The 223406-nt window shown below is 47.0% G+C and overlaps 19 protein-coding genes, 1 long non-coding RNA gene and 1 other non-coding gene across 46 annotated transcripts; 9 read left to right on the forward strand and 12 right to left on the reverse strand.

Annotated features, from left to right (window-relative positions):
- Positions 1-885: 885 nt before the first annotated feature.
- On the reverse strand, positions 886-13844 carry mvp (major vault protein). 2 transcript variants are annotated; one of them, XM_032586482.1, is made up of 18 exons: positions 13685-13844; positions 10468-10646; positions 10129-10324; positions 9900-10023; positions 9607-9738; positions 9426-9520; positions 8146-8382; positions 7843-7965; positions 4708-4929; positions 3682-3917; positions 3410-3607; positions 3198-3342; positions 2289-2500; positions 2096-2212; positions 1888-2014; positions 1446-1634; positions 1231-1362; positions 886-1072 (listed from the first exon to the last, which is right to left on the reverse strand). In XM_032586482.1, the coding sequence occupies exons 2-17, from the start codon at positions 10629-10631 to the stop codon at positions 1237-1239; spliced, it is 2643 nt and encodes an 880-aa protein (XP_032442373.1). In that variant the 5' UTR covers positions 10632-10646; positions 13685-13844; the 3' UTR covers positions 886-1072; positions 1231-1236. The 2 variants fall into 2 exon arrangements, with proteins under 2 accessions (XP_032442373.1, XP_032442372.1); XM_032586481.1 differs by having other exon boundaries at positions 1209-1362.
- A 2959-nt stretch (positions 13845-16803) lies between these two features.
- On the reverse strand, positions 16804-47219 carry caskin2 (CASK interacting protein 2). 5 transcript variants are annotated; one of them, XM_032586470.1, is made up of 22 exons: positions 46876-47219; positions 43174-43383; positions 35143-35194; positions 32044-32141; positions 31824-31969; positions 30808-30903; positions 30215-30345; positions 27465-27573; positions 26920-27028; positions 26674-26768; positions 25506-25623; positions 24708-24875; positions 24397-24471; positions 22278-22408; positions 22033-22099; positions 21867-21964; positions 21249-21359; positions 21064-21165; positions 20825-20963; positions 19126-20742; positions 17559-17823; positions 16804-17480 (listed from the first exon to the last, which is right to left on the reverse strand). In XM_032586470.1, the coding sequence occupies exons 2-22, from the start codon at positions 43265-43267 to the stop codon at positions 17387-17389; spliced, it is 3915 nt and encodes a 1304-aa protein (XP_032442361.1). In that variant the 5' UTR covers positions 43268-43383; positions 46876-47219; the 3' UTR covers positions 16804-17386. The 5 variants fall into 5 exon arrangements, with proteins under 5 accessions (XP_032442361.1, XP_032442362.1, XP_032442360.1 ...); XM_032586471.1 differs by having other exon boundaries at positions 16804-17483; positions 25506-25611; positions 46876-47218; XM_032586469.1 differs by having other exon boundaries at positions 16804-17483; positions 46876-47216.
- Positions 24887-26522, forward strand: LOC116734976 (uncharacterized). The gene is made up of 2 exons (XR_004342302.1): positions 24887-25215; positions 25247-26522. It is a non-coding gene; the product is annotated as an uncharacterized LOC116734976 (long non-coding RNA).
- A 9138-nt stretch (positions 47220-56357) lies between the features above and the next one.
- Positions 56358-61079, reverse strand: mettl23 (methyltransferase 23, arginine). The gene is made up of 5 exons (XM_032587991.1): positions 60030-61079; positions 59422-59526; positions 59101-59338; positions 58937-59021; positions 56358-56909 (listed from the first exon to the last, which is right to left on the reverse strand). Exons 1-5 carry the CDS (start codon positions 60126-60128, stop codon positions 56684-56686), a joined length of 753 nt encoding a protein of 250 aa, XP_032443882.1. The 5' UTR covers positions 60129-61079; the 3' UTR covers positions 56358-56683.
- Positions 61080-61089: 10 nt separating this feature from the next.
- On the forward strand, positions 61090-68601 carry jmjd6 (jumonji domain containing 6, arginine demethylase and lysine hydroxylase). The gene is made up of 6 exons (XM_032587990.1): positions 61090-61447; positions 63822-64210; positions 64951-65237; positions 67289-67424; positions 67942-68080; positions 68161-68601. The coding sequence occupies exons 1-6, from the start codon at positions 61319-61321 to the stop codon at positions 68290-68292; spliced, it is 1212 nt and encodes a 403-aa protein (XP_032443881.1). The 5' UTR covers positions 61090-61318; the 3' UTR covers positions 68293-68601.
- A 1169-nt stretch (positions 68602-69770) lies between these two features.
- LOC116736210 (protein TsetseEP) lies at positions 69771-81859 on the forward strand. The gene is made up of 4 exons (XM_032588554.1): positions 69771-70131; positions 73075-73786; positions 75299-75362; positions 81554-81859. Exons 1-4 carry the CDS (start codon positions 69883-69885, stop codon positions 81555-81557), a joined length of 1029 nt encoding a protein of 342 aa, XP_032444445.1. The 5' UTR covers positions 69771-69882; the 3' UTR covers positions 81558-81859.
- A 5661-nt stretch (positions 81860-87520) lies between these two features.
- On the forward strand, positions 87521-89407 carry LOC116735395 (NACHT, LRR and PYD domains-containing protein 14-like). Its single transcript, XM_032587270.1, has 5 exons — positions 87521-87638; positions 87947-88123; positions 88225-88398; positions 88617-88790; positions 88885-89407. The coding sequence occupies exons 2-5, from the start codon at positions 88002-88004 to the stop codon at positions 88892-88894; spliced, it is 480 nt and encodes a 159-aa protein (XP_032443161.1). The 5' UTR covers positions 87521-87638; positions 87947-88001; the 3' UTR covers positions 88895-89407.
- A 2674-nt stretch (positions 89408-92081) lies between these two features.
- On the reverse strand, positions 92082-105629 carry LOC116735394 (suppressor of cytokine signaling 7-like). 2 transcript variants are annotated; one of them, XM_032587268.1, is made up of 10 exons: positions 103732-105629; positions 102360-102421; positions 100714-100818; positions 99754-99891; positions 97750-97889; positions 97499-97667; positions 97259-97387; positions 96210-96345; positions 95856-96028; positions 92082-94030 (listed from the first exon to the last, which is right to left on the reverse strand). In XM_032587268.1, the coding sequence occupies exons 1-9, from the start codon at positions 105264-105266 to the stop codon at positions 95902-95904; spliced, it is 2541 nt and encodes an 846-aa protein (XP_032443159.1). In that variant the 5' UTR covers positions 105267-105629; the 3' UTR covers positions 92082-94030; positions 95856-95901. The 2 variants fall into 2 exon arrangements, with proteins under 2 accessions (XP_032443159.1, XP_032443160.1); XM_032587269.1 differs by lacking the exon at positions 100714-100818 and having other exon boundaries at positions 103732-105626.
- Positions 105630-110365: 4736 nt separating this feature from the next.
- Positions 110366-127946, reverse strand: kpnb1 (karyopherin (importin) beta 1). Its single transcript, XM_032587705.1, has 22 exons — positions 127649-127946; positions 126187-126245; positions 124825-125007; positions 124557-124757; positions 123705-123857; positions 123574-123633; positions 123398-123487; positions 122894-123004; positions 122709-122810; positions 122411-122635; positions 122154-122345; positions 120553-120683; positions 119865-120012; positions 119720-119791; positions 119500-119644; positions 119337-119419; positions 118313-118420; positions 117996-118139; positions 117262-117367; positions 116921-117035; positions 116561-116722; positions 110366-111558 (listed from the first exon to the last, which is right to left on the reverse strand). Coding segments are annotated over exons 1-22 (2631 nt in total). The 5' UTR covers positions 127689-127946; the 3' UTR covers positions 110366-111557.
- LOC116736314 (small nucleolar RNA SNORA79) lies at positions 117099-117237 on the reverse strand. The gene has a single exon (XR_004342524.1). It is a non-coding gene; the product is annotated as a small nucleolar RNA SNORA79 (small nucleolar RNA).
- Positions 127947-128718: 772 nt separating the features above from the next.
- fbxl19 (F-box and leucine rich repeat protein 19) lies at positions 128719-141261 on the reverse strand. 2 transcript variants are annotated; one of them, XM_032587703.1, is made up of 12 exons: positions 140490-141261; positions 140273-140326; positions 136759-136959; positions 135769-135912; positions 135070-135156; positions 134807-134992; positions 134695-134727; positions 131632-132848; positions 131390-131553; positions 131145-131306; positions 130847-131062; positions 128719-130771 (listed from the first exon to the last, which is right to left on the reverse strand). In XM_032587703.1, the coding sequence occupies exons 2-12, from the start codon at positions 140318-140320 to the stop codon at positions 130542-130544; spliced, it is 2688 nt and encodes an 895-aa protein (XP_032443594.1). In that variant the 5' UTR covers positions 140321-140326; positions 140490-141261; the 3' UTR covers positions 128719-130541. The 2 variants fall into 2 exon arrangements, with proteins under 2 accessions (XP_032443594.1, XP_032443595.1); XM_032587704.1 differs by lacking the exon at positions 140273-140326 and having other exon boundaries at positions 140490-141256.
- Positions 141262-142479: 1218 nt separating this feature from the next.
- On the forward strand, positions 142480-147814 carry ube2m (ubiquitin conjugating enzyme E2 M). The gene is made up of 6 exons (XM_032587706.1): positions 142480-142785; positions 143723-143817; positions 144509-144547; positions 144759-144862; positions 145121-145184; positions 146284-147814. The coding sequence occupies exons 1-6, from the start codon at positions 142671-142673 to the stop codon at positions 146422-146424; spliced, it is 558 nt and encodes a 185-aa protein (XP_032443597.1). The 5' UTR covers positions 142480-142670; the 3' UTR covers positions 146425-147814.
- A 1422-nt stretch (positions 147815-149236) lies between these two features.
- On the reverse strand, positions 149237-161178 carry btr30 (bloodthirsty-related gene family, member 30). Of its 3 annotated transcripts, XM_032588605.1 has the most exons (14): positions 161013-161178; positions 160523-160692; positions 157495-157630; positions 156984-157427; positions 155266-155370; positions 155096-155191; positions 153770-154003; positions 153485-153689; positions 153326-153415; positions 153171-153197; positions 152570-152596; positions 152233-152408; positions 150393-150548; positions 149237-149997 (listed from the first exon to the last, which is right to left on the reverse strand). In XM_032588605.1, exons 3-14 carry the CDS (start codon positions 157600-157602, stop codon positions 149788-149790), a joined length of 1878 nt encoding a protein of 625 aa, XP_032444496.1. In that variant the 5' UTR covers positions 157603-157630; positions 160523-160692; positions 161013-161178; the 3' UTR covers positions 149237-149787. The 3 variants fall into 3 exon arrangements, with proteins under 3 accessions (XP_032444496.1, XP_032444495.1, XP_032444494.1); XM_032588604.1 differs by lacking the exon at positions 160523-160692 and having other exon boundaries at positions 161013-161177; XM_032588603.1 differs by lacking the exons at positions 160523-160692; positions 161013-161178 and having other exon boundaries at positions 157495-158562.
- Positions 161179-162793: 1615 nt separating this feature from the next.
- Positions 162794-167443, reverse strand: utp18 (UTP18 small subunit processome component). The gene is made up of 13 exons (XM_032588614.1): positions 167060-167443; positions 166403-166551; positions 166230-166325; positions 165753-165823; positions 165589-165695; positions 165368-165493; positions 165125-165299; positions 164947-165047; positions 164773-164863; positions 164569-164692; positions 164296-164470; positions 164081-164223; positions 162794-163463 (listed from the first exon to the last, which is right to left on the reverse strand). The coding sequence occupies exons 1-13, from the start codon at positions 167276-167278 to the stop codon at positions 163439-163441; spliced, it is 1602 nt and encodes a 533-aa protein (XP_032444505.1). The 5' UTR covers positions 167279-167443; the 3' UTR covers positions 162794-163438.
- Positions 167444-168233: 790 nt separating this feature from the next.
- On the reverse strand, positions 168234-175513 carry LOC116736248 (WAS/WASL-interacting protein family member 2-like). Of its 6 annotated transcripts, none has more exons than XM_032588620.1 (9): positions 175334-175513; positions 174737-174798; positions 174367-174658; positions 172498-172527; positions 172287-172337; positions 171185-171820; positions 170890-171102; positions 170649-170750; positions 168234-170179 (listed from the first exon to the last, which is right to left on the reverse strand). In XM_032588620.1, the coding sequence occupies exons 2-9, from the start codon at positions 174779-174781 to the stop codon at positions 170139-170141; spliced, it is 1410 nt and encodes a 469-aa protein (XP_032444511.1). In that variant the 5' UTR covers positions 174782-174798; positions 175334-175513; the 3' UTR covers positions 168234-170138. The 6 variants fall into 6 exon arrangements, with proteins under 6 accessions (XP_032444511.1, XP_032444508.1, XP_032444512.1 ...); XM_032588617.1 differs by having other exon boundaries at positions 172215-172337; positions 175334-175511; XM_032588621.1 differs by lacking the exon at positions 172498-172527.
- On the forward strand, positions 175132-178615 carry LOC116736249 (uncharacterized). Its single transcript, XM_032588624.1, has 10 exons — positions 175132-175313; positions 176159-176272; positions 176466-176559; positions 176838-176961; positions 177098-177255; positions 177340-177482; positions 177554-177731; positions 177812-177951; positions 178024-178186; positions 178410-178615. The coding sequence occupies exons 2-10, from the start codon at positions 176256-176258 to the stop codon at positions 178473-178475; spliced, it is 1083 nt and encodes a 360-aa protein (XP_032444515.1). The 5' UTR covers positions 175132-175313; positions 176159-176255; the 3' UTR covers positions 178476-178615.
- A 1272-nt stretch (positions 178616-179887) lies between these two features.
- On the reverse strand, positions 179888-190123 carry nr1d1 (nuclear receptor subfamily 1, group d, member 1). Of its 3 annotated transcripts, none has more exons than XM_032588608.1 (8): positions 189852-190123; positions 185802-185847; positions 185464-185675; positions 183600-183833; positions 182447-182991; positions 182119-182304; positions 181517-181727; positions 179888-180722 (listed from the first exon to the last, which is right to left on the reverse strand). In XM_032588608.1, exons 1-8 carry the CDS (start codon positions 189877-189879, stop codon positions 180502-180504), a joined length of 1683 nt encoding a protein of 560 aa, XP_032444499.1. In that variant the 5' UTR covers positions 189880-190123; the 3' UTR covers positions 179888-180501. The 3 variants fall into 3 exon arrangements, with proteins under 3 accessions (XP_032444499.1, XP_032444498.1, XP_032444497.1); XM_032588607.1 differs by having other exon boundaries at positions 185464-185680; positions 185807-185847; positions 189852-190122; XM_032588606.1 differs by having other exon boundaries at positions 185464-185680; positions 185807-185850; positions 189852-190122.
- A 2117-nt stretch (positions 190124-192240) lies between these two features.
- Positions 192241-195538, forward strand: LOC116735407 (mediator of RNA polymerase II transcription subunit 15-like). The gene is made up of 7 exons (XM_032587287.1): positions 192241-192422; positions 194385-194478; positions 194550-194601; positions 194682-194705; positions 194841-194996; positions 195132-195348; positions 195469-195538. The coding sequence occupies exons 1-7, from the start codon at positions 192355-192357 to the stop codon at positions 195536-195538; spliced, it is 681 nt and encodes a 226-aa protein (XP_032443178.1). The 5' UTR covers positions 192241-192354.
- LOC116736244 (mediator of RNA polymerase II transcription subunit 15) lies at positions 195425-204957 on the forward strand. Of its 5 annotated transcripts, XM_032588610.1 has the most exons (13): positions 195436-196070; positions 196350-196454; positions 196856-196969; positions 197041-197156; positions 197227-197357; positions 198098-198232; positions 198815-198878; positions 201422-201488; positions 202911-203086; positions 203155-203321; positions 204376-204474; positions 204565-204701; positions 204740-204957. In XM_032588610.1, the coding sequence occupies exons 1-12, from the start codon at positions 195759-195761 to the stop codon at positions 204699-204701; spliced, it is 1623 nt and encodes a 540-aa protein (XP_032444501.1). In that variant the 5' UTR covers positions 195436-195758; the 3' UTR covers positions 204740-204957. The 5 variants fall into 5 exon arrangements, 4 of the variants coding, with proteins under 4 accessions (XP_032444501.1, XP_032444503.1, XP_032444500.1 ...); XR_004342509.1 differs by lacking the exon at positions 204740-204957 and having other exon boundaries at positions 195425-196070; positions 203436-204474; positions 204565-204645; XM_032588612.1 differs by having other exon boundaries at positions 196353-196454; positions 204565-204957.
- A 391-nt stretch (positions 204958-205348) lies between these two features.
- On the reverse strand, positions 205349-208830 carry thoc6 (THO complex 6). The gene is made up of 13 exons (XM_032588625.1): positions 208684-208830; positions 207739-207830; positions 207594-207658; positions 207170-207273; positions 206873-206910; positions 206758-206806; positions 206617-206688; positions 206428-206530; positions 206302-206351; positions 206164-206226; positions 205979-206089; positions 205775-205903; positions 205349-205693 (listed from the first exon to the last, which is right to left on the reverse strand). The coding sequence occupies exons 1-13, from the start codon at positions 208696-208698 to the stop codon at positions 205613-205615; spliced, it is 972 nt and encodes a 323-aa protein (XP_032444516.1). The 5' UTR covers positions 208699-208830; the 3' UTR covers positions 205349-205612.
- A 968-nt stretch (positions 208831-209798) lies between these two features.
- On the forward strand, positions 209799-221753 carry LOC116736241 (zinc finger protein 646). 6 transcript variants are annotated; one of them, XR_004342507.1, is made up of 5 exons: positions 209890-210025; positions 213513-216290; positions 218248-219357; positions 219448-220048; positions 220161-220276. XR_004342507.1 is itself a non-coding variant. In XM_032588601.1 (5 exons), exons 2-4 carry the CDS (start codon positions 213742-213744, stop codon positions 219524-219526), a joined length of 3738 nt encoding a protein of 1245 aa, XP_032444492.1. In that variant the 5' UTR covers positions 209890-210025; positions 213513-213741; the 3' UTR covers positions 219527-219538; positions 220159-220290. The 6 variants fall into 6 exon arrangements, 4 of the variants coding, with proteins under 4 accessions (XP_032444490.1, XP_032444492.1, XP_032444489.1 ...); XR_004342508.1 differs by having other exon boundaries at positions 219448-219855; positions 220161-220255; XM_032588601.1 differs by having other exon boundaries at positions 219448-219538; positions 220159-220290.
- The last annotated feature ends 1653 nt before the right edge of the window (positions 221754-223406 follow it).

Below are 223406 nucleotides of genomic sequence, written 5' to 3' on the forward strand. Positions count from 1 at the left end.
TGCTCAGTTTATCAAATCAAACTTTTTATTACTAATGTTCCTGGTCAAGATATTTTCTTTGAATTTTCTATAAAGACGAAAAAACAGAACATTGCTATAAATCCGCCTTTTAACTCAAAACGCCACATGCAGCAATGAATTGTGGGTAATACACTTCGCCAAAGTCCATAAAAATGGAGAATGTGGGACACACTGCGACCTTTAACCTCCAACATGAACGGCATCTGAAGGACAGGAAGGAGGTAGGGAGAGGATTTGGACCGGACCGAACCTGAAAGGTTCTGGTCAGGTTCACAACCAGATCATCCACAAGGAAACCGAAGCAGATTGGATCAGAACAAAGTTCTGGGGAAGGAAGTGGATCGGTACCGGGAATGAGAAAGCAGAAAAACTCCTGCTGGTTTAACATGAACAGCCAATCAGGAGGCTTCTCACTACTGGCTGCTTAGAGCATCAACCAATCACAAACCCACCTCAGCCTGGAGGTCCGATCGGTTCCGACCGAGTCCGAGCAGCAGATTCACCCAAAGACTCCACTGCTGAAGAAAAACCATGTGGGAGTTTAAAGAAACTGATATTAGCACCAGAAAGGTACGGGGTGCCATTACTGCCAAAAACTAACAGCAATGATTAACTTTATTTATCCTCTTATTATTATTCAAAGTTGCATTTTCACTGTTAATAAATGTCAGTTTCAAACTAAATATTTAATGAGCTAGCTGAATATTCAGCTAGCTCTAAGCTAGCTAAATATTCAGCTAGCTCTGAGCTAGCTAAATATTCAGCTAGCTCTGAGTTAGCTAAATATTCAGCTAGCTCTGAGCTAGCTGAGCCAGTGAAACTGCCTGGTTCTACATCAGAACCCAGTAATACAAACAGAACCAGTCCAGTTGAAACATGTCAGTTTTTTATTCCTTTCGGAGCAATGACAGCTGGCTGTAAGGCAGAACATCATCAGAACCCGGCTGGTTCTGGTTCTGATGCAGAAGAACCAGAACAGGAGCGGGAGGCCCACTAACGGTTCTGTTGGGTTTCTTCAGGAAGAAGAAGACGGTCGGTCCGATCACCTCACCTGGAAAACAGAACCAGGAAGAGGTTACCGCTTCATTCATCAGAACCGGTTCTGGTCCTGCTGGTTCTGATGCTCAGAGCAGGAACCTCTGATCCAACCTGGAACCGGTCTGGTCCAGAACATCTTCAGGACTTACCAAAGGTGCGAGCGGACGGTACCTGCGCTCACTGGGCCGGGCCCGGTCCGGGCAGCGCCCCCAGCAGGCCGTTAGCGGTGGTGAACAGGTTGATGGGCGACGAGCCGTCCGTGATTAGAGTGGACTTCAGACCCAGAGACTGCAGCATCTTCACCTGCAGAGGAACACGGCGCCTCGGGTCAGAACCGGACCACGACCGGATCGCTTCCGGACCCGCCCGCAGCTTCAGAACCGTACCTGCAGTTCCGGCCCGGCCCGGGCGATCTCCTTCAGCGTGTCGCTGCCCAGACTCTCCATCATCTGCCTGAAGCGCTGACTGTCCAGCTGAGACAAACGCTCCTGCTTCTCCACCTCCAGACGGTCCAACTCCTTCTTATAGCTCAGCTCCTGTTCCCGCGCCTTAGCCAGCCGCTGGAGCTCCGCCTCCTGAGAAGCAGCAAGACGGACAAACAGGAAGACATTTCATGTTGGAGCCTCTTCTAATGACCAGAGCGTGCTAGAAGCCATTTTCGACCTTTGGAGCCGATTATCCAAAGATCAGAAACAGAAAGTGGGTTGAACTGAAACAGGAAATGGTATGACAGGAAGTGTCATGGTGAGAAACAGGAAGTGTACTCTGGTCTTGGCATGAGAAACAGGAAGCGCGGCAGCGACCAGAACCCCAGAAGTGTCAGCGTACCGCCTCGATGCGCTGGGCTTCGGCTTTCAGTTTGGCCTCGTTGACGGCGGCCTCGCCTCGGATCCGCGCCGCCTCGGCCTGGGACTGGGCCTCGGCTTTGGCCGCTCCGGTGCTCTCCACCGAGGCGCTGAAACACAGCAGGGAGCGGGTCAGAGGAGAACCTCAGCCATCTAGATCGGTTCTGCCGGTTGGAACCCGGCTGACCCACCTCAGCGCCTCCAGCTCCAGCAGCTCCTTGCGGGCCCGCTCGGCCTCGGCCTGGTCGGTGATCTTCTGTCTCTCCAGCTTGCCCCGGGCCTCCTGCTCCAGGCGCTCCGCCTCGTGTCTGCAGGGACAAACGGAACCCGATGAGCGAGGCCGACCCGTCGCGGCGGGTTCTGATGACGTGGCGAGTGTCGGACCGGGCCGCCGCCTCCTGGGAGTTGGTGGTGATCTCGATGGCCAGCTGGACGCTCTTCTGCAGGGCGTCTCTGGTCCTCTGGTCCACTGGCTCCACGGACTGGATGTCCACGCTGCTGATCACCAGGTTGTTCTGGGCGAAGCGCAGGCTGGGGCGAACCGCCAGCTTCTCATCGAAGCCGAACACGGCCGAGCAGATGATCCGGTTCGAGTTCTGGACAGACAAAGCTAATGATAGCTAATCCGCTAGCAGTGGAGCTAATGATAGCTAATCCGCTAGCAGTGGAGCTAATGATAGCTAATCCGCCAGCAGTGGAGCTAATGATAGCTAATCTGCTAGCAGTGGCGCTGATGATAGCTAATCCGCTAGCAGTGGAGCTAATGATTGCTAATCCGCTAGCAGTGGTGCTAATGATAGCTAATCCGCTAGCAGTGGAGCTAATGATAGCTAATCCGCTAGCAGTGGAGCTAATGATAGCTAATCCGCTAGCAGTGGATGCTAGCATTGCTTAGCAATGATTGCTAAGTGGTTTATAGCCTAGCTTCCCCAGATGAATTCTAATTTTCTCATCTCTTTTGTAAACTACCAGTTGAATAAACATTTGGTTGTAAACTTCAAGTAGACATTTATGTTCATGCTCTTATTTTGAAGCGACTTCAAAATAATTTCATTCCATTTCCTCACCTAAAAACTACAGAATCGGACCTGGACCCGCCTGGACTGATTGGATTGGGCCTGACTGGGAGAAGCCCCTCCCCCTGATCAAGCATGAGGCGACAGTGGGAAGGAAAACTTCCTTTTAACAGGAATAAAACGCCAGCAGAACCAGAACCTTTTCAGAAATTGTCAGTCGATTAATCTCTGGTTCTGACCAAGTTAAACAGGATTCTAGGTGGAAGCGGGTTCTGACCTTGTGGAAGTCGTCAAACTGGACCGAGGCGACGGCGCCTCGGATTTTAGAGGCGATGGCTTTACAGGCGTCGCCCACGAAGTCCGGGACGGAGAACAGCGCCGCGGCAACGGCCGGTTCTGCTGGGATCTTCACAGCAAAGTGCCTGAAGGACAGAGATCGACTTCAGAACCAGAACCGGGACAAATGTTCTCTGATCGGTGCCTTGTTACCAGTTGTAGGACAGCTGCAGCTGCAGGCGGGCGTGGTCGGCCGTTTCTATGGTGATGATGTCGGTGCAGAAGTCGGGCCCCAGCAGCAGGCAGATGGCCTTGATGACGTTGGCCCGTTTGGGTTTGTCCCCGGACAGCGACAGGACGGTGAACTGCTCGTCCGGCCCCAGCATCACCATCTCGGGTCCGAACACCACCCTGCAGAGAAACGCCGCCGCCGTCAGCCGATTCCTCGCCCGCCGCCGCCAAACGCCCCGAGGACGGCGCCTCACCTGGCCTTCTTCTCCCGGTAGTCGTAGACCTGCACGGCGGCGTTGTGGGGGACCCTAAAGGTCACCACGCGCGTCTTGTCCCTCGGCCGGCCGTCTTCGCCGCCGTGGCGACTGGAGCGGTCGGCCAGCGGGTCGCGGCGGGTCGCCAGCAGCGCCTCCACGTTGGCAGGAAGTTCCTTCTCCCACAGCTCCTCGTCCTGGTTCAGCATGTAGGTGTGTCCGATCACCGCGCGCACCTGAGGGTGACCAGATTTAACCTCAGAAATCAGTGAAGCTGACAAGGTCAAAGGTCAAAGGTAACCCAGCCGGAGGCGGAGAGGCTGGCGATAAGGAACCGATACTCATCGTCCGGTACGGAAGCCCTGAAAGGTCAGGGGGGAAAACCTTTGACCTGATTTTATTTTCTCAGCTTTATTAGTCGTGTGAAGAAAAAGAACAATATTTTAAAGTTTGTTCTTTTTGTTCCCAGAGGAACATTTTGTTCCTAAAGGAGAGATAAACATCGACATCAGGGCAGGAACGATTCCTCGAATGATTACTAAAAGAATCATCTACAAAAGTCCTGATTAACATTTTTTAACAAGTCTTTATTTATTTCCTTTAGAAAACATTTGTTCCTTTTCCGATTGTTAAAAAGCCTTTGGGTTCAAGTGATGCCAACTCCCGCCTGCAGGTGGCAGCATTTCTCAGCTGCTTTCTGCCTCAGCCTGACTGTGTGTAGATCCAGTCCACAGAAATCCAGTCATTTAAGTTTGTTAAAGAATAAAAATGATTTTGTTCTCTATGTAGATTTTGGAAGAAAACTGAAATAAGCATCAGAGTGAGAACAGGACGGACTGAGGATGCTGGACATTCAGATCCTCAGGTAATCTCCAGTAATCTGGATTATTATATTCCTGAAAACCTTTCACAGAAAGTTGCTTGGAAACTGGCCTGAACTTTGAACGCTGCGACTAGAACTGAATATTTGAGCTTAGTCATCATTTGACCTGCAGCATGTCTTAGGCCCCGCCCCTCCCTGCTCACCTTTCCAGTCTTGATGTCCCGGACGTAGATGCCCTCGTTCTCGTCCAATGGGATGGCGCGCTGCGTCAGGAGGACCTCCACGCTGGCGAGGGGGACGTACTCCAGGGGGCCGCGCAGCATCCAGCGGTCTCCGGGGCGACGTAGGATGCCGCTGCGCCGCGAGCGCTTGGCGCTCTCCTGCATCAGCTCCTCCTCTTCCTCGTCCTCCGCTGCTTCCTCATACTGACACAGAGAAGGGGAGCGGGGGAGGATGGAGAGAAGGGTTAATGCGGCGATGCATTGGAGAGAGGGAGAGGGCGAGCGAGGGGGACGGGGCGAGCGAGGGGGACGGGGCGAGCGAGGGGGACGGGGCGAGCGAGGGGGACGGGGCGAGCGAGGGTTAGGGTTCTGCATATGAAACCAGGACTGGAAATAAAATGGTTGAGACAAGAAGAGGAAGAGGAGCGTTATGGAGACATTTTGTTCTGATCTAATGACTTTCAGTTTATGGAGATAAAAAGCAACAAAACTCCTGAACAAGAATGGTGGTGGTGGTGTCATGCTGTGGGCCTGGTGCAGAAACTGGATGGAAAAACAGCCAGAAAGGGGCATATGAATATATATGAACCTGTAGGTGGATTTACAAAAACGGCTTAAACAAATCCCATTTGTTTACGCCGAGTCATTTTAACACAAAGTCGGCTTCACTAAACAGGTTCTGGTTCTGGTTCCGGTTCAGTGACCTGCTGTTAGAGAACCAGATCTGTCTCTCAGTGATCAGTTGGATCTAATCCAGGCAGAGGATGGAGCTTTTCCTTCAACTGAGGCCCGTTTGCAGTCAAACACAAACAGTCGGCTGCGGCCCGTTTGGTGAGGATTCCTGCCATGAACCACGCCCAGCGTTTCCTGGAAGCTGCAGTCAGAACAATAATCTGAGGCGTGGCTGCAACCTTTCAGCAGAAACCAGGTCTGCTGTTCGACCCGGTTTCGCCGGGCCCCAAGATCCTCCACTCAGACAATTCAGAGGCCTGATCCGCTCTCAGGTCAGAACCGGCTTCCTGCCGTTTGTTGGATCCGTTCTTCTGCTTCAGCAGCTTCACATTTAAATCTGTTTTCAGAAGCAGGTCAGCAACAAAGTTCTGGTGTAAAAACAGAACTGACCCAAAGGAACATTTCATTAGACGACAAAAACAGAGCAGCTGGAGCTCTGAAGGAACCAGACAGAGGGGAAAAACCCTCAAGAGCAACTGAGAACCAGAGGGCACCGCTAGCTAAAAAGCTAGCTGCGCTAATGCTAAAGCTATATAAAAACACATTATTCAATGAAAGATTATGCTAACTCGCTACCTCAACACAGTATTTAATGGAAGCTAACGCTAAATTACCAAACCAACGCAGTGTTTAGTGGAAGCTAACGCTAACTTACTAAACTTGTACACTAGTTCCTCCCTGCCTAAAGTCCTCTACCATTGTCCCCCTGCCGAAAAGAACCAACATCAACACCCTGAACGACTACCGCCCAGTGGCACTCACACTGATCATCATGAAGTGCTTCGAGAGACTGGTGCGGAGTCACATCCTCGCTGGCCTGCCTGCTGAGCTGGACCCTCTCCAATTTCCCTACAAAGCAAAGAGGTCCACAGAGGACGCTGTATCCACAGCACTTCATGCTGCCCTGACCCACTTAGAGAAGCAGGGGAGCTACGTCAGAATGCTCTTCGTGGACTTCAGCTCAGCATTTAATACCATACTTCCCCAACGTCTGGTGTCCAAGCTAGCAAACCTTGGGCTCCCATCAGCCACCTGCAGTTGGATCCTGGACTTCCTAACAGGTCGCTCCCAGAGGGTCAGACTGGGCCCCCACACCTCCACTGCTCTGAGCCTGAACACCGGATCGCCACAGGGTTGCGTGCTCAGCCCACTTCTCTACACCCTCTACACTCATGACTGTGTCTCCAACCACCTCAGCAACAAGATCATAAAGTTTGCAGATGACACGACTGTTGTTGGTCTCATCTCAGGCGGGAAGGGGGAGCTGGAGTACAGGGATGAGGTGCAGCAGCTGTCAGAGTGGTGCAAAGTCAGTAACCTGCTCCTCAACACCTCCAAAACAAAGGAGCTGGTGATCGACTTCAGGAAGAACAAAACGGACATCCAGCCTCTCACCATCAGTGGGACCTGTGTGGAGAGGGTCCCAGTGTTCAGGTTTCTGGGCATGGAGTTGGAGGACAAGCTAACCTGGAGCACCAACACCAAGGAGCTGTTGAAGAAGGCACAGCAGAGACTGTACTTTCTGAGAATACTCAAGAAGAACCATCTCCCCTCAGACCTGCTGCAGGCTTTCTATCACTGCTCCATAGAGAGCGTGCTCACGTACGGTCTGTGTGTCTGGTACGGCAGCAGCACATCCGCGGACAAGATGGCGCTCCAGAGGGTTGTTAGGGCAGCAGAGAGAACCACAGGCTGCCCCCTCCCCACTATGGAACAGATTTACACTTCCAGGCTCCACAAGAAAGTTTTGGACATTTTAAATGACTCTTCACACCCTGGCCATGGTCTCTTCCAGCTGCTGCCATCAGGCAAGAGATACAGAGCAATAAAAACCAGGACAAATCGCCTAAAAAACAGTTTTTACCCGATGGCAATCATGGCACTAAATTCAAAGGCATAAGAACTTCTGCTCTTGACACCACTTTGTTAAAAATGTAAATTCTGTTGCGACACCTCCAGGCGCTGCAACCATCTTCTGATGTCTATTTATTTCTCATTTTGTACTATTTATTTCTTTATCTTTGTATATTATGTATATACACATAACCTGCATCTTAACTCGAATCGAGCAAATCTCAATCTGGTTGTAATCTGTTGATGACAATGACAATAAATCTTATCTTATCTTATTTGGTGGAAGCTAATGCTAAAGCGCTATGCCTACATGGCGTTTATCGGAAACAATCCAATTCAACCATGTTGACATCCTAAAACCTGAAGGCAGATTTCAAACTTTATTTCACTGAAAGTTTGAAGGTGAAAATGCAGCTAAATCCAACAAGTAGAGAAAAGCTCTTCTGGATGGCAGAAATTAAGAATATGTCAGCTTCATCCCTAATCCAGAATAACAATCTGCATCCAGGACAGAAACGCGTTGCTCCTCACCTCCGTGTCATGAAAGGCCTCCACGGCCCGCAGAACCAGGCCTTCCTCCTCCGACAGCACGTACACGCTCTGGATGCCGTTTTCCAGCTCCTCTCCAGGCTGCAGGAAAAATGAGCGCTCCCCCTGCAGGACGGAACAGGAACAGCAGGTCCGTCAGGACCCGGATCTTCACTCAAGACTTTGATTAAATCAAACCGCTGGGAGATTCACAGATTCATTTATACCTTTCTTAAATCTTTCAGAGAAACATTTTAAACATTAACAATATTTGAGAAGCTAATTTCAGACTGATGCTGTGCTCACCTTCACCACCTTCTTCTGGCCCAGCTGAGGCTTCCCATCGGCGCCGACCGGGTCCAGGATCACGCAGTACTGCCTGCTGCTCAGGGTGGTGACGTTCACCACTCCCACCACCTCCTCGGCCACAGACGGGACGTGCGCCTCCCTGTCGGCCATGGTGACCAGCCACTCCTCGCCCGTACGCCGCTCACGCCCGCCGGCGTCCTTGAAGGGCCGCAGGGCGCGAACATGCAGCGCTTTCTGGAAACAAGACGCAGATCTCAGTCTGGGGAAACTCAAAGTGTTTCATAAAGACTTTAGTCTGTAGAACATCACAGCTGCTGCAGAGTTTAAACAGGCTCCGCCCCCTCCCTCTCTAAGCCCCGCCCACCAGCTGTGAACATGGGATCTTTAAAAGGAAACCGATTTTGCTCTTCCAGAAACTTAAATGTAAAAATTGAGGGACTTTTTGGTGTAACTGGATTTTATTGCTTTATTTCAGATCTGATGATCTGTAAAACAGATATTACTTATGAATAACAGCTGGGTTTAACTCCAGTCTTCCCAGTTCTCCCAGTCTGCTGGTTACTGGACACTCAGGTGAAGACAGGCTGGACGGACGGCTTCATTATTTCCTTCTGCTCAGCTTTCCTTTGTCTTTCTCGACAGTGGAGGCGCTTCGCTCCTCACCAGCTGCTGCATCTAGGAACCACAGCTCTGGTTTCGCAGCGCTCTGATTCTCACTCTGCCTGGAGGAAACGAACCGCTGAGTCTTAAACGAGCACAACGTCAGTAGAACGGCTTAGAAGATTTAAAGTTTATAGATTTAAAGACGTTTCAGGACATTTTTTAATTTCTGTTAAAACTTCTACAAAATCTGAAAGAAAATGCAGGAAGCTGAAACACTGAGGCTACATGGGTTCTGCAGAGCGCCGATCCGCTGGTTGGAAATGCTAAGGCAGCGACCTTTGACCTATCCTTGCTGTTTAAAAACTGCAGATAAAACTGGACGGCAGACGGTGAATCAGAAGATCCAGATATAAAATAAGAAAATCTGCCTCCGAATTCAAACCCAGACTGAGAATCTAACGCCGCAGTAGAAAACAGTCTGAACATGTGGAGGTTCAAAGGTCAGTGGCTGCTGGAGTTTTAGGGCAGGATGTGACTGACTCACATCCTGTGGTTCTGGTGACGATCTGAGGAACAACCAGAACTCTGAGGCCCACAGGTACGGCGCCACCTGGTGGAGCTGAGCTCCGCAGGTCAAGGATTAGAGGGAGGGGACACAGTGGAGGCGGAGTCACCTTGTCAGTCAGGATGAAGGCGTTGACGATGTCGATGACCTCTTCATGAGCGCCCGGCAGGTACGCCCCCACCTTGCTGACCAGCCACTCCTCACCTGGACAACAGCAGGACAGGTTGTCCTTTAGAAGCGTCTCCTTAAGGCCGGCCGCTTCCGTCCAGTTGGACGGTTTGGACCGTTACCTGTGACTCTCTGGACGCCGCCGCGGTCTTTGCCTTCCTTTCGCGCCCTGAGCCGGATGGCCTGGTTCTCCCGGATCACCGTGGCCTTGATGGTCTCCAGAACCACCACCTCCTTCCGGGGGATGTAGGTCCCTGAGAGCATGACAGGAACCGGAAAAACACAGAAACTCTTCAGGTTCCCCTCAAACGCCTGAAGTTTCTAACAGTTCCCAGACCTGTCAAAGTATTCAGGGTGAAGGAACCGCCTCTATCGGGACCTAAGACCGGATGACCCCTGACCTGACCGCACCAACCTGGACCTTCGAACAGCCACTCGTCTCCAGCCACCCGCTTCACTCGTCCCTCGTCCTCAAAGTCCAGCAGCGCCTGGAGACGGAGCGCCGTGTCCGGGTAGACGATCTGCAGCGGCGTCACATCCTGGAGGAAAACACGGAGCGTCAGACATCCAGAACCAGACCAGGACCGAACCGGGCCAGGATCAGAACCAGAACCAGACAGGTCCAGCTGCGCGACGTTCCCCACCTGCTGGATCTCCTCTCCAGGATAGAGTGGGAACGGGTCCCGGGTCAGACGGATCTCCAGGTCGGCATGGCGCAGCTTGGCCTGACCCGATTGGTCAAAGAGGACCTCATTGTCGTCGTCACGGGCAACGGGATTGGACACCACGCAGTAGTGGCGAGGCGGGACCATGATCATCCGGACTGGCAGGAACAGAACCCTGAAAGACCAGATCCAATTTCAATCCCAATAGGAAGTTAAACAACCAGACGGATTCTGGAGAAACGTTTCAGGTCTGAACGCGTCCCGGCTTGGCGTCGGGTTTCCGGCGATGCGTTTAGGGGAACCCTGAGCTGGACTCGCCTCTCGTTGTCCTGGCGGATGTAGGTGAGCGGTCCGATCTCCACGCGGGCGATGTTGGTGTTCTGGTCCAGGACGTGGATGTAGTGATGCGGCGGGATCCGGATGATGGACGAGTTCACCTGCATCTCCATCTCTGGTCCGGGATTTCCTGCTTTTCTGGACATGAAGACGGTCAAGTTCTGCAGAGGACAAACGACTCCGGTTCATTCAGATCCAAACTGAAACAAAATCTGATTTAATAGTTGGACAAAAATCCACATAAATTAGTTTAACAGATAAAGACCATTTGATCTGATGGTTCCCTTTACTGTCCGAAGGTCAGAAGAACAGTTCAGTTCAACAGTTCGGTTCAACAGTTCGGTTCAACAGTTCGGTTCAGGTAAATAAAATCTGTAGTTTAGTTCAATAATTAAATTGCTCAAATCTTTATGTTTGAAAATAACTTTAATTTTATTTTCTCTTTTTTCCTTTTAAATTAGTTTGGGCTGAAATATGAAATATTTTAATTTTTTTAACCCGTTTCAGTCTGGTCTGTTCTTGAATTATAAAAGTTACATTTATTCATTTCATATCTTAAATCTGTTTTAGAGGGCCAGTTTATATTTCAAATATATTTTTAGGTTTGACTGAATTTGTCTGTAAAACTCATTTTTAAAGTAAATTTCTCTCTAATTGATCATCATCAGAATCACGAGAGAACCTCCAGAACCAACAGAACCTCAGCATGTCAACATGTTCATCATTTTCCTCAGTTAAAGATCATCTCCAATCTTCACTGATTTCTGAGGTTAAAATGTTGAACGATTCAACTTGAATAATTTCCACTGAAATATGAAACGTCTCTCCTGATTGGTGCTTCGGTTTGGGTCAACCTTCAGAACCAGATCAGTTCCTGGTTCTGAAGGGATAAAGATTATTTCCATCAAACATCTGCAGCTTCATAACATCAGTAATAATAAAAACAGAGAAAATGTTTTCCTGTCATAAACTTTATTATTTCAGCCTCTGAACCAATAAGCCAGATGCTGCGTTCAAGATCAGCTGGGAAATTAGAATCCTTTCCTGTAAACCTGTCAGGACGTTAATAAAAACCGTCAGAGATCTGCTTTGTCACCCTGCTGCGGTTCTGCAGAGGTTCTACTGTGAAGGGTTCAGGAACCGCTCAGATTCTGTAGCTCAGATCAAACATGGAGGTCAGATTAATGGTGTCTTTGCTGCGGTTTTGTTGAGTCCAACTCCTGGTAGGTTGGGGGAAAACTCAGGTCCAAAGTTCAGGCAGAACCAGGTCCTGCCGGGTCTGTTCACCTCAGCTGGTTGCTGGAACCAACAACCATCTGGTTCTTCGCACCAGGAATTGGACTCATCAGAACCTGTGGAGGTTTCAACGTAATAGAATCATGCCAGCGTTTTGGCCAGCCTGAGGAGGTCAAAGGTCAACTCCAGGGCTGATGACGAGACAATGGGAGGAGGAGGATCTCATCAGGAAGAGAAAACACACCTGGAATCCCAGGTATTCCCGGAGCCACGCCCCCACAGCTCATTGGTCGGTTGCACAAAGCCTCATCAGCAGCAACACTCGCTAATCAATTCAGGCCTGCTTCTCCTGGTGGCTAACGCTAACAGCTATCGGTCTGTTTCTCCTGGTGACTAATGCTAACGGCTATCGGCCTGTTTCTCCTGCTGACTATCGCTAACGGCTAGCGGGCTGTTGCTCCTGGTGACCAACGCTAACGGCTAGCGGGCTGTTTCTCCTGGTGACTAAAGCTAACGCTAGCGGGCAGTTTTTCCTGGTGACTAATGCTAACGGCTAGCGGGCTGTTTCTCCTGGTGACTAACACTAACGGCTATCGGTCTATTTCTCCTGGTGACTATCGCTAACGGCTATCGGGCTGTTTCTCCTGGTGGCTAAATCTAATGGCTATCGGCCTGTTTCTCCTGGTGACTAACACTAACGGCTATCGGTCTATTTCTCCTGGTGGCTAACGCTAACAGCTATCGGTCTGTTTCTCCTGGTGACTAATGCTAACGGCTATCGGCCTGTTTCTCCTGCTGACTATCGCTAACGGCTAGCGGGCTGTTGCTCCTGGTGACCAACGCTAACGGCTAGCGGGCTGTTTCTCCTGGTGACTAAAGCTAACGCTAGCGGGCAGTTTTTCCTGGTGACTAATGCTAACGGCTAGCGGGCTGTTTCTCCTGGTGACTAACACTAACGGCTATCGGTCTATTTCTCCTGGTGACTATCGCTAACGGCTAGCGGGCTGTTTCTCCTGGTGACTCACGCTAACGGCTATCGGTCTATTTCTCCTGGTGACTAACGCTAACGGCTATCGGGCTGTTTCTCCTGGTGGCTAAATCTAATGGCTATCGGTCTATTTCTCCTGGTGACTAACGCTAACGGCTAGGTATTGCTAAATGAGATTCAGGCCACCAAATAAACCTGATTCTGTCTTCCTCGATGTGAATACATTAAAGCTGAAACATTTAAAAAAACAAGCATGAACTTGTTAACTAGTTATATGGACAATTGAAACCACATTTCTTTTTATTTATTTTTTACAGATAAAAGCAGAATATTAAAATGTTTTCTGTAGCTAATAGAACAAAAGTAAAATTCAGTTTTCATAAATAATAAAGTGATGGTGTCATTATGGACCAAGCATGTGTCTGAATGAAAAGGCTTGCGTGATTGATTGATTTTACTGTGTGAATTAAAGCTGTTACTGTCTAATTAAACTGTTTATTATTCTTTAAATGTTTATTTATATGTTTTTTTTATTTAAAGAAGAAAGAGTCCGGAATACTCTCTTTCTGGAATAATGCATGATAGTTATGCTGTGGTTTGTATGGTAACGAACTTTTGGCACCTTTGGACTTCCATATCTCCTACGCAGTCCAATCAATACCAGCTGCTTCTTAAAGTGGAGAAGAGAAATCTGCCAAGCCTCGTTTTCCTCACAGATAAACATCAAATTGTCCTTAAAATATTAAATTAAGACTTTGATCCTAAAGATGAAGCAGAGCCGCGTTTTAATAGTTTTAACGGAGTTACGTAAAGTCTCAAATAAAGCTGGAAATAAAACTGCTTTAATGTGGTGGACGCAGCGGGTTCAGAGCAAGCCCAGTGTTCCGGTACCGGACGGGTTCGGCTAGAGTTAATATTTTCCAGAGAAGTGCGGAAGTGTAAAGTGACATGCGGAAGTGCCGCGGCGGCTCTTACCGGACTCAGGGCGCAGACAGCAGCGCAGGCTCCGCGTTTACGGCTCTGGATCGGAGGACCTGGACGAACCTTCACGGCGAACCGGGACTGAGACCAGAACTTGTTCGGTTCTGGGAAGGGACGGAGTGGGCGTGGCAGCTGAGGAATGGGAGGGTCACGTGGTTTACGGTCTGCAGCAGCTGCTGCGTCACCAGGTCAGGTAGAGATTCCTCAGGTAGAATAACACTGTAAAAAATAAAAACAACTAAACCAGAACCTGTAAAAGCGACCGATCCACTAATCACACGAAAAGGAGGGCAAGACTTAAAAATGAAAATAAAATCCTTTTAATAATAGTGTGGGCGTGGCTTAAAGTCTGAATGTAACCTGAGGGCGCGAGTCTGCAGGAAATGTTTGGTTTCCTGTAATAAGTCTTTAATCTAAATGGAAAGTATTTCCAGACTTATCTACGCTGCATATATATTAGGAATAAACAATAATTCAGCAATCAAATCTATCAACAGGATGAATTTAGACTTTATATGGAAACAGAAAACTCACTACATCAGAAAAAGTAATTTAATCAAACAGTTTAAAGATGAAGAACTGCAAGATGTTGAATTTGACAGCATGAACCTTAAAAATAAACTGGCTTCGGTCATTTCTAACAAATCAAAATGAATTATGGCTCCATATTCCAAGTAAAATATTTTCAAATCTGCGTGGAGTTAATTTTCTTCTTAGTTGTGACTTTGACGTTAAAAAACTGCCTGTTAAACTTTCATTCTTTCACCAGCAAGTTTTATTATACTGGAGATTAATCTATAAACATAATTATAGCCCACACAATACTCCCTAAGGAACTGCTGTTACATAAAAATTAATAATAAATCAATCTTTGCACATAATTGGCTAGAACAAGGTGTTTGGTCTGTAATGCATTTATTAAATAATGGAGGGATTCAGTGTTAAATATAACCTGCAAATTAATAAAAGTGAATTTCAAAAAATTATTAGAGCTAAATGTTTTTATGAGAACCGAGATTACAGAACCCCTGATCTACCTGGACTTCTGATTAATGGACACAGTATCACAGACAATAAACTAAAAAACTCTGAAATTAGGGAATGCTTTACTAGGACTTTGTTTACTTTTGTATCAAATCCAAATTTTATATCGTATTTCTTTTCAAAGGTTCAAATAGTTAAAATTAGAACAAATTACTTAAATCTTCCTCTTCCTCCAAAACCCGAGGAAGTCCACTTTAAAATCTTTTCAGGTGTTTTTCCCTCTAAGGAATCTTTAGACTTTGATTTGCTATTGATGATAAAACTTGTTTATTTTGTGACATCGAGTCGACTGAACATCTTTTCTATTAATGTGTTTATTGCAAAGTTTTCTGTTATAATGTTCACTACTGGCTTTTCTCTAAAACTCCAAACTTACCTGAATTTTCTAAGAAACATTATTTTTGGGACTCTGAGAAAAGAAAAGAAATTTGAAATGTAATAATTATCTTGGGCAAGTTTTTCATTCACAAATGTGGTTTTCTTAAAGCCAAACCATCTTTCCTCACTTTTCACAAGGAATTCTGCCTCCTTTTCTTATCTCTAAAATTCATGGACAGAGAACAAGATGCAGATCTGGATAATATGATAAACTATTTGAAACTGATGGAAAACCCCTGATGGGTTTTTTTTTTCATCCTCTCTGTAAGTATGGAAGCAACCTGGTTCGGCTTCTTGAAGTTTTTCAGGTTTGTGTTCATCTGATGCCGATACCAAGTTTGTTGTGTATGATGATAATAAAATAAAAATAAAAAAGTCTTTAATCTGGAATTTAAAGGGACAGTGTTCATTTCCTCTCAGGCTGCGGCTGGTTGGTGGCGGGGCAGCTCAGGGCTGATCTGTGCAAACCGCAGATAAAAACTGTGGAAATAAAAACGTGTCATCATAAAAATATAAGCAAAACGGCGATTTTAATGCCACCATAAAAACAACAAGAGGACACAGCTGTAAATAATGACTGCTCTTATTTTAGGAATAAATATTTACAACGCTGATTCCTCCCAGACTGACGGAAACCAAATCATCTGACTGGATCACCAACACTTCCTACATTTGAATAGCGCCCTCTGCTGGACAACAACATGAACAACACCTCTGTCCTCTAACTTTATTTTTATCCCGTTTCAACAAAAAACACAGTAAATATAATATAAACAGAGTAATGAGTTTAAGTTAAAATTCAGACAACATGACAACAATGGCTGGTGACTTCCTGTGACTGTTTCACAATAAAAGCCTTTTAACGTAGAGCGGTAGAAGACAAACTTTTTTAAAACCACTCCTTCCTGTGATGATGATGATGATGATGAGGAGGAAGGTGATCGTGGTGGTGATCCGGACCAGAACCAGAACCAGAACCAGAAGGGTCGCAGCATGCCAGACAACAGTAAAATATTCCCAAAATAAACTTTGTACAAAACTTTGCTTCGTTTTGCTGATGGTTAATAAACATCTTTAGATGTAAACAGTTTTCAAATCCAAAAATAATTCTGATGGCCCCGGCTCGGTTCTGTTGGAGCAGAGCTGCATCCGGGTCAGATCAGAAAGACAACACGGTTCGGGGAGCAGATGAGTCCAGAACGTCCCGGTTCCGGTCCGGTAACCCGGCGGTCCAACAGCAGCTGCACCGCGTCTCAGCGCCACCAGAGGGCATCTGAACCAGAACCAGACCGCATCCGGGTCTGGTTCTGAAGGTCCGAACGAGTCCGAGGGGAAATGAACGCAGGAAACGATCAACTTCATCCGGTGAGATTCTGCTTCTGAATTCATTTCCACGTTTTGACATTTGAACATTCAGTAATTTAGAAACAGAAATCACAAATTTAGCAGCGTTGCTGAGCAACAGCCCATGATAGCATGCTAAGCTAATACTCCCAAAGATCTTTTTACAAAATTGAAAGAAAATCCAGAAGGTGTTGAATCCACGGAGAGATGGAGAACAGTTTGACTCCAGCCAGAACCCGGTCGGGTTCTGGGACTTCGGTTCTGCTCCAGGACCGTTCATTTCGTTGAATTCTGTTCAATGACAATAAATGCTATCTATTCTATCTATCTATTCTATTCTATTCTATTTGACCTTTCACCTCCCTTTCTCCAGCTCCCTCCTGACGGCTTTGTTGGACTTTGGGTTCAGTTTAACTTTCTTAAACTCGGGTTTAAGAAAGTTCTCCAGAACTCGGCTGAGTTTTACCGGGTCAAGGCCGGTTCTGGATGGTTCCACATTTGATAAAACATGATGTGAAGTTCTGGACCTGGAACCAGAACCGGGAACTTAAAGAATCCGACGGAGCTGCAGAGCCACAACATGGCTTCCGTTTTAAATGTTGGTGCAATACCAGCGGTGGCCACCAGATGGCGCCACACTGCAGCGTCTTCCTCAAAGAAACAACAGAACTTTAACATGTTTGTTACTGAAACATGATGAGCTTTGTCTGCTGATGGATCCCAGCAGAACCGTTCTGGACCTCATCATAGATCTAAACAGACTGAAGGTTTTCTGGCTGCCAAATTATAAAGACATTAAACTTCCAGGTTAAATATCTAAAGTATTCATGGCTCCAGCTGAAAGGTGCTGCAGCAGCAGGTCCAGTTCAGCGCTGCTGTTCTCTGACTGCAGCCCGAAGCAGGCGGCGCGGCGATCCTGACGTTAAACATTTAATCCAACATGGCGTCCAGCTGGTCGGCCAGGTCGTCGAACATGTTGCCGATGTCGTCCAAGATGGTCCCTGCTGACCTCACAGAGCTCCCCCTGCTGGTGAAACCAGAGACAGACGGTTAAAGTAGAGGAGAGAAGCGTCCAGAGGAAACAGGAAGGATGAATATTCACCCCTCACTGCCGTCCTGGTTCAGCTTCGTCTCCACTGCCTTCAGAGCCGCCGCTAGAGAGCTGCTGGTCTGGTCCAGTCTCTGCTGGACCTCTTCCGTCTCAGAAGACGACTCAGAGGACAGAGGACTCCCCACGGGTCTCCTGGCGGCCAGAGAGGGGCTCCTGGGGGCCGGAGGACCCGGAGCTGTCGGCCCGGGGGCTGCTGAGGAGGCGAACGCCACGCTTTGGACCACACTGACTGTCAACGTGGGAGAGGACTGTCCTCCTGAAGAACACGACAAGAGAACAAGTTTCACACCGACGGCTGTCAATGTTTGGGTTAAAGAAGACCAGCAAGTCCTAACCCAGTCTGGTCCAGACCAACAAGTCTTCTACAACACTGCAAGTCACAAGTTAACTCTCACAAGTCTTTCAATAGACCAGGAAGACTCGACCAAGTCTCACAACTTCCTCTACAAAAACATTCTGTTCTAACAAAATTTGAAAGTCAGAGACAGAAAATCCCAGCCAAGCCCAGTTCAAGATCCTAAACAAAGATCAAGTCTCCAGCCCGAGTTCTAACCAATAAATGAAAAAGTGAAGTCACATTAAGAAATCCCAACTCAAACTGGAAAGGCCCAGAAAGACCAGAAAGTCTCAAGGAAGGTAAGTTCTAACAACATATCAAGTCAAGACAGAAAGAAAAGTGAGAGACGACACAGAAATTACAACATATTAACATCATGGAATCTCAAGTCAATAGTGGAAAACACTCAGAGATGGATTTCTTTCTAGTAACAAGCTGAAAATCCCAAACAAAATTGGGAAAAAAACCAATAAAAAAATCTGAGATCGGCTTCATCTCCTAAGGAGAGAAAGTATGTCCTAACCAAAGCAAAACGAGTCCCAAGTTAAGACTGGTACAAGTCCACCAAACACTGAATACAATCAAGACAAAACTAGTGAATCCCAACAAAGACAGAAAATGCTACAAGATTTTACAGACTCATTCAAGACCAGCCAACCTTGAGACGGGAAGAGTCCAGTAAAAACCAGGTAGTCTCAAGACAAAACAAGTCAGGAAAGACAAGTCATAAACCAGGACCAAAACATAACAAGTCAAGAGAATCCAGACAGAGGCTGCTATGAACTTCAAGTTAAGACTGAGAAGTTAGAAAACGCAAACCAACAATAGCAAGGCTGGGAATATCCAAAATGAAGACTGCGGTGTCTGGAGACAGGACAGGTAACCAAAATCATAAAGCCTGAAGTTCAGAGAGAAGTCAAGTCCAAGTAAAGACCTGGGAGGCTCTAACCCTGAATCCTGACTGTCAGGGACTGGTGAATGTATCAACATCAGGCTGAAGCCATTCAGAAGCAGGATCCCTCATTAGGTTCCACCTGAAGAGACAAGCAGCAGAAGCCTGAACCCTGCTGGTTGCCTCTTTGAACCGTGGAGTTCTGCAGGTACCTGGAGTACCGCCAACTAGAGAACCGAATGGACACGTTCCTCAGAGGAGCTCTGATGGTTCTTTAACCTTCAGAGGTTTCAAAATGCATGGATGTGACGAAGGTGTTGGTGTCTCACCCTGAGCGGCCAGCAGACTGTGGCGAACAGGTTTCGGGGTGATGGCGGGTTTTGGTGAGAGAGAAGGTTTCAGAGGAGACCCTGTCGCTGGGCTGCTGGGCCTCTCCAGACTGGCCTCGCTGATTCTCAGGTCCAACTGGTCCTGGTTCCTGGATGGGGGCCTGCTGCCACCAGACTCGGACCCTGAGGCTCCGGATCTGACCGGGGAACCCTCGCCCTGCTCCTTGTCCTTGGGTTTGTGGCGCCTCTTCACCGTGTCGGACTCCTTCAGGTTAAACTCGGGAACCTCCAGAGCTTTGGACCCTGGTTTGTTTGGTGGCTCCAGCACGGCCTCAGCTCTGGGGGGGCCTGGAGCTTTGGGTCTCTGTTTGATGGTCAGGTTGCCTTCTTTGGCGAAGGGGATGCACTCGCTGGAGCTGTTCTGGGGAGATGAAGACCCGTCCAGGCCTTGAGCCTTCGGTTCCTCCTCCTCAGAGTCGGACTTCAACCCTCGGTCGACCTCTGCGGTGCTGCTGGTTTGACTGGGAAGACATTCGCTGTGGACCTTCCTCCTGAGCTCTGCAGTCTCCCTGGCCTCTGACGCAGTGCCGTGTCTGGACCCTGGGCTGCTCTCCAGAGAGGCGGTGATGCTCCTGACGCTCCCTGGGCTGTCGGTGACTACGCCCCCAGAGGACGAGGTGGGGCTGCTGTCGCTCAGCTCGCTGCTGGTCGTGCTGCTCACTGAGCTCAGCCTCTTCGGCGGCGGAGGAGGGGGGCCCTTTCTGCGGGCACGCACGGCAAACGACTGACTGCGACCCACATTGCTGTTCCTGTCTGAGCCGGACTGCGACCGGCCCGGCTGGCTGCGGCCGGGCTTTCGGGTCAAAGTGGCGTAGGACGGAACGTCAGACGGCGGAACGGTGAGGTCGTCGTCATCCTCGTCCGGCTCTCCGTCCGACAGCGCGTAGCGGGTCTTGCTCTGGGTGCGCCGGTTTGGGGGCGTCAGGGTCCGGTGGTGCTCGGATCGGGCCGTCGGATTCAGGTTGGTGGAGCCACACTGGGAATGCAGGTAGCTGAAGCCTTTCAGAGCCAGGGAGGCGCCGAGCGGCAGTTTGGGTTTGGCCGGTATGGCCGGGTACTTGAAGACGGTGGCCGTCCCCAGAGGCACCTGCTTGGGCAGCGGCTGATGCTGCAGCGGCCGCTGGTCCCAGCCCTCAGGCAGGTTCCTCTCCCGGGCCGGGCTTCCCTCCAGGCTCTCCTGGGACCAGCCACGGGGGCCAACTGAGGCAGTGGGAGGCTCCTGAGACCGGCCGGAGCCTCTGGACCGGGTGTCAATGTTCTCCTGGCTCTGCGACATCCCCACGGCGTTCTCGACGGCCAGGCCTTCGTCGCAGCCTCCGTAGTGACTCGCCATGGCGGTCTGTAGCTCTGCGCTCAGCTCGCTGTCCTGGAAGGTCACCATGATGGGAGTGTGAGGAGAGGAACATTCGCTGCTGGCGTCCGGAGACTCAATGGCGACCAGGTGGAGCGCTCCGGGCGCTTTACGCCGCAGCGTCCCAGCGCCGGTGTCCGCCTGCAAGATGGCCCTCTGGATGTCGCTCAGCTTCTTCACCGCCAACATCAGCTTCTTCTGGTGGCCTGCAGAGGAAATGGAGCATCAGAAAAGGTTCTGACCCAGACGGCGCGTGGCTCGGCGCGTGGCGGCGCGGCGGCTCCGGACCCAGCTTTGTGATGCCAATCTCCTGCAGGTCCTCCCAGGTCAGGTCTTTGACGATGCTGATGGAATCGTAGCCATTCTCTGACAGCTTCTTGTGGTACTGCGGGAGGCCGATGGCGCTGAGCCACTCGCCAAGGTCCGACTGGAAGTACAGGATGAAACGGGTCAGAACAGAACCATAGTGGCGGACGGGCTGAGATGGATCAGAACCAAACCACGGGCTCCTGCAGGTTAATACTCACAGGGATGTACTCCGGCAGCCACTCTGGGATGTTCAGGTTGTTGATCTCCATGGAGATCTTCTTCCGGTGCCCCGGTTTGGTGACGCCGATGGCGGTCAGGTCCTGAACAGGAAACGCATCAGAAACAGGAAGTTGGTGGTGTGATCCACCGGGTCGAGCCTCTAACAGGCTTCTGGTGGATTCACCTCAGGAGTCATCCGGCTGATGGTGGGAACGTCGTAGCCGGCGCTCAGGAAGTTCCCGGTGTACTGCTGCAGCTGGAAGTCGCTCAGCCACTGGAAGATGGCGTCCGCATCCTGGGACACAGAGTCAGGCAGTCCAAACCCGGTTCTGATCTGGTCCAAAACCGGTTTTAATCCGAAATACACACTCTAACAATTCAGTTAGTCCACTCTTTAATGAAAAACAACATCAATAGAAATGTTTAATTTTTTATGATTTTATATCTGAAACTTATTAGCACTGAAATTATCCACAAGTCAAATTGATCACAACAGAAATATTTTTAATAATTACCCAAATCAAAATGTAATGGTATTAAATAAATTAAACATTATTTCATCTAAATCTAGAAAAAACATAAATTAAAAAAATATACTTATATATCATTTTTGGGCAAATTTTTCCAGAAAATATTCTTCAAAAAGTACAAATGATAAGAACTCTGCAGATGAAACTTATTTAATGTTTCTGATCATCATCACTTTTTTATGTAACAGTAATAATTTATTCAGGACGCCCCCTGCGGATGTCTCCCTGGGAGAAGAGCCGGGACAGACCGGGTCCAGTCCTGATCCTCCTACCTTCCCCTCCAGCAGCTGCTGCGGACGAACGAACTGCTGCGTGAAGCTGGGCTCTGGCAGGCGCTGCACCGTCACCGTCTGCCTGCGAGGGGCGCCACCTGCAGGACAGGACAGGCGTCTGAGCAGGGACGCCTCACTGCTGAGTTGAGGATGCAGAGAAACCCACCTGCAGGACTCTCTGCCTGTCTGCTGGGGTCAGCAGAGGCTCCTGGATCAGCAGCAGGGGGCGCCAGCTGCACAGCAACAAAAACAAGTTCAGACTCGGCAGAGCTCAGCGGGAGACCAGAGAATCTGACGTTTATGACGTTATTACAGAGACATGAATACCACTGATTTATTTATTGGATTTAATCTTTTAAATGATTTATGAGAAACGGGCTGTTCGGACATTCTGGATCAGTCTGACTGTACCTTGTTGTCATGGTGACCGGTGGGGTGCTGCTGCCCGTTGGGAGCGCTGTTGCTCTCGGTGCTCTGGCCGCTGCCAGCGCTGCGGGTGCTGCCCACGCTGCCTGTGCTGCCCACACTGTTCCTGTCCCCGGCTGCAAACACAACAACAGACCCGATAAAGGTGGGCGGGGCTTCAGGGCGGCGTCAGGCCGGGGGTGCAGCCGTCTACAGATGCAGGGCAGCACGGCTGCAGCGGTGCAAGCAGCCAGGCGTCTCGATGGAGGCGTCTCCAGGTCTTCCTCGTCTTCGTTCGTCAACTAAAACCCTCTGAGATCGACATGCAGCAGCTTCTGTAGTGCAGCTACATCGCAGGACGACCTGCTGTCGCCCCCTGTGGCAGCCGTGAGGATTGCTGTTAGCATGAGGCTCTGATTTCAGCGTGCAGCAGCGAGTTTTGGACCAGACACACCAAGACGACCAGCGCATCTCCTGACCAGCGGCGTCCAGTACGGTTGGTTCGGTCTGCTGGACTCAGCAGGCAGAGGCCTCTTATTGGTTGAGTGTTGACCAGTTACCATAGTTACCGAACTTCATGATGCTGAAAATCCATTAAATCATGAAGGTACCAATTCTACCTCATCGTGCAGGAAGCGCTGTACCTGAAGCTGAAGGTTCAAGAACAGAACCCTGAGGAATGCCTGCAGTCAGCGCTAACACACAGGCATAGGCTGAGCTGAATCTGGAGGCATTTACTCCAAATATGCTCCAGTTTGGAGAAAAAATCTTTTAAAGTCAGAGTGGTAGAAGTATGGAGCAGCATTAGGGCCAAAGTTAAGACAACAGTCCAGCGGTGGCTACTTTCTTGTTGGATGAAGCTGCATCCATTCTGAGTGGATGCTGATAAGCCGGCACTGGCCAAGGAGAAGGAGGCTACTTACTAATGATAGCTTAGGACATGCTAGTGACTAGCATGATTAGGCTAGAGTGAGCATTAAGGGGGTTAACACACATCTAGTTTTCTTTAAAGCAAACATAGAAGAGATGCATTGACATGTTCTTTTGACAGTTTCCTGTAATCCAACATGACACCTAGCATAAACATGCTACATTACATGGAACTGAAGTTGGCTTCTGATTCGTCAAACAGCTAAAGGGTGATTCCACCTAATTTTTCACTGCCTTGAGCAACTCTAACTTTATTGGTGCTGGCCTATTATTGATCGGATCACTAGCCAGATTTGCTAGGTGCTCGCTGTTAGCCTGTCCAATGCTAATGCTAGGATATCCTAGGCTAACGCTAGCCTATCCAATGGTAATGTAACCCTATGTATGCTACAGCAGAGGAAGTAGGCAATTCAGTGCTTCACCAGCCAAAGCATGCTAGTTCCAAGCCTATCCAACGCTAACACTAGCTAATCATGCTAGTCAGTAGCTTCTCCAAAGCTAATGCTAGTGAGCAGTCTCCTTCTCAGTTAGTGGTGCTGGCCTATCATTAACCAGATCATTAACTGCCTGCAGACTGGGAGCTTCTAGCAACAAAAGCACTGCTGGATGTGAAAGAGTCTTAATTTGGTCCAAACACTGGAACTATAGAAGAACCAGAGTCAAACTGTCTTTAAATGTCTGGGTTTCTACAGAATGGTGAAACATCCAACAAGCTTTGGAGAAGTTTAAAATTAAGAAGTTGCTCTTCACAGTAGATGAGGCCAGAACTGATGTCCAGAAACCAGAACATTGGTGCTTCTGGAGGTTGGATAACCTTTGTGCAATCTTCCCTTGAAAGGTCATAGGTTAGGGTCAACGCTATCACAACCTGGGCCAGCGGTGCTAATATCACATTATTCCTGTAGTCTGGGTAAAGGGGCTCCTGTACCAAAGAAATACCAGGAAACACTCAGGGATCAGTCAGTGCTGACTGACCAGCTGCAAACTGGGGCGCACACACCTCCAGATTGCACCTAGACCTGGAAGCAGACGATCATAGATAAAATGTTGGAGTCATTCCAGACAGAAATATAACAGATAAGGTTTTCCAGACTGAGGCAGCTCTGCTCTGATTGGCTGAGGAGGCGGGCGCTGGCGTCTTGGTGCGTGGGGTCCGGGCTCAGCGGGGCAGAAGCTCTGGTTTAGGGGGGCTTACCGTGGAACGAGTCCCTGAGGACCCAGACGTCCTCAAAGGGACACCCAGACTGAGACAGGAGGCTCGAAGACGAACCTATCAGACACAGAGACGGACCGGGTTCTAATTGGGCCTGAGGCGGTACCACACAGCCAGCAGCTTCTGGGCCTTAATGAAGCTTTGGCTCCAAACAACGGAAACGAGACGAACTAAAGTCCAAAGTTTGGGTCAGAGATCAGAACCGGCCCGAATGAAGACAACTGGGGACGCTCGCTGGGCGCGAAACCAGAACCAGAACCGTTCCCGGTGTGTGTCTTGAGTGTGTGCTATACCTGCGCAGGTCGCCAGGCCGTTGGGCAGAACCAGGTGGGTGGGCGGGGCATACAGACTGTAGGAGTCGTCGGTGTGGGGGGCGGAGCTTAGGCTGGAGGAGAGGGGGGGTCTAGACTGGTGCTGCTGGCGCTGGGTGGGCAGAGAGGCGTGCCGGGACAGGGCGCCCCCTACAGGGCGAGAAAGGAACAGGAGGAGGAGGAGGAAGAAGGAAAGGTTGGTTAGAGGGAGGAGTCAGTCCGGATGGAGGAGCAGGAAGGGGAGGAGCATGAGATGGAGCAAGCAGCTGATTGGTTCCTGCAGAGGCAAACAGACCCGACAGCCAGAGCCCACCGGTGGGCCCAGCCCAGAAAGCTTCCAGAACCCAGCCACAGTCAGAACACGCCGGTTCCTGATGTTCTGGTACCAGAAGCTACACTGAAACGGCTCTGAGTTAAAACGTTCCGGAAAATAAAACCGATTGATCAGTAAGAACTTCAGAACCACCAAACACCAGCAGGATTAAACCAGGTTAAAACAGGATTACGCCAGATTAAATCAGATTAAAACAGGATTAAACCAGAATAAACCCTGGATGAAACAAACAGGATAAAGCTGAGAGTATTTCCAGTTAAAACCAGAATAAAACAAGAAAAAAAAACAGAATTAAATGAAAGTAAAACCAGAATAAAACAGACCAAGTCCAGTTAAAGGCAGAATAAATGAGAACCAAGTCAGAATATAGACCAGGAGGAAACGCTGAGCTGGCATTGATCATGTGATCAATTGCATCAGAGCCGCCATCTTGGCGTCTCACTGACCGTTCCGCCTGCTGATCACCTCCACGATGGACGGAGGGAAGAAGCCGACCCGGTCCGTTCCCCGCTGGCTATCGTGGATGTGGCCCTTCCAGCGCCCGTCCAGGTGCTGCTCCAACACCTGCAGGGGGCGACACCGAGCAGCTGGCATGAAAACACCTTCAGGGTGAGAGCAGGAGATTTGGACTGACAAGCAGAACCAGAACCAGGGTTCTTTAACCAAGCTGTCTGGTTTGGTTTTAACCAGAATTTAGTTTCTCACTTTATGAATCATCTATGCAGCTACAAACAAGCTGGTTTCTGCTGCAGAACCTGTTTAGTTCTGGTGGTGGATCCTCATGGATCGTCTCAGAGTCCGAATCCTGGACCAGGACACAATCTAGAAATTCTTTTTCTAGACCAGAGGAGTCAGGGATTGTCAGGTTTCTGATTAGACATTATCAATAAAGATTTATTGATAATTTACCTGAATTAAATGGAATTAAAGTATTGGACTGAGATGTTGTTCCGAGTTCCACCACAGGATGGCGGTGCTTCCCCTGCCAGTCCCCACAGAAACGTGTAGAAGATCACAAACGGTAAAGATTCTAGATTTTGTTTACTTCTAGGTTGTTAATGTTCACCAAGCACATAGATATGATCACCATAAAGCCTTTATCATGAAATATTTGTTATTCCATTAACCAGCCTCAGGTAAACTCTGCTTAGAGAAGGAAATAACTGTTCTACTCTGTTAGCATCTTTGCGCTAGCATGCTAGTAGCCCCGTTGGCTTAGCAGCTAACTGCAGGTGTTTTTTAGTATGTTTTCTTTTAGCTCTCTGTGGAAAGAAACATCATAGAAAATTGTGAGTTTCACTCAGAAATGAACATATAGTGAGCAAAAATCTGTTAAATATTTTAAAAGTTCTGGATTTTTACTAAAAAGTTGTTCATGGTGGAATTATTAGACCGTGAACTTTGCTATTCAACATGTTTAAAATAATACAAACGTGAAATAAAGACGTGAGGATTATTTGTAATGGATTCCAGGCTTTCAGAAAGTCTGCTCTCCTGATTTACTGACTGAGTTTGTAACCACCGTCTTCTTCAGCTGAGTCCTTCAAATCAGAACCAGAGACGTGGTTCTGGTACCACAGCTCAGGAACCAGTGTTGGTACCACAGCGTCTCACCGTGATCACGTCTCCGGCCCGGATGTTGAGGGCGGTTGGGTCATGGAGGTTCCAGTGGTCCTTCAGGGCTCTGACCTGTAGGATCCCCGTCGCATCTATTGAGGAAACAGAACCGGATCATGCACGTGGAGGCTGTACAAATCTTGTTCAGGTTTGTAAAGATGTGGTTTGGACAGTCATGGTGACTGAGTGCGAAACTCTGAGGCTCCCTGCAGGGCTCCTGTCAGGTGATGTGTGACCTCTGACCTCTCAGCAGATGCTTGATGTCCTTGCTGGCGTGGGACGTGGTGAACTGGTTGACGATGTCCAGCGCCGTCTGGTTGTAGGTGTTTCTGATGTTCACGTCCACGCCGGCCTGGACAGAGAGAAACATGGCCGCTGAGAGCTGATCACCAGGGGGCACCAAAACCGTTCCCCACAACTAAACCAGCTTATCATGAAGAAGAACAGATCTCCAGTTATAGGTCTACAGCTAAAGATGTGGAGTTATAGATCTAGAGTTACACATCTAGAGTTATAGATCTAGAGATACAGATCCAGATATGTAGAAGAATCACATAAAGACGGTCCCAAAGTCGCCCTTCTGTCAGCTGAAGAACATTTCCAGAAACACAGAAGATCTGTTCTGGAACAAACTTCCAGAAAACTGCAACCGATTGATCTGGTTGAACTGATTGATCTGGTTGAACTGATTGAACCGATTGATCTGGTTGAACTGATTGAACCGATTGATCCGACTGATAAGGAAGGAATCATTCAGTGCGGCAGAAATGCCTGCAGTAGTAACTCACGTCCAGCAGCAATCGCACCGCCTCCGTCTTGCCGTACAGCGCAGCTTCATGCAGCGCCGTTCCAGACTTGCTGGTCTTGTTGATGTCGATGCCGGCCTTCAGCAGCAGCCTGAGCAAACACAGAGCTGCTCGTTAACAGTTCAGAGGTCACGGTGTGAGTTTCCTATACTAGTTTCTGCAGCTAAAACGAGTGTGAGAACCGATGAACCTGCTAAGCCTGCAGACCTTCAGGCTAACTCAGCGCTAACCTTTAAGACCGTTGTTATGGTGCAAAACCATGACGACAAGGGGCTTGGTTTTTACAACCAAGCTGAGATAAGACCTGAACTTTGACCCTGATTCCCAGAAGAGTTGGATCCCTCATTATCCCGAACTAACGACTCCACCCAGATGGAGATTAAAGAGGAGCAACAAAAGCAAAGGAGCCGGATCAGCAGCGGATGATGTCATGACAACATGTTGCTGCCTGAATGATCAGCAGTTGGCATGAGACCGTCACACAGCAGCAGTCTTCAGTCAGAGGCCTTTTCAGAGTCACTGTAACACTGACTGCTACTGGAGATCAACTGAAGCTATTTCATTTCTCTTTGGGATGAATAAAGATTTAATGAATTTGAACTGAAGCTGTCGGCCAATAGGAACTCAGCGAGGGCTGCAGCTCCGTCTGAGGAGGTCAGAGGTCACAGGAAGCATTAAAATCATCTGGAGCGAAGGAAGTGCAGACCTCCTGAAGGTCCTTCATTAGTTTGTGCTTTTAAACATTTATTTTTGTCAAAACAGCATCTACAGCAGTGGTTCTTAACCTTTTATGAGGTACCAAACCCATCAGTTTCATATGCACATTCACCAAACCCTTCTTTAGTGATAAGTAAAATACTTTTTTTTTCCAAATTCAAGACATAGGTACAGTATATGTTTTTTTGCTGGTGCACAAAATGAGCCGTGCATGAACGTCACTTTGCTCAAAGAACAAAACCATGAACTCACAGCAAGTTACAGTGTTACTTTATTCTGGCCAGCAAAAAATATTTCGGCCCCATAAAAGAATTTCAGCCCCCCAAAATATTTTTTTATTATTCTACTAATTAAAAATAAATTTGGATTTTTTTTCACAGAATAAAAAAAATTCTTAATTTTTTAAAATTTAATTTGTTTTTTGTCATTTTGAATCCACAAAATACTTTTTTGGGGCCAGAATAAAGTGTTGGACAAATGACATACCTGTAAATCAGTGAGACTCCTGCTGCTGTTTTTGGGAGACCAGTTCAGAGAGGCGTGGCTTCAGAGAGGCGTGGCTTCACCTTGGCAGGTGCATCTTCAGAGCAAAGTCTGTTCATTTTCTTCTTTTTTGCTCCACATATTTAGTATGGATTAAAATATTAAGAAAGAAACCACGCGACGTACAACTACGACAGCCGCTGATACTGCGCGCACTAAATTCCCCGCAGCCCTGATTGGCCGAGCAATGTAACATGATCCTGTGCAGCCAGTGATGGCCAAGCGGGGCGCGTCATCACGACTTTACACCAGTGTGTCTTTACCTCCGCGGCAGAGGCTCCACCGAACCCCTGAGCCCGACTCATCGAACCCCTGGGGTTCGACCGAACCCAGGTTAAGAACCACTGATCTACAGACATTAAACCTCAGAGTGGAGCAGCTAGCCTGTAGCAGGGCTGCATTCTGACTGCATCCCGACTGCAGTTGTCGATTCTGAAGTGGCTTCAGTCACATTAAACTGTTGTTCTTGTTCTTCAGCGCTGCTGTCAGTTATCTTCACATCCTCACAGCCAGAGCTCCGGCTGGCAGCCAGGAAGGGGAGCTGGAACTGGGTCACAGAACCGCTGCAGTGGGATTGACATGGCAGCAGGGAGATCAGGCCAGAAAGCCCGAACAAACCCAGTGAGCCCAGCCCAGTCCAGCCTCAGAAGCTGCACATCTTCGGTGTGGATCCAGGAAGTCCTGCAGGCTGCAGACAGACTGACTTCCTGCTGACACAGCAACTCAAAGCAACCATTGCCATAGCAACCAGCAGTTTGTGTGGTTTCTGATCAGCCCTGCCAGACCAAGGTCCTCTGCACCTGAAACAGGTGAGAGTTTCCACCTGGCCAGTCTGTGGGCCCCAGCCTTCATCCTGCAGCATCGTCTTCCTCCAACCAGCTGATCCAGTTCACATCCATATTATGGGATGTTGTTTCCAACGTTACAGCCGATTCCAGTGGAATATTTTCACCTGGTTGGTCTTTCATTCAGAAGCCTCACAGTTTACAAACTAAATATTTAGCTCAATATTTAGCTAGCTAACGAAATATTTAGTTAAACATTTGGCTTGGTAATATTTGGGTCACCAATTAGCTGCAGCTAGATGTTTTATTTAAACTGTGACAATGAATATCCCTGAAACACGAAGCCTAATTCTTTCAGGAGAAAAACCCAAAACGTTGCAGCTGCTGCTGTGACTCCATAATCGTCACGTTGTGTCTGGTTTCCATTTGAACGCTGATAAAAGTTTTAAACCAGAGTCGTTTCTGATCCAGAAGGAGGTTCTGCATCTACAAGTCCATCAGACTGAGGACATCAGAACCGGACTCGGTTCTGGACCGAGTCCGGACCGAGACCGAGACCGTCTCAGTCGGGACTCTCGGTTTTTTCATTTTTTTCTACATTTTCACTTCATGCCTGCTGCTGGTATTTATTTGGTTTCTGCTGTTTGGACCCCAGACTGGACTCTGGTTCTGACCCGGTTTCCTCACCGTATGACGTCTTTGTGTCCGTTGCGAGCTGCCAGGTGCAGCGGCGTGGTGTAGGCGGAGTCTGTCGGCTCCTTCCTCTCATCCTCCAACAGCGCCGCCACCATGTTGCTGCTCAGGAGCAGCTGCACCACCTGGAGGGGACAGATGGACAGAGGGACAGGAGGACAGAGAGACAGGAAGACAGAGGAACATGAGGACAGGGGGACAGGAGGACAGAGAGACAGGAGGACAGAGGAACATGAGGACAGGGGGGACAGGAGGACAGAGAGACAGGAGGACAGAGGAACATGAGGACAGGGGGACAGGAGGACAGAGAGACAGGAGGACACATCCTCTGATTCAGTCCAACCTCTCAGGAATAAAACGGCATCATGTTTATGAGGAAATGTTGGATCCTGAACAAACGGGTCCAAACTCGCGGCGCTGAGGCAGGAAGTGAGACGGGAAAGTTCAGGAATCCAGAAAAGATTTTAATATTCCAGAACTTTCCTAAACCCACGAATCCTGCAGAACCAAACCAGCAGGTTTAGAAACAGGAGCTCATTTCAGTCGAACCTCCCAGAACCCGACTTCTCTCAGAACCGCTCGCTCACCTTGGCCCGTCCGAACTCACAGGCCAGGTCCAGAGGAGTCTTCTTGGCCCGGTTGAGCAGACACGGGTTGGACTGGTGCTGCAGCAGCATCTCCGACTGAAAGCACAAACAGAACCAGATCAGGTTCTGCCAGTGACCCGGTACTAGAGGTTCTCCTGGTTCTAGGAAGCTGCTGCTGGATCCTGTGGTTCTGACCCGGTTCTGGTTCTCTGTAACAGAATCAGTTAGTCCTGCTGAGTCGCTTCCTGTCAGGATCTTCAGGAGCGGATCAAACCGGCCCAACAGAACCAGAACCTCTGTTCCCTGTAATTCGGCCGGAATCACCAGAATCTCTGGGATTATTAATCCATATTCAAACTTGTTCCTGCAGTGGACCAGAACCGGGTCAGATCCAGAACCCTGCAGAGAGGAAACTCATCTGTCATTATGGGATGAAGAGACCTCAGCAGGCGTTGTCATGGAAACCATCACAATATTAAAACAGCACAGTAGAACCTCAGGTCCAGAGCCAGGTCTGAACAGAACCAGAACCCAACTAATCACCCGGGTCTGTAGAGAACATTCGTTTCTCCATTTCAGTTAAATCTTAGAATTCAGATTATTTAGTTCATTTTTATTTTTGTTTACTTTCTGATTAATTTACAATTAGAATCTTTGTTTAATTTGTTATTTAAAATAAGTTCTGTGGTTAATAATTCACTTAATTAGTTCATTCATTTCAGTTTGGGACGTCGCTGTTTCACAGTAGATCAGTGGTCAGGTGGTTTTTTTACCAGCCAGTCTGTCCAGTCAGAGAAAAGCTGCAGGAACCAGAGACTCTCCTAACTTGTTTGCCTGATCTCCATTTTGACCTTTCTGACCTTCAGGACAGCGTGAGCCAGAATCCACGGAGCCTCAGTGACTATTTGAGTTGGATTCACCTTTTGTTTTGATCTCAAGTTTATTGATTTTTGAATTTGAGTTTTGGACAAATAGTCACTACACGCGTGGTTCTGGTTCTGGTTCTGTGGACTCACCACCTCGTAGTGCCCGTATTGGGCCGCCAGGTGCAGCGGGATGTGTCCGTCCATGGAGGCGCCGTTGACCGAAGCTCCGGACCGAAGCAGCGTCAGGACGGACTGGGCCTTCCCCTGCCAGGCGGCGTAATGCAGCGGTCGCATTCCTGCAACCATAGCAACCACAGCAGGAGGTCAGAACAGAACCAGAACCGCCGGAACGGGCCCGGCGGAACCTCACCGTTGGTGTCTTTAATGTCGACGGCGGCCTGAGCCTCCAGCAGCGCCGCCAGCAGCTCCGTGGTTCCGGTGAGGGCAGCATGGTGCAGCGCCGAGAAGCTGCAGGTCAAAGGTCATTCATTAAACGCTGGGAGAAGTGGACATTTTCTCAGCCATAAATGTTGCTCATAATGAAACACGAAGATAAAAGTTTTGCTTAAAGCTAAAATCATTTAAACTTTTTACCACAAAAATATCATTTTTATTTCATTTTATCTAATTTAAAAGCAGTTTTTATACCTGCTCAACAACAAGCGAAAGTTGCCAGATTTGACTTAAAACAGAGGTCTTCAACACGGGGGTGGCAACCCCTAGAGGGTCGGGAGAAACTGCGGAGGGGTCATGAGATTTCTGATAAAAAATATTTTGTTTTTATTTTTCTAAAATTGAAAGTTACGTCTTTAAATAAACATTAATATGAATCCAAGTTGTAAGAAATTAATAAAAAGAGGCATCAAATAAAGATGATGTGATGGACCAGAACCGGTACAGAACCAAATCAAACAGAACTGAGACGACTCAGCATGTCTCCGTCTCCATCCTCCCCACAGCTGAGTGGGTCGCACTGAGAGGAAACGGACCTGCAGGCTGCAGGCCGGTTCTGACCGCAAAGAGCCAGATGAAAGGAGGGGGGGAGAGGGGAGGGTCTCTCTTGTGAAACGCCGGTGATGCGTTCAAGTCCAGAAAGCGCCGCGGGCAGCGGCAGTAATGGACAGAGCTCAGAGTTTCAGGTTGAGACTCGGTGAAGCGTCAATGCTCTGATGGCTGAGCTGAAGCAGGAAGCTGCATCCAGCTGAAACAGGAAGCTGCATCCAGCTGAAGCAGGAAGCTGCATCCAGCTGAAACAGGAAGCTGCATCCAGCTGAAGCAGGAAGCTGCATCCAGCTGAAGCAGGAAGCTGCATCCAGCTGAAACAGGAAGCTGCATCCAGCTGAAACAGGAAGCTGCATCCAGCTGAAGCAGGAAGCTGCATCCAGCTGAAACAGGAAGCTGCATCCAGCTGAAACAGGAAGCTGCATCCAGCTGAAGCAGGAAGCTGCATCCAGCTGAAGCAGGAAGCTGCATCCAGCTGAAACAGGAAGCTGCATCCAGCTGAAACAGGAAGCTGCATCCAGCTGAAACAGGAAGCTGCATCCAGCTGAAACAGGAAGCTGCATCCAGCTGAAACAGGAAGCGATCCGAGATCTGATGCAAAATCATCAGATTCATCATGAAAACAAAACAGCAGCTTTATGAACCAGAGACAAGCAGCTGGTCCCAGTTTGACTCCGTCAATGGGACTGAGAGCAGATCAGCTTTAGCTGCTGGCTAGCCATCGAGGAAGAGGAGGGAGAGGAGGAGGAAGATCTCCCTGACGATCAGTCAACATTCCCACTGATTGTGTCACGTTCCTGCTCCGACCTCCACCAATCACAGAGCTGGAAACCTTCCTCTGACCAATCACAGGCTCCCACTGTAGGGGCGGGGCCTCCCTGAGGTTCACCCCAACAAGCTCCGCCCCCTGACCTTTGGCCTCAGCCGGCAGACAGTTAAGAAGCCGGCAGCCGGTAGATGAGTTTCTACTGAAACTCACGAAGCTTCAGAATCATTTATTTATCTAACTGTTCATCCAGTTCACCTGCAGAGTCTGGATCTCAGGCTGGGAACCGGACAGGATCAAACCTGCTGGGATCCTGGAGAGCTGCTGGCCCCGTTCCAGCTCAGCTCTCCATGGAAACCAATCCAACCATGGGTCTCCATGGAAACCAGTCTAAACATGCAGCCGCCACATGGTCGCCAACAGTCTTCCGCCTCCCATTGTTCCCACTGAATGTCTCACAGAAGTGCCAGGAAAGACAAATGGTCTCCATGACGACCAGGTTGACAACCAACAACCACAGCTCTGATTCGCTCTTGAAACAACGGCCCCTAGTCTGCATCTGCATGTGGAGGAGAGGGGCGCAGCAGAGGGTAGGGGCGAACAGAAGGGGAGGAGCCCAACCGAAAGGGGAGGAGCCTAATATAAGGGGAGGAGCCTAGTCTTGCAGGATCAGAGCAGCAATGAGACGTCTGTCCTCTTTGCTCACACTCTCATGTTGATGGTTGGAGTCCTGTCCCCTGACCTCTGACCTCCCCCCTCGGCCCTCTGAAGGGCCAACCAAGGAGCCGACTCTTAATGGAGTCTAACTGCAGCGTTTCACAGCTTCATGGATCTGCAGACACCGTAAAACCCGCTTTTCTGCCGAGGAACTTCAGGTGTTACAGCAAAATCTGTGACCCAACATTTTCTGACTGCAGGGGGCGATAGAGCGCAGGTACGTGTTGAAGATCAGCGAGATGAAGAGTATTTGGTTAACTGCGTAAAAACTGATACAGCTGGGATTGTAAACTTCACGGCTCCTTTACTACCATCGCATTGACGGAGAAAATATACTGTATTACTTCGTAATTGACTCTGAAAACCTTTTGGCGGACCGTCGCACTGACTGCGTTGTGCTGTCGTTAAAATACGTAAACCAACTGCGGCCGTTTAATAAATCGTTAAACAACAAGTGCTCTGGTCGTTTTTAACATGATTTTAATGTTTCTGCCACCTCTTTAATCTAATCATATAACACTTCAAATAAAACTTAACCCTCAAATAGCTAAAGTCACAGATTATGACGGCCAGGACAATTTGTGAGCAGGATCCTCTATAAACCTGAAGCTTCAGGAGAAAAAGGGCTGCAATCCAGAATAAATCTGATCTGGAATAAACCTGGAAAACACTGAATAAACAACATTACTGACTCTGCAACCTAAATATGTTTCAAAATAATTAAATGGACTTTTGGATCATTTTAATTTAATTATTAAAATCTATGTCTTAAACACAGTTCAAATTAATCAAATTAATTAAAATTGTTATTCAGTTTAATAAAATCTTAAGGTTTGTGTTTAATCATAAAATCTCTTTTTTCACTTGAAGAAATACATTTCCAAGTGAAGTTTTAATTATGAGAAAAAAGTAAAAGCGTTTAGAGGAAGAGCAGCTGCAGGAAGCCAGACAGGAACTTCCTGTCTCGGTCTGTTGGTCACTGACCCGTCCGAGTCCTGGTAGTTGACGTTCAGCCTCTTGGTGGAGCCCAGCAGCTCTGGAAGACACAAAACACGGATCTGGATCAGCAGGACATCAGAGGGAGCCGGAAACTAAAACCTATTCACACGACTCAGTCAGGTTTATTCCAGGTCCTGTCATCACAAATAATCCAAAACTACTGACAAAAACAAGCAACATTTTCTATTCAAAAACCCTTTCTGCTAAATTACTGAATAAATAGACATACAAGCTGAAAAACAAAGATTTATAGTTTTTAATCTTCAGGTTCTTCATCAGATTGGAGGAAAGTTCATTTTTCCAGAGTTCCTCTGACCATTCATGGAGCTTCTGTGGAAATGTGAACGCTGACTTTAGCATTAGCTGCTGCATATTTGGCATTGAGATGCTATTTTAGGCTAGCATAGCTTTGCTGATAGGCTAACTCCTCCTAGCACAACTTGAACACAACAACAATCATTTCCAGCGTCCAATCAGATCGCTTAGAAGCAGAAATCAATCCCCAGTAGGCCGAGAGAAGCGGCTTCATAGCTGTTAGCGGATGTAGCTAGAGCGTCAGATTTACAGGTGGACAAGAAACCGGGTCGTTACTGGATGTTTCTGTGCGTCAGACGTATGGATGTACCAGAAACAAAATACAATTGTTCCTCCTCAGGACTTTGTGATTAATCACTGAAGCTAACAGTGAAGCTAACAGGTCAGTGGCGCTAACGTTAGCCCTTCTGTCCTCCTGTCTGTCTCCTGCGGAGCGGCATAGTTAAAGCACCGGGTCTTCCTGCAGACGTGATCACGCCTCCAACAGTCGGAGCGCTGGAAGAGTCGGCGGGATTCCCGCTGGGATCACTCAGCTTGCTGCTTTGATAATGACCTGGATTTTAGGATTCCTGGGAATAAATCAGCAGAAAAACACGAAGCCAGAAACGAGGCGCAGCAGAAACAGGAGGGGGAGGGGCTGAGAGCAGATACTGCTGAAATAAATCCATATTTTACTAAAACCCATCCAGAGCTTCACTCTGAGCTCAGACTCTTCATCAGTCAGCCGCTCATCTTCATCGCCTTGCAGCTGCTGAGACTCGCTAACAGGAAGTCACTTTGTGGTTGTTTTTGACTTTATATCCAATCAGAGTCGACCTGAAAACATCTGACACAAAGTTCAGCAAGTCATGAAAATGGAGGACATTATTGGTTCGAAAGGCTCAAAGACAGCGGCCATCTTGAAAAATGGCCATCATCCTGAAATCCAAGTGGCTGATGGGAAATCTGAGAGACATGCAGTCTGAGGGGTTAGCATGTTAATGCTAATGCTAGTACCCATGTTTCTCCAGAGGACTCTGATTCTACTTCCTGTTTGGACTGAGGCTTGTTCTGTGGGTCAGTGTGAACCTGAACCAGGACCAGAACCTGAACCAGGGACCAGAGAACAGAAACCAGAACTGTCACTGAGGCTTGTTCTGTGGGTCAGTGTGAACCTGAACCAGGACCAGAACCTGAACCAGGGACCAGAGAACAGAAACCAGAACTGTCACTGAGGCTTGTTGTGTGGGTCGGTGTGTTTCCAGAACCAGAACCTCTGGACCCGGCCCACGGCTGCAGTTATTTCTGCTGCAGCTCTGCTGCCACAAGAATGCACCGCAGGCAGGAGGAGGTTCTGGTGCCGGCCCGTTTGGGCTGAAACAGAATCTGTAGTAAAACCTCTGCAGCCTAAAATTAGACGGCTCTGATTACAGGTCTGCAGAACTTTTTTGTTTCTGGGTTGGACCGGAGACAAAGAAGCGGAGTGGTGCGGTTCCACTGCAGACCCAACACCGTGGGTTTGCTTTTCCAGGGTTCGGGCCGCGGTCCAATCAAAGCACGGTCAGAACCAGCAGCTGAAGGTTCACACAGAAGGAGCAGAACATGATGGCCCGGCCCGGACCGGACAGGAAGTTCTGATCAAACGTCTCAACAATAACGCTGCTTCGGGTCGGGCGAGTCAGCTTCCTGCTGGACCGGTTCTGGCTAAACGGGTCAGAACTTCCTCTACAGCAGTGAGGGTTGAACTTTGCTCTGAGGAGTTCCTGGTCCAAAAGTCACCAGTACGGCCCGGAAGAACCAGAACCACAACCAGGGGCCAGAACCAGAACCAAGGACCAGAACCAGGGACCAGAACCAGGAACCAGAACCAGGGACCAGAACCAGAACCAACATTTGGGCTTTGCTCAAGGGCCCACCGGTTCTGCTGGCCCGGTTCTGATCTCTGACAGCAGAGGGTTCATGACCTGCTGTGGTTCTGCCCGTCCCTCGCTGCTGTTTGATGGAGTCACTCTGAGGTCCGATTGGAGACGCAGCTGTACCGCCTCCTCCCCTTCCGGGTTGGGGCTTCAGAACCTGGCACAGGAACACTCAGCCGGACCGGCGCCGTCTTATCTGAGCCCGTCCTCCACTCTGGAGCAGCGCCAGAACAACTGGTGGTATCGCCTCCCTGTTGGACTGCAGACGGGCCGGTTCTGGTCCAACAGAACCAGGTACCGGTTCTCTATCGTCCTTCAGTCTGAAACAGGAAGCTGCTGAGTGGCAGTGCTCAGCCACTGGTTGCCATGGTGACTCCCACCTTTTCTGGGAGAGCTGACGGGTTGAACAGAACCTCCAGGTCCACTTTCTCCAGAACCAATCAGAGAAGAGAGAGTGGGCGTGTCTCTGCTCTCTGATTGGTCAGAAACCAGGAAGTCCTCCAAAAATGGGAGATCCAGAAGGTTCTGGATGTTCTACCAGGTCAGAACCATCTTCACTCTCCACTGAACAGACTGAGTGATGGTTCTGATGGATCAGCTTGGTCGGATCTGGAGGCACATGATGTTCTGGACCAGAACCGGGCCGATATTCCAGGACAGAGAGAATGAAGTGTTCAGATCCAGACAGCTCCGCCTGTGAGCCGCTGCAGAACAATGGCCCCCCTGCACCCCTACTGCCCCCGCCCCGCTCTGAGGAACAATCAGTTTGGGAAAGGAAATAGGTGGGGGAGGGGGGTTCTGCTCCCTCGTGTCCAGAGTCACGGTCGGGTTACAGAGCGACGCCCCGCGCTCAGACGTCCTGAACTCGCTTCCTGACGGGAACTCCTTGAACACGGACCTGGATCAATGGATCCGGACTCCCAGCTGGTTCTGACCGGTCCAAAACGTCCCGATTCGCTTCAGCTTCTCGCCCTGACAGAACCAAGTTCTGACCCGGTTAGAGACCAGGAGGGAAACAGCAGGAAGGAGGCTGGATCAGAACCGAACAGATCCAACGCCCGAACGCACCGCAGGAATGTAAACAACATAAAGGTCACCGAGGGGTCACGGCTGTCAGGAAGACAACGGTGGGGAGCTAAAGATTTAGCTTGCTAGCCAAATACTTAGGTAGAAATTTAACAGTTTTGAGCTCATTAAATATTCGGTTTGAATCTGTAACATTTATAAATTAATAACAGTGACTGAAAAATGAACCGCCATGTTCCCTCTTATTGATCGCTGAATGACCCAGCGATCAATAATGCTCCAGCAGGGGGCGCTGGGAGCAACTCCAAACACGGTCCAAATGTTCAGGTTTCCTAACTAACGTCAGGATTCATCCTGAGCTGATGTCAGCAGAACCAGAACCAGAACCAGATGTGAATAAAACCTCTCCGCTGCTGATGTTCCGTCACCATTATTTGATGAATCTGTTTTCTGTGTTTTCGTTCATTCTGCTAATTAAATGCGACTGTGATGCGTTCACTGACTCCTGGTACCGTCAGTTCATTATCATTGCGTTTAGTTTTACCGTCTGGATTCTTCAGCTGCTGAACTCTGATGTCAATGATGGAAAACTCGCTCAGATGCTTCAAAAACTCCCGGCTTCAGTTCCGAACATGTAGGAGCACCGGATCGGGTTTCGTCGGATCGGGTTTCGTCGGATCGGGTTTCGTCGGATCGGGTTTCGTCGAATCAGGTTTCGTCGAATCGGGCTGCTGTGAACGATGTGCAGGTGTTGTGCTGAGAATCGTCTCCTGTCTGGTTCTGGTTGAGATGTTTGGACTCCATGTTGGTTCAGCTTCAGGCCGAGTCCAGCCGTGGAGTCATAGGTCAGAGGTCGTCTTCAACTGATGGTGTTTGCTCGCTAAATTCTGCGGCGCTAGCTCTCAGCAAGCTGTGAATGGTGGAGGAAAGAAGCTCTGGATCCAAAGTTGTGGTTCTGTTCGCTGGTTTGGGTTTGTTCTGAAGGTTTGGTGATCTTCCTACAGATCCGGATCAGAACCCGAGGTCAGGATCGATCCGACGTTCCTGGTACCGCTGCGTTCAGGAGAGGGAAACGTCAGCATTCCTCCGCTCCGCAGAGCTTCCATCCGAACGTTACGCTAGCTTTCAGCTCACGTTTAAAATGTCGCAAAAAAGTAAAAAAGGGAAATGAATGAATGAATTAAGTGTGTTTCCACTTCCTGTTTGGAGCGAATCAACCAGGCTAGCGTGATGTCATCAGATGTTGATGCTACACATGGTAAACAGGAAGTAGCGGTCGGTAGCTATCATGGAGCAGAGAGACTGTGGTGTCGCTGGTGAGTCTCAGACCCACCAGCAGATGGCAGCATTCGAAGTTATTCAGCTAACGTTTCCATCTTTAGCACATTATCGACCACCTCAAGTTAACGTAAAAACATCATCGACTTTTTCTAATGCAATATTTAAAAACACGGTGACTAAATCTGTTTCCCTCTGACTAGTTCTGACCAAACTCTTAAAACGTCTTTTATGAAATTAGCTGTTTTTCCATCAACAGTTTTATGCTGAAAGAAACGGAAAAACTGAAACGTTAGAATAAAACGTCAGTCCAATTAAAACTATAGAAATATGTTCAGCTCACATCTATTATTAAAATATTCACCAACAAAAAGGTTTTGAAATGAATTGATTGTTCATTTATTTCATAGTTTGTGAATAATTACTTTCTGACCCTCAATTAAAAATTTGAATCAAGTCCCAGCACTAATTTTCTCCTTCTGGTTCATTTTTATTTATATGGAGCCGATCTTCCTCCTCCTCATCATCCTCGTCTCAGATGATCTTTTTGCTTTAATTTATTCATTAAAATCGTTGCTGCCACAGAAATGTGTTAAAGATGCAGATTTAATGAGGAACTGCAGGAAAAGTGGAATTTTTACAACTAAATAAACTTTTAATGACGTGAGAAACAAACTATCAGGAGGGAGCTGAAGAAGATGATGATGAATCTGATGAAGATGACGATGAGTCTGATGATGAAGACGATGAAGCCCCTCCCCCGACCCACCCAGCCTTCGTCCCGGCTCCTCACTCGGCCGATGATGTCATCCTGCAGGAATGTTTTTCCTTTCCGGCTCCGAGGCGGGAATCCGACTCCAGACGAGCTCAGCTTCCCACGCCGCGCTTTTCCAGAAACAGGAAGTGGAAACTGGAGCTTCAATGGTCACTTCCTCCTCGGTTCAGTCGCTGCAACCGGTCAGAACCGGATCAGAACGCCCGGATTCACCTCCGTGTTACAGATCAGAACTAGAACCAACAGAACATCAGTTGTTCCTACTGATGGCGGAAGAGCTGGGGGTCAAAGGTCGCTGCTTTATTCACGTCAGAGGGGCCTTTTGTTCCCACTGTCACCGTGTGCTTTGCTCAGGATGAGACAGCGGCGGCTGCTGGAGGGAACATCCAGATCGATCATTAATAATCATTTCTGCTTCAGTTTATCGGGGATCAAAGGATCGTCCGGATTTATTCCAGACTGAAATAAAAACATTAAAGCGTTTTCCGCTGCCTCCCTCCGTCCTCCATTTTGTTTCAACAGAGCATTACAGGGAGACAGCACCACCTTTCTGCAGACAGGTGGCGGTGTTCACATTTCCATCAGAGGTTTTTGGAGTTTTTTAGTGAAGAATTGTAAAAATGTTTACAGCAGAGCTGATTGGCTCCGCCCACTAGCACTGTTCCTGAACTTCTCCGTCTAAATTTTGTGACCTTTGAACCCGGTGAAGCTCGTGTCAGATTCAGAAAAACCAAAATGGGTCAAAATGTTTTTGTAAAGCAAGATGGAGGCCGACAGAAAGCAGATTGGTTTTATTTTGTAAAACGAATAATAGGACATTTTTAATGGATTCGGAAACATAGTAAATAAGAATTGATCTTTGAGTTCAAAACTAAATATTTAGTTAAAAAATATTGTTAGCGACCACCAAATAAACAGAACCAACAGAACCGAAACCGAGCTGCCATCCGGTAGCAGAACCTGATGGGCAGACCGACCCGGCAGGAAGTTCTGCTGCAGCAGAATAAAGAGACGGGTTGGACCCGACAGAACCGGCTCTGAGGAACATGTAGCATAATGCAGCAGATAAAGGCAGCCGTCTCACACACACACACACATACACAGTAACACACACACCATCATTTTCTGGTTTGCTAATGAAATATTTAGTTGTTGCAGCAACTAAACAACAACAGCAAACATTTATTTAGCTAATCAGTTATGTGGTTTGAAGCTACATGTTCAATATTTAAAATCTAGATATATTTTTTGCTAACTCATTTTTTGGCTTCATAAGGGGTAAATATTTAAATTAAAATAATGGTTTTGACTCATTATCAACATTTTTTACTTTCTAAATAAATATTAAGCTTTAAAGTTTAGTTTGAACATTAAAGTGTGACATTTCTAATGACTGAATAACAAAATGAAAACATGAGCATGAATGAATGAACTCGTTTGTTTCCAACAAACTGCTGCCTGGTTTCCGGTTCTGATAGAACCCGGTCGGTTCTGATCAAACCGGATCAGAGAGCAGCTCAGTCACATCCTGCTGTGACCCAGTTTCTGCTTCCTGCACATCTTCAGCTCCCTCCGGCTCACCGGGGGCCTTGAGGGGCCCGGGGCCCGCCGCCCTGAGAGCCGCTAACACACAGAGACCCAGCAGAGTTCTGGTTCTGGTTCTGTACCGGAGGAAACGACAAATTTATTTTTATAAATCTTAATAAAGTGGATTTCTGGGTTATTTTCAGTTGTGTTTTTATTTGGCTTTAAAAATGACAGAGAAAATTAATGATCTGAAAACTGAAGTTAAATTATTGAATTTATTTATTTGTTCAGAAAAACAACAAAGATCTTCTCCGATCATCAGATGTTTTCTCGGCTGGGTTTTCCTTGCTGCAGGTGAAACAGAGTCACAGTTTCAAACTAATTATGTATCAAGCTAGCTGCTAACCAGCTAAAGATTGAACTGGAGCTAAACCTTTAGTCTGTAAACTAAACCTTTAGTCTGTAAACTAAACCTTTAGTCTGTAAACTAAACCTTTAGTCTGTAAACTAAACCTTTAGTCTGTAAACTAAACCTTTAGTCTGTAAACTAAACCTTTAGCTGGATAACTAAGTGTTTCAAGCTAAATATTTAGTTTGCTCCATTGATATTGATTCTAAATAGACCAGAAAGCCCCCCTCTGGCCCCTCCTCCTCCCCCCCTCCCTTTCCCCAGACCGACCTTTAACCTTTTAACGAACTTGTTTCAGATTCTGAAGCCAGACTTTTATCTGCCTGTAACGGACCCGGTACAGAACCAGAACCCGACCCAGAACACAGATGCTCTCCACGGTGGCTTTGGGTTTACAGAACCAGTTTCTGCAGAGAGCCGACTGGAAACAACTGATGACCTGGATAAAAACACCTGGGAGACAAAACGCTGCCTACAATACCCTGGAATACCCTGGAGAACCTTGGAATACCCTGGAGAACCCTACAATACCCTGGAGAACCCTGGAATACCCTGGAATACCCTACAATACCCTGGAGAACCCTGGAATACCCTGGAATACCCTACAATACCCTGGAGAACCCTGGAATACCCTGGAGAACCCGATCCTGGACAGATCCTTCCCAACTGGAAGACGTTTTCTGGTTCCAGAACCAAAACTACGACAGGAAGTCCAATTAGAACTTCACATCATTTAAAACCAAACCCCGGAACCAGAACCAGAACCCAGAACCCGACCCATCTGGACTCACTGTTCCTGCTGGTCCTCAGCCGGGTCAGCAGCTTCTGGGTGGACAGCAGGTCTCCGCTCTTCACCGCCTGGAGAAGCTCCTGCTCCTTTCCCATCCTCCTCTTCCTCTTCGGACCAGACCGGACCGGCTTCACTGGGATCCCTCCTCCTCTTCCTCAGAGCTTCATCCTGAGCAGCAGTCTCCTCTTCCTCTCCAGGAGGACCTGAGGACCTGAGAGAGGACAGGCAGCAGTGAGGAGGAGGAGGAAGATCAAATCATCAGTCTGATCTTCATCCTCGTCTCCGGAGTTTAAACACTCCGGGAAAAGTTCTGGTTCTGATCACATCTGGACCTGGATTGAAGAGATTTAAACATCCAGCTGAACAGGAAGTTTCTGTTTGTGCCGCCATCTTTAAATCCTCCTGAACCCAAAAGACCCAGAAGATCCAGGTGGAATCACCGCTAAAAGTGACAGTTAAAATTAATCGATTATTGGTTAATCAGTTGCTGACGATTAATCGACTACTCTGAAGATTCATCAGTTATGACGATTAATTGATCATTTGGATAAAATAAATGAAAATTTTGGCTATTTAAACCTGTTTAAAACAATATTACACATTAAAAATGCACATGAACAGATCATTTGTTTCTTATTTTAAATCAGAAAATCAATATTTATTGCCTGAAAGTCACCAGCAGCTTTCTGTTAGGAAGCGTTTCATCATTCAGAGCGACAGATTTACGGATAAAGAAACTTTTCTTTTTTAAAGCAAAATGTTTAGATTTTATTTATCTGTTTTCCTCTCAGCTGATTGTCTTTTACTGAATCTGCATTTACCAGTTAATGATTAATCGATTTCTATATTAGCTGATTATTTCATTAATCAGATTAATGTTTGGAGCTCTTTGCTAGTTCCATCCATTCATCCATTTTCTTCCTTCTATCCGGGGTTGGGTGGCGGGGTCAGCAGCTTCAGAAGGGAGACCCAGACTTCCCTCTCCAGCCTCTTCTTCCAGCTCCTCCAGGGGAATCCCAAGGCGTTTCCAGGCCAGTAGAGGAACATAGTCCATCCAGCATGTCCTGGGTTTTCCCCTGGGCCTCCTCCCACTGGGACATGAACTCCTCACCAGGGAGGCGTCCAGGAGGAGTCCTGACCAGATGCCCCTCAACTGGCTCCTCTCGATGTGAAGGAGCAGCGGCTCTACTCTGAGTCTCTCCTGGATGACTGAGCTTCTCTCTCTAAGGGAGAGCCCAGACACCCTACGGAGAAAACCCATTTCGGCTGCTTGTATCCGCGATCTCGTTCTTTCGGTCATGACCCAAAGCTCATGACCATAGATGAGGGTGGGAACGTAGATCGACCTGTAAATCGAGAGCTTCGCTTTTTGGCTCAGCTCTTTCTTCACCACGACGGACCGGTACAACGCCGCTTCATGGCAGACGCTGCACCAATCCGCCTGTCGATCTCCCGCTCCCTTCTTCCCTCATTCGTGAACAAGATCCTGAGATACTTGAACTCCTCCACTTGGGGCAGGACACCCCCCCTGACCCGGAGAAGGCACTCTACCCTTTTCCGGCTCCAGACCATGGCCTCAGATTTGGAGGCACTGATCCTCATCCCGGCCGCTTCACACTCGGCTGCAAACCGCTCCAGCAAGAGCTGCAGATCACGACCTGATGAAGCCAAAAGGACCACATCGTCTGCAAAAAGCAGAGATGAGATCCTAAGGCCGCCAAATCGGATCCCCTCAACACCTTGGCTGGTCTAGAAATTCTGTCCATGAAAGTGATGAACAGAATCGGTGACAAAGGGCAGCCCTGGCGGAGTCCAACTCTCACCGGAAACGAGCCCGACTTACTGCCGGCAATGCGGACCAGACTCTGACACCGGTCATACAGGGACTGACAGCCCGTATCAAAGGGCCCAGTACCCCATACTCCTGGAGAACCCCCCACAGGGCTCCCCGAGGGACACGGTCGAAAGCCTTCTCCAAGTCCACAAAACACATGTAGACCAGTTGGGCGAACTTCCAGAACCCTCCAGGACCCTGCCGAGGGTGTAGAGCTGGTCCAGTGTTTCGCGACCAGAACCAGAACCACCCTGTTCTTCCTGAACCCAGCCCCTCTCACCGTGGGCAACTCCAGAGTGGAAGTATGTCCAGCCCCTCTCAAGGAGGCTGGTTCCAGAACCAGAGCCATGCGTCGAGGTGAGACCGACTATTTCTAGCCGGAACCTCTAACCGCCTTCCCCACCAGAGAGGTGACATTCCACGTCCCAAGAGCCAGCTTCTGCAACCTGGGATCGGACCGCCAGGGCCCCCCCTCTCGGCCACCACCCATCCCACAATGCACCCGACCTCTTAGGCCCCTCCCACAGGTGGTGGGCCCATGGGAGGGGGGACCCATGTCTCCTCTTCAGGCTGCTTGTGAAGCGTTTTTAATGATCCCAGATCAGATCAGCAAGGATGCCAACAAAACGTTTCTGCTTCAGTTCATCTTAATCAAACCCGAATAGAGCCAAAAACGTTACAAACCGTTTAGAAAGGTTTGAACAAAAACCCTGCACAAGAAAATCTCTTTTGTTTTTATCCATCCTCCATTTAATTTATGTATTTTAAAACTTTCGTGGAACTAGTGGCCTTTAATGGGCTGGAGTCAGGAGGCTTTTATTTTGAAATCCATCCAGCTCTCTTTGATCTGGGTCCAGACCGGTTCTGGATCAGAACCAAGTCTGCTTCTTTAGTACTACAAACTCTGATTGTCATTATTTGTTAAATCTATCAAAAAGTTGATTTATTTAACTTGTTTGGTGTCGACTCGCTGATCAATATTTATGTTTCCAAAACGATTTCACATCAGAACATTCATTTAAAAATGTTTTTCTATCCAGAAGGTTCTGTCACAGACTGAACAGAGAGAAAACTGAGTGGAAGGAAAACATTCAAAACCGAAAACTCTACTGGATTGTGAAGCAAAGTCCTTTCAGCAGTTTGGAGGAGATGAACCTGATCTGGACTCAGAACCTGAAGGCAGAACTTCTCCGTCCGGAGCGGAATCAGGAACCACGCTGTTTGATTTCCACTTTACCAGTTTTTCCTTCCACTCAACGTTCCACCAATCTCCTTGAATACTCACTCTAGATGAGTCTTAATTCATATAAATTTCATTTTTTAAATGAATTAGTGATCAAACTTATTGTCTGTAGAAGAAAAACTGGTCTCGAGAGAATTTAAAGCCTCGTGAAATGTGATTTTTTTTTAACCTTCAGGCCCTCCGTAGTTTACACAAACACACCTGTGACAGGTGAGGTGACAGGAGGCTTTAATTACGCCACAACAAGCCCTGCGGCAACAGGAGCTGCTCCAGCTCCGCGATGAAGAGGAGGTCGGAGCTTCATCCCGGATCCAGTCTGTTATGTAACGGAGAGGTTCCGTCAGTCCTCCGGGCTCTGTGGGTCATCCAGAACCCTCTACCGGGACCGGAACCAGAACCAGAACCCTCTGCGTCTCTTTTGTTCTTTCAGAAAATAAAACTTTCACTTTCTGTGGACCCAAACGCAGCAGAGATGCTGTAAATCACGATTCGGTTCAGGTACCTGAACACAACATGGAGGCTCCAGAACCGACCTTCGGACCGAACTTAGACCCGATCCAGAAAGAACCTTTTCCCCCCTGAAATCAGAGCCAGAACCCCCGGTCGGAACCTGGAAGAAGACTCACCTTCAGGCTAAAACTTTAAATCCACCAAACTCCCGGGAAGAGCTGCGGGGAAAGTCCGACAGGAGCTGGAAAAGTGGAGCCCGAATTCCCAGCGTCCAGAAAATGGGAATGCTCCAGAAAAGTTCCGGTTTTCCTGCGCTTTACCTGGACCCAGAAGGCACCGGCTGTGGGTTCTTCACGGTTCCGGGCTGAAGGTCCAGTTCGGCTCCTTTAAACGGGTTCGGGTGGTCCCGCTGCTCCAGCTTTCCCTCCTCTCCCTGAATGCCACATTCTGGACTCTCCTGAATTTTACTCACGCTGTCAAGTTAGCCTGAAGGCAGCAGGAAGCATCCGGATCAGGCCTTCAAAATAAAACCTCAGCTTTTAAAATTCAACACTGTTTTATTTGTCACTAAATGAAAATAAACATATGAAAATAAAAATGAGTATTTAAAAATCATTCATTGGAGTTAAGAGAGAAATACTTTTACACTTTTATTCCCACCGTACAATAAAATAAAGAACAGCTCAAATCAGTTGGTTTCTGTTCTTACATTTATTCAATAGTGAAGGTTTTTATTTAGATTAAAATACAGTTTAAAGCAACACAAAGTCTTCATCTACACATAGTGAGAAAGATTTTATTGTGATGGAACATGAAAATGAAATCTGATTTTCATAATTTTTAAAAAATATTTACAAATGTCAGAAAATATTTTAAATAACTTGCTTTTATTTCAATCATTCCTTCTGGGAGTCGACCTGAATTAAACATCGAAGTAAATAACAACTGCAAAAGAAAATGGTTGAGGAGTTTGACTGACATCACTGAACTACGGAAGCCCAGAGGGTCTAACCATTTAAAAATATATGTCAGTTTTACAAAACGTAAATCTTCATAAACATAAAATAATTGATGAAACTGATTTATTGCCCAGTCCCAATTTTATGTTCTCGTACCAAACATGTAACAACTAGGCTTTTATATTGAAACCCCAATCGGTCCTCTTCCGGTTGTGTTGTCGCGGCTCCGCGGAGCTTCGAAGGTCCGTCAGACTCCTTCCCTCCGCTTCCAGTCACTTTCCCTGCAGGTTTTAATGAGACCGTCAGAGGAAAATTAAAAGTTATTCCAGGTTTTCCTGAACGTCTCATCCCAGTCTGGAAAAATTAGTTCAGCAACAAATCCCAGTTAGAGACCAAATCACTGAACTGGAGGATTTCATGTTGCTTCATCAGCAAAGCAGAAGATCCTGAACTCATCCACTGCTCTGATGGTGGAGGAGGTATCATGCTGAGGGTCCAGTCCATGATCATGAAGGTCTGGCTGAGGAAGAGGAGGGTCCAGCTGCTGCAGCTATCCCAGTACTGAACGCTGGGATCAATCCAGAGTGACCAGTTTGAATCAATGTTTCCTCCTCAGCCAGAGCAGGTTGGAGAAAAAACCAACCTGCTGCTGCGCAGAATAAAAATCCATATGAGGTTTAGAAATGTTAATGTTTGATCAGGTTTTAATTTTTCTCTTTTAATCGTTTCTGCTGCTGAGAAATCTGACCGTAACAGAATGATGACTTTAATTTATTACAATGTGAACAAGCACTGGTGGAAACACGTCCGCTAAAGCGCTAACAGCAGAGCTAATTCTTCAATCAGCTTCATAAAGTTTAGCGCACTTAGCTTCACCTAAATTCATTTCCCAGATAAAATCTAAAGCAACAATTTTCTTTGCTGTCTTGTAAACTTTCAACTGAATAAAGTTCAATATCTGTGTTGAAGTTTAGATTATTAACTGCTTTTCTTTAGCTAACTAGACATTTATATATATTAATGCTCTTAATTTGAAGTAGTGAATACTGTTTACACTGCAGTTCCTCATGTTTTCTTTTTAAATAATACGCACAAATTCAAATATATGGATTGTTTTGAGAGTCTCCTCACATTTCATTTCAACACAACCGATGTTAGTGCTTTAGCATTAGCTTCTGCTAAGTAGCGCTGTAGCATTAGTGGGATTAATGTTTATGATTATTGCTTTAGGGTTAGCCAAGCTAACTTTTTAGCTAGTGGTGCGGACTACGAATAAAAATAGAAAACCACCAGAATTAGTTGAGATGTGGATGAATATTACAACAGAAAATTATAATAAAACACCAACTAAAAGATAAAACTTCCCATATTCAGTTAAATGTTTCCAGTTTCCTGACAGTCTGGACGACTTTAGAAGAAGTGGATCCGCAAAGCACCTTCACCCTCATCTCCTCCTCTTCCTCTCTGGAACAACCGCAGCACCGCGCGGCGGTGCAGCGCCTCCCACAGGCCGCCCTCCATCTGCAGGTCGTGGTTGGCGAAGAAGCGTAGCGGCCTCGGCGCCGAGTTGTAGTAACGATCGGAGAAGTCAACGTAGTTCCTGGTGATGAAGCCGTAAGCCGAAACCTGCAGAACACAGACGGGTTCTGACCCACAAGGGCTGGTTCCTTCATCTGGACCCGATTCTCCATTCAGTTGTCAAGCTAAACGTGCCGATCATGTAAACTGGAGAACGTTTCACCTGGAAGCAGCCAGGTAGGTTCTCTCCTTTAGACCGAAACCCGACGCTGCAGCAGGAGGCTCAGTTCTCCGCCCTGAGGAGCTCCAGAACCACATCACACCCTCCATCAGAGGTTCTGATTGGTCCAGAGGTTCCTACCAGAACCCTTCATTACCAGCCTGCTATTTCTCCTGGTTCTGCCGGTTCTGTTGGTTGGTTCTGCTGGTTCTCCTGGTTCTGTTGGGTCCAGCAGTAGAACTGGAGGCAGATCCTTCAGTCTCTGATGATCCGGCCGGGGTCATCCTGAGCCGTTTCTGTAGTCATGATGCTGCAGGACAAACTGAGCTCTTCCTCCTGCTGCTCTGCATTATTGGTTTTTATTTCTACTGTTAACTTTTTGCTTCCTCTGAGTTTTTTCTCTCCACTTGGTTTTGTTCTGATTGGCTGTTCCGTTCTGGAGGCGGGGCATCAGCTGACATGATGCTGCCATCGCCTGATCGTTCTATCGTCTAAAACCCATCGACTAAAACCTAAAACCTATCGACTAAAACCCATCATCTAAAATCGATCGACTAAAACCCATCGACTAAAACCCATCGACTAAAACCCATCGTTTAAAACCCATCGTCTAAAATCGATCGACTAAAACCCATCGACTAAAATCAATCGACTAAAACCCATCGACTAAAACCCATCGTCTAAAACCCATCATCTAAAATCGATCGACTAAAACCCATCGACTAAAACCCATCATCTAAAATCGATCGACTAAAACCCATCGTCTAAAACCCATCATCTAAAATCGATCGACTAAAACCCATCGACTAAAACCCATCGTCTAAAATCGATCGACTAAAACCCATCGACTAAAACCCATCGACTAAAATCGATCGACTAAAACCCATCGACTAAAACCCATCGTCTAAAATCAATCGACTAAAACCCATCGACTAAAACCCATCGTCTAAAATCGATCGACTAAAACCCATCGACTAAAACCCATCGTCTAAAATCGATCGACTAAAACCCATCGACTAAAACCCATCGACTAAAATCAATCGACTAAAACCCATCGACTAAAACCCATCGTCTAAAACCCATCATCTAAAATCGATCGACTAAAACCCATCGACTAAAACCCATCGTCTAAAACCCATCATCTAAAATCGATCGACTAAAACCCATCGACTAAAACCCATCGACTAAAATTCCTGTTCACAGACGGATTGATCTCTATCTTCCCTCGTCACAAACTTTAATTCGACCTTGTTATGTGTTTCTTTAGAATATAAAGTGTGTAAACTGATTTAACTGAATTTGAGTTCATGTAACTTTTCATAATTCTGTCTGAATGAATCAGTGAAATGATTTTTTGCTTCCTGTCATTGGAGCCGTCGACATGCTGGATCCGGTTTCACCGGGTCGGAACCTGCAGGTCTCTGCTTCATCTAGACAGAAATCGTTTTTCTCCGTCTCAGCCGAAGCGTCTGGACTCTTTAATGAACTCCTCATCATCGTATAAACCCGGTTTCCTCTGTAAAGTCGACCTTTAAACAGGATCCAAACACATTTAGGTTCACATAAACAACTTGACCTCTCCTTGGGCTGCCACCTTATCGTAGTGGAGGGGTTTGAGTGCTCCAATGATCCTAGGAGCTATGCTGTCTGGGGCTTCATGCCCCTGGTAGGGTCACCCAAGGCAGACAGGTCCTAGGTGAGGGACCAGACAAAGCGCAGCCCGAAGACCCCAATGATGGATAAAAACATTGGACTTGGCGTTCCCTCGCCCAGACGCGGGTCACCGGGGCCCCACTCTGGAGCCAGGCCTGGAGGGGGGGCACGATGGCGAGCGTCTGGTGGCCGGGCTTTAACCCATGGAGCCCGGCCGGGCTCAGCCCGAAGAGGAAACATGGGTCCCCCCTCCCATGGGCCCACCACCTGTGAGAGGGGCCAAAGGGGTCGGGTGCAGTGTGGGATGGGTGGCAGCAGAGGGAGGGGACCCTGGTGATCCGATCCTCGGTTGCAGAAGCTGGCTCTTGGGACGTGGAGTGTCACCTCTCTGGTGGGGAAGGAGCCGGAGCTAGTGTGTGAGGTCGAGAGGTTCCGGCTAGAAATAGTCGGTCTCACCTCGACGCACGGCTCTGGTTCTGGAACCAGCCTCCTTGAGAGGGGCTGGACATACTTCCACTCTGGAGTTGCCCAAGGTGAGAGGCGTCGGGCAGGAGTGGGCATACTTGTTGCTCCCCATCTCGGCGCCTGTACGTTGGGGTTTACTCCGGTGAACGAGAGGGTAGCATCCCTCCGCCTACGGGTGGGGGGACGGGTCCTGACTGTAGTTTGTGCTTACGGGCCGAACGACAGTTCAGACTACCCACCCTTTTTGGAGTCCTTAGAGGGGGTACTGGAGAGTGCTCCTCCTGGGGACTCCCTTGTTCTACTGGGGGACTTCAACGCTCACGTGGGCAATGACAGTGAGACCTGGAGGGGCGTGGTTGGGAGGAACGGCCCCCCCCGATCTGAACTCGAATGGTGTTCTGTTGTTGGACTTCTGTGCTCGTCATGGATTGTCCATATCGAACACCATGTTCAGGCATAAGGGTGTTCATATGTGCACTTGGCACCAGGACACCCTAGGCCGCAGTTCGATGATCGACTTTGTCGTCGTTTCATCGGATCTGCGGCCGTATGTCTTGGACACTCGGGTGAAGAGAGGTGCGGAGCTGTCCACTGACCACTACCTGGTGGTGAGTTGGCTCCGGTGGTGGGGGAGGAAGCCGGTCAGACCTGGCAGGCCCAAACGTGTTGTGAGGGTCTGCTGGGAACGTCTGGCGGAATCCCCTGTGAGACGGAGCTTTAACTCCCATCTCCAGCAAAACTTTGAACACGTCCCGGGGGAGGTGGGGGACATGGAGTCTGAGTGGACTGTGTTCCGTGCCTCCATTGTCGAGGCGGCCGGTCGGAGCTGTGGCCGCAAGGTTGTCGGTGCCTGTCGCGGCGGCAACCCTCGTACCCGTTGGTGGACACCTTCGGTGAGGGATGCCGTCAGGCTGAAGAAAGAGTCCTACCGGGCCTTTTTGGCCTGTGGGACTCCGGAAGCAGCTGATGGGTACCGGCAGGCGAAGCGGCATGCGGCTCGGTTGGTTGCTGAGGCAAAAACTCGGGCGTGGGAGGAGTTTGGAGAGGCCATGGAGAAAGACTTCCGTACGGCTTCGAAGCGATTCTGGTCCACCATCCGGCGTCTCAGGGGGGGGAAGCAGTACGGCACCAACACTGTTTATAGTGGGGATGGTGTGCTGCTGACCTCTACTCGGGACGTTGTGGGCCGGTGGGCAGAATACTTCGAAGACCTCCTCAATCCCACCAACATGCCTTCTATTGAAGAAGCTGAGCCTGGGGACTCTGGGTTGGGCTCTCCAATCTCTGGGGACGAGGTCGCCGAGGTGGTTAAAAAGCTCCTCGGTGGCAAGGCCCCGGGGGTGGATGAGATCCGCCCGGAGTTCCTTAAGGCTCTGGATGTTGTAGGGTTGTGTTGGCTGACGCGACTCTGCAATATCGCATGGACATCGGGGGCAGTTCCCCTGGACTGGCAGACCGGGGTGGTGGTCCCCCTGTTCAAAAAGGGAGACCGGAGGGTGTGCTCCAATTATAGAGGGGTCACACTCTTAAGCCTCCCTGGCAAGGTCTATTCAGGGGTCCTGGAGAGGAGGGTCCGTCGGATAGTCGAACCTCGGATCCAGGAAGAGCAGTGTGGTTTTCGTCCTGGTCATGGAACACTGGACCAGCTCTACACCCTCGGCAGGGTCCTGGAGGGTGCATGGGAGTTCGCCCAACCAGTCTACATGTGTTTTGTGGACTTGGAGAAGGCGTTCGACCGTGTCCCTCGGGGAGCCCTGTGGGGGGTTCTCCGGGAGTATGGGGTACCGGGCCCTTTGATACGGGCTGTCAGGTCCCTGTATGACCGGTGTCAGAGTCTGGTCCATATTGCCGGCAGTAAGTCGGGCTCGTTTCCGGTGAGAGTTGGACTCCGCCATGGCTGCCCTTTGTCACCGATTCTGTTCATTACTTTCATGGACAGAATTTCTAGGCGCAGCCAAGGTGTTGAGGGGATCCGATTTGGTGGCCTTAGGATCTCGTCTCTGCTTTTTGCAGACGATGTGGTCCTACTGGCCTCATCAGGTCATGATCTGCAGCTCTCGCTGGAGCGATTCGCAGCCGAGTGTGAAGCGGCCGGGATGGGGATCAGTGCCTCCAAATCCGAGGCCATGGTCTTGAGCCGGAAAAGGGTAGAGTGCCTTCTCCGGGTCAAGGGGGGTGTCCTGCCCCAGGTGGAGGAGTTCAAGTATCTCGGGATCTTGTTCACGAATGAGGGAAGAAGGGAGCGGGAGATCGACAGGCGGATTGGCGCAGCGTCTGCTGTCAAGCGGGCGCTGTACCGGTCCGTCGTGGTGAAGAGAGAGCTGAGCCAAAAAGCGAAGCTCTCGATTTACCGGTCGATCTACGTTCCCACCCTCATCTATGGTCATGAGCTTTGGGTCATGACCGAAAGAACGAGATCGCGGATACAAGCGGCCGAAATGGGTTTTCTCCGTAGGGTGGCTGGGCTCTCCCTTAGAGATAGGGTGAGAAGCTCAGTCATCCGGGAGGGACTCAGAGTAGAGCCGCTGCTCCTTCACATCGAGAGGAGCCAGTTGAGGTGGCTCGGGCATCTGGTCAGGATGCCTCCTGGACGCCTCCCTGGTGAGGTGTTCCGGGCACGTCCCACCGGGAGGAGGCCCCGGGGAAGACCCAGGACACGCTGGAGGGACTATGTCTCTTGGCTGGCCTGGGAACGCCTCGGGATTCCCCCGGAAGAGCTGGAAGAAGTGGCTGGGGAGAGGGAAGTCTGGGCCTCCCTCCTGAAGCTGCTACCCCCGCGACCCGACTTCGGATAAGCGGAAGAAGATGGATGGATGGATGGATGGATAAACGACTTGAAGAGAAAAGACATGGAAAAGAAGTTTTAAGGAAAAATACAAAAACATTTAAAGTAAATATATGAAAGAGAATTAAAACCCTAAAAGTTCCCGAGGAGAGACAGACATTACCGGAGTTCCTCCTCAGCAGCAGATCTGCTTCATGTTCAGGTCATAATCATTTAGCAGTGATTTCGACCCAAACTCAACTTCCTCCATCAGAGGATTGGGAGCTGAGGGTCCTGGTGATGGGAACCGACAGCCTCGTCCAAAAGGTCCAGGAATCCTCTGAAAAACAAAGCAGAGGTTCCAAACATCCACCTGACTGCTGGGTCAACATCTGCTGTCCATCCAACGCTGACGGTGTTTCTGTGACCATCGACAGATTAGACACCAGGACTCTGTGTGACTCAGACGCCATTAGAGCGATGACTGAAAAGAGCAGGGAGTACATCTCCAAGTCGGCCCGCCACGACTTCCTGCTGGTGCTGAGCCAAAGCCAATCAGCGGACGGAGAAGAAGGAGGAGAGACGAGCACAGTCTCATTGAAGCATTGAAGAACATGGCCGCTGTGTTCAAGAACATCTAATGTTAAAATGCTGAAAGAAAGTCTCCAAAAGGATGACGCAGAACTCTGCAAGCTTTTAGAGGACTGCTACATGGTGACGTACGAAAAAGCTGAAAATGTCCCAAAAGACGTCAGGAAAGGCATCGAGATCATCGCCGAGCGGCCGGACAGAACCTGCTGCAGCCGCAGGATGATGGAGGCCCAGAGCAGGAAGGAGGATGGAAATGGGAAAACTTTTCTCTGCCAGCCGAAGTCTGTCTGGGAATCGCAGTCGGATTCTTTCTCTACTGCTGGATGAAAGGTCTGAGGGAAACGGCTGCGTCTGCTGCCACTAAAACGTTTCAGAGGAACACGAACCGTCATGAAGCTCAGAGCTTCAGCAGGTCCAAACCATTCCACCTGAAACCACAAACCGGTTCTGATCCGATGAGCGCCAAGCTCAGCCAGGCTGTCGCTTCATCATTTATCATATTTATCATATTCTGTTGGCTTCAACCTTTATTTTATATATCTAAAGATCAGATGATAAGATTTTATTCATCCAGAACATTTAATCATTTAGTAAACAATTGAACTGAAATGTAAGAACTTACTGTTATTTTTATTTCTGTACATTATAGAACTGTAACTCTGGTCAAATGACTTTTTAACCAGGATGTGAAGCTCCAGGTTTTATTCATTTATGATGATCTTAACTGTTTCTGTTTTGGTTCTATAAACTGTTCAGAGACATTTTGATCTCAACGTTTGTATCGTTGTTCTGCTGGGAGGTTTTGGGCTTTGCTTGGTACTGTAAAGTTTGTTCTGGTCGATTCTGGACCCGGTACTGCTCTGTAAATCATCCTGTCTGAACCAAATTACAAACATTTCAGCTTCGCAGCAATCTGTCTGAGTTTCATCTTGGTTTCTCTGCTGCCTTTACTCCAATCATCCTGCAGATAAACAGGAAGAAACATTGCAGTTTAGCTTCATGAATGTTTTTCATCTTTTCATCTGCATAAATCTGTCTGAAGGCAGTTTTGGGAAAATCATGTTTGTTAGAGAATCCAAAGATTTCACTCAAGTGAGAGTGAAACACATGGTGAAGTAAAACGACTCATTTTCTCCAAACGTTTCTCCAGTAAATCTAATAGTTTCTAGTAAAGTGCTGAGTGCAGCCTCAGGACCATTAAATGCAGCCACACTTTTCACTTTTTTTGTAAAAACTATTGTTAACATCCGTGGATCTGAGGGACGTTATGTCACAAAAAACAGAAACTTTGGGATGGATGAGACACGATGAGGAAGAGCTGAACGAACGTCAGAAAGACAAATTAATCTGGTAGTTTCTGCAACAAATAATAAAGAGGCCGAGGGCCTGACTATAAACTCTGGTCCTGAAACCAGAGAGCTAATCCCAGATTAGCTGCTTACAGACCCACCGTTTCTAAAGGCTCTGCAGAGAGAGAAACACACGACGAACCTGCAAGAGATTCATTTATTTACAGGAATTACAGCAGATATACAGACCGGACGCCCGCAGACCGGACGCCCGCAGACCGGACGCTGCTAAACATTTTCTAATATTCTAGTTAATCTGCAGAAACTGAAATCTGGATAATCTGTTCAGGAGGGAGGGAAGATGCATCTCCCAGAAACAGGAAGTCCTTTCATCAAACTACAAACGTTCTCAGTGGAACGCTGCCCTCTGCTGAGAAAACTGAAAATCTGGAGTCAAATCCAGAAATATTCAAGATTCCCATCAGAACCTGAATCTGCCTTAATGTTTTCAATTCAATCAGTTTTTCACTGAGCAGCCGAGCGGCAGGCTGTGTGTCTGGGAGCAGACGGTGACCCCTGGGCCGGCGGGTCGACCTCTGACCCCCTGCTGATGATCATCATGTGGACGGTGTGGCTGCCCGGCAGCGCGGACCCGGCCAGCTCGCAGCCGTCCGCGCCGAAGTCCGCCAGCGGCACCGAGACGCAGCGCAGCCTCCAGCGGCAGAGCAGGGACTCCAGGGACCAATCAGAGCTGCAAGGTCAACCAGAGGTCAGAGGTCAGACACTTTACCGCACTGGCATTGAAACTTTGGTCTGCTGGTAAAAAATGTGTCAAACTTTCTCATTAAACCAAATTTCATTGCAGAAGCATTTTGAAACACCGACTGGAGTATTTCTGTCCGAACTACGAGAACATGAGAATAAATATTACGGGAATAGAGTCGTAATAATAATAAAACAAGAATATTATTATTATAATATCATTATTATTATCATCATCATGGTTGAATGGAAATAATTTCACAATACAAGAGAAACTCATAATATTATCAGAATAAAGTCATAATTATAAGAGACAATCTGAATTGAAAACCAGGAATGTTGATTTTTGTGAAGTTATACTTTGATTTATTAATAAGAAAACATTTCCTCTTTCAATCCATCAACACCAGATTATCAGCAGCAGGACTTTGTAATTACTGAGCAAGAAGTCTGCAGAACAAAAAATGACTTCATTCCTTACATTTTAAACCTTTTTCTGGTAACGTCGTGTCTTTATCCTCCTGACTGAATCAAACTCCTGCCTGTTGTAGGTTTGATGCTGCAGTCGGAGGTTAGCAACATTTCTGATGTGACACATTTTCAGTTTTCTGGAGATTTTAATTTAAACCACCTGCTAGATCCAGTCTGGATAAATGTTCTCAAACCAGAGGTTGAGAAATGAAAACCCGATTTAAATACACCGCCTGGCCAAAAACAAAGTCGCCACCTGGATTTAACTAAGCAAATAGGTTCAAGCCTCCTATTGGATAAGTACTGCACAGGCGATTATCTTTCAGCTGGCAACAAGTTATTTAACCCCAGCTGATGCAATGAGTAACTCCTCATTTCTTAAACAACCATGGCAAAAGACACATCCTGTGGTCGTGGAAAAGACGTTAGTCTGTTTAAGAAGGGTCAAATCATTGGCATGCATCAAGCAGAGAAAACATCTAAGGAGATTGCAGAAACTACTAGAATTGGGTTAAGAACTGTCCAACGCATCATTAAAAACTGGAAGGATGGTGGGGAACCATCGTCTTCCAGGAAGAAATGTGGTCGGAAAAAAATCCTGAATGATCGTGATCGGCGATTACTTAAACGTTTGGTCAAATCAAATCAAAGAAAAACAACAGCAGAACTCAGGAGTATGTTTAATTGTGAACGCAAAAGCATTTCCACACGCACAATGCGAAGGGAACTCAAGGGGTTGGGATTGAACAGCTGTGTAGCCGTAAGAAAACCTCTAATCAGTAAGGCTAACCAGAAAAAAAGGCTTCAGTTTGCTAGGGAGCATAAAGATTGGACTCTGGAGGAATGGAAGAGGGTCATGTGGTCTGATGAGTCCAGATTTACCCTGTTCCAGAGTGATGGGAGCATCAGGGTAAGAAGAGAGGCAGGTGAAGTGATGCACCCATCATGCCTAGTGCCTACTGTACAAGCCTGTGGGGGCAGTGCTATGATCTGGGGTTGCTGCAGTTGGTCAGGTCTAGGTTCAGCAACATTGTGTGCCCAAAGAATGAGGTCAGCTGACTACCTGAATATACTGAGTGACCAGGTTATTCCATCAATGGATTTTGTCTTCCCAAATGAACGGGCATATTCCAAGATGACAATGCCAGGATTCATGGGGCTCACATTGTGAAAGAGTGGTTCAGGGAGCATGAGACATCTTTTTCACACATGGATTGGCCACCACAGAGTCCAGACCTTAACCCCATTGAGAATCTTTGGGATGTGCTGGAGAAGGCTTTGCGCAGTGGTCAGACTCTCCCATCATCAATACAAGATCTTGGTGAAAGATTAATGCAACACTGGATGGAAATAAATCTTGTGACACTGCAGAAGCTTATTGAAACAATGCCACAGCGAATGCAGGCTGTAATCAAAGCTAAAGGCGGTCCAACAAAATATTAGAGAGTGTGACCATGTTTTGGTGGCGACTTTATTTTTGGCCAGGCAGTGTATTTCACCCCTTCCAACAGAGGACCTGCTAATGGCAGCTAGCAGCAGCCGTACCTCCTCACTTGGTACGTCGTCCAGAACTGAGCCTCCGGGTTTTTCCTCAGCAGGCAGACAAACGTCACCAAAACATCTTCAAAATCTGGAAGCAGAAGCAGCAGCTCAGCCACACCAGCCACGGCGAGGAGGAGTGAGCCTTCATCTCCGAGTCTCACACCGACCCTCGGGGTCGTAGAAGACGTCCGAGCCGAGGACGACGTCCTGCGGGGGCAGCAGCAGCAGCTCCGGGGTCACGTCCCCCCAGCTGAGGCCCAGCACGCCGACGTCCCGCAGCCCGTTGGCCGCGCAGCTCCGCCGGCCGTTCTCCAGGCACCGCGGCCGGTCCGATCCATCCGACAGCGACACGCGGGCGCCGCAGCGGGCCGCCAGCACGCCGGGGAGACCCACACCGGCACCGAGCTGAGCACAGGAGGGCCGACACGGGGTCAACACGGGGTCAGAAACTGGCCTGAAACTCAAAGGCCAGAAGGTTTCCTCCTCACCTCCAGCACCGCCCGGCCTCTCAGCTGGTCTCGGTGGAACCACAGGTACTGGGCCAGAACCACGGCGCAGGGCCACACGTACATCCCATACTGAGGGTCCAAAACCTGAGGGAGTCAGAACCGAACAGGAACTTCTAATAACTCAGCTCTAACAGCGTCTCGTTTCAAATTCAAACTTTAGAAAATCTTTTGCATTTCCCAGATGTTAAAAAAACAAATAGGAGATCAGCATTTGTTTTATATTATGTGAAAGTATTTAGGCCAGACTGAGACTTAGTTTTTATTATGAGAATAAAGTCATAATGCTAGTAGAAAAAAAGCCCAATAATGTCAGCAGAAAGTCAGAAAATTAGGAGAAAAATTTTGTTTTAATGAGAAAAAAGCTTGAAGAGTTCTGCAGATATTTTCCTATTTGTAAAACTGATACCACAAGATAACTTCACAAGATGCTCAACATTCCTCTTTATTTTCATTACTTTTTGTGGAGGAGTTATCATAAAATTACAACTTTATTCTGGTAATATAATGACTGTATTGTCATCTCGTAATTATTATTGTTGCAGCCTGGAGCCCTGGATATAACAGGTAGCGGAGCAGCAGGGACAAACCTCTGGGATGCAGACACTCAGACTCTCTGGGCTTTTCGCGTCTTTAAAGGTGAAAACTCTGCAGGCTGCGCTGCCCGCCTCCTCTCCGCTCTCCTCCATATTGTCCACCAACTAACCCTGAAGCTAAACCATTCAGGGTTAGCTTAGAATCAGTGGTTCGGTCAGAGCCACTGACCGAACCACTGAGTGGATCTGAACTCCGCTAGAATCGCCCTGACAGCCACGCTGGTAGCTTCTTCCGCGGTTAGATGAGGGGTCCGTTCCGTAGCAATTCGCCGGTGTGTGAGTCAGTTAGAGGTGCTAAAGATCGATGATGAAAAGTTTTCTTTTTAAGTATCACCGGTAATCATGATTAGCATAAATATGCGAAGCAAAAGTATGAATGATTATAAATCTAAACAAATTATTATTATACTATCAATTCTTGATAATGTGCACAAATGAAACTCTTTATCGATCAAAACCTGTTACTTTGTTTGCTAATTTAGTATAGAATTTTGGCTTAGCCATCGCAACATCACTTAGGATAAATCAATAAATTAACAATAAAAACAGCAGCAGTAACGCATCGTTAATAAAGCAAGTTTAGAAGAAGGCTGAAATAAAACGCTAACTTCTCCTTCGCAGCACGCCGCTCTCTACCCCGGCTAGTAAACAGGGTATCTGTTTGTCTCGTAAATCCCGCCCAGTGTTTTTGGTGCGTTCCTGTTTTCTCGAAAGTCGCAATGTTTACTGGAAATGTCCTTCAGTGTGTTCTAGCTGGAACAGGAAGAACAGAAGGATCTGCTAACTGATGTGCTCAATAACTGATCTAATTATTATATTATTAAACGTCCAAAAAGGTCAAGCTTTTCTTTATTTCGTTTGAACACAAAGAACGATGGCGTTTAATATGAAATAAACATCCCGACCTCCGGGTAGGTTTTGAAGGTAGCAGCCAATAACATTAATGGGCGGGAATGATTGTAGATGACAAACACCAATCAGCGCACTGCAATTTTCGTGAAGCTGCAGCCAATCAGATGCCTTCCGCCTCATTTAAGGCGGGTGTTAATTGCGTAATCAGTTTCACAAGCATTGTGTGTTCCGCTGTTAGATTTTATCAAACTTTAACGGTGTGTCTGCGATTTTAAAGCTCACATTTATAGTCACACATCACAGAAGTTCGAGAGCAGCTTGCGTTTATGTTGTTGTTTTGTGTTATTAAAGCGACGCCGAGAGCAGGTGGGTGAATGTAGCCCCGAGTTAGCTCAGTTAGAGGCTAATCAGACACTGCTAACCGGAAGAAAATGAACCATAAAAGTAAGAAGAGAATAAAAGAGGCGAAGCGGAGCGCCAGACCCGAGCTGAAGGACTCCCTAGACTGGATGAAACACGGTTATTATGAGAACTTCGACGTGTCGCATCAAACCGTGAAGGTAACAGTCAGTTTATCTCCCCCAGCCGAGCTAACAGCAGCTAGCCGCGGAGAATAGTGCGCCTGGTCACGTAGACAATGTAGGATCCGCTGTTAGCGCGCCCTCTGCTGGAGGAGCCGCTTTTACATCCCTGCTTTTACACTATTTAATATTTATGAGATATTAAAGTAGGTAAAGTTAATAGATTGATCACATAACCTGTTAATGAATGTTGAAATAGCATCATTATTAACCTAAAAACATGCATAACTGTTCTTCATAGAAGTAGTTTAGTTTTTTTATTCCCTGGCTTTGAAATCCCTTCAAATGTAATGTTTTATTGATTCCCACTTCCAGATATGGTGTTATGTATTGTAATGGTAACGTTTACAGTGCTCCTCAGACAGACTTTGATATTAGTGTTGGACAAAGGTTAAAGCCAGTCATGAAACAACTATAAAGGTAAAGAAACAGATCATTGTTACTGAGGAAATCCTGGAGGTTAATCTGAAAACACAGAGGTCGTCTCCACAGCTGGAGGTGGGTCCAAGTTGACCGCTGTTTCGGTTTCTTTCCACACAGACGGAACCAGAACCTTCAGTCAGGCCATAACAGATTTTACTGGATGATAAAATGTCCAGAAGGTATTGCTATAAACAATAATATTGTTGTCTTGAGAACACATTCTCAAAGATCAATAAACTTCAGGGTTTCCCTCAGCAAAGCTGCTCAGCCCGGCGGGCGGTCCACCATGTTTTTGTAGTAAAAGATGTTAAGTGGACAGGAAAAGTAACAATATTACTGGGTAATTATATGTTATGGGAAAACATGGCCAGTGAAACGATATTTAAACCCACAACTAGTCTTAGAAACAACAAATCAAAAAATACAATTAAAATAAATATGAATTATTTGCATTTCTGTTTAATCCAAATGAAGTCAGCGGCTCCATGAGGCCCTCAGGGCTTCAGGGGCCATAATGCTAATATTTTAACACAGAGCACAAAGACATAAATGTAACATTTATTTATTGAGAGATGAGCAACAAACGGAGATTTAATTTAATCCTGCTAATGTGGTTTTAGTAGCTCTAACATTTCTGTTGAGTTTTTAATAAGAGTCACAGAAACAGTTTTAGTTTCTCAGATCTCTGCGCTCATTAACTCTGTCTGACTAAGTGGACAAAGCATTTGATACGGTTTGATGCTTCGTATAACCGGAAAAATAATAATAGAAATAAAAATAAAATAATATAAAACCAGAGTGAAAGCTCCTCACCGGCTGAACCTGCATGATGAGGTTAGCGCTGGTTCGATTACAGGGAAGACAGCGCCACACGCTGGGCAGCGAGTTGAGATGGAAACGCCCCACATCATTCTTTGTTCACAAAGATAAATCATTCTCACCTCTCCTCAACGCTCCTCTGAATTCACTACTACAAGTTATTCCTGCGGTTCATAGAGCTGCACAACCAGAGCTAACACGGCGGGTTTGAACTCTGACCTTGATGTAGAGTTCTCTAAAGAAACATGATTCCTCACAGGAGGTCGATGTAAATATCCATACAGGTCAGTCGGCGTCCAGTTTGAGTGGAAGGAGGAGCGCGACCCCTGCTGAGGTCAACTTAAAAGATCGAGCAGCCGCAGCGCGCTGTGATTGGTCCGCTCTGCTGCGCGGTGTGATTGGTCTGCTCTGCTGCGCGCTGTGATTGGTCCGCTCTGCTGCGCGCTGTGATTGGTCTGCTCTGCTGCGCGCTGTGATTGGTCCGCTCTGCTGCGCGCTGTGATTGGTCTGCTCTGCTGGATTTAAATAATAATCAATTATAAACTTCTTTTAGAAATAAATTTTCTCCACCAGTGTATCACTCAGAGCAACAGAGACGCTTTCAATCCAGATTAAGCTAATATATATATATATATGTTTTTTTATTTTAAAAAAAATAAATTTTTTATTATTAAATTTTCTAAAAACAAAATGCTTAGCCTGGTGGGGGGCTAGTAAAGCATTGTGACCCACCAGGCTGATACACTGGAGGAAACCCTGACTTTCTAATTAACATTTAACACTGGAACTGGAAGACATTTTAAAATAAACCAACAAATAAAGTGAATTATAAAGAATCTGTAAACAAAATTGTAATGAAAAATAAGATTTATTTGTGACCAAAGCAGCAGACTGAAGACTTTTATCACCCAGTTTTTGATAGGAGAAAAACAGCAAATCATGGAAATGGAAATGATTGATTTAGTTTTAATTAGTTATGTGATTAGTTGATTTATTGCGACAGATCTAATCAGCAGTGAACTGAAGCTTCATGTTGTCCAGAACCAAACCAGCTGTTTAGGTTTCTTCCTGTGGTTTTGCCTCCCTTGCTGAAGGACTTCCTGTCTTGCAGGACAACGTGGAGCGTGTGGACGCGCTGCACCTCTCTCCAGAGGAGTTCATCTTGCGCTTCGAGCGACCCTACAAACCCGTCGTCCTCCTCAACTGCCAGGAGAGCTGGCCAGCTCGGGAGAAATGGACGCTGGAGCGCCTCAAACGCAAATACCGCAACCAGAAGTTCAAGTGCGGCGAGGACAACGACGGCTACTCTGTGAAGTTGAAGATGAAGTATTATGTGGAGTACCTGGAGTCCACGCACGACGACAGCCCGCTCTACATCTTCGACAGCAGCTATGGCGAACACGCCAAGCGCCGCAAACTGCTGGATGACTACGAGGTGCCGCTCTTCTTCAGGGATGACCTGTTCCAGTTCGCCGGGGAGAAACGTAGACCGCCGTACAGGTGAGCCCCCCGCTCACCCTGCACCTTTAAACAGGGTAGGGCATTTATTGCATCATTTATGATTCTTGTAAGATTTTGATTTAATAATTTTAATTAATGATATTTAAAAACACCAAGAATTTTTTTCCACTGAAAGGTGAAGGTGTATCAATACATATCCATACCTTTGAAAATTTTGTAGGGGTCCACTGATTTATCAGCGCGAATTTTCTTAATTTCAGATCAATGATCGGCCAATACTTCCATGTGAACCGATCATGTCTACCTCAGCAAAGGATTAAAAATTACCCACTGTCCTCAGAGGTTTGGCTGTTGGCCCCGCCCACGGAGTTAGCCCCTCCCATAGAGTTAGCTCCACCCACCCAGTCATGACTGAATGTTTGCAGTTAACAGTATTGCTGCTGTTGCCAACTCAGCGACTTTCCTGCTTTATTTATCAGCATTTCAGACTAAAGAATCGTATCGGCTAAATCACACTCAGCAGGTTTGGCTTTTTAAAGATTGGTCAGAAAGCTAGGACCTGTGCCGCCCTAAAAATATGACTAGATGTAGTTACTGTAGTCACTTTAGTGATATAAATCCCGTTTATCTTAAAGAAGGATATAATAAATATTAAAAATGTTTGTGGGTGTGTAATTTCTCTGCCATGCAGCCACAGTTTGCTAAAAAACAAGGAATTGTTTCTTTTCTTGTCATAACTGTGACCAAACTGGGCATAACTGTGACCTGTGACCCCTCAGGTGGTTCGTGATGGGCCCAGCCCGCTCCGGCACCGGGATCCACATCGACCCGCTGGGCACCAGCGCCTGGAACGCCCTGGTGCAGGGCCACAAGCGCTGGTGCCTGTTCCCCACCAACACGCCGCGCGAGCTCATCAAGGTGACCCGGGAAGAGGGCGGCAACCAGCAGGACGAGGCCGTCACCTGGTTCAGCGTGGTCTACCCCCGCACCCAGCAGCACACCTGGCCGCCCGACTTCAGGCCGCTGGAGGTGCTGCAGCGGCCCGGAGAAACCGTCTTCGTTCCGGGTCAGTACGGTTCCGCTCGCCGTTCCGTTCTGGTCCGTAAGGTTCCATTCTGTGTGAAACTCCATCAGTTCAGATTTAAACAAAAAAACGTTTGAGCATCAAATTCTGTCACTGAAATCACCAGCACGACGTTAGCCTAGCCGCCGGCTTCTACCGAACCAAAAATATCAAAGAATCACTCGGGACGTAATTCTAGAAAACATTAAGCTGATCACACTGGTTCTCACTGGACCGGTTATGATCGGACCACTGATGGTTCTGATCCACCTCAGACACCGTCGGTCATTTGGATCAGCTGAATCTTCAGACATCGGGCCGACTGCTGAACAGTTCTGCTGAGGAGAACAGTTCTCAATCAATCAACATCAGATTTGATGTTGACTGATTAATTGAGTGATTGGTAGGCCTGTCGTGATAAACGATAAATCAATTAATCGCACCATAAATTAAAACTATTGACCTCATTTTAATTATCGGTATTATCGTCTCTTCTGGTCTTTTTCTCTTTCTGTTAATGACACTGAATGAAAAAAGGCTCAACTCCGGTTCTCTCCACTGACCTTTGACCTCATTTCCTTAGTTTAATGCCCAGCGCACACGACACGATCTTAGAGCTGTCGGCCGATTGTCGGCCCATTTTCAAAACCTGACAGACCACCCATTAGCCGACAGAAATCCTAGGTATAACGGTTCGATCGGGTTCGGTCCTGCCGTGTGGTGTCCAGCAATGGGCACAAAATAATGGCTACAAGTCCAGTGAACTAATTTTAAAACCAGGCATTAATCAATGCTTTACTACAATCTACCTGCAATGCATGTGGCTAGTGTCAGCGTAAAGTCCTGACTGAATGAAAATCATTAGAACCTATTTACGTCACGTTAACGAAGAACAGCTGAAAAGTTACCGGGTTTATCAACTGCGGTAGCAATTTCGCTCCAACTCCTCCTCTTGTCATTTCTATATTCTTTGCATGTTGAATAAACATTAATGTTTCCACATATCATCTCCAATGTCCGCTGGACTTCGGGTTGCGCCGTGTCAGCTGTTTGGGATTCCCCTCCGTAATTTCCCCTCAGAAAGCAGGAGGGGAATCCGCGCTTTCTGATTGGCTGCCTGTCACATTCAACAGGCTGCGTTAAGATCCCAGTCAGGAAAAACCCTGATTTACGATCTACTGTAACACACCACACACTACAAGATGATCGGTTATGAAATCGTAAGCGATAATCTTAGAACCTCGGACGTTTTAAGATTGTCATAAGGGGAAAAATAGGAGCAAAAAAACCTTGTAGTGTGAACTATTGCATCAGGTAGTCGATGTGCCCATCTTCTCTATTTAAATCTAATTATTACTGAAGGGCAACATAATATACAGACTTCATAATCTGCACTCTTTGGGTTGAATGCAGTATTTATTTCCACTTTTACTTTATGTTGTTTAGTTTTTTTTTTCAAGTGCGTTTTTTGTTAATGGAGACCATTTTATTTTCGTTTTTGGTTGTTTTGTTTATTTAGTTTATCAGCTCCAGTGTTTAGTGTTCTTTTGAAAATAAAGTGTATCTAACTTTAGCAGGAAATCACATGCATTATTACGTCATTTCCATTAAATCAGTGTAAAAAGGTCTTCAAACAATATTATCGTTTATCGCAATAATTTTTGAGACAATTAATCGTTCAGTAAAATTTGTTATCAGGCCTAGTGATTATTTGATACTGGTTTTCACCGATTGATCGACTGGTTTTCACCGATTGATCGACTGGTTTTCACCGATTGATGACTGGTTTTCACCGATTGATCGACTGGTTTTCACCGATTGATCGACTGGTTTTCACCGATTGATCGACTGGTTTTCACCGATTGATTGACTGGTTTTCACTGATTGATCGACTGGTTTTCACCGATTGATGACTGGTTTTCACTGATTGATCGACTGGTTTTCACCGATTGATCGACTGGTTTTCACCGATTGATGACTGGTTTTCACTGATTGATCGACTGGTTTTCACCGATTGATGACTGGTTTTCACTGATTGATCGACTGGTTTCCAGGCGGCTGGTGGCACGTCGTCCTTAACTTGGACACGACGATCGCCGTCACGCAGAACTTCGCCAGCACTACAAACTTCCCCATCGTCTGGCACAAAACGGTGCGCGGCCGACCCAAACTGTCCAGGAAGTGGTACCGGTAAGAGAGCGGCGCCGCACAAACTCATCTGAGACATAATTATTTTAAAGGTTTTAAATAAAAGTAGAATATGAAAGGTTAACAAAATAAAAAACTGGTTTTATTTTGTCTTTGAAAACTACATTATAAAAATTTTACTTTAAGGTTTTTATTTTAGCATGTTTTATTTTACTTTGATTTTTATTCTGTTTTTATTGCATTTGAAATTAAGTTTAGCTTTTATTTTTTTAATTTTACTGTATTACTCATATGTTAAAAGTAATTTGTTTCGTTTTATTGTTTCACTATTTTATCTCAAAAAGCATCCAGTATGTATTATTTTTATTATAAACCTGAGCTAACTCAGGTTTTACTTCTTATTTTTCCTGTTTTCTTTAAAAAGGTTCAGTTTTATTTTTCTGAGGAAGGATTTTTTAAAAAGTTTTTTTGTTCTGCTGTGGTGCTGAGGCAGCGCTGCATTAATCCAGTGTGTGTGTGTTTTGGTGTGTGTGTGTGTTTTGGTGTGTGTGTGTTCCAGGATCCTGAAGCAGGAGCGTCCGGACCTGGCGGCGCTGGCTGATAAGGTCGACCTGCAGGAGTCGACCGGCATCGCGTCGGACAGCTCCAGCGACTCTTCGTCCTCTTCCTCGTCCAGCTCCTCCGACTCCGACTCTGACGTAAGGCCGGAACGCCGTCTGACGATCCGAGCCGTCGTACTTCCTGTCACATGACTTCCTGTTCTCTGTCTGTCCTGCAGGGGGAGTCGGGCTCCGAGGGCGACGCCGTGTCCCACCGCAGGAAGAAGAGGCGGACCTGCGGGGCGGCGGCCAATGGCAACTCCACCAGCCAGGACGACTGCGCCAGCAAGGAGCGCTGCTCGTCCCGGTGACCTCTGGGGTTGTGACCCCTGGGTGACCTACCACCTTTAACTGTTAAACCCGTTTGATGAGGCGTTCAGGTGCTTATGTAGACTAAAGGTCCAGGATGGATGCTGCTCTGGTGAACTCTGACCTTTCTGGACTAGACTGAGGCCTTCTTCACCTGAACGCTGCAGCCAAGCCTCGGCTTCTGGGACTCCAGTTGTGCCAAAAACAGGAAGTGATGTCACGTGGTTCCCTGGTTTTTATGAAACACTTTAGCGTTGCCTGACAGTCGGATCTGTTTTCTGGGCCTTAAAATAAAGAATTTCTGAGGAAAAGTTCTGCTGTCGGTGTCTGTACTGTCCTGCCCCGTAACCATGACAATATTCAGCATCTCTGAGGCTCGTTAAGCAGGTTCTGCTGTACTCGGCCCGGTTTTGGACCAAACAGAGGAACAGAACCAGCCTGGAGATTGGACCGGCCGAGTTCTGCAGTGTTGTGGCGGTCCGTTATCAATCACCTCAGTTCATTATTCAAATTAATTACCGTCTACTGGCGCGCCCTGACCAGCAGGGGGCAACAGTAGTCAGGAAAAACCTCCAGCAGAACCAGAACCAGAACTGGGCTCGGTCTGGAGTTTGGAGAAGAACTGAAAATATTTCCATGTTAGAGAAACAGTAGAGAGTTAATAATAATAATAATGGCTGCTGCTGCTTTAGCCGTTTCATTTAGGAGAGAAACAAACTGATCTGGTTTTAGAGGTTATTAACAGCAAAGGCTCAACTATGAGCTTTGACTAGGACACAGATTCATCTTTCAGCCTCAAGCCAACACCAGACTGCTGACTCCTTAAAATATTTCATCATTTATTGAATCTTTTTGTTCCTCTTAAAAGCTGATGAGTCACATCACTGTTATTCTGAAAATCATTTTGCGACCCCTGTGGGGCCCCGCCCCGCACCTTGGGAACCTGCAGTCCAGCAGGGGGAGAGAAGTCGCTAGCAGCTGAAAAACAAGAATTCACATTTAAAACACAACACTGCTCATTACAGGAAGATTATCAACAACAAACCTTAGAATCCTTCCAAAAAGTAAAAGTTTCCTAAAACTGATATTTATTATATTTCTGTCTACCTGGATAAATAAATATATTTTAAGGACTTTCTGAGTTGCTGTAAATATTTCAGAAAAGAAAAAACTTCAAACATGATCTGGATCTCAGAGTTTCTGACCCGGACGGGAGGTTTTGCCTCCATCCTTACAAAATAAAAGCTGAACCACATTCTCAAACTGTTTTATTTTGAAAACTCAGCACTTTGAACGTTTTGCTGAAGTATTTCTCTTATTTTAAACTTTTGATGTTAGTTTTGGAGGAAATAAACTTTTTATTTTGAGAGTTCATCTCTTTACTCCAGTCTTTTATTTTGAAAATAGCATCTGAAGGAAGAGTTGGTCTATATTTAAAGCTCTTATTTTGAAGTTGTTTACTTTGTTTAATTGAGTCTCTTATTTTGAAGCGTCCCGTCAGCTGTCGCGGTCAGACCGAGCCTCCGGGGGGGGAGGCTGCTCAGTGCGCCTGGTCCCAGTCTGGTCGACTCCCGCCGCTCTTCGGAACCATCATGGACCTGGACCCGGTCGTCCTCCTGCCCGCCGTCCTCTTCACGGTGGTCGCGGTTTATTTGGCTTCATCGCTGCTCCGCCGGAAGCCCGACAGACCCTCCTCCTCCTCGGCCGGCACCAACAAGCCCAAAGTCGGATACGGAGACGATGTTCCTCAGTCCAGACCGCCGGGAGAACCGCTGCTCTCCACGGGACCAGAACCAGAACCAGCAGAGAAGAAGCGGGCCTTCCCGGAGTTGAAAGTGAAGGTCAGATCCTGTGATCGATCTTTGATGTATTTATTGATCTGATTAAAACACTGTGGGATCTATAAACACTTCAAAAAGTTTTAATCTGCAGCTGATTATTATTTTCTCGGAAACTGCAGAAGTTGCAGTTATTAATCTGCAGCTTCTTATAATTCATAAAAACTTCCGCAGGTTGTAACTGTGTTTATGAGCGCAGAGGGAAGTCCGGGCTCACCTGATGTTGGTCACTTTTTAATTTAAACTCATGTTGGAGGTGAAAAGTAACGGTTCTGATTCCTCAGGTATGATCTCATCTCTGAATTAGCTTCAAAATAAGAGCCTCACAGGGTGGTAGAGGCACTTTCAAAATAAAACCCAGGATTGACTCATCCAGAGAGACTCTGATCAGATGATTGATCATTTTGTTCCCATTTCTGGAGTTTGGTGGATTCTCACAGCCGGGTCCCCGGCCCCCCCAGGCCCCTGGCCTCCCCCGGACCCCCCCAGGTCCCTGGGGTCCTCCCGGACCCCCCCAGGTCCCTGGGGTCCTCCCGGACCCCCCCAGGCCCTCCCGGACCCCTGAGCCGATGTCTCTGCTGTGAAGCTTGCAGCAGCTGCAGATCCACTTACAGTGGCTCCATAAAGGCTGCTTGTGCAGCAGGAACACAGGCGGGTTGTTCTCTCAGCTCAGCTGTTTTGGTTTTTGGCTTGAATGCAGCTCCCAGAACCAGAACCGGGTCAGGTCCAATCTCCTCAGAGAACTGAGGCCAGCAGCAGGTTCTGTCGGGTCGGCGGTTCTGTGCTGCTGTTTTCCTGGCGGCTCCAGATTCCTGGTCAGATTTAGGGCTCAGCAGCTCTCTGCTGCTGCGTTGCTGCAACCCGGTTGCTGGCTCCGCCTCGGGCCTCTGCGGCCTAAATAAGGCCGAGGCAGATAAAGCAGCGGGTCGGCCCGGATGGCATCAGCAGCGTGGTTTTAGCCTCGCCGGGACCCAGAAGGTTCTCCATCCTGCTGCATGTTTGGAGACGTGAGGCTGCAGGTTTGATGGAGGAAACATGGAGCCACTAAAACTAACATGTTGGACTCCTGGAGGAAACAGCTCCTCCTCATAACGCCACGATCTCTGTTGGATCCGGTCATATTTGACATTCTGACCCAGTTTTTCCTCATGCAGGTTCTGAGGTTCTGTTGGGAGAGTCAAACCCTTCAGACCCAAAGAGAAACTTCTGAAGAAACTTCCTGATTTTTATTGGAAGGCGCTCCTCTGCTAATCCACTCTTAGCTTAGCATTTTGCCATTTCTGCTAACATTGAAAACATTTAGCGCTCTTAGCTTCCCTAAGCTAATTTTTCAAGATATATTCTAAAGCAGTAATTTTTTCAGTTGTTTCCTCAAAGCTTTAAGGTTAGCACGTTTCAGCTAGCAGCTGATTTCAGCAGCAGTCGTGTCGGTTTAATCCTCTCTGATGGTATTTCCTCTGAGCTGGTTCCGGTTCTGGCTGACCCGCCAGCCGACGGCTGATCCTGCCTCTGCGCTGACCTCAGCCTCCACCCCCGCCTGCTGGTGCTGAATCGTTGGGAGAAGTCAGGCGGTCTGCAGGAAACATGGAGATGTTTCCCTGCTGAAGCGGCGGAGAAGTTGGGCTGAGAACAAAGACGCTGCGTTGACCCAGAGATCTGCGACCTTTCACCTCACAGGAGCCTTTTATGCTCCAGCAGGTCCACTTACTTCACCACTAATAAAAATAACAGAAAGAAGCTAAACTAATAAACTCACCACGTTTTAATTCTGGCTTCTGAGCCAGAACAGAAGAAAAGATTCAACTCCTTATGAAAGGAGTACAGAGTGATGTCATTTCCTGTTGTGGATGTCATTCGTGTCCATCTGGTTCTTTGCTTCATTGTCAGAATTTGGTTCCTCAGGATTTAACGGTAAAACAGGAACCAGATGATCTGCAGCACAACGCCAAGGCGGAAAGACATCAGCAATGTCAGGTCAAACCATCTGAAGTCCATCAGCCTGCAGAGAGGAAAACATCTCAAACTCCACAGGCCTCAGTTAGCAGGCTAAGGGTCAAAGGTCATGAGGGGAGGAGGGGCCGGTACCGCCAGCCGGTCCGAGAATCAGACAGAAGGTTTCTGGGATTAGAGCAGCAGACGGCCACTAAGACGCCCAGGTGACTTAATCCCACCGCTTCCCTCCTGGTTCCGTCTGGACCCATCTGGACCCATGTGGACCCGGCCCAGACTGGGGGGAGGAACCCATCCCAGGTCTGAAACTGGACCAGGAAGATTTACTGTTCAACTAAAGTTCTGCTTGAAGCTCTGAGCTGGAAATCGGATCGGCGGCTCAGATTCCAAAACGCTCCGATTCAGCACTTCCTGAAGGACGGCGACAGCTGGAGCGGTCCGGTTCTGAACAGGGAGGTCCGGTTCTGAACAGGAGACATGTGTTTGAACATGTCAGAGGAAAGGAGACAGTTTTAGTTGGAGGAGCAGCAGATGATCCTCAGAGACGTTCTGGAAGTCAGAACCCGGTCCTCAGAACCTCAGAGGACCGGGTTCTGACCTCAGAACGGGTCGCATTTTAAAACAAAATAAATCAGTTTTGAATTGTTTTCATCTTGATTTTTAAGTTCTGCCTGTAACGGTAGAGCGGTTCTGTCTGGAGGTCCGTACCGGTCAGAACCTGAGTCCGGGGTTCCTCCGGGCTCCCTGCTGGGATTCCTGTCGTTACGTCTAAATGATCCAATATCTGATCCAAGTCCAGTTACTTTCAGCTTCAGTGCTTCTTATTTTTACATATTTTGGTTCTGTAAGTGGCTGATATCCAAACACGAGTCCAAACGGGTCCGGAACTGTTAGAACCCGCTCTCTGGTTCCTATTTCAGGCGATAAAGCAAACCGCTAATATGAAGCAGCTGCCACTGTGTCCGATGCTAACTGTCTAACTGTCCTTCAATCCAGGCGGCACCAGAACCCGATCCAGAACCAGTGACAGTACCGGAACCAGTGAAGCTACCAGAACCGGTCATCAAACAAGCACCAGCTCAAGAACCTTTTCCAGAACCAAACAAAATACAAGAATCATCTACAGAACCATTAGCAGTTTCAGTACCTGCGACAGAACCAGAACCAGCCATAGAACCAGAACCAGCTGTAGAACCAGAACCAGCTAAAGAACCAGAACCAGCTGTAGAACCAGAACCAGCTAAAGAACCAGAACCAGCTAAAGAACCAGAACCAGCTGTAGAACCAGAACCAGCTAAAGAACCAGAACCAGCTGTAGAACCAGAACCAGCTAAGCAGAATTTGGGGAAACCTTCCCCAGAACCGACAGCAGCTCAGAAACTTGTCCCTGAAACATTAAAATCTGTAGAATCTGTACCAGAACCAGAACCGGCTCTAGAACCAGTGATGGTCACAAAGATTCTAGCCGACTCATCTGTTGTACCTGTACCAGAACCAGAATCAGCTGCAGCTCCAGAACCCAATTCTGTCCCAGAACCAGTTAAGGTTCCTGATCCAGAACCAGAACCTGAAGTGGTCCAACAGTCAGAGACTGAACCAGAAGTTGAGAAGGTGGATGGGTCCGGACCAGAACCAGCAGCTGAAACGGTCTCTGAACCCACAGGGCCCGTGGCAGAGGAACCGGAACCGGAGCATAACTCTCTGAACGGTAAGAGGCGTTTCAGGGTGTGGACCTCAGGGCTCTGTCCTCGGCTCCCTGGTACTGGTCCAAATAAAACGGGTCAGAACTTTAGGAGGTAGACATTTTTCAGAGGTTCTGAGCCTCATTTTTTATGAGATTAAAAATAAACATTCATGCACCAGGGAGGGACATAAATGTATGACTGCTGCATCTTCCTCTCATACTAAGGACACTCAGAATGGCAGTGCTTCCATCTAGTGGTCGGAGAGTGAACTACACGTTCCTCATGGTAGTGGAAGTGAGCGATGGACCTCAAATAATCATAACTCTGAGCTAAATTGTGCAATAAAAACAAATATTTAGCATTACTTATGTTTTCTGCATATGATATATCAGAATAGACAACATGTGACCAAAATTCTACAAGTTATTTCTAATTTGGGTAATTTGAGGCTTTTTAGCGACACCTGGTAACTAAGGAAACGGTAATAGGAAGGAATATGTAGAATTTCGGTACAACTGTAGAAATGGTAAATTCTGTGCATGTATTTTGATAACTTTGAATTATAGGATTACTTCAGATTACAAAGAATAATATATAAATATTGATGAATAAATAATTATTTACATAAGTAGGTAGGTACACAGCCTAATAAAATACTTTATTGTAAAACAGGAGCTAACGGTTCCTAGAAAAGTAAAGGAAATTTTATATTTTCAACTGAAAATATGAAAAAATATGTGTTTTATTTTTAACTGATTTCATATTGAATAAAACGAAGGAGCGAAGGAGTTTTTTCAGTATTTAGCTGTAATGTTTGAGGAATAGCAGCATTAATAAAATAATCTGCTTCATTCCTCATGGATCTAATTAGCATCATAGCTAAACTCACACTAATGGTGGGTGCAATGTTGAAATAAATAATATTTAGATAACTTCACATCTAAATGAGCTTAAAACACAGGCTGACATCATTTCCATTGGTTCCTCACTTTCACTGTCGGTACAGAAAACATGGACAAAAACATGTTTAGGTTTAAATCTTTAAAAGAAGTGCTTTAGGCTTCTAGAGAGGAAAACGTGGATCCAGATTGTGGGCGGAGTTAATGTTGATGTTTATTCATGACATGATCAGGTTCTACATTCAGGAACAGGACGTCCGGACGCTGAGAGGACGTTCAGTCTGAGAGGTGATGCAGCTTTAACTGCAGCAAACATCTAGAAGCTGCAGACGCTGAGGAGCAGCAGAATGAGCTGCAGGGACAGACAGACAGACAGACAGACAGGGAGGACAGACAGACAGACAGACAGGGAGGACATGTCTTCATCTCTTCCAGTCTCTGTGATCCAGCTCTTCCTGGATTCTGTGGTCCCTCAGTCCAGTTCCTCAGCTGAGCTGCATTTGTCTGGAAAAGGTTTCAGGCTGAAATGCAGGAAGAGCAGCAGATGAACCAATCAGATCCAAGCAGCTTCTGTCCTGTGGTCTGATTGGCCGATCTTTGAGCTGCTCTGACCTTCTTCTTCTTCTTTTGTTCCAGATGTTGTTGCAGCTGCAGCTCAAAATGAATCCAGCAAGTTGGAGACGCTGATGGAGGAGCAGAGGTGAGTTTGACCCCTGACCCTATCAGGATAAACTCCCAGGATGCCATCCTTTCTCCTCCATGTCTGTTCAGTTTTCCTGCTGCTTCTCTTTGCGTCTGCAAATGTTCAGTGTTCAGTTGGGAATGTTCTGGATTAATCAGGAAAACTCTGAGTCCATGGGAAAATGATTGGATCCGCTGCTCTTAGATCGGATCTGATTTCCTCCGCAGGAGAAAACCTGGTTCTGAGTTTCAGAGGCAGATCAGACAGAAAACATCCTCAGAGATTCAGATTTAAACTGGAGACTGAACTGAGATCGTAACATTGGTTTGTCTGTTTGGATTCTCCAGGATTTCCTCACCAGTTTCCTTTCAGAGTCAAAACCAGCTGCATTTTCTGACAGACTGAACCTTTATCTTCCTAGGGTAGAGCTGACCTCTGACCTCACCTGTCTGTAGAGCAGAGACTGTTAGGAGGACATGGTAAGGTGATGCTTCTGCTGACCCTTTAGCCCCGCCCCTCCCAGTAGCCCCGCCCCCTGATCACCCAGTAGCTTCACGACTTCTGAATTTATATTTCATGATAAAATATTTAAATATGAATATTTTTCTGATACTTTTTATATTTGTGTAAACTGGTGGTCAGTAAATAAACATCCAGCCGGTTTGGATGGAGGGAAGCCAAAGAATCGAACCATCTGCTCAAATAAAGACATGAGAACTGGATCAGAACATTAAATATGGTTCAGGTTGAACATCTGTCCTGGCTGATGAAGCTCCTCCTCCCTAAACTCTGGACCCGTCCTCCATGTCTTCTCCTGAACTTCCTCAGCAGCCCTGGTCCAGAACCGGGTCACATGTTGGACTCTGAAGCTCCAGATGGTTCTCTTTATCCTCTAATTCCTGTTAAACCTCAACCAGTTTTAGAAAGACAGCATGGAGGCCGTTTCTACCCAGTTTTCTGTACTGTTGCTAGGTAACCACCATCCAGACGTTGCTGCTCTGGTTTACAGACTCATCAGACGTTAAATCTTCAGACCCGGTCCACCTGGAGCAGCTCTGGGATCCATGGCCCTTTACCTTCAAATTACACAAAATTTAAATGTATTTTGTCTCTGCGCAGACACAACCTCTTAGAGTCATCCATGAAGGGATGGAAGTTCAGAACGAGGGGAGCGTAGCCGTGTGGTCACAGCGAGTTTCTCCTAAGATGGCTGAACCAGCTGCAGCCAGAATGTCCCTCTGGTCCTGGACGGTTCTCCTCTTCAGGTTCTCCTCTAACGAGCAAATGTGATTGGACAAACAATGGAGGAGGTGTTTAAAGATATAGTTCCAACGTAGGACCCAAAAGCCATATGTATCTCCTACACTGTCCATTTGGTCCATCTTTGACAGATCCGTCCTTCCACCAGTGGAACAGGGAAGGAGTAACTTTTTAAAAAGGTCATTTCACTCCTTCTGAATAGTTCAAAAGGGACTTTGATGACAGTCTTTTTCATGTACATTGTTCTGTAAAGACCATTTTTTCTCTTGCATTTATTAAAACCATTTCTGGAGGAATGTTTGCAATGAATCCAACAGGTCAGGTCTTAGTTTCAGGAAAATGTGGCAGGACTCAGCGTGCTGCGTCTCTACGTTAATTTAAAACAGAACAGATGCTATGGCTCATCTAGAGCTTTGACATTTGAATCTGTTCACACCCGTTGTTGTGATTGTGTCATTCTCAGTGCTGTTCTTAAATCTGTTAAACCAATAAAAAGATTTGAGTAACAACCTTAAACCAGTCAGTCCTGCGTGGACGAAAACAAATCAAAATCATTTTCTGGAAAAGGAAGAACTGAAACAGGATTCAGTTCTTTTTTCTTGTTCTCTCAGTTTTGGCATTTTGGAAAAGTTTCCACTTCTCACATGATGTTGAGTTAAAGTTCAGACCCACGTCAGAAAATTCAGTTTCCATGGAAACATCAGCAGTGATGAAGTGATGGAAAACGCTGCAGCTGCTTCCCATCCAAACCTTTTTCAGTCACTGAGTCCAGAATGTTTTCCTTCATTCTTTTTCCCAAATAAGACCTGAATGTCCAACGGAAATCAGAATATCTGGACGGATTTTAAACAAATGAAGATGATCAACCTCAGTTTGTCTGTGGAAACTCTCCCTGCTGGACGCTGTCTGTGAGGTGAAGCTCCACTTCTCCAAAGTGTCAGGAATCCTGGTCCAAATCCTCTTCATTCTGGAACTTTTAGGCTCCTTCTTGCTTGTTTTTAACTTATTGAAGACACGGCCTCATCATGCACTCTGACCTCTAAAGCTCAGCTGCATAATGCAGACATGGACAGAGCTCATGGAGCCAAAGGTTTGCATGAAGGCGACAGAAAGGCATCCTGCTGCTGCGACCAGAATCAGAACTTCAGGAAGAATAGAATAGAATAGAATAGAATAGAAGTACTTTATTCATCCCAGCAGGGAAATTACTTCGCAGTTACAGCATAGAGACAAGACACAATAACAACTACCACTGAGTAGTAGTTGTAGATAAATTGTAAAAATATAAAATGCTGTTAATATAAAAGCAACTTAAGAGCAGTCCTTGCAAAGATTCAAAAAATGCAGTTATGTATCTGTAAATATATGTACAGCAAGTGTGCCACAGTGCAGTTGTGCAAAATCGGACTGATTAGTGCAGAACAATGATTTAGCTTTTATTGTACAGTGAGATGGCCTGTGGCAGGAAGGATTTCCTGTATCTGTCCCTACGACAGCGGAGCTGGAGCAGCCTATGTGAGAAGGTGCTCCGCTGTCTGTCCACTATGTGGTGGAGAGGGTGCTGTTTATTGTCCATAATAGACAGAACCTTCTTCAGTGTCCTCCTCTCCACCACAGTTTCCAGGGACTCCAGCCTTAGTCCCAGTACAGAGCCAGCTTTCCTGATGGTTTTGTCCAGTCTATTAGAGTCGCTGGCTCTGATGCTGCTTCCCCAACACACAGCAGCAAAGAAGATGGCGCCGGCAACAACACTGTGATAAAAGGTCTCCAACATCTTGCTGCACACATTGAAGGATCTCAGCTTCCTTAAAAAATAGAGTCTGCTCATCCCCTTGCTGCACACAGCGTCAGTGTTAGATGCCCAGTCCAGTCTGTTGCCGATTACAACTCCCAGGTATTTGTAATCCTCCACCTCCTCCACCACTTCCCCTTTGACCTTTAGTGGCCGTGAAGGTATCTTCTTCCTTCTGAAGTCAATCACCATCTCTCTGGTCTTACTAATGTTGAGCCTCAGGTGATTCTGCTCAGACCACTCCACAAAGCCGTCCACCAGTGTCCTGTACTCCCCCTCCCCTCCATCCCCTATACACCCGACAACCGCTGAGTCATCAGAAAACTTCTGTAGGTGACATGACTCAGCGTTGTACCAGAGTTTAAGAACCCACCAGCCTCACGATCTTGTTGTGCAGAAAAGCGCAGTTTGAATCCTCCTACTGACTGAAAGTTGAACTTTAATATTTGGAGCAGTTTGACTTCCGACCTGCAGCTCCAGTCTGGGAGAACCCAAAGACACGCAGCAGATAGTTAAAGCTGAAGTTTTACTGCTGGTACAGGCTGCCTCCTGCTGGCAAATTTTAGCTGCTACAGATAAACAAACATACTTATGATGACTTTCTTATCTTGTTGGGGTTTTTTAAATGGTTCATTACAGCATTTGGGTCAATAATTTCCCCGTCAGATCCAGGAATCTGATTCTGAAAAAAGTGACTGCAGCTGTGTGCACAGGAAATGATGTGACTGATCAGAAGGTATTGATGAACCAATCGATTGGTGTGGTCTATCAGTTGAAATGTCAACCAATCGCAGCCCCTCCTGGAGAAGGTCCAGCAGGGGAAACGTAGGAACAGACGGTTCATTTATCAGCAGATTACACTGGGTTAAAAAATATTTTTTGGAAGTCGTTTATGTTTTTAACTGGATTTGGACCATTTTGCACAGCTGAACCCAAAAATAACATCCATTTTTCTTAATCAGGTCAGGTTTTTATTCTCATCCGACCCTCTGACTAAACTGATTACATTTTTATGAAATTATCACTTAATTTCTGTTAATGTTTTTCATTCAAAAAGGTTTTAGGAGAAAAAAATGTTTTCTATCAGAGTGTATTAGTTAAATGTTATAAAATTGGATTTCTGTCAATTGCTTAATAAAAACTGATGAGCAGGCATGTGCTGGGGGGGGGGGGGGGCTTGAGCCCCTGCCCATTTTATTTTTGATGCCCTAGTGCCCTTTTTGAGTTGTTTTTTTTTTCAATTTTTAAAAAAAATCTGTATGTCAGAAGGCCTGCTTGTGCCCCTCTAAAATAATATTTAGCTAAATATAATAATTTAGCTAAATAAACTAGGCTGGCTGCCCTCAGTCTAATAATGCCTTAACGTTTCTGCCAGGCGGGTTAAAGCCGCTGCTGATCTGGGCTGGAGGTTCTGGACTGTAAACAGAAGTTACTGCAGAACCTCAAGTGTTAAAGGAAGATTCGGCCCAATTAGACTTCAGAAAATAAACATCAGAGAAAATATTGTAGCAATAATCAGAACCGCAGCAAAAAGCCAAACATGCCACAATGAAATGAATCAAAATGTCTCCAAAGCATCGGTGGACTGACAGGGGCCACCGGGGGATTCCAGGTAGATTCCAGGTGATTCCAGGTAACTTCCAGAGATGCGCATGGCAGCAGCTGTTCCTCCAGGGCCGGCCCAAGGTAATATGGGGCCTTAGCCAGAACCCCCCGTCCTACTAAGAACCTCAGCATCACTAACATGTTTAAATGTCGATCAGGTGAATCTGTGAGAGGGAGAGCAGGTTTAAAATCAATCACTGATTATTGGTTATTGGCTGTGATGTATTTGTGAACAAACCAAATCAAACACAAAGATTACACCATATTGTAGCCATGGTAACACAACAATCAAACTATCAAGATGATTCTTTAAACTTTTACAAAGTAAACGTCCTAATTAAATCCTAAATGTCAATGTTTTTTTCTCAGCCGATCCACATGTAAGAACAAGAAATGCATTTTGATGCTCATGTTGCGTCCATAGTTCATAAAGTTCACCTGATTGAGTAAAACTAATGCAATTTTTGGATTCAGCTCATCATGATTACCCTAAAGCAGTTGAAAAACTCTACACTGACCTACATTTAAACTTTGGAAAATGGAGCCATGAAGAAAAGTGTATTTGCTTAACTGAAGCAAATGCTGCTCTCTAGTGGCCAGTCTGAACATACCAGGTTTGCACCTCAATGAAATGACTTCGTTAGAGAATCAAATTCCTTGAATCTGCCCTGTACTAATGAACCAAATCCGAGAGCTGCTTAACTGATTTTCTGTGGTTCTGTTATGGTTCTGTTGTGGTTCCTCTGGTTCTGGTCTTGTCCCATCTATCTGCTGCTGTCTCAGCCTCTAAACTGCAGGCTAACTGCTAACTGTGAGCCCTGCTGCTGTTAAAGCCAATGATTAACTGTGAACTCTGAGCTAATCAAAAAAACAAAGTATTTGGACCTTTGACATTAAAAGTGGATGAACCTCTGCTGCAGAATTGTATCCAGCTCTAAAACCCCAGAAGCCTGTCTCTAAAGAATTTAAACTTAACCATTTAACTACAGGAAATGCTGAGACAAGACAGTTTTTATATTTTTATCAGATGCTATTGCTCCTGTTGTTTACTGGTTGTCTTTCTTAAGAGACAGGACAGTTTTCAGTGTTTACAACCAAATATTATTGGTGGCTGCTGCATCTCAGACTGCTGTTCCATATGAAACAGTTTAAATAGGTTAACAGTAGCTATTAAAACCTGTGCAATTAGCAGATTTAGGATCTGAGCATCAACCATCAGTAGTGTTAGGGATTTACAGAGACCAGCCAGAAATACATTAAATGGTTCAAAAAGATTCTTAATTTATTACAAAAAAATCAAAAATGTTGAATTGGGCCCAAAACAGAGGCTAACATAACAGACCTCAACTTACAAGCAGGTTAACAAAAAGTTTGTTTTAAAGGAACATGCAAAGACATGAGGGTCAGTGGTTTTAACAGGATGAGCCAATTTATTAGGGAGAGCATTCTTAAATCAGTAACTCAATAAAAAATAGCTTTTAGGTCTTTAAGTTTCTGCTCCTCAAACAACAACGATTCATATGTTCATTAACTCTTCTTCTGTCTCTTACAGCTGATTCCAGATGAAGTTCTGAAGAATTGAAGATCAGCAGTTTTTTGAGGCTCCCTTCATGTTTTTGTGGCTTTAGCAGCTCTGAGGTGGAGCAGGTGTTTTGCAGTAAATGTGTTTCCCATCAATGTGCCTTCAGGAGTTATTGTGTGTGTTGAAGCTTCGTGCAGAAATGAAGGAGTGTGTTTTTACTCAGCCTGGTTTTAATCTGTTTCCTAATGATAAACTGTTTCTGTTGATGCTGCAGCTTTACTTTATCTGCTCTGAGTTTGTTTTAATTTAAAACAGGGAATAAAAGTGAGAAATAAGTTTTGTTCTTGACATTAATTTAAAAATGTGAAAGATTTTAGTTCACCTAGTTAAAAGCTTCAGCAGTTTTAGCTTTTCCAGCTAAGACAGAGAGAATGTGGGATGTTAAAGTGTTAAAGAAGGCTAAATATAATTAATGGCTCAGCACTCATTGTCATTCAGGGAGCTGAACTTGATCAGAGATGAGCAGCACAGTCTTCTCATGCTGCTCCAGGTTTTCCATCCAACACCTGGAGCATACTAAGCTCCCAGCAGAGCAGCTGGCTGTCTGGAAATTTCTCTTCGTCTTTGATGTCCTGGATGAAAGCAGACTTTCCCTGGATTTCACCTCAACTATCATCAGGAGGTTCCCAGTAACATCCATCCATTTTCTTACACCAGGTGCTGATGCCCCTAAGGAGGGAGGGGCATCAGCACCCCTTGGGTTCGGGAGGGGTGCAGGAAAGTTTTAGTTGCTACAAACATAAATCCATCCATCCATCCATTTTCTTCCTTCTATCCGGGGTCGGGTGGCGGGGTCAGCAGCTTCAGAAGGGAGACCCAGACTTCCCTCTCCAGCCTCTTCTTCCAGCTCCTCCAGGGGAATCCCAAGGCGTTTCCAGGCCAGTAGAGGAACATCGTCCCTCCAGCATGTCCTGGGTTTTCCCCTCCTCCTGGTGGGACATAGAATAGAATAGAATTCAACTTTATTGTCATTGCACTGTCACAAGTACAAGCAATGAGATGTAGTACTCCTCACCAGGGAGGCGTCCAGGAGGCGTCCTGACCAGATGCCCCTCAACTGGCTCCTCTCGATGTGAAGGAGCAGCGGCTCTACTCTGAGTCTCTCCTGGATGACTGAGCTTCTCTCTCTAAGGGAGAGCCCAGACACCCTACGGAGAAAACCCATTTCGGCTGCTTGTATCCGCGATCTCGTTCTTTCGGCCATGACCCAAAGCTCATGACCATAGATGAGGGTGGGAACGTAAATCGACCGGTAAATCGAGAGCTTCGCTTTTTGGCTCAGCTCTCTCTTCACCACGACAGACCGGTACAACGCCGCTTCATGGCAGACGCTGCACCAATCCGCCTGTCGATCTCCCGCTCCCTTCTTCCCCCATTCGTGAACAAGATCCCGAGATACTTGAACTCCTCCACTTGGAGCAGGACACCCCCCCTGACCCGGAGAAGGCACTCTACCCTTTTCTGGCTCAAGACCATGGCCTCTGATTTGGAGGCACTGATCCTCATCCCGGTCGCTTCACACTCGGCTGCAAACCGCTCCAGCGAGAGCTGCAGATCACGACCTGATGAAGCCAAAAGGACCACATCGTCTGCAAAAAGCAGAGATGAGATCCTAAGGCCACCAAATCGGATCCCCTCAACACCTTGGCTGCGCCTAGAAATTCTGTCCATGAAAGTGATGAACAGAATTGGTGATAAAGGGCAGCCCTGGCGGAGTCCAACTCTCACCGGAAACGAGCCCGACTTACTGCCGGCAATGCGGACCAGACTCTGACACCGGTCATACAGGGACCTGACAGCCCGTATCAAAGGGCCCAGTACCCCATACTCCCGGAGAACCCCCTACAGGGCTCCCCGAGGGACACGGTCGAACGCTTTCTCCAAGTCCACAAAACACATGTAGACCAGTTGGGCGAACTCCCATGCACCCTCCAGGACCCTGCCGAGGGTGTAGAGCTGGTCCAGTGTTCCATGACCATAACCAGAACCACACTGCTCTTCCTGAATCCGAGGTTCGACTATCCGACGGACCCTCCTCTCCAGGACCCCTGAATAGACCTTGCCAGGGAGGCTTAAGAGTGTGACCCCTCTATAATTGGAGCACACCCTCCAGTCCCCCTTTTTGAACAGGGGGACCACCACCCCAGTCTGCCAATCCAGGGGAACTGCCCCTGATGTCCATGCAATATTGCAGAGTCGCGTCAGCCAACACAACCCTACAACATCCAGAGCCTTAAGGAACTCCGGGCGGATCTCATCCACCCCCGGGGCCTTGCCACCGAGGAGCTTCTCAACCACCTCGGCGACCTCGTCCCCAGAGATTGGAGAACCCAACCCAGAGTCCCCAGGCTCAGCTTCCTCAATGGAAGGCATGTTGGTGGGATTGAGGAGGTCTTCGAAGTACTCTGCCCACCGGCCCACAACGTCCCGAGTTGAGGTCAGCAGCACACCATCCCCACTATAAACAGTGTTGGTGCCATACTGCTCCACCCCCCCCCCCCCCCCCCCCCCCCCACACACACACACACTCCCTTGCGGCCACAGCTCCGACCGGCCGCCTCGACAATGGAGGCACGGAACACGGTCCACTCAGACTCCATGTCCCCCACCTCCCCCGGGACGTGTTCAAAGTTTTGCTGGAGATGGGAGTTAAAGCTCCGTCTCACAGGGGATTCTGCCAGACGTTCCCAGCAGACCCTCACAACACGTTTGGGCCTGCCAGGTCTGACCGGCTTCCTCCCCCACCACCGGAGCCAACTCACCACCAGGTAGTGGTCAGTGGACAGCTCCGCACCTCTCTTCACCCGAGTGTCCAAGACATACGGCCGCAGATCCCGATGAAATGATGACAAAGTTGATCATCGAACTGCGGCCTAGGGTGTCCTGGTGCCAAGTGCACATATGGACACCCTTATGCCTGAACATGGTGTTCGTTATGGACAATCTGTGACGAGCACAGAAGTCCAACAACAGAACACCGCTCGAGTTCAGATTGGGGGGCCGTTCCTCCCAACCACGCCCCTCCAGATTTCACTGTCATTGCCCACATGAGTGTTGAAGTCCCCCAGCAGAACAAGGGAGTCCCCAGGAGGAGCACTCTCCAGTACCCCCTCTAAGGACTCCAAGAAGGGTGGGTAATCTGAACTGTCGTTTGGCCCGTAAGCACAAACTGCAGTCAGGACCCGGCCCCCCACCCGTAGGCGGAGGGAGGCTACCCTCTCGTTCACCGGGGTAAACCCCAACGTACAGGCGCCGAGATGGGGAGCAACAAGTATGCCCACTCCTGCCCGACGCCTCTCACCCTGGGCAACTCCAGAGTGGAAGTATGTCCAGCCCCTCTCAAGGAGACTGGTTCCAGAACCAGAGCCATGCGTCGAGGTGAGACCGACTATTTCTAGCCGGAACCTCTCGACCTCACACACTAGCTCCGGCTCCTTCCCCACCAGAGAGGTGACATTCCACGTCCCAAGAGCTTCTGCAACTGAGGATCAGACCCCCAGGGTCCCCTCCCTCGGCCGCCACCCATCACACAATGCACCCGACCCCTTTGGCCCCTCTCACAGACAGTGGGCCCATGGGAGGGGGGACCCATGTTTCCTCTTCGGGCTGAGCTCGGCTGGGCTCCATGGGTAAAAGCCCGGTCACCAGGCGCTCGCCATCGTGCCCCCCCTCCAGGCCTGGCTCCAGAGTGGGGCCCCGGTGACCCGCGTCCGGGCAAGGGAACACGAAGTCCAATGGTGCCGTTCATCATTGGGGTCTTCGGGCTGCGCTTTGTCTGGCCCCTCACCTAGGACCTGTCTGCCTTGGGTGACCCTACCAGGGGCATGAAGCCCCAGACAGCATAGCTCCTAGTATCATTGGGACACTCAAACCCCTCCACTACGATAAGGTGGCAGCCCAAGGAGAGGCACATAAATCCAAAGAGCAGAAAATAAATGTACTTGTGATAACTTTCCTATCTTGTTGTTTTTTTAAAATGGTTCATTATAGGGTTTGGGTCAATAATCATCCACCCAGATTGAAGGAGACTGATTCTGAAAGATCCAATCACACTCACATTCATACTCTGATATGCTGATCTATTGGCAGCTTGGGATTAAGTGCCATGCCCATGGGCACATCAACATACACACACATTTTAGATTGCAAGACAGTACTCTGCTAATCCCAGCCAGAAATGTTGAGTTTATTGTTTCTGAACTATTTTCCAACCAGAGGTGCTTTGTACTCTGGTTAGAAAGCTTTTGGATGTTGGCCATGTTGTTTCTTGTGCATCTATTGCTCAGAAATAAATTGATAAATCTCACCTAGATTAAATATTAGCCCTTTTTGTGGCTGTGGCACTGAAAGAATTAATTCACAGATTATTTCCACGTTTCTCTGGCTGTTCAAAAGGGCATCCTTTTTCACTGGGTGGTGGATGTCAGGTCAGCCTTAGATAAACATTTTCATGTTTAGGTGATTTATGTATTTAAGCGTTTTTCAGCATTACAGAAAGCAGCAAGTTGCTCACATGCATGAACCGATGATTTCTTTTAACTACGTCTTGATCTCAGTAATCATTTTCATTTCTGCTAAAAATTAATCCAAATGTGAAATCTGCAACTTTGTCCTTTCCTCAGAACCAGTTCTGCGATCAGATCAAGCAAAGGGTTTGAAGCAAAGAGTTCACCTGCCATGAACTCTGATCACTGAGATAAAACAAACACTGGAATAATATTTGATATGACATTGGACTTTGGTATAGCAGTCTTTTATTATCTTTGTATGACAGGTTATTAAATAAACTCTTATGTCTTGAGTCCTGTTGTTTCATTTAATCTGATCTACCAGATCCAGACCTTGTTTATTACTGTTTTGACATATTTTATCTTTAATGCCACCTTTACAAGGTAGAAACAGTCCAGAGTTCATCTCATGTGGGCAGAGCAGGAAGGTAATCGTTCCTCTCCACTGACTCATTAATGAACCTGTAAGCTGTAGAAAAGAACATAAAATCTGTTTGTCATATTTCTTGTTTTGCACATTGTTGTCTGTTTTGGTTCCAATCTGGACTGACTGAAGATGAGTCTTTGTAAAGGACAGAAGAGCAGAACCGTGTCTTCAGCACCCACCTATGAGGGGCCGTTTAGGACAAAATTTACGTTTTGTCTCTCACACACTACCAAAAAGTCTCGCATACTCCAAAAAAGTAGCCACGCACACTCCAAAAAATTACGTTTTGTCTCTCACACACTACCAAAAACTCTCGCATACTCAAAAATTACTCACGCACATTCAAAAAATACTCAAATTGCGTATACACACACTACTAAAATGTCACACACACACACACAAACGTTAACTTTCTCGCTCACATACACTACTATCAGCTCGCTCACATACAGACGTTTATCTCTCACATACACAAGACTAAAGTTGAACACACACACAGTACTAAGACTCGTTTTATGAATGTGTGAGAGCGAGACTCTTTTTGAATGTGTGAGAGTTGTCACGGAAGAGGCGGGGCATAATTTTTGGATCAAACTGCGCATGCGTAGATCCTAAACTATAAGTTTCGATTGTTGACTCACTGTATGTTCTATTACTTAGTATATTTGTGCTTTTAAATATATATAGAACGTTTAACTTTCTTGTAGATTAAATGTGCTATAGAAATAAATGAATCTGATTGATTGATTAAAAATAGCAAAATTGCTGTAGTACAATCTGTCCACTGGGTGCCAGATTGTAGCACTGCGGGCAGTCGTTGAATCGTTTAATGCGCCTGTCAAAGTGCTGGTTGCCTCCGGAGAAGATAGAATGGTGTTTAAAATGGCAGCTGCCTGACCAATTCTCTCTCGTTTCGAATTAGAGTTAGCCATGTTCGGTATAGCAAACTCTTTCTTCTTCGGCACTAGTTGGCGCCGGTTAATAATTCCTGTAATACTCTGATGTCCAGCCGCTCCCAGCTGATAGAACTGGACCTGACTGGAAACGTCCTGCCTGGCCCAGGAGTGAAGCTCCTATGTGATGGACTTGCAAGGCAATACTGTAAACTGAAGACACTGAGGTCAATTCCCTAAATATTTTTGGTTTGTTTTAAATTCTCAGTTTGAACTCTCTGAACTTTTGGGTCTGAAAGAATTTAACTGTATGAGCATAGTGGCATGGAGACAATAACTGGGCTCTGGGCAGGATTTACGTTATTTTTGACAAAGTGAAACTTACAACATCCTTTCCTTTTGAAGTCATAGGTATGTTTTGAGCTGTTTGTCAATGTGAACAGCAGCTTCCAATAAATTGATATATACTGATGATCAGATTCAAATCTTAAATTCTGTTTAATTATCTGATTAGATGTTTTTATTTTCTGTCCAGACTGAGAGGCTGCAGGCTGTCAGAAATCAGCTGTGATAGTCTGGTTTCTGCTCTCATGTCAAATCCTTCTCATTTGAAACATCTGGACATGGGTCTGAACAATAAGCTGCAGGATTCTGGCATGAAACAGCTTTGTGCCTTTCTAGAAAATTCAGAAAGTAGACTGAAGACACTCAGGTCAGCCCACAAAATTCATTTTATTGTTCTTCCTCTCGCCTTTGTTAAACAAACAAGCAAAATCTAACCTGGTTTGACAGAAAATGTTTTTCTTTGCTTAGATTGCTAGAATGTAGCCTAACTGGAATAGCCTGTGCTTATTTGGCCTCTGCTCTGAAGTCCAACCCCTCCCATCTGACATATCTGGACATGAGTGGGAACAACCTTCAGGACTCAGGTGTGAAGCACCTGTGTGCTTTCATGGAGACTCCTAACTGCAAACTGCAGAAACTGAGGTAAGGTCACCATCTTCCTGTTAGCAACCTTAGACATTGACTAATCTGATTTAGATCAGATCATCTAAATGTGATGGGAAAGGACAAAAATGTGGAGATTTCACTGGGAGTAAAAAGCCCCACATTAAAATGCTGCCACCACCATGCTTGATAGTTGGTACAGTCATGCTAGGTGTGACGATGTGTCTGAAAACCAAATGTGTCTTGTTGTTCATCAGTCTGTGGGGCTGCAGGCTATCAGGAACCAGCTGTGCTTCTATAGTCTCGGCCCTAAACACCAACCCGTCTTTTCTGAAGCGTCTGGATCTGAGAGACAACAACCTGCAGGATTCAGATGTGGAGCAGCTGCTGGATCTGGTGGAGAGTCCACAATTCAGACTGCAAAGGCTGAGGTCAGCGAGGGCGTCTTTCTGCCTTCACATAAAATAAATGAAGAGAATGGAAGCAGTTATTTATCATTACTGTTCTCTCATCTTTCCTCTGCAGATGGAAATGATGATCCTTTTACAGATGAAGAGGAGGGGATCTGAGGAGGTTAAACTGGACAGTCGACTGACAGGAAAGACTTATTTAGTTTGTGTGTGAACCGGGTTTTTATATACTTGTGGGGACCTATTTCTGTCTACATTGTGGGGTTGTGAGGACCACGGCTTCTTGTGGGGACAAATCCCAGTGATGGATAGGATTAGGAATAAACTGTAAATGAATGGAAGTCAAAGTCCCCACAAGACACAAAAACATGACTGTGTGTGTGGCGGTAATAGCTCTACTGCATCTCTCACAATGTGTCATAGATGCTGCCTGTTAATATATTTCCATTGTTCTGATCCTGATGTGTCAGAAATGCTAACGCTGAAGGTAACGAAACGTTTAAGCTCCTCCATGCAGGAACCTGACCGTGTTGAGTCCATTAAAGTTAAAACCAAGTCCTTTAAACTCAATTTTTATAATATTTCAGAAGGAAAAACCTTCCAGTCCGTTTAAATAAACTTATTTAATTATTTCATAATAATGAAAATCTCACAAGAAATTCTTTTTTCATTTTTAATTCCAGACTGTCTCAAAGTGTTTAAGAAGTTTTGTTCAAAAGTTTTGCAGTGTGGCTCCAAGTTCATGAATTAAAAAATTTCAGGGGCCATTTCAATTCTTGTTAAATTAAAATTGGACCATTTTAATGCAACAAAAAGAACAAGTTGTTGTAGCTCCAAAAATGGTCTCAGACATTTGCTTTAAAAGGTTTACAGTCTCCTGAGGTTTTTTGGTCTAAAAGTTTTTAAAATTTATTTCCAGCAACAAAAGAGAGAATGTTTTTTAATGAGCTTTTACATCTAAGTCTGTCTCTGCTTAAAAGGAAGCTGGATGATTTTGGCCTATCACATTAAGCTAAATTCATTCCAAGGGCCGTGTTGCATTTACTGCTCATGGGATCTGAGTGCAGGGAGCCCTCCCAACAAAGATGTGCCCCGTTTCCTTGTGGGGTCCAACATCCTGGACCCCACACTGCTTAGGAGCATCTCCTAATGTGTAGCCTGCTTTTCCCCTTCCCCTTGGGGAAAAAGCAGCCCAAGGGGACTAGTGGCAGCAACTAAAATATGTGTTTAAGTGTGTGCTCTTGCCCTCTTGCCCTCTTGCCCTCTTGCTCTCGGTGAAGGCGGACGCTTTTTCCCTCTGCTCCCTTCCTGCCTTGCCTGCTCTGTTTTTGTCATGTCTTTTTCTATATTTTTGGAGCCTTTCTTTGCACATCCTCCAAATCTACAAATTATGGATCTGGTCAACTGGTCTCTCAAAGGAATTGATCAAATTTTCTCGATGAGAAGACTGGGCACAGGAGAGTCCTCTTGTCCTGCAGGGATTCACCCTGGATTTATTCATGATAAAAGGATTTCTCCTGTTTGGAGCTTGTGGATTCCTGGCTTATCGACAAATTTGTGACGTTCTTGGCCAAACTAGCGAACACTCAGACTGTTCGCTAGTTCAGGCTAGCGAACTACCAGAGACATCTTGTGTCTCTGGTTGGCCAGAGACACAAGATGGATGTGAGTCTTGCTGAGACTCGCAGCCCAGCGGAGGACTCTACAACTCACTAATGGAAAGGAATCCATCTTGGAGAAGTTGCTAGTTTTGGTTCAGTGGAACGACCAAACTAATTTGGATGATTGGGAACTGCGATGTTTTGGAGAGACTTTAGGGAAGATTGAAATTTACAATCTACCCGACCTAAGACATTCTGTATCTGAATGGACTTTCCCTCTGTTTCCTTGGAAGGGCTGCATATTTTCAATCTCCTTGAAGATATGTAAACATAACGCTCCTTCCCACCTCAGCCTGTTATCCATGCAGCTGTGGAGCTGAGCGCTCCCAAGGACATTCCTTGATAACATCTTATCGGACTTCTGTCGGGAGGTTGAGCAACGTGGTTTCATGGCCCTGTGATGTCACCGCCTTCACTCATGTCTTTGTTTTGTCTGGATGTTGCCATGTGCCCTAATGTGTCCTTTCCTCTTTTTATTTTGTTCCCCTTTTTGTGAGGATTTGGTTTTTCTGTGTATTAATTTAGGTTTCTGTGCTCAGTTGTCCACAGCTGTCACTCGTTTCTCCTGATTGCCTTCCCTGCGTATTTATTCCCACCTGTGTTTCCTGTTCCCTGTCAGGTCCTTGTCGTAAGTTGTGTCTTTACTGTGGCGTCGTCGTTGTTTCCTGTCGCCTAGTTGCTACCAGAGTCTGAGCTCCTAGCCTTCTGCTCACCTGTGCTGCCTGGACTTCTGTACTCCTTGTATATTCATCATTAAATCATCACTTTTCTCACCATCCACCGCGTCTACCTCACCTTCGCTTAACCACACATCATGACACTTTGATTATTTAGAAACTGCGGCGTACTCGTTACTTTTACAAATTTAGAGCATACTTACAAAGTCCAGAGAATACTTACTTCTACTTATCTAGCATCCCAGAACAGCAGCACCCAGTTTACACACTTTAGATCAACATTAGATTCTTTTCTTCTTCTTCTCTTTCCTTTGGTTTGTTATTTTGGTTGTATTTCCTTTTAATTCCTGTAAAGAACTTTGTTGCCTTGTTGCTGAAAATGTGCTATAGAAATAAAATGACCTTAACCTCAGTGGCGACCCCTTGTTCGAGGGAGCTGGTACTGCAAATAAACGCACCACAGGAAGTATGTATCATTTAACCAATGAAGAACCCTCCAAGTGTGTGTGTGTGTGTGTGTGTGTGTGTGTGTGTGTTGAAATGTCCTTGTGTTGATATTTTGCATTGATTGCAATTATAGTTGATTCATCCTAAAGTTCATCTTAATCTGTGGTAGTGTTAAATAGAGTTATTTGGAAGCTTATCTTTAAAATTATTTTATGAAAATGTCTTTATATTAAATTTGTAAATGAAACTGAAATCTATAATTATATTTTCAAACAGAGCTTAAAGAATTTAAAAATATTTCTTAAGGGTAACTTTACCTTCTTTTGTCATGAGCTGTAATATTTGGGACAGTAGAACAGATCTGTTTCAGGCAGGGCTGACCTCTGACCTGCAGGGAGGATTATTTTGATACTACAGCAGTTTGTTTCTAACAGTTTGTTCATTAAAAGTGTTTCAGTTAAATTCTGTTTGCATTTCTATTAAAGTTTGTATTTTGTGACCACTAAACTAAAAATGAAAGGTTTTTGTCTCTTTCAGTCCCACCGTGTTTTATTAACAGGTGACGAAACAACAACGACACATTACTGCTCCGCCACACCAACAACAACATGTCTTCAGTCAACATTTACAACTGTCTGACATCATGGAAGTGTCCAAGCAGGACGTCTGGGTCCCGCCTCCAGTTTTCCCAGAGTTCCCAGTGTCTGAATCCGTCCTCCCAGAGAGCGAAACAGTAGGATGTTGACATGGTTGTAGCTCAGTAGTCGTCATGGTAACCCTGCTCTAAGTTTTTTTGGTAATGTTGCCGTCGCGGCGCGACTGTTGCCTCCAGGATCTGGATGTTATTCCCGACAGCGAGTGAAGTTCCAAACATCTCCAAAAAAATGAAAACCACAGATGGAAAAGTTCTGGAGAACATCGTCCATCTGTCGCAGAACCAGGAATGAGTCCAAACAGGTCGGATTAATCTCCCAAACAACCCAGAGAATTGAATTTAAAAAAGGTTCTGACATTATCCATGGGAACTCTGATGTTAACAAAAGGCGCTACATGGAGGAACCAGAACCGGGTGGGTTCTGTTCACCCGGTACAGAAAACTGTAATCAATAATCTCAAGAAATTAAGTAGAATTAAAGAGAAATAGTGACAGGAAATTAAATCCAATAACACCTAAAAATAGGAGTGTTTATTTAAAACTGATTAAATTAAAGGAAATCTACATGTAAAAAAATGCTTCCCTCTTTAATTTCATATCTAGAACATATTTTGTACCTTTATTAATTTCAGGCTGACATTGCACATTAGAAATTGTTCATTGTGTTTCGTCTGGTGAAATAAAAGTTTAACTTTTAATTTTAGCTAATGCTTTCAAAAATATGAATAGCTAGGGATTTAAAATTTAAATTACATTTTAAATTTGAAAATTTTCCAAAATCAAAGTGCTAAAAAAGCAACGAATCGGCTGAAGAGGAAACAAACTGGAAGTTCTGAACAGGTTCTCCTCCTGGGTTTGGCTCCTGGAACCAGAAACTTTTACACCAATCAGTTTCATCATCATCATCACACCTTCAGAGGCTCCGCCCCCTTCACACCTGCAGTCGTACCTGAACCAAACGCAGCAGCAGCAGCAGGACGAGTCAGAGAAAAAGCATCATGATGATGGTTTCATTAATATCGATAATCCAGCATAGAGACAAACAGCAGGTCAGACATGAGCTGCAGGTTTAAACCCAAATCTTCTTCCTCATGTTTCGGTTTTGAGATCCTTCCTCAGGGTCGTCTTCCTCTTTTAAGCCCCGCCCACTTTTAGATGATTTAATCCGGTTCCGGTTCTCAGAACCATCCAATTTAATAGCAGAAATAAACTAAACTTCAGGTTAAGAAGTAAATACCTGCCCTGCATCATCAGGTCCTTGAGTTTAAAGCTGCAGTTCATTGATTCAGAAAAATATCCTTAAATTTCTTTTAAAAGCAGAAAAGTCTGAAAATTACATATGTAATTAAAGATTCAGAATATCTGATTTAAAAGTTGAATGATGATTGGCTGATTATCAGAGCAGCTGATCAACATATGGTACCACCGAACAGCGCCCCCTGCTGAGGCCCCAGCAGAAAGGGAAGTAAACATATGATCCGTGTAGAACCGACGGAACCCTCCCCGGTTCCGGACGCCGAGCTCCGCAGCATTTGTTTGGGATCCTGGAGGCGACTGACACTTCCTCTCCTTCCTGACAGCGACGTCACGCTCGCTTCAGTCCAGCTGATCAGTGATGACATCAAAAAGGAGGCGGAGTCTCCTCATCCCCCGTCCCTCGCCTGGCGACTCCCTGCGAGCCAATCAGAGGAGGCGGGATCATCTGAAACCCGCCCGGATACGAGACTGAGCGGAGGGAGCCCATTGGCTGCAGTCAGAGTCCAGTTTGAGTGTTTGAACGTCCTTCAGTGGTCGAGTCCAGAGAGCAGAGAAAGAAAAGACCTGCAGGAAGAAAACAGCATTAGAAGGGACAGTTCACACTTCCAGAACCAGAACCAGAACCAGAACCGTCTGCTCTCCTGCTGGACTTCAGACCCACAGAATAGTTCTGGTCTCATCATGTCGACCTGAAGGATGTTCGGTTCACCTGCAGCCGCCGCATTACATCACATCAGGAAGCCGTCGTTAATCTAAGGCGCTCTGACATCACAGAGGAAGAACTGCTGTGATTGGCTAACCTCAGACTCCCGTCAGCTCATTGGCTGATTGATGTCAATGAAGTTTATTTAAGGTGTGAGAGAAAAAAGGTCTGCAGAGATAAAAGCTGTGATTTAAATTCTAACTGTAACTTAGTATAAATCTGGCTCTTTCTTTTTGCCTTTTGCTTCAGTTTCGTGTTCTTGCAACTCAGTTCGCTGTTAGCTGCCTGTTAGCTGCCTGTTTGCTGCCTGTTTGCTGCCTGTTTGCTGCCTGTTTGCTGCCTGTTTGCTGCCTGTTAGCTGCCTGTTAGCTGCCTGTTAGCTGCCTGTTAGCTGACTGTTAGCTGCCTGTTTGCTGCCTGTTTGCTGCCTGTTTGCTGCCTGTTAGCTGCCTGTTTGCTGCCTGTTAGCTGACTGTTAGCTGCCTGTTTGCTGACTGTTAGCTGACTGTTAGCTGCCTGTTTGCTGCCTGTTAGCTGACTGTTTGCTGCCTGTTTGCTGCCTGTTAGCTGACTGTTAGCTGCCTGTTTGCTGACTGTTTGCTGCCTGTTAGCTGCCTGTTTGCTGACTGTTAGCTGACTGTTAGCTGCCTGTTAGCTGACTGTTTGCTGCCTGTTTGCTGCCTGTTTGCTGCCTGTTTGCTGCCTGTTTGCTGCCTGTTAGCTGACTGTTAGCTGCCTGTTTGCTGACTGTTAGCTGACTGTTAGCTGCCTGTTTGCTGCCTGTTAGCTGACTGTTTGCTGCCTGTTTGCTGCCTGTTAGCTGACTGTTAGCTGCCTGTTTGCTGACTGTTTGCTGCCTGTTTGCTGCCTGTTAGCTGCCTGTTTGCTGCCTGTTAGCTGACTGTTAGCCTCCGGACCTCTGGCTCTTTCACGGCGGTTACATCTCCAAACAGACTCAACGTCTCGCCAAGCTGCAGCAAAAATGTTGCATCAACTGAAGTTTGGTAAATGAAAAGGGAGCGTCCAGCTGCTGCTCTCAGGCCGTTTCTGATGGGAAACTTTTCACACGTTGATCAACCAACCAGTTTCTCCAAGATGGCTGCTTAAATTCAGAGGAGACCCTTTGACGGCCGCTGAGACTTTTAGTCTTTGATTCAGTTTGAGATTATTCTATAATGAGAGTTTATGGAATATATTTGCATTTGTTTTAACTTTATTCTTAAATATCTTTTCTTCTTCTTGCTGTTATTTTGCTTCACTTTCCTGAACGGTGCAGCCTGCTGGTTAACGCCTCCTGTTTTTATGTCCTTTAACTGAGGTGAGGAAGTGAAGGTCATGTTGTGGGTCATGACCTTCAGGCGTCCTGCAGGGGGGTCAGCTGACCCCATGTGACTGAAGTGTGTGGTAAGAGCCCCCCCTGGTGGTCAGTAAAAGGTCATGCAGTCAGTGCCCAGCATCTGTTTCACTGCAGTGAATAAATGGCAGCGTGACTTCGGGTCATGTTGCTGCTCTGAACACGTCAGGGTCATCTGGTGCTCAACCTGGACGGCTCCCAGTTAAACCAGTAGAAAACCAGCAGCAGCGTTTGAGGAACCTGAAAATAATCCGCATTCCTGGGAGATCATCTCTGTTTCAACCCCTGAAAAGGAAACAGGAAGTGCAGACGGGCTCTGGGTCGGGTTCTACCTGCGGGTGGGCTCCAGGTGCGTCCCGGTCCGGCCCGGTCCCGGTGCTACGTTTGGGACCGGACCCCCGGCTGGCTGCTGGGCTCCCTGGCCTCCTTCCCGTCCGGCAGCGCGGCGCTGATCTCCTCCTCCGGGTCGTAGTAGTAGAACTTCCTCAGGTAGGCGATGAGCGGCCTGGAGGACAGAGGGAAACGCCTTTTACCTGCAGCACAGGTAACGATCCCACGAGCCAATCGGCAGCTCTCTAAGCCGAGCTGCTGCCGATTGGACAATTTCACTTCTGTTTCTGCTCTGCGCTGCGACTTCCTGTCTCCCCTGAGTACGGGCTGGGGGCGGGGCTTCTGCAGGTACGTACGTAGGTAGTGGCAGCTCCTGGATGTGGTCGATGCGAACCAGCTGCCTGATGCAGAAGCGACACAGATGCTGCAGAGACTTGACGCTGCTGAACCTGGAGACCGGATACAGGAGCTGGACCGGAGTGGGAGGCAGACCTGGAGACACACACACACACACACAGGTAAACACATCCATTCAATAAAGGAAACAGGAACTTATTGTGTCTCCATGGCAACAGAGAGATGTTCAAACAAGCCGGCTGAGTGTTTTTGTTTGTTGTTTTATTTGCAGCTTGGAGTTTAAAAGAATTAAAATAAAATAATCGGCTGTCAGTTTGGAAAATAAATGTTAAAAATCACCAGAGAAAAGTTTGGACTCCAGAAAACCGCCGGTCCAGAACCAGGCTGAAGGAAAGTCTGGATGAAGTAAATAACAGTCTGCAGTCATCAGAGTAAAAACTGAAGATTCATCTGCAGTTTCCTGTGTAACGTTCTGGTTCTGGTTCTGGCTCTGGTTCTGGTTCTGGTTCTGGCTCTGGTTCTGGCTCTGGCTCTGGCTCTGGCTCTGGTTCTGGTTCTGGCTCTGGCTCTGGTTCTGGTTCTGGCTCTGGCTCTGGTTCTGGCTCTGGCTCTGGTTCTGGTTCTGGTTCTGGCTCTGGCTCTGGCTCTGGTTCTGGCTCTGGCTCTGGTTCTGGCTCTGGTTCTGGTTCTGGCTCTGGCTCTGGTTCTGAGGCTGAAACCGACCCAATACTTCCATCTATCAAAGGTCGGACAGAAACCCAAATCACTTCATTATTCCAATGAAAGGATATTTTTCCGGGCTCAGCAGTATTTTGCTCTCCTTGTAATAGAAAATCCTCTAAAGGTTTTTAATAAGGAACAAAAACTGCAGAATTCCTTAAATTGTTCCGAAAGTTTAACTACAAAATCTGAGATTTTGAAGCAAAAAATCCCAGAAATAATTCTGAAATCCTGGAGGAAGCCACGGAAACATCTGCAGGCTGACGGGTCCGGTTCTGGATTTGAAATGTTCTCGGAGGTTCTGCAGGTGAGACGGGTCGGTTCCTACCTGGGACTCTGGAGCGCAGGAAGTAGAGGAACTTTCCGTTCTTGGAGTGCATGATGGCTCTCTCGATGAACTCCACCACGGAGTGGCAGCGGTCCTCGAACTTGGGGTGGCACCACAGACTGAAGGTTCCTGCCGGACGGAGAGGTCAGCGGGTCACAGGTGACGGGCGGAGTCCTGGTGTGTGTGTGTGTGTGTGTGTGTGTGTGTGTGTGTGTGTGTGTGTGTGTGTGTGTGTGGTACCTCTGTAGTGCTCCATGCGTGTGTGGTGTGTGACTCCCTGCGACCGGAAGCTCAGACTCAGGATGTAGCGAGGATCCGAACTGTCCCGCACCAGAAACGATCCGTCCGGTTTCCCTTTCAGCTTCATCTCTGCGTCTTCCCAGTTCATCGGACCCCAGTACCAGCCGCACTGCAAACACGCCCCAAACTGTTAGGCCCCGCCCCCTTCCTCGCCACCAACGTCCAATCAGAGTGCAGGAAGACACACCCACCTTCTCCAGCTCCCTCAGGCTGGTGGCGAAGCTGCCGGCGTCGGGCCGGCTGAGGGGGCAGCGGGGGGCGAGCCGGGGCGGCGGGTTCTGGCCGTCGGGTCGCAGCGGTACCGGGCGGGGCAAAGCCCGCAGGAACGTGTCTGGGGCAGAGAAACAGACCCGAGTTACAATCGGACCGGACCGGGCTGAAACCATTAATATGATTAATTGATTATTTATTAGTGATTATTAATAGGATCAATTGGTCAGCATGATCACCTGATTATACATATAATTGTCTACTTTAGTACCAATTAATTTTTTTTACAATCAATTAATCCTGAATAATCTGATTAACCATGACTGATCATGATTAATCAATTATAAAAAAACCTGTCGATTATTTTATTAATCAATTAATCAATCAGATCGTTTCCTGAAGGAACCACAGAGCAGGAATGAAGTCAAAACTGGACAAAAGTATAAACATTTTGCATTTAAATAATATTTGTTGTCTGTAAATCCACGAATGACGACTTCCTGTCCGATGGGTTAGGGTTAGGGTTAACCCAGCGGTCGGGATAGGGTTAGGGTTAACCCAGCGGTCGGGATAGGGTTAGGGTTAGGGTTAACCCTACGAATGACGGAGCACCGACACTGCAAAAAATGATAAAACTTTACTGAATTTTCTGTTGTCACTTTTCCAACGTTTCCAGCTTTTTCACCCATTTTTAGCCAGCAGGGTGCGTCCAGAACCAGAACCAGAACCAGAGTCCAGATTCAGAGTCCAGATCCAGAACCAGAACCAGAGTCCAGATTCAGAGTCCAGAACCAGAGTCCAGTTTCAGAACCAGAACCAGAGTCCAGATTCAGAACCAGAACCAGAGTCCAGAACCAGAGTCCAGATTCAGACTCTGGGTCGTTTGGGAGATGAGATGCTAATATGAATTCCAAAACTCTGATCCGCCTAAAATCCTCGGTCTCGGTCCGGTTGAAGTGAACTCTTGCACGGTTGAAAACATATCTGAAAGCAACCTGACTAGAAACCGCTCCGAAAGCAGGAAGTGAGCTACAGCGCAGGGCATTCTGGGTAAATACAAACACACATTTCCACCATTAGAGGAAAAAACGTCTCGTGGTCAGACGTGGAGTAGACGAGGTAAAGGCAGAAAATATATGGCAGCTGCTTGTAACCACTCACAAAACTAGGTTTTCAAGCTAATCAGTGTGAAAATGGAGGAAGTTTGATTCCCTCGTTCACTGAAACATGAAGGTCAAAAGGTCAAAAGGCTTCAGGACATCAGAATCTGTGACATGAGGAGGACAAGTTTCCTGGGTATGAAGAACCAGAAGCTGTTCTTGACACAGGAGCAGCAAAAAGATCCTCCGCTCTGTCTTCTTCAGAGGTTTTTGTGTCGATTCCTTCAGTAGTTCTTGGTGCAGCGCCCCCACAGGTGACGGGGGGAACAGCTTTGTCAGTTAGTTTCAGTCGTTTGACTCAGCGCAGTGTGAAGACAAACTACAGTCCTGAAAATGTAACAGATGTTGCAATTTTGATCCCCAATCCAGCCGAGTCTGTCAGGTGGGAGGAAACTTAAATCTGGAGAAGTTATTCCTCCATATTTCTCCAGGCCTGAAACCTCTAAAGTAAAAACAGATCAAGTGTTTAACCGCCAGAGTTTGAAAATAAATTCAGGAGCACAATCTAAAACTTTTTTACATCTGAAAGTTTTTAACATTTTGTTTAAACCAGATGGAAATGAACTTCCAACAAGTTTGTATTGTTGAAAGAAGGAAACTTGGAACAAAATAAAACTCCTGGATTTATTTATCAGCTCTGGTAGCTAAAAGCCTTTGCAGAGGTTCTGAACTGATCCGGATCAGTTTGGCTTTGGACTTGAACCAGTGGGCCCAGTATGATTGGCCCGCTGGTTCTGGTTCTTTGGTTGTGGAGCTGCTGAAAGTAGAAGTGCAACAGGAACCGGGGGCGGAACCGGAACCGGGGCGCAGTGGTCCGGGTCTCACCGTTGAGGCTCAGGCTGTGCTGGATGGTGCTCAGGGTCGGGTGCAGCGCCAGCGGCCGGGGAGGCAGAGACTGCATGGAGGCCCCCGCGCTGCGCTCCGTGAACGGCCCCTGGAGCTGCGGAGGACCCCCGAAATCATCTGCAGGTCAGAGACAGACAGCTGTGAGAGGAGGCCCGGCGGTTCTGAAGCATCCAGACTGCCAGGTTGGTCCGGATGGATCGGAATGTTTTCCGATTCCAGACTTTCATCACTATCGCAGCCTGACGGCAGCATCCCGTCTGACTCCTGATTATCATCCATCACTTCCTGAAATTCACTCGGAAATAGTCAGAAAAACTGGAGCTAAAGACAAAAACAGAATTTATTTCTCCCGTCCCTCAGAGAGGAACAGGAAGGTCAGAGAACGGGATGAAAAACGATCTTCCTGCTGCTCCACAGGGTTTTTAATATAAGGTAATTCTGTTTAATATATTTATGAACTAAATGTAAAACCTGCATCGTGACCGAAACGTTCAATTTTAGGCTGTAGTAGCGCCGAGCGTTTAGCACAGGATGGACGTAGCATCATGGAAACATCGTCCAGCAAACTGATGATAAATTTACACATTCCCATGCTCGACACAAAAAATGTCAGCTAGCTAGCTGGTTAGCAAAGGTACATTAGCAGCTAGTTAGCGGTAGCCTCAACCGCCTCGAGTCACAGGACAGACGGAAGACGTCTGTATGACCAAAACTTTGTCTGACAGAAAATCCCTCAAACAACGTGAGATGAAATTATCCTGCCAGAGTGACACAGTTCATTTTTTGTAATAAAATTTGAATATTTTAAGGCCTTAATTGTGAACAAATGAATTTAAGTCTTTCTAAGAGCTTCAAGGATGTGTGACGGTACGACAATGAGAGCAACCCGATCGGAGGAGAGGACAGAAGAAGAAGAGGAGGAAGAGGAAGAGGAAGTACCGAGCAGGCTGAGGCTCCGCCTGGGAGGGGGGGGCGGCGTGGGGGGGTGCTGAGCGCCCCCCCCCCTGCGGGAAATGTCCACATCGACCAGCGAGACCGTCTCACCTGGACAGAGGAGGGGTTAGTGAGCAGAGAGGAAGAGCTGAGTGATGAAGATGAGGACAGGTGATGAAGATGAAGCTGCTGAAGGGCCTTCATCCCGAGTTCCCGCCTGCGGTTCTAAAGGAGAACCTTGTGGACCCACAAACAGCCCAAACCTTCATGGGGTCGTTGTCATGGCGACTCATCCTCCTACAAAACCGACCGCTGGACGTCTCAGAACCAGCTGGGCTGAAGGAGCCCGGAGGGCGACAGAACCGACCCGCCGTGGGGTTCCTCAGGGCTGCCGCCATGTTGGAAATCTCCATGGTTACCAGGCTGTGACACAAGCTGCTTTATAACTTTATGCGCCTCATCATAGAGTCATTGTTACTTTTTACCCTAAAACGTGTGAAAAAGGTGAAACAAAACGCAAAGCGGACCAATCAGCTAACAGCTACGTTAGCGCTCTGAACCAATCAGCTAACAGCTACGTTAGCGCTCTGAACCAATCAGCTAACAGCTACGTTAGCGCTCTGAACCAATCAGCTAACAGCTACGTTAGCGCTCTGAACCAATCAGCTAACAGCCACGTTAGCGCTCTGAACCAATCAGCTAACAGCTATGTTAGCGCTCTGAACCAATCAGCTAACAGCTACGTTAGCGCTCTGAACCAATCAGCTAACAGCTCCAGAGTTCCCTCAGGTCTCGCTCATCGCGGTGGTTGAGTTGCCATGGCGATCCACTAGCAGTCCTCCATGTTTTTGAGTTAAAATATGTTGAAAGTCATCAGGAAATTTGAAAGCACGAAGAGGAAATTATGTTATTGAAAGACATGAACTGTAGTTAAACTACTGAGCCTTAAAACGAGGCAAATAAAATGAATCTAAAATAAATTGTTGTCACTTTGTAAAACAAAACTCTTGGTGTTGATGATACATTTTTAGACAAACTGATGGGAGAGAGAGAGGATGCAACTGTCAGAAGGCAAATACAGCCCCGCCCAAAAAGATAATCAGTAAGAAAATGTTAATCAAATTAATATTTCGCCTTTGATTTTACCGTTTATTCCTTGGTGTAAAGTTCCAACTAAAACGATTTAACTGGATTTAACTGCAGTTGAATCCTAACAAATTAATCAACCTGTGGATCTTAAACAAGCCACTTGGACACCAAGTTAAAAGTAACTTGAAAGAAATATCTAAAATGGACGAGTCAGCATGTATGTTTAAATAACCTCAGGGCGGAAAATTAAAGTTTGAACTGTTTTAAGTTTTCTGGTGTTTTGGTGTTTTCACCTGCTGGATGTTATTGGTTGTTATTTATTCAAGCGGATTCAGTTGTTTGCTAGGAGTGCTCTGATTGGATGGAAAGACATTTCGCCAAGTAAAGCCTGGCGGTCCGCCATGTCTGCATCACTGCCTCCAACCAATCAGCTGCAGCGGCTCATTAACAGCTCACTGATCTTCACGCAAACACTCGGCCCACCAGAAACCCCATGATGTGTCACGGCTGCCGAGCGACAGGCCGCGTTCCTGCCAGGTGTTCACCTGAGCAGGTGAACTCACCGGTGAAAGCAGGAGTGAACGGCACCGGGGCGAAGGCACTGTGAGGCCTGGAGACCTGCAGCCTGGAGACAACAGAACACAAACAACATCAACACTCAACAGTTTCCACACGACCAAGCCTTCAGCCTGATGGTGGTCAGATCAATCAGCCACTCTCAGGCCGCCATCTTGGTAATCTCCATGGTTACCAGACTGTGACCCAAACCCTCCCTGGTGGGAACCCCAAACTGCTGCCATGGAGACAAGCTTTATCTGAGGTCTGAGAGAAGGATGCTGTCGCCATGGTAACCTCCCATCTCTCTCTCTCTGCTGAGCAGTGAGACTGCTGGTCACCATGGCAACAGCTGCAGGGAAAAGTTGCGCGGGAGCCGAATGAAGTTGAGTCGGATCTGAGAGCAGAAATAGAAACGGAGACGAACCGTCAAGGTCCGGTTTCAGTCAGAACATCTGGGTCTTAACTGAGCCAGCGCTGGTGGTTCTGATGATCAGAACCTTGGACCGGGCTCAGTTACTAAACAGAACCAGATAAGTCCAGAATCAGATGAGCAAAAAGATGACAGATTAGATTTTAGAAAACTAAAACTAGAACAAGCAGAGTCAGAGTCCAGATCCAGACCCAGAACCAGCAGGACCTCCAGAACCGGTCAGCAGTCCTTGCTTCAGTTTCTGGAGGTTGCAGCTGGTCTCCCTGAAGGTCCAGACCAGAACCGGCCCGGTTCTCTGTAACAAGGTGACGGTTTGTCGTCAAGTTCCCCAAATAAACCAAACGGACCCGAGTTGGTTCAGAACTGCTGCTCAGATGGCTGAAACAAAGAGCTGCTTAGAAAGTCATCAAAAACACCAGTTGGTGTGGAAACTAAAGGACTTTGACTAGACCACTAAGGCCGGTGGTTGGGCCGAGCGCAGTCCACCAGAACCACCCTGGTTCTGTATCGAAAAATGTTCAGTTACTAAAGTTTGGAGGCACATGAGCCATTTGGAAATAAACCCAGTTGATCCGTTTTTCTGTTACTGGTGAATAAAAACCTGATTTAACAACATTCAGCCTGGTGGCCGCCAGGCTGATGAAACACCGGACCGGACCAGGACCGGGCCGCTGTTTTCTTCAGTCCATCTGCTGCTGGTGTCCCAGTTTGGACTCAGCTGGGCCCAGCCAGATCACCACGGCTCCACCGCCGTGCTTCACAGCTGGGAGGAGTTTGGTTTGTCTTGTCTCTCCAAGAAGCCGGACTGGTTCAGTGCCCTGACCTTTGACCTTTACCCGACTTCTGACTGAAGGCCTTCAGAGGAACAAGGATTTGTTTGGAGAAATCAGATCAGCCTCCATGAGGCTGTGAAAGGTGCCGTCGTCACGGCGACAGAGGGATCTTACCTGTCCTGGTCGGTGCTGCTGCAGGTGGACCCCCACACGTCCAGCAGGCTCCCCCCTGACGAGGTGGAGGACGCCAGCGACGGCCGCTTGTCCAGCAGGCCGGCCGACCCGCCGCTGGAGCTCTTGGTTCTGAACAGCTTGCTGAGCCGGACCTTCAGGGACCCCCCCTTCCTCGACTTCCTCCGCGGCGTCCTGTCGCCCCCCCCCTCCAGGACCGTCAGGGGGGAGGCAGCGCGCCCGGAGCCGCCCGCCGCCGCTCCGAGCTTCGGGGTAGCGGCGCGGCTCTGGGGCTGGGACCGGGACCGGTGCTGCGGGCACGGGCCCAGGTCAGGGGGAGCGGCACCGGCGGCCGGGGGGCCCTGTGGCGCCACAGGGGGGGCGGCGGCAGCGCGGCACGTGGGTTCGGTGCAGACGCCCGCCTCCTCGGCCAGTCGGTGGACCTGTCGCATCAGGCCGCTCAGCGTCCCGCCGCCAAACACGGTTCCGGCTCCCCCCGCCGGCCCCCCGACGTCGCCCCCCCCGGCCTCCTCCTCGCCGTCTCGGCCCCCCCCCTGCGCCAGCTCTCCGACCTGATCGGACCCCAGGCCTTCCAGAACCAGCAGAGCGTCGCTGGTGTCGCTGGGGTCGTCTCCGGGGGCAACCGGACCCGCCGCCAGGATGCCGTGACAGGAGCAGCGAGGGGGCGGCGGCACCCCATCTCCCCCGCCCACTCCCTCCCTGCCCTCACCCAGCTGACCCAGCTTCTGGGCCAGCACCAGTACCGGGTCTTCAGCCCCAGACGGGCAGGTTCTCCTGAGCTCCAGCAGGCCCAGGCGCAGGGCCTGGTCCAGCAGACCCGGGGGCCACTTGGCCAGCCGGTGTCGGTGGCACAGGATGGGGATGGACTCTGGATCCAGGGCAGGGACCGGCGGGGGGTTCTGAGGCCCGTCGGACCCTTTGGATAGTCTGACCACGGGGTGCCACTGCAGGTTCTCCTCCGGGGATGGGACACAGCCAAAGTTCTGCTCCTTCCCGCCTCCAGGTCGGGAACCAGCTGTGCTAGCAGAACCCGAACCTGGACCCGGCTCCAGCTTCTGTCTCTCCGGTTCCTCCTGCAGGAATGCAGCTGGCGGCGGCTGCTGCTCCAATCCGGACCGCAGCAGGTTCTGTAACACCATCAGCTGTGCCCTGGATCCGTGTCCGCCCGAACCGTCCACGAACCGCTGCGCCGCTGCGGCAAAGTCCTCAGGCGGCGGGGACAGCGGCGCCTCGGAGCTCGGCGGGCCCTGCGACAACCCCAGACCGACATCCAGCTCTCCCTTCCCGGGGAGCGGCGAACTATAGTGCGGGGATGCGGATCCGAGGCCTGCCGAGGGGCCGCCGGACTCCACATCAAACCCGCCGCCGCGGTGTCCCAGCGCGGCTTTCACCGGTCCGAACCCGCCGCCTCCGGACCGGATCAGGTCGTCGGGCTCGTCCAGCCGGTCGTACTCCGCGGCGGAGACGAGCCGCATCAGGACGAAGTCCGGAGACATTTCTTGCTGCGCGTCATTCATGGCGGCGGGCTAACGTTAGCGGCTCCGCTCTTACATAACAGCTGCTGCATCTCCGCGCCGAGCTCCGGGCCGCTCCGGGCGGCGCAACCTGCGGTCCGGACCGGGTTGGGACGGGGACGGCTCCACGGGACCCACGGAACAACAAGGGGCATGAGAAACCCGCCCGGTTAGCCGCTAGCCTCCAACCGAGTCATCCTCCAGTGAGACAACGGGATGTGATGAAGAGGAGGGCGGGGAGCGGAGCTGCGCAGGCGGCTTCGCTGATCGATCAGAGCCGATCGATCAGCGGGGCTGGAGAGCCGATCAGCTGCTATTATTATTATTATTGAACAATTGAACACGAACTTACTTTTGTTTTTAAATAGGTTTTCAAGATTATTTAAAATATTAGGTAATATAATATTATGTAATTCTGAACAGAAGGAAATTAGATTTCCTTTTTTTTCATTTATTTATTTTTTTCACTGGTTTTTTTGTGAAATAATTTCTGTTTCTTTCTTGCTTGTTTATTTGACAGAAGTTAAACTGTCTTTATTGATGGTTTGAGTATTTGGAAGACATAAATAATTTACCAGTAAACAGAAATGGATGAAGCTGGAAAACTTAAAGCCACATTCATTGGGATCCTCCGGGATGAGCTGTGCGCAGGAATTTCTAAAATATTTTTAAGCAGATTTTTATCAGGTTTTCTGTTTAATTAATTTAGTACATTTGTGATGATACACTCTAAACCAGAGGGGCCCAAAGTGGGTCCTGGAGGCCCGGCATCCTGCATGTTTTAGTCCCTCCCTGGTTTAACGCACCTGGATCCAATGATGGCTCGTTAGAGGCCTGAGAAGAACTTTGACAAGCTGAGAAGGTTGTTGGTACCAGGAAGAAACTAAAACATGGAGGATACCGGAGTTCTGACAATCTGTGCTACCTTGTCAGATTTTCCTACCGTAGCACGAATAGATGGCTAGGTCTATCTGTCTGTGCTACCCGTCTAAAACTGCTACTGTCATGTTTACAGACTACAGCAGGTTGATGGTGTTAAATATATTGGATTATTGGAGTAACTAAAGTGGAAGCTTAGCAGTTATGGTTAGCTTAGCATCGGAACAATTTCTATCCATGACGAAACCACAAGAAGATGACTTCCTTCATCTGAATATCTACCTGTTTAAAATGAAAAGCTGTAGATGTTTGCACTAATCCTTTTATCCTACCTGTTGAAACTATTTTAAATACAGAGATTTGTAAGAATAAAACCGGATCAGGGGAAGCAGGTTTTTATTGGAATTAAATGAAAGACTAATACAGATCAGTGACTCTTTCTTAATCTGCTGTATGACAGACTTTATTAAATGCAGCCACAACGTGTCACCGAACTGCTCCAGTCACTGTGTTCCTGAAATAATAGGACATGATTCACAATATTACACGGCTATTACAGCTTCAATCCCACATAGCATCGCTACCAACATCTATTTAGCAAAGTTTAATAAAAAAAAGAGTATAATTAAACTAAAATATTTTAAAGTATAGGGACAAAAAAGCCCAAAAAACAACGTATTTTGTCCTGATTAACAATGACTTGTTTACAGTAACGACTTTGCAGACGGCAAACTAAAGCTATTTATAGATAAATTTATAAGCTGCTGTCATGTAAACTAAAAACATGAAGTAATACAGCAGCTTAATGAAAGCCTGGAATAAAATAAATTAAATAAAACTTACCGTAATCTGCGATGAAATAAAACACATGAAACAAAACTTCCACAGGAAGGACGGATTTATAAGAAATCTGCTGAGTCAGCAGTATGTGACGTAGCATCGATGTGCGCATGCGCATTACCACAAGGTAGGACGGATTTAAGGGTAGCACATATGAATAGAACACCGGGGACCCCTGCTCTAAACTATGACTGACATGGAGTTCCATACCATGACAGAACCTCCACCATGTTTTACTGAAGGATGTAGGTTCTGTTGGAAGTTTCTCTTACATCAGAACATTTTCTTTAATTTCAAATTCAAAAATACTTCATTGATCCCAAAGATAAATTTAATGTTGTAATTCTTTAATTCAAATTCTTCACAGAGTTGTAGTGATTACTGTTGTCAGGAACGATATCTTGTAGCAGTCTGTATTACGGTGAATTTGAAGAAGCCTCTGACTGAAGACACAGTTTTCCCAAGAAAACATTAACTTTGGATCCATGACTGCATCACACCAGATGCTACTGAGATGATCCATTAAAAGATGATCCATAAACTTCAGATTCTGCTACATAATGAGATATTTTTATGCCTGACTAATTGTGTTGTGTTGTGTTATTTTTATCCAAATAAATAGTCAATCATCAAAAACTTTATAAGATTTCAGCTGACATCTCTTTAAGGATCAATTATTTGGAGCTAAAATCTTATTTCTAAAATCTAATTTTCCTTGAGATATTTATATTTCTGTTTTTCAGGGACTTTGGAGGCAGATTAGATTAATTGTCAGATTACCTGTCAGTCCAAAAGATAATACAAGATTTAAATTAAAAGCAACGCATCGCTGCGAGCAGGGTTCGAACCTGCGCGGGGAGAACCCATTGGATTTCAAGTCCAGCTGGTTCCGTTTCCCGCCCCCCAGATCACACTTTCAACTGTGATGTCCAGTGGAAAGGTCAGGTTTTATAGAGTGTCGTGAAATGTTTTAATTTAGTTGCCAATAGTTCACATTCAGTCCGCTGAAAACGTCTGGCTGGTGCTGTAAGCCAGTGGTCCCCAACCACCGGGCCGCGGACCGGTACCGGGCCGCGGACCAATTGGTACCGGGCCGCGCAAGAAGTAATGAACTACTTCCGGATCTTTTATTTTGAAAATCTTAAACCGGATTTTACCAGTTACGTCTTGCGCGTCAAAATTGAGCCAAGTTGCAGCAGAATGAGTAGCAACATCGGAGTGCTGTGAACCCTCGTCATATCGCGGTTCACCTTTCACGGATTTGCATCGTGCATTGTGTTCTGCTTTCTGATTGGCTAAACAGTCTCTCCGCTTCTTGTCGGTTTAATATGTACACGTAGGTAAAACAGCTTGCCATATTTAACATAATCGATGGTGGCATGTCGGTTTATAAGAATCTTTTTGCCCAGAAGAAAAAAGAGCAACAGCAGCTACCGATAACTATGTTCTTCTCTCGTAAAAACACACCTGCACCGCGGGCTTTAGAAGAAAAAAATAACCGCTACAGAGCGGAGTCAGGCTGCAGCGGCTCAGTCAGAAGAGCAGTGAAATACACGGGAGTCACTATTTGTGCTACTGTACTTTGTTTTGTTTTTTTTCATAATTATTTTTTATTTTCTCCCGTTCTAATCCAATGACTCGGTGGGGCGGCGCTGATCTCCGCAATTCGGGGAATCCGCCTTCAGTTCGTATTAAAATTATTATTTTACAGTACAGTAGTTATTTGTAAAAAAAAAAAAATTATACAGTACTTTTTATTTGTTAAACAAATGTTTGGGCCTGTAAAAAGGTTTTGTTCTTTGGTTTCAATGTATTATGGAGTATTTTATTGTATAATAATTGTAAAAAAAATAAAGGTTCCTACTTCGAGGATTTCGCCTATCGCGGGTTCTTTCTGGAAAATAACCCCCCGCTCGACTAAAAAGGTTGGGGACCGCTGCTGTAAGCCATAGAAAGGTGGTGTAATTTGAGAATGCCTCCGCCAGAGGGAGACAAATCTCAATCCCCAACAAAACAGATGATTCTTCTGTATAGAGAAGAAATGACGGGGATGAGACTTCAAGCGTTAAATCAGTTCATAATAGCTAACGGGCCAACCAGAAAGCGACTGATAGATTTTCACCACATATTCTGACGTTTTGGTCTGAGATTTCGAGCCCTTCTTAACCGGAAGGTAAAATCTTTGACATGTTGAATTAAGATTGGGTTATCCTCTCCTCCACGCCACAAGGAGGCATCAGCGAGCTCACCATTGGCTTGTTGTGCTTAGGTAGCTTCGTTGCTATGGTTACAAACCATCTAAAGAACTACCTAGTGTTTGTTAATATGCAGCTAAACCTGAATGAATGAGTTCATTATAAAATGACCTTTAACCCCTAATTAATTTGATGACTAAATAGCATTTATATTTAAATTCTGTTATCCGTCTGATCAAGCCTACGGAAATCCATTTCTGCCACTTTGGTGAAAAATAACTGATTTAGTGACCTCATTGAAACTTATTTTCTCATCATAGTATATGAGGTAGTATTGCGTAATACTGAGATACATATTATCTCATATCTTAGTTATGACAGCTAACCAAATCACTATTGTGACACACTTCATGTAATAACATATTGTAATAATTTTAAGAGGCAGTATTTCATATTATGAGATAATATCAGAATAGCCCAATTATTAAACTCATGTAAATGTAATCTTATGTTAAATAAATATGTCCATCATAAATACTTATTCTGTAATGTCTTGTTATTCAGTGTATTTTCTAAAATATTTCCAATTCAGCACAAAAGTTGCTTTACAATGTAGCTTTTTTTCCAAAAGTGCATATCATATATTCAGTGTATTTGTGTCAAAACTCATGATATATGTGAAATATTAATCAGGAAAAAAAATTATTTTATGGTATAACAACTTGCCATAAACAGCCTTAAGACCCAAACCAGATAGAAAAGTCAGGCCCAGTGGGAAATGTCCCAGTTCTCCCAGTTAACCAATCCAGGCCTGACAGCATCTCATTAGAAGACAACAATGTTATAATTAGATAGTATTTCATAATAATCATATCTATACTGAGAGCATCTTTACCTCAGCTGAAACCTCATTATGACGGGACACCAGCCTCAGAAGAAATCCAGGACTGGATTCAGTGTTTCTGGATCTGGAACGACTTTCAGCCCAGGAAGTAAATGATGGAATAAAAAGCTGCAGAGTTCTCCTGTAGGTTCTGTCCGGGACCCGTTTTGGTCCATCTAACAGCAGGAAGTTCTGGAACCCAGAAGCTGGTCGGGTTCCTTACCTCTGCAGCAGGTTCTGCTGCTCATCATCACTCTGCAGCTGCTCCCAGATCAGACTTCAGCATCAGAACAGGCAGCAGGAGGTTCAGTACAATATAGACTTTATTAGTTCACTAAAGTTTAATATGAAATAAAAAGCAGATTGGCTTTAAATCATTCACAATTCAGTAATCGAGTTTCCAGGATCATCATGTCAACACAGGAAGTCCATCCTGCCTGCAGCGGCTGCAGGTTTACAAAATAAGAGCTGGAAAGCGACCTTCAGCGTCGGACCGCACTGAGCGCGCTCACAAACCCAGAGGAGCGCACCTCAAGCCGTGAAGTTACAAAAAAACCCCAAAAACAAAACAAAAACGAGAGAAATCATGGTTCTTTGTGGCGTTGAGTAAACAGACCGACAGCAGGAGGCGCCAGAGTTCAGCTTCCAATCAGAGTCCAGAACGATCGAGTCCAGAAGAAGAGCGAAATCACCAGAACTGCTCGGGGAATGTTTCATAGCATTTTATTGTTTTTAACTGTATTTCTCATCATAGCAATGGAAAAATAGAACCTTTTACAAACGTCTTCAATTTTCTGAAATCTTTGAAACAAGCAAAAACCGGTGAGTGACCCGATCCCGACCCAGTGCAGCGGGGCAATCAACGTGAAGCAGCTCACAGCACGCGCTTCCAGGCCTGCAGCTAAAACTATTCCCATTTGGCACTCGCTCCGCAGCACCGGGCTTTTACTCTGAAGGGCTCCAGTGCTGCTGTCGCCAGGTAAGAGCGCGGAACGCCGGAGTGGGCGGAGCCATTCGGCCCGGGTCGCCGTTTTAGTGCTCAGAAGAAGAAAAATAAGAGCAACAAAAATCTAAAGTTTTCCACAGAAGAAGTCCACAAAGTCGCTCGTTAATCTGATTCCACAAAAGTTTCTCCCTCCCCCCCTCCCCCAGCGTGGGGGCGGTGGCGGGTCTGTGACGTCATCATGATGTCATTCGAGGGGCCAGCTACACGGCGAGAGGGCAAAGGAGGGGCTTGTTTCTTTAAGGGGGAGGAGTCAGAGTCCAGTCCACAGGCCGTCCAGGAGGAAGAGGAGGAGGAGGAGGAAGAGGACGGGGGGAGGGGGGGTCGCCAGCTGGAACTGAAGGTGGTGTGATGTCATCATCTCTCGCGCTCACACAGACACTCATCTCACTTCATCTCACGTCACTTCCTCTGCTGCAGCCAGCGCTGCCACAGACGAGTTCATTCCAGACGAGTCACTGACCTCACGTCGCTCCGAGTCCGGACCGCAGCAATCTGAGGGGAGAGCCAATCAGCAGAGACAGAAGACAACAGCCAATCAGAACAGAGCTCCAACATAAACAGTTTCTACATCACTTCCTGTTTGTTCTCCTTGGATTGAACTAGGACTGAAACAATTTCTCGAGTTCCTCGATTATTAAAATTCCTCGAGGAAAATGTACCTGCCTCGTAGCTTCGTTAATTTGTTTTATTATTTAGCGCGCCGTGTTCCGGCCGGGACATTATTTGCGTTGCGCGGAGCTCTGACTTCCTCCTCTGAGTTGTTGATGAAAGCTAAGTGTTCGCGGCATGACGTCCAATGTTCAAGTTCGGCCCGTGGGGATTTTATGGATTGATAATAACATTCGGGTTTTCATGGTTTTTGGGGACCAATAAGCGTCTTTAAAATGACTGGCGCCATGCCTGGAGTACGGCAGCCTTTCTCCTCCGGGAGCTGCTGGTTCAGAGCGAACGGCAGGAAGAGCTGCAGGTATTAATACAGGTGAGCTGATAGACTGAACACGGCGGGCGGCTGAGTAGCTGATGGTTACAGTGTAAGTGTAGCTTTACGGACGAACCGCACGATAAATTTCATATCATCCCGGTCTGAACAAACGGCTGGCGGAGCGTCGTGGCGGTTCGTGGCTGTAAACGAGTTTCTGAGTGTGTCGACGAAGGTGCCGTAAAAATCCCGTATTTCTCCCCCAGTTCTTACGTTTGTCCCCTGGTCTACCGGCCGTGTCCCCCCCCCCCCCCACATTAGGTTTGTTTGTTCGTCTTTCTCCCCCCGACTTACGTTCGTTTGCCTCTAATCTGCCCCCCCCACCACCACCCTTCCACCACTAAAAGCCTCTCTACAGACTGAGTTTGGGTCGGTTCTGACCCGGTTACAACCAGAACTCAACTGCTGGATTTTAGACTGATCAACAGATTCTTCCTCTGATTGGCTCCCCCTTGTGGTGATAGTACTGAACTGCAGCCAGGAGGCAGTAAAAGACAAACTGAACAGAACTTTATTAAATCAATAGTTGGGATAAGGTTATCTATAGCTGAAAGATCAAAGGTCATTTATGGTTTAATTTTAACATCTGTGTTATTTTGAACTATTTAATTAAATGTTCCTGTTTGAGCTACAACTTGAACCACTCAGTAAGTTAGCATATGATCGCCAGCGTCTGCTGGAATTACGATCATCAAGTGATTTTGGACTCATAAATACGACTACTCTGGAGTGTTTACGTGACCTCGGAGTGCTACGGAGGCAAGACCCAGCGGCCCGCAGCGCAGCGAACTCGCCTAGCAGCACTAGCCGGAGGAGGAGAAAGCGAAAGCGGTGCGACCGGCAGCGGAAGCGCGGCTGTCGAAGTGGACTAACAGCTAAGCTAAACGCTAACCCCCACAGATCCCCGCTTCCGTCCATCTTCCTCTCCAACGTCCGCTCTCTGGACAACAAAATAGACCATCTGCAACTGGAACTGTCTTCAAAGAGAGAGTTGAGGAACTGCTGCGCTCTCATTCTGACGGAGACATGGCTCAACTCGTCCATACCGGACAACGTTGTTAGCCTGGAGGGGCTCGCTACATTGCGCGCAGACAGGAGCAGCGATCTCAGCGGTAAAACCCGAGGAGGGGGGCTGTGTATTTACATCAGCAACAACTGGTGTAAAAATGCCATGACTGTCGCCAGTTACTGCTCCCCGGACATCGAGCTTCTGACTGTTAACTGCAGACCATTCTACCTGCCCAGGGAGTTTACTGTTGTTAGCATCACTGCTGTGTATGTGCCCCCCAGTGCTAACACTAAAGAGGCTATGAGTGTTCTCTACCGGACCATCAGTGAGTTGCAATCCTCACACACAGAGGGCGTTTTCATCATTGCTGGGGATTTTAACCAGGCCAACATGAAGACTGTTCTCCCTCACTTCAACCAGTATGTGGATTTTCCAACCAGGGGAGGAAATACTCTAGACTTGGCCTACACCAACATCAAAGAAGCATTCAGAGCAGCCCCCCGCCCCCACCTTGGCTCTTCAGACCACCTACCTGTCATGCTAATTCCGGCATACAAGCCCCTGCTGTTCAGAACAAAACCTACAGTGAAGCAGGTGAGAGTGTGGACTGAGGGGGCCATGGAGGCACTTCAGGACTGTTTTGAGTCCTCTGACTGGGAGATGTTCAAGGCAGCAGCCACTTACAACGACCAGATCAACATCGATGAGTACGCCATGACTGTGTCAGCCTACATCAACAAGTGCACAGAGGACGTCAGCATCACTAAGAACATTATCACCCGGGCCAACCAACAACCCTGGATGACTAAGGAGGTACGGGAAATGCTAAAAGCACGGAACTCAGCCTTCAAGTCTGGCGACAAGGAGGCACTGAGGACAGCGAGAGCCAACTTGAACCGTGCTATCAGGTTAGCAAAGCGAACCCACAGTCAGAAAATACAGGAGTTCTTCCACGACATCAGCAACACCAGGAGTATGTGGCAAGGCATAAAGGCGATCACAGATTACAATCCATCCTCCCCCCCAGTGGGTGAAGTTGATGCTGACTTTCTCAATGGACTCAATAACTTCTTTGGGAGGTTCGAGGCACTGAACAGTACTCCGGCAAAGAAAACTGTTCCCCACTAGGAAGAGGAGGCACTTTGCCTGGACACAGCCGATGTGTTGAAGACTCTGAAAAGAGTCAACCCACGGAAGGCCCCAGGCCCCGACAACATACCTGGGCGGGTGTTCAGGGAATGCGCAGGTCAGCTGGCTGGTGTCCTAACAGACATTTTTAACACCTCACTGGACCAAGCCACAGTGCCAGCCTGTCTCAAAACTGCCTCCATCATTCCGGTGCCAAAGAAACCTCAAGTCACCTCTTTCAACGATTACCGGCCTGTGGCACTGACTCCCATCATGATGAAGTGCTTTGAAAGGCTGGTAAAAGAACACATCGTCTCCAGACTCCCCTCCACATTCGACCCGTTCCAGTTTGCCTACCGCCGAAACCGCTCCACTGAGGACGCCGTCTCCTCCGCCCTACACCTGAGCCCGGCTCACCTGGAGGAGAAGAACACTCATGTGCGGATGCTGTTCCTGGACTTCAGCTCAGCGTTCAACACAATCATCCCACAGCATCTGGCAGGAAAACTGGGACACCTGGGCTTCAGCACCCCCCTGCGCAACTGGCTGCTAGACTTCCTCACCGACAGACCTCAGTCAGTCCGGATCGGACAACACACCTCCGATGTCATCACCCTCAGCACAGGCTCCCCTCAGGGCTGCGTCCTGAGCCCTCTGCTGTTCACTCTGATGACACACGACTGCGCCCCCAGGTTCGCCACCAATCACATCGTGAAGTTCGCGGACGACACAACGGTGGTGGGCCTCATCAGAGACGACAACGACCTGGACTACAGAGAGGAGGTGGAGCAGCTGGTGGACTGGTGCAGAGACAACAGCCTGATCCTGAACGTTGACAAGACGAAGGAGATGATCGTCGACTTCAGGAAGAACCGGCCCAGCCACGCTCCACTGCTCATCAACAGCTCGGCTGTGGAGGTGGTCAGCAGCACCAAATTCCTGGGGGTGCACATCACAAACGACCTCACCTGGACTGGGAACACCACGTCTCTGGTCAAGAGGGCACAGAAACGTTTGTATTTCCTGCGGAGGATGAGAAGAGCACACCTGTCCCCGCCCATCCTCAAGACGTTCTACAGAAGCACCATAGAGAGCATTCTGACCAGCTGCCTCTCTGTGTGGTGTGGAGGCTGCAGCGCCTCCGACTGGAAGAACGTGAGGAGAGTGGTGCGGACAGCAGAGAGGATCATCGGGGCCCCCCTTCCCTCCATTCAGGACATTTCATCCCAGCGCTGCGTGTCCCGAGGCCGAAACATCGTCAGTGACCCCTCACACCCCCACCATGGACTGTTCTCCCTGCTGCCCTCTGGAAAGAGGTTCTGCAGCATCCGGTGCAGGTCCACCGGGTTCCGAAACAGCTTTTTCCCACTTGCCATCAGACTGCTGAACTCTTAACTGGACTGCACTCAAAAACTGGTCTCCACTTCATACCTTGGACATGTACAGAGCTAAATAACTTCTATTTTACTGTCAGTCCTGCACTTTATATTTTATATTCATATTTATATTTATATTTTATATTGTATTTTATTTTATTCTGGAGTAACCTCACAACATTGGAACCTCAAAACATTGTTCTGAGCCGTATGCAACGAAATTTCGTTCTGTATACACCCTGTGCATGCAAAATGACAATAAAGTCAGTCTAAGTCTAACTCCTGGAGCAACAGGAATAAATTCATGTTGCGTTTCGCTGCAGTGCATCATGGGCCTTGTAGTGTTTAAGACCAGAATTCCTCAACAATATGGAGAAATTTGGATGCAGCTAAATGTTCATTTGGACCTACAGCAGAACATCTGGACTCAGTCAGAACTTCAGGCACAAAGACAAGTTCTGAAACTTTTTAATGTCAGTTCAGGATTCAGTAGAAAGGTTAAAGTTCAGCTGCAGAGACGGAGCCGACAGCAGGGGCAAACATCCAGCATAACAACGATCTGCAGCTTCAATAAAACAGCTGGAAATGGTTCTGATCCGGTTATTCACTAATAACCAGCGCTACAGAGGGCTGATGTTGGAGACCAAGAAGGAGAGAAAAAACAAAACAAGGAATAAAATAAAAAATGCAACAAAAAAAGAATAAGCTCGATAAATAAATAAATATATGCAATTTTTCATTGTTAATTTTGGCAGGCTCAGGCCTCCATACGTTGCTGCTAACTGAACTCTGAACCACCTGAACTTTTTAAAGGTCCGGCCCGCCAAGCAGAACCTGCTGATTTGGGTCAAGCAGTTCTGCTGTAATCGGGTCGGTCCGTTTAACATCAAACACCAAAGCTGGAGAAAACCCAGTTAGAAGATGTTCGGTTCTGCTCCGCGCTGCCCGCAGACAGGACAGGTCAGAACCGCTAGAACCGGCTCCGGGGCCTCAGAACCTCACCAGGCTTGGCTCTTGAGCTTGCGCAGCTCCTTGGTGGCCCAGGTGGCCAACGTCTTGGTCTTGACGATTTTGGAGCGCCGACCCTCCGTCAGCAGGTCGTTGATCAGCGGACGCATCTCCACCAGCTTCATCATGTCTTTCCCGAAGGCTGTGCAGAGGTCGCTAAGGTCACACACACACACACATATTAACACACACACAGATTAACACACACACACACAGCAGCCCAGAGGTTCTGACTGCAGCGGGTCTCAGATGTTGTGGTCTGGTTGTGCATCACACAGTCAGCGTGGTGCATGGTTTCTCCTCACCGACCCGACCGGTTCTGGTCCCAGTTCTAGTTCTGGTCCTGGTTCTTACCCGATGAGTCCGGCGGCGTTGGCCACCACACCGTCAGAGTGGTCCTCGTCCTCAGCGATGTGGTGGATGAAGGACAGGATGAACTCCACGCGCGGCTGAACCAGCATCACGTCCGCTACAGGGGGAACAGAGGTCAAAGGTCACAGAAAGGTCAAAGGTCAAACTCAGGTCAAATTTAGCTTGTTGGGTCCCGCAAAACCGGGAAGCTGTTGGGTTTGGGCCAGAGCCCAGAGCTTCCCGGGTGAAAACGACCCGGTTTCTCTGCGACGGCGTAAATCCTCCTGCTGGGCTGCAAACAGGAAGAGGAACCGCCGGCGCCAGACAGGAAGTGCGGGCCTTACGGTGGACGTTCTCCTGGTCGCCCTTCAGGCCCTGGATGATGCCGGTGTAGGCCTCCAGGCAGCCCTCCCTCAGCTCGTTCAGGTAGTCCACCATGTCGTAGTCCGACTGCAACAGAACCGGATCAGAACCTCAGGAAAAATCAAGAAACTTTTCCAGCATGAAAAATTATAAATAAACTAAAGATTTAACGGTTTCATTTACTATCATTTATTAATGTTAATAATGTTTCACACAAGAACAAAACTGATAAAAATCCAATAATGTTTTTTAATATAAACTACAAACAAAGTTTTGATTCAATTCCACAGATTGATATGATTTAATAGTCATAATCAATATTCATCCAAACAAATCTGTTAAGGTCAATAACCTTCCTGCTCTAATTAAACACAATTTACAAAGAAAACTACAAACACATCTCTAAAAACCGTTCCTGCCAAGTTTCCTGGGATTCAGCAAATAGAAATATAATTTCTATTTCTATTATTTACAGAAATAATTAGAAATAACAATAATATGAACCAAGAACGTTTCAACAGTAAATAATGTTTTCCAAATTCAGCCTTTTAATCAAATGTTATCAAAATGAGCAGTTTGAATATCAAGAATTTTCAAGGACTTTATACAGAAATCAAGGATTTTCCAGACCTTGAAAACACCTAATTGAAATTCAAGCATTTCCAAGGATTTCAGTGACTCGTGGTGAGCCGAGCCCACAGCCAGGTGAGCTTACCTTGTCCACCTGAGCCTGGCTGGCCTGCTGCAGCGTGTCCAGGACGATGTCCAGGTACTTCTTGAACTCTCCTCCGATGGCCAGAGCGATGTCTCCGAATGCAGAGAGGATCTGCGGCTTCACCGAGCGATGGACGTTCTCGTTCTGCAGACACAGACGGAGCGATCAGACGGTTCTGCCGCACGCTGGAGGTTTGGCAGCGTTGCCACGGCGACGGTGGTCTCAGATAGACGCGGAGGGTGTGCGTCACGATCGGAGCGGTGCACAAAGGATCGTCACAGACCGAACAGAAACCGGGCCGGCCCGGCGCCGCTCACCCCCAGGTTCTCCAGCAGCAGCTGCATGATCTCGTCGCAGTAAGGCAGGATGTTGGACTGCAGCGCTCGGCACAGGTCGCACACCAGGCCCACCGCCGCCAGACACACCTGCAGCACAGGACAGGTAACTGAGAACGAGCCCTGGAGCGTCGCCACGACGTTGGAGAAAACGTTTCATTCTACATTTTCTCATGGATTTAAAACTAAACCTGATTAAAAATGTTTTCATGTCTACATTAACATATTTTCAGCAACAAAAATGAATTTAATTGGAACTGGAAGGGCAGATTCAGGAAATTTGTATAAATGTCTTGGAAGCTGATTGGCTGAGCTGATTGGTAGCTGACCAATCACAGCTCAGCAGTAGAAACTCCCACCTCATTACTGGGAAGAAAAATGTAAATATAAATGCAGTAATAAATAAATCTGGAAATTAAATTTTGCATATTTCTATTAGTATTTCCTCATTTAAATATTTCCTGATTTCATATGAATTATTTTTAATTTTGTTCATATTTAATCTTTATTTAATTATTTTCTAATTCTCTGAGGTTGTCCTAATTTATTTAGTTTTAAAATAAATTGTTATGTTGAATTTCCTCCCATATTCATTTATTTATATAAATGAATATGCTAATTTTCATCAAGTTAATTTTGGCAGGATCAGTCCTCCGTACTGATTAAATTCTGGAAAAAATAAATAAACTAGTAGATGTGAAAGCAACAGCGTTGAGTTCAGTGGAGAAAAGGTGGAAACAGAAACTCTGGAGGATAAATCTGGTGATTCTTTTTATTCTGATTAAAAACCCAATAAAAATACATCATTTATGTTTAGTGTAAATCATTATTAAAACTTATATTTACTTATATTTTATATTAAAGATAAACATCAAAGGAAACCCGAGAGCGTTCTGACAAAGGATGAAATTATAAATTGGAGGAAATAAAAACGCTCTGATCCCTGATGTAAGCAGGATTAGTGTCTGAAGCTAACGGCCGAGCCGAGGCTCCGCCCCCTTCCTACCTGGTACTCTGCGTAGTTCTTCAGTCCGATGGCCAGGAACGGCTTGAAGGCATCCATGTATTTCTGGAAGTCGCTCCCCAGAACTGAAGTGAGCGGCAGAGAGAGTGATGTGTGTGTAGGAGCGTTAGCGTTAGCATTAGCATGAGCAGCATCTTCCGCCTACCTTCCACCAGCGTGGACACGGCCATCAGCGCGTCCTCCTGGACGCCGCCGGAGCCCGCCGTGCTCTGGAACATCCTGAGAAGAGACGCCATCACCACGTCGGAGATCTGCAGCGCGTCCTGGTGCTGCACCTTCCGCAGGACGTTCTGCAGGGACAGGAAGCGCTCAGCACTCCTTCACAATAAAAGCGGCAGCGACCGAGCTCAGGCGGCGAGCCTCACCTGCAGAGTGGCGCAGAGCAGCGACTGCAGGTCGTTGAACTGGATCCGGTCCGAGGTGCTCTGGATGTGAGACTGCACAGGAAGGCGGCATCAGCCGGGCCGTCCTTTCACAGTAAAGGCCTGAGCGGTGGCCGGCGGGACTCACCTCCATCTGCAGGACCTGCTGCAGCCGCTCCATGATGACCAGCGTGGTCTTCTGCACCGCCGGGTAGCAGTCCTTAGCGCTGTTCTTCACGATCTCCATCAGAGCTTCGTAGGCGGCCGAGCGCAGGTTGTTCTGGTGGCCGTCGGGTCTGGAGAGGAACCAGAAGGCAGCGGACATGTTTCCTCACGCCAAAGACACCGCAACACAATCAGGGCAAAAGGTTAAGGGTCGGATTTAATTTGATTCACTATCATATGATATTTATTACTGTTGGCGTCTTCCTGTTTTCTACAGAAGCTGATTAAACATCTTGTGTTCAATCCGCATACACACCTGACTGATCTGACAACTTAACACTAAAAAACCTTAAATTTCAATAACCGTTTGACATACAAAACATAAACAAGCACTAAAAAACATTCTTAGTTTTATATAATTTAGGGAATTCTAACTGAAGTTAAGTCAGACCAAACTTTTCTTATTTTAGGTCAGAAACTGAAAAAAATATTTTTGTTGTATGAATGTATCAGGCTTACACTGTAAATAATGTTCCCCAATTTAGGCTTTTAATTAAGCGTTACACTTTATTACCAAACTGTGCAGCTAGAAGATCAAAACCGTAGGAGCCTGTAAGACCCTATAGGACCCGGTAAGACCTGAACCCGAACCCGGTAGGCTGCGCTCCTACCTGTCGGTGGTCTCCAGCAGCTTCTGGACGATGATCTCGAAGGACGAGGACAGGCAGTAGGTGCTGGGCTCCTCCTGATCCTCCGCGGCGTCCGTGGCTTCGTATGCCGCCTCGGCCAGAGACGAGAAGGCCTGGAGGAGAGCAGAGGACCCGTTAGCCTCAAGGCGGTCTGGTCCAAACCAGAACACGAACCGGATCTGAAATGATCTGGTTGTGTTAACAACTGGCATTAAAGCACTGCGGCCGTTGTTCTTTTATACATCAGGCTAACATTTAAGCTTCAGCTTTAGCACATAATGTTGACAACAGCTATAACCAATGCTAGTCATTGTTAGCGAGCAGCTACTGCCCTCCAACAGGGAGGGGGCGGGGTCTTGCACATGTGACATCAGACAGCAGTGGGTCCATATCACCATGGTACGTATCAGAAGCTAACGCTAAATTGCTGTTCTGGCTTGATATTTGGCAGAAGTGCTATCACAACATGGTGTTTACTAGAAGCTAACGCTAAAGCTTAACCCTGAGCCAATCAGAAGCTGAGGATGCTGAAGGCCAGGGCTGAGATCTGCCTCATGACACAAAGACATAAAAATTGTAAATTAAACTCTATTGACTTATTTTATATGTGAATTTCCATCAGTTACAGAAATAATAAAGTGATAGAAAACCTGATGCAGTTTCTTCCTCAGTGAGATTCTGACACTGGGAGCAGGTTACTGGTTTCAGCTGGTTGCAAACCTGAGGCCAGCTGGTGTCAGTCAGTTCTGGCAGATCTGAACTTTGGTTTGACGACTGAAACATGAGAAACTTCAGAGCGACAGGAGGAACCGCAGAGCTCCGTCAGGTTAAAGTCACATCTTGTGAAGTTGGGATATTTTTGCTCCAACAGGATCCAGAGGAATCAAATGTTGGACTGGATTTTATTTCATTTGTGAATATTGCTCCTCATTTTCAACAGTGGAGCTATAGAGGTTATCATTTTGGAGAAAGTCTCATCAACATCAATATTTCCACTGAATAAGAGACAAAAATAAATATGTTTGATGGAGGAAAAGCCAATAAAGCTCCTCTTAGGCTCTGAGCTCCAACAGGCCAGAGAGCACCAAGCTGGTTGTTGTTAATATCAGACAGTTAATTGAATCTTACATTTGTTTGTTGTTTAATGAAATATATTTGTCCTACTTGAAGTTTGTTGTGACATAAACTCAGACAAACGAGGTCATTAGTCCAAGTTTGTCATTTATTGAACGTTCAGAAACTGATCAGCTCTAAACCATGAGGACCTTTTCACTCTGTCATTTAAGCACACCTGTTGCCGTGGCAACCGCCTGGGCCTCGCAAGCCGAGCAGAGATTAAAACAAAACATTCAGTCCGTTACGATATCAGGTTTAATGATTATTTAGTGACTATTAATAATCGCTCCCTGCTCTGACGGTCAGTCGGTCAATTTTCTTTAGCAGAACCAAATCGCACAGAATAGCACAACACCTCACTGAAACAAAAATTACTGAGATTATTGACTTATTGAGTCGTTACTATGAGCAGGTTTTGTTCTGGTCCCCCCTCCCCCAGCTGTGGAGGAAGTGATGTCACGGCTCACCCAGCAGACGTTGGAGGCCACCCTGGGCTCGGCCCCCAGGCCCTCGATCAGACACTGCAGCAGCGGCGCCAGGTAAACCTCGTGGATGGCGGCTTCGGGCTGCAGCTCGCAGATGCGTCCGACGGTCCAGGCCGTGGTGTCCCTCACCACCACGCTGGGGTCCTTCATCAGCTCGATCAGGGTGGGCATGGCCTGCAGGGGGCAGCGCGGTCAGGCCCGGCTCCGCGGAACCGGGCCGACCCGCGGCGGCGGCTCACCTGGATGACGAGCGGTTTGAGCTGGTTCAGGTCGGGCCCCTCCAGGATGGAGCCGAACGCCATGATGGAGGCATCCCGGTACCGCCAGTCCGGGTTCTTGATGTTCTCCTTGATGAAGGGCAGAACATGGGGAACCACGTCGTCCTCGCAGCAGGTGGCCAGCAGCATCAGACACACGCCCGCCGCCTTGCAGGGGTTCCAGTCGTCGTCATCGTCGTTCTCGTCCTGCGGACACACGACGCACCGTCAGCGGGGCGGACTCATGCTGAGCGCGTGCAGACGGGCAACGGGGCGGCACCTGCTTGGCCAGCGTCTGGGTCAGGATGGGGACCAGGTACTGCAGCGCTCCTTTGGCGTAGAACTTACTGGTGTGCTCAGGGGGCCGGCCCTGCTCCGAGGCCTGCGATGGGACGAGGAGGCAGGAAGAGGCGGTCAGCAACACGGAACGGCACGGCGGCCCGATGACGACCAAAACAAACGCACCTCTGAGGCCTCGATGGCCAGGTCCATCTCCTCGTCGCAGACATTGGACCAGAACTCGATGCCCTGCAGCGCCACCTCGTCGATGTCGCTCTTCATCGCCTCGATGGTGATCTGGACCAGAACACAGCGTCAGGGTTTCCACCAGAGGGGGGCGCCGTCGCTCTCAGGGCGCTAACCTCCAGTCTACATCCACGACCAGAACCTGTCAGGTTCTTCAGCACCTCAACGCCACGTTTAGCAGGAAATTAAAGAACTTCCTGGGAATTTATGGCAGACGTTCCTGCATTGAGAATATTCAGCAGGAAGTTCTGGTTCTGCAGGCAGTAGAACCAGAACCAGAACCGGAATCCAGCTTTAATGAAGCCTGCCAGCAGGGGGCAGTAGTGAGCCGGTGACAGGAACGCATTAACCTGGAGTTATCTGCCTGTACAGAGGCCCGGTTCTTGATCCGGTCCGGTTCTGAGGCTGGACCCAAACCCGTCTTCATCACTTCCTGTTTCTTACCGCGAACAGGGCGGGGCCCATGTAGGTCTCCATGTACTGGTAGTACAGCGACATGATCTTCACCAGGTTCTGCAGCGCTGCCACGCGTACCTGAGCACAGGTAGAGCAGAGGGGCGGAGTTACAGGCGGCTCAGCAGAGGGGCGGAGCTTCAGCGGCTCGGTCCGATCGGACTCACTCTGGTGTCGGGACACTGCGTGGCTTCACACACCACCTGCATGATGAAATGTCTCTCCGTCTGAAAACACACACACAGGTCAACGTGCCGCTCACACACCTCAAGAGCAGCGACCGGTTCTGGTTCTGGACCTCCTTGTCGAAGTTGGCTCTGGTGAACTCCAGCGAGTTGAGCAGCGCGTTGGTGGCGGCCAGCTTCACGTTGTTGCTGGGCTCCTCCTTCCTCATGCCCTGGATGATGGCCGTCAGGATCTGGTTGGCCGTCTCCTGAAGCTGCTCCGGGTCCTGCGGGTCAGAACCAGAACCGTCAGGCACAAACGGAACCGCGTAGAACAGGCGGCCGGTTCTGACTTCAGTTCTTTAAGCTGAAAAACTTTCATTAAAAACTTTGTTTAAATTTAAAAACAGAATCAGTTTCCTTCCTGGAAACATCTGGATGGATTTTTATCCAATCGAAAGTTTTAGGTTTTTTACTTTTTTGTTGAAATTTAGCAAAATCAGAACCGAAAGAACAACTATATGAACGGCAATGTGAACAAATTAATAAATTAATTAGAACTTCATTGAAAAATATTTGGAAAAACAACAATAATAATAATTAAAAGTCAGCTGAAAAATAAAAACTAAATTTTTTATCAACCTGTCTGCCTCATTTTATTGAAAGAACAAAAAACAGAAATTATTTAAAATAATTTAAGCATTTAGCTTTGGTGAAATGAGCCAATCAAAAGCTGCCGATGACGTCATGTGACAGGAAGTAGAATTCAGATTGGTTGAGAAAATTAAACTAAAAATATCCAATCTGAAAAAAATTGAACAAAAATCTGAAAATAAAGGAAACCAGAATCAGACCAAAGCATACGATCGTTCCGGTGCGTTTTGGTTCCGATTTCAAATGATTTACGGGTCAGATCGGTCCTGGAGACTGGTTCTGATGGGTCCAGTCGGTTCTGGACCGGACCCATCAGAAGCAGCTGGACTCACGATGTCCTGGCAGATGTATCCGATGGCCTCCAGCGTGGACTCCTTCATGTGCTCGGTGCTGGACGGGTCCGTTACGTTGGCCACCAGCTGCGGGATCAGCTCAGGCCACTGGGTCACCGGGATCTCGGCGCAGGCGATGCCGGCCACGCACTGCGACGCCGAGCTGGGCCGGTATGTCTCCGTGCCCAGCGTCTGTAGAACCTGCAGAGACGGGTCGGGTCAGAGTCGGGTCGGAGCGGAACGGAGCAGAACCGGGCCGGGTCCTTACGTAGTTCTTGATCTCGCGGCGAGCGTTGGCGTCGATGGCCAGCCATCGCTGCTGGTACTGCGTCTTCACGTCCGGGTCTTTGGAGGTGAGCGAGTTCTTGACCTGCAGCCCCGCTGCGACCCGCGCCACCTGCGTGTTTCCGGGGTTGGCCAGAACCTTGGACAGCTCCACCAGGAAGGTGGGCTGGGGACAGAACCGGGTCAGAACCAGAACCCAACACATGTTCAGCATCTCTAATCTGTTCATCAGGCCCACATCATGATGCCTCCACCGCACTAATCAGTTTCTCTCCAGCCTCCTCCCTGGCTATGGCAGGCAGTTACAACATAAAATCAGCTCTAATGTCTGAACCAGTTCATTCTGATCACGTTCAATTCATCGTCAATAAATTAGTGAAACCAGTTAAACATGTTTTCCATCCTGACTCATCACTGAATAATTATTCTGTTACAACAGAAGCTTCAATAAATAAATTGTGAAAATGATCGGGCTCAGCAGGTCTTTAGATACAATCCGAGTCTCATGAGAAGAAATCCTGCCGGCTTTTATTCTGCAGGCATCTGCTCGGACAGCTCAGCAACAATTTACTAATTCAGAATCTAAAACTGGGGCTTTGATGACGTCCCCTCCGCTGACCTGCAGGGATCCGTCCGTTTACTACCGGATCCACTGGAACCGACTGCTCCGCCCAGCTCTGCTTTCCAGCCTGGCTCTTGGCAATGCCTGCGGCCACAGGGGCCGTCTGCTTATTTGCTTTAGTTTTCTTGTTTTATTTCATTTTTGGTGCTCAATAAAAAGCCTAATTATTGTTGAGGTTCGTGTCTCGCTGGTTTGGTTACGGCTCAACGAGCCGGGTCGTAATGGTGAGTCAATTATGTTTCCGATATCTTGATTGTGTGACAGATCATGTTGGTCTATCAGAATGTAAATACAGAAATCTTAACTTATTATTCAGGATGAATTGAAACTCAGATTTTTGGAATGTGATTACAGAAAAACAGATTTTATGTTAAAACAGCTTGCCATACACCAACAGTAAATCAAAACTATTGAAACATTAAAACTGTCTGGGCTGCTGAAGTTTCATTTTTGCTACTTTTTAGCTCTGATATTTCATTCATGGATTCTCATGAATATAATCTGGACAGCAGAAACAGATTCCATGTTGTAGGAACTGGTTTAACTGGGATGAGAGAGACTGGGATGGAAACCAACTCCAGCTGGGATTTTAATCATCAGCTTGAAGAAGATGAGGTGGAAGAAAGACGCAGCTCCCTGTGTGTGACTGGACTGAGTGTGTGAGTGTGTGTGTGTGTGGGGGGTGGGGGCTGCTCTCCATCCACCTCCCCCTCCGGTACTAACCAGGTTCTCTATGGCCGCCTGCTCCAGGAACTTCTGCGCCGCCTCCAGTTCATTCCGATCTGAGGACAGAGAGGGAGAGGAGTCACTCTGGAGCACCAGATCGGATCAGAACCAAGCAGAACCAGATTCGGTTTCACACCGCTGGATTCCTGCAGCTCACTTCCTTTGATTGATGAAGAAAAAGCGAGAAACAGCAGCAACATGTTCATGTTTTTCACTTCTGGGGTTCCTTCCTTGACCTTTGACCCTGCCTTCTACAGGTGGCAGTGTAGAATATTCCAGAACCTTTGAGAAAATTGTGCAATAATGACGCGACTTACAGTAAACACAGTTAAAGTCTTTCTGCTTTGCGTTGGTTTCAGACAGACCCCAGATCAGATCATCCTGGTCCGAAACGCATCACAGCTGATGTTTATCACTGATGCTGCAATAACCATAAAATCATGACAGGTGTTGTAAAGAATGATCCAGTCCAGGTTAGATCAGTTTTACTGTTTAGTGTGGAGAAGCTCTCTTAAATCACACATTCTGCAAAAAGGATGAAATGATAAAATGACAAACAGCTTTTAAACAATCTGCCAAAGCTGATTTTTATCTTTTGTGTTTGCTTGGGGTGGAGCTGCATGTTTTACTCCTGCTCTGATCTCAGGTGATCAGGATGAGAACAACTCCAGATATTTCCTGATTTTATTAACAGAGTAAAACAGCTGAGCTTGTTTTTATTGTAGAGAAACTCGGTCCAGATTGTGTTCGTTGGCCTTAAAAACATCCAAACAGTCATTTAACCTGCAGCTGAGACATGAAGTGTCTTGCTAAGCGGCTCATCGGTGGATCCACGCTGAGCTCTGCTCACACTGGGTCTATTTCCACGCAGGAACAGCCCGCTCTGCGGCAGGAACCCGCCGACGAACCAACATGTGTGTTAGCTGCTAACGCTAGCTGCTGACCGGAACAAGACCGGTTCTGGTGACGGGAGTCAGTAAAACCGGAACAAAGTTTAGCGATAACAACCCCAACCATCCGATTCTGTAACCTGGAAGAGTTTTCGGTTCTGGGTAATGAACCGGAGGGAGGGGAGGCCGACGGTGCAACTGAGCCGCGCTAACAGGCTAACCGAGCAGCTGCACTGGGTATGGGCAGGGTCGGCGTCCGGTGCCGCTTCCTCCAGCGGCCACCTCACCCACTGAGTGACCTGAACCCCTCGGTTACGCTCTCCCATTGAGTTCCAACTGGGTCAGAGCACTGTGGTTGGTGTAGATTCCCCTGAAATAGTTCCTGAAGTTCGGGCAGAGTGCGGAGTCACTCATCACGGCAGGCCTCAGTTAGCTCACTTAGCATGAGGAGCTAACAGCTCCCTCCGCCCAAAGATAAACCTTCCCCGGGTCCTCCATCACCACTCCATCGGTACCGAACATAGCGTCCCAGATCCAGCTGGAGGAACCGGTTCCGCCCCGGTACTCACCTGGAGAGACGGTTTTTTCCAGGATAGTGATGAGCTCCATCCTGTGGCCCGGCTGCTCCTGCTGCCGCCGCCGCCGCCGCTCTTTACTTGGTCGGGTTCGATAACACCGGATGATCTGGTTCCCTGGAGCCCGGTTTGAGGCAGTCACAGGGCGGGTTCGGCTGGGCTCGGTTAGATTCGTTTGGGATTTACTCGGACGGTGCAGGAAATGTTAACGGCCGCAGCTCGCAGAAACGCCGCCCGTTCGCGAGGGAAAGGAGCGCGCGGTTCTCTCACGCGGAGGGATATCACGCACTGACGCACGTACGGCGTCACCATGCCTTTTTTAATCGCGGAACCATCCGGGAGGAAGGCACCATTACCGCCACCTCCTGTTGCGGAGGGTGTATTACCCCATAGAACCGAAAGTACATGTGTAGTCTGGTGATCAGAAAGATAACAGATAATTTGAGTAAATACATAAATATTATTAAGGAGATAACTCCATCTAAAAACTTATCTGACCAACCTGCCTCTCTGTGAAGAAATACTTTCTCCCTAAACATAACTGGTACAAAGTCTTTAGCATCATTGTGGAGCAACTTTGACCCAGTCAGTCATGTTGGAGGGTTTTTCCAGTAAAAACGACCCATTTAAGGTTATGCCAGAGAATTAAGTCCAGACTTTAAGTATAAAACAATGTTTATTGTTCACAAAACATTCAGTTTTTGTGAATCTGTTCACAAGTGAGTAAAACAGGAGTCCGTTCAGTTACGCTTTATTCCTATGAAACAACCCAGAATGAAGTGGAGCGCCCCCTGCAGGTCTGGAGTCCTCTGGACGGGTTGGGTCTTGCTCCTATCTGAACCTGAATGACGATGAAGATTATGCTGACAGCCTTCATCTCGTGGAGATGAAGTAAAGCGGCTGCTCTGGATCATCTGATCCAGAACTCTGATGGATCTTCCAGGCAGAACCGGAAGTGCTGCTGGGTCTCCTCTGTGATGATGGAGGAACTGAGATCTCCTGTTTTTTAATCAATTTAAGGCTAAACCAGCAGATAATGAGAAATAAGCACACCGAGACAGGAGTAAAAACGAACCCATTGCTTCTTTATTCATCATTGTACAGTAGTCATTCATACGTAGCTGCCTTGAGTTGGTCTTTTTTTGTCTGTTTTCACCGTTTGTTCCACCTTCTTCCTCGTTTCCCATCAACACATTGGAAGAGTCGTGGACAAAATAGAAAAACAAACCGAACACAGAAAGAAACAGGAAATGCCCCTTTTTCCACAACAAAAACTACATTTGGCAAAAAAAGAGGAGCAGGGGACGTCGGGTTGATCCAGTGCATGGAGAATATACTAAGATCCAAAACTGATATGTTCAACCAATCAGCTTCGATCTGCTCACCTGTTGCTAGGTGAAGCCCACAAAGTGACCCCCCCCCCCACACTGTAAAAAACAACTTGAAACATATAAAAAGCTGAGCTGATGCTGTTTATGGCACAACGAGGGCGGAGGCGCCGCAACATTCAGCCCACCAGCAAACACTCTGCAGAACAGAACCGGGCCAAACCGGGTCGGTTCCGAATTAATACAGAGAGGAGCAGCAGTCAGTGATAAACCGCTTATCATTTTTTCTCAGGAGTAAAGTTCAGTTCTCTGTCCTCTGATCCAGTTTCTGAACTGGTTCTGATCCAGTTTCTGAACTGGTTCTGATCTGACCCGTCCTGAAGTCTTCCTGGGTTTGGCAGCTTTTCACTCGGCTTCAGTTGAGAAACGACCAGAAAATGTCTGAATTATTATTATTCCTTTATGCATCTCGGCAGAAAACATGTTCGGAACCGGGTCAGAGCCAGGAACCGGGTCAGAACAAGAATCAGTTCAGAGTTTCAGAATCTGGGTTTAGGTTGGGAATCTGTTCAGAGCCGGAATCATCTTTGGAATTCTGTTGATTTGGTCATTTTGGATCGGAACCAGTTTTTGGGTCAGAACCAGTTTTCGGGTGTCTGCCTGGTTGAGCCTCTCCTTCCTTCTGACAGTTTTATTTGTTTTGATACTGAAAATGAATTGAAATAGAAAATAAAGACATGAAGGCTCTGATATGATCTAAAGGAGATGAACAACATTTTCCAGAATAAATCCAGACCCAGAACCGGACCGGACCGGACCTCCTCTCCTCTCCTCTCCTCAGACATCAGCGACCCAAAGCCGCAGACGAGCAGCAATATGAAGATCCTCTAAAAACCAAGATGAGTCACTCTGTGGAGTTTCTCCGTCCCCTTTCCTCCAACCGGACCGAGCTGCAGCAGAACCCTGAACCAGACCAGAACCGGCTCGGCTCAGACCGCGGCGGGAAGTGCTGCTGTGGCACCGAATAAATTAAAGTCAACAAAAAATACTCCTGAGAAATAACACGGGATCAAGATCCGATCGGACTGGAACCGAGGAGGAGGGGCTGGCGAGGCTCAGTTTAAACACACACACACCCACACAGGGGCAGGGTAAAGGGTCGGCCCAAACACCCGGTGCCGGAACAGACTGGAGGCCTGTGCCCGGGTCCGAACCGATCGGACCCACAGAGGTTCTGATGGGAATGTGGAGGAACGCTGAGCTGGAACGTTTTAGGAAGCAGCTCAGGGTGTGTGTGTGTGCGTGTGTGTGGCTGAATCAGCAGCTGACGAGGGGTGCCGTGATTGGTCGAAGGGAGGGAGTGTTCAGGGAGGTCAAAGGTCATTTACAGTAAACTACAGGTATATACACACACCCATAAATGTACAGAGAACGAATATGTACATGCTCAGGGTTGCTAAGTTTCACCAAGTCTCCTCCGAGGAAGAGCTGCTCCTCCTCTTCCTCACCTGCTTGTAGTGTAACACGGGCGGAGGCGGGGCTTAAAGCAGTCACATGACTTAGCTGTTCTTCAGCAGCGTTCTGTCATCAGGAAGAGCCGAGGAGGACGAGTTAGCAGCGACGGCGGCAGCCGAGGAAGAGGAGGTGGAGGAAGAGGAGGACAGGAAGGGGAAGGAGAGCAGCTGTCCCGACTCGGTGGAGAGGAGGGAGCAGGAACGCAGGTCCACCGTCTGCAGGGCGGAGCAGCACTGGAGCAGCTGGACGCACTGTTCAGTTAGCTTCACACAGCCTGCACACACACACACACACACAGTGAGCCTGACAAAGAGCGAGGATGAGGAGGAGGAGCGCTGGCCCCGCCTACCTGCCAGGTTGAGGTGAGCGAGGCTCTCCCTCAGCGGCGACACGGCCAGGTTGCGGACCGTCTGGTCGCTGACGTTCAGGCAGTGGCTCAGGTCCAGCCGGGTCAGCTGGGGGGTGTGGCGCACCAGGAGGCGGGACGACGCGTCCGTCAGGTCCAAACCGGCCAGTCGCAGCTCTGTCACGTTCTGGAACCGCCCCACCCTGCTCTCGCTGGGAGCTGAGGACCAATCAGAGCGCAGGACACTCAGAGCCGCTCTGGGCTGAGCAACAGAAGGTTAGAGAGGCGGGGAGGGACTCGCCTGTCCGGGACTCAGGTGGGGGGGCCAGCAGCTCCCTCAGGTGAGAGTCTTTAAGATCTTCCACTCTGCTGAGGTCCAAAAGCTTCAGACACGGACAGACGGCCTGACAGAGAGCGGAGACGGCCGGCCAGGCGCAGCCGGAGACGTTCAGCTCCAGAAGACCTGGAGGGGGAGAGAGGGTGAGATACGAGGACAATCTGGGAGAGCGACACGGAGCGGTACGGAGGTGTGCGCGAGAGCGTCACCTGGTAAGCGGTTGATGAGCCACATCAGCTGCTTCTTGGAGATGTTGGTGCAGCCCAGGTTGAGGGAGACCGGCTGCCGCCTGATGATGCCGCTCAGCATCGGGGGGGTGATGGAGCGCTGGCGGCTCAGGTCGATCTGCGTCCACAGCCTCTTGTCGCAGCACCTGGACGGGTCAACGGGTCAACAGGTCAACAATTGACCGGCTGGCGAGCCGCCCAGCAAGAAACAGGAAGTGACTCACCAGCGGCTCCAGGTGCGACACACCCTCATGCAGACGCAGAGCTCCCGCTGGCTCAGGTAGGTGAAGACTCGCAGCCAGACGTCACGCGTCATGATGTGGGCGGAGCCGCAGTCCAGAAGCAGGCAGCTGGGCTCCGGGCAGGTGGGAGGCGGCCGCACCAGGTGCCGCTCCATCTGGACGGGCCGGGGGGGCGAGGGCACGGCGGGGGGGCTGCGTTTCATCACCTGGGAGCGCGGCGCCAGGCGGGATGGCTGCGAGCACGGCGACGCCGCCATGGCCGACATCAGCAGGCCGCTACTGGCCACGCCCCCCCCGTTGGCGGTGGGGATGGAGGACGACACGCCGCTCCTCTGGCTCGGCGTCTTGCTGTTGTTGCGGATCTTGTTGCCGCGGCTGCCTTTGGCTCCGCCCCCTCCGCCGCCGTGTCTGTGATTGGTCAGAACGCCACTGGCGTTCTCTTTCTCCCCGCCCCCCGCCCCGCCCCGGGTCCGCCCGTTGCGCGCTTCCTGTCCGTTGCTGCGCTGCTTCGCTGCGAAGCCGTCGTGCAGAGAGGACGGAGGGATCTGATTGGACGAGAGCGGCGAGGGGGGGGGCAGGGAGGCAGAGTTCTTCCTGCTCCGCTCCGGAACGTCGTCCTCCTCCGGGTCCATCAGACCGGGCTTCCGTCCCCTTGACGGCACGTCGGCCCCGCCCCCTCCTCTCCGCCGGGCCTTGTCCCCGCCCCCTCGCGCCGGCTCCTCCTCCCGCTCCTCCTCGCCCCGCCCCCCCTCGCCCTCTGACTCGTCGCTGGCGCTGAAGCCGAGTTCGGCCAGCCGCCGCGCCCGCTCTCGCTCGCTGCGGCTCCGCTCCCGCTCAGCGCGGCTCCCGCCGCTGTTGCCGTAGACAATGGGAGGGGGAGGGGCCGGAGAGGACGACGAGGGCGAGGACCCACCCCCCTGCTCGTCCTGGAGCGAGTCGTCCGAGTCGGACTCTGAGTCGGACTCGGAGCTGGAGGACGAGGAGGAGGAGGACTCGGGGCGGCGCTCCAGCAGGCACATCCTGCGGAAACGCTCCAGCTTCTCGCGGTGATGAGAACGCTGTTCGGCGCTAGACGCCACTCCGGCCGCCGCCGCCGCGCTGCCCCCTGCTGGCTGGGATGAGGACGAGCTCTGCTGGCCTCCCGCCGCCACAGAGGAAGAACCGGGTCCGTTCGACTCGCCCACTTCCTGTTTGGGTTTCTGACCACAGAACAGGAAGAAACTTCTGTGTTTAAATTCACATCAACCGACACGCTGCTTCCTGTCTGTTAGATCAGAACCAAACCTTCAGCTCAGAACCGTTTCCCTTTGCTAAAAGATGCAATGATGGATTACAATCTGTCAGATTATTTATTAATGTCTTCATGTTTCCGCTTGATGCCTTTTAGCAAACAGAAATCCTTTTACTCCCTTCATATTTATATTCAAATTCAATATCAAAGCTTCTGAAATATACTAAAAATCAATTTCTTAAGAATATGGAGAGATGTAAAAAAGAATTTAAATGAACCATATTGTGGGGCGTGCTGTGGTGGCACAGGGGGTTAGCACGCCCCACGTTTGGAGGCCTTAGTCCTCGACGTGGACGTCACGGGTTCGACTCCCGGTCCCGACGACCTTTGCCGCATGTCTTCCCCCCTCTCCTCACCCTCCTTCCTGTCTGCCTACTGTAAAAAAAATACGAGCCACTAGCGCCGCAAAAACTCTTCGGAGAAAAAAAAAATAAAGAACCAAATTGTTTATCGCTGTTCAGTCCAGTGTGGGGTAACCGATGTTTGTACCTGGTAGAGCTGATTTAATATTTAAAACATGGAAAGACAAATGATTCAGAATCTTTATGAACCAGACTCAGACAAACTAATGAGCTTTCAGGATCTGCAACATAAATTTTACCTAGATAGAAATCAAAATAATGAGTTGACTTTAGAGCCAAATTAACTTTAGAAAAAATGTTAACAAAGGACAGTTTGAAGAAAGGAATCATATCAGAGTTTTATCACTCAATAATGTTACATATATCAGAAGGATCTCATGATAGACTTAAGGCTTGGAGAGAAGATTTACTGCTAGAGTTTTCTGAGGAAGATTGGCAAACAGCATGTAAACTGGCAAACAGCAGCTCTATCAACACATCTCTTTAAATGATCCAGTTCAAATGGTTAATGCAGGTTTATATAATAACACTGGACCTTAATAGGTATAACAGGGAGATTCCTGATGTTTGTCCAACATGCACAGAGGACAGAGGAACTCTGGTTCACTGCATGGAGGATAATTACACTGTTTTGGAAAGAGGTAAAAGATGTAATTGAGAAAATAATTTCCAAACAAATAATTCTTGAGCCAAAGCTGTTTGTGTTTGGACTGTACCCTGAAAAACATCATTATACTAAAAATGAACGGACATTTATAAACTTAAGTTTGCTTAATGCGAAAAGATGAATATCAATGTTTTGGAAAAAGACTCATGGACCGACCATAAACCAATGGCTCTGGAAAAAATTATATATATTAAAGGGAAAAGAAGATTTGTTTGAGTTCATCTGGATCCCTTCATTAGGGAGATGTTCAAGGATCTGAACATCTCAGAAGACGGTACAAGAACAAGTTAACTGCAGTTCCCAAAGACAATTCTGTTTGAGGACATACACTGTTAAACTTAAATCTCAATATAAAGATGATATGTGGAATGTGTGATGGTTGCATTGAAACCAGGATTGTGAGGCATTTTGTTGTCCTTTTTTGTTTGTATTTTATTTTGACTTGAACAGTAATACCAATACTGTTATTGACACACTTTGTATACTGTTCAAGATCTTTGTTTAAACTGCTAAAATTCTAATAAAGATATTTTGGAAAAAAAAAAAAAAAGGAAATCCTTTTAGTGATTCTGAAACTAGAGAAGTTTGGTTCTGATCCAACCTCAGACAGGAAACTGGTGGGAGTGGCTTCACTGGGTGTATGTAAACTTTTGGTCTTCAGGGTTTTTCATTGATAAACTATTGAAATGTTTCAGAGCTGGTCAGAGAAATGAAAAGCTTCGTACCTTTTTGAGGCGTTTCTCGTGCGCGCCTTTAATCTGAAGGGCAACAGGAAACAGAGCAGATCAGAGCGGATCCAGACCAGAACCAGAACCACACAGAACGGACCGGGCTCACCTTCTTCTTGGGCCCGCTGTCCATTGGCTGCTCCTTCTCCTTCTTCCTCTTGTGCCCGCCCTCCGGCCTGGCCGCCTCCTCCAATGGGGGCGGAGCTTTCTTCTTGGGGGGCGGGTCATCCGTCAGCTTCCAGCGCCCCGCCTCCCCGTTGTCCAGCCGCCGCTTCCCCGACCCGTCTGCCTGGTCCTGGACCCGAGAGACGGACCTGATCAGAATTCACTACCAACATGGTGACCGGACCGAACCGGGCCGGACCGACTCACCTTGCTGGTCTTCCCCTCCTTGTGGCATTTGGGACACTCCCAGCAGTTTGGGATCTCGTCGTTGATGATCCCGTCCGCCTTTCCCATCTGCAGAGAGACGGAAACACAGACGGCATCAGCAGGTTCTGCTCTCCAGAACCGATCTGGCTGCAGAACCTGTCCAGGTTCATCTCCATCAAACTGAAGCCAAAGAGCAGCTCAGAGTCTCATGGACTAAATCAGACAGAAAGAGAGAAATGTTTGGTTCTGGAGACGTTCTGGACCGGACCGATGAGATCACTGAGGTCAGAACCTGGTCCAGACATTAACGGGCCGGTGTTCTGAATTTTCCTCCACCTGTCATTAAAATGCTTCATAAATATGAATTCAATAAATATTACTTGAAATTGGGCCTCTGTCTCTTTAAGAAGCTCCTGCTCTTTCTGAGGCTCCGCCTCCAGGAAGTCATCCCAACATGGCTCCACGATTCACTCTTCAACGTTTCTACCAGCGTTGCTCTGAACAGCAGCTCCTATAATGAGCTCAGCAGCTGTTTGCTAATTGCTGCTGGCTAGTCTGAAGGAGCAGAGTGAGGGAGGGGCCCTGGAGGCGGGGCTAGGTCCATCCAGGCGTTTTGCAGCTCAATGGTTGCTATAGAGATGAAAGAATTTCTCAAACATGAGCAACCGCTACTGCTGGTGTCAGTCCGGTCCGACTCACCTTGAGGCAGCTGGGGTGGATGATCTCGTTGCAGATGGTGCACTCCATCAGGCAGAGGCTGAACTTCTCCTCCTCAGAGTCCACCGTGTCTTCCTTCCCCGCCTCGCCGCACGCAAAACACACCGCGGTATGAGGCAACACGGGCTGCACACACACACACACACACTTTTTTTACTCTTCATCTTTTCTTGGTTCAGATTCCAAACCTCCATTAGTTACAGAATATTCTAAAATACAATTTAATGTTTCTTTTTCGGTCAATGTGGCTGTTCTTATTTATTAGTTTTTTGGTTGTTTTTTTTTACCAGTTATTTGTTAATTCTTACATTGTGTGTGAATTGTGAGACAGTTATTTTTTGTTTTTAAGCATATGCACTGACTGACGGCACCTTTTAAATGTCATTGTCCTTGTGACAATGACAATAAAGATTTATCTCTAGCTCAATACAGTATTTTTTTATTGAATTCATTCCAGTCACATGAACTCAAAAATGCAGATTAAATTCATAAAATAAACTGAAAAGAAATGTTATAAAAGAAATGATAACATATGTAATGATGCTGAACTATAAAAATAGTAATGTAAAACACTTAAACTTTAAATATTTAGTCAAATTTCAATTCTATGTATGCTAAGCTAATAGCAGCAGTAGCTAATCTACCACTATAATCACTTAATAATAATCACAAAACAAACATGAAGCCTGAAAACATAAAACTGTAACGGACTGAATGTTCTGTTCTTTGTTTGAAACGTTTGAGTGTTTTTTGTGTTGAATCCTGATACATGTAGTGGGGTCAGAGGTCAAGTTTAGAGGTGATGTGTGAATTAGGTTCTGGTTAGGGAAAATGTCTGGGTGAGGGATAAATACAGTTACTAAAATTAATGAAGTTAATACAAAGTCCTGATATGGCAAGAAATACAACTACTGTGTGTGTGTGTGTGTGTGTGTGTGTGTGTGTGTGTGTGTGTGTGTGTGTGTGTCTCACCGCTGTGCACTGTCTCTGCAGGCAGGACTGCTTCATCCTCCCCGGTCCGCCGAACTTCTTCATGTCCTTACAGAAGTGACACTCTCCACACTCAGTCCTCATGCAGGCCTGGCAGCGCCGGCACCGGGTCCGCCTGCGCCGTGCCCCGCTGCCTGCCCCCCCACCCAGCGCCTTACTGCCCGACATCCCCCAACAAGTCAGCTGCGCACAGAGAGAGAGAGACGGGTCAGAACCAGACTCCAGTCGGGCCCGGCCTGCAGTCTTCCAGAACCTCAGGACTCCTGCAGCTGGCTGCACGATGTGAGGAAAACATAAAACAGGTAAAAGTTGCGACGGCTCTGCAGAGACGGGAGGCAACATGAACTCAAGTTTGGTTTAACATTTAGTGCTACTATAAATATTATGATGGAAAACATATTTTTAGGAAAATAGTTTTACAGTCACACTTTCATCTGACCCAGGATTTATACCAACAACCTGCGTTTAGTCAGATTTCACTTTACTGACATTTATTGATGCTTTGTGGAACAAAAAGTGGAGAAAATATAAAAAATAACATTTCCGATCAAAATTTCTGTTTTTTTAGTGTAACTGAAATGCATCATAACAACAAATCCAATTCTTATAAGAAATATTCCATAATAAATGAGAAACGATGCGATAAATAACATCCTGCCGCTCCGATTGGGCCCGTCAGAACCAGACACTAACATAGAAGCAAGTGGATCCCATCAGAACCTCCTGGACGTGTAGAACCCAAACAGAACCCAAACTGATGCCTTCAATGGCCGCTGAGTCTGTCCGATCACTGTCGTCATGGCAACCGCAGCAGACCGACCCGACCAGAACGGTTTTATACATCCGCCAGCATGAGCTCGAGTTCTGGGTGTGAATGGTTTCGGTTCTGTTGAGAAAATCTGGGTCAATCAGAACCGGGTCGGTTTTGATTTAGGCTTTAAAACACTTCAGGTCAGAACCAGAATTAATATTCAAGATCCAGTTTCCATAAGAGATCATTTGTTCCAGAAATTATTAGATTGATTGGTTAGTCAAGCTGCTGATTGGCTAGTTCTGCTGACTCACATATTAAAGATAATCTAGATTTTCCTTTCCGAACACCAAAGAATGACATTGTTCTGTTGCCCTGCAGCCCCGCATCATGACACCTCCTCCTCCATGCTGCATTCAGTCAGAGCGGTAAACCGAGGAGAAACGACCCGAGTCAGCACAGTTATGGTTTGGATCAGACCGGCTCTGATTGGGGCTCACACCGCTCCAGGTATCTTCTTCTATGGTTTTCACTTCCTGCTGATCGTCTTCCTCAGCCTGAGAGCTTCAGAACTTCAGAGTTCACAGAGCTGGACTCTGAGGAAATGTTCCGGCAGCCATGTTAGTCAGGGCAGCACTCAGGTGTGTCACAATCCGTTCCAACTCAATTCTGATTGGATGTTGCTGCAGGTGACAGGAAGAATGAAGACTGGTTTCCTCTGGTTCTGGTTCTGACAGACCATAATGATCCAGCACCAGGCCCAGCAGGCATTGCGGAGCATTGACCGCCTACAGAGTCAGCAGTGCCCCCCCTGGACTGGAAGCTGTTTTTATTTTTACCTCAGAGTGGCCAACTTTCTGTTATTCCTATCTTTATTTGATACAGTAGAGGCTTCTGCATGTCCCATATCTGTGCCTTCCGTCACTTTTTTCAGCCGTTAAAACTGTTTAATCCGTTGTTAACATGTCGTGACCCGTTTTTCCGAGCCATCTTTAAACACAACATGAGTGCTAAGACACTAGCTGGGTTTACACCTGTGGCAGCGAAGGAGACCTGCTGCTGCTGCACAGAGCTGCTCAGGTGTGTTAGGATCATGGCAGCAAACCAGTAAACGCAAAGAACTTTGCAGTTTTTCCCCCAAACTAACAGAATGAGTAAAGCTGTTGGATGCAGCTAATGTTAGCTAAAAGATGACTAGCTAACACCAATACAGCACCTTTATCTTGTTAACTAGTAGCCTGTCGGCTGCTGGTGTTCATGTTCAAAAGTTGGCAGTACTTGTTACCTTCACTTGAGTAACTTTTTGGGAAAACATTTTTACAGTTTTACATCACTGTACTGTTGTAATTTACTTGAGTAATATTATTATTGCTACATAGATTCATTTTGCATTTAAAGAAATAAACTTCAGAGATTGGAAACATTAGATTTTTGCAACGTAATGTTTTGAACATGAAACCTGAACATTTTATACATGTCACTGTTCACATCCATTGTTTATTTTGTATTAATAAACATGGTTATTTATCTGAAAGGTTACATAAAGGTTTGTTTATGTATTTACAGCATTAATGATTACCGCAATAGATCCAATAACAGCAATATTGATCATCTGGAAAAGTAAAAGCTGGTTTACCCTGCCCCCTTAAAATAAGCCGATTATTGATCAGAACCTGCAGCAGAACCCGCTCTGGAAGACCTCAGAGCCCAGAGTATGCATTTCCCCCTGGTGAACCGAGCTTGGTTCTGAAACCAGACCTGGTAGAACCAGCTAGGGTCTACCAGGGAGTCCAGGTCTTCACCCATCCCGGCCAGCTGGACCCTCCAGTAGAACCAGCAGCAGCAAGAACCACCATGAAGGAACATAAGGCTTTATAGCTGACTTGGTTCCTGGCGCTGACCCGGCTGCAAAACAGAACCGTCCACAGACCCAAACCCAGCAGCCAGTCCGCTTGGTCCCGTTGCTGTACAACAATCTGCTTCTGTAGCAGTAAAGTGATCCAAACACACCAGCAGGTTTCTCCCTTAATAAGCAACACTTTGTTTAAAATGTATTTTACGGTTATTTGTGTTTCTTTGATATTTCATTTGGTTTGATATTCTGAAGCACTGAAGTGAAACAAACATGAAATAAGAAATCAGGAAGGAGGAACATTATATAACACCATCCTAATATTTATCCATAGTTTCCTGTATAAATATTTGACTTCCAAATGTTTCATGGGTTCAGCAGAAAAAAAAATTTCAAACAAAGCTTTTGTAGAAACAAGAGGTCTCACTTTAACAGAAACTGCAGGTTTAAACATGTTTGTTGTTCATTTAGTGAAGTTACTCACAGTGGCTAGAAGAACCAGAAATGTTACTCAAGTACAAGTACAGTGTAGTAAAACTACTCCTAAAAATACATCTGATCCAAAAGGTATCTCCAGTTAAAGTAAGCAGTTACTACCAGCCTGGTTTTTATTCTGACAGTAACCAAGAGCTGCAGATTCACAGTGACTGTGTGTAAAACACAGCAGGTGTTAAATCAATTCCTATAAAGGCATCTAAATACAGCGTTAATGATTACCGCAATAGATCCAATAACAGCAATATTGATCATCTGGAAACCTGTTAGCTCCATGTTGGCAGCCAGGAATAATAAGGATCTGCTAACGGCTAACAGCTAGCGGGCTATAGCCGCCTCCATTCAGGCATCTGCACCGCTGCGCGAGTTATTGTTGTGTTAATTGAACAATCACACACCTGTACCACACCTGTACAGACACCCAGTCCCTGTCCATAGACCCCCATCCACACCTGCAGGAAAACACAACGGCAGGAATGCTAACGTGTTAGCAGGCTATTTACCCCCTGCGGCTGCTTCCTCCTTCAGGATCCCAACATTGATCAGCTGCAGCCGGGAAGGCAGAAGGGGGCGAGCCCCCGGCTGCGGACACACAGACACACGGCGGCCTCTCACCTCTTCCTGCTAGCTCGCATGCTCCTCGCTGGCTCATTAGAATCGATATTAGCCAACAGTTAGCCGTTAGCTTCAGCTATTAGCCGTTAGCTTCAGCTCAGCGCTTCCTTGTTTGTTCCTCCGCGGGGCTGCTGCAGCTGCTCTGTGCTCCAGGCTGCTCCCCTCACTCGTGTCCCATCACGCTGGTTCCGCCGCTCCGCCGAGCTCCTGGGCCGGGCCAGCCTCACGGACCCGCGCGGGGGTCGAAACGTCTCAGTTGGTGAATTGATCGCTGTGGATAACGTGAAGGGCGCACCGCCGCTGAGGAGCTGGCGGAGTCGTGCCCATTCACTCCTCTCTCTCTCGGTCTCTCTCTTTCTCTGCAGTGAGAGTCTGCCTCGCTCTGCTCCTCTTTCTCCTGCGAGGCTTCAAAAACCACAAAAACACACTAACGCCTCGGTCTCACCAGCGCTGCCTTCAACATCCCCGTGTAACCCTCCGCTAAAAAACTAGTCCTCGCGCATTAACATGAATCAGTTAAAGCGCTGCGCGCGGCTTTTGTTCTCGTGTCTATTGTGTGTGGCGCCTGCTTGTTGCGTGTTGTGCGTAGTTTGGATCACCGCTGTTGTCAGCCAGCTTGTCACCTGTGACACGTTTCTAACCTCCGCATTGATTACATCACACAGGTGACCGAGGATGCCGCGTGCCGCTTCACCCTCGGAGCGTAACGACAAAAATATATAAATAAATGGTGGAACAAATGTAGTAAATAAAATATGGACAGGAAAACTGCGCACGCATAACCTCTGCACGATGACGTCACATCGCAAACATGGAGTTTTGGGGTGTGTAGTTTTTTTTAACTTTACCCTAAAATAATGACTCAACTGATCAGTTTAAAATAAAGGACAATCAAAACATAGTTAATAAAGACAAAAAGTTGTGGAAATTGATAACGTAAATAAGGTTAAAAATATATATATATATATTTTAGTAAATCAAAACACGGAACAATCCAACTTGGAAATAAATTGGTTTTATATTATTATTATTATTATTATATAATTTAAATAACATTCTTCAAAACACCCAAAAATACTACATATATAATGCAAAATCAACAGAACAAAAATAAACGCAACAATGCAACAATTTTCACACTGTACAAGAATCTCCGGTGGTATATGGATTGTCTTTAGTGGAAATTTCAAATATTGGCAAAGTTGATACAAAGCAAATTAATTGAAATGTAGAACTAACAAGCCCAAAAGATAAGTAGTCCAAGAACAAGTGCTGGTGGAAACTTATAGGGTTTTCCATTTATCTTTAAAGTTTGATCTGAGAATAATATGAAACCTGGTTGAATCATTTTTTGGTTAAAAGTAAGAAAATCTGAAGAATTTACCAATTGTTGAACTTATTACTGTTACAAATCTGTGCTAATATGTTTGTCTCAAGATGTTATGTATTCAGTCACTAGAGGAGCATGTATTTTTGTGTTATCATATACAAACCACCAGGAATGCAGATAAGCAGTTCGTACAACAAATATATTTCTAATGCAGCTGTATTTGATTTAAGGTTTGAACTGGTGCAAAAACTGTTACTGTTTATAATTCTGAGTTCAGCAACCTTTCTAGAAATTTGTAAAAACATCGAGTTTGGAAATCTTTACTTTTTTTCCTTTTTTTACAAAGTACTGACTAATCACTAAAATAAATGTACTTATTCTTAATCCTCACTGAAATTGGAAGGGATATGTAGATAATGCATCCAAGAATGTTGAGAACAAAGTAAAAGCCCTTTTTAGTTTAGACGGGTTTTTACTGAAATTTCATTGGCTGAATGAAATTTCAGCCAAATGAAATTCTTTTTCATTTGGCTGAGTGAAAAAGAATTTAATTCAGCCAAAACTGCAGCTACCTTCTTCCTTTGAAGGCTTTTCCAGTTAACGTTTCACCCTACCAATATGGTGGTCTCGCTGACGAGTCGCATCAGCGTCCATGGCTCCTCCCTGCCCGGCCTCTGCGCAGCTAACAAGCTAAGCTGGCTCGGCGGCTCGCAGCTTCTCTCGGTGTGGTTAGTTAGTTTGAGACGCACCGGCTCCATCCACAGTACGGTGCCCCTCACAGCGATCTGGTGGAACATTCACGCCCGGCATAGGGACACCGAGTTCGGACATCAGCTTACAAACAGGTGAAAATGATTAAGCTGTTCTCCCTGAAGCAGCAGAAGAAAGACGAGGAATCTGCTGGAGGAAACAGAGCCGGAGCCGGGGGGAAGAAAGCCAGTGCGGCCCAGCTCCGAATACAGAAAGGTGGGTCAGTAACCCGACCGGGGCCCGCTTAGCTGCCCAGCGGGGCTTCCTGGCCGGGTACCGAGCAGTAAACAGCGGGTAAAAACAACCGCTCTGGAGGAGGATCAGTACGTCCAGGCCGGCTGTTGTTACCCAGGCAGGCTAACAGTTAGCCTTTCTGGGTAACCAGGAGCTAACGACGGCTAGCTCCCCCTGCCATAGTTAAAAACAAACTGAGTCGGAGCTAAAACGTTCACACCCTGCTATAACTATACCAACACCTGCCTAATCCCAGGTACCATGGAAACCTGGTTTAATCAGAGGCATTAATCTGTTAAAATGGTTTAATCAGAGGCTTTAACCAACTAACCTGGTTTAGTCAAAGGTTTTAACCAACTAACCTGGTTTAATCAGAGGCTTTACCCAACTTACCTGATTTAGTCAAAGGTTTTAACCAAGTAACCTGGTTTAATAAGAGGCTTTACCCAACTAACCTGGTTTAGTCAAAGGTTTTAACCAACTAACCTGGTTTAATTAGAGGCTTTACCCAACTTACCTGGTTTAGTCAAAGGTTTTAACCAACTAACCTGGTTTAATCAAAGGTTTTAACCAACTAACCTTATTTAATCAAAAACCTGTTAGTTGTGATTAAACCAACTAACCTAAACCAGGTTTAACTTCTGATTAAGCCGGCTGTAATCAGAGGTTTTAACCAGCTGTTGGAGGTCAAGGGGCGTTTTGGTGAATCCTGACTGAACCGACATGTCTGCTCGGCCCGGTTCCACCGGGTTCTGACCGGCTGCTGGTTCTTCCTGAACACCATCACCTTTAATTCTGATGCTGTTACCACAGCGATGATAAAACTCCAGATCTGTCCCTCCTGCTAACCTCCGTGTTTTCTGTTGTGAGCTGAAGCGATGGGTTCAGGATGTTGATGATGATGATGTTTGTGTTGCAGACATCAATGAGTTAAACTTGCCAAAGACGTGTGAAATCAGCTTCCCTGATGACGACGACCTCCTCAACTTTAGGCTCATCATCTCGCCAGACGAGGTGAGTTCAGGAACTCTAACAGCATTAAAAACATGGACGATAACGTTTTGCTTTCTCATGATGTAATGGTAAAATTAGTTTATTAATAATCACATTTTCTTGCTGCATCTGTAGTTTTTTTCCAGTTCTTTATATTTCCTTATTTTTTATGGTTCAGCCTTTTTCCTAACTGGATTAAATTTTGATTTTTCCTCTAATTCTTCATCCAGCATCCCATAATAATAATGGGACATGATGAAGATGATGATGATGATAATGTTTTCCTCATTCCTTGAACGTCTGGTCGGGTCTCTGATGATCTTTAACGAGCTTTTTGGTGAAATTCAATCCGGCAGCCATTTTGGTCTGGTCTCAGTCTCTCTGCTGCGTTCAGGGCACATCGGGACGTTGGAGCGTGCTGCATTGAATGTTCAGGGTTCCTACTGAGTCCAGCAAAGTAAAGAATATCTTCCTGATGTTCACCTGGTGTAGGCGGGTTCCCAAACTGGTCTAAAATTCACTGATTGTTTATTCAAAACTTGTATTTTGGTTTGGAATCTGTTCCAGTAGAAGCTCAGCTGTAGTCCAGTTGTACGTTTTGGTGTAAAAACGGGTCAGAACCATGAGGTTGTAGATGGAGGCAGGAGTGAAATGTGGTGATGGAGACAAGTTTTTCTTCATCATGCACATTAAATGTTTTTTTCTCTTTCAGGGTTTTTACAAAGGAGGAAAGTTTGTCTTCAGCTTTAAGGTAAAATTTTTGTTTGAATTTTGGCAGAAATTCTTCTTCACACCCGGATCCAGTTCAGATCATTAGAACATCGAGTTCCAGTTTCTGAAATGAAACTGGAACTCGTATATTACATATAATTATCACACATAAAGTGAAATATTTCAGCTTTAAGATCAGTCTCAGACCCGGTGTTCCGACCCGGTGTTCCGACCCGGTCTGTGTGTTCCAGGTAGGACAGGGCTACCCCCACGACCCCCCCAAGGTGAAGTGTGAGACGATGGTTTATCACCCCAACATCGATCTGGAGGGAAACGTCTGCCTAAATATTTTAAGGTCAGTTTACAGAACCAGACCGGACCAGGAGGTTCTGTTGTGTCCAGTCTGTCAGTCATCTTTAGATTAATTTTATTGAATAAATTGGGTTAAAACTGTCTGAAAGTCCTATTTCCGACCTAATAACAAAGTATTCTGACATATTTAGATAATGATAGATGTTTGCTCAGTTCTTGTATGCAGTCAGTAATAAACTGAATTGTTTTCTGTTGTGATAAATGAAGATGTTGCTAACGGCTGTCTCTGCTCTTCATCCAGAGAGGACTGGAAGCCGGTTCTGACAATAAACTCCATCATCTACGGTCTACAGTATCTATTTCTAGTGAGTTCAATCTGACTAGTAAAAAACATTTCAGTTCCATTTTGAAAACAATAAATAAATAAAGCATTTTATTAGTCCTGTTCAGTCCACTTCTACCCTATTCCAGTCCATCTGCCTAGTCAAAGTTCGGTCTGGTTGGTGAGGTGTGAACGCTAGTTGACCTCTGACTTCTGGTCCTCCAAACCTCAGTCTGGGTTGAAGTGAGCTGTGGTTCAGTTTGAATCCATATGTAAACGCCAGAGATCGCTCCAAAAGCAGGGAGTGGAATGCAGCGCAGGGCATTCTGGGTAAATACAACCAAAGCTAACCTGTTAGCCTAGCGCTAGCAGCAGAAATGGCTCCTGGTCTTTAGCCAAAGACTAAAGAGAAAAATCTGACGCCTCCATCTTGTTTCCATCTGGTGAAGAAGGAAGTTGCTCTCAGCGTCTTCAGAGGTTTTTGTGTCGTTTCCTTTAGTGATTCTTGGTGCAGCGCCCCCACAGGCCAGGAGGGGAACAGGTTGGTTTGGGTCAGAACCACAGCAGCTGGAGGTGGAGCAGATGGTGGAGTTCTGGTTCCAGTAGAACCAGTAAAACAGCTTTAGTCTGTTTTCCCTCCTGTTTTGAAGTATGAAAACATTTTTTATTTAGTAGATATTTCTTATCTATTTTTTATTGTTGTTGATCAGCAACTACATGTAACGATAGTCTAAATGTCTTCCTTTGACATTTATTACATCCCAGATTCTGTGCTGATGATCACAGATAAGTTAGTCTCGAGTAAAGCCAGAGTTTCCCTCGCTGGACGTTCAGCCTGGTGGGCTTTTCCTCTCGCCCCGCCAGGCTTTATGTCTTTATTTTAAATTCAAGTGAAGGCAATGAAGCTCGTTTTACAGTTGATGCATGCGTCCTTTCACCCAGAATGCTCTGCTTGGATCATGTTGTTGCAGAGCAGGTCCATCTCTACCAGTCAAACAGTTTGGAAACCGGTTCAGAACCAGAACAGTTTGGACCCAGTCAGAGCTACCAGCGAGAAACATTTAGGTTCTGGTTCCGGGTGGTTCTGTTCAGCTCAGCTAATGTTCCTGACCCTAACTGATCATGTGACCTCTGACCCCCAGGAGCCAAACCCGGAGGACCCGCTGAACAAGGAGGCAGCGGAGGTTCTGCAGACGAACCGGCGGCTCTTCGAGCAGAACGTCCACCGCTCGCTGCGAGGCGGCTACGTCGGCGCCACCTACTTCGAGAGATGTCTGAAGTAGCCCCGCCCTGTCCCGCCGTCCTCCAAGCTCCTCCCACTCCCCCTCTCCCACTGTCTGCCTGACCCCTCCTTCCTCCTCGGCTCCTCTTCGGTCGCCATGGCGACGGGAAGCAGGACGACGCAACACGCTTTCCAGTTTTACCACAGAAGAAGAAGCTGCACCTCCCTCTCCTCCTCTTCCTCACCTGTCCCCTCCTCTTCCTCCTCCTCCTCCATTTCTGTTTCACTTCAGCCATGATACGCCACGGTGGGGGGGGGGGGCACCAACGACGACACATCTGAGCGGACTCTGCTGAGGAGGAGGAGGATGAAGGCTGGGTGCTGAGGATGGACAGATGTGGGGGGGAGGGGTGATTGTGAATGTTGCTCTGGTCAACGTCACACCGCCCATGATAATGATGCTCACCAGATTGTTTTCCTGCTTTTATTTTGCGTGCGTGGCGAAGATGCCTGACATCACACAGGTGGTCTGTAGGACACGCCCCTTCCTGTCACCGCCTTCATTCATTGGCTACAGATCAGAGAGAAAGCAGCAAACTCCAAACGGCTTCCTGCATCCTGCAGGAAGTCTAGCAAAGGGGGCGGGGCTTCTCACTTCCTTCCTGCAGGAAGTCTCTGATTGGATGGCTTCTCGGTCTTGAAAGGGGGTGGAGCTTCTCTCTTTGATCCTACCGAGTCTAACAGAGGGGGCGGAGCTTTGTCCTAATGTTTTTGCACAAAGTTTATAAAAGAGGCGGAGCTTTTCATGCAGGAAGTATAAAAGATGGGCGGAGCTTTTTGCTTTCTATCTGTGGGAATTTCTTCACTTGTTTTTGTCCAAGAAGTCTCTGATTGGATGATTTTGTCTTCTTAAAGGGGGCGGAGCTTATTTCTTTGTTCCACAGGAAGTCTAGCAGAGGGGCGGGGCTTCTCACAAGCCTCTAGGTAGATCTTGGATTGAGAGGGTGAGGTTTCTCGTTATTAAACGTGGGCGGAGCTTTGTCCTAACATTTTTGCACAAAGTTTGAAAAAGGGGCGGAGCTTTCCCGAGTGTTCCTGCAGGAAGTGTACCAGATGGGTGGAGCTTTTTGCGTTCTTAAAGTAGGCGGGGCTTCTCACTGCGCTCTCGCAGGAAGTGTAACAGAGGGGCGGAGCTTCTAAATCGGAGGGAGCAGATTCGCCTTAATTTTTTTCTTAAATATTTTTAGTTTTTTTAGCTTAAAGTGGCCACAACGCCCCCTGCTGGGGTGCTGTGGTAGGTCAGGGGTCTGAGTAAAGGGGAGGAGCTAGTTTTAAGGGGAGGGTCTAGGATGAATAGCAGGTGGGAGGGGCTAACTCTTGATGGAGGGAACATGCCTTAAAGTCTTTGTAGCTGTTGATTGGCGGATCGATCGGCATGGGCGGGGCTTATTCCTGCAGGAGCCAGCTGATAGGACAAGATGGAGTCCATCTGTTTGGAGTTTGCTGCTCAATAAATCCCATGAAATGTTGGTGGGCGGGGCCTAGTACGATGTGGGCGGGGCCTAGCTTAGTGGGGGTGCTTGTTTAAATGAGTGGGGTGTGGGTGGGCTTTTGATTTTTATTTTGGGGTGGGTTTGGAGGGGAGGGGCTTGAAATGTTACGATTCTATTGTGTATATTGAAACCCCAGCTGTTCACTTTGACTGCAATATGATTTATGTTAAATAAAATATGAACTTGAATGACGAGAAAACTGTTGACCTCTGGCTTCGGACGACACCAACACGAAAACCAGGAGTCACCTCAACGCTGAAACAAGCGCATGAATTCACACTAACAATTATTTTGTAAATTAAATATTAAAGTGAAAAGATGGGATCAGAAGTTTACATACACCTTTTTTCTCACATGACGTTAAATCAGACCAAACTGCTCTAGGCTCAGGTCAAAACCTGAAATTACTGAAATTATTTCTTTTTGCTAAAAGCCTAAATGATGATAAAAACTGACCGATTTATTTATTATCTTAAAATCTGAAGTTGACATACACCTCAGGTCACGAGTTCTCATCCATTCCCGATAGAACCAGTAGAACTGGGTCAGGCTTGTAATCAATCAATGTTATGTAGCGCACCAGATCCTCCTGCCCCACAGCATGATGCTGCCACTCCCATACTTCGGTTAGGATGGTGGTCATGTCCAAACGCTCTCTTTAGTCCCTAAAAACGGTTTTTGTCCCCTTATGGCTTCTTCCTTGCTGAGCGGCCCTTCAGCCTGTTGGGACAGGACAGTTCTGGCCTCTGCCTGCAGGGGGCAGTGTTCTCAAACCAATGATCTGATGAATGTGTAAAGCAGGTTTCATCAACGGTGCAGTTTAAAGTGTTTTTACATGATAAAAACTTTATAGTGGCAGAATAAAGAGAAGCAATAAAAAAATGTAACTCAGACTAGAATTAATCTATAATCCAGTTATTAACCAAACCAACTTTAAACAGTTTAGTCTGGATTTAAAGGAACTCAGTGTTTCAGCTGTTTTGCAGTTTTCTAGAAGTTTGTTCCTGATCTGTGGTGCATAGAAGCTGAATGCTGCTTCTCCATATTTGGTTCTGGTTCTGATGCAGAGCATAACCAGAACCTGAGTGGTCTGAAGGTTGATATTTGATTCATAAACTAAAAGATTTTAAAGTTTATTCTCTGAGCCACAGGGAAATCCTTCCAGCATTTTCCTTTAGCCGGTTTTCCAACTCAGATCTACTGTAAGAACTGCTTCCTTATGCAAATAACGACAAAACCAAATCAATTCATTTACTAAACTAGAACTCTAAAACAACTGATTATTCTGTATGTTATAGACATATTGTACATTGCCACAGGTTTTTTCTCCCATATTTTATTGTTAAAGTAGGAAAAACTCCACATTTTCACCATAATACCATCCAAGTATCTCCATTAGTATCTTATGTTCTTCACAGATTGGCTTCATAGACTACAAACTCTGTGCCTCTACATCAGGGGTGTCAAGCTCCAGTCGCTGTTCTGCAGGTTTTAGTATGTTCTGGAATGAAACGGCTTCATGACCTCCTCCTGGTGTGGATCAGTTCTCCAGAACTTTAATGACCTGATTATTCTGTTCAGGTGCTGCAGCAGAGGCTCATCTAAAAGTTGTAGGACAGCGGCCCTCCAGGGCTGGAGTTTGACACCTGTGCCTCTACATGATAACTATGTACATAACTCATTCATTTTAACTTATAAATCACTACATCTAATATATTATTACATAATCGTCTTAAAGGAGGAAAAGGCTCCTCTATCTGAGGATCCTGTCGGTTCATCTGCGGTAAACCTCCACGTTCTGCAGGAGCTCCACCTCTTCCTTCCCCCCTCCCTAAAGTCTGAGCCTGATTCTGGTCCAGGCCCGGTTTCCCTCAGGCGGGGTGATGCTGGGCGGTGGCCAGGATCAGAGGAACCTCCTTGTCTCCGGTGCCGAGCAGAGGAAACATCCTCTCGGTGAACTCAGTGTTTGTGTGGAAGCTGTAAATCTCCGTTCCTGACTTGACGTTGTAGAAGGAGACCTGACCCTCCTCCACGTCCAGGAAGATGCCCACCTGTCGCAGCTTTGGGTGGTGACCTTTCACCTGCCGGGCAGAGACAGAGAGCAGCCAGTGGCAGCGTGAGTTTCTGCCGTCAGCTTTCAAACAGTCATTCTCAGTTGGATTCAGGTATTTAAAGGACGTCGTTTGTAAAGTTCCAGTCAAATATAGCAGCAATATTTGGGTTTGCTAGCCTGTCGTAAGAGGAGAATGGGTGTTCAAATATCAAAGTCATCTTTTCACCATGTTTACTCATTTATAAACGTGAATGTCACACTTGTTTAGCTTGCTAATGTTTAATTAGCAAGCTAAACAGTTACTGATTATTTTCCTTCAGGGTAAATAATTAATTTCCAGACGATATTTAGAGTAGAAGCTAAACATTTAGCTTTCTAACTAATTTTTCACTGTTTAACTTCAGACATGGCGCCATCATAGACCTTGGTCAGAGGCGGTGCAGTGAGCACCCTCAGCTGGTTGCCGCACCACCAGATGGCGTAGTATCCGTTTGTGGGACTCATGTCAAACAGGCCTTTCCTCTTGGCCGACTCACTGACCACACCCAGTTTCCAGTCCTTGTTCTCCCCAACAGAAACCTGCGAGACAAAAAGCAGGGTCTATTAAAGCAAGTTCTGGTTCTGTTGACCAACCCTGTGAAGAAACCTTGACACTCAACCAGGTCCTGATCCTTGGCCTCCCACCAGAGATCATCAGATCCAGAGATTCCTGCCCATGACATGACCTTGATTCCAAATAAGAAAAAACCCTGAAAGAGACTCGGATCCTCAACCAGATCTCCACAACATCAGCAGACTGAGGACTCCTCCACAAAACCCAGACTTACAAACAGATCCATCAGAAGATGCCACTAGTCCTCAATGAGAGCTGGACTGGCAAAACAGTGTAACCATCGCTTTGATTTTAAGACCACCAAGATCTCACATTATTTAAGAGCCCAACCCTTTGACCTCCAACAAGGTAAGATCCTGACCCTCATCCTGTCACAGAACAAGATCTGAACCCTCAACAAGGCTCTCATCCTCAACCAGATCAATGCAGAACTAGAACAGACTCAAATGTTTGTTTCTTTGATAAAATCCTGACCTCTAAGAGACAAACCAAACAGAGGCACGTCACCCTCACCTTGGCCACCTGTTAATCCACATCTTGATCCCATCCAGATTTAATACCTGACCAGGATCCCCTACAATGTAAGATTCATAAACATTGAGATCCTGACCTTCCCCCTGAATGAGAACTCCATCAGATCTTGACCTTTGACAAGAATCACCTTCAACTGGCAACATCTCAGCACATAGCAACTCCAGAAGACTCTGGCTTTCTTGATCTGCCATCCATGACTAGACCTGGTCTACCAATAAGTCAAGATCCTGATTCAGAAAGTCCCAATCTGCTCCAACATTCGAGTCCTTACCATTCAGTGCTACCCACACAAAGGTCCTGGTAGAGGGTCTCAGCCCCACTGTTCTGATCAACAGTCTGAACCCACAGCATGTTCCTCGCCCTAATCTCCAGTGGTCAAGGCCCTCTAACCTACTTTCAACAAGATTCTTACTCTCTGGTATGGTCAGTGTTTGAGAAGATCTCATGTGAATACTGGCCTCAGAGAGATTTTGGCCTAGAAATAAAGTGAGACCATCAGCTTATCCCCAACCAAAGAAGGAGCCTGATCCTCATCTAGACCAGATATTTATCTCCAAACATCTCAAACCATGAAAAAAATCCAACTATAAGACAAGCTTTAAACTTGGATCTTACTGTGGCCTCTACAACATCCTGATCGTTTGCCTGGTTTTCACTGCGCGGTACGGGTTGATGCGGTCCGGTACGCTATTTTACGGTCCACTATGTTCAGTAGAGCATTTCCACCACCAGCAGGACTCTCACTGGACAGACACGGTTAAACCCAAACACCTGACATGATGCCATCAGTACCAGTACAATAACAAACATGATGCACTGCTGTGTCGTTTTTCCCATCCCCCAATCAATGGGCTGTGCTGTGTGACTAACTGTACTGTACCATAGTCCTTTGGACTTACAACTGAAGGGAGCCCAGGACCGGCAGGCCGCCATTACGAAAACAGGCAAAATAGCGTACCAAACGTCGCCGAACTGTACCACACCAGTCAATGGAAACGAGGCATTTAAGGAAGACAAGAAGCAACTCAACATCTACCTCATCGTCAGCAACAACTAAACCAGTAAAATAAATGTAAGCGCCACTCTGACGCCAAACAAAACAAGATCCTGACTAACCTCCCAGTAGTGACGCCCAGAGCTAAACCCTTCCTTGGCGATGACACAAGACCAGACGTCAAATCGGTGATGGCTGTTTCTGAAAAACTGCAGCTTCTCTCCTCTCTTCAGCTGCTTCCTGTCTTCTGACAGGATCAGGAACGGGTACGCTGTCACCGGGTTCAGCGTCACATCCTCTGAAGAAGAACAGGATGATATGTAGAAATACATTCAGGTCTCGGCTGGACGTCAGAGGTCATGACAGACTGAGCAAAAAGGAACAGTTCTGTCTCGGAGAACATCTATGCCTTTCAGCCATAAGATCAGACAGAGGTCAATGATCTGAGGTACAGCTCACCTATGTAGGCCCGGGCTTTCTTCAGTCCTAAAACAGAACAAAGAAGAACATTGAGAAGAACAACTCCAATGCAGAAATGACCTTCCTTTATTCTCCGGAGCACTGCTTGGAGCACCGGATGATTTGGTGACCAAAACAACTCGTGGACCGAGAACCTGCAGAGAACATTTTGAGCGTCGTTGTTATAGCAACCGCTGATCTGATCAATTTGTCTCTTAAAATAGAAAAGCTTGAGGAGTTTTAGGTCCAGCTGATATTTCCTGGTGGTGGAGCCGTCGTCTTCTCCATTGGCGTGCAGCAAGAGGCTCCTGGGTTTGAATCCCAAGCAGAGCCTTATCCGGGTCTGGATCTAATAACTCTTGGATCTAAACACCTAAAACCCTCTGCATGGCTGTTTCAGGTGACCCTGGCACCTCAAACTGATGAACCGACAAACAGTCGATTTCTCATGTTCTCTAAAGTTCAAATCAAGGATTATTAGCTGTAATCCATGTATTGCAGTAATAATCCAACAATCTCAGTGGGATGACTGTCAACATATTTTCTGCATGTCAAGATGAAGTCCAACTTGAACAAATGTAAAACTGTTGAATCTACGTACCTGTAACATGCTTACTCTTCTTTGTGTCTGAGGGAGGAAACAGAACGAAACTGAAATATCTCCAGTAATATAAGGACTTTACTTGTCCAGCCACTGCAGGAAGGTCATGACCCTGAGCCATGACCCTGAGCCATGACCCCGGTCTCTGGTCTCACCTTTCAGAGACCATTGACTCATCCTCAGAGTCGACTTGCTTCCTCTCAGACTCATCATGCTCTCGGCCGCCATCAGGTCACCTGGTGGAACTGGAACAGAGACCGTTCAGACGCTGACCTCTCACCTGGAGACCCATTCTTCTTGAATGTTTGACTTACAGGAGTCTTTGGAGTCTCTGGAGCCTCTAGAATCTCTGGAGGCCCTCAGGCGGATCTCTCCCATCCAGATTTCGTCTACCTTGATCTTGACGTCGGACAGACTGCTCTTCACATCGTCCAGGTGGAAGTGAAGGGACAACTCGGCCTCTTCGTCAGCGTCATCATGTTTCTTACCATCCAGCGGAGCCGTGGCCTCCTCAAAGCTCTGAGACGAGGGGAAGAAGAGAAGAAGGTGAAGAAGTCTTTTACTTGTGACGCCTCCACCACCGGCTGGTCAGCTGTTACCTGTAGGAAGCTGATGTGATCCTGACTGATGGCCTGGACCTCCAGCGTGGCCCTTCTGTCGGTCAGCTGGCTAAGCTCCGCCTCCAGGCGCTGCACCATGGCCTCCCCCTTCGACGTCACAGCCTCCAGCTGGCTTTGGATCCCACCCACCACTTGAGTCCGGATCTGGACCAGCGAGGCGGACACTTCATCCAGAAGGTGCTCGACATCACCTCGCTCTTTATCTGCGTAGTTCTGAGACCAAAGCACACAGAACCTTTTCACTGACTGAACTTCACCAAGAAGTTCTGACCCGGTCCAGAGTAACCGGCAAAGACCTTCAGAAAGTCTGAAGAACTGCTGATGCTGAGCATCAAAGTAGCATATTACCGTAAAAATCTCTCAATGCAGATAAAAACATAAACATTAGCATGCTCCCATTAGCCACTTGAATTTCAGGATGATGGCCATTTTCCAAGATGGCTGCTATTTTTGAGACTTTTAAACCAATTATTGTCAGAAAATGTTCCCCATGTTCATGACTTGGATGAACTTTGTTGCATCAGATGTTTTCAACATCGGTCATCGTATTGACTTTAAAATAATATGTAGAAAAATTACAAATTGAACTTTGCTATTAACGAGTCTTAAACCAGTGGCTAACAGGAAGGAGATAAAAACGTGAAACAGACTGAGACACTCGCCTTAATGGTTAACATTAGCTTCCACCATTTTTTCTGTGTTAAGCAGTTTAGCAGCATAGCATTAGCTTAAACCAATTGATTATGTGTTTAGCAGTCTAGCATTCGCTTCTGCTAAGTTTTTGCTTTTAGCAGTCTAGCGTTAGCTTCTGCTAAGTTTTTGCTTTTAGCAGTCTAGCGTTAACTTCTGCTAAGTTTTTGTGTGTAGCGGTTTAGCGGAAGCAGAGCTAAGATTCTTAGTTATTGAATTAGTGAAACAAACTTTTTGGTCAGCTGTGCCCTCTGCTGGCTATAGCTACTGAAGATCTTAGTGCAAACAAATTCTCCATAGCAACCATTTTGAAAAATGCCCACCAGAAACAAGATCACACAAGAAAATAAATCTTATTTCTATGGTCTCTGATTGACACCAAACACTTTCATCTAATTGGCAATTTTAGTGCAAAAATTCTATGACAACCATGGAGGCCATCTTGAAAAATGGCTGCCATCTTAAATTTTGACATGCAGTTCTTGAGTAAAAATTTTGCTGAAATGTTCAATTATCTGCTGCACTATGGGAGAGTCCAACTGCTTGATGGGAACCATGGAGAATGGAGAAATGGACCAGAACCATTAGAGCTGAATAATGTGAGGCGAACCGGACCTGCACGGATTCCAGCTTCCTTTTCAGGTCGCTCAGACGGATCTCCTTCTCTTTGATGCGGTTCAGGATCTCCTGCTCTGTCCTCGCCACCAGTTTCTGAACACAAACACTGGTGAAGAACCTGCAGAGCTAGCCGGACTCGAGCAGGATGCAGGTTCTGTCCGCTCTACCTGTTTGCCGAGTCTCTCAGTCTGGACGGAGACGGTTTTGTGAGTGCGATGATCCTGCAGGACGCAGATGGCGCAGATGCAGCGCTGACATGTCTTACAGTAGACCTGGAGACAAAGAGATGACGTGAGGTTGAGCGTCCTCCGGTCTCCACCCAAAGACATTCAGCAGGACAACATGGAGACAAGACACTGCAGACAGACACGGACAGCCAGTGAAGGAAAGTGAACATTGAGGAGAAACAAATTACCATTACAGGAAATCAGTTTATCCGCCGTTAGTGGTGGCTATGCTAACTAGCTCTAGCATTAATGACAGGCTATGCTAGCTGCAGCTCAGCAGAATGATTTAAACTTTTTGTTATAAAAGTTCTCTTCAGCTTCAACTTATTGAGGCTAAAATGATCCACTTCTACATTTCAGGCTGGAACATTTTCTGGAAACACAGGAGATCTCATTCTGCCCAATATGAAACCAGTATGAACCCAGTATGAACCCAGTGTGAACCCAATGTGAACCCAGTTTGAACCCAATGTGAACCTAGTATGAACCCAGTATGAACCCAATGTGAACCCAATGTGAACGCAATATGAACCCAATGTGAACTTAGTATGAACCCAATGTGAACCCAGTGTGAACCCAATGTGAACCCAGTATGAACCCAATGTGAACCCAGTATGAACCCAATGTGAACCTAGTGTGAACCTAGTATGAACTCAGTGTGAACCCAATGTGAACTAAGTATGAACCCAGTATGAACCCAGTGTGAACCCAGTATGAACCCAATGTGAACCCAGTATGAACCCAGTGTGAACCCAGTATGAACATAGTATGAACCCAGTGTGAACCCAATGTGAACCCAGTGTGAACCCAGTATGAACCCAGTGTGAACCCATTGTGAACCCATTGTGAACCCAGTATGAACCCAGTATGAACCCAGTATGAATCCAGTGTGAACCCAGTATGAACGCAATGTGAACCCAGTGTGAACCTATTGTGAACCCAGTATGAACCCAATGTGAACCCAAAGTGAACCCAGTGTGAACAAAGTATGAACCCAGTGTGAACCCAGTATGAACCCAATGTGAACCCAGTATGAACCCAGTGTGAACCCAGTATGAACATAGTATGAACCCAGTGTGAACCCAATGTGAACCCAGTGTGAACCCAGTATGAACCCAGTGTGAACCCATTGTGAACCCATTGTGAACCCAGTATGAACCCAGTATGAATCCAGTGTGAACCCAGTATGAATCCAGTGTGAACCCAGTATGAACGCAATGTGAACCCAGTGTGAACCTATTGTGAACCCAGTATGAACCCAATGTGAACCCAAAGTGAACCCAGTGTGAACAAAGTATGAACCCAGTGTGAACCCAATGTGAACCTAGTATGAACCCAGTATGAATCCAGTGTGAACCCAGTATGAACCCAGTGTGAACCTAGTATGAACCCAGTATGAACCCAGAGTGAACCCAATATGAACCTAGCATGAACCCAAAGTGAACCCAGTATGAACCCAATGTGAACCCAATGTGAACCCAATGTGAATCCAGTGTAAACCCAGTATGAACCCAGTGTGAACCCAATGTGAACCCAATGTGAACCCAATGTGAACCTAGTGTGAACCCAGTGTGAACCCAGTATGAACCCAGTGTGAATCCAGCAGGTCTGGAGCATCTTGATCTCCCTGTTCCTGAAGGTTAGGTTGTGCTGCTTGCCTCCATCAGGCGGCGGTGTGTGGTGCAGGTGCGGCCCTTGAGGGCCTCCTGGGGGTCCAGCAGCGGGTGCTTGGCGTAGAAGGTGGTGTTGTAGTGCGGCTGCAAGTGTTCGCTGCAGTAGGAGGCGGTGCAGGTGAGGCAGGAGCTGATGGCCGGCTGCTTCACCCCGGAGCAGACGTCACACCACACCACGTCCTCCGGGGCCGCCGGCGCTGGGAGCGGCGACAGGAACGGGTTGGTGCTCCAGCCGTCCTCCGTGGCGTCCGGCGAGCCGTTCCCCACTGGCGCCGAGAACCCCGTGGCGCCGTAACGCGTCTGCTTGAATTTATCGGCTATCAGAGCAAAGACCTTGTTGATGCTGAGCTGGGGACGCTCGTCAAACTGCCGCTTACACAGAGGACAGGTACAGACCGAGCTGGACGCCCAGTACCCGCCAATGCACGCCTGCAGGGACACAGAGGTCAAAGGTCAGTCAGACAGCGGCGCCCCAAGGGCATCAAGAGGGCGTTACCTGGCAGAAGTTGTGTCCGCAGGGCGTAGAAACCGGGTCAGTGAACAGGTCCAGGCAGATGGAGCAGGTCAGCTCCTGCTCCGAGAACAGTTCTGGTGCCTCCGCCATCTTTAAAGAGCCGCTGGACAGAACCCAGCTGTGGAGGAGAAACCCGGTGAGCGAGTTCTGGACCAGAACTGAACCAGCTCTGCTCTCCGGCCCAGTTCAGATCAATCTTTACATTTAGACCAATTAACTCCTAGTTCAGTCAAAATGACAAGAAATCAGGAAGGTTAACCATCACACTTCCTGTTTATTAAGTTCAGACGCAGCAGCTCAGTTCTGCTAATGCGCTAATAGCAGAGCTAAGTTTTAGCTTAGCGCTTTTGCTAATGCCTAGCTTCCCCTTATTTTTCCAGATAAATTCTAAAGCGCCAATTTCCTGGCCTGTTGTACAAACTTTCAGTTGAATAAAGTTTTACATGTGTTGAAGTTCTGGTTATAAAATAAAGGATTCTTCAAGTAATTAAACACTTATACTCATGCTCTTATTTTGAAGTGCAGCATTTTCATTTCCTCACTTCACATTCTCTGTTTTATTATTTTTCTTCCTTGTAACCCAAAATGTTGCTGCTTATTTTTGACTGTTTGACTTTACTAACGGCTTCTGGTGGTTTTGGACTGGGAACAGACCAGGAATGGACCGGATTGGGACTGGAACTGGACCGGGTTTGAACATCACCTTGAACCCAGAACCCATCAGGTAGAAAGTTCTAAGATCACGTTGCACCTGGAAACCTGGAACTCTGACACACGGAGACTGGAACAGCCACAGCAGGACTGACTGACTGCAGCCGCGTTAAAGCGGCGTACGCACGAGAAATGTGCGGCGCCATATTTTACGCACAAGTCGGCATGTATAAAAATGAACTTTTTGTCAAAGTTTGGTAAATGTTTGGTAAATTTTCTCTGGCGTGAAAATGTGCTGCAGAAACACAAACTTTATCTGTGGACAATAAGAAACTACAAAGAGTCAAAACTCACCTAAACACACTGAAACCTGACGACATTCAGTTATTTAGACCAAGAAGCATCAAACCCGATGATTTATGATTTTAATATTTTATTGTTTAAACGATAAAACTGAACCTCATTTATCCTCAGACAATAACCTAACACACACACACATGATTTATTTGGAGGTTTTTAAATTTATTATTTTTATGAGCTGACCTTATGTGTCCTGAAAGCACCTTTTAAATAAAATATATAATAATAATGATCATAAATACCTAGTCTGCTACAAACAAGGACGTTGCCATGGTTACTGCTTCACGTGGCGGCAGACTTCCTGGTATTTATACTAATTAATATTAAGATGTTTTTATGGAGGCGACAGGCGGAGCAGCAGCTGCTCTGTTTCCCCTAAACCAGGATCTATAAAGGAACGGTGCGCACGCCTTTATACATCCGGGGTTTGTGTGCCGCACTTTTCTACATTTTTCCGTAGGCCAAGTTTTAGTGTGAAAACTGCGCGCTGTTTTATACATGAGGCCTCTGAACAGGTGCGAGCAGGTGAAAAAGGGGGCGGAGCCAGGTTAACGTCACAAATCCTTCAGGCAGAAGTGATGATTCAGCATCTGGGCTGAACTGTCAAGGTAGAGCTGACCAGTTCCTGCAGCTCCAAGGCCATGTGACTGGAAACCCTGGAAGCTGATTGGCTGATAGATCTGGAAGTGTTTCGGCTGCAGGTTGTTTCTGTCCAGTGGAGCCGGACGGGCTGCAGCGTCCTCTCTCCTCACTTTCACGATGTTAGGAGTTAAGTTAAAGTTATTTTGTGTTTTAAGGGCAAGAGAGAATAAAGCGTGTTCCCTCCCCTCGTTTCGATCGGATGTAATGGACCAATGGAGCAGAGCAGAACTGGGAAGTTAAAGGTGAAGTTTTGAATATTTTTACTGATAAAATCAGTTGAAGGTTTTAAGTTTTAAGGCAAAAACCGATGAATTCACAGCAGTCTGCCTTAAATAAATGTAAATAAATAATAAAAAATAACTTTCCCATCAGGGAACTGGGAACTCCCAGATCCACATGACCATTTAGGTGCAAATGAGAGCAAAAATATTAATAAAAAGTTTGTGAAATTCACAAAAAACTGCCAACATTTGAAAAATGCTGGGCTATTGGGACTTCCTGTTTTCTGTCCAATCAGAGCCCAGAGAGACACGCCCACTCTCTCTCGCCTCTGATTGGTTCTGAAGGTTCTGCAGATGGTTCTGATGTTCCTGGGTAAAGAATTATTTTGACAGCCACTGTTTGGACCTTCATACTGTACATAGAAAGGGTGGGAGTCACCATGGCAACAGTTGAAGATTGAAGGTTTTAAGTCAGTCAGAAATTAGCAACAATGATTTGGGTTAGCAAGCTAAATGTTCAGCATAATATTTTTTCTGGTTTTATTTATTGGATCAGGAAATAAATAAAACCAAAGATTTAGCTTGCCAACATATAACTTACAATATTTAATTTACAAAATAAATATTTAGCTTGATGATAAATATTTAGTGAGGCAGCTGACAACTTACCTACAAACTAAATATTGTCACTTTATATATATATGAGCTAGCTTCTTTACTAAATATTTAGGTTATAAATTAAATATTCTTGCTAGCTCTCAGCTGAATATTTAACTTGCTAACGGTTTAGCTTGAAACTAACATTTATAAATTACATGATTGAAAAGTGAAAACTTTTTCTCCTCTAACAGACTATTTAACCCTAATTATTGCTGCTAATATGTGACTGTGCAACTTTACAAACGCACTTCGTAGGAAATAGGTTAGCAACCAGAACCACAGCTGGCCCAAAAGAACTCAAAGCCCGCCTCCTTTACCAGAAACATGGCTCTCAGTCCCGCGGGGCTAATGCTAGCAGCTAGCAGCGGGGAGGGCCAGGTTTCACCTTATTTCAGGTTATTTCTGACTGATAAAGTTTTAGTTTTTAAAAAAATCTGAAACAAAATCAGTCTGATTACATGTAAATACTTCTTGACCTTATTTAAATGCGGTTCCTGAGCAGAACCTGATCAGGGAAAAGGAACAAAACGGGAACCTCAACTTCCCAAAACTCAGCAACGTGACGTCATTTCCCCCGGAAAACCGGGGAGTCCGCTGACAGGTGGACCGGGTCCGTCACACCTGGACCCGACCTGAAGCTCCTTCTCTGCGAGACAAACAGAACAGAACCTCAGGAATGGACCGGGTAGGCGGACAGGAATCCCGGCAGGTTTCCGCATGAATCGCCTCGGATCAGCAGCTTCTACCTGTTCCCTCCCAGCAGCTCACCTGGGCCACAGGTGGAGTTGATTTTAACCAGCAGACATCAGAAATAAGGTTGATTCAGAACCAGGCTGCTGAGCAGAACCCTCGTTTTAAAAACCCAAACATCTGAACGGTTTCTAATTTCACTCAAATTAAACCAAGCTAACCGGAAACAGCAAACAAACTTTACATTTAATCTCTTTAACTGAAACAGTTCCTTACCTTCTCCTCCGCCACTATTCCAGTTTCTGCCCCAAACCCTGAAAGTCAGGTCTGTGACGTCATCGGGAGGCGGGGCTAGCAGAAGTGGCCAGGTGAGTCTGCGGGTGGAGACACCTGCTGCACCTGTTTGATGCTGTTTTAGTCACAGATCATCCAGGAAGGATTCATTCATAAACCTGGTGGTTTTGGAAAACCAGAAAAATTATTTCAAACTATTTTAGGGCCTATAATAACGGAAAAGTATTATAAGAATATAAGTAAAACTAATTTAAATTTAAAAAACCAATACAATAAAAATGACTTAGAAAGAAAAGTAGTGTTTCGTAGTAATAATAACAATAATAATAATAAAACTAGCATAAAATTTAAATTAAAAACTAAGTAAAACAAAAGTAAGAAAAATAAAATAAACTGAGATTAATATAAAATTAAACAAAAAACTTTAGTAAAATAAAAAATTAAAATAAAAAGTAGAAAATAAATAAAATTAACCCCCAAAAAATTAAGTAAAAGGAAATTAAAAGAAAAGTAAATTAAGAAGTAAAGTAAATTGAGCTTATTTAATAACTAAAGATACTTTCAGGGACAAAATTTACACAACTAAACAAAATAAAAAACATAAACCTACAACAGTTTGAAAAAGTCACCTGACCTTTGACCCTTGCTGGAGGGCAGTGGACGGACGACGCCCCTTCACTGTCTCTTTCTGGAAAGACTTTATTATATTCAGTCTCATATCCTCAACAGTTTTTCACTTTTATACACAGATGTACTTTTTGGTTTCTACAATGTCTGTCCTGCTAATAAGAATCAATTTTATGTAATTAATCTATTGTAAATTCTAGTTAAATTTCATATTCATAAATGCAATTTAATGTGTTTTTATCTGAATTACAACACTATGCAGAAACTATACAGACTCTACGATCCCAAAGCTGTAAAGACTTTTGAAATTCTTTAACTGTCTTCCCTGAAACATTCTTATCTGTTTGTATTATACTTTCTATTGTTTCTATTCCATGTAACCCCTGCTGGTTTTTACCTTTTCCCTCATTCTATACATTTTATTGACATTTTGATGCCGTAATAAAAAGACAAAAAACAAACCCGGACCGGACGGACAACATTCCTGCGGCGCGGCGCTCTGAGCATGCTCAGTGCGGTTTCTCTGACGTCACAGGCTGCTGGTTTGAAATCCGGTTTTAATGAAAACATCAGTAGCAGTCCCAGTTCATCGTCATGGCAACCGGTGATGTCAGAGCCTTCGGTTAAACTGAGAGCCGTCTAAACCCGTCCAGAACCAAAACCGCAGAGCTGCAGTCAGAGGTCAGAGGTCAGCACCAGAACCAGTTCCGGTTCTGATCCGGTCCATCTTAATATTCTGTTGGTAACTAAGGAACAGAACCAGACTTTCTGAATTCAGTTACATTTCTGAGGTTCAAAGTTACATTTCATTGTTTGTGTAATTGTGTGAATTTATTTTGCATTTTTAATTTCTTGGTGTTTAAAAACATTTCAGCTCCTGAAGTCACAGAACGTTGATGAATTTTGACGTTAGCTCAGCTGCTTTCTTCAGATTCTGGTTCCGATTCTTTGTGTTTGTGGATTATTAATGTAGATGTGTGGAGTGAATTTTACATCCATATTCATCTCACTGAAACTGTTCATGTTTCCTCTCCTTTCAGGTTCAGTAAATTAAATAAATTAAAACATCCGTCCCAATAAAACCCAAAGGTCAGTTTAAAATAACCTTTAATCAGGTGTTTCATTCAGGACATATGTGTGTTTTCAAATGTTTTATTGATGTAATCTTCTAATTTTAAATGTTTTGTAACAACTGGAAGTAGAAAATCATCAAAATGAACAAATAAAATGACACTCATCCATCTGAGCGTAATTAATCTAAAGTCAGTAATGTTGATTCTCTAGCTGCACTGGTTGCTCTGTCCACTGTCGCCGCGTGCTTGCTCTGGACCAGGAAGCAGAACGCCGCCGTTTCATTAGCGTCACATTTTAGTTTAATGTTCTGCAACCGAATCAAACTCAGCTGCAGATTGAATCTTCATCCATGGTCTTCCTCTTTTCCAGGAAGAGGTCGTGAGGTCAGAGGTCACAGATGATCTCTGGCACCCGATCAGGAGAAATCGGGCTATTCTGGGAAAAATCCAAGATTTTCTGATCTAAAGTTAAAATTCTGATTAAATAATTTAAGTTTAAACATCAGGAGAGAAAAACTTCAGAATAAAACAAAACGGGTCGACTTGGTTCTGTTAGAAAGCCTTTTATAAATCCAAATATAAAAACCAGTCGCAGAGTTCTGTTTCCTGTTGGACCGACTGACCCAAACCCAACAGGCTTCAGGTGTTCAGGAATAACTGAGCCGGGTTCTGGTTAGGTTCTGGTTCTGGTTCTGGTCCTGAGTCTCTTCAGAAGTCCTTGTAGTGCAGCAGCCTGAACACAAACACAGACCCAGAGGAAGTGGCTGTTTGTGAGCATAAAGTTTATCATGAACCAAACAGTAAAAATGTTTTTAATGAAAATAAAACCTGTTTCCTCTGATTCTGTTTTATTCTTACAAACACGTCTGTGTTTAACAGGTAGGATATTCTAATAAAGGATTAGTGCTTTTCACTTTAAATGGGTAGGATATTCAGATGAAGGAAATGATCTTCTTGTGGTTTCATCATAGATATAAAGCTAAGCTAACTATAACTGCTAAGCTTCCACTACAGTCACTCAAATAATCCAATATATTTAACATTATCAACCTGCTGTAGTTTGTAAACATAACGGTAGCAGTTTTCGACGGGTAGCACAGACAGATAGACTTGGCTATCTATCCGTGCTACGGTAGGAAAATCTGACGAGGTAGCACAGATTGTCAGAACTCCTGGCTGCCTGGAGTTCAATGTGACTGGTTCACCACAGAGCTTTTAAATCCCCCATACGGTTCCGGTTTGGTGGGTGTCCTCACTGTCATCTCCATGGTGCTCCAGAAGCTGCAGCTGCACAGGAAATGCTTCAGATATTCACTGTTTGAAAGCAGAAGAGCTGATTGGCTGGCTGACCTGAACAGGGGGGCGTGTCCTTTGTTGTTGGCCAATGAGAAGAAGCCGCTGTGTGGCGAGAAGTCCAGGCAGCCGACCCGGTGAGCGACCTTCCTGCTGGCCACGGGGAAATTGGAGAAGACGGTGAGGCTGGGCAGGTGGACCTGAGCAGAGGCAGGTGGAGGTTAGCAACCAGCGGCGTCACGGCAACCGGCGTCATGGCAACCGGCGCTCACCAGCCGCACGGCTTCGTCTTCCACTCGCGAGGCGACAGCCAGGATCTCAGAGGTGGGGTTAAAGGTCAGAGATGTGGCAGAGGTCAGCAGGTTCATCACCGCTCTGAGAGGCTTTGGATTGGTCGAATTAAGACACGCCTCCTGGGAGTAGACGTTGACCACGCCCGCCTGGGAGCTGAGGCATGGAGGAGGGATCACGTGACCCGACGGTCTGCATATCACAATCTGCTCTCAGCCAATCAGAGAGGAGGTCTGGGAATGGGCGTGGCTTACCCGCAGGCCAGGTAGCGACCGTCCGGCGAAGCGGCGATGGCCGTCCCCTTCACGCAGCCGTCATCCATGAACCGGCTGAGGCACCGACTGCTGCGAACGTCCCACACAAACACCTCGCCTTCCTCTGCACCGGGGCGATGACATCACACACAGTCACATGACCCACAGGGGGCGATGACATCACACACAGAGTCACACACTCACCTGAGTTCACAAAGGCTTTGCTGCCGTCGGGACAGAAAGCCACGCCGCTGACGTCACCGTTGATCTTCATGCTGCGGATGATCTCATTGGTCTAGACGGAGAAAAGAAGAAGAAGAAGAAGCTGAGCTGATTAGTCACTGACAGAAGAAGAAGAACCAGCAGCAGAAGAAGAACCTTCAGCGTGAGCATGTGCAGGTATCCGTTGGTCCCGGTCAGCAGCAGAGCACCCCCGTCAGGACACACAGAGAAGTCCTTCACTCTGGCTTCACTCAGACCTAAACCCGACACGGAGAAGCTTTTATTGTGAAAGGTCAGCCTCAGCGGCAAGCCTCAGCGGCGGTGGGGGACTGACCCCTGACGGAGCGGACCGGCGCCACGCGGCCCTCCATCATGTCGTACAGGTAGAACATCTTGTTCCGCAGGCTGGTGGCGATCACCGTCCGCCCGTCCCGGCTGAACCGGGCCTGGTGGACCGGGAACCGCTCCAGGTGGACGCTCTGGATCTTCGGGTTCGTCTTCCCGTCCACCTGCAGACAAGCCGGGTTAGACTCACACGGCGACCTCTGACCCCCGAGCCGCAAGAGGAGGACCGTACCTGGAAGAGGGAGACGGACTGGTCGAGTCCCGCCGTCATGACGACCTGTGCCGACGGGTGGAACTGTACCGTGGTGAGCCGGTCCGCCGAGGGGCGGGCGCTGTTGGCATGGAGACACTTCTTCATCTGGAGACGCAGAACCAGGACCAGAATCAGAACTGGAACCAGCAGGTCAGTGCGTCGGTCCATTCCTCGGCGGCGGCGGAACCGTTCAGACTCACCCTCAGGACGCCGCTGGGAAGACTCTCTGAAGGCGCCACAAAGTTCCCCGTCCTCCTGAGGAGGTCGTCCTCTTCTTCCTCCTCCTCCTCTTCTTCTTCATCAAGAGCTGCAGGATCACAGAGTCAGAACCAGAACCAGAACCAGGAGGCTGACATGGATTCACCTTTTTTTTTCTTCTTCTTCTGGTCGCTGCTCTGCGCCCAGGATGGAGTTCCTCCCATCGACTTCTGAAACCTGAAAACAAAATTCATTTTTATTTACAACTCTTGGATGGAAAATCATAAAGAGTCTAAGAAGCAAACATCCCAGGCTCCCATGTTGATGTTTTTAGGACATTTTATGAGCCTGTAGCTCATATTCAACAGGAAACTGTCAGGCCTGTCGCTATAATCAATAAATCACATGATAAATTAAAACAAACTCAATCGTTTCCATTTATTTCTACCAAAAACTGATGATAAAGTCTTCAGTCTAATGTTCTGGTCTCCTTTGAAGGACTTGGTCTAATTCATTTGATTTATTTTGGATATTCAAAATGTCTTCCAGTTAAAGAGTTAAATGTTCATTAGAGCTTAAAGTTAAGTTTGATAAAATCTGATTATGTGTTCTTGCATTATTATTGTTATAAATAGTAACTCACTGCTCCTTCATCCTCTGCTGCAGCCTCTGCTTGGACATGGCCGACTCTGCATCTCCTTTCATCAGGTTTCTACGGTAACGGTGCTTCAAGTCCACCCTGACACAGACAGACAGACGCTGTTAAATTCGTTACAGGTGGAAACAGGAAGTAAGTGTTTCATTGCTGGGACTTACTCTTCCTCCAGCTCGTCGTCTTCGTCCACCCAGGCAGCTTTCCTGGGCTGCGGCTGCTGACGAGGCTCTTCCTCCCCCTCCGAGTCTTCATCCCCACCGCCCTCCTCATCCTCCAGCTGCAGGCCACTGGTCTGCTCCTCTTCATCCTCCTGCAATAACACACATTTAAAGCTGAACAACTCTACCTGTGTGTAGAACTATGCTTTTGCTGAGGATGATGAATTATTAAGAATCTCAAACAGCCAAAACATTGTGAAGTTTTAAACAGCGAGACAAATTTTCCTCCAGTAACTGAAATGAGTGAAATGAAGTCTAGGATGAGACCTGAAGCAGCCTCCCATTGAATTAAATAAGCAGTTTCTGATTAAAAAGTTGAGTCGACAATTTTAATAAGTTGTCACAGTTTGCTGTAAAATGTTGTTTTATTTATAAACGTGAGCTTCTGAAACTTTGATCATTTTCTGAATGAGGTCTGGTGAAGTCACAACAGCATCAACATCAAATAAAGGTACTTAAGAAACAGTTTTAAACTGAGCCCATTTTTTATGTCAAGAAGTTGATTTTATTATAGAAAAATAACACTTTTACGTAATTTTTAAACATTTGAGAGAATTAAAGTTAAATTCACTGTTTTCTGAATGAAGTCTGGTGCTTCACCTCCACCAGCCTCTCCAGCAGCTCCTCCTCCGCTCCAAACACCAGCGTCTCTAGCCGCTTCACCGAGCCGTCCTCCTCTCCCAGAACCGCCAGCCTCTTCAGGTTCTGCTGCCGCCGCTGCTCCTCTTCCTCCGGGTCGAACTTCGGAGGTCGGCTTCTCTTCTTCGCCGTTATTTTATTCTCGGTCACCGGAAGCTTGATAACGTTTTCGTCCTCCATGTTGCTCCCGCCGACGGCACCAAAGTCCCAACAGAAATTAAAGGATTTAAGCCCCGCAGAAGAAACGAGCTGATTTCCAGGTTCTTCTCTACATGAAGCAGGTTTTTTAACACATGTGCTGGAACTGTTTTTCCGCTTCACCACGATCACGTGTTTCCGGAGTCAGCCACTAAAAACCAGGGGGAAATGAAACTCTGCCACCATCCGTTCAAGCAGAGAACTACAGGAAGAAAACTGTCAGTATGTGGAAACCTTTTTAACTGTTAAAGTATTCACACTATGATGTCCTCGACTTGAGTTCTCGATTTTTCAGCAGCTAGAGCGTCGTTGCTCCACTAACCAAACTTTAACTTTCTTTTTACGTGTTTATTGAAGAGTGGCCTCTGACCACTGCCTTCACTTTGGCCATCGTAAACTGAAATGTACAAAGCATAGTATTAGCTAGCATAGTATTAGCTAACATAGTATTAGCTAACATAGTATTAGCTAGCATAGTATTAGCTAACATAGTATTAGCTAACAAACTTTGTAAATTAGCCATGCTTACTGCGAGCTAAAAAAAAACAAAACATTTTGATAGATGATTTAAACATACAAATTATTCACACCACCGTTACACAAAACAAAGATAAAAATTATAATTATGAAAATAATTATAATTTTTATTACGTTAGCTCGGTGCTCTTAGGAACCTCTAGTGGTGTGGGGGCCTACCTTGCACATGCCTTGGGCCGGCCCTGGCTGCATTTAAACTCTGATACAAATTGAGCTGTGATGGAAACTTTGGGTTTCATTTAGGGGCAACAGAGTGAAGGGGTTCAAAAACATTTAAGTTTGAGGCTGAAACGGGACAAAATGTGGAAAATTCATGACATATTTTAGACTTAAATAAATGAAAATCTGGTTTAATTATATATTAAATATCACCAAATGTAAATATTTTTGAAACCATTAATGCAGCCTTTATTGTTTATTGAGACAAACTAAAAAAAACTTTTACATGTGTGCAAAGTAAATAATTATGTTTATAAATCTGTAGCCAGAAAAATTAATTTTACAACTTTAATTCTCAGGATTAATCAGAATCCTTTAGCCAAGAGTCACAGAGTCACACAGAGGGACCAGAAGCTGCTGGAGTTTATTCAGAGACCAGTTAGACCAGTTAGAGAGCATGCAGCTGGACTGGGACTGCTGCAGGACGACACCGTCCTCTGCAGCCAGGGGGCGACACCGAGTGTATTCTGACACAAACAGCAAATCAGGAGATTTCTGAACCAGCATGGAAACCCGGAACCAGCGGAACCGGACAGGAGAACGTTCTGCATGCAGAAACATCAGGAGGTTCGCGAAGAACATGGCCAGACCAAAACACACAGGAGCTGCAGTATTACAAATATATACAGAACCGGAACCGCAGGAGAAAGTCCAGTCCGAGGAGAAGAAATGGAAATCAAAACTAAACTTTTATTCCTGCAGAAACCACAAATGATCATTTTAATATTTTTATTAGTAAAATCAAAGATTTGCTCCTGGGCTCAGGTTCTGGTCAGAACCGGACCGAGGTCCGAATGACTCTTCGACTTTACTCAGAACCTTTTGTCTCATCCACATGGTATCTGAACGCCTTCGGACCTTTTCCATCATTTTATCCCAGAATAAATTTGATCTTTTATTAATTTCTCCTAAACGTTAGGAGATGCTGACTTCAGTACCAGAACCTTTTGGGTTCTCAGAATGACAGAAAATAACGTTCAGAATCTCAGAACCGCTCCGATCCATCAGAACCTCCATCCAGAGTCCAGTTGGATCTAACCCGACCCAGTTTCTGTAACTGGGTCGATTTTCCCAGAATGCTCCAGCTCAGATTGATGGTGGTTCTGACCCTGTAGAACATCCAGGACCTTCTAGATCCAGCCAGCTCCTCATCCAGTCACAAGTCTGTCTCTGGAGGACTTCCTGTTTCTGTCCAATCAGAGCCCAGAGAGCAGAAAGACACGCCCACTCTCACATCTGATTGGTGAAACTGGACCTGGAGGTTCTATTGAACCTGCAGCAGAACCAGAACCATGGGAATCCAGCAGGAGGTTCTGATGGAGGTCAGAAAAAATATTTTGATATGATTTAAAATTTTCTGAGAAAAGGAAGGAATCACCATGGCAACCAGTGACATCACTTAGCAGCTTCTTCTTAACCCTGCAGAACCAACAGATGGGTTCTGCAGAATTTTGTACAAAATTTTCAAATTTTAACTTTCTTTTTCTTTCACATTTCAGGATCAGAACCAAACGGTTTTGTTGCCCAACGTGCAGCTGCAGTGAATCATGGGAAACTATGAAGCAGGTCCGTTTGTCCTGGTTTGGTCCATGTTGGCACTTAAAGAGGCGACCTGTTTAGGAACCGGCCCATTTGGATGCGTCGTCAGCGATGATGATGATGGTGAATATTTACAGGTTTTTAATTCTTCATGGAGTTTGATCTGATCCCAGTTCAGATGCAGAACCCGACCCGGATCGTTGATTAGTGTTTCTGTCAGTGATGATTAAAGAATCTCTTAGTTTTCTGTCATTAATAACTTCATCTTCATCCTCCAGAACCCTCCCGGACCCGTCAGAACCCGGCCCGGTTGGCTAACAGAACCAGCAGCGGGCCTCCTGCGGCCATCGGATCAAAACGAAAAGTGCAAACAGAAATCCAACACGTGGAGGAAGACGCGCCGCTCCTTTAACCAGAGTCCTCCTCTCTGATTGGTAGATCTATCGGACATCTCCTCAGCCAATCAGCTGCAAGTGAAGATGAGGTGCAGATGGACAAACAGGATGAAGAAGCAGGTGAGGGGGAGGAGAAGGGAGGAGCTGGAGGTTCACCTGCCGACAGGAGGAAGAGGCGGAGCTCCCCTCATCACTGAAACAGAAACAGGAAGAGCCAATCAGAAGACAGGATTCAACTCTAAACTGTTAGCCGTTCCCCTGCTAGCTACGCTTCTTAGCATAACTAGTTAAGGCTTAGTTTGCTAAAACTTACTAAGTTCTAAACATTTAGCTAATGTTTATGATTAGTTAGAACACTAATCATAAACATTGACTCCGCTAATGCTAAAGCACAAATCATAAGCATTAGTTTAGCTAAAGAGCTAATCACAAAAATTAGCCTTCCTAATGCTAAACAGCTAATCATTAACATTAGTTTGACTAATGCTAAGGACATAGCCAGAAACATCGGCTGTGCTAATGCTATAGAGTGAAACCAACAGGTGATTAATGGAAGCAAAGACTAATGCACTGAAAGAAAAACAAGTTCTGCTATTAGCACATTAGCAGCTTAGTGGGTAAAGTGTCTGTTAGCGAGGAGGCAGAGTTAGCGAAGCTGCTACCTCGGCTAGCTCTGCTCGGGTAGATCTTGGTGAAGTGTCGGTACTCGTCCGGAGGCGGGAAGTCGTCCAGAGGATGGAAGGAGTACTTGGACTCGAAGTCGTCTACAGGAAGAGACACGAGTCAAGTTTTAACTCAGTAACAAGTCATTTCTAACATGGAGGGTCAGAAACAGCCGAGTCTCTGAGAAACAGGAAAACACAAGAGGAGCCGTCACAACCGACCAATCAGGAAGAGACTCACCAACAAAGGAGCGAGGGATGGAGGAGGAGGAGTGTCCGTTACGGAGGGGAGGGGGCGGTGGGGGAGGGGCGGCGGGTGTGCGCGAGGGAGGGGGGGGAGGCTTTCCTCTGGAGGGGGGGTCCGAGGAGAGGGAGGGGCTACCGTGCGTCCTGTAGGGCGGAGGAGGCGGGGCTTCTCTGCCAGCCGCCCTCGCTGACGCCGGAGCAGCAGGAGCTGAGGAGAGATTGGTTCAGGAGATCAACGGCGTCCTGTGATTGGCTAAGAGCAAAAGGTGGCGGATGATGATGTCACTCACCTGCACCCCTGCTGGGCGGCTCTCTGACAGGGGGCGGCGGCCTGCTGGCACCCTGCTGGGATGGCGTGGGCGACGCTGGTGGCGGTGGAGGGGCGGGGCCTCTGGTAGGGGTGTGGCCTCCCGGTGAGGGGGCGGGCCTCTTGTTGCTCAGAGAGTTGTGGCGCTGCGGCAGTTCGGGCGCCGCCTCGCCGCCCCCTGCTGGGCCGTTGATGCGGTACGGCGGAGGGGGCGGGGCCAGCGTGGAGCTGGAAGGGGCGGAGTTTCCCCCAGAGGTGGGGGGGCGTCTGCTGTTGCTAGGAGACGGGGGAGGCTTGGCGGGGAGGGGCGGGGTGTTGCTGGGTGTTGGTGGAAGGGGTTTCTCTCTGTTGTAGGATGAGGAGGGAGGGGAGGGGGCATTGCCACGGCGACCGAGGGGGGGAGGAGGAGGAGGGGCGGAGGAGGAGTGCTTCATGCCTGTAGACGGGGAAGAAGGGGAGGCGGGGGAGGAGGAGAGGTTGGGGAGCGAAGGTCGCTGAGGTCGAGTCGTCTCTGTCGGCGACAACGCCTGCGGGGAGGGGCTCTCTGCGTCGTCATGGCGATGGCTTGGAGGGCGAGGCGCTGCAGAACGGGTGGACGGAGGTCGTCCTGACGACAAGTCTGAGCGACAAACAGAGGGTAGAATAAAGTATTCACACCCTGGAGCAAGGCCACTGAAAATTCAGTGGAAGGAAAATCTGTCACAAACTCTGTGTGGCCTGCATTAAATCCGTCAGATCTACAGCTTCACCTTGAACAAAACGTGGTGGTGGCAGCATCATGCTGTAAAACCAGCCACTCTGAACTCACAGCTACAGATATTATGGGATGGTTTAGACAGGCCTAGTTAAAGTCCAGACCTGAATTCAGCTGAGTCAGGAGTTAAACTTTGATGATCCAGACTGACGAGCAGCTGGACTGACTCCGGGGTTAAAACTAGAAGCATGCCACACTTTTCAGCTGTTTAGTGACAAATGGTCTTCCTTCCACCGAGTGTTCCTAATCGGCTCCTGACCTCCTACTGGCTTCAGCTTGGGGACTCCGCCCATGAACAGGCCTCCGATTGGAGGAGCGGAGCTCGACTTACTTCCTGCCACGCTGCCATTGGCTCCTGCGGCGGCTCCGCCTCCTCTGGGCTCTGGGGACCAAAACCACGGACAGGTGAGAAGGGGCGGGGCCTGGTATGGGCGCTGTGCTCTACGATGGGTTAGTGTGAGGCGGGATGCGGGTGGAGACGGTGAGGTGGGATGAGGTGGGATGAGGCGGTGGTGAGTGAGACGGTAAATTAAAGTGTTTACGCTCGCACGCCGCTCCGATGACATCATCGCCAGCACAAACAGTCAGAAACATGTTAAGAATCAGTGACATCACAGGTGATCAGAGAGCACAGGAAATCAAAATACAACAACTGGTCATCAACTCTGAGCCCCTCCCACTCCTGCTCAGGCCCCGCCCCCACAGGGCTGCAGATTTCAAAATAAGAGCATCAACATGACTCACTAACAGGAGGAATTTTTCTACCATGTTTATAAGTAGGGAGATAAATGTTGATACACATAATTCTACTGAAATTATGTGAAACTCACATAAGAATTTTTTTAAAAAAGAGAAGTTATTATTCAAATAAAAATATTACTTAAGCTGACCTTGAGACACAGGATTATCTCCTTATCTTCTTAAAGGGTCAGTGTCATGTGTTTTCTAAACTCATAGCCCCATGTTATAGTATAATACAGTAACTATAATATCTTCTGTTGGTATAAAAATGCTATACATACCGAATATGACTTAGAAAATTGGCTTTGTAATTTAAGGGACTGAAATTGGGTCTCTGTCTCTTTAAGAAACTCCTGCTCTTTCTCAAGCTTTTTAGCTTTGCTCTGAGCAGTAGCTGCTGTAACAAGCTCAGCAGTTCCTCCAGCTAATTGCTAACTGCTGCTGGCTAGTCTGAAGGAGCTGAGGGGGGGAGGAGCTTTGGCTCAAAGGCAGGGCTAGGTCCACCCAGGCGTTTTGCGGCTGAATGGTTGCCATGGAAATTTAAGACTTTCTCAAAAATGCATGAAAAGATCAAAGCAGGAAATAACATTAAAACAGAATGGAAAGATTAAAAAATGACTACACAAAACCTCCTTTTTACAGTGATTTCTACAAGTCTGTGAGATTTCTGTAGCCAATCAGTGTTGGCGCTTTAGAAACGCCCCCAGCAACCCTAACTGAGCTTTTCCTGAAGCAGACTTTAAACTAACAGCAGCTGCAGGAAGCTGCAGTGTCTGGCTAAGCAGCCGCTCTGTCACCTGTCCACCTGCTACACACACACACACACACACACACACACACCTGAGCTCAAACTCAGCAGAGACAGGAAGAGCAGACACGTCGGTCGAAAACGGAGAGAAACAGAAATGGATCAGATGAGAAAAGAGAGACAAACAGGAAACATGGACGACCGCGTCGGGCGCTTCACGGGTCGCTGCGTGTTTGGAGTGTGTGTGTGTGTGTGTGTGTTTGTGTGTGAGAGAGAGACAGTGAGGCGCCTCCCATCCTGGATCCAAGGCCTCAGAAGTCACAATACAACAAAATTTCAGTCATAATATTTCAAAAATTAAGTCATAATAATAGAACAGTCAAACGATGAAAAGAATTCTGATATTGTAATATTTTGAGAAAAAGTCATAATATTCCTGGAATGAAGTAGTCATTTCCAACATGGAAAATAATTGAAATAATATTATATTACAATATAATAATAATTATTATAATAATTTAAAATGGGATATAATTCATCTTTTAACACATCAGCATCCAAATATTATGAGCAGAACTTTGAAATGACTCAGCGTGTTAAGAAGAAAGAACTGGGAACTCTTTAAAACTTTTTTCTAGTAGTTTATGACGTTATTCTGTGATATTATGACTTTATTAACGTAATAAAAAATGTTTTAGTCCAGCCTGATTTTCCATCGTGATTGGCTGTCGAAGGGTAACTATGTTTTATTTTTATTTGGTCAACATTCAGCCTCAGTTTCTGTTGCTGACTGCCAGGAGGTCATGTGACCCTGAGGTCATGTGACCCCTCCCCCCTCCCCCTGTGGACGCTAGCAGCTGATCAGCCCTGAGCGCAGCCTCCTGCAGCCGGCCTAAAGCATGTCAGAACACAGAGGTCTTACTGTGGAGGGACGGAGAGGAGCTTGGTCCTCCAGCCTTCTTCTGGGCCTCCTCAGACAGCGCCCCCTGCTGCTTGGGCTGGCTCTGGCTTAGGTACTGGTATAAGCGAATGTATGGGTGCTCTGTGGGAGGTGTTTGGCTCTTTGGTGTTTGAGTCTTACTGTCGAGCAGAGGAGCGCTGCGGTCGTTCACCACCGCCACCTTCTTCAGCTTGGTGCCTTTGCAGATGTCCGACAGCAAGGCGCCGCGACCTTTGACCTCCTCCCTGTTCAGCTTTGGAGGGGTGGTGTTGGCCTGAGGGGGGGTGGAGACGCTGTCAGTGTTTTGATGATTGCTGCTGCTGTTCTGAGGCAGTTTGGAGTTTAACCTCACCTGGCTGAAGGTGGGGGGGGGAGGAGGAGGGGGCGGGATGGGCATCCTGCTGCTGATAACACCTGGAAGACAACAACCTATCATCAGCAGAACCTTTCCTCTGCAAACCCATCATGTAAATAAATAATCTGCGCCGGTTAATCCGGGATATGTCTCCCTGATCCACTGTTTATTAGATCCGTTTTATGAATGGAAGATTATGAATAAAGACTCGTTCAGCACCGGAACCATGTGGAACCGGTTCTTTAAAACTGGAACCGGTCCAGTCACACCCAAACAGACGGAATCAGACGCACATCGCATCTTCTTCTGGTCCTTCTGTTTTCCTTCAGCTGCAGTTAGCTCCGTTAGCATGATGCTAACATAGGCCTGATTCTGTATGAAGCTAGGTTAGCATCGGCGATGAGCTCATGTTAAGCACTTTAAATTACTAAAAACTAGTAATGTCCGTACCAGAACCATCCAAAGTTCGGTTCAAAGCCTCTCTGTGCTTCTGATCATCACAGAGAGCCGCGGGCTGCGCGGCTAGCTCCCCCTGCTAAAAGCTAACCGCAGCATCACCGTCACACCTGCACAGGTGAGATTGGCTGCTCCTACCTGAGAGCCTGAACGCCTCTCCACCGGTTAGCTCATCCTCCCAGCTGTGGGTCTGTGGGTTAACAGGCCGAAGCTCGGTCCGGTTCGGTTCAGTCCGGTCCGGACGCTATTGAGAACACCGCTAGCTTGAGAGCTGCAAAGGCAACACGAGGTCACGTGATCTGAGTGTCTTGCTGCTGAAGCTGCTTTTATATTTATTTGGCTTTTTTTCAGCTGCCTTAAAAATTCATGCTATTTATTATGCTTCCTGCTGTATTTTTTTCTAGATATGTTTTTAAATAAAAAGCATTTTTATTTATTATTATTTGTAATTTTTTGTTGAGTCTGACTTATATATATATATATATATATATATATATATATATATATATATATATATATATATATATATATATATATATATATATAACTTTACAGAGGAAAATAAGAAATAAAAAGCTCCGAGAGCTTTTCAGTTCTTCAAATAGATCATGTGTTTTATGGAAAATGTTCTCCACATTAATGCAAGAAGTCAAGATTTTAACCAATCACTGAAAGTTAACATAATAAAAACAAGAAATCTATTGTTAAAAATCAGAAATTAAATCTCATAGGAACATGTTTACGCGCACTTTATAAAGGAAGTAAAAATCCAATCAGATTTATTATAAATGAAAATAAACGGAGAAGCTTAAAGAAAGAATTGAAAGAGTATTAAAATAGACGAAGAAAGACAAACTTTACTCCCAAAAATCTACTGGGAAACATTCCGTGAATGATGATCAATTTAGTAGTTAAATTCTTTTAAAATAGAATTGACTGTTTATCTGCTGTTTTACCCTCCAGTCCAGTAGGTGGCGGCAATAGACCTCCACGCTGGTTGCTCACCGCTTGAAAACACCAACAGAAGAAGAAGAAGAAGCGGGGAGATTTGAAAACAAAAATGGCGAAAGTTCGGAGGTAAGTTTTCTCAGAAAGATTTGAAAATCTTTTAGATTGTTGTTAAAAAGTTATTTAATTTTAAGGACTTTTAACTTCCTGATATACAAGTATAAGTATATACCTGTAAAATGATCTTAAGCATTAAAAACGGCATTGTTATTAATCCCAGTCCGGTTTTGTCTGAATCTGACGCTCTGTTTCTGTCGGCCAGAGTTCTGGAGCGCTGTGACCCGGTCCTGTTGGAGCCCTGCGGGGAGCCCGAACCGGACTGCGCCGAGGCAGCAGGGACGGTTCTGTTCCTCACGGTTAGTACCTGGTCTCTGGTCCAATCATTCACGGAACACCTGAGGTCCGTGGTTCCGAACCCAAATCTCCTTTATCAGCATTATGAGAGTTGTGCTGTAAAATGATTCCTCCCGGAACAGAATAATGCAAATGTATAAGTCAAGACCTTTTGTGTTAAAACCTCTAACCTTGTGATGAATCGAGTTTGTGTTAAAGCTGTTAATAAAATGAACGGAAGTTAATACAAAGCCCTCATATGTGCAGAAATACAAACTTGTGTGTGTGTGTGTGTGTGTAGGAGAGTCGACGAGTCCAGAAGGTTCTGTGGCGCCAGCTGTTTGTTCTGGACTCCATGATGTTCTTACTGAAAGACCTTGAATCTGCTCAGCAACTGATGACACTGCCCTGTCCCCCGCCATCTGGTACACACACACACACATTTACCTGGATGGACGTTTTACTGAAATGTATTGGAATCAATAAAACAGGAGGTGCTGCAGCTTTAGACGGAGCGCAGGTGTGTGTGTGTATTTACCTCTGTGTGTGTGTGTGTGTCAGAGGGTGGGGCTCGCAGCAGGTGGAAGGCTCTGAAGGCGGAGACCAGGTCAGGGATGGAGGAGACGGAGTCGCTGCTCAGATCCCTGCAGGACCGAGTCCAACAAGTCCAGCACAGGAGAGACAGAGTCACAGCGTTGCTGCAGCTGCTGCACATCAAGGTGGACACACACACACACACAGAAATACACGCACCCCTGCTCCGTCCACATCGTTCTTATGCCCCGCCCCCGTTTCCCCGGCAGCGGCAGCATCAGGATCAGCTCATTGTGTCGCTGCTGAAGGCCCAGAATGCTTTGCAGTCATGTGACCTACAGCTGGAGCAGCTGAGGGCGGAGTCAGAGGCGGTGCTCCATCAGCTGGTGTCATGGCGGCGCCTCAGAGACCTGTGAGTAGATGAGTCACATGACCGGTGAGGGGAGAGGCTCTGATTGGCCGTTAACTCTTACTTCCTGTCAGGCTGCAGGAACACGCCACGACCACACAGGAAGTGATGCACATGCAGCTCCTTTCTGTCGACCAATCAGAGCTGCTGCTGGAGATCAGGCCCCGCCTCCCTTCCCAGCCATCAGCCAATGAGCTGCCGCCACCGAGGCTGGCGGTCAGCTGGCGCCATGACGACAGATTCACCCTGCAGGTAACGCTCAGACCTGTAAATGCTGCTGCTGCTGCTGATGTCCCTTCATGTCCATGTGACAATGTGACCTGCGTCTCCAGGTGGGGGAGGAGTTAGCCGGGCAGGTGGAGGGCTGCGGGTCGGGACGTCGCGACGTGCTCAGCGCCGCCCTGCTGGACGTCCTGCAGAGCTACATGGGCCAGGCGGCGCTGCTGGCCGAGATCCACAGCCTCAGGGCCAGGTGAGGCCACGCCCCCCGTCCAGCCCAGGTGGTCTTGCTGTGTCGTATCTGATGTCCGGCGTTGTGTTGCAGCTTCGCCATCGACTGGTGCCCGGCGAAGCGCCTGCTGGTCTACCTGAAGTCGGCGGCGCTGGTTTGCCACCTGCAGGTGGAGGACGGCTACCCTGCAGCCGGGTCGGCCCGGCTCAGCTCGGTTCTGCGGGACGGACTGCCGGTGGACACGGAGGGACTGAAGGTACCGCAGCCTCTGATTGGCCGCTCTGTGAGCCAATAGGAGCGTCTCTGTGCCGTCCAATCAGAAGCAGCTACAGAGTTTAGATGTCAAACCGTTTAGAGAAAGTTTCAGCAGATTTGTCACCTGATTCCAGATTATTTTGAATTACTGATGAGATTATTGGATAAACTGAGTCAGATTATTGATTATTGATCTGATCGGTTTCTCTGTTTCTGTCTTCCAGCCTCGTAAAGCTGAACTCTCTCTGACCGACTGGCTGGTTTTCCTCTGCAGTAGTCCGCTCATCTGAAGGAGGGACAAGCTGTCTTCCAGTCTGTCCCAGTCTGACCTCCAGTCTGTCCCAGTCTGTCTCTCAGGTTTTTCTCCCTTTTCTCTTTTCTTTTTTGTGTTACTTTGATATAAAATAATAAAATAAACTCTCTAACCATAGTAACTGATTAATTTTTCACACATGAAAATATTCTCTAATGTTTCTGGTTCAAGTTTGTGGGGGGAAATAATCCATCTACATTTACTTATCTATATCTATTTAGATCCATATGTTATAAAAATACTTGTATACATTTATGAACCTATATAGTTAGTTTATATAGTCATATGAATATTCTGTATTGATTAATTTGTATGTATTTACACATATTATGTAATCTAGAAAAATAATTTTTAGAAATAATTTTAAAAATATTTCAGTAAAGGGGCGTGCTGTGGTGGCGCAGGGGGTTAGCACGCCCCACGTTTGGAGGCCCTAGTCCTCGACGGGGACGTCGTGGGTTCGATTCCCGTCCCGAAGACTTTTGCCGCATGTCTTGCCCCCTCTCCTCACCCTCCTTCCTGTCTGCCTACTGTAGAAAAAATACGAGCCACTAGCGCCGCAAAAAACTCTTCGGAGAAAAAAAAATATATATATTTCAGTAATTTGTAAAAATTTTAAATAGTATATAAAATCAAAAATACTTTGAATTAAATTAGTCACTGTAGTTTTTTTTCTAAATAAAACAAATACAATGGACACTAAACCATAAAACCTCCTAATGTAAATAAAATCTGAATTTAAGCAGCTTATGGTTGAAACGGTTTTTAACAGAAAACAAACGGAAGCTGTCATTCTGCAAGCCGCCGCCAGGAGCCGCTGTTCGCCTCCACTGCAGCTCTGTGACGTAGCATGTCTCCCCGTCTGAACTTGCAGCTGATGTTCATGAATCACACGTGATCTGATGATGATGATGACGCAGATCAGGTGAGCGCGTGCAGCCACGGAGTCACGTGACCAGATAAAATAAAGTAATACTGCAGGTAAATACAGACTGGCGGTCTGCCTCTGCTGACGGAAGGTTTGAAACTTTCCCCTTCCTACTCATCTCTTTCCGCATTTGGTTAACACCAGAACCGGAACCAGAACCTTTCAGTCCAGTTTAAACCCGAAGTGACTCAAAGTTTAGCTCGGCTCCACTTCCGGCCAGCTGGCGCCTGATTGGTCGGATTTATCCCAACAGCAGCGAGCTACCGACCATCCATCCATCCACGATGGAAGGGGTGCAGCGAGATTTTTACTAATTCGGCAGAATTTTTAAATTTAACATTTTATTCTAAAAATCATGAATTAAACTCCTTCAATCATAAAGATTTTAATTATTAAAAGCTGTTTGGTGTTTTGTTGGCTTTAGGCAGGCAAAGCGGTGAAAGCAGGAAATGAGTCACAGATCAGCATCTTCAGTGAGAATTTATAGAAATACTTAAATGGTTTTGCAAACATTAAAATACAGACATGAGAAGGTTTCCTGCCTGAATACTTTGTGCCTCTGCTGCTCATCCAGAGGCTTCAGAGTTTCACACAGACGAGTAACAAATAGCAACACTTCAAGTATATCTGGATGTTTCAGTATTTACAGGTTTTATAGGTCTAATTTTCAGCAGAGGCGCCGCTCAGCATCCCGCCGTCTCATTGGTCCACGGAGCTGCCTCCTCTCCTCATTGGCTGCTGGTGCCGACGGGGGTGGAGTTAATCCCTCAGAACGAATGGAAGAACTGAACCTGAAGCACCCAGTGCTGGAAGTCTGGATCAGCAGAGCTCCTAAACATCTGGATGGGCCGATCTGCTGACAGGTGCAGATGTTTTGTGAACGAGGGTCCTGCCAAAAAGCAGGAGACTTTTGGAAGAGGATCTTTGTTTCCATCCAGCTGCTCTGGAGAGCACCAGGGATGATGATAATGATGGTCTTGACAGGAAGTGGGAATGTATGATAGTTCGGATCAGGCGAGCAGACTCTTATTTTGGCGGGCGCATGTGTCTGTTCCAGCAGTGTGCTGCGGGGTCATCAGGGGTCGATGCGGAAGGACAGCAGCTTCTCTGAGTGCATGTTGTTGAGCGTCCGCAGGTCTGGTAGCCGCAGCAGCAGCTTGGTGAAGCGCGGCGAATCCATGACAGGCGGTTCGCCGTCGGCGCCGCCGGCCGTCTTGTTGACCAGACGGCGAAGCGTCCGGATCAGGTTCTCCTGCAGATGCTCCACGGACGACAGGTTCTCGATGCCGGACCGATCTGTGAAGGAATGATGGCAGTTAGGTCTGACACCAGTTACCTAGCAACCAGAGCCCATAACTTAGCAACCAGCAAAGGAGGAGGAAGCTACTTGTTAGTGTTAGCTTTAGACAAGCTAACAAACTAGCGACTGCTAACCCTAGTTTATCCAATGCTAATGCTAGCCTATCCAGTGCTAATGCTAGCATATCCAAAGCTAATGCTAGCATATCCAAAGCTAATGCTAGCATATCCAAGGCCTATGTTAAACTACCAAATGCTAAAGTTAACCTACTCCATGATAAAGCTAACCAATCTATTGCTAACCCTAGTCTATCCGAAGTTAGCGCTAACCCATTCAAGGCTAGTGATAGGGTTAGGGGTTGCATGTACATTGCTAAAGCTAACCTAACCAATGTTATTCTTAACCTAGCTTATATGTGCTAACATTCAGCAGAAGAAGAAGGCTATCCAGTAGGAGGCCATCAGCTTAGGAATGCTAGTCTCCAAAGCTAACGCTAGCTCATAGCTTGTAGCCTCTTTGTCATTAGCCAGTGCTGGCAGCTGCAGTTACCGGCCAGGATGAAAAAGGGCAGCCAATCAAAGGAAGTAGCTACTGCTGGATGCGCAGCAATCTTAGTCTAGTTTGTTTAGGGTTAGGGTCACTTTCAAACCTAAGGACGCTGTACCAACTGTATGGCAATGGCAGCACCATACTGTGGGCTTTTTCATTGCAAATCAAAGTAGTTCAAAAGGAGGACGGCTGTTAGCTGGTAAGAGACACCTGGGGGTCCAGGAGGCGTGTTGACGCTCACCTGCGGACACCAGCACCACGGCGGTGAACAGCCCAAGCTCTTCGGCGCTCAACGCCAGCGAAGCTAGCTTCTGACTGAAGACAAACATGGCTGCCAGCAGCTCGTTCATCCCCATCGCATGGAGCTCCTCCAAAGAGTAGGTGGCGCCAGAGACAAACGTCACTGTCTGTTCCTTCATGTTGAACAGTGACGAGAAGCGCACCATCAGCACCTGGAGCGAGAAGAAACAAATGTTTCTATATTTTATCTAGAAAAACAAGAACATAAAATATGTAATAAATATATATAAACGTATAAATGTTCTCTCAATGTTTCCCTTAATTAGGCAAGAATCACTAACTTTAAATAATTATTAGGAGTCTATTTACAAAGTGACAGACGCTAAACTCTCTTGGTTAATAAGTCAAATAAATATGGATTTGGCTAACAGTAGCTAACTTTTTTAAAAAGAAAATTTGACAGAATTGATGAACAGAATCTCTTTAGAGCACAAACAGGTCAGGCTAACCTTAGCTAAGAAAACTTGTTTTTGTTAGGTAGAAGTATAAACTTATAAATTCCTAAATCATGACCCTGATGTCTGTGATGACATCATGGTTTACCTCGAAGGTGCCTGCTTTCAGCAGGGTGACCTGGTCGTTCTGGGTCAGAGCGTTGAATCCTGGGATATGCTTGGCGAACTCCACCACTTCCCTGACGGCAGGCGTGAACGACAGCGAGAAATCCTCCCAGATCTCCTGGGGCGTCTTTAAAGGGTCGGCATGGGGCTGCAAGTTCATTGGACAAGCCTGGGAATGATAAGATCCTGTTAAGCTAGCAGCACTTAGCAGTGATTAAGCTAGCAGCAGTTAGCAGTGATTAAGCTAGCAACAGTTAGAGGAGGTTACGCTAGCAGCAGTTAGCAATGGGCGTTAGCATCCCGGGTCTTACCAGAACAATCCCAGAGCGACTCTTTGGTGGACAGCTCTGCCTCTGGGTCACATGACTCTGTCCTCCAATCACATTGCTGGAATGCTGACTCCACCCCTTGTTGCCATGGTGATTGCTTGTGTTCTTGTGACCCTGCTGCAGGAAGCAGTCCATGGTGTTTTGGTGATTATTGTTTTTGCTGAAACCGTTCCGAACGCGGTTGGGACAAAGCTCTGCCCCCCCAGGGTGGCGGTGGGCGGGGCTAAGCTGTGGATCGCTCAGCTTGTCGTGCGCGTACAGGAAGGTTTCACGGTGCGCGCAGGCGATGGCGCTGATGGTGGAATGGATCCCAGGGCTGGGGGGCGGCGAGGAAGGGGGAGGAACAGGAGGAGACGGCTGGGGGCCGATGGCGCCCTCTTGTGAGGAAGAGGAGGAGGAGGAAGAGGACAGGCTGGCGCGCTGGAAGTCGCTCTGCAGCTGGTCGTTCACCATGTTGTTCATGGCGCTCTGCATCTCCGCCAGCATCCGCTGCTTCTCGCGCTTCGGGATGCGGCCGAAACGCACGGCTGCAGAAAGAAGAGGAGGAAGGTGAGAGCAGGAAGGGGGCGGAGCCTGAGATACCCTGGACAGCTTCCCCAGTGGACAGGTGAGGTGTCATAATCTACCAAGTATCTATGACAAATTACAATGACTTATAAATATTTAAACATGTCATCATTTTTAAATATATACAATAAATACAAAAGTAATTTATTAAATATAGAATAACTTATATATTATTTCATGATTTAATAAATTATTTCAGAGAAGCAAACAAGGAATAAATTGTCTTGACTTGTTGAAGCAGCCAATCAGACGTCAGGGTTTCCCCTAGTCCTGCCCACTGAGGTTAATGGCTGAAGTTAAATTAATTAATTACCCTAGTTTAAATTAATTCACGATTCAGACCAGGAACATGAAATCATTTATTCAATCATGAAATAATTATATCGAGTTCTTAAAAGAGAATCAGATCATTTAATTGCGACACATGATTAATTCTATATTTAATGACGTTTCACTCAATAACTGTCATGTTTTTGAGGGAAACGCCGTGGACTCTGATTCCAGGCTGTTGCAGCGGCGGGTGATGGCGCGGTGCGACAGCGCGGTGCGACAGCGGCGGCGGACTCACCGTCTCGGCTCATGCCCACAGAGAGGCACTTCTTGAAGCGGCACTGCTGGCAGCGGTTCCTGTTGGTCCTCATGATGCTGCAGCTCTCGCTCTTCACACACTTCTTGTACTGGATGTTCTGCTGGATGCTGCGCCGAAAGAAGCCTTTGCATCCCTCGCAGGCGTGAACGCCGTAGTGGAAGCCGGACGCCACGTCTCCGCAGACCTTACAGAGCAGCACCATGCCGTTCAGCTCTGAAACAAACCGGACCGTCAGGAAGCGCAGACAGCTTCACGTTACAGTTAGCTGCATCCAGAGAGCCGCCACAAGGTTTGCTACGCAGTCAAACATCAGCAGCCAAAACATTGTCTGGGGTTTTTCAACTGTTTTAGACTCATTCTGATGAGCTGAATCCAAAAATCACATTGGTTTTACTCTATCAGGTCAACTTTCTGAACTATGGAGCAACATCAGCATCAAAATGCATTTGTTGTTCTCACATGTGGATCGGTTTCCTGAGGATCAATGAGAGATTCCAGGTGTAATTAACCTTATCAGAGTTTATTAATCCAAGTTTGTAACATTTAACTAATACACTTTTAGAGAACTTTTTTTTCTCTTAAAACTTGTTCCATCCATCCATCCATCTTCTTCCGCTTATCCGAGGTCGGGTCGCGGGGGTAGCAGCTTCAGGAGGGAGGCCCAGACTTCCCTCCCCAGCCTCTTCTTCTAGCTCCTCCGGGGGAATCCCGAGGCGTTCCCAGGCCAGCCGAGAGACATAGTCCCTCCAGCGTGTCCTGGGTCTTCCCCGGGGCCTCCTCCCGGTGGGACGTGCCCGGAACACCTCACCAGGGAGGCGTCCAGGAGGCATCCTGACCAGATGCCCGAGCCACCTCAACTGGCTCCTCTCGATGTGAAGGAGCAGCGGCTCTACTCTGAGTCTCTCCCGGATGACTGAGCTTCTCACCCTATCTCTAAGGGAGAGCCCAGCCACCCTACGGAGAAAACCCATTTCGGCCGCTTGTATCCGCGATCTCGTTCTTTCGGTCATGACCCAAAGCTCATGACCATAGATGAGGGTGGGAACGTAGATTGACCGGTAAATCGAGAGCTTCGCTTTTTGGCTCAGCTCTCTCTTCACCACGACGGACCGGTACAGCGCCCGGTCCAACTTGTTTTGGATGAGAAATTTTGACGGAATCAATTATGTCACAAAAATCAATTTAGTCAGAAGATCGGATTAGAATAAAACCCTGACTGAGAAACATGGATGCCATTTTTGGATTCAGCGGGGCAAAGTCCAAATTCAGTTGAAAAAAACATAAACAGCTTCCAAAAAATATTTTTAGTAACCCAGAGTTATTTAGCCTGAAAGAAAATTGAGATAAATTTTTCAAACTTATTTTTTCTAAATGTTATTCATTCATTTCTAAATGTCACAGTTTCAAACTAAATATTTAGTTAGTAAGCTAAGTTTTTAGCTTCAAAGGAAATGTTTTGTTTCTAATGAAACATTTAGCTAGCAAACTAACTATTAGCTTGCTAGCTAAATGTTTAGTTAGCAAGCTAAGATTTTAGCTCTAAACCAAATATTTAGTCATTATGCAAAATATTTACCTGCAAAATAAATATTTTGTTCCAAACTAAACATTTAGTCAGCAAACCTTTGACTAAATTAATAATAGATATTTATAGCCAAACAGTTTGCAAACTAAATTGTTTGTAAACTATATATTTAGTTTGAAAATGTGACATTTATAAAGGAATGAAAATAAGTTTGAAAATAAACCTCCATTTTCTTTCAGGATAAATAAACCAAATTATTGCTGCTGATGTTTAACTGCCTCACAGGAAACCGGAAACAGATCCATCTTCACCACTTACTGGTCAAACTGGCCACGGACTTGCTGGGCGATGCTCTGTGAGGGCCAGTGGCATCAGCGGCGTCGTCCCGCCCCCGCGGAGAGCCGCCCGCCGAGGAGGAGGAGCCGTCGTTGCTGAGGAAGGACGGCAGCGAGGAAGAGGAGGAGGCGGAGCCGGCGTCCGAGTTCTCGCTGTCCATGGAGTCCGGGCTGGCCCTGGAATCCGGGCTGGCCCTGGAGTCCGGGCTGGCCCTGGAATCCGGGCTGGCCCTGGAGTCCGGGCTGGCCCTGGAGTCCGGGCTGGCCCTGGAATCCGGGCTGGCCCTGGAGTCCGGGCTGGCCCTGGAATCCGGGCTGGCCCCGGATGGGGAGCCACCGCAGGAGCCCACGTAGGAGATGACGCCCCCTGCTGGAGGACAGAGGCCTGCAGGTGAGCATGGGCCCCTTCCCAAAGTATTCACACCCCGGTCCAAACACAAATTTCAAAATGTTTTCAGGAAAGACAAAGACTTTTTGAACAAATCAAATCTGAAAAGTGCGGCATGTGAATGAATCCAGCCCTCTTTATTCTGATGCCGCTAAATAAAACCTAGAGTGCCGCTGTCTGTTACCCTATGAGGAAAGAAAGGAGGAGAGAAAAAAGGAAGAAAGATGGAAGGATGGCTCGTTTCTAGCAGCCTGAGCTTCAGGCAGCAGATACAGGAAGTAGTGATGCAGCCAAGCTGCAGGCGGCTGCCACATGGAAACCGTTCTGCTGTTTCAATGACTGCTTCATCATCACCACGTGTAGTTTAGCATGGCTGTGACATAATGTAGCATCCCTTTGGGTTAGCTTAGCAATACTCTGGGTTAGATTAGCTTCCATCTTGGTTAGATTAGCATCCATCTGGGTTAGCTTAGCATTACTCTGGGATAGTTTAGCATCCCTGTAGGGTAGCTTAGCATCCCTGTGACATAATTTAGCATCCCTCTGGGTTAGCTTAGCATTACTCTGTGTTAGATTAGCTGTCGTCTCGGTTAGCTTAGCATTATTCTGTGTTACATTAGCATTACTCTCGGTTAGCTAATCATTACTCTGGGTTACATTAGCATACCTCTAAGTTAGCTTAGCATTCCTATGGGTTAGCTTAGCATTCCTGTGACATAATTTAGCATCCCTCTGGGTTAGCTTAGCTTACATCTCGGTTAGCTTAGCATTACTCTGGGATAATTTAGCATCTCTGTAGGGTAGCTTAGCATCCCTGTGTCATAATTTAGCATCCCTCTGGGTTAGCTTAGCATTACTCTGGGTTACATTAGCATTGCTCTGGGTTAGGTTAGCTTCCATCTTGGTTAGATTAGCATCCCTCTGGGTTAGGTTAGCATTACTCTGGGATAGTTTAGCATCCCTGTAGGGTAGCCTAGCATCCCTGTGACATAATGTAACATTACTTTGGGGCTGCTTAACATCTCTGTAGGTTACAGTAGCATCTTAGCATCCATCTGTGGTAACCCAGCATCCCTCTGGGTTAGCTTACCATCGCTCTGGGGTAGTTTATCAACCTAGTATACATCATATAATAGCATAGCACACCTGTGGAGTAACTTAGCATCCTAGCTCACATATATGGTAGTTCAGTATCCCTACTGGATAGCTTAGCATGTCTATGGTACTTTACAATCTTTCTGTGATAACTTAGCATCTGTCTTGGTTAGCTTAGCATCCCTCCAGGTTAGCTTAGCATTTGCTTGGAAGGTTATTTTCTTTTTGTTGTTGTTGTTTTTAATCCCTCTGAATCTTTCGCCTCTGGGTTTTAGTTCGACCTCCTTCTGGGTGGTTCCTGCATTTCTGGGTGTTTTTTGCGTCTCTGTGAGGGAATTTAATCTCTTATCCATCTCTTCGTTATATTTTAGAGGCTACATGTAAATAAAAGCTAGCTATGAAGCGTGTAAACGGAGAGGTTTGATCCCTGCAGCCGTGACGGCTCTCAGACGCCGGAGAGGAAATGGGACCGTAAAGAAGAATGGAGGTCTGGAGGCTGCAGCTTCACGCAGCATCTTCCTCCTCCTCCTCCTCCTCTTTGTGCCAGCGGCGTCACGCCTCCACACACGTGGCTCCTCCACACACACACACGGCCTCACAACGAGACTGTGGGAAGCCCCGCCCCCAGTCCTCACGTTCCACCACCCGTCAGTGTGACGTCACATTGACAGGAAGTCCCGCCCTCTCTCAGCCTGCAGCCTGTTCCTCTGCTACTACTTTTGGACGTTTTCTGTCTTTCTCTGGTTTGAATATTAATTTACATTAGATCACTTTTACCAACAACAATAAAACATTTTAATTCTTATTTAGGAACAAACTTTATACAGAAAGGACAATCTCACAGTGCACCAAGAAAGAGATGTTACAGTAAGGACAGAATTTAATAAAGTTACCATCTTCTGACGTTTTCTCTGAGGTCACGCTGTGTGTGTCTCTGATAAACTCAGGTAAATGACCTGGACGTGTTTCACCCTGAAAGTGTGTCAAACACACCTGTGTGTAACATTAGAACGGCTGCAGCCCATTGGCTCGTTCCTTTTACAGGGAAAACAAAACCCTCCGTCCTGATTGGTTGGGAAATGTGACTCTGATCTGACTGGACAGAGGACATACCTGACAACAGCTCACCTGCAGGAAAACACCTGCTCAGGTAACACATGCTGCCCATCAGGAAACAACACATCACAGAGAACTACAACTCCCAGAATGCTTCACAGCCACTTAGAGAACAAGACAGGGCTTCATCATACGGATAGAAACCTGAAGCTCCTTTGACCTACATCAGTTTAAGGTACAGACGGTAGCCATGGAGATGGCTCCAGCTGCAGCAGAGACTTATGGGTAACGTAGTCAGTGATATGTTAGCTGTCAGAGAAGCTAGACCGGGTTGTCGACTCAAAAGTATTCAAGCAAAAAAAGTACATTTTATTTTTATTCCACAAAATTATTAATTGTAAATCTAAAACCTAAAAGGGAATGTTGCAGATTTCTGAATTAAAAGAAAAGCATCTACAACAGAATCTGGGTTTTTTTCAAAATGCTGCTATTTTTAGCCAAACTTAAAAAATTAAATAAAAGCTGATTGTTATGCTTTTTGCTGAGAGTCTCTGCTTAATGCAAAACTTAACATTTTCCTGAAAGAAAATGATGTGAAATAATGTTAGTCTGACTACAAATAAAACCTCTCCACCTCCGTGTCATTTCTGAAATGCAGCTGGGAGCCACACACAATCACCCCAAGGCCCCCAGTGGCCCCCGGGCCGCCCTTTGGACATCCTGAGCGAGACCTTTCTGTTTGGACTGAGTCAGAATTTCAGCTTCAAATGATTCACGTCATCTCCAAACACCAAGCGACGCAAACAATCCAAACCTCTGGAACCAGAAACATGACACGACAGGGGTCACCAGAGGTCAACGAGCTGGACTGATCAATCACTGATCAGTCTGCTATCAGGAAGCAGAGAGAGAGAACCAGCTTCCTGTCACGTTTCACACATCTTCACCCAGATTATCCTGGAATTAGCGTTAGCATAATCTGGAGACATCTTCCCAAAATTCCTTCAATGCTTCTTAAATCCAGGAACCAGGATCAATAAGTGTGTGTGTGTGTGTGGGTGTGTGTGTGTGTGTGTGTGTGTGTGTGTGTGTGTGTGTGATAATGCTTCCTGCTGCAGGTGAGTCACTGACTGGATCTCCTCCTGACTGCAGTCACCTCTGACAGGATTCAACTTCCGGCTAACAACAAAACTCCAGCTTCCGGGCATTTACCAGAACGTCTCACCTGTTCTGTTTGCTACCTGCTCCAGGGGGCGGGGCTACAGCAGGAGGGTAGGGTGGGGCAATGAGCTCAGACACCGCAGCAGCCAATCAGAGGCCGTGCTGCTCCGTGAAAACAAAGCGCACATGGCTGACTGCGCCGCTCCATGTGAACACACACACTCACACGCCCGCACCGTCCACCAGAAACCGAAAGACCTGCCGTCATCCTGACCCACTTCCCGTAAACACGAGCGCATTCACGGTGACGGTCCTCGTGACAGACTGGCCGACATGTGCGCGAGGGGTCCGAAAGAGGGGTCCAAGGCCCGGCTGATGACCGAAACCGGACCGGAACACACCCCCTCTGTGTGGCTAACGTTCCCTAGAGCAGAACCGGACTCCTGTTAAAAAATGACTGGACCGAACTCCTGTTAAGTTCTGGCCGTTTTTACCCGAACCCCCCGCAGCGCAGCCGCAGTGACCTCCTCTGCTCCGCTCCGAGCCGCGCACCAACCATCACGCACGCGCCGACACATCGGCTCAACAATTCCCATTAAACACCGTGCACGCGCGCCGTGCCCGACTCTAACCCCCGTGGACCAGGATCCCGACCCAGAGCCGTTATTTACCTGAGTTATTGTTGTTGTTTGAGTCCATGTCGGTTGTCGTCAAGCCGAGCTGCCGTCCAGTCACGCACGCGCGTGCTCGGTAATAGTCAGGCACACCTGCCGCCGCGTGAACATGCGGGAGCAGCTAAAGAGCAGAAATCCCGCAGGAAGAGTCTGTTGTTCTGGTTCTGTCTCTGGCACAGCTGCTGCTCGCGCTTCCAACTACGCGCAGACCCTTCATCATCATCATCATCGTCATCATGTTCCGGGACTCTGCTGCCGCACGCGGCAGAAAACAGGACCACGTGACTGGGGAGCGCCTCGTGCCCCAATGACACACTTTCCCGCCCCTCCTCCTTGCACGTGGAGTGGAAGCAGACTGTTACTCTGGGCAGGCAGAGTGGCATTGTGGGAAGTGTAGTTCGCTTCTTTCCCGTTACTGCAGCGGGTTCTGGTTCTGCTTGACCTCCTGCATCCCTAAGATTTTAGCTATAACATATTTTTATTGTAATTAAACAGAATTTGTTCTTTGAATTGTTCATTTATTGTTTATACTTTTCGTAATTTACTCTTTCAGATCATAATTTTTATTTTTCCCTTTTTCTTGATAGTTTGCTGATCCCGTTTAGCGTTAGTAACTAGAAAGCTACAAAGGAAAACTTCATTTTTGTCACATTACAGAGCCGAAATAAAATCCTTTCATTGTTTCAAATCAATCATGATCAATACAATCTGTCATATTATACAAAAATTAATGGGAAAAAGATTTAGTTTCAAAGTGAAAACTGATTTCTACAAAATATCAATCATTAAATAAAGATATTAAACATCAAACGAGTGACCTCTTCCTGTCAGTTTTTAGCATTGGCACCTCGGGCTGCTCATCTGGACACTGCAGTTTTCCTCCATTTTTCCTGTCAGGTTGGTGGGGATCAGCTGTGAACAGCTCTGGGCTTTGATTAGGCCACTCCAGAACCTCAAACCATCTCTGTGTAGCTGTAGCTACAGAACGCTTTAGGTCATCACCTCTATGGATAATAAATGTTCTCTGAAGCCACAGTTCTGCTGTTGCCTTCATTTACCTCCTGGCTTTACAAGATTCCAGTGTCTCCTGCTGAGGTGCAACCCCACAGCATGATACTGCCACCACCATGTTTGGACTTTCCACAATGACTCTTAATAAAAACATGTAAATAAATCAATAATGTTTTGTATAGTGGTATAAGACATTGGTTCCCTAAGATTTTCTGGGCCCTCTATGGATTACAATAAAATCCCCCCAAAAATGAAAAAGAAAAAGAATCAACTGGTCCCACATGGTTCAACCAGACATAAACCTTTACACATATTTTATTTTCAAACTCCACTGAAGTTTATTTCACACTTCAGGTTGCAACAAAACAAACTACAAACCATCTTTACAATGAAACACTTTAGTGTAAATGTCTTTTTTTTTTCATTCATCCATACTGCTTCCTGCGCCCCCCCTGCAATGGCACAGCGCCCCCCCTAGGGGGCCTTTGGGGACCACTGAGATAGAGAGATAGAGATAAATCTTTATTGTCATTGTCACAAGGACAACGAAATTTAAAAGGTGCCATCAGTCAGTGCATATGCTTAAAAACAAAAAATAACTGTCTCACAATTCACACACAATGTAAGAATTAACAAATAACTGGTAAAAAAAAACAAAACCAAAAAACCCTAATAAATAAGAACAGCCACATTCTCACATACATCATTTATGATGATTAATGGTTGTTTTTGATTGCATTTAGTTTTGTTATTGCTGTCGGGTAGAAACTGTCTCTGAGACGGTTGGTTCTGGTTCTGGTTGCTCTGTATCTTCTGCCTGAAGGCAGCAGTGTGAACAGAGAAGGTCCGGGGTGAGAAGTGTCCTTTGTGATGTGTTGTGCTTTTCTTAGACAGCGGTCGCTGTGCAGGTCCTCCAGTGAGGGGAAAGGGCAGCCAGTGATTTTTTGGGCTGTATTCACAACCCTTTGGAGAGCTTTCACTGGTTTATAAGAAACGTGGGTTTTAGCATAATTTCTGTTGTTTTTAAATTTGCTCTGAGCTTCCAGAATGAAATTACATTAAGACAAATAGAGCCACTGGAAAAAATATTCTTAGGTTAAAGTCAGAAATCTTATTTTCTATCAATTTTTGCCCTTGTCTTTGCTTGAAAGAAAAAGTATTTCACATACGTTAATATCCTGCAAAGTATTTGCAAAGTTTTTAGACTTTTCTTTATTTTAACACCTAAAAACAGATACAATTTGTCTATTTAAAATGCGTATAAAATATTCTGTGAGGCTCTAAATGCAATGGGAAGAAATGACACAATGCCATTGTGTTGTGTTGTTGTTTTGGTGCCATGTAGTATCTAAATCTGACCAGTGGGAGGCGGAAGCGTTCATCAGCGCTGACATCCGTCGAACAGCCGCCATTATCTCTGCAGCGGAAGAAGGAAGGAGAAAACAGTCGGAACCGAGAGAAATTAAGTCAATTTTGGATCAATACTGCCATGGAGGTTCCTGGAGCCGACAGCGACTGGAGGAGCCCTCAGTTCCGACAGAAAGTCGTGGCTCAGATGTGAGGAAGTTGCTTCTTTTTCACGGTTTTGCGTTCAGCTAGGCTAGCTTTTGGTTTAGCTAACTGCTAACATTTTGTAAAAACTGCCAATTTAGGAAAAACTGAGGATAAAAATCCGTCAGGTGCTAAACTTCTACTGCATTTCAGGTGGTCTTATGGGTATGAAACCGATGTTTAATTCGGCACAAATAAAACGTCTAAAATCCATTGTTTTTGTCTTTTTCTGACCAGATTTTGTTGTTGGCATCATTAGCTGCTGAAGCTAGTCAGTATTATAAACAATAAGTTTTTATTCCACAACACAATTGTTTTATATAAATCCTATAGAGATGCCTGTTAAAGAAGCAACATTTTTAATTTCTCTTTTTCTAAATAAAACCAAAAGTAACTATTGGAGTCAGCGGGACATTGTTGGACTGATGATTTCATATTTAATTCAGATTAATGAAGACATGTATACTACTTTAAATTGTGCTTAGGGAGAAGTGTAAAGAGAGCTGCACTGTGTCTGTAGAAAAACAATAAGACAGGATGCAGTGAGGAGCTGTGGAGTGGTAGTGAAGTCTGTTATGTTGGTGCAGGACAGGTATGAGAGTGAGACAGCAGTGAGGTGTGCTGTAGGAGTGACTGAGGAGCTCAATAAATAAAACACGAGGCTTAGAGCCTCGTGTTTTATGCTTTCACTAGGTAGGAGGCAGAAATAAACAACATTTTCTGTGTTTTTTTAAGTTAGCCATTTATTCATTTTTTGGAAATTATTTTTTTATTTGGGATTAATTAATTAATTTGATGCATCCACATTAAGTTTTAATTAAATGGTCAGATGTATTTTAACTTTTTAATTTATTAAACTATGGCACTTTTGGCTTTTCATGCTTGCTGAATTCTTTGTATCTAACGCTATTTACGCATGACTGCAAGGCAGTGACGTGCGGTGAGGTTCATAGCTGGTGAGGCTCTGACTTAATCTTTTTTTCCTTTCTTTCTTTCTTTCTTTTGTGGGCTCTAGTGTCCCTTATATGAAAGTAGGCTGACAGGAAAGGGGGAAGGAGAGGGGGGAAGACATGCGGCAAATATCGTCACAATGTCTGGGATCAATCCAGGTGAGGCTCAGCTGCTGCTGCCTCACCAGCTTCGTTTCTGGGCATTTGAATGAGAAAATGCGAAAATTCAACGATTTTGAAGAAAAAATAATCAGAATTGGTTAAGCTAAATGAAAAATAAATACTTTACAGTACAAACCACAAGGTGAAAATAGCAATAAAAATTATTTTATCATTATAAATTATTTTCCCATGATGACAGGTGAGGCTCTGCCTCCCCTGACCGCACGTCACTGCTGCAAAGATAATTTAGAAGGAAAGATGCAAAGAATAAAAAGGTTTTATGTAACTTAAACAGCAGACTTACATTTTTCTTCTCAAATGGGCCTATAGTAGTTAAAATCATTAAAACCTTTTATTTTGAAGGGATTTTAACACCAGGACCAAAAAGAGGAGGCGTATTAATGCACATTTTAAATGGATTGACTTGTTCAGTTTAACAGTAATTAGAAAAACGTGCAGCATGAAAAATAAACATGAACTTTTTAAACATAACCACAGCTGAAGCATAAATAAAATGAAAAAAACTTAAAACCATGGAGGTTGGCTGAGCTGTTGGATTTATGATTAATATAATTTAGGTTAAATTCTGATAATTGAGGCTGAAAACACTGAAACTATTTAGAGACAAAGATTTATAAAGCTCTCTGCTTTATAAATCTGTCTCTTTATAAATAGTGTCTCACTGAGACACACAAGAAAAGTGAAATAAATAAAAGCGTCTGAAGAAGTTGCATGTTTGAGATATGATGAATGAGAAATGCTCCTCTGTTGTTTTTGCTGAGATTATTTTTTGTATATTTTGGACAGTTAAAATGAATGTTTAGTCTGCTGAGTGGTTTGTGTTGGTCTTCCTCAGTGAAGACGCCATGAGGAAGGCCGGTTCTGGAAACACGACACACAAGTCTGGGACGGACATGGAGAACCACGTCTTCATCAAAGCCAAGACCAGAGTGAGTTGTGCCCCGGTGGCTGATGGGAAACGGGTTAGCAGCCGACGCTAACAGCAGTGTGTGTGTTTCAGGAGGAGTACCTGTCCCTGGTGGCCCGGCTCATCATCCACTTCAGGGACATCCGTGAGTTCTGCAGCTTCCTGTCTCTCCGGTTGCCAGTTGTGTTTGGGTGAGGCTAACCGCCGCTGGGCTTTGTGTTGCAGATAAGAAGGCGCTGGGAGGAGCCGGTGAGTGGAGCTCTGCTCCCTGCTGGGTTCTGGGTGGGGTTCGGCTCCGGCCGGACCCAGCTCTACCGGGTTCATGGGGGTTCTGCTGAGCATGTCGGAGCTGCGTAATGTTGTCTGTTGTTTGCCCTCTGCTAGATCCCATGAATGCCCTGACTAACCTGACGGGGGTAGGCGGGGGCATGGGCATGGGGCCCCGGCCCCCAGGCGCCGCAGTGGGGGGCATGGGGGCCATGGGGCAGATGCAGCTAGGCCAGCATGCCATGGCCGGGGTGCAGGGAAACCCACAAGCCAGTGAGTGTGTTTCCTGCTGCTGCGCCGAGTGTGCCGCTCTATCTCTCTCTCTTCCTGCTTCGGCATGTTGAGCCGACTCCAGGCTGGCTCCGGCTCCAGAACCGGGTCATTCCTGCCCTCCCTGTGTCTCTGCAGTGGGCACCCCGGGCCAGATGTCAGTGCAGCAGATGGTGCAGCAGCAGCAGCAGCAGCAGTCCATGCAGTTCCAGCAGTTCCAGCAGGCGCAGCAGCAGCAGCAGCAGGCGCAGCAGAACGCCGCGCTGCAGCAGCAGCAGCAGCAGCAGCAGCAGTTCCAGCAGCAGCAGCAGCAGCTCCGCGCTCTGCAGCAGCATGCCCAGAACCAGCAGCTGCAGCAACAGCAGCACGCCCAGAACCAGCAGCAGCAGAACCAGGTCTGTCCACAAACTGACCCAGCAGAACCAGTATCAAAACTGAGTCCAGATGCATTCAGGCCGCATTCCATTTACCTCAGAGCTCCGAGTCTCACCAATGGAGCAGCATTCCAGTTATTAACACATTCCAACATGGTGGCGCCCAATTAGACAAACACTCTTAGGCTGCATTCACAAAAATTCTGTTCAGTCCGACTCCGCTCCGCTTTAATAAAACTCTGGTCTGCTTTACGTTTAGTGATATTAATGAATGAACGAAGCTGTTTGAGTTAATTTCACCCTCAATCTACAACTCTGCCATCTGCTGGTGGAAACTGGTTCTTGCAATGTAAAATGTTTCACTCGGTTTCTGCTGCTGACGGTTCCAGTGATGTTTGTCAGCAGCTCCTTCCTGTCCTCCAACTCTCATTTCCTGTCTCTGCAGATGCATCAGACGCGGATGCAGCAACTGCAGCAGCAACTACAGATGCAGCAGCAGCACCAGGCACAGGCCCAGTCCATCCAGCAGATGGTGCAGCAGCAGCAGGTCCAGGTCCAGTCGGGTCAGATGCCTCCTCACTCCCAGCCCGGACTTGTCCCCCAGTCTCTGCCGGGTCAGATGCCGGCGCAGTCCATCCCCATCAGCTCGCTGAGCCAGCAGCAGCAGCAGCAGCAGCAGCAGCTCAAGATGCAGGCCTTCCAGGTGGGTTTGGACTGGCCCAACACAGCGCAGCAGAACTGCACCGGACTGAAGCTGGACCCACCCCTCCACCTGCACATCTAACTAAATCAGTGTTAAATTTTGGTTTGTGTCCCTTTCATTTTAGAGATATTAGTAAAAAAGTTTCCAGGGGTCATCAGAAGTTTATTAACATCTTTAAAATGAAAGCGGCTCAAACGTTGATGCTAAGATAGTTAGCTTTCAAGGCGGTGGGGATCCAGCTCCCCACCCTAACCTTCGCATGCTCTGCTCTTTCTGCAGCAGGTTCGCGCCACGCTGCCGCTGCAGCAGGCCCAGCAGGCTGCAGCACAGGCGCAGCTTAACGCCGCTGCGGCCGCCGCCGCTGCCGCCGCCGCGCCTGGACAGGTGAGAAACCTCGAGGCTGGCCTCCCCATGCTAACGTCATGCTAACGATAGGGGAGGCCTTTTATCAAGATAAATAAGAACTTTGATTCGATGTTGTCATGATAAATTCCAAACAAGTTGAAAGTTTTACGTTTTTCTCCTGGTTGTTCAGTGAAATTATCAGTAAATTAAAAAATACAGTTACAGCTCAGTGACACAAATCACGCACCGCTTCATGTGACCGGAGTCCTGAAGAAGAACGTTTTGGGGGGAATGTTTTTGTGTTAGTGGGGCTGTAATTGCTGTGACACAAAGTCACACTGTTACTTAAAGAAGAAATGAATATTGTCACTTTTATTGTTACAAAAGTTTATTGCTATGATAGCGTAGCGACATTGCTAACGTTATGCTAACCTCTGCAGATGGTCCGGCCCCCGATGCAGAATCTGCCCCGCCCCCCTCGACCTCCTCTGAACGCCGCCATCCCTCCTGCAAACAGCACGGCCGGGGTCGGAGGTCCGATGATGACCCCACAGGTGTGTTCTTCTGCTCTGAGTCACCCAGGTAACAGGAGCGCAGGCTGAGCCGTCCTTCTCGCTCTCCTCAGGTGCAGCAGCATCCCATGATGTCATCACCCTCACCTGTGCAGGTGCCCACCCCACAGATGCTGCCCCCCCCCCAGCCATCCCCGCAGCCCCCCTCCTCCCAGCCCAACTCGGCCAGGTAAGACGGCAGCCCGGAGGCCACGCCCCCTCTCTCTGCCTGTTAACCACTTCCTGCTTCCTGCCTGCAGCTCCGGCCCCACGCCGTCTCCAGGCGGCTTCCAACCCAGCCCCTCCCCTCAGCCGTCGCCGAGCCCGGTCACCGCCAGAACCCCTCAGCAGAACCACGGGGTGGCCTCGCCCGGGCCCCTCAACACGCCAGGTAACAATCATACAGCGGGTGGAATGCAACGCCAGAGGAGCTGGGATTAAACAGCGACGGCGGCCATGTTGTGAGTGGCTTTCTTCCTCCAGACTGGAGCCAGAGATTGCTGATGTTGTGTCAGCACAAGCCTCTGCTCTATTAGATTAGATGGTAAAAAAATAATAATTATATCTTTTTTTCCTTAAATATATTTAACAGAAAAGGCTCTTAAGGTGAGCCTCATTTCTCACATCCACAACTAAAAACACTTTAATGTAAAAAACTCTATTAAATTTAATAGGTTAGTTGTAACCAGGTTTCAAGCGGAGTGGCTTTATTTTCTGAGATTAACTTGCCTCTCACAATATGGCTGACGATTCCATTCTGTGTGTAGGTGAATAAGACTGACAGTGACAGGTCTGCAGCGCCCCCTGTGGCCCTGCTTGGTACTACAGGTTCAAAATATGGATCTATTCTGACTGAACATCCTAATCCATTTTCAGACTTTCAGTTGGTGTTTATTCACATAACCACTGGTTCTGAACAGGTTCTCAACCAGTCCAGAACCAGTTAGTGGGAGTGTGATAAACCTGTAGGAGGCGCCACTGAGGCCAACAACCTCCAATCCACAGAACAGGACTTGAGGCCCAATAAACACAGAACCGTTGCATGGTTTAGTGAAAGTGAAACCACAACCGTCAGTCGGTTCTGTGTCATGTGACTCCAGCTGTCTCCTCCCCCTTCCCACCTGCGCTCAGGTAACCCCGGGTCGGCCATGAGTCCGGCTGGAGCCACGTCTCTGGAGGAGCAGCAGTACATGGAGAAGCTCAAGCAGCTGTCCAAATACATCGAGCCGCTTCGCCGGATGATCAACAAGATCGACAAGAACGAAGGTGAGCGGCTGACCTTTGACCTCTCTTTGCAGATGATTAGTTCCCCTCAGAGAAAAACCATCAGCAAGGCTGCAGAGAAATCAAGCAATAATATTTCTGACATGAAATGTTTTTTATTAAATTGCAATATTATTCTTTAATCTTCAATTCCTTTATTTGATTTATTTACTTGTTCTGTTTATATCTTAATAAAATATTTATTGTCTTTGCAAAATCTTTTTATTGTAATTATAATTTTTGATGGTTTTTTATTTATGTATTAAAACCTGGTTTCCATGGAAATGGATCATATAAAAATATCTCATAAAGATCTCATAAAAAATTTTTTTTTAAATCTGAAAGCAAATAAACTTCCTCAAACATTTTAAAAATCTTAATAAAAGAAAATATTAAAATCTCCTGAAGACGAATGTTAAAATCAGTCTCATAATTTGAGGTTTCTACATTTTTAATATTTTAAAAGTAAATTTCTGAACCGGGACGCTGAGAAGGACTGGTTTGGGTCCACTTTTAGTGATGAGTATTTATTGCGTAAAATTGTACGAAGACAGGAAGTTGATGTTTGTGTTGTTGTGCTGCCAGACAGGAAGAAGGACCTGAGCAAGATGAAGAGTCTGCTGAACATCCTGACTGATCCAACCATCAGGTACTGGTACCGTCTGCAGAACTTTGACACCAGAACGGCCATTTTGACCTCAGTGTACTCAGGCTTCTCGCTGCTGAAACTTAAACTCAATACCGATGCTAAGAAAAATATTTTATACCATGGCACAATTTTCTTTCTCATTAAGAAAAACTATGAATAAATACGATATGAAAAAAAAACTGTAGTCTCCTTAATTAGGACAAACCCAGGGAAGAATTCAGCTATTATTTATGAAAATATGTCATTTAAAAATATCATCTCTCTGTTTAGTAAAGTGGTAAGCAAGATGGTTAAAGTGTTCATGTTAAGTTATGTTAATAACTGTTCAGTATTGTTTTCTTATAAGTTTGCATCTTCCCTCTTTGGGACAATAAAGGATATTTCTATTCTAGTATACCTTATGGAAGCTAGTGTCTGTTGTGCAATTATATTTATTTTATTACAGCTGCTTATCTTTACTGTGTTAATGTCAAGTTTATTTATATAGCACTTTAAAAACAGGTGTAAAACTGCACCAAAGGTCTGTTCAAGAACGACAATAACACAAATTGTTATCAAACAGAGTATCAAAACACTACTTCAAATAAATGCCAAAAAATACAAATGTTTTTGTGAAGCGATTTAAAATGATCCAGGCAGTGGGCAGATCTAATTTGGAAAGGTAAATTGCTCCATAGAATAGGAGCAACAACAGAAAAAGCCCGATCTGCTTTCCTCTTAAGTCGAGTCCGAGGAACTGTAATGATTTGATCGTAGGATTCTGGACACAGACTGAACTTTTAAAAGGTCCTGAAGATAAGGAGCAGGTGTGTGCTTCCATTGGTTAGTTCCCTGTTGATATAAATGAAGTTTACCACAGAGGGGCAAATAAAGGGTATTTCTACCCTAAAGTAAATTATTTACTGTGTCGATGATTAGCCTGCTTAGCTTAGCGCCATTATGCTAACTCTATTCGGCAGTCAATATGTTTGACTCGTTATAGAAAATACTTTGCACACAACTGCTTACTTTCCTGCTTTTTTTCTTTATGATTTAAATACCAGATGTTTTGTGCCGTAGTCTGACGCTGCTGCTTATTATTACTGCCGAATGTAAAACTAAAGGAGCATGTCCGCCACCTACTGGCATGGAGTGTGAACTGGAACGTAAAAGGAAATAAAAAGGTGTGGGAGGGGAGCAATTTATAGCCTTCAATATAAATTGGCTTCCAGTTTTGAAACGCCAATTTATGAGAGCTGATGTGAACAGACTGTTGGAGCGGGAGCTCTCTTTTTTTTTTTGTTGTACCCCTCCAGGGTGTCTTTTGTGGACTCTAGTGTCCCTTATATGAAAGTAGGCTGACAGGAAGGGGGAAGGAGAGGGGAGAAGACATGCGGCAAACATCGCTGGGTCCGGGAGTCGAACCGGCGACAGCCGCGTCGAGGTCTCAAGGCCTCCAAACAATGCATGTAAAATTGCTACTGCATGTGTCGCGCTATTCCCTACGCCACCACGGCACGCCGGATCGGGAGCTCTCTGGTTGGAGCGGGAGCTCTCTGGTTGGAGCGGGAGCTCTCTGGTTGGATCGGGAGCTCTCTGGTTGGAGCGGGAGCTCTGGTTGGAGCGGGAGCTCTCTGGTTGGAGCGGGAGCTCTGGTTGGAGCGGGAGCTCTCTGGTTGGAGCGGGAGCTCTGGTTGGAGCGGGAGCTCTCTGGTTGGAGCGGGAGCTCTCTGGTTGGATCGGGAGCTCTCTGGTTGGAGCGGGAGCTCTGGTTGGAGCGGGAGCTCTCTGGTTGGAGCGGGAGCTCTCTGGTTGGATCGGGAGCTCTCTGGTTGGAGCGGGAGCTCTCTGGTTGGAGCGGGAGCTCTCTGGTTGGAGCGGGAGCTCTCTGGTTGGAGCGGGAGCTCTCTGGTTGGATCGGGAGCTCTCTGGTTGGAGCGGGAGCTCTGGTTGGAGCGGGAGCTCTCTGGTTGGAGCGGGAGCTCTCTGGTTGGATCGGGAGCTCTCTGGTTGGAGCGGGAGCTCTCTGGTTGGAGCGGGAGCTCTCTGGTTGGAGCGGGAGCTCTCTGGTTGGAGCGGGAGCTCTCTGGTTGGAGCGGGAGCTCTCTGGTTGGATCGAGAGCTCTCTGGTTGGAGCGGGAGCTCTCTGGTTGGAGCGGGAGCTCTCTGGTTGGAGCGGGAGCTCTCTGGTTGGAGCGGGAGCTCTCTGGTTGGAGCGGGAGCTCTCTGGTTGGATCGAGAGCTCTCTGGTTGGAGCAGCCAGGCAGATTAAAGCTCTGTCCGACCACCGCCATCTTTACCGCCTTGGTGTTCTGTTTTGATCTCACCTGGGAAAATCAAACTACAACAGCACAAAATGGCCAAAATAAATTGAAATGATGGTGTTTAATTTGTCTGTTGCACTTAAAATCTGAATTTTTTTTTTTTACTGAAAATGTACATAATTTTATTTGATGCCATAATTAAACCAGGCGGTCAGAATGAGCACCATGGCCGGTCTGGAGTTAGACAGGAGCTGAGAGACTCTGGTTCACCTGCAGCTTCTTTGTTCTTCTGACCTGCAGGTGTCCTTTGAAGACGCTGCAGAAATGCGAAATCGCTTTGGAGAAGCTGAAGAACGACATGGCCGTGGTAAGAAGAGCTCAACTTTCTGCTTCACCCTTTATCGCCTCGCTGGAGCTCAAGCCCTGACTTCATCCATTCGACTGTTATTTTAGACAGCGCTAAAGCTCATAAATTAGCGTTTCTTCAAAAATGACAGTAAAAAGCCCGCACTCGATTTTCACGTACGCCACGGCGCAAGACGTTACGGCAACCTAATTTATGAGCACTTTTCACAATAAAAGCTCACATCCGGTTCATGTTTGATCTACTCAAGTAGATTTCCAGCAGCTTCAAGTTTAGACTTTGTATTTATGCAGTTGCAAAAAGAAATTATGTATTGGAAATAATTGGGGACATTAAGCAAAGCGGCAAAACCATCAAATATCAACCTGATCTGATGTTTAATTTCAAAATAAAAGCACGGCAACTTAGAGGGAGAGAAATAAAAATGTCTTATTTTAAAAGGCTTTTATTTTGAAATTAAACATCAGATGTGGTTGATATTTGCTGGTTTTGTTCTAGAGGTGACCCTCTGTCACCCAGAAGTGAGAGAAGTCGCTGGAAACAGAGAATTTTTCAGCGTTGCTTAATGTCCCCAATTATTTTCGACACGTTATTTCTGTTTGCAACTGCATAAATACAAAGTCTAAACTTGAAGCCACTTGCAGTAGTTTGATCTACTTGCAGTAGATCAAACATGAACAGGATGTGAGCTTTTATTGTGAAAGGAGTTAATAAGTTAGGGTGCCGTAACATCTTGCGCCGTGGCGCACGTGAAAATCGAGTGCAGGCGACTTTTTTAGCATCTTTTTTTGTCACGTCCACATGATGAGGATCTGCTGAAATAAGGGGATCCTGTGGCGGAAAATTTTATTTTCATTTAATATATTATGACTTTTCAACACAATCCCTTCTTTTAACTATAATAAAATATTTAATATTTTTTATTAATCACATAACATTTTAGTTTATTCTGGCAGTTCTTGTGTTTTTTTCCTTTGGTGATTTTCTAAGAAACTTTAATTTCTTGCCATTACACTAACTTAGGGAGCAAAGAGGATTTTTACTGGCAGATTATCAGAAATAACATTTAAATAAATTTTTTCAACTTGTTTTTGACAAAAAATGATTGAAAAACAAAACTTCTGATAAAAATGTAAGAATAAAAGATTTATGTTATTAAATTTATTTTAGTCATGCATGTTTTTTCTCATTCTCTCTTCGGAGGCCCCACAGTGCCCCCTAGTGGCCTCTAGAAACATTGCTCCAGCCAGTAACTCCATGTTGTTCCCAGACACATTGACTCTAACTTCACTGAATATTGTTAAGAATCATAAAGATCCCAAAATAAAACAACCTCTGAGTTCCAGCGTTTGCTAACCAGGCGTTCGTTAAAGCAAAGTTTCTCCTCTCAGGTTCTGTCTTAATGGCGGTTCTCGGTTCTGACAGGATTCACGTCTGTTTCAGCCGACGCCGCCCCCCCCTCCGGTTCCCACCAAGCAGCAGTATCTGTGCCAGCCGCTGCTGGACGCCGTCATGGCCAACATCCGCTCCCCGGTCTTCAACCACTCCCTGTACCGGACCTTCGCCCCCGCCATGAGCGCCATCCACGAGCCACCCATCACGTAGGCCCCGCCCCTCCGTTCCATGCCGCTTCGTCTCGCCCCTTCTGACCCCCTTTTCTGCTCCCCAGGGGGCCCAACGTCTGCGGGAGGAAGAGGAAGCACGAGGAAGACGAGCGGCAGACCATCCCCAACATCCTGCAGGGGGAGGTAGCGCGCCTCGACGTCAAGTTCCTGGTCAACCTGGACCCGGCATTCTGCAGCAACAACGGCACCGTGCACCTCATCTGCAAGCTGGGTGAGACCCTGTGATTGGCTGATGGATCCTCTGATTTAGCTCCAGTAATTACTGCTATTGATTAGATTCATGTGTGAGAAATGGAAAATTAAATGATAAACTGAATGTCTGCAGCTCAAATCTGAGTTCAGGAAGTGAACAATTACCTGAAGAGGAGACCTAACAAACCAGCATGTTAACCGGGGAGATAAAAGCTCTCCGTGCTCAGTGTCACAATAACCAGCAGCTGCTTGATTCAGCGAAGGAGCAAACCTCACATTCCTCCACATAAATCAGGCTGAACTGCAGAACCGCAGCGTGGTTAGCCTGCAAGATCTTTATTCCCATTTCTGACCGAAAGACGTTCCTGTTATGGTGCTAGCTCTGAACCGATCTTCCTGCTGTGAGTTCAGACTGATCTGGTTCTCTCACATCAGCTGCGATCAATAACGGATGATATTCAGCATGTTGATTGGGTCCCAGAGGACCAATGACAACGCAGCCTGGTGAATGTGACGTTTAGCCAAGCAGAAAACAACCGCCATGGCGCACCAGAAAATCTACAAAATATCTTCACTGCTTTTTTCTCGTCTGCCATGTTTGTTTACTCTGAACTATCGTTTGATCTTGAGAGATTTCCCATCTGATATATTATGCATAAACCTGTTATAGCTGTTATTTGATTTTGTATTGTCATGTGTGAGCTTTGAAAAATCAGCTGACTATTTCTAAACCAGGCTTTAGCAGCAAGACGTTATTCGATCCATTAGTTCTCTCAGCAGTTTGATTCTTTAAAATAACCAACTGAAGCTAACGCTACGCATGAGCTCAGTGGAATGAAGATGTTCTCTCAAAGTTTAGAGGAAGTGGTTTTAGCTTCAACGTGACCAGCTGTAACTCCAAGTCACCGCCCATATAAGGAAGTGCTTCCTGTTGATTCTTTCACCAGAAATGCTGCAGGATATCAGATCTAATCATTTTCTATCTTTAATGCGTTAGCTGTAATCGTTATGTTTTCTAAGACCATCAGCTCCAGTTCTGGTTTTCTCACCTTGTTGCTCTTTTTGTCCCTCAGACGATAAAAACCTGCCCAGCGTTCCTCCGCTGCAGCTCAGCGTTCCTGCAGACTACCCGGATCAGAGTCCGCACTGGGCCAACGACGGAGACCAGTACGGTGAGGAAACAGGCGTCCTGATGGGTTTATTTCTCCAGGATTTAATCTACGGCGCCTCTGAAGCGTCTAAATGTCTCTCCTGTGTCTCAGGCGCCAACGGCTTCCTGCAGACGGTCCACAGGAACATGACGTCCAAACTGCTGCAGCTCCCTGACAAACACTCGGTGACGGAGCTGCTCAACACCTGGGCCCAGAGCGTCCGGCAGGCCTGCCTGTCCGCCGCCTGAAGCCCCGCCCACTGTCTGAAGCCCCGCCTACTGTATGTAGCCCCGCCCACTCAGCCACCGCAGTATCGCACTACATTCAGGTCCGGTTCAAACCTTACCGGATTAAATGAACTGCTGCTCACCTGGTTACCTGGCGACCAATCAGCCGCCAGCCCTGAATGCGTCACACTTTAGTTTTTCTGTCAGATGTTTGAAACCCGGCAACAAATAAAGATTTATCTGCTGTTTTTATAAATAAAATCCATTTCATCATGAACTGCAGTGTCACTTCTCTGGTTTGTCTCTTTCTAAAGTTTTCACGCCTCCGTTAAAGAGCCAGGATGTAAAAACATGAGATCAGCAAAAATATATGAATAAATATCCTGTAAACATTCAGCTGAGGTCAGAGGTCAAGCAGCTCAGGTTGTTTAAAGGTATCAGTCAGGGCAAGTCTGAGTTAATCAGATTCATTTCTCTCATTTGAAACTGATTAGTTTTGAGAAGCTAAATTTAGTTCTTTACCAATATCAGACATTAAAATTAAGTTTGAACGCATTTCTCATATTTATTTAACTTTTTAGTATTTTTTCAATCCATCTTTTCTATAATCACCTTTTTTTTCTTAGTCTGGTTCTAATATGGTGTCATAAATACGGAGCTCAGAAAAATTCATTTTCATTTTTTATTAAAATTTATTTTCCTGCCTAAAATCTCCTAAAGGAGCAAATTCGACAAGACGACGGCCTGTTTACGGATCAGCGTTCTGGTTCCGGCCCAGAAGGACCCAGGGGAGGTTCTGGATGCATTAACGAGTGACAGCGGACTGCAAGTGACGAAAGTTACAATCAGTGAAATGTAACAAAGACTGGATTTTATTTAGAGTTCGTCCTGGTTCTACTCCTCATCCGATCCTGTCCTGGTTCTGGTTCTGGTCAGAAGCTAAGGGAGAAGGCTCTGTAGGACAGGTTGGTGAAGACGTCAATCTTGCTGCTGCCGCCGCCGACCGTCAGCACCTGGAACACCAACACACCTGTCACCAGGCCAGGCCCCTCACTCTTAGCCCCGCCCCCTCCGTGGTGCATTCAGGGTCTCACCCGGTGCTCGGAGCTCTTTGTGTTCAGCTGCAGCGTGTTGAGGCTCGGTGGTGTGCACGGGATCTGACCTTTGACCTCTCCTCCCAGAAGGCAGTGGGAGACGAAGGCACCATCGCCCACAGCTAGGATCTGTGCACACACACACACACACAGTGAGGCTGCAGCGTGGCCTCCGGCCTGCGGGGGCGCTGTGCGTCTCCTCACCATGTCCTGGTGGAATGCAGCCCGGCGCTGGCAGCCGCTCAGCGGGAACACCGAGGTCGGCGACAGCGAGCGCAGATGCCACAGGGACAGAGACGGGCCGCCGCCGCACAGCTGCATCGCCATAGCAACCGGTCAGTAACATGAAATCAAGTCTGGGTCTGCAGCTTCATCACATGACCTCTTACCATCCAATCAGAGTCCGTGGTCAGGCAGCTGATCCACTTCCCGTGCTGAGGCCTGGCGCAGCTCTGAAACGAGAGGTCAAAGGTCAGCAACTCTGAAAGAAGAGGTCAAAGGTCAGCTGGTCAAAGCACAGAGCTCACCTCGTACTTATGGACCTCGATGCAGTGAACGCTCTGCCCCGTCCTGCAGTCTGAACGACACACCATCATCATCATCATCATCATCATCATCAGAACGGCCACACGGCACCGCCGCCCACTGCTCACCCCACATCCGCACGGCGCCATCCTCGCTGCCAGACAGAAGCTCCGCCTCCCGCTCACGTACGCACACGCAGTGCACGTAGTCCGTGTGACCCTGCAGGGTCGCCTAAAGGGATCAGAGGTCAGAGGTCTGTCACATGACCAGACATCAGCTGCAGAAGAGGAAGAAGAAGAAGAAGAAGATGCACCCACCTTGAAGGCGCCGTGCTCCAGGTCCAGGATGTGGACGTTGTTGTCCCCCGCTCCGATTGCCAGGCTGTTGTCCTGGAAACACATAGTCATCGTCAAAAAGCTACAGCCAGTCAGAGGTCAGAGGTCAGTGTGTGCTCTCACTCGAGGGTTGATGGCCATGGAGTTGATCTCTGGAATCTCCAGACTGGACCTGAAGGCAACAGAAACATGAGACAGGAAGTAGAAGACAGACAGGAAGTAGAAAGCTCGTCCTCACTTGTAGTTCGGCCTCTTCGTCCACAGCGGCTTCACATTCTGAGGAGACACAAAGGTCATCATTTAACCCTTGACCTTCCAGCTGCTATGTATTAAACTATGGCAAGCTGTTAACAGCCATAATCAAACATTTCCTAAAAACCACCTGAAACGCGCACGGTCATTGAACGCACCACATTCTGCTCTGTTGTTTCATTCTTGTGGGAGTTTCACCACTTTCACATCACTGACATGTTGAACTGATGGGTTGAATACATGCTGACTTTTGGCTCTGATGGCTTTCCGTAGCCTTCCGTACCTTCTTGATGAGTTCGGTCCAGTTCCAGGCGCTGACCTCGCCGTTCCCTGCGCTCAGCAGGACGGAGTCGGTGGAGAGCAGACTGAAGACGGGACCTTCATGAGCTGCAGAGGACAGGCGGGACTCAGAGACTCACCAGAACCGGACCAGAACCAAACTTCTAGTTTATGCTATAAAACAATATTTTTCTTTTTTTTTTGCTTGTTTTAAAATTTTCCAAGTTGATTTTTACCTGTTGACTTGTTTTAATAATACTATGAAAACTCTCCAATATCACAGATTTTTGTTGCGTGAAACAATAATCTGCAGGTTTTCTACTTTTAAAAGCTATTTTCTGTGTTTCTCTTGACTCAGGTGAGTTTACAGGTGAGATTTGACTCATTTTTCATAAATCAAGCGCACCGCTCAGGCTGGCAGGTCTCACCTGTGAACGTCAGAACAGGCTTCTGATTGGCCGTCGTGGCGTCTGGACTGAGAGCCGCAGCCAGGCTGAAAACACAGCGTGGTGACAGGTGTGAGCTGCACGCTGAGGACAGGTGAGGCAGGTGGGTGCGTTTGTTTCGTCTCACCTGAACAGGGCGATCTCTCCGTAGTTGTTCCCAGCCGCCAGGAAGCGGCCGCAGGGAGAAAAGCTTTGGGAGAAAACCGACATGTGGAGGAGCTGAGGACAGAGAAGGCGCCATGGCAACGAGCCGTTAGTTAAAGCCAGTTGGAGAGGATCAAACGTCACCATGGTAACCTCAAAATGATGCTAAGGTGAAAACTTTCAGGAAATGATTAAAAACAAACTTATTTATGAGTCTTAGATCTTAGACAGCTTTTCTGGATAACCCTGAACCTCCTCAGAACCAGAACCAATGTCTTCAGTCAGAGACTTCTACATATTCGCTGTAACGCAGACTGCTACAGGAGATTCTTCCTGCTCAGAGCCGTCATCACCTACAACAGCTCTGAAGAACCTGATGGGAGTAAAACAGCATTTAGTTTCCCTCTGGGGGAGCAATAAAGTACTAACGGCCCATCTTAAAGCGCGCATGCTCAGTTTTCATCTGGCTCCAATCGAGGCCCTGCAGAAACAAAGACCTGGGGATTGGTGACCTCTGACCCAACAATTCAAACCATTTCCTGTTTAAAACAAACTCTAAACTGATCCAGAGTCAGCCCGAATTAAATGCTACACCGAACCGAATCTGATACTCTTTCTAATGTTTCATTTGATATCTGCACTTTTAATTAATAAGGAAACAAATCTTAATTTTGCTTAATTTAAAACTGAGTACTTTTCTTCGTGAAGAACAAAACTTATGCGCCCGAAAAAGGAGAAAATTAACAGAACATTTTACTACTAATGTTTTAGCTTCTCAGCTCGCTAAAGAAAGAATTTAAAAATGTTTTAATGCTGCTTCTAAAATATGATGAACAGAAACAGCGCAGCGGGTTTTAGCGTTTCCGTCCCTGAACTTCCCAGAGATCCCACGGAAACACGGAGGAATATTGACTGAAACAATGTTCACCTCTACGGGTCCCATCCTGGCCTCTGGATCCTCCTGGTTCTGGAAAAACTGCAGGAAAAACAAAGAACTCAGGAACAAGCAGAAACCCAAACGGAGCCACAGGAGGGAAAACACGACCGGGACGCTGGAATATGACGTCAGCGCCACAACACGCCACTACATTCTGGGACATGTAGTCCAGCAGCAGCCAGGGGGCGCTCAGAAACTCAGAACCCAAAGTGGAACCAGAACTTTACATATCTTTGAGGCGCACTGGTATTTGTGTGTGTGTGTGTGTGTGTGTGTGTGTGTGTGTGTGTGTTTATGCAAAGGGTCAACTCATCAGTTTGGACTTTAGAAGTTGAGAACTTCCTGAAATTGACTGAGTTTGAAATGTGCGCTTCCTGCAGCAGCTCAGTTTGTTGTTCTTGTGTTTTTTAGATTATTCTGAGTTTTTTCAGTTTTCTCTTTTCTTTGTTTATGTTGTTTTCTCATCATTTGTGTTAATTTCCAAGTTTTTGTTGTGTTCATTATGACTGACTGTTATAACCCCAGCTTGACGTGTTTTCCCTTTGGGTTGGGTGTGTTATTGTTTGACCACACAGAGGGCCGGCCCAAAACACAAGCAAACTAAGCTGCTGTTTAGGGCCCATCAGGCCCTCAACAGCTTGCATTAATTCTTGCGTTTTAGCTTAAACCATTGATGTGCACTTTTCACATTTGTTTATTGAGAATGAGAAGATAATTACATTTGTTGACACTTTCAGCATTAATAAATTAAAGTATTTATTATTTTACAGTGAGATTTAAAGGAATTATCTTCATTGTTTATTGTTTCAATCAAACCCAAGCATAAAGTTGAATTCTTTATGTTTGAGTTTGGTTTGTTCACAAATAACTAATTATGTGTGACTGCTTTTAGGGTCAGCCACTTAAATGGAGACCTTTTTTTTTTTTTTTTAACAAATATGTGTTGAAACTGTTGAACTGGAAAAGGGGCCCCACATCAAATTCAGCTCAAGGCCCCATTCAGACCTCGGTCGGCCCTGACCGCACAGATTAATTTACATAATTATCAGACTAATATCTGAAGATGTTTTCTTTAGAGGCGGGGTTCGGCTCGGTTTGGACCTTGATGCCGCGGAACACTGTCAAGTTTGGGATCATGCGCCGCGCCGCTCGACTCGCCGCGCGCGGCAGCGGCAGGAAGTGTGCTGCTGAAGCGGCGGCGGGGGGACACAGCAGAAAAAGTCGGAGGGTGAGCAGGAGGAGAAAATAAGCATGTCTAGTCTGTGAAAGGTGCACAATCGGTGGGTCCAGGCCGTGCATCCTTCTGCTTGCGGGCGCAGAGGCCAACCGAGGGGTGAGTTTGTGACGGAAAACGGAGGAAAGCCGATGTTTTCCATGAAAGGGGGGCCGCGGTGTGTTTGTCGGGATCTTTGTGTAGCTGGGAGCTAGCTGCGCTGCTAACCGCGGCTAGCTGCTGCAGCGGAGGCAGCTTTCCGGCACTAAATGTGGAGGAAATTCCGAGATCAGCCTCCAAGCCGGACACGCAGCTATGCGGGACTGCTGGATGTGCGTTTTTCTCTTGCTGTTTGGTTGTCCCTAACTTCCGCTTTTCTGTTTTCTCTCATCGCGAAGATGCTAATCGCTAGCCAGGCGCTAACCGTTAGCTCGGCCGAGCATCAGCTCCCTCCTCCGCCTCCTCTGCTCTAAATATCCGTTATTTGACTCTGAAATGACCGCAGGACACTCTTCCGGGGTTCGGCACCATGTTGGGTCGGTGGACTGGGCTTGGAGCTCGGTTGGACCAAGGAGGGTCTGTGTTTGTGATTAAAAAGCGAGCTAACCCCGCTAGCTGCGGTAAAATGGCTCGCCGCCGCGGCTGAAAGCCATTTCAGATATTCGTGGGGTCTCGGTGGGAGTGGGTTGATGGCTGCAGGTGGCGCCCCGCATCATGTCGGGAACACTCGGTGGTCCGCCGCGCCGGCCGTCCCCCGCAGCGGAGCGGGATGACGGAGCGCGGCTCCCCGCCCGGAGAAGAATGTCCGCGGCTGGAAATGTCGGATCGCCCCGCTTTGTCCGGATGGACTCCTGCCGAGGCCGAACCGGGGCGGGAGGAGACGGGCCAAGGTCAGGCGGCCCCGGGCGGCTCTCTGGGTCCGGTCCGGCTCTGTTCGGGCCAGGAACCGGGTGGGGAACCGGAGCAGCAGGGGGACCGTTAAAGCGGGTCAGACTGGGGGTGTGTGAACGGAGCCGGGCCGTTCCGGTCGGGTTGAGGCCTCAGCAGGTTTGTTTACATGATGAGCTGAAGGGAAAGTTGTGATTGGCTGCAGCTCAGCTTCACACCTGAACTCTGAACCCGCTGCTGCAGCATCATGCTGAGGTGTGAACAGTTCCTGGAAAACCGGGTTCTGGGATCATAAACTGGACCAGAGCCTCCATGGCAGAATCACGGGGTGCCAGTTGGCCCGTCGCAATAAACCATAAATAAAAACTAGCTCAATCTTTTCCATTTTCATTAATTATCGTTTTTCTCTTAATACCAAATCTGAATGATAAAAGTCTTCAGTCTGGTGTTTTGGTCTCTACTCCATTTGTTTGTTTATTTATTTTGGATATTTAAAATGTCTTCCAGTTCTCATGTTAAATGTTAAGTAGATTTTTTTTCCCCATGAATTAATCCTTTTATTTCTGTCAATTATGACAGAAATAAAAGGATTAATTGTTAAAAATTAGAATATTACATCAGACTGATTTTTAAAAAGCTAGTTTTAAAAACAGTAGTGTGGTTTGATGTAAAGTGTGTTTAATACTTATAGACTATTTTAAAAATGTGCTTTTAACAATAATGTACTGTATAATAATATATAAAATCTGCTTAAATATGACTATAAATGATTTTATTTCTGATTGGTTGCATCAGAAAAACTTTTATTTTTCTAATGTTGTTTGCAGGAAACCGTCCAGCTGTTTACACTTATCGGTTTTTATTACTTTATTATCAGCATGGAGCCCAAATATGGACCAAACTCTGAAGATGGTTAAACATGTAAACAGTAACTAATAATAGTCTCTGTTCTATGAGTTGGTCACATGGACTTAAAGTTTTATCCTGATATCTTTGTGATGCTATTGATAGTGATAAAAGTGACAATACACTGCAAAAACACAAAATCTTACCAAGTATTTTTGGTGTAGTTTCTGGTGAAAATATCTTGGTACACTTGAAATAAGATAAAAATAACTTTCATTTTTCATTTTGATGAAAAAGTTTTATTCCTGCTGGCAGGTTATTTCACTTACAACAAAACATTTTTCCTGCCGATGGAATTAGAACTTTTTCATCGATATTGAGGAATTATTGATTCATATTTCGTGCTGAAAAGTTACATTTAAGATATTTGTATTAGAAATGATCTTTGTGTTTTCTATAAATATCTTAGTATTTACTAAGGTTTTGTTTTGCAGTGTAAACACAATTGATTACTTGTTTTTTTTAATTAGCTGACTGACTGGATGGCACAACAATTATAGCTTCACAAATTCAAATAACGTTCCTGAAAAACTTTCCCATTTGTAATGAGCGTCTTTAGGAGAACAGTCACACAAAGAAGAGAGATTTATATCAATAAACTGAACACAGTAACTGTATTTCCTAATCTATTGGTGTTTATTGATGGTTTCGTTAAACAAACAGTGGAGAAAATAATAAAACTATTAATCCTGATAATAAGGACAGTTTGTGGGGTTTTTAAACTTTATTAATTTGAATTTATTGTGACAATGATAAATCAAAATTCTAATCATAAGAAACTTATTATGACAGATGATGATGGATGAATGGCCAGCCCTACTGTGGTATCAACCATAAATAAGAAAACAAAAAGTTTTATCAGCAGCTTCATGTGAGAGAAACTGGAGGGACAGAGAGGACGTCCAGCTCTGAGTGGGATCTGCTCCTGTTTGCTGTTTTATTGTACCTCCTGTTAACCTGCAGGCAGGTGAAGCGCTGATGGTCACATGACCCAGAACAAACACGGGCCGGGTCAACACTGGAACCGGCTGCTTCCTGCTGCTTCAGGGAACGGACCAGTCAAACAAAACTCTTTCCTCCTCTTCTTTCAAACATGAGCCTGATTTTAACTCGGCTAATATTGGCTGCCACAGGATGTCCAAAGTGTGGCCCGGGGGCCATCTGCAGCCCTCAGAATGATTCTTTGTGACGCCCAACGACAATCGCAGCTTTGGCCCACAGAGACACTTAGGTTAGAACTATGATTGATTTATACAAATAAACCTGCTGAATAAATAGAATCTTTACTGTCATTGTAACATCAAACATTGAAAAACAATGTCTCATTAAAAAACAAGACTATGAATAAAAAGTTAACTGAAAACTCAAATGGACATAAAAACAGGCGAGGTCAAGCTGATCACTGAGCGAAGTGATGGCTGATGGGTGAAAACGGTTTCTCAGTTTGTCGGTTGTAGCCTTTAGCGATCTGAAACAGCCGTTGAAGCGGTGCTTGTCTGCGGATCGATGTGTCTTTGTGAATTTCCTTGATGTTCTTGAAGAATTATTCATTTCTGGTAGCTCTTTTTACTGTGCAGCTGGAAACCAAGCACAGTGACAGTAAATCACAATAAATAACATTAAATATTGTGAAAATAAGTAGTTCACATTGCACACCCCCAGTACTAACCCTTGACTTTCCCAATAATTGAACTTGTAAACATTTCCCATCAAAACTAAAGATTTGATTGTAGAAATCAAGAGTTGTTGACAGGTACTTTGGATTGGAAGCCGTGTGAATCCATCAGTAACTATGTTCTTCTTCTCTCCACAGTGATTCCTCATTGGCTGGTTCCCATCGCTCCCTGCTGGCCCGCCACCCCAAGGCGGGCCGTGATTGGCTGGATGTCCTTTGGTGGTGGAATATGGCCTGGAGTCTCAGCTAAAGAGCTAAGCAACCTTGTCTTCTCCCCTCCCCCATCCCCCCCGATCCCCCAACCCTTCACTGTTCATTACTACGTTGTGAACCGTGACTCCTTCCAACTGCTCCGGGGTAGAGTACTATGGCAATGCATGATATGAGTCGTGCCAAGGGATTCCCCTGTAAAGAATGTGATATGGTCTGCCCGAGTACTCCAAGTCTTCTAGAGCATATGAAAGCACATTATCAGCAGGAAGAGAGCGGTCGTTTTGAGTGTGAACAGTGTGGACGGATTTACAAGCACGCAGCCAGCCTAGCCAACCATAAGAAGTCTCACGAAGTGGGTTCGTTCCAGTGTCCAGTCTGTACGCGTACGCTGCCGAACGCGGTAGCTCTGAAAAACCACCTTCGGATCCATACTCTGTCCCCAAGCAGTGCACACGCAGAGGAGGAGAACGAGGAGGCCCCTGAGGAGGCGGGCCAAGACGAGAGGAGCTTCGGCCTGGCCCAGGACCTCTCGGATGGGTTTGGCCGTTCCCATCTGAACAACAGTGGTGTTGGACATAGTGTCCTACCTGGCCACGAGACAGACGACCACGGGAAAAAAGGCTCCCCTGAATCTGACGACGCCTGGGACAGACCGTTCAAGTGTGACCAGTGTGACCGAACCTATCGGCATCACGGTAGTCTGGTGAACCACAAAAAGTGTCACCAACAAGGAACTTTTAAGTGCTCTGTGTGTTTTAAACAATTCAGCAATCTGGCTGCGCTAAACAGCCACGAGAGGACTCACTCAAAGTTCAAGACTCCAGGGGCGACCATGGTGAGCAGCGGCGCTGGCAGCAGCCTCCATGATTCGGAGCGCAGCGCCGGCTCGCAGTCATCTCAGAGCGATGAGTCTGCCTCCTGTTTCTGCCACCTGTGTCAGATAGCGCTGCCGAACAAGGCAGACTTCCAGGAGCACATCCTGCTGCACAACACGACCTCGCCCTCACTCGGACTGCCGCGCAGCTTCCCCGGCATCATGCCTCACAACCTGAGTGCCGTGCGGTCCCCGGCGTACACCCCGGCACTGGGTGACCCTCTGCCCCTACCCCCGCTTCCTGCAGATAAAAGGGGCCCGTACGACCCAATCATGGGTCCCCCAGTCAACAACCCCATTTACACATGTGCATATTGTGGGGCTGGACACCCAGACCTAGAGACTTTAAAAGTTCACTATCTAACTCATGATCCTCATCCACCCTCCCACAGTCAGGACAGCTCCATACTCAACTCGGACACACTCAGCTCTGGATCACAGGGCTCAGTGGCATCGCCCTCTGGTGGCCGGGTGCCTCAGGCCAATTCTCCAGATGACGAAGAGCGCCGCTTCAAGTGTGGAGAATGCGGCAAAAGCTATCGGCATGCAGGGAGTCTGGTCAATCACAAACGATGCCATCAGACCGGCCACTACCAGTGCACCATCTGCTGTAAGCAGTACCCCCACCTGGCGGCCCTTCATAGCCACCTGCGGAGCCACAAGGGCCGCCCCTCCAACCAGCCAATCAGCAACGACAGCAGCGACTGGCTGTCTCCTGAGCCGCTCACGCTGGATTCCCAGCAGAGCTATGTCCAGGAGGGCAGCACCACAAACACTCCAATCTCACTGCCTGGAAACCTTGGTGATTCCTCTCACTTTGTGCCGGATGGCGGCCATAGCAGCGGGTTGGACTCCCTAGAGTTCCATGATCGGTTTGACGGCAGCTCGCTTTCCCAGAGCAACTCTACTCACCGACAGGCAGACAGACACGTGTGTGCCGACTGCGGCGAGATGTACGGGGATGTTTCAGGCATCAAGTCGCACATGTGTCCCCGCCGTGGACAGCAACAACCGCCACAGCAGCAGCAAAGCAACATGTCTAATGGCTTCATGGGGAACATGAACTACCACAGCTCTGGTGGGACATCCATGCCCTCCGGGAGCTCCAGCAGCATTAAAGAAGGCAGCAGCCAGAGACCCTACTCCCAGAGCGGGGGTAAGAGGATGGGCAGCAACGACAAAGAAGACGACGATGATGGAGAGGTGTATCAGTGCTCGGTATGTGGCAATCACTATGCCAGCCTAAGAGCTCTCAGAAGCCACCTTCGCAGCCACGCCAATAACCCGATAGGAGCAGGACCATCCAATCTGGATCAGGACTGGAGGATGATCTGCTCCACCTGTGGCCAGAGCTTCTCCAGGAAGCAGGACCTCCTGAATCACCAGTTAATCCACGGCCCCCAGAGGCCAGACGGCCAGCAGCAAGGTATCACCGGCGGCTCAGCCAATGGCAATGACAAGATGGATGGACGTAACCACATATGTGTGGACTGTGGCATGTTTTTTGCCGACCAACACCACCTGGTCACTCACTTGTGCCCCGGTAAGAACCGAGGAATGAATAAGTCTGGCCTAAATGGAGGCAAAGGGATGTCTGGCAGTGAAGGTGTAGCTGGAGCCAGTGGCGATGGGCGCAGGCCAATGGTTGATCAAAGTGACAAACCACACAAATGTGACCAGTGTGGACGAGGATACAGACACCCCTGCTCGCTCCTCAATCACAAGAAGTCTCATAAAACCGGCGTTTTCCGCTGCCTGGTGTGCCAGAAACGCTACTACAACCTGCTGGCGCTAAAGAACCACCAAAGGACCCACTTTGACCTCAAAAGGTATGCTTATAGTTCAATTTTAAATGTCATGAAACAGTGGAGTTAAAAAGAGAGCTATGGAGAATTATATTACATCCTCTGAAATTCCACAAGAAATCTCAAAACATGTTAACTAGTCTGTGAACGGTTAAATATGATCGTAAATGTCTTGAAAGCTAAACCCTGCAACTTATTTGAAAAATAAACATGTCTTTAGTTTGAAAATCTGGATTTGCTGTTTCCAAAAACATGCTGTTTTTCAAAGAGATGAACAAACACTATGTTAGTAGAAACGTGGGCTCCCTTTGGAGGGGCCAGTGGGGCTGCACATTCTGGGCAAGGGGAGGTAAGGGATGCCAGAGCATTGATCAGTCGATCGGTAGGATGGTCATGAAACCACCGGCATCCAAAAATTGCAATGCCAATTTCCGTTATGAGTAGTTAAGCAGGTTTTTAGCCATGCCTTTGGGTAAAGGGAAGGCGCACGCCGGTCCACTCTTTGAGCAATCCTGGACATTAAGGTCATCACGGTCCTGTTGTTGCTCTGTCTGTTGTGACTGAACACCACTTGTATCAAAGGAGTCAGACTTCATCTGTACAGGATTGCTTACTACTCGCTAAGTGAAAAACTTGTTTGCTGTTGGCCTCACCAGAGACGTCAGCTAGCAACAGCATGAACCTCCATCACAGAGTGATCAGTCCACCCATGTCCAGCCTAAGTGAGGTTTCCTATGTTGAGTTAAATTAAGCCACAGGCTCATGTGGTGGTGGCCTCCTGTAATTTCTTTAATTCTGGATTCCCACCAGCCCGAGTTAACCCGCTTTAATCCAACTCCAGTGTTTCTGCCTAGACAGTCCAGTTCATTTGGGCAGATTGAACTATGATGGAGACCAAAAAAGTGAACTCTGGTCCGCTTACAAACGTAGGTAAAATGTGAGGCCACTCCATTTTTGTTAACATTTGGTAAAGAGGGAAGTTGTGCTCAGTGTCTTCTTCACAGGTTTTTGTGTAATTTCTTTCAGTGGTTCTTGGTTCAGCGCCCTGAACTAAGGCAAGGGGGGGAACAGGTTGCTCAAAGGGTTTGGTTGGTTTGACTCAGTGTAGTTTGTAAGAGAGTCATACCAGCTGAAAATGTAACAAATATTGTACCAGTTGAACCAATACCAAACTATCAGTTTCAACTCTGCAACTTTAACTCCCTCAGATCCCAAAGACTTTGGTTTCAGATCCTTCTTCTTCTGGGTGAGTGGCCGTTGTTTTTGGTTGGGCCTGTAACGGTGTCTGGTCTTCAGATCCATGGCTTGAGCGCATTCTTTTGATGTTCAGCAAACCTTCCAGAAGTGTTGTCCTTCATCCAGATGCAGCGTTGCTAACCTAAGTCCTGCTGCCATCCTGTTTTAGGGAAAGATAGTTTCTCTTTCAACTCTTCCAGTCATTGAACCTTTAACCTGCTAACTGGGGCCATTAGAGCTCTGGGGTGTTTGGTCATTTCTGTCCGCTTTGGACTGAATCTGCTGGGATGTCAGCTGTCTGAGGTGCTTTTCTGTAGAGTAAGAAATGTTACATTCTTTACAAATGATGACCTTATTCTCCAGTTGTGGGATTGCTCATGCTTTTTAGTTACAAGCATGGGCCAGGTTTAAGAAAACCTCATCAACACAAGCATCCATGTCCTGGTAGGACTTCTGTTAGTTTGTCTCTTCCAAAGTACACCGAATGCATCACAATGTGCAATTGAAATTGGTTGAAAGTAATGCTCCTTATGTTTTTGTTTTGAAGAACTTAATCATGTTTTTTTTAGTCAGTCTACTATTTAAGATAAAAACATGGGTCCTAGAAAGTATCCTTGTGGAACACCACAGGCAGTATCTCACTTACTTCTCTCTGCTAACAGTTGTATGTAGTACAGAATTTTCTCTTTGTAGGAACATTGTGGTTGTTATGTGTCTCCTTCATGTTTTGTCGTCCCTGCTCCAGGCACAAGTGTGAGGAATGTGGCAAAGCCTTCAAGATCCAAAAGCAGCTTATCAACCACCTTCGTCTCCATGAGGAGCACCGGGCCAAAGGTCTTGTCCGGACCGGTCCCAACGGTTCCCGCTTCCAGCAACCTGGACCATCTCAAATGCAGACAATGAGAGCGGAGTCCTCAAAGGGCCCAGTCATGGGGGTCAAGTACAGCCATCAAGGCTTTAAGAAGCCTTACTCGTCGGCCGGGACCTCCAGGCCCCAGAAGTTTGACCCTGCTGAAAGTGGGCGAAGACCGTTTGCCTGTGAAGAATGCGGAAAGACGTACCGCCACGCCGGCAGCCTGGCCAACCACAAGAACCTTCATAAAATTGGAGAGTACCACTGCAACGTTTGCAACTCCACGTACCCCAACCGGTTGGCCATGAAGAACCACCTGCGCCTCCACTTTGCCCAGAAGAAGCACAACTGTCAGGAGTGCGGCAAAGGTTTTCGCACTCAGCGGCAGCTTGCCACTCACACTACAGCTGGCTTGTGCAAAGGCCCGCAGGGCCCTGGGGCCCAAATGGACTTTGAGTGCGACGGCTGCTGCGAAGGATTCGCCACGGCTGACGAACTGTCTGCTCACGACTGCCCAGCTCAGCACCTTCCTTCGTCTTCCTCCACCAGCAGCTCGGCCAACATCAGTATGGAGAGGAGCTCTGTGGACATGGATTCTGATGAGAGGCCGTACGCCTGCGACCTCTGCAGCTGTACCTATAAGCACGCTAGTTCCTTGCTCAACCACAAGCACACCCACAAAACCGGAAACTTCCGCTGCAACTTCTGCGACAAGCCCTACACCAATTATATGGCCTTGCGCAACCACATGCGCATCCACACGCAGCGCAAGAAACACATCTGCCACACTTGTGGGAAAGCTTTCCGGTTGGCAAGGTTCCTGCGTAACCACCAGAAGGTGCATGAGGAGGGCGCCACTCCGTTCGGCTGCCCCAGCTGTGGGAAGAGTTTCCAGGGGAGGTCCGGTCTGGCCCGGCACCGCTGTGGGGACAACCAGGTAGGCATGGAGGTCAGGAGGAAGGCCGCTGCACCCCCAGGAGAGGGAGAAGAGTGTCGGTACACGTGAGTTCTCGTCAGTTGTTTGTGATTCTTCGAAGTTGGAACAAAAAGAAGTAGTGCAGATAAATTTAGGTCTCTACGTGTCTATTACAGGTATATGATCTCCAATCCGGCTTCCTTGGGACCATACGCGTGCCGGAATTCGGATTTTTCTGAAGTTTGGACAGATTGAATTAGAGACCAGATAAGTCATCCCCGTTTGCTTTCAGTTAGCATATCACACATTGTAGTTTGTAGGCTGCCTTCAATCATTCATGTCATGTTCAGATGTTGTTTACATGCTGTTTTCTTCTCTGACTGAAGCTTTCCTCTGTGTCTGATCTGATGGCTGCTGAGCAGAATGAGGCTGCTGCATTTTGATGTTTGTTTGGGAAGAGCAGGGAGTATTTGGAGCTAGCTGCACTGCACATGTCCACACGTCGGCATTACCAACCAGGAATTTAGGGTAGCTGTGGCCGGTTCTTCCAATGGGCAGCAGACTCGCTCAGTGCATCCCTTTAGGTACCGAGGCAGACCGAGGCTGTGTGTGCAGTGCAGGAAGCAGCAGATACTTCCCACTTTCCTCCTGCTTGTGTGTCCATGTCCCCGTCCCTCACCCGTCCACACAGCAGTCCCCCCCAGTGACCTGTGTAGAAACGTTAGCTGGTGCACCAGTTTGTAGAAAGCTCTGAGCCGGATTTCAGATCATATACCTGTATGTAAACTTTATCAGGTGATGTTGCATGTCTGCCTCCCGTCACTAATTTGTCTCTGTCTCTTCCCCACCCCTCCCCCGCTCTCTCCTCTTACCGTTTGTCTCTGCACAGATGTGATCAGTGTGGCCGCTCCTACCGCCACGCCAGCTCCCTGCTCAACCATAAGAACACCCACACCGTCGGCATCTACCACTGCGCCGTGTGCCTCAAGACCTACAATAACCTGCTCGCCCTCAAGAACCACCGCCGCATCCACTCTGAGACCCGCCGCCACCGCTGCCATGACTGCGGGAAGGCGTTCCGCGTCTCCTCGCAGCTCTACAACCACCGGCGGGTCCACCAGAAGCAGCGGGAGCTGACCTGCCGGTCCTGCCAGCGAGCCTTCCCCACACAGGCCAGCTTCAGGCTTCACATGGAGATCACCCACGGCCAGATGCCGCAACCCCGCCAGCCCAGACCCCAGCAGCACCGGCCGGGCGGCTCCCAGGAGCTGGGCTGGGGGTCGGGCCTCGACCTCACCCTCATGCAAGAGCAAGGACTCGATCCCGGCAGCTTGGCTAAAGGCCGTGGCCGCGAGGGCAACGATGAGGTCGCCAAGCCCCACATCTGCAACCAGTGCGGACGCTCGTACCGCCACGCTAGCTCGCTGCTCAACCACAAGAACAGCCACAAGACCGGGACCTTCTTCTGCTCCTCCTGCCAGAAGGAGTTCCCCAACCTCATGTCCCTCAAGAACCACCGGCGCATTCACACCGAGCCCAAGCGCTACCAGTGCCCGGACTGCGGGAAGTCGTTCCGGGTGTCCACGCAGCTCATCTGCCACCGCCGGATCCACACCAAGGAGAAGCCCTTCTCCTGCCAGCAGTGCGACAAGCGCTTCTCCTCCAAGTCCAACCTGCGGCACCACATGAAGGTGCACTGGAGCGGCACCACGCCGCCGCCGTCGGCCATGGCAGCACCCAACTACCTGGGCATGCCCGGCGGACCTTTCGTTTAGTCTGAGCGGGTGTCCAGGGCGGTGCCAAACCGTAGCTGAACCTTCGTCCTCCTCGTTGTGTGGTGGCAGTGTGTGCGAGGACAGATAAACACAGACCTTCTGCTAACCATGCCTCCCTGCATGATGCCCCCCCACAGCTGCAGCGCCTGAGCCTGACCCGGACTGTGGGGTCGTCGGGTCGCTGCTGGTTCCTCTGGTGGCCTTCGTCAGTGTTTTAAAGCCTTCTCACTCTAAAACGTAGCACGAGTGGAGCTCGGCTGTCGGACCTTCACGCCGCCATCGGGCAGCAAAGACTCGTGGGACTTTTTCAGACTTAAGACACGTATGTGTGCTGCAGCAGAGAGACACTTCCTATTATCTGGTTCACACACACGGACTCAGAGCGGATGATTTCTGTGCCAACGAGTTCGTTAAAACGTATTTCATTCGCATTTATCAAACCACAGATACGTGTTTGTATCCAACAGTGTCCGGATTTACCGTAACAAGTTCTCCTACTGCTCTACTCTTTCCTCCGCCGCTGACGCTGCACAGGAAGTTTGGTGTTCAGTTCTGGACCTGTCTCAACATTTCCGGTCCAACCCTGAAACGGTGCAGATGCTGGAAGAACATCTGTTTGCTACGGTGGCTCGGAGAGCTCAACTTCAACGTTACAGATTTCCAGTCACAACTTTCAGCTGAACTGGGTCGAACTAAGTGAAATCAGAGGAAAAAACATATCAGAAATTTAACATTCAGAAAGAACAGCCAGATTTCTATTTATATTTTTATAGTAGTGAGACTCAATTTAAACTTGTTAATTTCAGGGCCTGAAATTAACTTGCAATTTACCGTATTTTCCGCACTATAAGGCTCACCTTCAATGAATGGCCTATTTTAAAACTTTTTTCATATATAAGGCTCACCCCATTATAAGGCGCATAGAATAGACGCTACAGTAGAGGCTGGGGTTACATTATGCATCCATTAGATGGAGCTGCGTTAAAAGGGAATGTCAACAAAATAGTCAGATAGGTCAGTCAAACTTTATTAATAGATTACAAACCAGGGTTCTGAAAACTCCGTTCATTCCCAAAATGAATAAACAGCTGTTTTAATATTTTCCCCGAGGTAAAGTAAGTGACGTGGTATTCGTTCGTGTGCGGATGGAGAGATTACGTCTTTTCATAAACCGAAAGCACCAAGAAGGACCGCCTCTAAATTCATTGATGTTAAGTTCGCGTGCTAGTGCTGTTGCCTTCATTCAAATAGTGATTGTACTGACACTTCTACTTGCTGCTCTCTGTTCAACAACCAACAATGAAACGGCACGCTTCACGCAGCCATATATCCCAGCGTGCACCGCGCGCTTCTTCTTCTACGGGGGAAAATGAAGTTGGCGGCTGCTTACCGTAGTTGCGAGACCTGTTGTGGCTCAATATTGGTCCATATATAAGGCGCACCGGATTATAAGGCGCACTCTCGGCTTTTGAGAAAATTGAAGCGTTTTAGGTGCGCCTTATAGTGCGGAAAATACGGTAATCAGAAAACTGGCAACAAAGTAAACATTTTCAATTTAAAAAAACTTTTTTTGCTGCTAAATTATTGACTAAGTTCTGGTTCTGGAGACTTTTCCTCCTCCACCAGAACCAAATCTGGGTTGAAGTCTGAAATCCTGGTTTTGCTTCAGCAGCTTCTCCATTAGTAAATGTTGCAATGCCTGTTCTGCACCAGTAGAGGGCGACGATTTTAAAAACCCAGCGCAGTTCTGGATCACAGATGATCTGACATCAGTTCCTGTTTCTGAGGCGAACTTCCCTCTACTGTTATAAATATCAGCCAAACGTTATTAATACACACAACGCATGTAAAAGCTGCATATTTAACCTTCATATTTTCTAAAAACATGTTTCTGAAAGAACAAACATTTTAACTTAACAAAGATAATTAAACTTTTTTTAAACTTCACCCACAAAAACAGTGAACATAAAAACCATATTGGGGATAAAATGAATTGATCATCTGAACGGTTCTTTGAGCGGATCCCGAAAATTCGGTTCCCTTTAGAGAGCCGGAAGTCCCGTCGCTGGTCAGAACCCGGGTTTACTCTTCAGAAATTCCTCCATGTTTGTCCTGCTGGCTGTGGATTCAGCCTGCAGCGCCACCTGCTGGCTACACCAGCAGAACCTCATCAGAACCTGCAGTCCGTGTGTGTGAACTGGATCCCGAACTCGTATCTCTGCGCCTTTGACCGAAGGAAGCAGATCCTGTAGTAACTCATTTATTTATATGAAGCTGATTATTGATTATTGATGATTAACTCGTGTATCGGACCGCGCTAGTGTTTAGGCTGTGTGACTTTAGAGCCGTGTCGATGTGAA

The sequence above is a fragment of the Xiphophorus hellerii genome, chromosome 16 (genome assembly GCF_003331165.1).
Source record: "Xiphophorus hellerii strain 12219 chromosome 16, Xiphophorus_hellerii-4.1, whole genome shotgun sequence".
Classification (NCBI taxonomy): domain Eukaryota; kingdom Metazoa; phylum Chordata; class Actinopteri; order Cyprinodontiformes; family Poeciliidae; genus Xiphophorus; species Xiphophorus hellerii.

What these genes read in the sequence shown, in the direction of transcription:
- utp18 (XM_032588614.1), bottom strand. Translation starts at nt 167,278, where the DNA reads ATGGAGGACGAAAACGTTATCAAGCTTCCGGTGACCGAGAATAAAATA. An exon ending in TGCTGGAGAGGCTGGTGGAG is followed by an intron (nt 166,552 to 167,059) that starts GTGAAGCACCAG and finishes GTGTTATTGCAG; the next exon opens with GAGGATGAAGAGGAGCAGAC. An exon ending in GAAGAAGAAGAAAAAAAAAG is followed by an intron (nt 165,696 to 165,752) that starts GTGAATCCATGT and finishes GTGATCCTGCAG; the next exon opens with CTCTTGATGAAGAAGAAGAG.
- btr30 (XM_032588605.1), bottom strand. Translation starts at nt 157,602, where the DNA reads ATGGCGGAGGCACCAGAACTGTTCTCGGAGCAGGAGCTGACCTGCTCC. An exon ending in CTGAGAGACTCGGCAAACAG is followed by an intron (nt 155,192 to 155,265) that starts GTAGAGCGGACA and finishes GTTTGTGTTCAG; the next exon opens with AAACTGGTGGCGAGGACAGA. An exon ending in CTGGGCGTCACTACTGGGAG is followed by an intron (nt 150,549 to 152,232) that starts GTTAGTCAGGAT and finishes TTTGTCTCGCAG; the next exon opens with GTTTCTGTTGGGGAGAACAA.
- mettl23 (XM_032587991.1), bottom strand. Translation starts at nt 60,128, where the DNA reads ATGGAGGAGAGCGGAGAGGAGGCGGGCAGCGCAGCCTGCAGAGTTTTC. An exon ending in CGTCTTCTACGACCCCGAGG is followed by an intron (nt 59,022 to 59,100) that starts GTCGGTGTGAGA and finishes TTCTGCTTCCAG; the next exon opens with ATTTTGAAGATGTTTTGGTG. An exon ending in ACGACGTACCAAGTGAGGAG is followed by an intron (nt 56,910 to 58,936) that starts GTACGGCTGCTG and finishes TTGACCTTGCAG; the next exon opens with CTCTGATTGGTCCCTGGAGT.
- fbxl19 (XM_032587703.1), bottom strand. Translation starts at nt 140,320, where the DNA reads ATGGGGGTCTATGGACAGGGACTGGGTGTCTGTACAGGTGTGGTACAG. An exon ending in GCTCATCAACCGCTTACCAG is followed by an intron (nt 131,307 to 131,389) that starts GTGACGCTCTCG and finishes CTCCCCCTCCAG; the next exon opens with GTCTTCTGGAGCTGAACGTC. An exon ending in CCCACCTGAGTCCCGGACAG is followed by an intron (nt 131,063 to 131,144) that starts GCGAGTCCCTCC and finishes ATTGGTCCTCAG; the next exon opens with CTCCCAGCGAGAGCAGGGTG.
- thoc6 (XM_032588625.1), bottom strand. An exon ending in TGGAGCACGGCGCCTTCAAG is followed by an intron (nt 206,531 to 206,616) that starts GTGGGTGCATCT and finishes TGATCCCTTTAG; the next exon opens with GCGACCCTGCAGGGTCACAC. An exon ending in CCACGGACTCTGATTGGATG is followed by an intron (nt 206,090 to 206,163) that starts GTAAGAGGTCAT and finishes ATGGCGATGCAG; the next exon opens with CTGTGCGGCGGCGGCCCGTC.
- kpnb1 (XM_032587705.1), bottom strand. Translation starts at nt 127,688, where the DNA reads ATGGAGCTCATCACTATCCTGGAAAAAACCGTCTCTCCAG. An exon ending in AGCAGGTCCTGCAGATGGAG is followed by an intron (nt 119,792 to 119,864) that starts GTGAGTCCCGCC and finishes CTTCCTGTGCAG; the next exon opens with TCTCACATCCAGAGCACCTC. An exon ending in TGCTGCTGGAGAACCTGGGG is followed by an intron (nt 118,140 to 118,312) that starts GTGAGCGGCGCC and finishes CTGTGTCTGCAG; the next exon opens with AACGAGAACGTCCATCGCTC.
- LOC116735394 (XM_032587268.1), bottom strand. Translation starts at nt 105,266, where the DNA reads ATGAATGACGCGCAGCAAGAAATGTCTCCGGACTTCGTCCTGATGCGG. An exon ending in AGCAGCACCGACCAGGACAG is followed by an intron (nt 102,422 to 103,731) that starts GTAAGATCCCTC and finishes TGTTGTCTCCAG; the next exon opens with GCTGCAGGTCTCCAGGCCTC. An exon ending in ACGCATGGAGCACTACAGAG is followed by an intron (nt 97,388 to 97,498) that starts GTACCACACACA and finishes TCCGTCCGGCAG; the next exon opens with GAACCTTCAGTCTGTGGTGC.
- nr1d1 (XM_032588606.1), bottom strand. Translation starts at nt 189,879, where the DNA reads ATGGACTCAAACAACAACAATAACTCAG. An exon ending in AAACAACAACAATAACTCAG is followed by an intron (nt 185,851 to 189,851) that starts GTAAATAACGGC and finishes TCTGTCCTCCAG; the next exon opens with CAGGGGGCGTCATCTCCTAC. An exon ending in CGTGGTGCTGGTGTCCGCAG is followed by an intron (nt 180,723 to 181,516) that starts GTGAGCGTCAAC and finishes ATTCCTTCACAG; the next exon opens with ATCGGTCCGGCATCGAGAAC.
- LOC116735407 (XM_032587287.1), top strand. Translation starts at nt 192,355, where the DNA reads ATGGAGGTTCCTGGAGCCGACAGCGACTGGAGGAGCCCTCAGTTCCGA. An exon ending in GAAGGCGCTGGGAGGAGCCG is followed by an intron (nt 194,706 to 194,840) that starts GTGAGTGGAGCT and finishes GCCCTCTGCTAG; the next exon opens with ATCCCATGAATGCCCTGACT. An exon ending in GCAGGGAAACCCACAAGCCA is followed by an intron (nt 194,997 to 195,131) that starts GTGAGTGTGTTT and finishes GTGTCTCTGCAG; the next exon opens with TGGGCACCCCGGGCCAGATG.
- LOC116736210 (XM_032588554.1), top strand. Translation starts at nt 69,883, where the DNA reads ATGGACCTGGACCCGGTCGTCCTCCTGCCCGCCGTCCTCTTCACGGTG. An exon ending in TCCCGGAGTTGAAAGTGAAG is followed by an intron (nt 70,132 to 73,074) that starts GTCAGATCCTGT and finishes CCTTCAATCCAG; the next exon opens with GCGGCACCAGAACCCGATCC. An exon ending in GGAGCATAACTCTCTGAACG is followed by an intron (nt 73,787 to 75,298) that starts GTAAGAGGCGTT and finishes CTTTTGTTCCAG; the next exon opens with ATGTTGTTGCAGCTGCAGCT.
- LOC116736248 (XM_032588617.1), bottom strand. Translation starts at nt 174,781, where the DNA reads ATGCCCATCCCGCCCCCTCCTCCTCCCCCCCCCACCTTCAGCCAG. An exon ending in GCCGCCCAGCAGGGGTGCAG is followed by an intron (nt 171,103 to 171,184) that starts GTGAGTGACATC and finishes ATCTCTCCTCAG; the next exon opens with CTCCTGCTGCTCCGGCGTCA. An exon ending in CCCGAGCAGAGCTAGCCGAG is followed by an intron (nt 170,180 to 170,648) that starts GTAGCAGCTTCG and finishes TTTCTGTTTCAG; the next exon opens with TGATGAGGGGAGCTCCGCCT.
- LOC116736241 (XM_032588599.1), top strand. Translation starts at nt 213,742, where the DNA reads ATGGCAATGCATGATATGAGTCGTGCCAAGGGATTCCCCTGTAAAGAA. An exon ending in ACCCACTTTGACCTCAAAAG is followed by an intron (nt 216,291 to 218,247) that starts GTATGCTTATAG and finishes TCCCTGCTCCAG; the next exon opens with GCACAAGTGTGAGGAATGTG. An exon ending in GGAGAAGAGTGTCGGTACAC is followed by an intron (nt 219,358 to 220,160) that starts GTGAGTTCTCGT and finishes GTCTCTGCACAG; the next exon opens with ATGTGATCAGTGTGGCCGCT.
- LOC116736244 (XM_032588610.1), top strand. Translation starts at nt 195,759, where the DNA reads ATGTTTGTCAGCAGCTCCTTCCTGTCCTCCAACTCTCATTTCCTGTCT. An exon ending in CAAGATCGACAAGAACGAAG is followed by an intron (nt 198,233 to 198,814) that starts GTGAGCGGCTGA and finishes TTGTGCTGCCAG; the next exon opens with ACAGGAAGAAGGACCTGAGC. An exon ending in CAACGACGGAGACCAGTACG is followed by an intron (nt 204,475 to 204,564) that starts GTGAGGAAACAG and finishes CCTGTGTCTCAG; the next exon opens with GCGCCAACGGCTTCCTGCAG.
- LOC116735395 (XM_032587270.1), top strand. Translation starts at nt 88,002, where the DNA reads ATGTCAAATCCTTCTCATTTGAAACATCTGGACATGGGTCTGAACAAT. An exon ending in AGTAGACTGAAGACACTCAG is followed by an intron (nt 88,124 to 88,224) that starts GTCAGCCCACAA and finishes TTCTTTGCTTAG; the next exon opens with ATTGCTAGAATGTAGCCTAA. An exon ending in TGCAAACTGCAGAAACTGAG is followed by an intron (nt 88,399 to 88,616) that starts GTAAGGTCACCA and finishes GTTGTTCATCAG; the next exon opens with TCTGTGGGGCTGCAGGCTAT.
- LOC116736249 (XM_032588624.1), top strand. An exon ending in GGACGGTTCTGTTCCTCACG is followed by an intron (nt 176,560 to 176,837) that starts GTTAGTACCTGG and finishes GTGTGTGTGTAG; the next exon opens with GAGAGTCGACGAGTCCAGAA. An exon ending in TGGACACGGAGGGACTGAAG is followed by an intron (nt 178,187 to 178,409) that starts GTACCGCAGCCT and finishes TCTGTCTTCCAG; the next exon opens with CCTCGTAAAGCTGAACTCTC.
- ube2m (XM_032587706.1), top strand. Translation starts at nt 142,671, where the DNA reads ATGATTAAGCTGTTCTCCCTGAAGCAGCAGAAGAAAGACGAGGAATCT. An exon ending in TCATCATCTCGCCAGACGAG is followed by an intron (nt 143,818 to 144,508) that starts GTGAGTTCAGGA and finishes TTTCTCTTTCAG; the next exon opens with GGTTTTTACAAAGGAGGAAA. An exon ending in GTCTACAGTATCTATTTCTA is followed by an intron (nt 145,185 to 146,283) that starts GTGAGTTCAATC and finishes TCTGACCCCCAG; the next exon opens with GAGCCAAACCCGGAGGACCC.
- mvp (XM_032586482.1), bottom strand. Translation starts at nt 10,631, where the DNA reads ATGTCCAGAAAAGCAGGAAATCCCGGACCAGAGATGGAGATGCAGGTG. An exon ending in GTGGCTGTTCGAAGGTCCAG is followed by an intron (nt 9,739 to 9,899) that starts GTTGGTGCGGTC and finishes TCATGCTCTCAG; the next exon opens with GGACCTACATCCCCCGGAAG. An exon ending in TACCGGGAGAAGAAGGCCAG is followed by an intron (nt 3,608 to 3,681) that starts GTGAGGCGCCGT and finishes GTTTCTCTGCAG; the next exon opens with GGTGGTGTTCGGACCCGAGA.
- jmjd6 (XM_032587990.1), top strand. Translation starts at nt 61,319, where the DNA reads ATGAACCATAAAAGTAAGAAGAGAATAAAAGAGGCGAAGCGGAGCGCC. An exon ending in CTGTCCAGGAAGTGGTACCG is followed by an intron (nt 67,425 to 67,941) that starts GTAAGAGAGCGG and finishes TGTGTGTTCCAG; the next exon opens with GATCCTGAAGCAGGAGCGTC. An exon ending in CCTCCGACTCCGACTCTGAC is followed by an intron (nt 68,081 to 68,160) that starts GTAAGGCCGGAA and finishes TCTGTCCTGCAG; the next exon opens with GGGGAGTCGGGCTCCGAGGG.
- caskin2 (XM_032586469.1), bottom strand. Translation starts at nt 43,267, where the DNA reads ATGGGAAAGGAGCAGGAGCTTCTCCAGGCGGTGAAGAGCGGAGACCTG. An exon ending in AACTACCAGGACTCGGACGG is followed by an intron (nt 32,142 to 35,142) that starts GTCAGTGACCAA and finishes TTTGACCTGCAG; the next exon opens with CTTCTCGGCGCTGCACCATG. An exon ending in CGACATTAAAGACACCAACG is followed by an intron (nt 31,970 to 32,043) that starts GTGAGGTTCCGC and finishes CTATGGTTGCAG; the next exon opens with GAATGCGACCGCTGCATTAC.